A 288,358-nucleotide genomic window follows, 5' to 3' on the forward strand; every position below is an offset into this window, starting at 1 on the left:
CAGTTGGTTCAGATTCAACTTGCAATCCAACTATTATTTCAATATCTTTTTTCAAGTGTACGATTAGCAGTTTTTATTTTACTTTGCCTGTCTTAGATTATGCATTTGTTGTGTGTTGTCCATGGAGGCAATTTAATATGCTTACAGCTACATTTACCAGTTGGAAGTTAGCTTCTGTGACCAAAATCTTATATAAGTAATTCTGGTAATTATCCTCGGTGTTGAAACAAAAGACTATAAATATTTACAACTGAGATTCTGCAGGAGATGTCTGTGTGTGTTTAGATAGGGTTGGTATCTCTAATGCAATAGAGCCATTTTTCTTAAATATTAGAGGGTAGAAGTATAATGGAACTTATCACCCTTCAACCAGCAATGGGACTTTTTTTTAGTAGGGAACTGAGATTACTTTCAGCAACTGTTGAGCCACAGGGCCTACCATCTATGACAGTACAGCCCATCTGGGTTGGGGATGTTGATCTGTGGTGAAGGATCACTGTTTTCAAATTTTGACTTCGGTGGGCTTCCCTGACTTTCTAATCCATGGTAGTTCTACTAGAAGGGCCAGTGGAAGACTCTTAAAGTAGCTGCTTTTATGTGACTTGATGCCAAGTCAAATATACTCCCAGCACCCAAAATGTTGCATTCTGCATTGATCAGACCTTGGTGATTATGAATTCAGCCTGGTTTGTACCCTGCGTTGAATCTAACCAACTGCAGTGTAGCCAGTAAACCCATATTTAAACAAAGGGTGGAAAACGTACAGTTCCAGGTGGCATGTGTTCCTCAAACCACTTTTTTTCTGGAACTGGAGCCTCCTTTGAGCACATGTGTCAAAAAATGATGACATAATGTCCCAACTATTTGAAATTTGAAGTAAAATGGATTTAGCATAGTTTTTAAAAATCCCAAAGAAACAGACTCCAAAATTCCTCTCCAAAGCACCAGGCAAAACAGAACATTCTGGCTTTGCTCATGTGCATAATGTGGGTCCTGCCATTGCACATCTTTACAGTCCTTTCTCCCCCAAATGTCAACTATGCCCCCACCCCCAAAGCTGCCGTAAGGCAGTGTTTTCCAACCTGGGTCATTGCTGAAAATTCCAGGAGTTGAAGTCCACACATCTTAAAGCTGCTGAGGTTGAGAAACACTGCTCTACACAGTACCCAGGCTGTGTATTTTACAATATTGTAAGCCTGCTTTGATTTAATCATTGTTTGTTGAGCTATCTATAATGGGGTGGCCACATATTGCACCAAGACAATAGCAAAGAAATCGTAACAAAGCATAGTAATATGTGTGAATTAGACTATTCTAGAAAAATGAAGTTGCACTGCATCTGGTTCCTTTAAGCTACTTCCCTATATTTTTGACACACAATATTGGCTGAATAACACGAGTGTGATGTGGTCAGAACAAAGAAATCACTATTTTTCACTTAGTCTCTTTATACCAATCTTCTTCTCTTGCTATCTTTCTCGCCTCTCAGCAGTCTGGCCACGATCCAGCAAAGCCATATAATGTTCTATCTTTAAGAGGAAAGGTATCAACTAGTGCTAAATGTTTTGCAGTAGACTTGTCTTTAGAGAGCTGTATCTGCAGGGGACCAAGGGGGAACAGAATGATAAAAGCAGCATAACACTGTTGTGACAAAACCCTCACCCCTTTTGTACATGTAGCACAGCATTGCACACTAATCCAAAAGGAGCAGAGCTTGCAGTGCATAATGCTGCATTTGTCATTTTTAACACAAGCAGCTGCAACCTGTGGAGATCCTTGCCCTTCTAAAAATCAAGATAACCCACAATATTCATTAGGCCTCAATCCAGATGGACCATCCCAATGTGAGGGGGGGGTGAAGAGCATCCCCTGAAGGTGCCTCAAACTCATGAGAGAAGAAAAAGGGAGTTAGCCACAGGTGGGTGACCGGACCCTGAACCCGTGGGGCTGAGGATATGCGTGTTAGATAGAGCCGTTTAGGTTAGGAATTTATAGCTGATTGTGTAGAGTAGCTGGCGTCTACAAAGAGGTGTTTGAGTGGGATTAGCCTTTGAAAGGAGGAAGAGATAAGGATGGCAGAATCATCCCGGACACATAAACACATAAACTTAGTAACTAACTCAAGAATGCTTGGGAAACAGGAAGATTGTGAGCTGAGCCCTCGAAGGAGGGGGAGGATAGTTAGGGTATAAAGGTTTTGAGCTAGCTTTGTTCTTGGTTCTTTCCTGCACCTGCATGGAGGGAACCCGCCTTTGCAAATGCGTTACAAATAAACTCTTTTCTCTGTATCATCGAACCTTGTGGATTGGAATTCTTTTGGGAGGTTTTCCCGCTGACAATTTGGCGAGCCAGCCAGGAGCCTGAGGTTCAGGACCGATCCAGAGGGGTTGCTATGAGAGGGTAAGTGGCCACCGCTTCCCATTGTTGAAGTGTCCCTGTTCGAGACCCCTCGGGACCGCCTGCCCAGGTTCCTATACAGAGCGACGATCCAGAGAAAAGAAGCGAAGCCCAGCTGGCGGAGCAGCGGGTGGAGAAGACCAACCGGTTGGAGGCCAACTGATCGAGGAGGATCAGTTGAGCGTTGTCCAGTCGTAGGCTCTGACGAGAAGCTGGAATAGGTGAGTTGTAAGGCTTGTGGGAGGACGTGACTGACCGAGGGACTCTTTGGTGTGGGTGGTTAAACAGTCGCAGTTCCTGCAGGTAGCCGTGAGAGTCCGGTGCCTCAGGTCGGCTGTAGTGCTCCATCGGGGGTGGGTATTGAAGGAGTCAGACTTTAAAAATAGCCAGCGTCTGCTGGGAGTCTGATAAGATCTTGCCGTGAAAGCGAGGGCTTAAAATTCGCATCCAGCGTGTGCTGGAGTCCTCGGGGCGAGATCAGTGAGAAGAACGGTCAGTCATGGGGAAAGAATAGAGCAAACTGCCTAGGAGACTGGAGGCTGGCAATCGAGTAGGATCCAGCAGAGGGCCAGATCCGGATGTGCCCTTAGGACTGGTTATAAACCAGTGGAGCATGCCATGGCTAAAGAGGTATACAAAAGCCTTAGAGAAGGTGATGATGATTAAGCTGTGCACAAAACAGTGGCCAAAATACCCATTGGTCGATCCCGAACGTCCCTATTTTTGGGATCCCAATGGGATGTCCGATGGGTATTGGATCACTCAATTAAAGAACTATATTGTGGAACATGGTCTCATGGACCAGGTGCCTCATGTAGAAGTCTGGTAACATGTGTCTTGGGAAGGGCCAGACCCGCCCACAGGCATTTTTGTAAGTAAAGAGGACAGCAGTGATGAGGAATGCCTTTTTAAACTCGTCTCGATGCCATAGGTTGAGGTCGGACTTTAAAAACTAGCCAGCGCTTGCTGGGAGGCCGGCCCGGTTTTGCCCCCGACAGTCAGAGGCTTAAAATTGCTGGAAAGCAAATCCAGCGTGGGCTGGAGTACTCTACCTTGGGTGTAAAACAATCAGAGGGTCGAGAGGGGCTAGTGCTGATCAAGGATCAGGGTGAGAGAAGGCAGTAAGCAAGATGGGCTGAGGAGAGTATAGAGGATTTCTTAAAAGAAACAGAGAAAAACGTAAGCAGAAGGGCAGGATCAGGGTAGCAACAATAAGGGAGGTTATGGAACAAAGGGAACACAGCAGGACGCCGCCACTCAGAGATGAGGAAAGTATAGGTGTGGAAATGGTGGGGAAGAAGAGAACCAGTAGAAATCAATCCTGGGAGTCCTTCAGGACTGTCAGAATTTGTATGAGTATGTGAAAATGTTTTCCGTTTGTAGGTAGTTGCCTGTGTATTGGTATGTATATTTGTTGAGGGAAATGGTGCAGAGTGTGTGTGTGCTCATGTGTGTGTGGCATGGGCATCTGTCCTGAGCTGAGGAGAGAAAGTTTGAAGAGGGAAGGAAGGGAGAGAAAAAACTATGTGAGCTTGTCCCTTAAGGAGTTAAACGTGAGCCTGTCCCTTTAGAGGAACTGAACTCCTCCACAGTAAAGGGGGAATGCTTCAGGTTTTTGGAAATCCATAGCCCTGGCCAGGCTGTGTGTCTTCCAAATTTTTGGCTTTGCTGTGAATGGAGGGACATGGGATTTGATTGTGCCCTGTGTTCAGTGCTGTGAGTAGGTGACCAATTTAATTTGTGTGGAAGGGAATTGGGTAAAAGTGAATTAAATAAAGTGAAGGAGAAATAAGAATGAACTTGTGATGTTGAGATGACTTGAGAGAAAGAATGCCTATGGGGTGGTACACAATTTTGGAAAAATATGGTTAGAGAGGGGACTAAAGGGAAAGAAGTTTTTCCCTGTAATAACCCCACAATTAAGCACCGGAGAAAGATGGTTTGTGGATGGGTCAAGCAAAGTAGAAGAGGGAAAGAGGAAGTCGGGTTTTGCGATTGTTGAAGGGAATGGGGAAGTGATAGAGAGGGAGCTTTGCCTCCGAGTCGGTCAGCGCAGCGATATACCAGCTCATCAGAGAGGCCATAGCCCAGAGGTGGTGGGAAATCGGTGGGCATATAAATGGGCGAAGGAGGCCGCTGGCCAATTGGAATTACAAATGGTGGCGGTGCCAATTTTGGACCCTCCAGAGAGCCCGGTCTGGAAACCCACTGAGCAAGAAAGAAAAAGTTAAGAGAGGAGGGTTGCAGAGAAACAGAGAAAGGATGGCAAACGGAAGGAGGGGTAGAAGTAGTATCTCCCGAGGTTATGAGGGGAATTCTGGAAAAAGTGCATGAAGGGCATTGGGGAACCGATGCTTTGGTAGATGCAGTGAAAGGAAAGTTTTGGTGCTTAACTATATGGACCATAGCCCATAGTGTGTGTTGGAAATGCTTAATTTGCTTAAAAGTCAACAAAAAGGCAGCTAGAAAGAAAGAGAGAAGGGGGGGGGGCGACCGTTAGCCTCCTGGCCGTTTCAAAGGGCACAGGTAGACTATACTGAGCTGCCAGAAAAAGGGGGGTGCTGGCGGAGCTCATAAATAAACAGGGTGTTTGCAGGGCAACCCCAGGAGGAGAGGGAGAAATGAGAAAAAGAAAGATAAAGAAAAATGAAATGCCTTGTTTTTAGCTCAAGGTTTGCGGCCCCAAAGAGGGGGAGGCAGGGGGAGTTCTCGGAAGATTGGGTCGAGGAGGTATTCCATGGGATGGAAAGCTCGGGAAACAGACAGGCACAAAAACGACCTGGAGAGACGCAGGCTCTCTGGGGAGGGGAGTTGAGTTAAATCACAATAGGGCAGTTGAGTGTGGATTGTCTCCAATAGGCCTGGGAGCGGCTAGATTCATCTTGATGGGAGCTATCGCCCTTTTAATAAAGCATTCCTTTCTCCCGGCTGAGAGGTAGGGGGAAAGAGCTTCTGTGTTCCTGCAGGGCTGTGATGGATTGCATGTGGCAACAGCCTGTTGAGGCATTGGTGTGCAGTTTTCTTTTTGAGAGCATTTGTTTGTCTGAATGTGCGCGTACATGTAAGGTTGAGAAACTGTTTTGAGTTGTGAAAGGAGAGTTGAGAGATTGTGTGAGTCTATTTTTTAGGTTTTGTGTGTGTGTGTGTTGTGATTTATGTAATTTGAATGCATATGATGGGAAAGTTGAAAGGTTTTTGTCAATCCTTTCCCATTTGTTTTGTTTGTTTTTTTAATTGTTTGAGGAGTATGTGTGTTTTATTATTTGCCCAGTCTCACCCAAACTCCCCCCCTTCAGTCTGCCTCTTGCCTGCTTGTTACAGGCTTGAGGATCCAGATGAGGAGACAGAAGGGTGACAGAGGGGAGGGGCAATGCTTTTACAGAAGATCCTTTACTACCCCATCTTTTTAGGATTCTTCCTTTTATAATACCTTTACACACATCAGGGGAAAGCTTTTAAGTTTCTCTTTCTGCAGCTGCTGCTGTAGGGGGGGGGATGTGGGCAGTTTCAGAGAGGCAATGACTCAGAGAAGGGGGGGCACCCCTTTGCTCTCACAGCTTCACTCTGCTCTGCCCCTGGCATTCCAGTTTTAGAAAAGTGTGTGTGTTTTTTATAAATTTTATATGGCTTAAATTTTAATCACTCCTCAACATAGCACATGATGATAAAAACAGGAGAGAGAGAGAGGGAAAATTTTGGACAATGTATGGTTTTAAGTAGAGCTTCCATGGACTGGTATGATCTATCTGAATTTTTGTTTTTGTTTTTGTTTTGACAATTTTGGTTATGGAAACAGTCCAAACACTAGATGGGCTCTTATGTCAATGCTTTCTTTTTGTGGTGATTGTTTTATAAGTTTTGATTTTAAGGAAGTTATTGAGAAATTAAAAATTGGCAAGTAAAATCCAAAGTAGTGCTTAGATATATCCAAAACTACACCTACCAATCTGGTCACATGGGACAAACGCTTTGGGGGATTGTGTGACTAGAACATGGACACAGGCCTTTGTGGTAACAATACTAAGTCTCTGGATTGCTCCTAAGAAAAGACAAGGAGTCAATCCATTTGAGATGGGTGACTCTATCTTGGAATTCTTAGTGGAGAAGTAGGAGACATGCATGCCATGGGGAGGAAATTTGTCTGCAAGTATTTGAAACAGTTATCTGCGCAAGTCTTGTCCTTGTCTCCCTATCTACAGGAACACAGAGCCCTCCTGTTGGAATAGCAGACGCATCCTTTTAAGTCTGGAAATCGAGTTAAACCAGACGGAGGGGAGTCGGCAACTGAGTTGGGAGAAACCCTAAAGAAGACACTGGTGTTGCCAAATACTGCTGGACACTGGACTGTGCAGAAAAAGAAAAATGCGCCTGAACTTTTGTCTAATACCTTGTAGTTTTGATGACCATACGGGTCCCTGAACCTGGAAAAGAGAGTCACAGGGTTCAAGGGAAGCTTTGAAGACTCAATTTAGCACAATAGGGAATTTCTATTTCCATATGAAAAGGGATTAGGATACAGTTCTGAAATCCAGCCTACCTGTAGTATGGAACTACGGTTAATCCACTGGTATGGATTTGTTAGCCTTATGGGCTGGTGCCTATAACTCACACCATCCAAGAGGTGGAAGCTTCAGTTACACGGCATCATCAACAATGGGGAAATGAAAACCTGGGAGAAGATGATGATTGGAGCTGGCTATGGGACTGGTTACCAGGGTTTGGGTGGATAAAACAGCTTTGCTTTGTGATTATAGCTGTAGTTTGTTTATGCAGATTAATATGCTGTTGTATTCAATGTGCCCCTGCATGTATTCAGATGGGGAAAGGATTGTGTGACAGCTTGGAGGATGGAGCGTTAGATGTTGCTTGAGTTTGAGGCAGTAAGGAAGTAAGAGAAAAAGGGGGGAGTTGTGAGGGGGGGGTGAAGAGCATCCCCTGAAGGTGCCTCAAACTCATGAGAGAAGAAAAAGGGAGTTAGCCACAGGTGGGTGACCGGACCCTGAACCCGTGGGGCTGAGGATATGCGTGTTAGATAGAGCCGTTTAGGTTAGGAATTTATAGCTGATTGTGTAGAGTAGCTGGCGTCTACAAAGAGGTGTTTGAGTGGGATTAGCCTTTGAAAGGAGGAAGAGATAAGGATGGCAGAATCATCCCGGACACATAAACACATAAACTTAGTAACTAACTCAAGAATGCTTGGGAAACAGGAAGATTGTGAGCTGAGCCCTCGAAGGAGGGGGAGGATAGTTAGGGTATAAAGGTTTTGAGCTAGCTTTGTTCTTGGTTCTTTCCTGCACCTGCATGGAGGGAACCCGCCTTTGCAAATGCGTTACAAATAAACTCTTTTCTCTGTATCATCGAACCTTGTGGATTGGAATTCTTTTGGGAGGTTTTCCCGCTGACACCAATGATCTGCTCTGCACTGGCTGGGATTTCCGTTCTGAAAATCAAGACCCTCTCCCACAAAGGCTTGTATTAGCCAGCCAGCTGGATTCAGCCTGGGCTCCAGCTGGAGGCAAAGGAGCCTCCACACCAGTGTTTCTCAACCTTGGCAATTTTATAATGTGTTGGACTTCAACTCCCAGAATTCCCCAACCAGTCTTGCTGTCTGAGGAATTTTGGGAGTTGAAGTCCACACATTGTAAAATTGCTAAGGTTGAAAAACACTGCTCTACACAAAAGCTGCCCTTAGGACCTGGATCAAAGTGGGGGCCCTGCTCCAATCTCCTGAAGCATCCCTTCAGTCCAAAGATTTGCTTTAAAGGGACACTTTGATCAAAGCTTTATTAACCTGAAGACCCCTTTGAAGCTCTGCCCAAGCTTAATACCTCCACACAAACCTAGTTGCTTCGGTGTTTGCCAAAGGCCTTGGCAAGCCATGCCAAAAACAATTCAAGTTGCCCAAAGCTGATAGAAATGCTGGCTGTTGAAACATTACTGTGAGTAATTTCCAGTTTAGTTGGCACCCAGAACATTCCTGGTCAATCGCTATATCCCTACCTGAGCAAGCACGCATGGCCTTCAGTTCAGCTAGCCAGTATTTATTAAACATCAAAAACTGTTAACTGGCAAAACAGGACAAAAAGCAGGGAGAGAGAAACAACAGATAGTAATACAAGGGAAGAAGACTTACTAAGAACAATCTATCTCTGTCACAGAATTTTCCAGAGCCCCTGGGAATAATACTGTCGGTAATCAGCATGGGCTGCCCCAAAGGGAGGGGCCTTTGGTTATTCCAGCTTTAACCCTTTTCTGTACATAACAGCAGTGGAATAGAGATGGAAAGTAGGACACCAGGTGATGTCTCCTCTATTCTATACTATGAAAGAAACAGTTTAGTAGATGGGGATGATGTATCCAACACCAGCTATGAAAAGGAAGCTGCAACAGGACCTTGGCGTTCACAACTCCCACATGGAAATTGTAATGTAGGAAATGTAAGAGGCTATTAAAGGCATAGCATAGTTCACTGACTGAGCCATAGAGGTCTGAATCATCCATAATGCTAATCTATAAAGTCTGGAGTCACTCATTGTGCTACGACAGCATGGGGTTTGTTTGGTTTGGGCTACAGGTTGTGGGTTGGTAATCCCTGTAGTGTACAATCCTTTTGTGACCAAGTGTCAGCCCTGCTCTTTGAGTGACATGTCCTTTGAGAGGCTGTGTCCTCATGGGTAGGTGGGTTCAGTGCAAAAACTGTATGAGTCAATCATGGGGGTGGTTGGCACCGTGATGTGGCCCCGAGGAATTTATATTTATATCCATTTTAAATATTTTCTGTATTTTCTATTTATATTTTTATGATGTACTTGATTTTATGATTTTAACCTCTTGTTATTTTAATTGAATTGTAAACTGCCCAGAGTCACTTGCGAGATGGGCGGTGCAGAAATGTGAGAAATAAATAAATAAATGAGCTTTGGTTGAAATTACACTTAATTCAGTTAATTAAACACAGTCAATATTTAGTAATTTTTGCCTTTTGATTTATTAAACATTACAATTCAGGAGCAACTGTTAGAGGGGCTTTAGAAGCCCCAAGTGAATCATTGCTCTGTTTTAAAAAGCTTCTAATGTGGTTCTGTTTTAGCTTATCATTTATCAGACATATTTAGAGTTTTTGAAGTACACTATCAAACTTGCCTGTGACATATGTCTCCTGGTATCTTAGATGCACAGTATTTATCTTTAAATTATTCTCCAAGGCAAAAAGTGTCTTTCTTGGTTTTTACTAAAATACAAGTCTATTACAAGTTTAAAAACAGGCTAAAGGAGCATTTAAAAAAAATACAAATATAATCTATTTGAGACACCAACAAGAGGGAACAGGTGTTCCTTTTCAGAGAGCTGAATTGGCTTCTGCATCAATTCCATTTTGCACTTTTTCTAGTGGAATTATTTACTCAATAATTAATGATTTGTGTTTGAAAAATCATGGACAGACAACCTGATATTACAATTTCTTCTTTACCAAATGGTAAAATATTCTTGGGTCAAACTTTTTTATAATATGTGCACACATACACATGTATACATATGACAAAGTTTATTACTGTAAGTAAAATAATACTCCATCTTTTGAGAAGCCTGTGAGTTGTTTTCTACCATTCCTCCAGTTTCCTGAGATATATTATTTAAGAAATGTGATGGATTACTAACCCTGACATCCTACTATTTATGGACTTTCCAAACTGGATTGATCGACATGGTATCACCAGATGCCAGGCGAAGGAGAACAGGATGTTTTTCCTCAAGTTCACTGTCATTCTTGTCAGCAACATTTCCTGAACTTCCTTCAGACTATAGAACCAAATTCTTGGAAATTATCCATATTTGACTCACTAATGTGATCTTCCAAATTAGATGGTGTTCCCTCTGTCTCACACAGTTGCTGTATCCTGGTTTATGGTCAGTTGTAGCTTAGTCAGCAACAAGCAATGATTAAATAATGGCTTAAAGCAATATTAACCTGTTTCTTCAGTGAATGAGACAACTGATCAAATCTCACCTTTTCCCCTGCTATTGGGAATCGCTCATTCTTGAGTCAGGTATTTAGATTATTTCCTTTCTTTAATAACTATTTGACTGTCAGCACATTATTTAACCTTATGGCTGAAAAGCTTCATCTGCCCCTGATCCCTAATAAGAAAATATAGATAAATGCAAATACTGTACAAAGATCAGTGATTCTGTTAGTCTCTCTCCTCATGTGGTCATTTTAAAGATACGTTACCTGTTCCAAGAATTTCAGGCCAGTTAAAAGCTGATTTTTTTAAAGGAAAGACAGGATTCACTCACTGGGCTAAGCCAAATTTGCATTTTGGAGGGAGTTTAGGATTGTTCCTGAAGATCTGGTGCATGGTCCAACTGAAGCCTTAGTTCCCGCTTGGAGAGAGAGAGCAGATTGCGCCTCTGTGGCTCCCCACCCCTTGTGGATCCTGGGGCTCCCTTTGTTTACTCAGGAGCTGAGGGAAATGAAGCATAAGGAGAGGGTACCGCTGGAGGACAACAAGGAGGGAACCCGACCAAGCATGAGTGAAAGCTGCTGTTAAGGTTTAGCTCATGGCAGTAAGGTGGGCAAAATGTCAATATTTCTCTGCCCTTATTGCATCCACAGATGGTCACCGGGCAGCCCTGCTTAGAGTGACCTGGCTCATCCAGGGGAGGGTCAAGCCAGAGATTTTTATTCAAGGCCACTGTGAGGAATACGTGAGGCATCTGTCAGGCAAAGTTGCTTGGTTTTGTTCCAAGCTGGACTCCAGAAATAAAATAATACAAGGATAGAAACTTACAGCTTGGTAAAACACTAGGGTTATTGAGCTTCACTGACGCATACACTTCTACAGATACTCCAGAAAAGATGGATAAACTGCTACAGGCCCTGCTGGCAGAGATGCCAGAGACACACAGATATCCTGAGGGAAGCCAAACTGATCTATTAGCATTGCCAATATCCACTAAGAGTTTGTCACCTGGTCAATAGATGCAGTTGTTATACTCTTTACAAATTAGAGTTTGGGACCATTAAAAATCCCGATCCATGAAACACATTTAAAATTGTGATTTCTCCTTTACGCCCCACCACCCCTGGGGTTGCTCATGATCCTGGCCTAGCCTATTATACAAATCCCATCTATGTTATTTTTATTTTGTTATGTCATGCAAACCTGAATAATTGGATTAATTGGGTAAACCACAATGTTATGAAAGTAATGCCAGACATGAAAGACACAGAAAAACATTTATCTTCTTTTTATCTATTTTTAATTTATTTTTTAAAAAACTATTTTAGAAATAGTTTTTGCTCCCACTTTCCCAATGCGGTAGCAACTTTTCTTTTCCAAAGCCACATGTAAATTGGGGAGAGGGAGGGGCAGGCAAGGAAAGTCCTAATAGAAATTAATTGTTGAGAGCAGAATAAAGCAGTAAAAGCTATTTAAAAAAACAGGAAGAGGGAGTTTTAAAAGGAGAAAGCTACTCAGAATAAATCTCCTATCCCCCAAAGTGACCATCAACTGATCAGGAATTTCTAGCTTGTTTTTTTTTCCCCCCTCATCTCTCATCATTATTCCTTTTCATTCCCCATCCCCACCAAAAAATAATTTGCCCCTGAATGTTCAGCTCAGTCATGTTTAAGTTGTACCTCTCATGAAAGTAGTTTATAAGTTAATGCTATGAATTGATTCAAGAGTTTTTAATTGACTTTTGCCTCTTAAGCAACTGATCATGTTTAAATTGATTTTCATGTTTAGTACACCTACCTTTAAATCTTTAATACATCTGTCTTCTTCAGAATCAATCAGTTTACTAATAAAAAGTTAATACTCATTAGGAGGTCATTTTTTAAAAAAAGGCTAATATACCACAGTTTGTAGGTGAAGTCATTCAGAATTTCCACAATTTAAATTTTGCACAAGTAATTATAATTATCTTCTATGTTGAAATTGAAGCCTGGACTCTAATTATATGAACTCTAACTGAATACAAATAAATTGTATGTGGCATAATGTAATCAGCAATGCAGTTATTAAAAAATGAGCTATAAGAAAATTACTGCAGTACTGAGCTGGAACTAGACAATGTTACAGGTAAAAAAAGATCCATTGAAATCCATCATGATTAACAAGTCTTACCAATGTGAGATATATTATATATATATGTATATGCATATGTATATGTATATGTATATACATACACACATACATACACACACACACACATACAGTATATATATGTGTGTGTGTGTGTCTATGTGTGTGTGTATGAGTGTATAAAAAATAAATATCATACAATATGTATAATCAACAAATGCACTGAAACAGCTTTCCCATTATTATGGGGCAAGGAATCCCTGCATTCTATATCCACTTACTTGCAATGTAGCACCATTTGCGAACCTTTCCCAATAGTTATGATTACAGTTGAGGTAAGGGTGGGGTGGGGGTGGGGAGAAAGAATGAAGAAGAGGAGGGGGAGAGGAAGGAAGTTGCATGTATCGTAACTACCTGTTGGTAACATTGCTTGTGGATTGATTCAGATGTGCAGTCATGCCTATATCTAAATTCACCCATTATATTTCCATTAAGCATTTTGCTGGAAAGCAGTCTCAGTGACAGTAATCAGCAAAATCAGATTCAGTTTCTCAACCCTACCTGAATCCAGAGTAGAGACAAGAAAATGTCACTTTACATTGACTTTTCCATGTCCTCTGGTGACTCTCTCTCCCTCTCTCTCTCTCTCTCTCTCTGTATAAAATATGTCTCTGTAGGGCTCTATGTATCTGACCCTGTGGTCAGCAATTTCTATTTTAAAGAGGGAGGGATTTAACTCTCCTTCTTTATGAGGGTAAAGGAGAAAAGAACCCATAATGCAGTGTATAAAGTACTAGGAATGGGACAGGGAGGGAATGCAGGATGTGGAGGCACCCAGTAACGAGCATGGACATACAGGAAGAAATGGGCTAATTATGTGATCCAAGGATTTCAGTGTCTCTATACAAATGCATAGAAAATGGAGCAAAAGAGGAAGGACTAGAAGTCTTCATGTAGGAAGAAGAATATGATTTAGTGGGCATTAGTGAAATTTACTGAAACAAACAGTATGCATGGAATGAAAGGATGGAAGGGTATCAATTATTCAAAAGGAAGAGGCCAGATAAAAGGGGAGGAAAAATATGTGAAATAAGTGCATACATGTACTGAGACCAAGAACCTGAGTGGAGGGGAGATTAATTCTGCCCTCCAAAAGTGGTAGATAGGAAATTTCAGAAGCATGGGCACTATTGCCTCAATTTCACTGAGCTCAGCCACTCCCTGTTTACAAGTCCCCAACACCTGTATAATTTCTTAGTCCTGTTTCACAGGAGGGTTTTCACATTGACACATCTGGATGCTCTCTCCTCAATGGTGGTTGGAAAGATACAATAATATTCCTTACCAAGAATGGTCATGTATTTGCTCAGAAGGCTAAAAGAGAGAGAAGAGGATTGGCTTTCCTAGATCTGAGCCTAACCTGTATGGAAGAGTTGGTTGAAGACATAAAACCAGTGGAAATTTTGGGAACAGCGACCATAACATCTTGGGGTTCAAGATACTGTAGAAAAAGAAATTGGAACATAGTCATACATGCCCACTAAATTTTAGGATAGCAAATTTCAAAAGATTTGGTGATTTACTGGGGAGGATCCCATGGACACGCATCCTCAGATCAAAGGGAAATCAGGAAGAGTTGGAACTTCTCAAAAATAAGACACTGTATTTGAATACCTGCATACAATCCAATGAGAAAAAGTGGTGAAGCTGCTTAGGAAACCATTGTGGATGCATAGGGAACTTTCGACTGAACTAAGTTAAAAAGGATATGTACAGGAAATAGAAGATGTAATCATAAAGGAGCGATACTGGTAAGTAGCTAATACCTGCAGAAAGGAGGGATATAATATCTGCAGAAAGTAAAAAAGGCTAAAGCACAGAAATTGCTTAATCTTACACCGGAAGCTAAAGCAACATGAAGGGCTTTTGGGGCTAGGTCAGTAGTGAAAGGAAGGAAAAAAGTAGGCCTGCAATTATGAGAGGATGGTGAGATAATAGCAGGTCCTGGGGAGACGACAGAGCTCCTCAACTCCTACTTCACTTCACTCTTCTCACCTTTACCTAAGCAAAGCAACTGACACAAGGAAGGAGTGCCAACTCAAAGTCAGTAAAGAAATGGCGTTGACTACTATAAACAAGTTTAAGTCTCCAGAACCAGATCAGTTACATCTACAGTAAAAGCCCTGAAGGGTCCTGTGGATGTCATCTTGGAGCCCCTTTCTGTGATCTTTGAGAAATCATGGAGGATGGGAGTATCACAGAGATTGGAGAAGGACAAATGTTGCTATCTTCAGAAAAGGGAAGAAAGATTTGCCTGACTACAAACTTGTTAGCTTGATATTGAATCCTAGCAAAACTCTGGAAAAGATTATGAAGCAGTCAGTGAGCGTTTTGAAAAGAATGCATAACTTGGCAGGAGCAAGCATGGGTATAAATATGTCAACATAATGTGATATTTTTAAAAAATAGGATGAACAAATCAGTCAATCATGGGGATATGGTGGAAATACTGGACTTCAGCAAAACGTTCAACAAAGTCTCCATGAGACTCTAGTACAGAAGATGATAAAAGTAGACATTTTAGCATACAGTATTTATAAATGACTTGGATGACACGATTATCAAGTTTGCAATCCAACACATAGATGCGAGGGAGGACAAACACTGCAGAAGGCAGTATCAAGATTCAAGAGGATCTTGACAGATTGGAACAGCAGTAGAAAACAAAGTTAATTTCAGTTGGGACTAATGCAAAGTCCTACATTTCAGTAGAAAAAAACCAAAAGCATGAGGATGGGATGGGATGGGGTGGGGAAGATTATGCTGGGCAGAAATACATGCAAAAAATGTTTAGGTATCTTAGTAGATCACAAGCTGAATATGAGTCCTCAGTTTTTTAGCCATCCTGCTCCCCCACCCCCCAAATCAATTCTAGGCTGCATCCACAAAAGTGTAGTATCAAGATATGTCACCATTCCTCTCTATTCTGCACTGGTCAGACAACACCTAGAATTATGACTAGTTCTGGGCACATTTTAGGAAGTACACTGACAAATTAGAGCATGTGGAGTCCTTGGTGCTCTCTGAGCCTTGTTGTTTTCTTGCAGACGTTTCATTGCCAGACTAGTTGCAGTTCGGTGGCAAGGGCATGAAGTGGCAGTCACAGCTGAGTGTCTTGGTTCACAGGCAGCTCTGGAATTCAGAGGGGTAACATTTACAGGTTTACGTTTGTGTGTGCGTGTAGGTTTGTGCAGAAACTCCACTTTGCAAGCTATCACAGCAGCCTCTTTTTTCATAACAGCAGTTTTCTGTAAAATGAGAACTGGCATTGCCATTATGATAAAGTGAATTTCAGAATGAATTCTGTGTGTGATAGACCCTCATGAGTATATCCAAGGAAATCAACAGGTTTTCAAGAGATCTCAAGGAAATGTGTGAAATTTCTTGGAGGACTTACGTATGTTCCTAGACCAACATAGGGATTAACTGAAGCATTCACTCAAAGTTTTTGCTTTGGTTTAGCATATTGTTTGAGTTGATCATTAAGTTTGTAAAACATGGCTTATGGCTTAGCATGTTGAATGAACCCAGCCAATGAAGATTTAGTCAAACTTCATTAAAGTCAAACTTCATTTAATGACTTACTGTGATGTGAAGATTCAGCCCCACACTTGAACACTTCTCACTCTTACCTAATCCATAGTGCAGCCTTTCCAAACTGGGTGTTCTCCACATATATTACTCCTAGAATTCCTAGCCAGAATTCTCAAAATCCTGGTGGATCCAGGGGACACAGTCCATACCCTGCAGATTAGAAAAGATGTTCCCCCCTTCCTAACATGCCTGTTCATTCTACTGCTTTACTATTGTCTGACTTCCACATCTCCTTAGGTGTTATTTTAGCATATCCTGACCTAGCATATCTGCAATTGTATCTGATTCTCACTTTATCCAAAACTTTGCGAGAGAGAGAAATGACAGTCTTTTTTTCTCTCAGCCTGCTATTGAATACTTTCAAGGTCATTACAGGACGAATGATTCTTCCCCAGTCTCTTGGGCTGCAACTTTTTACGCTAACAACTCTGCATAGCACTTGCTTTATTTTAGCATTCATTTTCTTTCAGTCACTCTTCTTCACTGAAATTGATGGGGATTTAGGCAAGTGATCCATGTGTTTCATTTCAGGTATGGACGAGCTGCCTCATTTTTATGTCCTTCAGGGGAGATTTAGAGTACAGCTTAAAGTTTTAGACTATTGTGTAACAGGAAAAAAAATATATATGGAAAAAAACTTTTCTATGAACACTTTGGTCTTGTAATCAGGTGTGCCACCGAGTTCATGTTTGTACAGTCACAGTTCTTGCCTATCATTGTGCTGCAAAACAGAATAATGCTACATACATTATATCTGAGGTGAAGGATGCAGCTCCCCCCCCCCCAATAAAAATGAGGGGCGTATAAACAACCATCATAAATAGCATTGGCAACAAGGATAATTGCTGAAGACACTTACAGTGCTTTATATATTGTGTGTTCAGGGATAAGTGCCTTCAGGTAGAGAAAAAACAGATCTTTAGAAATGTACTTTTTCACAGTTTATCAAAGAATCACACTCCTAAGGCCTAGTAATTATACTTACTAGGCTAGCCTTCTTCAAGCTGGTGCCTTACAGGTTTCCTGGACCAACTCCCATAATCCCTCAGTCAATAAAGTCAGTGGCCACTTTAGCAAAAGAACCTCATATTTGCATAATATGTATCTGCTCTATGTGCTGCTCATGTAAAGAGTCTCTGGTGAATAAGGACACTTCCAGACTATACTATTTCCACACCCCAATCTTGCACAAAGCAATGGGAAGCCAACCTGCGATTGTCTCACTTTGCACCTCAAAGGATGGAGAACTTAGACCAGGGTTTCTCAACTAGGATTCTGAGGGCCCCTAGGGTTCTGCAAGAGGTCACTAGGGATTTCATGGGAGATCATGACTTATTTTAAAAATTATTTCAAATTCAGGCAACTTCACATTAAAGAGGTAAATTTCATTCTTTATTTTGAGTTTAAGAATACTGTTAGTGCATATATACAGGCCTACCCATGAAACCCATGGGGTGTGGTGGCTCAGCGGTTAAGACGCAGGCTTGTTGACCAGAAGGTTGCAAGTTTGGTGGTTAGAGACCTGAGCGCCACGTGACGGAGTGAGCTCCTGCACTCGCCCCAGCTCTTGCCAACCTAGCAGTTCAAAAGCATGCAAATGCGAGTAGATAAGTAGGTACCACTTCAGCAGGAAGGTGACAGCGTTCTGTGACTGTTGTGCTGGCCACATGACCACGGAAGCGTCTTCGAACAGTGCTGGCTCTTTGGCCATGAAATGGAGATGAGCACTGCCTCCTAGTGTCGGAAACGACTAAACGGGAACCTTTACCTTTTCACCCATGAAACAAATAGAATAATTTTGCAACTTCTGGCCTATATTTGAGCCTGAATGTGCAAGGGTTCCCCGAGGCCTGAAAAATATTTCAAGGGACCCTCCAGGATCAAAAGGTTGAGAAAGGCTGATGGAGAGAGATCACTGGGAACCAACCAGTCAGAGAGTGTAAAATGCCTCATGTCATACGTAGCCTGCCCCTGAGCTACAGAGACAGAGCTGCAACTGGGGGGTGGGTGGGCAGGCAAGCATGGCATGTGCCCCAGGCGCCGTGCTGGGGGGACACCAAAGTGAGCACTGGGGAGCACCAAAATGGGCGTGGAATTGCCCTGGGTGACACTAGTTGCAGGCCCATGCAGAGATCCTGGAAAAAACAAAAAAATAAAAATCCCTTATTGCCACAAAAAGAAATTGCATAATGCAAGAAAATAAATACAATAAAACAAACTGTTAGGGCTCCTTTCCACATTTTCATTTTTTGGTCATTTGAAAAAATAAAAATCTGACTGACTGCAATGAAGGGAAGCCAGCTGCAATGACCCCATTTTGTTGTTGCATTTAAAGCCTCTTGAAGATGAGAGAGTGAAGTGATGGTATGTCAGCAATTCTGTAATCAGGTGCTTTCCCCTATAAGTTTAATCCTGGTCTCATATTTCTGCAGTGAATAGAGCAAGGGAAAGGAACTGTATGTTCTAAATAATACCTACAGTTACAGTAAGTACCAGGAACAGGTTTCTGAAGCTCTGGCTTGAAGCTGCTGAGTCCAGCAGCCAGGAGGAAGAATGAGGTCGGAGTCCTTTCACCCAGAAAAATCACTGGTTCACAGGCTTGCAGGCGTGCAGAATAGTAAAGAGAAAACTGCCCCAAGGATGGCACATGTAACACCTTTGCTGCGTTAACTGCATTGGGTACCAATTTGCTTCCTGGTCCAATTCAAGGTGTTGGTAATCACCTTTAAAGCCCTTCATGGCATGGGTCCAGGATACCTGAGGGACTGTCTCATCCCCATTACATTGACCCATCCCACCCAGTCAGGCAGAGAAGGCATGTTACGGACCCCGTTCATGAGAGATTGTCCATTGGTGGGGCCCAGGAAGAGGGCCTTCTCTGCTGTTGCCCCTGTCCTATGGAATACCCTTCCTCCAGGGATGAGGCAGGGCCCCTCTCTCTTGGCCTTCCAAAAAGGGGTAAAGACTTGGCTGTGCCATTTCACTTGGGGTGGGAGGGGGGTAGCCAATCCTGGGGGTGGTTAGCGCCCTAAAGAGGCTCCTATGAATTTATGAACTTACGAATTTAAATTAAGAACTTTTAATATTGGCATCTTGGATTTTATATTTTTATTTTAGAAGTATGGTTTTTTAGTGTATTTTAATCTGTATTTGTTTTTAGCTTTATTGTAAACTGCCCAGAGTCACTTTGTGAGAGATGGGCGGCGACGAAATTTGAAATATAAATAAATAAATAACTTTGAAGAAAGAATGTAAGAACAACTAAGTAAATGTCAACTTGGTCCCAGGAAAGAAGGGATATGAAACAAATTCAAGATAACTCTACCTTGATTCTGTTTGATATAAGAGTGGGCAGAGGGAAATACTGGCAGGTTTTCAAGATTCTGTTATTATGTTGTTGTTTATTCGTTTAGTCGCTTCCGACTCTTCGTGACTTCATGGACCAGCCCACGCCAGAGCTTCCTGTCAGTCGTCAACACCCCCAGCTCCCCCAGGGACGAGTCCGTCACCTCTAGAATATCATCCATCCATCTTGCCCTTAGTCGGCCCCTCTTCCTTTTGCCTTCCACTCTCCCTAGCATCAGCATCTTCTCCAGGGTGTCCTGTCTTCTCATTATGTGGCCAAAGTATTTCAGTTTTGCCTTTAATATCATTCCCTCAAGTGAGCAGTCTGGCTTGATTTCCTGGAGGATGGACTGGTTTGATCTTCTTGCAGTCCAAGGCACTCTCAGAATTTTCCTCCAACACCACAGTTCAAAAGCATCGATCTTCCTTCGCTCAGCCTTCCTTATGGTCCAGCTCTCGCAGCCATATGTTACTACAGGGAACACCATTGCTTTAACTATGCGGACCTTTGTTGTCAGTGTGATGTCTCTGCTCTTAACTATTTTATCGAGATTTGTCATTGCTCTTCTCCCAAGGATTAAGCGTCTTCTGATTTCCTGACTGCAGTCAGCATCTGCAGTAATCTTTGCACCTAGAAATACAAAGTCTTTCACTGCTTCTACATTTTCTCCCTCTATTTGCCAGTTATCAATCAAGCTGGTTGCCATAATCTTGGTTTTTTTGAGGTTTAGCTGCAAACCAGCTTTTGCACTTTCTTCTTTCACCTTCATCATAAGGCTCCTCAGTTCCTCTTCGCTTTCAGCCATCAAAGTGGTATCATCTGCATATCTGAGATTGTTAATGTTTCTTCCAGAGATTTTAACTCCAGCCTTGGATTCCTCAAGGCCAGCTTGTCGCATGATGTGTTCTGCATACAAGTTGAATAGGTAGGGTGAGAGTATACAGCCCTGCCGTACTCCTTTCCCAATTCTAAACCAGTCGGTTGTTCCATGGTCTGTTCTTACTGTTGCTACTTGGTCGTTATACAGATTCTTCAGGAGGCATACAAGATGACTTGGTATCCCCATACCACTAAGAACTTGCCACAATTTGTTATGGTCCACACAGTCGAAGGCTTTAGAATAGTCAATAAAACAGAAATAGATATTTTTCTGAAACTCCCTGGCTTTTTCCATTATCCAGCGGATATTGGCAATTTGGTCTCTAGTTCCTCTGCCTTTTCTAAACCCAGCTTGTACATCTGGCAATTCTCGCTCCATGAACTGCTGAAGTCTACCTTGCAGGATCTTGAGCATTACCTTACTGGCATGTGAAATGAGTGCCACTGTTCGATAGTTTGAACATTCTTTAGTGTTTCCCTTTTTTGGTATGGGGATATAAGTTGATTTTTTCCAATCTGATGGCCATTCTTGTGTTTTCCAAATTTGCTGGCATATAGCATGCATTACCTTGACAGCATCATCTTGCAAGATTTTGAACAGTTCAGCTGGGATGCCGTCGTCTCCTGCTGCCTTGTTATTAGCAATGCTTCTTAAGGCCCACTCAACCTCACTCTTCAGGATGTCTGGCTCTAGCTCACTGACCACACCGTCAAAGCTATCCCCGATATTGTTATCCTTCCTATACAGGTCTTCTGTATATTTTTGCCACCTTTTCTTGATCTCTTCTTCTTCTGTTAGGTCCTTGCCATCTTTGTTTTTGATCATACCCATTTTGGCCTGGAATTTACCTCCAATGTTTCTAATTTTCTGGAAGAGGTCTCTTGTCCTTCCTATTCTATTGTCTTCTTCCACTTCCACACATTGCTTGTTTAAAAATAATTCCTTATCTCTTCTGGCTAACCTCTGGAATTTTGCATTTAATTGGGCATATCTCCCCCTATCAATGTTGCCTTTTGCTTTCCTTCTTTCTTGGGCTACTTCTAGTGTCTCAGCAGACAGCCATTTTGCCTTCTTGGTTTTCTCTTTCTTTGGGATGTATTTTGTTGCCGCCTCCTGAACAATGCTGCCAACTTCTGTCCAGAGTTCTTCCGGGACCCTATCTACTAAGTCCAGTCCCTTAAATGTATTCTTCACCTCCACTGCATATTCCTTAGGAATGTTAGTGAGCTCATATCTAGCTGATCTGTGGGTCTTCCCTACTCTCTTTAGTCTGATCCTAAATTGTGCAAGAAGAAGTTCGTGATCGGAACTACAGTCAGCTCCAGGCCTTGTTTTTACCGACTGTACAGATGTCCACCACCTTTGGCTGCAAAGGATGTAATCAATCTGATTTCGGTGTTGTCCATCTGGTGAAGTCCATGTATAAAGCCGTCTCTTAGGTTGTTGGAAGAGAGTGTTTGTTATGCAGAGTGAATTGTCTTGGCAAAATTCTATCAGCCTATGTCCTGCTTCGTTTTGTTCTCCCAGGCCATACTTACCTGTAATTCGAGGTGTCATTTGACTGCCCACCTTAGCATTCCAGTCTCCTGTGATGAAAATAACATCTCTTTTAGGCGTGTTGTCCAGTAAGTGCTGCAGATCCTCATAGAACTGCTCTACTTCAGCTTCTTCAGCATTTGTGGTTGGGGCGTATATTTGGATCACTGTGATGTTAGATGGCTTGCCCTGAATTCGAATTGAGATCATTCTGTCATTTTTTGGGTTGTATCCAAGCACTGCTTTAGCCACTTGACTATTAATTATGAAGGCTACTCCATTTCTTCTGTGGTCCTCTTGTCCACAGTAGTAGATCTGGTGGTCATTTGATGTGAAGTGGCCCATTCCAGTCCATTTCAGTTCACTGACGCCCAGAATGTCTATCTTTAATCTTGACATCTCACCAATAACCACATCCAATTTGCCCTGGCTCATAGATCTTACATTCCAGGTTCCAATGGTGTGTTGATCCTTAGAACATCGGATTCGCCGTTCACCACCAGCACCGTCGGCCGCTAGCAGTCCTTTCGGCTTTGAGCTAGCTGCGCCATCACGTCTGGGGCTAGTTGAACTCATCCTCTGTTCCTCCCCAGTAGCATTTTGACCATCTTCCGACCTGGGGGTCTCATCTTCCGATGGTATACCGACATATCTCTGGTTGTACTGATCCATTTAGTTTTCACGGCAAGAATACTGGGGTGGGTTGCCATTACCTTCCCCAGGGATCGCATTTAGTCTGACCTCTCTGTCATGACCTTCCCGTCTTGGGTGGCCCTTCACGGTTTAGCTCATGGCATCATTGAGGTGCTCAAGCTCCAGCACCACGACAAGGTAACGATCCTTTGCTGAAGTTATTATACCCTACAATAAAATAGTTACAATAATCTTTGCAGTGTCTGTCTCCTCACCTGACCTTCTTTGAAGGGCTGACTCTCAGGGATAAGACTGTCAAAAATGTTGTGAGATTCTGAGGAAGCTTGTGAGATTTTGGAAACGTAATATTTAGTTTTAACATCTGAAAAACATTTTTAGCACCTGCATCATCTTGTCAAATTGTGTGTTGGTACCTCTGACTGAAAGGGTTTACCTTACTTCACAACTGGTTCCAGCAAGGCCATCACTACCAGAGATAGAGGAAGATCACAACATGATATTTAGAACACAATGATATGATACATAGATACATATATAGATATATCATTCTGACTGAGATACTGCTAGCTAAATGTGAATGAAATACCAACCACTTACTCACTGTTTAAACTTAGGACAGAATGCTGTGTACTTATTTAGAAGGCCCCTTATTAAACACTTCCAAAAAAAGGACAGGTTAATAGAAAAATGCAGTAGAGAGAAAGTCCACCATTCACATAATTTATTCCTTTAAACAGAATGAAAGAGAGAGAGACTTCATGCATATATTTAGAAATAGATTTGATACTTTAAAAGAAATGCAACTTCATATGACCGGTCTCACAAAATATGATCCATCTGCACTTCCCTACAAATAGGCTATATGTGGACAAGTTATTTGAACAATTTTCAAGAGCATCAAAAATGAATTGCTACAAGCCCTGAACAATTCAAAGGCTGTTTCTGAGACATATCACTTTTGCAATATTTTATGGATGATTTATGGGCTCCTCCAGCCCTACCTTTTAAAGAGTCTGCAAAGTTCATTTGCATTGCTATTGTGGAGAACTTTCTTCACCACCATTTTGGCCAATGCTTGTTTACATCTTAACCCAAGAGTGGAGAATATGAGGCTTTTCAGATATACATCTCCCAACAGCCCCAGCCTCATAGGTAATATTTAGGGATGATAGGAGAATCACAGATTTCACATCCATGTGCTATCTAATCACAGGCAATTTGGTCAAATGTATACCACAATATGCTACCTGTCATTTGCAGTCTCTTCCCACTTTGAATTTTGTCTTTGCCTTTGTAATAAGGAAGGACATATGTAAGAGCTTAAGGAATAGATCCTTAAGGTGGTGGCATAGGTAAGGATAGTGCAAAACTATACAGATTATGTCAGAAAACCTAGAGTTCAGAATTAACTGAGGTTGAGAAAGAAAGCTAACAAAAAGAGTTCTTTTTTAGTTCAAAATAAAAACAATAGAATCAGTACATCATCTGATCAGTGAAGACTCAAAATGCTAACCGATAAGAAAGAAAAAGCAGAGCAACTCAATTCCTTGTTTTGGTTCAAACTTATCACATAATGGGTTCCACCAAGAAATTCTCCTAGAACATTGTGAAGAGCAGAATGAAGGGGCAGGAGTCAAGTTAGCCATTGATAGAAACATGGTCAGGGAAGGCCTGTTTACCACAGGAACTCACTGATGGTTGGGTGAATATGTAAGTATTCTAAGAAATCCCAGGGGACTGGTGAAGTGCCAAATGACTGGAGGAGGACAAAAGTTGACTCAATTTTCTAAAAAGAAGGAAAGGAGGACAGAACAGCTAGTATGGGTATCTGAGAAGACTCTAGAGCAGATCATAAAGAGACTGATCTGTAAGCATCCTGAAAACAACGCAGTAATTACAATAAAACATCATGGATTTGTAAAGAACAAGTCTTGACGGATAAACCTTCTGTCTCCCTCTCTCTCTCTCCCCTCTCTGATATTTTAACTTCCTTAGTAGATAATAGGAATGCTGTAGACATAACACTTGCAGCAATTGTTTGTCAAAGTATTCCACAATTTGCAAGCTAGTTAAGCATGGGCTGGATGCCATGATAATTAAGGGGATACCTAGCTGACTTGAAAATCATCTGGAGGGAAGAAGATGGATTGGGATAATACCTAGAATGATCCTGAGTCCTTCACTTTTCAGTATTCAATAGATGAAGAGGTATAAGAATTGTTTATAAAAGTTCAAGATGACACAAAGGTGGGATAGCTAAAACTTTAGAAGATAGAAATAAAATTAAAAACCATCTTACTAGAAAAGTAGGTTGAAACTAACAGACTGAAATGTAACAGCAAATTGCAAAGTACTTTCCTAATAAAAATAAAATGCATGGATGTAGGAAGGGAGACACCTGTCTTGGTAAAGTACATGTGAAAAAATCTCGATACTGTATCTGATCACAGGCTGAATGTGAGTCGGCAGTAATTAATGTGGCTGTAAAAAAAAAAGGCAAATGCATTTTTAGGCTGAATCAACAAATCTACAATGACCATATGATTGGAAATAATAATTCTATTTGATTCTGCATTGGTCAAGCCCCACCTCAAGTGCTATATCAAGGGCACCACATTTTAAGAATGATTCAGAGCAGAACAAGCTTTAAAAAAAAGCAATGAGGGTGTGGATAGAGGTTCGGAAGCTAAATCCTATAAGCTGAGATTTGAGGAGCTGAAACGTTTAGCCTTGAGAATACCAAGAGGGGAAATATGATAGCACTCTTCAAGTGAAGTACGGAATAATTGTTACCTAGAAGAAGGTAAAAAACTGTTCTTCATTGTTCCAAACAGCAGGATACAGAATGATGGATTTGACTTAAAAACATCAGAAGCTGATTAAACACTGGATGTGTTCCAACAGCTAGTCACCTCTTAGGGATGCTTTAATTTGGATGTTCTGAGCAGGCGGTTGAAATGGCTCCTTCCAATTTTATGAATTTGGACACATTATATGAAGAACTAGCTCTCTGACAACAAACAGCAAGGTGGATGGACTCACTTACAGTGGCTATGTGTGCACCATCAGAAGACCTGAAAGACCAGGTTAGGGACAGATTGTCATGGAGAAAGTCTATCTATGTGGTCGCTAACAGTCGATACCGACTTGATAGCACATGATCAATCAATCAATCAATGTTATGAATCTGTTCATTATATTATATAATGAATTATATAAAACTAGACAACCCATGACCCATTGGGTCATCATTTCAGAGATATTTCCTTACCAGATTCCTCAGTGCCTTCACCATTCTAATGTACTACCTTCACTGGAAAAGTTCTTAAAAATTCAGGGAGACATATCTGCCTTGAAAGTAGCCAATGCTGAACTGTATAGCCCAGTCAAACATCAGGAGTTGATCACAGGAAATGGTTTAGGACATTTTGTATTATGTGATAAAATGTTATAAAATTTGCCAAATTTCTATTGCATGGGAGTCATGGGTCCTGGATTTTGGATGCATCCTGAAAGTTAGCCCATTTGAGGTACCTTGGTTCAAAAATTGTTGCCCTGTGACACACCGACACAATTGTTGGTTCAAAAATTGTCGCCCTACAAAAATTGGTGGCTTATCTGATCCCATTTAAACAGAAAGGCCTCTATTTAATTTATGAAGTTTCTGATCATTCAAGCTTCAAATTTGTGTGCAAAAACACAAGTGCTGGTTCATTCTTTTCATATCGTGAGCATACAGCCACAATTAGGTTGCTGCTAACTCTGTAGCTCTTCTGGCTCTCATCTGATGCCTTGTTGCCAAGTCAGAGCAGACCTCTTTCCATTGAATAAATGAATAGGCAAATGTTTATTTTCTAATTTGCATGGAACAAGGAGAATTAGAAGTATAAAAAATTAATAATACTTATGAAATGTATCATGGAATAACAAAGACCCATTAGCAACGGAGCATCAGTGGACTGGATATGGAGTGTAGTATGCAACTTTCTATAGCAGAAAGCGATTGGCATAAGGAACAATCCTTGCAATTCTCTTCAAGGGCATAGCATGAGAAAAATTGAATGTAATAAATCATTCTGATGCAAATGAATAAGGAATTGAGAAAGATGGTGGCATTATCTATGGACAAAAAGTTTGAAACCCTTCTGTGTTCTGATTTTACTTTTCCTCTTGCTCCTTATCTTCTTTCAGGCCTGGATGACGAGAGAAAAAATGGCCATTACATTAATGCAGACTGAGCTAACAACTTGGTTTTGGAGTCTCCCAGTACAACAAATACAGCAAGTGACCTAGTATTCTGCTTCATAAGAATTTCTGTGGTTAATAGAAAGTCATGGCTCAGATATATCCATTCTGCTTACATCCACTCTGCTCCAGACAGGACACAGGTCTATGAGTGACCCTTCTGGGTATTCCCTCTGCTTGCAGCTGAGCTCTATTATACCTGTGGTTCCTGGACTGATCTGGCAAATGTAGCAGCTTAGAGTCTGTGGACTGAAGCAGAGTAAAAGTGCAAACAAACAAACAGCCACATGTATGTTTCAGGTGGAACATGGGTGTTTGGAGAGAGGGGAAGGAGAATAAATCTCTTCATCCTCTCCAACAACTAGTCCTCATGATCTCTGGTTTCCAAAGTTCATAAGTGCAGCCCAATTCTTGTGCATAAATGTAACCAGAGTTCTTACATTTTTATCACGTTGGACATGTTTGTCTCCTCCATATGCAGGGTGTGGAGAGAGATGCTAGAACTTGGAGGTTATCCAGTGAACATGAATGAACAAATAGCAAATAAATAAATGGCTAACCCTGTGATAGAAAAGGTCTGGGAAAAGAAAATGCTGTTTCACATTATGTATGGTTAAGGCATGACATTTAACTCTCACATTGGTGAGGGCTACTGGTTCATGTGGCTTGAAAAGTTAGTGTACTTAAAGATCTTCATGGAAGATGATGATGATCTGTTGGGAACACTTAGGATTATAGCTAACTGGAACCTCTGTGCACCAAGGTAATCTGCCAGTGAATACTAGTTTCAAAAGTGGAGCTTGGAAAGCAATACCAGGGGAAGGAGTTAGTATTGTGGCTGTATCCTGGAGGGAGGTACTGAGCCACTTGTTACACACAAGTGTAACAAGTTAGAGTACTGGAATATCATCCCTCAACATCACATGTCCTTATGTCCTGCCTGTGGCTTCTGGTTGGCAATATTGCAAACAAGATGTTGGACTAGAACAGTTTATATTTTCAACAAGAATAATATAATGATAAGAAAGGGATAATTTTGGAAATCAGGTTCACCACATGGTCAGTATCTGTTTTTGAAATATTTACTGCCAAGTAATTCTTGTATTCTAAAAGGATTCAGATAATTTGCTATACAGTAACCAGTCCTAAAGAGCAATGGATTTAAAAACAAATCAGAAACTGCATTTTGTAAAGTGCTTTTTATTCGGCATTGTCAGCTGCCTAGTGAAGTACTCTCATGCAAGCTCGGCTAACCTAAGAAAACCATTGCTATTCAGTACATAAGGATAGGCATCAACACTGCTAATGTGACTAAGTACACGCAGATTCTAAAACTGAGTAGAGCTTGGTTTGCCTTCCAAACATGTTGGAATAATTCAGTAAATTAACATTAGTTCCTCAGCTCACCATTTTTCTTAATATTTTCCATGATGTTCTCCCTTCTGCCTTTTGCTTTTATTGCTTTACATACTTTGAACAAAGTCCAGTGAAACTTAAGTGAGTTTATTTCCTTTTGGTTTCAGTGGAAGATAATCAGCTTAATTTTCTCTCATTAAAGGAAAATAGAGTTAATATCCTATATTTCTGGGAGCAAGCCCCGTTAAACTTAATGGGACTTATTTCTCAGTAGACATGAAGAGGATTGAACTGTTAATGTGTAATCCCATGCATCCTTTACTCCAACAGTATTAAGCAGTTCATGTTTCGAAGCACAGTGCTTAACTTTGGTTGGATCCTGCTCTTTCTTGTTGCTTTTCAAGGAACAAAATGTACATACTGTGTGGCCTGAAAAATTTCAAGGCAAATGTATTTTAGGAAGACAAAAAATAAAGAGTTTAACTCACAAATGGTGAGGGAACTATAGTGCATTTTGATCATTCAGTTCAATCAAATACTCCTACTTTAATAATTCTTGAAAAAAAAGTGTGTAATGCTTATAACCTAAAAAAACCCTCAGATGTACTTACTATATCATGGAAAAACAGCTTTGTTACAGTAAAACAGTAGGTGAAAAAAATAATTTTAGAAATATTTGTCTTACTCTTAGAGCACACCAGGTGCATAATCTCTAAATTCATTACAATGGATAAAGCAGAATACTGAAACAGTCCAGTAGTAAGATAATCTTATTATAGCCTGTTTTCAAGGAATAGATCACCCAAGAATGTTCATCACTTGGCTGCAGTTCTAAGTGATGACTTCCATATGTCAATGGAAATGTAAGTAATCACAGATTTCATTTACACTAGGTCATCTGAACAGGTTAGTTTTCAGTTCACATCCTCAGCTGTGATTTGCATACATCTATGAAGTAATCCTTAATAAGTATAAAGAAGAATAAAAGTACAGGCATGTAAATTCCAAACATATGAAACAACTCATATGGATTAGATATACATGGATTCTAATGTATCTTAAACAAATTAAATGCAACCATGTTTTCTGGTACAAATGTAGATAATTAGTTCTTACAAAATTCTGGTAGGTAACTAGATTAAAAATATATATTCCACAAATTAGAGATACATAAGATTTTAACCAATTCTTTGAAGAAAATTACAGATTTGCTTTGGTCAGTCCAAGTGTGTATATTAATGATCATCATTCTGACAGCTTTTCCTAATTTGCTAACTTTTAATTGGCTTGTCCACCCTGATTTGTTCTTTTTGAGATGACAGAACTCCATCTTCTGAGTTCAGCAAATCTAAGTTTCTGCTTTTATTTTCCTGCTATGTTTCCTTTACTTCATCCTGACAGATCGTAATATGATAATCCATGCAGTCTTCAGAACGTGGATGGTGGTCATTTTCAGTTGGGGTTATAGAGCCAAATAGGCCAATCCTGCCATTTCCAGGTAAAAAATCTGTTGCCACATGATCAAATGAAATAGCACCTAATGTTTTGATATATTTTATGGATTCCTTACTGCCTGGTGATTTGCTATCAACAGGAAATGCTGCGACATCCACTTCCTTTAAAATGACTATGTTATTAATGCATTGTTTTTGACAATGGACATCTTTATTTTTCTGCTGAATAAGACTCTCTGAGGTAATGAAATCCTCTCCTCTGATGCTTTCTTCAATATCTGGAAGACTGAAAACCTCCGTGGAATAGCCTACTTTAGAGTCAGTTATGCAGAGCTCCTCTGAATTTATATCACAACTTTCTAGCCTTTCAAATGTAGATTCAGAGGCAGGGCCCAGTTCTGTAAATGGACCATGTACATCTTCAAAAGATGTTTCCTGACAACGATGTTTGTGATCTGGAAAAGTAGCTTTAAAGCCATTTTTATCATTGTTGTTGTTGTTATTACTGTTCATAGCACTATTTTTATTACTCCGCCATTCACTGTCATCATCAGTGTTCGTAACTGGTATAACTTCAGCAACATTAGCTTTGTTATTTTTGCCATCTTTCTCCTTTTTAGCACCTTGCATGGCTGCCTGATCATATTCCTCTGCATTCCTTTCACTTGCCTCTTCCTTTTCTGATTCATCAGCCACATCCACTTCCCTTTGCGCAGTTCCATTTCCATCACTGCATGTCTTTGCCGTAATAATATTGGTAGGTTCCTCTTCCTTAGACACAGGAGTAGGAGAGGAGTGGTCGTCTGAATGTAAGTCAATGGTTTCATTTTTCTTTTGACTTTTTGTCTCCCAAAGATGGTGGTCACCATTTGTGAGCTGTTGCTGGCTTGTGTCACCCATGGAAAGATTTGTATGAATTCTGTCAGTCTCATATTCAGAAACTTCAGGCGGCCATTTTGGTTTATTTACTTTAGCCACCTCAACTGAGAATGATTGTTTGGGAGTGTCTGTAGAAGGAGGCCACATAATGTTTAATTTGCCTCTCTCTGTACTCTGCTTTAAACTATCATCCACAGTTCCACAATGCACTTGTGCATTGCCAGGATACAACATATGATCAGTTGTTTTACTCACTTTTGATGTATTTACTTCTTTAGCAGGAACACAACTAATAGGAGCTTTTTGATTTTTGGAAATCCATAATTCTTTATGTTGCTTGTGTCCAAAGCCTTCATCGTAATTTCCTTTGGATGTGAAAAGTTGCTTGAAATGTGGTTTGCAGTATATTTTACCATGGAGAGAAGCGTAACTTCCTAAGCTGCCAAATCAAAGAAAAATGTTTTATAGTATTTTTCAATCATAAATAGTCCAAGAATATTCAGTTTTAGTTGTCATTTTTAGTACCTATAAATAACAATCTATAAATATAATTTTATATTGATATCTATCTGTCTACATATTATAACCATAAATTAAATAATATTTGGTTGGATCAATTCTTAGTCATACATTGGATTTAAGCCATGATGAATGTTTATGGGATTGCTCAGAATATGACTTAGTCTAACTCCAAGTTGTTCACTTTTAAGGTTGGATTTTAAACTCTTAATTTCACTGTTTCTGAAATAAATAGCACAGGAATAGATCAAAGAAGTCTTTTTTAGGGTATTTCAAAGCAAAAGATTTGGGAAGTTAGTTATAAATTTGACAGTGTTTGGGGATCAGTTCTGTGTAGCCCACACATTTCAACAGAATTTGTACAGGCTCAGTGCTTCCCATTCCACATGAAGTGCAGAAAGAGAAGATTGAGCTTTTTGTATTTTCTATGTTAATATTTTTATTTAAATGTCTGAAGTATTATTTATTGAAACACTATTTTTCATTTAAAACAACAGGTGATAAATTGATATTCTGCATCTCTACAAAAATTGCTTTCTCATTTACTATTCTTGCTACTTGTTTCTCTGACAGTTCTACATCCAGGAGAAGTAATCTGATGAGGCATCTGAAATGCACCCATATTTTTATTTTAGAATAGTAATCTCTGAACCTCTCAATTTTTGTGGGGGTAACTATGCCACTTCATTGCTCCTGTGTTTTCCCTTGGGTTTCTTAGGCCTCTTGAAAAAGTACAGAAAATCTCACTTTTTTATAACTTCAGTATCTTCTTTCAAAATTGCATGACTTTGACATTTACAGTGGATTACTGAGTATGGGATCCAGCTGTGATACATCAGTTTCAGTGTACTTTCATTATCGGGGCCATTTTTATATTCCTTTAAATGGATACTTTAATTGGAATTGATCTTATTCTGTGTGTGTGTGTGTGTGTGTACTTTCTGCTTGTGTATAGATGATATGGTATCCCTAGGTAAAAGGAGTGGGGGGGATGGCAAAATGTGCACTGCAGGTTGTTGTGTGGAAAGTAGAAGGCAGGAGTTTTAGGTATGTTCACCACCTTGAGTTATATATAAAAAGGTGGGATGATGATGATGATAATGGAAAGCATGTGACTTACACCTTTGGGTGCAACTTTGCAATGCAAGTACTGGTCAGGGTTTGTGTTGTGATATTTTATCACTTTCATGTCATTGCAGTTTGTACCAAATGTACTATGTGTACTTAGGTAAAACATTTAGTGGAAATTAAATTCTTTAAAAAATGGTTTCCTGGTTTCCTCCATTTTAAGCTAATATTATTTATTCTTTTTTTTAAATTGCCATATTTTCATTGGTGCAAAACACATCTTAGCCATTTTTTAAAAATGTTAATAAGATCATCATGGTGCAATACTGTCTAAATTTTAAAAGTGCTTTAGCACAAAGTAAAGCATACTGTATATTAAAATATTTACCTGGTTCACAAGTAATGCTAAGCCATAATGTGATTTGTTTGTTTTTGTTTACAATGGCTTACTATGAAAAAGAAAGCTATTGTGGGTTTTTTTCCCAACAAACTATGATCTAAAATATCCAGATTTGAAATTACACGTGAGTTCCACGGTTGGCTAAGATCATACATTGTTTCAGCTGCAGCCTGCTAAACAAGCCAGAGTGGCCTCTGTCATGCCTAATGTTCGGCCATAAACCATAGTTTACAAACTACACTGGTTGGATTCACACATCATACCAAGTTAAAATAAACCACATTATAGCTAGCCAGGATATGTAGATCCACTCCCAATGTACTCAGAATTGTCCTTTCCCAAACAGAAACTTGTAATGCCCACTGATGTTATAATAGCACAAAGCCCTTTCAGAAGTTTAGAAAATTTGGGGTATTTGTCATGTAAGCCATAATCCCTTTAAGGCTCCATCAGCACTGTTCAAATATTGTTCTCTTGCAAATGCCCATTTTCATTGTACAGACCTGCAGGGGAAGACATTTACAACTCTATACATGCTGCCTATCACGAATTGTGAAATGAACCAGCATAAACAGCTGTATACTCCCTTGATTGTGAATAGTAATGTTCTCTATATAGCTTACATTGGCAGAGCAGTAACTGAAGGAGGTATCAATCAGAGGACACCACTAAAGATTTTCTACCCCTACTTCCTTCCTCCAACAGATATATTTCTCTCTTTTCTTTTTCTAACCTGCAACCCTTATGTAGAACTTCTTTCACTATTTAACCTCAGAATTTTTTCAGTTCTTAAAAAGCAGGGCATATTTAATGCCTACTTATTCTTATTCTGCAAACAGGGCTAAAGGCAAATAATTTCCAAGGGACAAATCACTTCAATAATTCTTGCCACCTCAGTTCTTGTTGTAAGATTTATATAACAGCTTTCATCTACTCTAAAATATGAAGAACCATTTTCCCCTTTAGATCGAAATGCCCAAACAAAACAGAACTTAAGAGATCCAACAGACAGTCATTATGGTGATAGAGTTCATTGGACCACCAAATATGTTGATTTATATTCAACATCTCAAGTATAAGTCAATGGAAAATCAAAGCAAGCTGTGACAATATATGAATGCTAAAGTTTTAATTGCTCACTTCATCTCACCTTAATTTACTACCACAATGGTGACACCGAAAACATGATTTATGAAAAATCTGCTTGTCGGCAACTAGGCACTCCATTGGATAAACTCTCTTTTGACAAAGTAGGCATGTTTCCTTTCCCTGAAGTTGCAGTTTCTAGAAATAAATGAGACAATGTCAGTGCTATATGTTGTTATTTTTTTTCTTCAGGCTATGCACAAGAAATTGCAATATCATTAGGAAACCTGAGATCCTTCACTCCTAAATAATTAACCCTTGAGTTCCCTGATAGTCACATTACCATGAAATAAATCCTCTGTTTCTAGGAATGCCAGGCTTTTATATTTATTTGAAGACACTTTAATATTTCAATAGGATGAAGATAAAGAGGACACATGAATGACACATGCTTTCTGTCTTTTTTTACATTTCCATTGCAATGAAGGAAAACAGGTGCTTCCACCACTGGCTGCAAAATTCTACATCCAGAGCTTGTAACATTGGAAGCAGACACACTCCATCTGCATATTCACAGTGGAAATACTTAATGCTTCTATTTCATTGCAAGTTTAATTTCGTACAGGAAGAACACAAAGCATTTTTAAAGGATGGAATCAACAGTGTTGAACAATAATACAGATTTTTAAAAAATGCAGTTCACCTTGGGGAAGAAGACCAGTCTTCCATGGACTGTGCTCATGACGACAGCACGGTTGATCTTTTGTGTGGGTAATGTGATTTGTACCCTGTTTATAAATGAATCAGCCCTTCAGGTCTTTATACCTTTAAGGAAGTAGGTTCCTCTTGCACTGACCAAAGCTTTATTCTTCTACCCCCAGTGGCTGAAGCTGCAACCTGGATATGGTGGATTTTGAAGGATACAACAAGGCAATCGGAGAGGTGGCTGCTTGTTTCCACCACTACTATAGCTTTTCAAGATGCTCTCTGCTACCTGTTTGGTGAGCTTCCAAGAAAACCACTGATCCACAACCCCATTTTATTTTTATTTTCGGGGGAATGCCATAAGTGCAAAGATGAGAGACAGAAGTAAAGATTACGCATGAGGCTATCACTTTGCTTTGCAGCATGCTAGCTTCTCATTTAATTATTTTTAAATTAAAGATCTGGGTTTAGAAATTAAATCAGGTGAAGCATGCAGCCTGGAAACATCAGGAAGGTGCTTGCAGGCACATTGGCACCTGCTGGTGCCACGTTGATGACCAAGGGGGAAATGGTTCTTAGCATGCTTTGTTGATGCGTAATCTGTAAATATCATAATTCATACTATTCTTGTATTTTTCATCTGTGCTGGATTTGCTGTTAAGTAGCAAGTTTTTTTTCCTGTGAAAATATTTTTGAATCCCAGTAATTTTCCCATATTCGCTTATCTTTTGTTTTTGTGTTATCTATATCTATATTCTTCGGGGGGTGAGTGTGGATGTGTGTATATGATTCTAATCTACTGAGGGCTGAAGATTTAGTTCTAGCCATTGTTGCTCTTCTTTCCCTAAACATTTCTCCCACTAAAACTTCATAATTTCAAGATTATGAAATTCAGATCTGCTACTTGTCTGTACTGTCTGTAGGTCTAATTCTAGACTCATAGGAGACTTCAACATCTTGCCTTGATGTGGGCCTCATTTATCATGGCATTGGCTTTATCAGGGGTGGCAATAGTTCTATAATGCTGAATGGCCATTATTCTACCTTCCCAGAATGTCTCAGATTAACATTATGCCAGAGGCATTGTGAGACATAAAAACAGCAGCCATCTTTCACTAAGATCTAGAAGAAAATAAAGGAGACCTGGAGGAAATTATTTTGTTCCATTTGCAATTCTTGAGACCCATCTCTTACTTTGTCTACATGTAGTCTTCACTTACTGACTGCCTGGTGTAGCAACTGTTCAAAGTTGCAATGGTGCTAAAAAAATAACTTTGTGACCAATTCTCGCCTTTATGACCATCGTAGTGTCCTGCGGTCACATGATTGCCATTTGTGTGCTTCGCAACTGGCTTGCGACAAGCAGATTTAATACAGAAGACGGAAGTGAAATAGTACGTTGCAGTCATGTGATTTTTTGATTAGCAACTACGTCACTTCGCTTAATGACCATAGGGGAAGTAAGGTCATAAGCCTGTCGCGGTCATGTGATTTTCCACTTAGTGACCGCATCGCTTAGCAACCAAGTTGCCGGTCCCAAATGGGGTCACTAAGCAATGTCGACCTGTACATGATTAGATTTGATCATAGTATTCAGAAATTCAAACATTCCTACAAGTATCTCTTCTGTTACCTCTATAATTTAATTATTTTCTTAATCATTTTCACTGCCCTCGGTGCCCCCAGAACAACTTCAGGCTGTCCTTCGGTCTTTGGCATGTGAGTAAAATATTGTACCCGCCCAATAAATATTATTTATTTCAAATAGTAACTTACACTTTGGATTGCACCCCCCCACCCCATATGTAGAGCCTGGAACAATTGCTTCAGTTGCCACACACACCACACCCCAGTTTAAAAGGCCCTGTTCTACAAGAATTGATCCTCCCCTATGAAATGAATATTATATAGAATGGCACTTTTTAAAAATACGCTGCACTTATATTTGGCTAAGTCTCATGCAATTCTATAACAACAACAACAACAGCAACCAGCAGTATATGTTTTTAACCTGAAGGAAACAACAAAATTGCCATAAAACATATTTTGTGAGATGTTAATTGTTTTAATTAAAATTCAGGAAAATGATTTTATTAGCAGAATTGAAATATAGTTTTTACCTTGGGAGACAAAACCTCAAAACCTCAGTATTGGTTAGCCACATGCTCAGCACATATAATAAGCACATGCTTTTAGAAAGGGAATAATGATTTCTGGGAGAGAGGAAAGAGAGAAGGGGAAGTAAAGAAATGTTAACGGGAGTTACGTTACTTTCTCCTTCCAATTACGTTTTAATTGTAGAACATGTTTTATTGCTGTGGTGCATACACTGAAAGCTTCCTTCACACATTGCATGCGTATTTACCACTGATAAACTCTGCTTCCTCATGGAAACTACTTCTCACTCCTGCTTCAGTAGCTTCTGACATGGTGTAGCCAAGGCTTTTAAACACTCTCTCGCTTCCCTGCCAAGTCTTCTGAAAATTCCTTAAAAGATCTTCTGGTGAATCGGGAGCAGAAATATCTAAGATGTGCCCTGAGATTACATCTTCGTATGTTGGAGGTGCCCGTTTGAAGCCAAATCCTGACTGCATTCCATCTGTGCTCTGTGCTGCGGAGGCCGCAGTTCTAGATTCAATTACCGTGTTCTCAAAAGAACCAAGGCCATATGAGCATTCCATGGGGGATTTTGCATCAAAGCACACCCTGGGTTCGCAGGAATGCTCTTTAATGACACATTGCTTTTGCTTGTTAGATTTAGTTTCCTTTGGTTCTCTCTGATGCTTTCTTGGAGATTTTTGGAAATTATCTTCTTGCTCTTGGGACGTTTGGCTAAGTCTGTCCTTTCTTGACCTACACCTTACTTCCTTTGATTTGTCACTAATTATACCATTTTCAACATACTTCTTGGTTTTCCCCTCCCTTAATGCCTGATCACTGAAAGTTTGTAACATTGTATCTGTTTTATCCCCATGGTCACTGCCCAATGTTTCTGGTATGTCTGGCTCCTTCCTTACGTGAATCACCTGGTCAGATGCTTCATACCTATGCCTAAGCCCTTTAGGACCAGCCTTAGGAACATCAAAGCATTGTGCAATGGAAATAGAGCCTACATTTTGTCCATGGGGCTCTTCTGGAATGTCCCTACCTTTGTGAGAGATGTACATTTGATTCATTTGGGATTCTTCACGAGTTTCTTTGACTTTTGTCACTGCCTCGGCAGTTACATGTGTGTCACTTGCAAATGGTACTTTGCAAATGTCAGGTTGACGTGTTTCAATCTTGATCTGTCGACGGAGGGTTGCAGGAGATTTAACAATCTCTGACCTTTTCTCCACAATAGCAATTGGAGTTATTGATCTATTTGGGGTTGCCCCTTGAGATAGTTTTACTGTAGTGTCTTTAAGTTTTGCAAGTTGCTCAGAACGGGCAGATGACTGTTGTATCTTAGAAGTTGGTGTAGTAGATCTTGGTGGGGGTGATGGTGGAACTGGAGCACTTTCTCTTTGGACTGGAGACAAGCAATCCCCAAGTGGGGATTCAGTACGTCTAGATTCAATCGTAATGTAAGTAGGTGAAGGTGCTCGCATTCTTAGAGATGGCGAGGAAGTTCTGATTTCTGAAAATCTGTGCGCACTGACTTGCTGCTTTATTTCCTGGTGTGCCATGGTGTCTTTGGACATTTCTTTAGTCTTCTGTGAATCTTTTCTGCTGGAGCCAATAGTCACCTTAGCTGTTTTCTGTGGTGATCCTCCAGTGCTACGAACATCTTTTTTACATTTCAGGGGATTCATTGAAATCATGGCTGTTTGGATTGCATCCTCACATGACTGAAGTATTTTGGCAGCTCGATCTTTAATAACCAACAACTCTTCTCTCATCTTTTCAATATTGTCTTCCTGTGCAATGCAACTTAAGCCTTGCTTCTTTTCTTGTTCTATCAGCCATTCTGGAATAACGTTTAAGAACATCTGAAATGTTTTGATTCTGTTTTTACTCGGCTCCATTTCAAATTCTTTCATTCTGGACAACAGCTGTTGTATCTCCTCCCGTTTCCTCAACAGCTCTAATATGTCTACTGAGTTTTTCTCACTTTTCTGCAGCGATCCTCTTGGTGAACTAGATGGTAACATTTTTTTCTGACTAGGCTCTCGTTTTGGCTCTGGTGTCTTAAGAGGGCTTCTTCTCTGTTCTATGGTAATTTCCCAGGCATATTCTCCCTGTGCTTGTAGATTATTCTTTTCCTGAGACAGGTTTTTATTCTGAAGGTTTGTCTCCAAAACAAAAGTTGATTCTGGTTCAGAATGTGAAGTCTGAAATTTGTTATGCATATCAATTATTTTTTGCTTAACCATTTTTCCTGATTTACTGCTAGCCTCTTGTTCTTTTCTTTGAATTATTCCTTTCTCTTTAAGGTGCGCCATTACCTGGCTTTGCTTTCCTTCCATAGCCAAAGCATTTTTTTCTTGTTTCATTTTGTCTTCCTCTGTTTCTTTTCTTTGAACTAATCTCTGTTTCACTTCACTGGATTCTTTGTCCCTTACTTCTTGTCTGCCTTCTGCATACTTAAAATGTGTTTTTTCCATGTGGATTTTCCCATCAACTTTCACATGATTACCTGCATTTTTCTTGCTTACATTTTCTTTCTGTTTTTCTTGAACTTGTTGCTTCAGAACATCATGGATACTTGTTCCTTCTTGCTTTTTGTGAATCATGGAATCCTTGTGGCCTTTATGTAAGGTTTGATCAAAGGTGGGAACCTGGATGGTTCTAACTTTGAAAGAAGGGGATACTGTTTTATTATCTGACACATGCATACGCTCATTTTGGTGCTGCTCTTTGTTGCTCATTGCATGTTCTTTGTGGGTCTGTACTTTTTGAGAAGATACACTATGCTTTGTAAGATGTTGTGATTCGCGGACTGCTTTTTTCCTGATCTGTTCTTCTGCTGAGCGCTTTAAAACATTTTGAGACTGTTGAGCTGTGGATTGTTTTGGCAAGGGCTGTAGGTCATCACCTTCGGAGCTGATGACTTGAGGCTTCCTCTGACATTCAGGCTCAGCAGGTACAGTGGGAGCTGCAGAGAGCAACGGACCTTGCAGAGTGGTTTGACCCTGTTTATATGATTTTGGCACTGGCAGGCCACCCTCTGACTCTGCCTGAGCTAATCTTCCCCAGGTTTCACTGTTCCTTCTCACATGTAGTTGACAAACATCCTTGGCTTGCTTTTGTTCCATCTGTTCCTTTTGCAGTCTGTATTTTTCTTCTGCAATCATTAAAGGAGTTTTAAATTTCTGCACATAAGGTTTAGGTGATGTTTGTGTTGCCTCTGCCGGAAGAGAAGGAGACTTGGCAAGTGAAAATGTCTTATTCATTGGTGATACTTCCAGCTTGATTGCTTCCACAACTGATGAAGGCGTTCTAACGTCTTCAGTTTTTGTGCAGACTTTTTTCTCTTTTCTTTCATGACTGACAATGTTCCTCAGCATTGCACTTTCTGCCCTTTCTTCCACTGTATTTGTGCTATCAATCTCTTTGTGAATAATCCTTGGTTGCATTTTTCTAGATGTTTTGCACTGACTTGCTTCTAATTCTTTTATAAGTTCTGTCTGGAGATGTTTTGTGTTGTATGGGATCCTGCTCTGAGACTGAATTGGCTGTTTCAGTGTTTTATCTAGGCTTTTGAAGAAATGTTCTTTTGGCTGAGGGAGAGGTGGGGGAGGCATATGAGTTGCCAATTCATTTTCATATTTCTCTTCTACAGAGGGTGGTGGAGGAGGAAAATTCTCATACTCTGTTTTAACTTCTTCATTTGGTGGTGGTGGTGGTGGTGAAGGAAATCTCTGTCGGTCACAAGCCATCAGTAAATGAAGGGGTGGTGGTGGCAGAGGAAAGTCAGCTTCAGATGAAGTAAATGAAAGTGGAAGTGGAGGAGGAGGTGGTGGTGGAGGAGGAGGAGAATCAATTTCTGACCTGTCTGAGCCTTTAGGATTCTTGTATGGATTCACAGGATTTTTCACTTGAACCCTGAAGTCTTCATCAGCACCTTCAACTTTAGACTTTCCTGTGAACTTCAACGTGGATTTCTCATTACAATTTTGCTTCCTTTCAGCTTCTTTATATTGCCTGTACATTTCCTGTGTGACTCTGACTTTTTGATTGGTTTTTACATTCTGCTCTGATGCCATGGAAACCTCAGCTTGGCTTGCCATAACATTATTTTTCTTCCCACTGCAAACCTCCTTTGAATGCTGAGATTGTTTTCTATCTTGTTGCACCTCTTTTGTTTCAAAATGACCAGCTGCTTTGGAAATCATGCCAGTTGACCTGTTGATCAGTTGTTCTGTCCCTCTGTAATTGGAGCTACGGTGATCACATGTTGGCTGGACTGATTTTGCTTTCATCTTACCCTGACTACTCATGTCAGAATATTTTTCATCTTTATATTCATGAAAGATGTTTTGTTTCTTTCCTGTCATTTGTTTTGCAGTCTGTATGACATTGGTTGAATGGTCTTTCTTCAATGTTCTGCTTGCCTCTGATTCCTCTGTTCTTTCATTCTTCTCAACGTTATTACAAAAAGCAGATCGATCAATCACATACTGATCAGTATGTCTCTTTGCTGTGACTTTATCCACAGACTTACCTGCGTTTTCAGTGACTTTGTACTGAGACTTGGATAAGGCCTTCATATTTTTCTTACCCATCTCATGACTCTTGGTGTTCCATGTCTGATCCAAATGGATTGCTTTGGCATCTTCTGTGAGAAGACTCTTCTTTTGGGATATGATTTCCTTCTGAGGAAATGTAATATTGTTTTGTAAGTGTTCAGTCGGATTGGCTTTGTTCGGGACTAATTGTTGAGATGGCTTCAGTGGCATTTTGTTACTTTGTTTCACTTCTGCCTCTGTGAATCTTTGGTTTTGAATTGTTTTTGTTTCTGCAGAGGCATCCAGCAAGCTCTCTATAGCAGTTTGAGTATTGCCTTTGACAATTTCTTCTTTGTCTGTTTCCTTGAAAGATTGTTGAACTGCTTTTAAAGGTCTTAGTGTGGATTCAAGGCCATTTTGGACAACCTCTTCTCTTAAGACTTCATTTTTTGTTTGTATTGCTTTTTCCAGAGATTCAATGGCCTGTTTAATATCACCAGGAATGACCTCTGGTTTTTCTGTTTCTCTTGGTTGATAAACTGATTCTTGAAGAGACTTCAAAATTGCATGGATGTCAGCTTTTGTAATTTCTTCCTTCTCTGTAACAGTGGTCTGATTTATAGCCTGACTTAGGGAATTTAAAGTTGTCTTCAAATCACCTTTTATAATTTCTTCTTTGTCTACATGACAAGATGTATTTTGTGGCTCAGTTGTAAAGATTTTAACTGCATTACAGACATCTCCAGGAATTATGTCAACTTCGTTAACTGTCCGCTGTATTTGAGATTTCTTTTTCTTAAGTAATAGTTTGGTACCTTCAACATCTCCACCAATTATTTCCTCTTCCTCATCTTGATTTTTTCTTGCAAGTATTTCATTTGTCTCTGACTGGAGTAATTTCAAATAATCCAAAGCTCCAGCTTCTATGCAAGTTGTAAAAAACTGAACATTGCCTCTTTCTGAATCATCTATTTTAGGTCTTTCTGATATTTTATGATTCATTACAGAAGAGAGAAGACTGTGAATTGTACGCTTCACATCACCACCTATAACTTCATCTTGTTCAACTTTATTGCTTTCTTTTTTGTGGAAAAGAGAATAGATTGTCATATTAATATCGCCCCTTTCACTTTCCTGAATTAAAATCCCATGTTTTACAGAACGATTCTTATTAAACAGGTTTTTAATGGCTTGCTGTATATCACCTCTCACAACCTCTTCTTTTTCAACATGCACAGCTGTTGAACTATCGAGCAGTTGCTTTTTGGCCAAATTTACATTGCCCCTTTCCTCTTCATTTACTTTAGTTTCTCTTTTCAGAGTATTTGGTTTGGACAGCAGGTTTATCATGATGTTGGCTAGATCTCCTTTAATAATCTCTTCTCTTTGTATTTCGGGAGCTTCCTGATTCATCAACTTATATTTTGCCATTCGGACATCTCCGATTTCATCTGCCTCCAAGATAATTCCATGAGATTCTACAACTTTCTGTGAATAAAGTTCCTTTAAAGTTTCTTTCACACTTTTTCCTATAATTTCTTCCTTTTCAATTTTACTTTCATTAAATTCATGGAAAGGTGTTGTTTCAAAAAGCCATGTTGTAGTTTTTACATCAGCCTTTGGAATTTCCTCCTTATCTATTTTTGTATCATTCTGATCATTTTCTTTAATAGAATCTAGAGGCTGGTTTTCAAAGAGCCATACTGCATGCTGAACATCACCCTCTTGCACTTCTTCCCTTGTTACTGTCTGGATATCTTTGTATTCTGAACCTTCCCCTCTAATTTCATCAATAGTGTGTGTTTCAAACAGCCAAGTACATGTTTTAACATCACCTTGTTGTATTTCACTGACATTCACTGTCCTTACATACTTGTCTCCATGGGTTTCTTCAGATTCAAATAATTCCTTGTTGGCTTTCACATGGCCACCCTGGACACTGTCAACTGTGGGAACAATGAACTTCTCCTCATCTGAAATAGTGTCCAGTGATTGTGTTTCAAATCGGTATCTAACCAAGCTAACATTGCCTTTCTGGATATCTTCCTGGGTGACTGATTTTATAACATATACATTATCAGACTTGTTTATTGATCCTAGAGGCTTAGTTTCAAACAGCCACCGGGTCCCACGTACATCTCCATGAATTACTTCTTCCTTCTTAACTGTAGTCACCTCGTGATAATATCCTTCTTTGTCCTGAATTGCATAAAGTGGCTGGGTCTCAAAAAGCATTTTGTAGCTTTTCACATCCCCCTTTATTATATCTTCATTGTTGATGGTTTTCTTGATATTTGAATCCACTGAAGATTCATCTTTAATCTGGTCCAGAGAAAATGTCTCAAAGATAAAACAACCATTTTTCACATGTCCATCTTGTACATCTGTAATAGTTTGGTCAGAGGTCCTTTCTCCCTTGTACTCTGAAATTTCATCTAGGGACCGATTTTCAAAAAGCCAACAGCAATGCAAAACATTTCCTTTTTGTATATCTTCACTTTGTATGGTTTTAATTTTGTTCAGAACTTCTTCTGAGCTGATACTGAGTGAGTCTAATGGTTGGGTCTCAAATTTATATTTCATCGTAGAGACATCTCCAGGCTGGATATCAATTTCCACAATTTGCTTGAGTTCTTTGTCCTCTTCTCCTTGTATGTTTTCTAGCTTTTCAGTCTCAAAAAGGAAACATGCTGTGCGGACATCACTGCCTTGAATATCCACTTGCTCAACTGTGTGTAGCTTAGCTGTTTCTGATTCTACCCCTATTGCATCAAGAGACTGTGTTTCAAATAGCAAGGTACAAGTTTTCACATCTCCTCTCTGTATATCTTCAGTGTTTGTTACTGTTGTCTCTTTCTCATACAGAGATTCCATTGGCTGAGTTTCAAATAACCACTTGCACATTCTTACATCCCCTTTGACCACTTCCATTGCCTCTGTCTGTTGCTTGCTTCCTTCATCTTCCACGTTACTAAAATATTTAATGGAGTCAAGAGGCTGAGTTTCAAACAGCCATTTTGCTGTTTTCACATCACCTGACTGTACTTCTTTGGAAGATATTCCTTTGATAATCTCAATTTTTTCAATACTCTCATCAAATTGGTCAATAGGCCTTGTTTCAAAAAGCCACCTGCAGTTTCTGACATCTCCTTGTATCACCTCTTCTTGACGAATTGTTTTAACTTTATGATAGTTCCCAAGACTATCCTGGATAGCGTATAATGGGGTAGTTTCAAAAATGTCTTTATTCAATTTTACCGCACCTCTTGTTACACCTTCAACTTGGATTTTATTTGCATTATTATGTTTGTTTAACCAGCATGTTTCAAATGCATGCTTACAGCTGCTCACATCTCCCTTGTCAATTTCCTCCAGTTTCACAGTTCTTATGAATTCTTTTCTTTCTTCTCTAATCTGTTCAAGAGGTTTAGTCTCAAAAATCCATTTCTGATGCCTCACATCACCTTTCTCTTCCTCGGCTGCAGCTGTTTTTTGAAGCTTTTCAACATCTGGGCTGTCTTTTAACATATCCATTGGCAATGTTTCAAATAAGTGTTTAGTAGTGTTTACATCCCCTCCGATTATTTCTATAGTAGGCAAAACATTTGTGTCTTCATTTTCTTTTAAGGTATCAAGAGGCTGAGTCTCAAATAGCCAACATTTTCTGCAAACATCAGTGCCCAGAATGATTTCTTTTTCTACAGCAGGTTCCTCAGACTCTTTAATCGTATCTAAAGGCTGGGTTTCAAATAACCATTTTGCTCTGCTCACTTCACCTTTGATGTTTTCCTCCATGGAAATTCCACAGACAACTTTGATTTCCGAGGAATCTTTGTTGATAATATCTAGAGGTTGAGTTTCAAACATCCAACGGACTGTTTTGACATCTCCTTTCTCCAGATCTTCTCTATGGACAGTTTTAATTTCTAACATTTGGCCTAAATTGTTTCTAATAACATACATTGGTAGTGTTTCAAAATGCCTTATCCTTCTCTTTACATCACCTTTAATTTCCTTTAGTTCTGATCTAAGTTGCAATAGCTTTGCTTCATCCACTGAATAAAGCTGCCCAAGACTGTCCAAGTGCTGTGTTTCAAACATATATTTCACTGTTTTGACATCTCCACCAGTGATTTCCTTAAAGGAACCTTCATTTGACTCTTCTTCCTGCTCGTTGTGAATTTTATTCATTGAATCCAACGGCTGAGTTTCAAACATCCACGTGGCTGTGCGGACATCTCCTCGGGCCAGGTCTGGTATTCGGTCTGCAGTTCCTGCGTTGTCTGAAAAAATTGCACTCAGTGCATCTATGGGTTGTGTTTCAAACATCCAGGTAGTATACTTAACATCTCCCCCAGCAATTATTTCTTGACCTGCAATGCTTTTAACATTGTTTTGGTCAGGAGACTCATCTTTTATTGAATCCAGGGGCTGATTTTCAAAGATCCACCTCATAGATTGGACCTCTCCTTTTAGGATTTCATCCCATTCTAAATATTCTCTTTCTGGGCTCATGTTCCTTTGAGGGCTGCTTTCTGTGTTTTCAAAGATATATCTAGCCTGAAGTACATCTCCTACTGCTGAGCTATCCATTTCAGTGTTGCTACTAGAGACTATATCAGAAACATCCTTGAAGTAATCTTTTTCTAAATTCTTTCTCAATTCAGGGTGAATATGTTTGTATAAACGTTTTAATTCGTAAAGATTTCTTTGCCTGGAATATAAATCTTTGAGAAGGGCTTGCTTTGATGGAGACAGAGAGGGTTCAGGGGACTGGGAAATCTCTGTCATTTCAGTGGGAACCTGTAGTAAATCTGGAGACGGTGGAGGAGGAAATTCCTCTGTACTTCCATACTTGTTATAGGCTGGAGTTGAGGCAGCAGATGTGTGTTCTGTTTTCCTTGCCATATATATTCCCTGTTCTCTACTTGTAGTTTCAGCAGAAGAATTAAAATTTGCAGAAGGCCACACCATTTCTTGACACCCATTTTCAATCTTTAGAAAAGAAAATAATATACCTTTAAATTTATTTTCAGGGCAATACTTTCATATTTCTCCCATATAGTTGACCCAATGCTATAAAGAGCTAAGCAACAAGAGTTCAAAGGTAGCTTTTTCAAAATATCCAATAGAATACAACAGGTTGATTTAACATATTCTATGAACTAGACATGGTCTGATTCATCTGAAACTATATCAGTTTGAGAAATCTACACCACACTATGCAGATACCAATTCTTAGATAATACTGTTCTCTCCTTTTATCTCATAGTAAGAAATGTAGCAGTCATAGGCTTACACTTCTTTATAAGAACTGGAAGGTAACAGAACACAAAGTAAACTAGCGGGGAAAAGATTTTAGCAAAAGAGAAAAATACTTTAAAGAGCAACAGTCTACTTATGGATGGTAATTTATCAAAGTCTATGCTTAAGACTATGAGAGAGTGTACTAGCACACTGGATCCAAAGATCATGCTCAAAGACCCCAGTATAGGCATAATGACATAACATAAGAGTGGACAGGAGGTACAGAGGATGTCAGGGAACAGTCCAAACCCTGCCATGGTTGATCTAACCTCCCAGCATTCTTGGAACCTCCGAAACCAAAAGGAAGCTTGTCTAAAGTCTCACTACTATGTTGCACTGAGATAAGAACAGTCAACATGTAATATTTCAGGTATTGCCAAGCTTCAGCTTCCCACATCCCCAAGGAAGATAGCTACTGGTGAGGGATGCTGAGAATTCAGGCAACATTCTAGAAGGCCACAGGTTGCCCACTTCTGTAGTAAAGTCTTGGCAGGAAGAACTGCTGCCAGGCTCTGTCTGGCATGCAAGAAATTAAATAGCAACCTTACTTGACTCCAGGTGCTGTTTGTTAGATACATTCCTTGTTTACAAAAAACTGCATTCTAACTATTATGTAATTATATTTATCAAAAATGTTTATCCTAACTTTACTGCTATTGCTACTCAAAAACAAAGTTTTGCTTTATGATTGGAGTGGTAACAATTCAGTATTTCTTAAATTCATTCTGCCCCATCTCTGACCTTGATCTGCTTTGCAGATGCTCCATTCTCTCGGCCAGAATGAAATGTCTTTCCATGGGTTGTTTTCTCAAAGTGCTGTTTCAAAGATTGTGTAGAAATCTTTGGAATCTCCTCATTCACAGATGCATTGACTCCTATGACATGAAAAGAAAACTGAGAGGGTTATAAAATAGTTAAATGAATTAGGTTTAGTCACCTTGGAGATGCCTTGTGTTCTTCTGAAGTTAGGCTTCCCTTCCTATCCCCATGTGATCTCAGGCCTCTATTTGTGCTCCACAATAGATGCTGGTCAAGATGCTGCTCTTTGAAAAATAATTTATCATGCAGTATGAAAAAGATGCTGGTCAAAAACCACAGCTCAAAAGTCTCTACCTGTCCTTGCCTCAGGAGAGAGAGAGAGAAGTGCTGCTTTAAAGACTGTGTAGAACTCTGCAACATCTTTGATTGAAATATATTTGTTCAATCCACTGTCATACCAAAACATATTTAAAGGTCTTATTCTGATACTAAACTTCCTGCAGAGGAAGTTTAACTCCTGGCTATAATAATTGTGCACATTAATCTATAACAGCATCAGTTGAATGAATTGGGTTCCTATAAGGATGTGGGCTAAGTTTGATGGACCTTTAGGCTAAGTCTAGCCTTGTCACTCTTAAGATTTGTATGTAACTAGACAACCCATGACCTGTTGGGTCACCGTTTCAGAGATATTTACTTACCCAAACAGATCAACAGAATGACCACGGGCAGGCAAAAGAGCAGAGGGAGTGGGAACAATTTCTGACTTCCTGCTGGCTTCCCTATTGACTGTTATTTTATTTTATTTTATTTGTCAAATTAGTCACCGCCCATCTCCTCCCATCAGAGGGACTCTGGGCAGTTTGCTTGAGGGAAGCTGGCAGGGAGAGTTGGAAATTATGATCTCATGACTGCGGTGGTGCAGCAGCACATAGTGGCCACAACTTTGCCAATACAACTGGTGTGAAGATCCTTGAAATTTCAATTACACAGGAGTAATGGGTCCTGAATTTTGTACATATTCTTTAAGTTAGCCGATCTGAGGTACCTTTATTCAAAAATTATTGCACTATGATGCACTGTTTCAGCTAATTGAAGGTTACAAACAAACAAACAAACAGGAGAGTTTTAGTAGTATATAGATAACTATAATAGCACAGGAGATTCTTCCTCAAGTACCCTTCAGGTGTTCTGGACTAGGTTCCAGCATTCTCTGCTGTTGTAACATTTATCCACGTGTGAGGGGAATTTGGGATTTCTGAGTGACACAATGGCACCTGCATATTATAGAACTTCTGTTTAACATTGCAATAACAGTATCTGTTATCATTAAATGCTGCTCAGTTGTTCAGTACACATATCTGCTTCAAAAATGGTTCCAGTAAAAGGGGAAAAAAAGGATTTGCTTAAACTTATGAGAGTTATTATGTTTCCTTTGAAGATTGTCTAGCAAACAATATCTTTAAAACTGGTTCTCACAGGATGCTAAGCCATGTCTTTGTTTGTTTTTGGGCTTAGCAATGAAGTGTGAACTGACCCATTATGGCTTAGCATTCTGCGCAAATCGGTTCACAGTGCTTGTCTAACCAACAATGAAATGATTTTAAAATCCTGGCTTAGAGTTGTGTGTTCAGAGCCAAGGTGGTGAATTATATTGATGTCTTTATTCATCTAACAGTTATCTTAATCTCAAGCTCTGTCTTAACTCCCTGTTTAGCATTTTACTTCTACTTCCATTTTATTTCCTGTTTCCTTATGGAGATTGCTGAAAACTATAGAATTGCAACTAAGAACAGCAGTTATGCATAGCACACTTAACTTATAATTAGTAACTTTACACACATTGCTCTTCACATCAGTAAAATACAGTGTATGCATACTGTATGTCCAATAGAACAAGGCTTACAGATGGGCAGAAGTAAATATAAATGTCATTTATTCAGTCTTCATGCATGATCCATCCTGACTTCAGAAGATGTGATTTAATGAAATTTCCAGTGTTTAACTTTGGGTCTATTTTGCCTTGCAACCAGCATAGACGAATAGAATGTCTGCTGTGTGAACTACTTGCGGCTTCTTGTAGTCCTCAGCTATATTCTGATCTATTATTTTATCTTACCTGTTCTATCAATACTCTGAGTGACGGTAGAAGCTTTCTTGGCCTCCATGGAAGCTTGCTTCTGATGAGAAACCTGTGCCAAAAAAATGTCAGCGTCAAGAAGAATGAACACCTTATTTTCTATGTTTTGTGTGACTCAGGGGGCACCTCATGCTTTATGATGTGAATAATAAGATTCATATCCCATCAAGAGCTTTCTACAGTCAGACATCAGTAGATCAAATGTCGCTTCTGCCAGAAATTCACCAACCCCTAGTTCTCTCAATTAAAATGCATATACCTATTTTGAAAATTACATTCCATGATTTTTTTTAATTGCCCCCCAAGCCTCCTTAATACTGATGTACTCAGTAATGCTCAAGGGATTGGCCCTGGGTACCATTTCTTCTCCTGCCTCCTGGAGCTGGGAGGCTACATGGCACACGACTCCAGTGAAACAGGCAAAAACTAGAGCTGGGGTCTGTGGAGGCATTAAGCAACCCCCCTTTCTCCATACTTTGAGCATGGCTACTGGCTGCCTTTGTGATCCATTTATACCAGATCATTTCATAGCCACACTGAGAGAATTAACATTCATATTAATCTGACTGACATTCCGGTAACAGAGATCCCCAGCATTTTCAATCAGGTGGCCTCACCTGGTATGCTAAGGACCTTGTTCTAAAAGGCTGGTGAATGCAGGGCAAAGAAATATAAAAAGCCAGGATAAAGACTCCATTGGCTTCGTTTTCATTGAAATTTAAATATATGCAAGTTTTGTATTAACTGTACTACATTGTAACTGAAGGATATGAAAACTATGAAGGGAAGGGAAGGGAAGCTTTACAGATGGAAAGAGAACCATGCTTCACCCAGCCTGGGCAGAAACCGAAAGAGTGCCCCCCGGGAGAATGAAGCATGAGCATGTCGGGGTGAGGATGCTTCATTGTTGGGTCAATTGCAAGATTATCAATCAAATATGGAGAACATAACAATAGTCTGGCAGCCCAAGATGAAATGGCTACAGAGGCCATGACTAGCTGTGGAGAAGTGGAAGTGAGCCAGGTACAGTGGCTGATCGGAGCTGGGGCTGCAACTAGAATGGCGCCAAGTGCCAAGACTGTCTGCTCTGCAGGGCTTAAAAGAGGTCTGGTTGGAAAATGGTGCTTTTGAATTGAAACTGGAAAACATGGGTGGGAATTTGAGATGGATGAGGTGTGAGAAGAAGGCAGAGTTATCCATTCTTGTCCTCAAGAGGTGTTTGGTGGCTGGTGCCTGTGATGGACCAAGCATAAAGTCTAGATCTGCCCTATATTAGCCTGGCTGGAATTGCTGAGAAACTGCTAACTCGCTTCCTCTGAGCAATGTTGAAAAAATGTTGCCTGGTGATATGATATTCCTGCTGCTGTTTGTGAACTGCGCTGAGAGACTATAGCAGCCCAGACGTGTAGCCCAGTGCTAATGTTGCAGATCAGAATTGGGACTCAATTTCCACAAACAAAAGCAAGCAAACAAAAAAAGCAAAAAAAGGAATATTATTTATGTATTAAATTTATATGGCCACCCATTTCAATTACATGATTCTGGGGGGCTAACAATACTTAAAAACAGAATTAAAACAATATAACAAAATTATACCTACAAAATATCTATCTAAAATGCTTCTCAGGTATCCTGGAAGCCAGGGTCCTTAGTTTTCCACTCCTGCCCCTAAGGCTAGCCATCCTATCTCATATATGTTCCCATGATCTGCATTAAGACAATTTGCACTTTTAATTGCTCTCCCCCTGCCCCAAATGTAATTATGTACATTTGAATTAGGAAGAGCAATCTACTGTCTTTCTAGCAATCTACTGCTTTTTAAGTGGACATCTAGGGCCAGTCAGATGCAATAAAACCTTGAATTCCACCTTGATTTCAATAGGCAGCACTCACTATCCTCTAGGGAAGAAAAAGAAAGAAGATCTGTTAAAACCTGAAATTCAAAATGTGTTTGTGTCTTTGATCATTTTGTGTCTCCATGGAAAACAAGGGAATGATCAGAAGGAGGGCCTGAGTATGTGGAAATGAGAAAGAAAGAAAAAGCCTGCAAAATGGGGGGAGAGAAATACATCTAGTTATATAGTACGGTATAACAAAAATAGGCTTAGAGCTTTCTGTTGTGAATAGAACCAAGCTTTCAAATAATTGTTTATGAAAGCATATAGAAGCCATGCAGGAAATTGCACAAATCAGTCCATGGAAAACTAAAAAAAAAAATGCTTGGAGAAGAAGGGTCATATGGGATCGTTAATAGGTTCTGTACAGCGACTGTTTCTGCAGAGCAAGTCTCAGTGTGCTCCACATGGAATTGTGACTCCTTAACTAGTGTGGCTGTGATTGCAGGATCAGTGACTGAGCTGTCTTGGATTGCTTGTGAGAGCACAGCCCCACAAATGCAGTGCTGCAAAGATGCTGCTGCTGCTGCTGCTGCTGCTGCAGTTTATTGTATATGGCAACCTTCTAGTCAGAGCATACTTTCATTTACACCCGGGTCCAGAATCTGGACCAGTGATTCTTTTATTCAGTGCTATTGTAGTAAGCGGACTGTCACTACGATTGCCATTTTATATTTAAAAGTTTGGCTTCAATTTATACGGGTGAGGGCCAAAAGGTATGGGCCAAAGCAAAAAGACATACAGGTAGATGAAGAAAAACAAGTGTTGTTAGAAAAGGGAGGGGAAAAAAGAAGAGTTTCATTGAATATTATTCTGTAATCTGTCCTGCATTTTTGAAAAGTGCTCTTTTCCCGCAAAAAAGGGTCTATGTTTTTCTACAATATTGTCATGGCATATTAAAAAAAAATTAAGGGTGTTTTTGAACCTACTTCGTCATTGTGCAGTGGCAGAGGATGATTTCCTTCCTTCCTCTCCTCTCCTCTCCTCTCCTCTCCTTTCTGCAACATGTTCCTCTGCGAACTCCCTGCCTACCCACTCTGCCTGGACTGAAAAGTCCTTATGGGAAGAGTTTTCTCCTCATGACTTCCTTAAGTTTTATTGGAACTGTGAGACAGTTTCTTTAAACTCCTTGAGAGATGATTGTAGAGTGAACTGCAGGACATTCACGTCTACTCCTCCTGAAAGGAACTGGAAAGCCCTTCCCCTCTTCATGCATTTTTACCCAAATGTTTTCTTTTGGTGAAAAAAATGGAACACAAATTATTTTCCATCACACAGAAAAAGAATGGTAAAAAAAATGCAGAAAGGGGTTTGGGTGCAACACTCAATTGTTAACAGGAGGAAGAGACAGTATCCAAGGAAGTTCAGGTTTCAAGGTCAACCCAGATCCAGAGCCCCCTCAAGTGATGACTGTTTCATGTAATACCTCAATTACTTCAGCAGCATTATCATGGTTTGTTATCAAAACAGAAGGGCTGCCCTAAGTACAAGCAAGAAGATCATGGCAAAAATGGACTCTACATTGTGCTTTTGCCAGGTGATATAACATTTATTAAATGCTACAGTTACCTTTTCTGACTGAAATGCTTCCTGCTGCATTCCTTTTGAGGTCACTTCATTTAGTCTGGTTTCTGTACTACTGCTTGACATCGTGGCTTGACTCTGACTTGTCACCTTCTGCAGACAAATAAAAATAATTTCACATTTGCAACTTGATTGTAAGCTTTAAAAAAGGCCTAAATCGTCTTATTTTGTTTTTCTTGAAAATGATTCTTCAGGGGTGTACACATATATACACACAAATAGATAATAATTAACAATATAATTGAAAGGGTAAAATTTTATTTATTTATTTATTTATCAAATTTGTCACTGCCCATCTCCTCGGAATGGAGGGACTCTGGGCAGTTTACAGCATAAAACAGTAACTATACAATAAAATTCCAATATAAAATATAAACTTAAAACAATTTAAAATAAGGCATGCATAGGGGAAGAGGGCTGGGAGGGGTGATTTAGATTGTGGTTTCATTATTGCAGAGCACCTGAAATTTTTCTTTTACTATTAGTGTAGTATATGATACAGTATATACCAAAGGACATTGCACCCAGTGACCTGGGTGTTAATGCAAGCTTTATTGATTTAATTGCCAGACTCCTACCTCCTGGCCAGGATGTGAACAGAATACATAGGAAAATGTAAACTTTCCAAAGTTGAGGATGAGTTGAAAGTCCTGTACATGTCTGCAGTGGCTGGGTTCACACATTTGCTGTAGGTCATTTTGTGGTTCGTAAACTGTTGCTTATGGAGTGGTGAAATCACTAGGTTTGCATAACATACTAGGATAAAGCGGCAATTTGTGCCTGACTGAGTTAGTTTGTGATTCAGTATACCATCCAAAATGAGACAACCAGCACACAATGGTTAAGCTAATTATGAGCTTGTGTATCCAGAAAACACAGCCAGTGTGTGAACAAAGTGTGTGGATCATCTGCACAGTTTTAGTCTGGAAGTTCTTTGAGTTGTGTTGCCAGAAGAGGTGCTGCCAGGCCCATTTCCAGTGATGCAACACAAGTTTGTAGCTGCTTGATTCATAACATGAATGACAGCAGTATGTAAAGCTTTGCCATCAATACAAATCGAGCATTATGGCTCCCTGAATTCTTCAGGGTTTTTAATTCATTACCAACTAAAACAAAAATTCCTTTCACTCCTGGCTCCAGATACTCCCTGAATCCACTTATCTGCTCCTTTGAAAAGAGTTCAATCCTATCTTGAACAGTCTGTATCGCAGGTGGCATCATTAGTTTGGTTGAAAGCAAGATCTGGGGAATGTACAGTATGTGCAAGGAGGAAGAGGAGACAGCGGAGCGACTGTCTGACTGCCAAGAAGGAAGGAAAAATTGTAGGCCCTCCATGTTCAGAATTTAGCCTAGTCCTGCTGAGCAAGTAGCGTTGCTCTCTTCTCCCTCATCAAAAGCAGGGCACCTTGCCTTGTGTAACTGCCAATTCAGTGGCCCTGCCCAGCTGCCTGTCACTTGGTTTCACCTGCCCTTTCGTTGCCTTTGCAGTTGCACTGTAGTGATTGCAGCTTCTCTCCAGCAAATATTCCAAGAGTAGGCTGGGAAAAATTGCATATTAGCCTATTCTTAGGTTCAGATGGGCATTAGGCAACTAGCTGTTGCTTCTCCTTTTTTGTCTTCATCCCACCAGTAGTTCTGTAGAGTGCTGGGCCAGGAAAGAATGATCCCTGGAACCCTCCAATATAAAATGTAAGAAAATCCTTCTAGACCAACGTGTTCTAAAACTGGAGCAAGAGTTTTCATTGATTTTTAGATCAGAACCTTTCTTGGCCCTATTTAAAGAAAAGAAGAAAATGTGGGTTCCACCACTGCACAAAGGCTATTTTATTTCCCCAAAATTGCAAACAGCTGTCGCTAGAACTCCACAAATGTTTCTGACACATATCTTCAGTGTCTCACCTTGTTTGCCCTCTGACAGTCAAAATAAACTTGCCTGCCCAATTCATGGCTTAGATATATGGAGTGACAGAATGCATGCAGAAAAGTGGCACTTAACTGGCACAAATTTAGTGGCAGCTGGATGGCTATCTCTTGTCAGTAAAACTGGGTGGCATTCTTGCCTTTCTGCATCCAGCAAAATGTTGGATTTGATAATCTCCTTGTCCTTTCCAGCTCTATGATTCTTGGATGATGAAGTTAGCCTCTCTCCCACTCAAGCGCTGGTGGGATTCATGTGTATCTAGGTAGGCCTCCCTTGCTGTGCACAAGAGAAGGATTCTGCAATGCTATAAAGCAGCTTGGCACAACAAAACACATTTACATAGAACTATGCATGTGAAAACATTCAGGCTAAAAACATTCAGGCTAAAAACAACTTGTCAAAATGGTGGGAGAGGGTTAACTTTTTAGCCATTCCTCCTCTTCACAGCAGACCCAGTGAAGTCCTCCAAACCTCCTCTAGAAACCTGGCACACTCTTTGGAACAGATTTTGAGAAGGGGATGTTATGATGGAAAGAGAAACCACCAAATACTATTTTCCTCCCCACTTCACAGATGGATGATTTTTTATTGGCAGAGGGACACTTGCTGGTCACGATCCAATATTATAACAACATTCAACAACCAAGAAGTCAATTCATTTGCAATTTTCTTCTTAAAACTATCTACTGCATTAGGATTAGGCTGAAGAAGATGCGTAGGTCTATTAAAAAATAGTCTGAATTCCAGATAATATGTGTATGCTTAGCTCTCATGTATTATTTGAACATATGTTTTGAGTCTGGCTTAGGGAAAGACAGCTCCTACAGTGGCAAATGCTGCTTCAGCCTAGTTGCTAGTATCTCGGTCAACTGGATGTTTTCCTTTAACATTTAAAAGACAGGATGTGTAGTGGAAGGGAAGAGAAGCTTAAATATTTGTTTTACAATGTTTTGTATACTGCCCTAATCGTAAGACAGCATAAAACAGTAACTATCCAGCAAAATATAAAAACCAAAGAAAAATATAATATCCATTACTAAACATAAAAAGTGCCCACAACCTTATGGGCCAATCTTGTTCGAATAAAGCAGTTTTCTGGGTCTCCCTAACCAAGAGGAGAGTTAGGATCAACCATACTTCTGGGTTACTCAGATAGCTCTGAAATTGCAAAAGGAAATGCAAAGGATCTGCAAGCTCTAGTAATAAAAGTCAAGGAACACAGTGGAAAAACAGAACTAAAATTAAATATAAAGAAGACCAAACTAATGACAACAGGTACAACAACCGGCCTTAAGATTAACAATGAAGATATTGAAGTGGTGGGTAATGTCTGCCTTTTAGGATCAACCATTAACAGTAAAGGAACAAGCAGTCAGGCAATACACAGCAGACTAGCATTTGGCAGAGCAGCCAGGAAGGCCTTGGAAAAGATCTTCAAATGCTGTGTCTATACTTACAAAGACCAGAATAGTGCAGGCAGTGGTATTCTCTGTGAAACTCAATGGAAGCGAAAGTTGGACCAGGCTCAAGCTACCATACTTCAGACATATTATGCAAAGATTTTGCTCTCTGCAAAAAGCTCTAATGCCGGGAAAGATGGAAGGAAAGATAAGAAGAGGACAACCAGCAGCAAGGTGGTCTCAGTTACAGTGGTGATGGGCCAGGTTAGGGACAGATAGGAGAAAGTCTATCTATGTTATCGCTAACACTCCACACCGACTTAATGACACATAACCAATCAGTCAGTCAATACTTCTGGGGTGGGGCAAGAATGTAGGCTACTATGAAGAAGGCCTGAGGCTGTGTCTAAATGTCTTGCACCTTCTGAATCCTCCACAGACCTTCTCTTGATGTCTGGACTGGACAGGCAGAATCATAGTGGCAAGGCAGAGGCTGTGTGTTTAGACATTGACACAGACACAGACACAGACACATACATAGACATGCACACACATATGCACTGGATATAATAATTCCTTCCAGAGTGTCTACTTTTTAAAAAACTTTACATATGATAATCCTAGCGTTATGGCAATAATGTACATTGAGAAAGCAGTCAGGCTGGCTACAAACAGAATACATCAAAGTCAAACAAAATGGGTAGCAGCAGGAGGAAGAGTGAGTGAAATTATTTAGACAGCCCTTTTTCGTAAATGTAATTGTGAAACTGCTATTGTAAAGGGATTTTCACACAAAAGCAGCACACAGTAGAAAGCGAATACAGAAAATCAAAGCATGTCCCACAGGTAAGAATAGATATTAAGAACTGTTCAAGACTGATGCTTTATATTTAGAATTCACTGATGCAGATCATAGTTGAAAAGGAGTAGAAATTAGGAAATCAGAAATAGTGTCATGAATTGCTGTTTCTCATTTGCTATGAGATAATTATAAACTGTATCCAATTAAGTCTTTTCTTAATTATAGTTTCAGTATGTATACAGTTTGCTATAGAATGGCAGCTAACAATGATTTCTATGCTTTGAATGGTTAGATGCATTTGGTTCACAATTTTCTTTGCACAGGGTGCAAGCCAAAACAAACAAACCACATTGTAGCTTACTACAACATGTGAACTAGAACAAAAATGATGGCACAGCATATAAACTGTGTGAGCGACAGCTGCTTCTACTTCTGTGTGCTTTATCTGTGGCTACTGTCATAGGCTATATGTTTTGCAGAACTGCCATAATTTTATGCATAATTTTATTTTAATGCAGGCAAAATGGTCTCCATTGTTACACTATAACTGCAAATAACATCATGAGGTAAAGCAGATAATACATTGATAGCAAACAATATTATAGATATAAAGGTGCATATTAATAACCTGGGAGAAAAACACCACTGGACACATTCATTTGATGTGTTCTTAGCTAATCCATCAATTTTTATGTCTTTGGCCAGCATTTAAATGTAACCTACTATATTGAATTGAGTACTGTGAATCTATGGTGAATTTGTGCTATCTTCCTTATAACTAATGAGGAAAAAGAGTTTTGAAAATGCGTAAGTGTGAGGATCTTGATTTTAAGATCTAAAACCAGAAACTCACGGCACAAGCCACGATGGATATGCAAAGTTCTTTATTAGATCTGTATCTCACTCCCTCAAAGCTGTGACTGGGTTCTACTTCCTCCCGCCTCCCTCTTTAAGCATCCTGCCTTTCCTTTGTCCCACCCCTACCTCTCAGTGCTCTTGATGACCTTCTTCTGTGTTGACAGTTTGTTTCTCCATCCTTACAATAAGCCAGCGCTATGCATGTTTACTCAGAAATTCATCTCATAAGGCTCACTCCCAAGTAAGCATGCATTGGAGTCATAGTCCTAATTGCATCAGTGAGTAAACAGCATGAGACTCTCAGATTTCAGATTTAATCTGACCATTTCTTTTCACTGTACAGTATATTGGATAACTTTCCCAATCCTGTTGCCTTCCTGGGATGTTTGACTTTAGCTCCTAATAATCCAGTCATTGGCCACCAAGGATGATAAGAACTGTAGTCCAACATACCCAATGGCAAAAAGATGATAAAAAAGGGCTGTCTTCTGTAAATGATAAAGCAGCAGATACACAGGTCTTACTTCAATCCTATGACTTCCTATATAGGTCTATGATTGCCATAAATAGAAATTACTATATAGTGCAGGACTCAGATACAGTTTAACCCAATAGGGCTTATTTTTTTAAATAAAGCTTGCATGTACGTTTGTATGTAGAGACTTGTACTACAAAGATGCTAATTTTGTGTGAACAAACTGAACCACCATAAAATATTGGACTAAAAATAGCTTTCTCTAGCCCCTCATTTATGAAACATATTAGTAACAAGATTGCTTAATCTGCAGGCTGTATCTATGATTCAGTCTCAGTGTCCATCTATCCACCTGTCCATCTTAGTTTGTCATTATATGGTACTGCAAACAAGCTGACAACCCCTTCCAGCAAACCACTAAATATAATGGATGAGCACTACATGCTGGTGGGCCAATATTTGTAATCACATCTTTCAGAAAGATATGCAGCCAGAAGTCTCTGAAAAGAATGTTGATCATGTTCTTCAGTGGTGACCCAGGTGCATTTCCCTGGTTTTACTAGCAGTAATCCATTTTCCTGGGCTCTCTTGTGCTTTTTATGATGAGGCAAACTTCATATCAGTTGATGTTGTTTTCTAATCTATAAGAATTCTGCTTTGTCTCTCCCTGTGAAGAAAACTGGATACTCTTGTCCAAAATAGTTCGTATCTGTCAATTAGGTTTATGTAGTTGGCCTTCTCGCTCTTCAAAATTAATTTTGCACTTCTCTCATAAATATTTTTTTTCCTTCTCTCTCAAGAGCATCTTTCCAGATTCAAGCAATGCAATAGGAAAGCCCTGCATGCTTAGAAATAATGCTGGTCTCAGTTTCAAAGAACAGCACATTTTGTCATAGCTGTATAAAAGTATTGACAGATAAGGATTGGAGTTGATGTCTTAGATTTGGTCCCCGACCTTCTTCCAAGAGATGAACACTGTTGCCAAACCTAACAGGCACAAATCTGTATTTTGTATTGTAAGCATAATTTTAGTCCAATAATAGGAATTCTGCATCAACTCTCAGCACTGCATGTAAGATTCAGCATCTGGACCTGCACATGCAGCATTCATACATGCATGGGACCACCATCCATTAGGATTTCAATGCCATTCCACTGTTTTAAAGAGTATGTCCTCCTCAGTTTTATTCCGCAATGCACTCTGCACGGGGCTGCCATTGAAGACCATCTGGAAGCTGCAGCTGATCCAGAATACAGAGGTGCAGGCAATTATGGGCACACCTCAGTATGCCCGTGTTTTACCTCTGCTCTGTGAACTGCAGCTGGCTCTCACCCAGTGTGCTTCTGAGTGGAATTCCAGGTGCTGGCTGTCAGCTATACAGTAAAGCTCTCGATGGCATGGGGCTGGGTTATTTGTGGGAGTGCATCTCCCTGGCTGCTTCTACCTGCCCTACTAGGTCTGACAGGAGGGCCATACTCCAGGTCCCTTCAGGTAGAGAAATGTACCTCTTCTGTTGTAGCAACTGCCCTCTGGAACACCAACCCCCCCAATATCAGTTTGGCTCTGACTCTACTGGCCTTTCACAAAAGCACTGAAGATCTGGATGTGCTCCAGAGCTTGGGGGCCAGGAGGTTAGATGGTGCATTGAGAGGTTTCTGTTTTGGGGTTCATTCTCAGTGACCATTGTTGGTTTTTTATTCTTTGCTAGTATTATTTTTTGTTCTTTTAATGTGTTGACAGCTGCCCAGAGTTGTATTTGCAAGATGGGTGGCCATTATAAATAGATTTAAACAAACAAACAAGTATAACATTATATGAATATGAATCAGGACACACAGGTTCTGAATGTCATTGATTGGATAGTGGCCTTTTGTGGGAAATGCTTTGATGCTTTGTTTTTCATTTATTAGATTTCTATTTATCTTTCGATATAAGTTGCACATATATTGGAATGATTAATTATATTTGCTTCCATGGAGCAAGGAGATGGACTTAACAGATCCTGAAAACTGGTTTGCTTTCACAATGCTGGCTGCTCATACTAATATTTATTCATCATTCAAAAGCATTCTACTGTGTTCAGGAACATTGCACAAGTGTAGAGAGGATTGATTTGAGTAAAATATTTCGAATCAGAGCTCGAAGGTGTCCACTTTTCTACTGTTATCTAGGTCTTAACATTAGCCTAAATATCCGTCAAAGAATTCCATCTGTTTGGTTTCTGACCACTTTATTATGCATGGCATTCAGTAATTGAGCCTGGCAGGTTTCTGATTCCTTCTTGCTTGCTTGTTATTTTTCTTGGTTCTTATTTCAGAGCTGCTTAGTTATCTTTCCGAGAAAGCAGGTCATCATATCCTCCACTGCAATATTCAGATAATTCCCAAGTGAGGATCTTCATTTTCTCCTATTTTTGTTTCACTGTTTTCCATGGTGCTAGTTGCATTCTCTAATGCGGCACTTCTACGACAGTTCTGCCATTTATTGTCATCATCATCCTGACTGACTGTTCCGTCCTGTACTTCTGGCCAGATACTTGGGCCACATTTTAACTTATGGGGCAAGTCTTGAGTGCGTATTCAGTTTTCAAGAGTCACCATCATTTTCTTCTAGTCCCTCTTTTGCCAAACCTCCTCATTTTTCCAAGCGCTATTCATTTTTCAAAAGTCATTTCTTCCTGGTGACACTTTTCAGTTACTAACTGTGAGTTCTTTCCTGCTAAAATGTTTGTTCTCTTCCTGCTGTATCAACAACTGTTCATACTGCTCCAGGTCCTATTTCAGGTACTCCATTTTTTTTCCAAATCTTATCTTTGCATGTTCTTGGCCTTGAGAAGGGTGTTATTCAATAAAAAGCATCTGTTTGCATGTAGTTAATCCTTGACATCTCTGCAAAAAATTCTGGCCTTAAACACTTTTTGTTTTGATTTGTTTTACAAATTGATATGCCACCATTCCCAACTGCCTTCCTTCTTTTTAGTCAGTGTAGACGAGTGTATCTTAAACCTTTTGGGACCATGGAGCATCAACTGATGTATGTTGGGTGTATATGTATACCTACATGTGTATGCATAAGTATAAATGACTGCTTTTTTTTAAAAGGGAGTAAATAAAATAAATATGAAATGAGACATGCACTAATCATCCTTTAAAAAAAAATCCCTTACATTTAGTATATCAGATATGTATCTTAACGGGAACAATTGGCTTGCATATGAGAGTATATTTCATAGATATCTGTAGTGAGATTTGTTAAGGAAAGAACCGGTATTACATTCACCCTATTTTGATATGCGTTCTTGGTCACAGTGGGTATGGACAATCTACCTTCCCAAAGATGGTTTGAAGGGAAATGTAGTAAGACTTGTTGGAGATGGCATCATCTCTTAGCATTAATAAGACATTGTGACACCCAGGGCAAATGGCAAGAAATAGACCAGAGAAAGTGTTTTCACACACTTCCCTGTGTCTGTTTCTCACCTGGCCTATTGTTCATTAAATGAGTCTCTGTGTTTGACAGACAAAGGTGAAATTCCTCTATCTTTCTCTCATTCTCTCTGTCTAATATCTCCCTCTCTTTAAGATATACTGTAGCTTAGGTAAAAATTAGGCTTTTCTGTCCTCACATATTTCTTAATAAATCCATCTTTTACTTCAAATACAACAAATGTCTGTTAATGTTCATTGAGAGCTAAGTCCATACTCTGCATCCAAGGGAACTATATTACCAGCATTTTATTCTTTTTAATGGGAAGGTCTGCTGTTTAATTACTCAGCATTCTCTCAGCATCCTGCTTCAGGAGCATATCCTCTAACAAGGGATCCTGCTGAACTCAAACCTCCAACAGCTTCAATGCCTCCTCAGCTGAAAGCTCATATTCTTTACAAACTTCCATTCAAACTTCTTGGACTGAGAAGTCTTTCCCCTGTTGTTTCAATGGAACATCCGTAGAGAGCTCTGCCACACCTTCTCTTCTTTCATTGGTGGAGGTCTTATTTAGCTGATCAGATTAAGTGAGCCCAAAACTCATAAGAAACCTTATCTTAGTTCTTGGGAATAGCTCACAGAAATTATGTGAGCTTATGGGGCAGTTAAAAAATACTAATGTAGGTAATACGAAGTAAGATGGAGCAATGCTTATCCACAGAAAAAGGAGGAGGAGGAACAAGCTTGTACTAAAGCAGCACGTGTGTTTTTTCCTACCTGTTTTTCATATTCCCATACTTTTATTTGAGGTGGATTTTAGCCACAATACATTAACTATTATATCTATTTATTCATTTTTGGTCCTGCCCCCCATATCTTTCCTGAAGAGATTATTTTAATACGCTTATTTTTGCTTCTTTATGTTTTTAATTTCTTGTTTGCTTTTGATTAGTTTTCATAGGACTATACCTTTTATTTGATACCATATTTTAAAAACAAAACAGTCCAATGACACTTAATTTCTTTTTGTTAGTGTCAGCCAGTGTATTGATTTGCTCCTCTAATTTGTTAGTTCCTAGAATAATTCGTTTTTGTGCAACATTTAGATTTTCCTTGATCTAATACTCATTTTGACCCTTAGCAATCTGGTTTCCATGCTTACTACTGAAGACAAATTATTTTCTTTACGGTATATAATTCATTTGAGCACTAGAACTCTGTTAATCTCTTCTTGACTTAATCCACTCCTTTCAATATGGTTAGCATTCTGCTCCTCCTTCTTCGAATGATTCCAGTTTTTGAGCTTCTGCTTCATTTTTATTTTCTTCATAGTTTCTGTAATTATTATGTTCCTACAAATTCCAATTTAGATCTTTTGTTTATTATTTTTATGTCAGTACTTGGGGTGTCTCATTACTAATGATATTTAATTATTATTTTCTTTTTCCAATATATGCTTTTTTTCTTTTGTTGAACTTTCCTCTTGCCTTGTTTCTAATTTCTCATGACACGTCTTCAGATAAAGGTAAAGATAAAAACCAGCATATTTTTTCCACAGACTCTCCCTCCTTTCCTTTCCTTTCCTTTCCTTTCCTTTCCTTTCCTTTCCTTTCCTTTCTCTTTATGATTGAAGTTTTGTGTTATTTATGTTTCTTCACATATTTTATTATCACTTAAACTCTATTTTCAGTTTTCAAAGATTGCTAAAATTTATTCTTTTTTTTTTAAAGACAGTCTATTTTTCAAATTCATTTGCTCCTTTTTATCATAGTTGGAATATGGCGATGCTCTTTCCCATTCCTGCACAAACCCTTTCATTTCTGTTTTACGTCTGCCACTTGCCTTATAGCTTTTCACTGGGTATGATCCTGCATCTCTGTCTTTTATTTCCCTTCGCTGCTTACAGTTTTCACATTCATTTCATTTACTGCTGTGCTTCTGACCTTCACTTTCCAGTCCTTGCTTGTCTGTCATTTCTGATTTTTTCATATTCTCTTCCAATGTCTTTGCATTTTTCTAGTTCTTTGGTTATATGTTAACTATCTGCCTGCCTGCTTTCCTCCCCTTTACCTATGGAACTCTTTGCCCAACAAAATATGTTTGATTACTTAGCAGGGCATAAGCCCTATTGAATTTACTAGGAATAAATCTGCATAGGACTGCACTATAAATCTTGTTTGTTCAAAAATGTTTGTTCCACATAGCTTACCCTTTTAGGCCCTCCCCTGCACTTGCCTATTTTCTTTTTAGTAATGCTATATATTTGCCATGTATGATATATAGCAAAACCAATCTTTTTTATTTGTTTTACATCCTACCATCTTCTTTTAATCAGTTCACAATATTGAACAAAACATAAGATTTAAAGGTATTGTATATTTTCATTTGCCTAGTTAAATCCAGAATGCATGGAAAGATATGTGTCGAACTGTCTGATTTTTATGCTTACACAAACCCTGTCAAATTGATTAGGCTAAAGAAACGGGTAGCGACTCATTTGCTCAGCTGCTGAGATTTCTCATGCACTACAGTAGCACTACAGAACACTGACTCTGTAGTATAGACCACCTCATGCAAAAGATTAAGGACCTGTCACACTTGGATATTTATAGTATTCTTACTATGAAATCCATCTTGGGGAAAATAGATATATTTGAAGATAATCAGTTCCAAAAAAGTGGTAGGCACTGTTTCTTCCCATGACCCCTTCCCCACCCAAGAATGCAAAGATACTCACTATGTATGCTCAATTGGAATAGCAAAAATAAACAACTAATATAATGAAATAAAATGTCTATCATTGTTACATAGCACATCTGTACACACATGGACACACAGAAATACATGGTTCACACAGCAGTCCTAGTATATATGTGTAAGTACAAGTGGAGCTAACAGTCTTTACACAACACATTTTATTTCAAAGATAAGAACTCCTGGAGAGGAAACTCTAGTTTAATTTCCATTTCCAACAGTCTCCAAGTTCCCTCACCTGAATATTATAGGTTATCGACAGACCTTTTCAAAGTCTTGAGGCATTGCCTGATAATTTAAAGTTTCTATGGCTAGAGTTAAGAATCACAATGTTTAGGACTACCAGAACTGGTCTGCAAATATCTAAATGACCACTAGATGGCAACAAAGAGATACATATGACTCCAACTTGTTTCTATTGCCCTAACAGAGTTAGCAGACTTCCAAAAGAGTATCCAGACCACCAAATCCTCAAGCTTACAATAAAATGGTTTCAGTGCTGTTCTTCTTAATAGTAATGGAAGACACTGTTCACACGGTATATAATTGTAGATGTGAGTTTCATCTTTGTGTAATATATCATATCTCTGGTGGTAAGAAAAGAGCAAACGTTTCTATATTGGCGTCTAAGCTAATATTCTTTCCTGTCTCATTTCTACTCTGAACAGTAACTTCCTTTCCATGGTATATAGCTGTATCTTCTTTCTGAATGTTTCACATCCAGGATTGAAAAAGTGCACATGCTCAGAGAATAGTAGTAAAAAGAAAATGGTGTTAGGTAAGGAGAGTAAATTACCTCCTCCCCAAATTTGTTTTCCAAAGGGAAAATAAAATGTCAGCTCAGCTATAAACATGTAGACATCAAGAAGGTTGATTAGAGCACTAGGAGACAGGAACAGCACTGGGAAGCAAGGACACAGGGAGATAACACCTAGAAAAGTAGTAACTCTTTGCAATATCAACAGCAACTCTTATTCAAAGAACACAGCCTTTCTAACTCAACAAGCTGTTCTCCTTGTAGCTCCACCTTCATTACTTCACTATGCTTACCGTGTCAACATGCATACCCAATCGAAAAATGTTGCTATATCTAATCAATTATTCTGCTGCACTGACGTGTGTGTGTGTGTGTGTGTATGTGTGTATCTATATCTATATCTCTGTTCAATCATGTCTGATTCTCAGAGACTGCCTGGACAAGTCCCTGCAGTTTCCTTGGCAAAGTTTTTCAGAAGTGGTTTGCCATTGCCTCCTTCCTAGGGCTGAGAGGGAGGGACTGGTCCAAGGTCACCCAGCTGGCTTTGTGACTAAGGTGGTACTAGAACTCCCGGTCTCCTGGTTTCTAGCCTGATGCCTTGACCACTGCACCAAACTGACTCTCATATTTTAATTAGCACATGGCTATAAAAGAGCTAGTTTAGTATAGTAGTTATAAGAGCAGGGCTAGAAACCAGAAGGCCATGAGTTCTGGTTCTGCCTTAGGCACAAAGCCAGCTGGATGACTTTGGGCCAGTCCCTCTCTCTCAGCCTTAGGAAGAAGAAGGCAGTGGCAAACTATTTCTGAAAATGCTGCCAAGAAAATTAAATGGACTTGTCCATGTAGTCACCAAGAGTCAAGACTGACTTAAAAGCCAAAGTAGATTTTTAAAAAAAACCCTCACAAGTCTATATAATGGGATTGCATCCCTACCCTCTCTTTAGGTTAGTCTTTCCTCTCTCCAGTACCATATGTAATAATTCTCCTTCAGCAGAACAGTCTGATCCCCATTACTAAAGAATTCTCAGGAGAAATTTCTCCTACAGGTTCTTTTTTTTAAAAATTAGGGTTTAGAATACAGCTTTTGGGGGTCTGTAGGGCAAGGCTTGCTCTAATCAGTCAGGGATGCTGATAATAAAATAGCAATGGAGGACAGCACAAAAATGTTACCATCTTCCTTACTGATGTAAGTCAGATGGGCCATCTGATCCTCCCTTTCACCTCTCTTGGAAAGTGCAAAGACAACTGAGTCTAGAGTCAAAAATTAGCTAGCTGTCTCTACAGCTGAATCAAAGACCTTTTCAACCCCACTACTGTAGTACACAGAATATCATATCAGTAATTTAATAGAAAGGGGCAAAACAACTATTGCTCTGAAAGTTGCTGTATGAAAGTAAATCCAGGGTCAAACATGAAACCTGCATGCCAAGCATCACTGAGCAAGAGATTATCAATTATGACAGCAATTTATCACATTTTTTCCCTAAAATTATATTGTACATAGCCATCTGTATTGTACCTGGTATCGGTGAGCACATATTTTAAATCTAGCATATAATTTTCTCAAGCTTCTGTTGTATGTTGAATATTACAGGAAATACTGCACTGAATATGGGCTCCAGATTCCAAAGTCAAGTAAGCTTTCAAAAATAGAGAAGTATTACATCGATTAAAAGAAATAGAATAATTTCTTCTGACAGCACAGCAGATTATGGATTGCCTGAGAGCTGTCCGATAGCTTTAGTTCATGCAGTTTTAGAAGTGTGGGTGTGTGATGAGGGTAATGCGTAACTCAGTTAGTTGAGAATTTTGCCAGAAGCTACTTTCCGTGTTTGTGTCACATCTATGCCAAGAAATAGCAGCTACCACATGTATTTCAATGCACACTTATTTTTAGCCTCAGGTCTACACTCAGTGAATCAAATGCACAAGGGATATGAACCCATTGAGATTCTAGCAAGGAAGAGTACCGTACCTTACTTCCAACTCATGTTAAATAAGACAGTGAACACCTATTTTTTGTCATCCATGTGTATTATTTATGATTCTACATTTAACAGAACAGAAGTATCAGCAGATGAAAATACCACAAAGTCAAGGAAAAGGGAAGTAGTACAGTTGATCTCCATACGAATTACCAGCCCTCTACTCTAGGTTTATTTGTTCATGTGTTTGTGTGTGTGTGTCTACCTTGCTTTTTTTTTTTAATTGAAGGTGCATGTGCAGGAGATAGTGTTTATACCATGACTGTCTGAGGCTCTGCAAAGGCAGGAAGTCCATTGAATCTCTCATTTTCAAGTTTCTCCAAAGCAATTTGAGAACATCTGATTCAAGTCTGAAGATCTGTTTCTCTAATGGGTAGCTCCAGCAATGCAAATGCTGTAGACTCTTGGTGGATTAGCAGCAGCCCCACAGTTGTACCAGTCCCCTCTTTCTCTAGTACGGTGAGTATCTTCTCTTGCAGTGAAATTGCAAGGGAAGAGTTTCCTGGAGGTTTCCATTTTTTGACTGTTCATAGAATCAAAGTTGGCTGTGAACAAAAGAATGTAGGCCCACTCTAGGTTGTGGACTGAAGTCTTCCAGGATCCAGGGAAGAATCCAACAGACCTAGATTCAGTTGTAATGGTTAATCAGACTAAGTGCATTAGAGTTTTGATTTAATTCAGGATATGCTCAAAGACTTGCTTTATTCCTTGCAAAGCTATTTTTTCTCTTAGGCTCAGTCTCCGTGTTGGATGGCCTATCCACTGTATCTTTGTTTATTCTTCCTCTCTGAATCCTTATCCTTTTCCTTTTTAAGCCTAACACCCACTGTGCTTTATGTCCTATTATGTGCTCCTTGTAAACTAAATATGGTTTTAAATTGGGCTACTGTATTTGGGTTGCAGAAATCCAAATGGCCATTATATGGCATTTGGGCTTCTGGATTTTAACTAAACAGTCATTGGTGCTTGTTAGTATCTTGGGGGTTGTAATCTGGTAACACGCTTCAGAAGGTCTGTGGCTTTCCAAATTGATTATCAGATACTGGCTTAAGGTACCTGTGTATATCTCAAGTAATAGAAAGAAGAAGACATTTTCTTCTTTTGGCCTTGTTCTATAAACCTAGTTAAGGGGAGGAAATAAAGGTGGTATCAGCAAACACCGGTTGAAAAAAATAATTTCTGCATTATCCGGGCCTGGTCTGGTTGGTTGAGGTAGGGCTGATAGTAATAAAAACTACAGACTCTAAAGAGTGATTCTATTTAATTTCAAATTCATGCAACTTTGAAGCACAGTGCTACTGCCAATCCTAATTCAAGTTATTGTGAACTTCCATGGGTACAAGTTACATACATGTTGGTAATGCAAAACCTGTGTTTATTTTTTATGAAAAAACATATAAACAGCTGCATAAATGGCATATGTGGGGAAAAATAATTTCACTAAATATAGTGTCTTAATTTTGTAATTTTCAGATATTTTACTTTGGCTCCTTACCATCACAAGTAAATATTATTTCGATTATTTTAGATTTTTTATCTTCCTACATTTAGATACTTTTTCTACCTAAATTTGCCCTGAGTTGTTAAGAAGCTCAATTATCCCAATGACATTCTGCAATATAAAAAAGTATTTTGGATATTATTAATTTATCTACAAATTGCTACAGTAAGCATGCATGATTATTCTCTATCCATTTTATATTTACAACGGACCTGAGATAAGTCAGGTACAGACGGGAATGGATAGTCCACCCACTTCATGCTAACCATTTATGCCTGAGCAGGGATTTGAACCTCTCCTCAGTCTCGGTTTATCCGTTACTTGCTAAACTATTTCAGGTATACTGCAAATAATGTTTTGAATGTTTATTTGGAAAACCATCTGGAGTAACTACATGTACGTCATCCGTTTTAATCTTGCTGGATATGAAGTTCTTTCTTTCTGCCTTACTTGAAATGAAGAAATTAGATGGTGGTGGTTTTCCTAAGCTTGGTGTCAGCATGAAACTTATTAAGAGTTAGGCCAGAGTCCATCCACTCAGCATCCACTGTTTCAATTCGCCAGAGTAGTTTCTGGTCCTCTAATAATAAGGCAGACTAGAGCTAAGCAGTCCAATAATTTGCCTGAAATAGACTGCCACTTTCCCATTAGAACAAACCACTCTTGCCAGCACTAAAAGTAAAGCCAGTGAACAAAATAATGTTCATATACTTTCAACTAAATACACACAAACATGTAGACTGAAACTTGATTCTCAAGGTACATTCTTTTGAGTGGCTGGGTGTGTGTGTCTGTGTGTGTGTATTTAAATGTAGATAGATAGATAGATAGATAGATAGATAGATAGATAGATAGATAGATAGATAGATAGTAATTTTATTAAAGATTATAATTTACAACAATAAAAACTAATACAAACTAAAAAAATTAAAAAGAAAAAATAGAAGGTGCAGAAAATAAAAAAGAGAAAAAAGAAAAAAATAGAAAAGAAAAATAATATAATAAAGAAAAAAAGAAGTATATAAAGAAATGACTTCCCCCTTCACAAGTATAAACAATTTTAGTAACTTATCGCCTTCTCTTAAAGTACAACAGATGATCTCTTCTTCCCATATCCCATCTTTTGTCTATAAACAAATCCTTAAAGCCTCATCATTTCAGTCCTGATATCAGCAAAAGTCCGTTAAGGGTTACCGAGATAACAACATATCATGCCAACCTCGATCAAATAAACCAACTATATATTCCTTCTAACAATCTTGAACTTTAGTCTCTTCAAATAATGTCCTAGAACTTGATTTTTTTTCATTTTTTCTTTGTCTCATCTCACAAAATTCTTCAAAGCTTTAACAAGCCTCTTTTGTAAATCCAATATAGGAAAACTATCCAGGTCACTCTCTTGGTTAATTATTTGTAATCCCTTTTAATTATTATGATATCAGCTGACTTCTTTTGTATGTTCAGTGCAACATTTTTTCCATGTCTTTCTTGTACCCTGTCATTTTAAAATCCACTTTCAAATCAATCTCAATCATATCAGGTAAAACTTGTTCCTCTTCCATAATATCTTTTAAACACAGTCTATCTTTAGAGGCAGAAACTCTAAAAATTAACTTCTGGGTCCATTATTCAAAATATTCTTCAATATGTCCAATGTTAAAATATTTTGCTTCATTCTGTATTTGTAAGTCAAGTTTGAGCGTTCTTCTCCTTTAATGTAATCTTTAGTTCCTTACTGTCCAATTTTTAAAGTCTTATTTTTTTTAAAGAATTCAAAACAAAAGCATTTTCCCAATGGAAGGATTCTCTATAATTAATTCCAAATTCTTATTTCAAATTTATCCGGACCCTTAGTCTGTTTGTAACTTTCTAAAATCAAAGTTTTAATCACCCTTTTGCTGTTTATTCCAGAAAAAAAAATTAAGTCCTTAAACTTGTAGTTAAAACTTCTTTTGCTAAGGATTGAAGGAAACTCAGCCAGTGCTGTAAAACTTATCAATCCAAGGGTTCCTAATAGCTGAAAATCTGCTAATAAGCAATTTCCAAAAGCGATTAGAAAAGGAAGCATGTGAACCCAGTTTCCTTTCAAAGGCACCAACCGCAGTTTGAGCAAGATGGCTATTCCCTCCCAGAGCTCTAAACCCACCAGAGACTGCTGTCTGGGGGTCTCCTTGCAAGGAGCAGCTGTCTGGAGCACTTGTGGGTGATCTCAAGTCCTCTCCTTGTCCGGAGAAGAATCCCAAAGAGCTGGTCCACTCGCTGGCTCTTCATTCTGCCACGGTCTTTGGCTCTGCTTTTCACAGAGCTGTCTTCAGTTCACCATTTCTTCCCCGGAAGTCCCAGTGGCTGGGTGTGTTTTGAAAAGGAAATGAGATGTGATTTTGTCAGGATTTGAAACTATGAACACTGGTTTGAGGAGGGGGAGTAGGATCTGGCAAGTGCTTTATGGGAAGTTGAAACAGCCACATGATCTGTGCAGGACAGTATTTGCTGTATGATAGGTGGTTGTCACCCATTAAAAGGTCAGTATACAACTAATTTCTTATTTTAGTTTTATTGTAAACCGCCCAGAGTCGCTCTTTGAGTGAGATGGGCAGTGACGAAATTTGAAATATAAAAACAAACAAACAAACAAATAAAATCTTTTAACTAAAGAGCCCTTTATCCATTGGATAAAGGGCTGTTCCCATGAATTATGCCATTTAATTGGATTTTCAAATACATAATGAAGTAGAAATCAGCTTGCCTACAACAGGTTGCCAAAAAGCCAAAACAAACAAAGTTTTAGAAATCTTTTCTATCATCTCTGTGCTGGTTTTACACAAATGAATAAATAAAGTTCAAATTCTATTGGCTAAAAGCCACAGCTGTATCTTAGTCATTTGGGCTGAAACGAAACTCTGGACACAAAAGGAAGCATTCATATAGAAAACAAGACTTATCTTTGCAGCCTTAAGAGAACAAAAAAAGTAGAAGAACCTGTAAGTAAAACATGCAGCGTGAAACTATATGTGCGTATGTATGTAGGTATGTATTTTATATCTTAGACTTACAACTCACCTTTCTAGTTCAAGCTAGCATAGATAGCACTCTCACTTCCCATTTTTCTTTTCCACAACAATCCTCTGAGGTAGGCTGGGCTGAGAGAAGCTGGCCCAATAATGCAGTGAGTTTCCATGGCTGGGGGTGAATTTGAATCTGGGTCCTTCAGTCCTAGTCCTTAATTAACTCTCTGTAGTTGTCCCGTACTTGTTTACTGGGGAGTTGATTCAGTAAGACTTACTTCCAGTAAGTACACCAGATTTCATATTCAGCCTTGCTTAGATTTAGAATTATTCCCATCTGCTGTCTTTGTCCACGTAGGAGATCTATGTATCCTTTCATTGATCTTAACCCTGCAACAACTGCTTCAGATGTTTTATTGCCACCAATTAGGTGTAATTTTACACCCATTTATTTGGGAATAATCCTCAGTGAACTCAGTAGGACTTACTTCTGTATAAACATTCATAAACTGTCTTATTCTTTACATTTTCTAATAAGTCATTTGTTAAATGGTATGGCAACTCATTTTTTGGCAAGTGAAAAATTATTAAAATACTCAGTACAAGTTTTGATAGCATGCAACACCTCCCCCACAGAAACATCATCGCAGCACACACAGTTTGCCTTCAAATGCTGTGTACCTTTCTTGAGAACAGGCTTTCTTTCCCCCCCTAAGAAGAAAGTGCATCTTATCTAACTTTCCACACAGGGCTGGAAAATTATGTGCTGCAAACTGGTTCAAACTAGTGGTGCATGAACAAACCCTATTTCAGTCTGAACATGGGGGAACTCATTCACAAACCCTTATTAAAGCTGGAAGAAAACTGTATTCTGATGATTAAAATACGACCAATGGTTAGCAACAAATATTTTATCAAAGCATATTTAGGGAAAATGGCAGATATAACATGTCATTCTTTCTATGCCCCTGTGCAACACCAAGTCATGAGCTGACATGCCTTTTTCTCTGACAGGCTGCTATTAGGTGTGCTTTGTTTACAAACTAACTGGAGTGACATGGAGCCGCGAGATGACATGGCAGCTGAAAAACAGAAGTAGCAATAATGCCTTTTCATCAGTGGACTCCTTGAGTTTGATCCTATCTGTTATAATCACAATTCCATCAGGGCCAGGAGATTAGGTTTCATAATCATGACAACCATACGGACTCTTGAGGAATGGGAAATGAAACCCAACACATAATAGATTTGAAGTTACATTTATGAAGTAGCGGTGTAAACATTTATGAACATGTTTTAACTCTGGTAGATCAAAATCAAGAATTATGGATGGTTAACTGATAATAGTTAGTACTTAGATGGGAGATCATCAGAGTTGCAGACTAGTCTGGAATGAACAGAAGAACTGATAGCAGATAAAAGAGGAAATAAATGCCATCTCAGCTCTGGGAAAGATGGAAACTTGAGAAAGGGACTCAAAATAACCCCACCTTAATTCTATATGATATACGAAGAGGCAGAGGGAAACTCTGGAAAGCTTTCAGCTTCTGTTAGTATACCCTGCAACAATAAAGTACACATTCAGTGGTTCTTGTGGTGTCTGTTTCCTGACCTGGCTTACCTCAAAGGCTGACAGCCAGGTGTGGATAACGTCTTGGTGAAGGTTAAGGTATTACAGCAAATTTCCCTCTGCAAAGGTCAGGACCAGATTAGTTTGATCCACTACCCCCCAAAAGTAACAGAGCTGACTGGATTGGATTCCAGTTGCTTTGGGAGATGTTTGTTGAACCTGGCCCACCAATGACCTGGTTAAGATGTGGAATAATTGTCTGGGTCCAAAAAGCTCTGCCTCCTTCAGAAAAGTGAAGCACTTGATAGGATAGTTCCTAGGTGTCCCCTGCCTTGTGTCAAGCCTGTAGCACACCATAGAATATGGAGCAATTGCAGAAAACAAGGTATGAGAACAGATGGTTTAAGTTACTGTGGTATAAGACTAAAGATGAATCAGCTTATACAGAGTGTAGGTGCCATCATAAAGTTTCTAATATTGCAATCAGAAAAGAAAATAATCCACAAGTCTTCTACCTGCATCAGTGGATAATTGGCCAGTGCACTATTGGAGAGATGACCTGGCACTGGGAGACCTTGAGTGTGAGGTTTCGGCCAACCTCTGACTCAGAAAGTGAAACTCTTTCTGAGTCAGAAGGGGAAACAGAAACTTACCAGGCAGACACCAGGAAAGCAAAACCCAGAAATGACTCAGCAGTGCAGGAAAAGTCACAGATGCTGATTGGTCAGTCTTTGGAGGAGGATTTGAATCCTCCAATCAGCGCATGCCAACAACTGGCAGAAAAGCGCACGAAGGAGAAGGCAGCCCGATTGGCTGCAGAAGGGAATAGGCGCACAAAAGATCAGTATAAAAGGCAGATGCATGAAGAGCAAGCTGCTGGAGACAACTGATCCTTCAAGCTCACAGTTCCAGCAGAAGAGTCCTTATCCGCATTGGAAACCTCGTCTGTAGCCGGAGGGGAAATCAGCGCCAGTGTTTCCTATTGGAGAGGACTTGGATCCTGCAACCGCTGCCACAGAGGATCTTCTCCCTGCTGAACCCAGCAACCTTAGCCTTGCGTCCAGCTTTGGATCTCTTCGTCATCATTGTGCGCATTCCAGATGCACTTCCAGCCATGTCCAGAGTCTCTAGTCCAGCTTCGTAGTGCTTCAAGTCCTCAGCCTTGCCCAGGATCTCCAGTTCAGCCTTACTGCGCTTCCAGCTCCCAGCCTTGTCCAGAGTCTCCAGTACAGCTTCGTCATGCTTTTGACCTCCAGCCTTGCCTTAGATCTCCAGTCCAGCCTAGCCATGTTCCGATTGCCTCATGTCATTCAGGAACTTCAGATCTATCTTGTTGCTAATCGGGTTTTCAATCTAGTCTAGAACCTGTGGTCCAGTCCAGCCGTTTCAAGCTCTTTGCCTAGTCCAGAACCTCCAGTCCAGCCTAGTTGTGTGCCAAGTTTCCAACCCAGCCTGGAATCTCCAACGAAGTCCAGCCTTGCTTCAAGTTATCGGCCCTGTTCCAAGTCTCCAGCCCAGTGTACTCAGTCCAGCCTGAGTTGCCTAGTTTGGTCCAGTCCTGCCTCTAGAGCCAAGCCTTGCCCATTGATTCCAGTTTGGTCTCCCCCAGTTTCCCGGTGCCAGCCTAGTTTGAGTGGTGTTTCAGATCGCAGATGATCATCTCCAGTTCCAGTGGTGCCATGTGCCCTAGCTTCTTCCAGTTTTCCAGCTCCCGTCAGTGAACCCTGCTCTGCTGGTTTACCACAGTCTCCTCCTGCAACCTTGCTGGTTTTCATATTGTTACCCAGTTGGTCTTGATCAGAACCAGCCTGACTCTTGACCATAAGGACTTATTTATTGTAAACAGTTATTTAATAAAGAGTGGTATTGATAATAAACCTGCCTAGGCGCCTCATAGTCTGAACGGGACATTGACCAGTGCTCTAGTCCCACCTGAGCTCCGCTATAAGCAATTTGTATGGTTCTTTGCAAATAAAATGGAGTGGATTTGCAGTGAATTTGATGCCATTTTGGATAGTATCATGGTGTTCAATGCACTACCTAATAATGTTTGAGGCAGTTTGTTTATTTATTTAATGCATTTATACGTCCACCTGTCAACCAAAGAATTGCAATCCCTAACATTAAAAACGGCATAAAAAAGAAATAGCAATAGCAGTGGAGGCCCCTAAAAAATTCTTGCAACAATCACAACAGATTGCTTGTCTCTCAAGAAAGTGGATAGGGTCCTTGGATTGCTTCATGCCACTCTTTGCTTGTTAGACTATCCCATGGCTTGACTTACAAGGACCTCTAAAGACTGTTTAGCTAATTAACACTTTGCTGGAGCAGGCAGAGTTTCTTTGGAACCAGCCAACTGGAACAACTTTAGGCCAGTATCCAATATTTCACATTTAGCCAAGCTGCTGGTGAAGACAGTGGGGCTGCAGCTCCAAGAAGTCTTAGAGTTAGTTGACTATCTAGATGTTTTTCAGTTTGAAGTCATACCTTCATTTGGCACAGACACTACCTTGGATCACACTAATGGATGATCTATACCAGAAGAAAGACCGGGGGAATGTTCATAATACTGGATTTATCAGTGACTTTTGATGTTGTTGACCACAGTATCCCTTTGAGCTGGGAAAGTGGTGCTTTGTAGTAGTTTCATTCTTATCTGTTTAGGTATGATCAGAATGTGATAATGGAAGACATTTGCTCAGCTCCTTAGGAGTTGTCTTGCCCCCAAGTTCTTTAAGGTCTACAGTATATCAAGCCTCTGAGAAGGATCATCCATATGTTTTGAGCTAGTTGGCATCGGTAGAGCTGATGATACTCCTCTGTACTTCTCATTTGCTGTGAATTCCGGGTTGGATGATATGAGTTTCTCCACATGTGGATGAGGAGAATAAGTTAAAGGTCTATATGGACAAGGCAGAGTTGTTGCTGATTTCAGAATATGGATTCCAGGATTCACTTGATATGCTTGTTTTGGATGGGGATGCGCTGGACAACCATACTGTACAGTATAACAACAGTGGGTTAACATCAGAGCCTCAGCTGATTAATTAGCTGCACCTTTTTGTGATACATGTGCTCATAACCTTGAGCATGCAGAGCAAGCCAACTGCAGTGGGTTTTAATCAGGTGGCCACTGAAAATGGTTCAGAAATTGCAGTTACTCATGGCCCTCTAGGAAGTGCCGTATCATCCCCATGAAAAACCAGTTCTTTCTGAGCCCCATTCTGAAAGTGCTCACTTTGTGTGAAAAACCTTGCATGGCTCAGACACCAATTATACAAACCTATGCTTGTACAACCCACCTCACAATCGTACGTTCTCAGTGGGGAACCTTCTGTTGTCCCATCATGAATAACAGCAGCAGCACATTTGACTTTTTCATGTCAGGAATTAATTGCTATTGGAGTAGAGGTAGACCCTTTTCTTATTATAGTGTGGGTTAAAATATGTTCTTTTACCCAAGCCTCTTAGAGTTTTAATGTGGTTGAGCTTTAAAGCTTTTAGTGTTTAATTTTATAATTTTATATATGTACTTTTGTAAGCTGCCTTGAGCCATTGGGGCTGGTAATAGGTACGTTTATAAATAAACAAATAATGCAAACCAGTTCTGTATAAAGTGCTAAAAACTATATGAATTTGTCCATATATGTTACTGGAAGAGGAGCTTGTCTCATTGGCAATTAGACTCAAAGCACAAATTGATGAATTACAAAATTTTGTCAGCATTGCTAGTACAACAAATTGTTGTCTGCAGTTGTTGGTGCTGTGATTCTGAATATGGGAGAACTACATTTAAAAAGTGGGGGAGAGGGAATATTTGACTACCCCATAGCAGCACGGTCAGCTAGCCTATGTTAGACTACCAATGAAAAATATCACTTTTAATATATGCATTAAGGAGAAGCAAATAAGGGAGAGTCACACAATGTCTTCAAACCATCCTCTAATGCTGTTATTAAAATCCTTATTAGCTCTGAGCCTATGTTTAAGGGCACATTACTTTTTAAAATGTCAACAAGATTAATTTTCTGGTCAGCAAAAAAAGGGAGAGAAAGAGAGAACGTCTGCAGTTTAAGAATGTTCTGTTCCATTGTTTGAATCACCGTCCCAAAGTATGATTGAAAAAAATTCCTTTTCCGGAAACAGGGCTATCCAGAAGGAGGGTGGGCACTAAATTAATTTATCCCCCATCGCAGCACATCACACTCTGGTGGTGCTATAGTCCTGCTACACTGCTCACCTGCACAAGAGCTGGTCTTGACAGTGAATGGCAGGAGGGACCCCACCCTGGCACCAATACTTCCCCAGGCTGCATCAATCCTCTGGCTGCTCAGTCAAAAAGTCACCTGAGAAATACTTTTCAACAATATTGAAAGTTGCAGCTGATTCTGATAAGTTTGGAGATCAGGAAATTGCTAACAGAGCACAAAGTACTTGAAGCCCAGTATCAATAAAATATATATTTAACAGACCCTAAAAGGCTAGTATAAAATTTTTATTGACACTTATTTGGGATGACCTCTATAACTCAGTCCTGGTTTCTCTGATGAGCACGTTCAATTCTCACCAGTGACACTGTGCATCAAATCTTCAGGGCTACCAAAATGCTTCACTGAGTTATTACAGCTGACAAGGGTTCATGTCTGTAAATATGAAAGAAGTGGTCGAAGGCAAAGACAGCTACAACAAAACCAGAGGGTTTCTATGCACCATACCCATAATTTGGAAGCATTCTGGCATGAAACATCACATTTCTCCACTTGGATTTCACCTGAATTTGCTTTTTAGCACAGAGTCTACTTCTGCCTTTGTAGTATGTAGCTGCCTATTTCTGTCATGTGTTTCACTTTGAAAATATCATTTCCACCTCTGCCATAATCCATCCATAATGCCTGCCAGGAGGATGTGACGGGTGGCCATCTAGAGGAGGGCCTTTCCATTGCTAGGGTCTCAGTTTAGCAAGACTCACTCAGCATGTATGCTGTGAATTCTTCAGCCAAGATGAGGGCTCCTTATTCACTCAGAATAAAGTAAGTACTTTTTAAATATTATTCTTGAACTACTGTTGCCCTATTTCGGTTATTTTGCTTTGGTTTACTCTGTGACTACTTTAAATTCCATGTTAAATTGTTTAGCTACATTTTTAGATTTCAAGGTTTGGATCCAGTCTTCATATTCCACCAATGGGAACGTTACTGAGGAGACTTCCACTCAGAATGTTCATATTTAGTAGACCCATGGAGATAAAATGTTTTACCTGTTACCCTTCTTTTGACAGCCTACAATGCTACTTCCATGCCTATTCAAAAATCCCTGGCTGACTTTGCTGTATGCTAGACTGGAAAGTTGAAAAACATCCTGGAAGAAAGCAGTGGCAAACCACTTCCATATTGTTAACCAAAAACAAAGAAACAAACAAACCCTCTATGGGCATCTCTATGAAGACACCAGGAGCTCATGAAAGCTTGTACCTTTTAATAAAATTTATTAATGGGAAAAGATGCTACCAGCCTCTTCCTTTTTTGGCTGTCATAGACTAACACAGCTCTCCTTTCACAATCTCATTTTTATGCCTTGCACAGCCATACTATTTAATAGTGTTTGCCCCCTGAGCGATGCTACAGAAAACTCACTTTCTAGCTCTGCAGTGGAGGCCATGCGTCCATCCCAAGACGCTAGATATAGTAATCCACCCTGGAAAAGTTTTACATTTATTGGTCTCTGTTTCTTTGGGGTTTGCAGCATCTCCTATTATTTCCAACAGTATTCCCACTGACAAGGCCATTCTGTTAGAAGTTCTCTCCTTTAAAGCACCGGATTACATTTTCAGTATCATCCATCACTGTAGTCTGCATGTTCTCAATTGTATACTCTCTGTCACAGACTGCTGCCAACAGAAAAAATCACATTATTTTACCTGTAGCAGAACAGAGGGGAAAACTTGACTTGGTGATGAAATTTTCAGTGGGGCCCCTGTGGTGGCATGCATACTATTTAGTCCCATACTGGGCATAAGGAGATCATTTAAAAAGCAAAGCAGAATATTCAAAATGGTTCATTTCAAAATGCACATAGTGAAAGAATAAAGAGCACTAATTAATGAATGAAATTTAATAAGAAAAAAGGTAGATAAGCTACCTATCTGTGAAACTAAAAGAAAGGGGCAAGATATAATAGATCCGAACGAAGGTGATCTTATCTTGTGGAATGGAGTGATGAAACCATGCAGGCAAGTGAAAGGGTAGGCTTAATGATAAAGAAAAGATTAAAATGTATGTCTAAAAGAATGAATCAATGTCATCAAGTTAGTTATGAATTCACAGGCATGAAAGTTGTGTGTCATACATACAATGAATGGTGTATGTTATGCACCAGTGAATGGTGATAAGGGAAGAACCAGAGATGATCTGGGGAATATTCTGAATGGATGTGATCCAAGGAAAAAATAATTTTGTTAGATGACATGAATGGATGTGTGGGAACAAGATGAGAGAGTACGAAAAAAGTAATTGGGCCATTCAGAGACCCAAGAATGAATACAAGTAGTGACTGTCTGGTGACCATTTCCTCAGAAAAAAGGTCAGTTGGTTTCGAATATATGATTTCGGGTTTCATATGTGCACATGAAAACAACTGAATATAATCTGGAACAGTTCCTCAGAGGACATAAGAGACTGCAGAAGGGAAGGAAGGATGTGTTGACCCCATGTGTGAAGTTTTGCTCATGGTTTCTACCAGCTTTAAAAGTAAAGCTTTTTTACAGTATTTACAGTATTTATTCTCTGGTAGAACACAGGTTACAGCTCTGCTCCGCGAGCTGCATTGGTTACTAGTCTGTTTCCAGGTCCAGTTCAAGGTGCTGGTGTAGACCTTTAAAGCCCTTCATGGCATGGGACTGGTTATTTGAGGGACCGTCTCTCCCCGATTTCATCTGCACGTCCCACTAGATCAAACAGGGTGGGCATGTTACGGGTTCCGTTGTCTAGGGAGCTACACTTGGCGGGCCCTAGACGGCAGGTCTTTTCTGCTGTGGTGCCCGCATTGTGGAATCTCCCCACCCCCCGCCCCCAGAATTGAGGTTGGCCTCATCTTTCCTGAGCTTCCAGAGATACCTCAAGACCTGGTTATGCCAGCAGGCCAGGGGACAGGTGAACTAGTGAGGTATCTCCGTTATTATTCACATCCCTTTGTCCATTATTTTCTTTTCTCTGTTTTAGTTCTGCCTTTATAGTTTTTAATGCTTTTTAATAATTATTATATAATGGTTTTAGGAATGCTTGTTTTATATAACTACTATTTTATTGGACTGTTGCACACCTCCCAGAGTCACTTTTCATGAGATGGACAGCCATATAAATTAGATTAATAAATAAATAAAATACATACATACACTCACACATTTACAGTACATTATAATATATTCAGACCTACTCTTATAATCCAAGGATCACTCCATGGTCCGTGGATTCAGATCTACTCTTATAAAATCTGAGGTATTTCATGGTGTTTGGGGCATTTTAAGAAGCTGGTCTTGAATCTATCCAAGACTTCAGCCTTGCCTTCCACCCTGCCTCCTTTTATCTGCAGCCTCCTCCACCTGTCCTCCTGGAATGTGATATGGCATTTCTGAAGTATTGCCATAGCAGATTGTGTGAAATTTAATCCCATTTCTCAGTATAAAAATCCATTATTTCATTGGCACATATCTCCAGCCTTACACTTAAAGTGCTCACTGGTATTGTTTTTAATAATTTATCTATTCTGTACCACTGGAGGTGGAGAGGGGCTGCCTTTGGATACATAGTTCTCTTTCTATGTAAATAAAACCTGCTCACGTCGACACCCAAAGGCAGTGAACCGTCAAGCTGTGGACTTTAATAGCTGAATGGCATAACTGGAAGTGACTTTGTATATGGCGACCTTGAGAGCCCAGAGGTTGCTTTACTGGTCCTGCACTTTCAGACTAAAATAGTTAGGTGAGCAAAGTAGGGTTTTTGATTATACCATGATTTCCATCTTTTTCTTCATTTTTCCACTATCCAATAATTAAATAATAAAGTACCTAAACTGTTTTTCTAAATCAACCTTTGCCAGCTATCTATATGTAGCATTTGCATTCTTCTCCTTCAATCTACAGCTTTGTTGATCTCAAAGAAAAAAGCAAACAGAAAGACTTTGCCCAGCTTCGAGAGAAATATATGCAAACCACAGAAAGTTTATAATGAATTATAACCCCAAAATTGTGGCTTAGATTTTCATATTTGGGGGATGTAAATCAATTATATATCCTGATCGTTGTTCTACAATGAGACTTTTGACAGGTGTTTGGGTGGTGATTATTTATTTAAGCCTGTAATTACCTTGCAACAGGCATAATTTAATATTCACACATATGTAAGAAAATTGCTTAACAGAGAAGCATTTCAGATGTATTTATGACACTTGCAAAATCACTATAATTAACACTATTGATAAATTATGCCTGATAAATTATATCCCAAAGATGGGATGCACCTTTTCATATATTTTGCACTATATATCAGATCTGTGTTTGCCTCGTTGTTACATGGTGGGAGTTTTGGCTGGTATTTCAGCAGTTGTTGTACCTTAGGGTACCATAGCCTTTCAAAACAGAACATTTCCAATATTTGTGCACATTTCGGGAAATGGCTTACCAGAGAAAAATCTCATATTTTCTCATAGCCAAGTGGCTGCTTTACAATCACGCCTTTGCAATCTTTGTAAAAATTCATGTGGGCATCCTAGTTCTCACATTATGTATGTGTCTGATGATAAAAGAAAAGTATATTCCTAAAAAGTGAAATAATCATCACTTCTAAGTGAAAATGCCACACATTCATAGCAAGAGCCTTGCATTATAAGATGTCTTCCAGAAGATCAGGACTGTGATGGCCCCATTGCAACAACTATTATGATTCCTTCACTTTACCTGCACAGATTTTTGCTGATATTGGTACTGAGCTTCTCCTTTTTCAAATTGGTTCCTCACACTTGCCAAACCTCCAGGTATTCTGCATGCCTCAGATTCCCCCAGAGCCTGGTGGGGAAAAAACAAAGTAAAGCTGTTTATTTACTATCAAAAACAAGCCCTTAAAAAACAACAACAGGCTACTTTAGGTGGTTTTTTTGTTTGTTTGTTTTGTGCTTTTGAGTCAGTGTTGATGGCTGGTGGCTGTCTGAGCAAGTCTCTGCAGTTTTCTTAGCAGGATTTTGGAAGTGGTTTGCCATTGCCTGCTTCCTAGGGCTGAGAGAGAGTGACTGGCCCAAGGTTACCCAGCTGACTTTGCTCCTAAGGTAGGACTGGAACTCACAGTCTCCCAGTTTCTAGCCTGGTGCCTTAACTACTACACCAAACTGGCTCTCACTTAGGTGTTAAGGAGCCTTAATACTCCATAGCAATTCTGAGTTCAACTGGCTTTACTCCCAGGAAAAGTGGGTACAGGTGGTCCTCGTTTAAAGACCACTCATTCAGTGACCATTCAGACTATGATGAGTGGTAGTTATGACTGGTCCTCAAAGTTATGTCTGGCACAGCACCCCCATGGTCACATGATTGTGATCTGGGCGCATGGCAACTGGACCGGATTTCTGACCATCACAGTGTCCCACAATCATATGATTGCGATTTGCAACCTTCCCTGCCAACTTCCCACAAGCAAAGTCAATGGGGAAGCTGGCAGAAAGTCAGAAGTTGCCATCACATGAGGTCTTTGCTTAATGACCCATGTGGTCCTCACTTAATGATGGTAACCAGGGACAGCCGGAATTGCTGTTGCTAAGCAGCGCAGTCACATTATGTTGTGCTTTATGACCATATTGCTTAGCGAAGGAAATTCTGGTCCTAGTTAGTGTTGTTAACCGAGGACTACCTGTACATGATTCCCATTACTGAATTATAAATTTCATTTCTGCCTATTCTTACAAATTATGCTGCTTTGTTTTAAGGTTTTGTGTTTTTTTAAAAATATATTTTCTGTTCCAAGAAACTACAGAAACATTAAATATTGAAAGTATCTGAAAGGGAAAATGCAAAATATCCAGTGTGTGGTGCTCTGAATTGTTTTTAACTTGTCTTGCTTTACAAACAAAGTATATTTTGGTATTGGTTCATTCCATTCCTATAGTAATCTAGCCATGTACGGGCCTTAATAAGTCATGTCAACATTCTAAAGCAAACTCATGAAAAGAATGTCAGCAAAATACTTAAAATATGAATGCCTTATACATTATCCAGATTTAAGCAGAAGTGTACAGTGGTATTATTATTACTGCATCGATATAAAAGATTAAAGAAGTACTAAAAATCAGTAGCCTTCAGTATCTTCTAATCCAGCCTTTCTTCAAGACCATTAACTGCTTTATACCATCAGGTGCTCAGAGACCAGGAAAAGATTCTACAACTGTGAATTAATCTCTTTTCAAAACCAACACAGACAGTCTCAGAGGCCTCTTCTATAATGCTGAGGATTAGTATAACAATGTGGACTGCACTTTTGTGTTTTGGGGGAAAAAAAAGTCATATGCTGACACTGTGAACCACACATGATTCAAAAGCCTAGGTTTGGTGACAAATTAGAGACTAGGAATCAGGCGAGAACATTAAAAGCCTCCCTCTGGATTTTCTCTACCTGGTCTACAATGCTACTTGCTTCTGACAACCGCAGTGGTGACTAATCATAATCTTTTAGACTTTTCCCATTGCCTATTCATCTTACTTTGCTTCCTTCAACTTGAATGGAATGCTATTATTTTAAATACTTTTAAGAGGAGGGGGTAAAAGAGTGAGCCATCATTTTATTCTATATTCTATGTTCTATGTTCTATATTCTATATTCTATATTTTATTTTTTTGTGCCTTAAGTTAGTTTTTGACTCCTGGCAACTGCCTGGGCTAGTCCCTGCAGTATTTTTGATAGAGTTTTCAGAGGTAGTTTGCCACTGCCTCCTTCCTAGGGCTGAGAGGGAGTGACTGGCCCAAGGTCACCCAGCTGGCTTCGTGCCCAAGGTGGGACCAGAACTCACGGTCTCCTGGTTTCTAGCCTGATGTCCTAACCCAGACTGGCTCTCAGGTATCTCCACAGTAATAATTAGCCACAAGTACTATGTTTTCCTCTAGCTGTGCTTTGCCTGTATGTAGTCATGTCGAAGTAAAATCTCAAAGCCCTTTTTCCTGTTATCGCTGTTGGACTGCAAAAGGGGGGGCTGTCCTCAAGGGCACAGCAGGGTTGGGCAAGGGGCAGCCCACAGGTCAAAGGCAGCCCCTCAGTTTTGCTTTTGTGGCCCCAGAGCACCTCTGCCGGGAGTGAGGTCAAACTCTTCAAGACATTTATTTGGATTATTTGGAGAGTTATTTGGATGGGTTGGAGGGACAAAATGGATCCCTGGAACCTTGCAAGGGATTAAGCTTTTTAACCTTGGAAAGGCATTTGAACAATTGCAGTTCTTAAAAACTCCAGCCACTTCCAAATAATCTTTGGTTGTTTGGGCTTTGACTTAATTTAATTTAGAATTTAATGCCACCGGTTTAATTAATATAATTATTTATGTATTTATTTTTCTCCTTCTGAAGATTAAACATTTGACAGCAACTTTTGGAGGAGTCCTGAGTTCAGTCTCAAAGCTTTATGCTGCAGGTTCTGTACACCTGAAGTTGAACTTAATCTCTGGCAGATAAAAAGCACGACCGACCATTTGCTCCCATTGCAGCCCTGTTGCTTTGTGCACCCACACCAAGCTTCTTGATATTTAACTCCTACCAGTCTAGAAATGGATTTGGGACTCCTTCTGACTATAGTTTGCTCAGTGGCATCAGAGCTGCTGCTGCATTTGTCCTTTCCAAGCTACTCAGGTTACCAGGGGTACATCCCCCAACGCCGTTGCATATCAGTAGCTAAAGGCTCTTTGGTATAGAAAGGGAATGCGTGATACGGATCTGGTATATTTGGAGACCCAGTACTGTAAAGGATAAGAAGTATGTGTATACATATTCACGCAAGCACACACACACACAGAGTCAAAAGAGGCTTTAATATGGATAGGTGAGGAAGGAAAATTATTAAGTCATGATAATATTTTATACGCTCTGGCATGTCAGTGCCAAGTGATGAGACCATACAGTTCCAGTGATAGAAAACCAACAGCTGCTCCAGAATGCAGTGGCTTGAGTAGGTATGGGCACACCTCACTCACTACACCGATGTAACTTCTCTACTTCAAGCGCTGCACTGGTTACCAATTAGCTACCTTCCAGTTGCAATTCAAAGTCCTGGTTGTCAGGGCCTAGATAGCTCCAGAGCCACCTTCTCTCAGTTGTATCGTGTCTGTTCAGTAAGATTAAACAGGGTGCATTTGCTCCAAGGACCTTCTGTCAAGGACCACAAAAATCTGTTTTTTCAGTTGCAGCACCCCTTTCTCTGGAACAGCTTGCTCCAGACATTAAAATGGCCCCTTCCCTCCTGACTTTTAGAAAGCCCATTAAAACATGCCTGTTTCATCAGCCCCAGCTACTGGAATTTTATGTGGGTGAGGAATGATGTTTTGATTTTGGACTAGATTGTGTTATTCCCTCTTTTTTTCTTTCCTATGGATGTGCTGGATTGTTAGTGTTTATATTGTTAGCTGAGAGCCAGTTTGGTGTAATGGCTAAGGAATTAGGCTAGAAACTGGGAGAGCCTGAGTTCTAGTTCGTTGGAAGTTTTGGCAAATCCAGCATGCCTCATTAACATGTAAATTAAGTTGCCCAAAATGCAACTCTGAGCAAGCTGTTTGTTGCCACTCCCACTTCCTCTCCCCCCCGCCCCCCCGTTCTCGACCCAGGGAGAGGCAGCATAGATGCTGCTCTCTTCATCAGGGCCATGTGCTTGGGCCTTGATGAGGGATTCTGCCCCTTTCTTTCACACACCTCTTGGCAGCTGTAGGTCTGAGAGTTTAGGACAAACTATGTATTTAGAAAGGAAAGAAGAACAAAGGAACTTCATCTTTTCCACCAAGATGGATGTTACAGAACAACAAAGAATGAAGTCAGTAAGCTTCTTTTTACTTCTTAACCTAATGTGTCTAAGCATGTGATTCTTTATGCTTGGGAGGGCTGAATGTGTAAGAGCAATAACTTGTGTTTCTCTGGCATGCTCCTTGAAGCTATCTAAGATAATTTTCTTTATCTGTGCCAGTGTCCTGACTCCCAGGAAACACTCTGAGACGGGGAACTGTTCTCTAATGTTTATTTGCTAATACATAACAGTAATCCTAACAAACTGAACAAGCGTGGGAAAAACCCAGCCATATAAACCCCGCAGGTTAAGGCGGCCCCAATCTGTGCCTCTTGGAATGGCTCACCAATTCCTCAGTGCTACGCATGCGCTTAACAGTCTGGAAGGGAGCCCCCTGCTCGCCATCCTTACTCATGACAGCCAGCTCCTCAGATGTGTTATAAGCTCTGCTCCATTTCAGTGGTTCTAGCAGGCCACTGAATTGGCTTCATAGTCCCACCTGAGGCACGAAGCCAGCTGGGTGACCTTGGGCCAGTCCCTCTCTCTCAGCCCTAGGAAACAGGCAATGGCAGACCACTTCTGAAATCTTGCCAAGAAAACTGCAGGGATTTGTCCAGGCAGTCACCAGGAGTCAACCCTGACTTGAAGGCACACACACAGAAAATTGTTAATTGATTGTTTTAATCTGAACTATGAAGAATGAGAATTATATGCCATTTTGAGCTGGCTTCATTTGGAATGGCTCATAAGTCTTGTAAAATAACATAATTACAATAGAAACAGAAGCTTTTTGCTGTACCTATGCTAGTTAAAAATGTCACACAGAGCAGCTGTAATTGCAAGAGGAACCATTCTTCAGCAACCTAAAGTGGTCATGCTGTAAATATAGTAGCTGCTTAGGGCAGGAAGATGGAATTGTTCTTTGACATTTTTAGGAAAAAAAAGCATGCACCCTCTTTAAAGAGAGTCCCTCTACTGAGTAACTATCTGTTTTTACTCTAAGCTGGAATGTTCTGGTTATGACAAAGGGTTATCTGGTTATGACAAAGGGATGGTCACCTATGACTACCTTTATCATCAAAGGGAATCATCCAGGTCAAGGCAGAAAAAGGTACAAGGATGCCAAGAGATCAAAATGATCTGATTGCTCAGATAGAAAATATATATATGAAATTACTAAGATGCAGAATTCATAGAGTCATATTTTTGACCTCATTTAACTATGTTTGCCATTTCATGATTGACTTGTGTTCAGTTATACTGAATTCAACATTTAGTCTGGCATTGTGTTATTGGGCATGCATGCTCAGCTTGGGACACACTACACACAAAGAAGTGCTATTTCTGAAGAAAAGCAGGTGATGAGAAAATGCTTTCCTGCTGAGCAATTTTCTTCTCCAAACATTAATATAACAGTTGAAATTGGGAGAACTGGAATAAAAAAGTAACCCCCACCATTTGCTTTTACAACCAAAATAGCTCCTCCTAAGCTGCATTGCATGTAAAATAGAGTTTGCATGTAAATATATAGATTCCTTTTGTTTCTTATACACTATTGTTCAAGCGTGGTGGGTGAATGTGTATTTCACTCTTCCAGTGCCAGTGTGAAAGATCTGCAGATTTGCGGCTAGCATTCTCGTATCTTAAAGCTGTGAAAAACAAACACACACATCGCAAATCTTCCACTGGGCTTATTAGCTTCTGGAAGAACAAGAGAATATATCTGCAGAATAAATTGAGGGATTCTGTGGAACCTGTTTTGGGTAGGTATGAATTCACACAGCGACTTTGGAGCTCTGAATTTGGGAAACTATCTCAGGAAGTAGCCTCAAAAACACATTGGGTAAACAGGTTCTAGAAAACAAAGTGGAAATGTGCTTTCCTACAATCCTTTCCCTCAGAAACCCTGTGGCTGGACTGAGGGTGAGGAAACAGATCTGACGTGCAGCACTGAGATCCAAGTAGGTGAACTGACTGATGTTGTTTTGCCTCATCTCTGTCCACCCAATTTTCCAGTGCAGCGTTCACAAAAATGACTTCATTCAACAGAAAAACTCTTTGAACTGGTACCGGCTATAGTTCTGCCACTGGGTTAACAGGACCCTCTAGGGAGACTTTGGACATACCATCCAGCCTGCTGCCTAATAGCCTGACCAAGGTACTCTCAGATGTGTTGTTGGAGAACTCGGAATTAATGCTGAGGCTCTCCTGGTGGAGACAGTCTGCAATTTTATGGTTTTCTAACAGACCTCCCTGTATATATATGAACCTATGCATAGGTATGCCCTTCATTTAGTTTTTACTTTGGCATACAGAGTAGTGGTAGCCCAGGTATTAGAGTTGCTTTGCTGTCACCATTATCAGACCACCATCTGATGAAGTTTGGTCCCACAGCTTTATTTCCTCTCCTTCAAGTAGACCAAGTAGGATGGTCTACCCTCAGATTCTCACAGACTCTGAAGGAATTTATAGAAGCCAGAACTGGTGATTCTGTCGAGGTCTTGTTAACCTACTAAATGAGGAAAGAGAATGAGCCATTTACACAATAACCCTTTGTGACCTCCACTGCATCTCTAAATAACCATCCAGTTACTCTTATGTCATTCTGGGACAAATGATAGTTCCAGAAATTCAATGTCGGAGTCCTTAAAGACCTCCTGTGACAGGTTTTTGGAGGTACTTTGAGGAACTCACCTTCATATCACTCTTGAATGTTGCTTTTGATACTGAACAGTGAACTACCTCATCTAAAGATAAGGCATCCTTTTCATCTTTTGAGACCATGTACAAGACCCTTATACTGTAATTGCGCAGCTTACCTCATGCTCTCTTAACTTCTGCACAATGTGGCTTATTCAAATTAGCCACAATGGGTTGATTAGATGGATCCAAGGAGTTATGAAAGGCACACTTAGATAATGGAAGCTGCTGGCTTTAAAGAAAGCATTGATTCACCTACCCCTCATGAGGCTCTCTAGAGCAACACACTAATAATGCCCAGCAATGAATATCCCTCCTTAGCAAGCGCTTGAGATGATGTCTGCAACTGCAGACATTAATGGAGAACAATGATTATCTCAACCCTGAGTCTGGGTCTGGGTTTAGGTTTAGGTTGAAACAAATTGACCTGTGTCATCCTGACAATTGTCTTGCACAGTAGAGACAGTGGGGATATGACTATTGATCCTGACTGATTTCTTAGTGGCTATAGCAACTTGATCCTGTGGGCATTGTGTTATGGTAGCTCTATTCTGAATTTCAGGAATGGTTTTATAGAATAGTGTTAGGTAACGATTTCCGCACAAGGTACAGTTTTGTCCTCAGTGCTATTTAACATATTTATAAAGTCACTGGAGATTATTCTACTTCTTCATAACATCTGAACCAGGAGAGAGAATGCATGTTCTAAATTAGTGCTCAGACTCAGAAATGTAGTGGATGAGGGCCAGTAAATAGAATTTGAATGTTGATAGGACAGGGATCATGTGAATAGGTGGTTCCCATATATGGGCACTGGAGAATTTGACTGTTCTAAATAGAGTTGCACTCTAAAAGGATGCATAAGTAGTTTCGGGGTAATCCTAGAATCATTGTCATGATGCCTATGTGTCTTCTGTGTTCAGGAATGTCAGTTGCCCTTTTCAGTTGCTGTAATAACTATGTCCTTTTCTGGACAGGAACCGGCTAGTTACAGCAGCCCATAAGTTGGTAATCTCACCTTTATACTATTATAATGTATTCTATCTTATCTTACAACTTGGAAACAGAATACTTGATAGACTTGGTGGATTGTTAAAATCCTCATATTACATACTAAATTCATGCTGCTTATACCATGACTGAATGACAGAATGTCATATTTAAGACATTTGCAGGCTGGTTTCTCTACGCATTCTGAAATTCTCATACCACTGAAATTCACATGGTACTTTCAGTCCGTTTTAGGTGCCCACTGAAGATCACTCACTTCTTCCATACAATAATAAGAAGCTATGCATGAATTGTTTGGTTCTTTTCCTCCTTCTGCCCCATCCCCATTCTTTTAATGAATATGCTTTTTTGCATTGTCTTAATCTATTAAGTTTTATTATTCAATTTTTATTTTTAAAACCTTCAAGATGAGACTATAAGGGAAGCAGTATAGAGATATACTACTTAAATAACTAAATAAATTAAATAAACTGCCTTTCTTTAAAGAATATAAGGATATCTTACATTAAAAAGTCCTAAGCAAGCATGTATATAATTTTAACATTAAAAACAAGGCAAGCAAGCAAGGGGGAATTTCCATAGTAAGTGATGGGAGCTGTTATTTCTGTTCAGAGTTTATACATTTATCTGGAGAGTTACAGTGATATTCTGATCTCCCTCCCTCCCTCCCTCCCTCCCTCCCTCCCTCCCTCCCTCCCTCCCTCCCTCCCTCCCTCCCTTCCTTCCTTCCTTCCTTCCTTCCTTCCTTCCTTCCTTCCTTCCTTCCTTAGTATTAAACAGCCATTACCATTAGGAGCTGATATATTTCTAAAAAAGACTACAGAAACGAGCAGGGAATGACATTTTCTTGAAACATCCAAGTCATTTTGAGAATCCAGTGCATATATCTGAGGAGCAACAAGGCATAGCCTAGCAAAACAGCCTTGCTTTCTGAAGGAACCAAAGACATGAAAGCTATGCCTGAAGATCTATGTTTTGGCACAGCAAGTGTGAACAGCCAGTTATATTATCAAGCAAGCATTTCATGCATGCCTACCACAAGCCAGTGCAATCGCAGTGATTTGTAGTGGGCCATTTTAATCTGACAGTCTTTAAACTCTTCGTTGGATGTTACTTATATAAAGGGCTCCTAGCAAATATTCACTGTCTTTTCTGAGATCCCGTTCAAGCAAAAGTAGCATTAATGTCAGTGTGAGATCTGGTTAAGGCTTGATGGCTTAAATGGCACAAATAAAGGCTTTTATTAGAGGAGACAATGAAAGCAATTGCCCTGATCCCACGCATGGAAGGGGTCCAGCCAAAATATGGGTTAATGTTTGCAATGAACAGCAAGACAGATACTTTTCATTCAAGGCAGCAGAACTAATAATTAAAATATAATCTCAAAAATTATTTCAACCTTTTGAGTTTCTCCACATTCTCATTTACTTGGTCACTGACTTTAGTGCACACAAAACAATACAGAAAAAGTGAGAAGCCATAAGAAGGAAATGTCAGGAGAGGGCTCAAATAAGCATTTGGCTCCTGAACTTCTTAAAAAGTTCTTGAGCAGGAAGCATTTAATATGCAATTAATTTATAATTAACTAATTCTAACTGACTAGACTTCTTAGTATGATTCTTATATATGAAAGAGATTACAGGTCTCTCCATTTGAATTAGAGAACAGCATTCTCAAACTAACACTGAAACAAGCAAGTATTCTCTCCCATCAGAGAATATAACACACAATTAGAAACATTATTCAGAAGGAATGACCAATGTGAAATGCCAATCACTACTAATGCAACAGCCATTATATGATAGGCACTAATAATATGTGATAGACAGACCATTCTTTGCCTGATCGTTGATAATGGAATGATCTATTCATGTATTCAAGAATAACTGAATACAAGAACAAATTAAAAACAGAAGCCTCTTGAGAACATGGCAATGTGTGAAGCCATCCAGAGAAACAAAAATAGTAATGTATTTGGTCTTCACATCTTTACAAATCTTGTCCTTCAGGACAAACAGTGGCACCTAGTAAAGGTGTACAAATATGGGTTGATATTTCTCCAGAAGCTTGTGCTCACACCCCCACTCTCAAGCTGCTAGAACTCCTACTTCCCACTCCAACTGATGTTGCTTAGAAGCAGCACCATGCAACTGGTAAATGCCAGTAATATTTAGTACCAAGTAAGCTTTCCTTTAGTGCCTTTCTTTTGCTCTTTCCCACTCCTCAGGTCAGTATTTGGAATCTCTTTTATTGCACATTAAACTAATTCAGACGACTCCAGTATGACATCTTAAGAACACGTTGGAGTGATACCTTCTAAAACTTGCAAGCATTGCAATTGGACACATCGGGATAGCACTTGGCAGGGAAGTCTACCTTCTAGTGCATCACTACAGAGTTTGGGACCAAGTAATCATCCCACTAACTGAATGATATTAGGAAGATCATCCAACATTTAAAAAAAATATCCACATTCTTTCAAAATGCCGAATGCAAAGCTATTAAATGTAAGCAGTGATAAGTTGCATTCTGGCACCGTTAAATAGGACCATCAAACAAAACTGAAAAGCACTTCCACAGACTGAATTCACATCACTAATGATCAGCTCTGTGCCCTGTGATCTCATCCTGTCATCTCTGTTGAGCCAATTTGTTTCTGTGGAGTCCTTGGTGCTCTCTGAGCCTTATTGTTTGCTTGCAGACGTTTCATTGCCAGACTAGGCAACATCTTCAGTGCGAACAATTTGTTTCTATCTCAGCTGCAGTTCAGTAGCTTTACAGATGAAACACTTGGGGACGGCTTGGTTTCCCACTGGTGGAAATATCACTCTTCTCCTTCCAGGAAGAAACTGTGCCTTTGTGACCCAAGCTAGTATTTCACCCCAGGTTTTAATTGACTGGGGGAAGATCACTTTGGCAGCATTTACTAAAAGGGTACTGAAGGTTTTTTTCTTTTAAAAGCACCTTACATGGTTGTACATGTAAGGTGTACATCCATGTAAGGTGTACATAGATGGTAGGGTGGCCTGTGTTGATACCTTTTTTCCCTTTACCCTCCCATCTTTCTCAGTCACATTGGCTCATGCAGGATTCTCAGCACTTTAAGGCTGGCAGCAGTGAGAACATTCATAGATCACTTTGGGGGTTTCTAACATGGTTGCTATGGAAGTGCATGTAGTTTTCAAGCCTTTGATTTGTAAACAGCTAACTGATTTTGTTGTTAACATATTGTGAAAATTGGAATGTGGGTGATTGTCAGAGATTTTAACAAACACAAGTTATAAGTTATCACTTGTCTGTGTAGGTGGCAGCAACAGGCCAATTTGCCTGAGCCTGGAAGCTTAACAGCATCAGGCTGATTAGTATGTGAATGGCATTCTATGCTGGGGAATTTGAGGGGTCCAGGCAAGACTGGAAAGTTAAAAAATTCTAAAAGAAAACATCGGAAAATCATCTCCATAGGGATATGCCCATGCAGTTACCTGGAACTGAGTTCAGCATGAAAGAGACTGTACCTTTAAATTATCACTTATTTAATATTTTCAATATTCTCTGTTTTACAGTTATATTCAAATGTTCACTGATCCACAAGAAATTGAAGATAAAAAACACAGTAAGAGCAAAACTATCCCATGATAGAAGGTACACAAAAGAAAAAAAAGAAGTATAATTTAGTATATATAAATATACTAAATACATTTAGTATACATGTATACTAAATATAAATACATTTGGAATCTTAATGGGAAATACAAAATTTTAAAAATCCATGCTCAGTAAAGCTATCCAAAAAGACTGAGGTATAGACAGAGAAAATTAGGAATTATGTTGTTGCTGTAACTAAAAATGGAGACCAAAGGTGAATAAAACAGTCTTTAGCTAAAGAAGTCTTCAGGAGTCTTTACTGCAGTGTTCATTTTTTAGCCAATTCCATTTCCCACACCACTGATCCAAAGAAAGATATACTTTAGTTTTCCTGTGTTTTTCTGCAATAAATCTGGCTCTTACCAATAGTAATTGAATTAATTTCTTATGCCCTGCTAATTCTTGTATCACGCCATTTTAAATGTCCTGGAAAATCTGAACAATAAACCTACACTCACACTTATAATTAAAGATTGTGTAATCTTTCCAATTTCTTCAAAAACTTTCAACCAATATGAGTAACTAAACGGCCATTGCCACCAGAGATAGTTAATGTATTCCAATTGGATTACAACCCATCCAACACCATCTAGAAAGACTTTGAGTAATACAATGTGGTTTTAAGGGCCATAGCATCGTTTATGAATTCTTGGTGAGTTGCCAAAACAATTTTAGGAGAAATATTATATAATAAAGTTTTCTAAGTTGACTTGTCAAGTTCAGATCCCAAGTCCTTTCCCTATTTCTTTAAAAACTCCAAAGAGGGCCAATTGTATTTGTTGTAAAGCACTGTATATAACATGAAGAGATTACTTTAACTGATATGGGCAGACACATTTTTCAAATTGTTAACATTTGATTAACAGGATCTCATGAGCTTAAGAAGAAATTACTGCATTTGCTTCTCCTCAAATCAAGTTAGAAACTTGTAATCAGTTTTGTTTTTATTTATTTTACTGTTCTCCATCGAGTCTTTGAACAGGAATAAAATTTTAGTAAGAATAATTTTATTTGTGGATTTTCTGATAAGCAATGATTAAGATAGTTACCCTTTTAAGTTTTACTTTGGTCTTTTGCAAAATAATCATATTTCTTTAATTGTAATTTTTAATAATTATATTTGAGGTAATTTTCCTAAATATTTAAATCTACTTAGGCTAATATAAAATCTAATAGATACTGGAAGCCATTTTTCTGACCATTTGTTTCTTAAAAAGTTGTATCCGCCCTATACAATAGGTTTCCCCAGTGTAGTTTAAAAACAGATTAAAATCAGACAAAATTGTAAAAAACAAAATATACAATGATCCCCAATAATTAAAAAAGTAACATTGAAATTACAGATCTATAACCAAATTGCCCCAATATGTTTCTGAATAGCAACATGTAAAAATAGTTACAATGGCAGGGACAAAAAAAAAAAGAATTGTTGCAGAGACCCCCAAAGGTTAGGAACTGGCTATTGGACAGTCTCACCAAGGGAAGGTACCCAGTGCAGGACCTCTGAAGATGCCCTCAGAGTAAGAGTAGGAACAAATCAGGAAAAACGTTTGTTCAAGAACTGTGGCCCCAGGCCCTGAAGAGATTCTTGGGTTATGACCAGCACCTTGAAATGGGGTGGAAACAAAATGGGATCCAGCAAAGAGCATACAAGACTGCTGTAGTATGTTCACACACCCCAGTTCCAGCCAATAGTCTTGGTGAACTAATTTGCCCTGAAGGAAGCTTCTGAGCTATCTTCAAGGACTTCCCACATACAGTGCAGTTCTCGGCAAGAGAAGTTAGTGGGGATTGGATTCCCATGGCAAGGCTACCTCAGTCCAAGGAGGGCTATAACTGGCACACCAGACTGGTTGACAAAAGGGCTTGCAACACAATGCAGTTTGTGCAAGAGAAGTTAGTGGGGATTGGATTCCCATGGCAAGGCTACCTCAGTCCAAGGAGGGCTATAACTGGCACACCAGACTGGTTGACAAAAGGGCTTGCAACACAATGCAGTTTGTGCCTCTAATGACAAAGAGGAATCTGAAAGCATTCCCAAGCTACCAACTTGATCCTTTGATGGAATATAACTCTCTGCAGAACAGCTTGATAAATATAGCATATAATTGATTAAAACTGACTTTAAATCCTTCAACAGGGTGAAATTTATTCAGTTCAAATGGGAATTGAGTTAGCTCTGTTGGGATTTTGAGGGAAAAAAAATAAGAATCTCATCCCTAGATTATATGATGTTGTTTATATATTAACTTCTTATTTCTCCTAATATTTTGTGTTAATACTTTTGTACAGGACCCCTGTATCTGCTCCATTTATGCTAATTATTATTTGACCTAAAGAATGTAACTGATTATAGTCATAAAACTGTATCCAAATTCTGCTTCCAATAAGTTTAAAGACATTTGCATGCATAGATAGCAAACTTAGAAGTATGTGAATATTTATTTCTTTTAGAGAAATATCCTGTATTTCTACTATGTTGTATTCTGTTCCTTATCCAGAAGCACTTTAGAACCAGACCCCAAACAACATCAAAAATAACTTTGTTACCTTAACTTATAATTAACTGCCTAATTAATATTTGCCCCATCTACTAATAAAATAAATCTGTTGAATCAACAGAACACAATTGCTACAATATTATTCTTAAATAAGGACAAAAATTGTATTTGGGGAATCCACAAACTATTTTTTAGCCCTCTTTTCATACCCAGAAACAGAGGCAAAAGAAATATGTACCCTTCACGGCCTCCTTCCTTTGTTGTCAGTCGTATAGTTCACCAATTTTTAACAGTGCTGGGCGAGTTCAAATAAGCTAACCTTTCTCATACTGATGTAAGTGAAAGACTGAGATGTGTGTCATTTATTTTTCAAATGTGATATAGAAAGTGCTTTTTATGAAATCTGTTTGGCAGAAGTATATAATGTTGCTAACTGTAGCCTTTCTTCTAGAAAGAATTCCAGTATTCTAAAATCTGAGTTAAACTATTTATCTGTAGATCTATACCAAACACAACAACTCAGGAGGAGGGAGATACTGAGATAAAAAAAGACTTACGGGGAGATCATTTGAGTATACCATCGCTTTGTATTCTCCTGTACTCAGTCCTTGCACATCAGTTTTTATCCAGTAATAATACTCGATTGCCCCTATGCACAAGGTCAGGCTGCTTATATCAAACTGAAATGAATTTGGGGTAGGTTTTTTTTTCTTTGTAAATAAAACTGCTGCTGGGTGCTGGAATCACAAGAAGGCTGGGAGAAGACAAAATGCTTAAATCTTTAAAATCTTTTCCCACCACTCACTAGTTATTTATTAATCAAACTGATATTCCACTGTAACAATAAATGGATTCTCAGTGGCTCACAAAAAAAAAGACAATACAAGCATGACAAATAAAAATATGGTGCCTGTAGAGCTCAAAACAACAGCTATGTTCAGCTATTTCTGGAAGGCAGGTAACATCGGAGCCGATCAACCCTCCTATGAGAGGCCACTCCAGAGCCATAATGGCTAGCCCCATTATGGAAAAACAGTGCCTCCAAGCTTCAGCCCACTCTGTCTTGCTGGAAGACAGCTGCTGCTCCCAGCAAGGTCAACGTGGATGCGCCAACTCAAGAGGAGCAACGTGGCCCTGCAGGTAACCCAATGCCAAGCCATAAAGGGCTTTATAGCTTCAAACCAGCATTTTAAATTGCACTTGGAACCTCTTTCCACTATGAACATTTTTTCTCTCGCCTTGTTTTTCTTTGTGTAATGACAAAAATAAAAGAGCCTGAAGCTTTTTGCCCAGAGAGAGAGAAGGAATGGGATTTTTTAAAATATTTTTTTATCCCGCCTTTATTATTTTTATAAATAAATCAAGGTGGCAACCATACTTAATCCTCCTTCCTCCTCCTATTTTCCCCATAAAGCAACCCTGTGAGGTGAGCTGGGCTGAGAGAGAGGGACTGGCCTGAGGTCACCCAGCCGGCTTTCATGCCTAAGGCGGGACTAGAACTCACAGACTCCTGATTTGGGTTGGATGGAGGAAGAATCAAATAATCCCCTTGCCATCCCTTTACAAATAATTGTGATTTTATGAAATAGAAATAAAAAACTACAACCTAAATCAGATGTAGCTTATCCTAAACTGTATGCAGAGTTGCCTCTTCTGAGTAATCATAGGTCTTCAGAGGCTCATCAGCTGAGGTGGCTATGTAATGTGGACTGCAGGGATTAAAAAATGGCCACCACAAATCCTGGTGTAATATATGTAGATGATGCTATAACTGGATCTCTGTGGGCCTGCCTGTCTGTGTAAATAGATACCACAGGATGCATTAAGGAATTTGCTTCTTCCATATTTCCCTGAACTGGGCCATCTCTGTCGCCACACCTGCCCTGTGGATCCAGAAGTCCATATGTCTAAAACATTGTTGCCTTTTAGAAAAGCACATAAGCACTGGCTTTTCCCACGGGCTCTGGGCCTGCAATATACTAGCTATGTATGGTTGGTAGAATTGGAACTGCTGAATTTCATATTTACTCTTGTTTTCTTCCTTACTTCCTCATATCTATTTTACTGCTGATCTCTTTTTGTCATTCATTCATTCATTTATTTTTCAAATTTTGTCACTGCCCATCTCACTCAAAAGAGGGACTCTGGGCGGTTTACAATAAAACTAAAACTAAAACTAAATACAGATTAAAATACAATAAAAACAGTACCTCTTCAATATAAATATAAATATGAAATCCAGGATGGTGATATTAAAAGTTATTAATTTAAATTCATGAATACACGGGGGCCTCTTTAGGCTGCTAACCACCCCCTGGGTTGATTACCCCCACCCCAAGCAAGATGGCAGAGCCATGTCTTTACATCTTTCCAGAAGGCCAGGAAAGGGGGGGCCTTCATGTAATCCTCTATAAGCTACCCAGAGTCACAGATGAATGAACAGTGTTAGAAAATGAATGAATGAATGAATGAATATCTTTATTATAACAATATCACTGATGAAGTAGGAAGCAAGGTGGAAGGTGCTGAAAACCTGATTATTTTCCCAAGCCTTGGGATAGAAAGATGGTAAGCCTCTGTAAGATTTGGTTTTGTTTTGTATGGTTTTTCTTTTTCTGAATACATATCTCTTTGTTCATTCATTTCATTGTTCTGCTTTCTTAAGGTACAAAGTGTCCAGTGTCACTGGAAATCAGGCATTTTTAAATCTACGTAAATAAATAAATGGCCAATTATTCCAGTGATCATAGTAAAATTTATGTTGTTTTTCTTTTAGAAAAGACAGTTGTAGCTGTCATTTCAAATTTCTTAAACATGTTCCATAAAAAACAATTTTATCATCACTATCATTAATAATATGATTACTAATTATTTAAAATCTGTCTCAAACAGCAACATCATAAACAGTTCTGATTTCTCTGTTGACTAAGCTACTTCTAAAAGATTTTGTGCCTATAGCATCAGGAAGAAAAGTAATTGGATACACTGAATTAAAATAATCCCAAAGGCCAGGAGTGTGATTTATGATATATCTTATTATCAGTCATATCCTGTAATTTATAAGATAGCTATGGAATTTGTAAGATGATAATGGAAGCAGATATTATTTGGTAGCAGTAATATTCTGTTAAAATTGTTAGATATTAGCATCAGTTAGATTATGCTTTCATAGTTTATGTTCTTATAGTAGTTGTATTTATAGGTTGTGTGTGTTTGTGTGTGTGTGTAAATACTGAGGATTTTTTGAAAATCCCCAATTTCTCTGCAAAAGTTGCTCTTCAAGTGAGATGGGCGGTGATGAAATTTGAAATATAAATAAAATTATTACTTTGACTGTAAAACATCATCCAACCTGGTTTTCATGTTAGAATTAGTGAAATAATGCTTGTGTCTGTATGGACAGTACACCTGCAGATTGAAAGATAGCCCAGGTAGAGATGTATGGATTTCCATGTTCCCATTGGACCAGTACTTGGAGCTGATCCATGTAATATTAGGCCTGATGGATACATTTGTATCTTAATAAAGAGTTAACTAATGCATTGTGTGGGTTTATTTCTATCCTTAACTTGACTTACTGAGAGTCTTTCTGAGTTATGAAATGAATTGCTTAAACATTTGCCTGACTTTTTGATGTCATGAAGTTTGCATGACCTTTGTTTTCTTTGGCTTTCCCAAAAATGTTTCAGAGTAAAATGATTCCAAATTTTATTTTATGTGTCTTAGACATGAATGCTCATGTGCAGCTAAATAAAGTTTAATTTTAGAGAAGTTCTCTCTGACAGAGTGGAAGTCAGCATTTCTGAGCAGAAAATAGGCACCCAAGTGGGTGCACAGCAGTGATCCCTCTGACCCACATTATCATCTTTGCAGAGAGCAATTTATTTTCCTGAACTCTCCTGGAATTAGTTACACCTTCAGAGCAAGACCCAAGAGTCTATCTCCTAATCAGGTTTGTTATCCCTTAGCAGCAAACAGAATGAGTCTTTCTTAATAATTCTTATCAATTCTAGGTACACAATCAATCCGTAAGTGTAAAATTTCCTTTGATTCAAGTTTGATTCATGGTGACTTTATGCATACGTTCATACAATTTTCTTGTCAACAGTAAATAATTGAATTATCTGACCCTCCTTGGCTTTTTGAGATCAGCCATGGTCAGCTAGGCACTGCCACTTAGCTGGCAATCAATTCTTACTCCTTCAAATAGCTCCACCGTGCCCACTTATTCCTAAGAATTTGCATTTCATTCTGTGTATGCTATTTAGGAAGCTTTGCTTTGGGGAAGGGAAAATGTCAAAACAGAATTCTGAATTTAGGTAATGGCCATCTTGGAAGTTTCTCTACTGTTATGATTCTAAAATTGTCCTTTTTTCAAAGATACCAGGACAGGTGAGAAAACAAAAATACAATTTTTGTGAGTAACAGAAGTGGGCTATGACAGATGATAGATCATGATATTATGGTACTCTTCTTTTAACTGTTTATATCAGCATTTCTCAACTTTGGCAACTTTAAGATGTGTGGACTTCAACTCCCAGACTTCTGGGAGTTGAAGTCCCCACAACTTAAAGTTGCCAGGGTTGAGGAACACTGGTTTACATTAATATATATTCAAACCCACAGATTATGGATAAACAGGTTTTGCTTTAACACTGCACAGAGGAGTGGGCAATCTTCTTTGTCCTCACCAAATTTGGTCCAAATTGCTCATCCAACATAGAGCTAGTTTTATTTAGGTGCTATTTGTTTAAGAGTTTGCCAGAAAGTGGTGAAGGGTCATTAAGTTTGTTTCTACTTGTTGTGATGAAGATCAGAAGTCACTTCTTTAAATATTTTTCTTTTTTCTTACTTTTCTCTTTTTTCTTTTCCTTTCCTTGCACCTTTTATTCTTTCTTTCCATCTCTTTTTTTCTCTCTGAGTTTAGTCTGTATTTGCTTTTACTACTGTAATCAAAATTTTCAATAAAAATTATTTTTAAAAAAGAGTTTGCCAGAAAGAATTTGCACATCGGTACATTTGTTTATGGTAAAAAGAGCTCAGTAATTGAACATTAGTGCAAACCAAAACTGAGAAAGCCACCTCTCTTGACACAGGACTCAGACATGAAAGCCAAGTTGAAATATAATTCATCTTTTTGTGTAAAAGCTTTCTGAATGGATGATGGGAATCTGCAGGCAAAAAAGCATATTTCTTACATTAGCAGAAGAGTTGCTGATCTCTACTTTAGATGCAGCAGCCTGGTACAAAGCCATCCTTTCTTTCAAGGAGATGACCTCCTGGGACTCCAGGGGCACTTGGTCGCTTTCCTTAGTCCCTCTTGAAAGTCCACCAGCAGATTTTTTATCACCCGTATAACCTAGAAACAATGATAGAACGTAGACAAAATCTCAAAGGATGAATATGCATGGTAATTGTTTATAGTACGACCACGTATCAGATATTTTCTATTTTTTTCCTAGGGATCATTTGAGCAACATTGCATAAATGCAGTATGATTGCTGTTAAATGCATATACAAGTACTTTGAGTGGAAAATTTAAAAAGAAACACAAAAGTAGCATAGTGAACAATCACAAGTGACTGATAATATTTTTATATGTGCACACATGCACACAAAATTGACACCTAGAACCGAGTGTTACAATGCCGAGTCCATCAATATCCAAGCCAGCCAACCAGCTAGCCAGCTGTCAGGTCTTGTTTCTCTTTTTCAGCAGCTTTTTGTAGTTATTGGGCATTATCAAGCTTTATTTGTATATAATTTAAAATGTTTCCCATACTTCTTAAAATGTTTTGTCTCACATCTTCTTCCATAACCTCTGTGCTCAGTTTTCTGTTCCCTTTTCACCATTTTTCTTGTTGGAGAGAGGAGCTATCACATAGCTCAATTTTTTTCCAGCATGCAAAATAAGATGATGTCCCCCAAAAGCTGATACTTTCTTCTTCTTCTTCCTACTTAACACCACTTTAGCACCACAGTCAGAACCCCCAAAAGCTAGCAACAGGATTTTCTACGTTCAAAGAAGTAACGTCATGCTACATGGCATAGTTAAATTTGTTGTATCACTGCCCAGAGTCCCCCGTTGGGGGGAGATGGGGGGTGATATACATGTAAATAATAAATAAATAAATAAATACATAAATTTCTACTACTCAACAAAAGGATAGATTCAGAGTCATCTCAAACTGGTACTGTATAGTAAATACATATTAAGAAACAGTGGAAATGTTGCTGCACACATATCTCCCTCCCATTCAGCCGTATCAAACTGTTTTGGAGTACATAATATGCTGGCAACTATTCATATTTCATATGATTACCACAAACTTTTGTCTTTGCCCCACTGTAATGAGAGCTTCACAATAATTAGTTACTTTGACCTCACTTGAAAAATTGAAAGATGAAGTCATTCTGCAAGAGCCGAATACTCCAGAGGCCACAGCTTGTTATTTTAATACAGTAAAAAAAATGGTTTGTAAAAATATAAAATGTACATTATTTTCTCTATTAACTTTACAACCAGGTCAGCCATTTTCTTTGCCCTAGCAATTAATAAAACCATTCCTCTCATTTTCCTGTCATAATATATTTTTTATTGTCAGTTTAATGAACTTCTTAAATGTTTTATTAAGTTCTCAGCTGGGCTACATCATCACCTTTTCAGCAAAAGAGATCAGAAAAATCAACATTTGTACGTTAGACAAAACTCCATTTTTATATAACTGATTAATTTTCTTTGTTCACTAATGTGGTCCTTTTCTTCACATTAAAATATATATGAGAGTCACAAAGTGGAAAAAGAGCACAGAATCAGGCTTAGTTTAGAACTATGAACATTGAATACGCTACAAAGAATACATCCTCTTTTCAGGCAGTTCCCATTCATTTCTGTAAGGCCTGCCAGTTCGGAAGGTCATCATGATTTGTACCCAACACTAATTTGCCCTAAGTTCTTTTGTCTTGACTGTTACTTCTTCCATCCTCAAACTGCTTTTACCACAGCTGGGAATGGGCTGCTTAGAAATTGTTGTTAGCCCTCCATGGCTTATAACATTCATGAGATTAGTAGAAGCCTGAGTAATTTTCAAGTTCACTTAACTCTGACTTTCAGGAGTTATGAACGAAAACCTTCCCTTCATAAAACACAAACTGATTACCCTTGCAATAGCTAGAGAAATCTTCCAGTTCAAGATATCAAAAATACCCACCATTTTAAGAACCAAATGCTGAGGGTACTGCTTTCAGTAGGCTTCTCAGACCTGGCACCCACCAGACGTGTTCTGAACCCAGCACCCAGAATTCTGTGGCAGAAGGGGGCACTCTGAAAATGTCTGGAGGATGTCTTTGCACCTGTCAGTTTGGCATACCAAACATGGGATTTTATAGTGTATTATGATTGAAACTATGACTGAAAGGCCTGATTTGGTTCACATTAAAAATGGATTTAAAAGCTGGAAAATCCTGAGAGCCACACAGAGACTGGTATATACAGCCTATGTTGTTCTTCATTCTCTGCATGACTTTGGCTTCCCTCACAGCTTGTTGGATTATCATCAGGTAGAGTTGACCCTACTAGACCAAGGAAGCTGCCTCAGATGGAAAATGATTTGGGGCAGGAATGGCAGGAAAGCTCTGCCCTATGGGTTATGTCATCTGCCCCTGAATCCTCTAAGCCAGGGTTTCTTAAATGTTTTGCTCTCAGGACCCCTTCCCACTTTTAAAAATTATGGAGGACCCCAAAAGAGCTTTTGTTTCTTTAGGTTATAGTTATCGATATTTACCATATTAAAAATTAAAATCAGTGCATTCATTGAATATTTATTGAATCATGTAAAATTAACAATATTAAACCCATTTGATAGGAACATAAATAACTTTCATGACAAAACCCTATATTTTTAACAAATAAATAAATAATGAGAAGAGTGTCATTGTTTTAAAGTTTTGCAAATATCTTCAATATCTGGCCAATAATTTTGATTTCGAGGACTCCTGAGAGGATCCTGGGGGACTCCTGGGGTCCTAGGGCCACCCTTGAAGAAACACTGCTCTAAGCCATCCATTCCATGGACCGTACTCAAGTACAATTCAGCTACTGCTTCGGTTGCCATTATCTACAGTATGTAATCCGCCCTTGCTAGAAGTACTGCATATCCAGTAATAAACCTGCTCCTGGTTTAACATCACTACTACCGACTACCCACTATGGAAATTTAGTATAAATGTATCAAATGTTACTCTGGTTTTTTTCCCCCCATTTCATGCTATTTCATATCTTGGCTGGATTCTTTTTTTTTTTTTCCCCTAGTCTTCTTTTTGCATAAATCACCATCAAGATAGAGTATACCCACTGCAGAATCAAAGGTTGGCTTGTTATAAACTGTTTCCATAAGGAATTGGGATGTGAGCAGTTTTTTAAGCATATAACTGAGTGAGGTGTTTTTGTTAAGGCTGTGAGCTTAATTTGACTAGTGGCTGAAGTGTATTTTCTGACAAGTGGGCGTGATATATACATGGTCGTATAAGGTAAAATAAGAGAGGAAGTGTTAAGTTTAAGGACAGGTCTCAGAGATTTCTCAGGAAACAAAAAGTAAAGGGCTAATTTTACCTGGGAAAGCAGTCAAATGCAATGTAAGCTCCATCTTCCTCATTTCAACAGAGAACACGTGAAATGTCAGATCCACAAGACAGAAGGTTATCTATCTCATACACAGGAAGAGAACTTGATTTTCAAATGTGGCGTGCTGGATGTCTTTTTTTTTTTGATCAGTACATTCTTTCTCTTACAGATAGAGGATGTATGGATTCCGCCCTTGTGGTTCATCAACCACAGCTAATATAGATTTTGTACAGTAAATCTAGAAACAGTTCAATAAGTGTAACAGAACAATTTGTGTAAGCTGTCTCTTGGGGTCATTTTATGTGAACGGAGCATAAACACAACACACACACACACAGTATAATTCCTTAAACATTCTTTGATGTGTCCATGTGTGGGAAACTGAACTCTAGATTTGTCCCACCATGTCTCTATATATGAAATATGTAGCAACTCTAGATTACACTGATGAATCAAAAATATTCTGAAGAATAAATATATGGAAATGGTTCTGACTCCAGCTACACATACACACACTTCCAAATCTGAACGGTCACTTTATAGTACCTGCTATAATGAGATTTGTTACAGAGTTCTTTTTATATAATGAAGTACAGCTCCTTGGCATCTTCCAAACTACTGTGGGTCTGGTTGAACATTAGGAAAAACTTCCTAATGATAACAGCACTTTGACAGTGGAACCAATTGCCAAAGGAGAGGGTCTCCCTTTGCTGTTGGAAATGCATGGAGGTTAGACTTGATGGAATGGTCTCTGTCAATTCTTTGGTTCAACAATTTTGGGTGCACATGTTTTAAACTTCTGAAAAATTCCTTGTGCAGAACAACAGCTTGCAAAGGGTATAGATACTATACAGCAGTCAGAAGCTCAAGAATTAACTGGGAATGTCATATCAAAGTTCTGATTTAGTCTCATGACCATACCTATTGCTTCGGGACCATCACCATCTTAAGATTCCTATGGTTACTTATTAGAAGGGGCAAGGGTTGTGGGTCATGTCTTTAGATCCACCCCAACATCACACAGTTCCTCTAACTTCTGCTATTAATGTTAGAAAGGAGGTCTTGGCTTCTCCAAATCCTGGAACCCTAACTATGTACAGTTCTATGTACAGTTAAGTACATAGAAACCTCCACTCAAAATTTTATTCATTAAAGCTTCGATGCCCTAATTGTCCTTGGTGCAAAGGGAGAGGTATGAGTATCATATGTAGGGAGTTTCATGTTGCAGTGATAGTAGAAGTCACAACTGATAGAATTCCATGTTAGAGATTCAGTTAGAACACGGATAGGTCATATGATGTCCAAGAGCATTTTCTGTATAGACACTTTCTTTGGTGCCTGTCTGGCTCTTTTTGAAAAAATCCAAATGTGTCCAATGGTCCCAAAAGATTGCTTACCTGTGCTACAGAAACAGTATTAGTTTCCTTCCATGCATGCCCATTTTTCAGAGCATAGGCCCACACTTGTTTACCAGTTTTATCCCATCCTATATTATCCTATTCTATATTATCAGTTACAGTGTCTATGAGTGCACTATTGGAAGTGCTAAAGGACCAGGTTAGAGACAGATCATCACAGAGGAAATCTATCTATCTGGTTACTAAGAATCAACAATGACTTGATGGCGTGTAATCAATCAATATTATCCTTAGCTTTTCAAGTTCATGTCTTTAACATATCCCTGCTTTTCAGGACAATGTCTACTTTATCTCAGTTCAGTCAAATAGCCTTTTATTATTTTTAAAGCACAGGATCTCCATATGCTTTAAAAACAGGAACTGGAAGTGGAGGGAACTGGAAGCAGAGTGCTAGTAACTCTTTCCATTGCACCCCAACATGGAAAGAGCATCCGTCAGTAGCAGAGACCTTTCTCTGACTGTGAAGATTCCCCATGAGCTAGAGGACTCTATAATTTAGGGTCTCAGTTCATGCAGCAACCCTTCCTAGATAGAGGAACTTTCTGTTGCTGACAGATGCCCTCTAAATATTGGAAGGTGACATGAATAGAGCTACTATTCCCACTTCCATTTATACTCCTCGTATATAGTGCTTGCATGTTTTTAAGAGTGACTGAAGAGGGCTCTATTTCATTTTCTTATTTCCAACATCAGTTCTCATTCGTTAGTTATCCCATCTGGATTTTAATCCCCTGAAAATTGATAACTCCCTCCTCACAGAAGTTTCTGCAACATGCTTCTCTGAAAAACTGAATAACTATTATAACCAGTCCATTTCTGAGATTCCACCACCACCACCACCAATGTAATACAGCATAGATGCTGCCTTAATACCAGTTTCATTGTATTTGCCATTCTGCTCTGATAAAACATGAAAGAAAACTAAACAAGAATTTCGTTTGTTTCAGATTTCTATCTATTCATTCTTTCGCTCTGCATTTGAAACTCCTTAATTCTTCTCTTCCAGTACAACTTGATCTATGATAGGAGAAAGAGTTTTATCAGGTCCTTTTGAAAGAGCACGGAGTGTAGTATTTGCTATTGGTAGCTCAGAAGACCCATGGATAAGCAAAGACCTGGAGTGCTGCGTCATATCAGATCGCATTTTTCTAAAAGAGCAGTGGAAGTCTGAAATACACCAGCAGGTGGAGTCTCTCTAATAGCTAGCTGGAAAATATGCTGTTCTAATAGCCCATAACATAATGCACATACAGCAATTTCCATTTGGCAAAGTTATAATTATTGTAAGAATGAGTGATCTGTCTTCGTACTTTTTATCATTTCTTCCACATTACATCTAAAGAGAATAATAATAATAATAATAATAATAAATACTTCAAAAGATGTTTCCAACCAAACAGAACTTCCATGGTACTAAATGTAGCCTTAACAGTGTGCAAATTACGATAGGCCAAAGGGGCCCTGTCCTCTTTATCTTTTGTGACATTCTTCTCAAACACTGTATTTACGAAACCATGGGGAAAAGGCAAGATTTGGTCAAAACTGAGGAAAACTAGTGGGTAGAATTTATGCATTTTGATAAGGTCTCACTTTGTCATCGTTCACATATTCCTCCTCAGCGTTTCTATAAAAATACATATTCAGATAGCTGTTGGATATTGGCTGTGCCTCTCAGGCAGATATGTGGAACAAATAAAGTAGAACTCTGCCCACACTTTATCCTTTGACTTATATGTATATACGTACATACATTCATTCATTCATGCCAGTCACACTATTTCTTTTCAACATTATGCAGAGCAAGAAAAGGAATAAGAAACAAAAAGCAGAAGGATTTTAATACATGAGAGAGGAAAAAGAGAAGAAAATTTAGCTACAGCTTGTTTACCCCAAACCATTCACAATACTTCTCCATAGCCTTATATCTTTGCATAGCATCCTTGCTTCTACACTCAGATGTGGGTTCATACTTTGCCATTTCTTCTTTAAACTTCTTACTTCTTTCTTTTTGAGGATCTCATCAACTTCTTCCAACCTTTCTGGTTTTCCCCTTCCTTTTGACTCAGTCTTACTTCCACATTAGTTTTGAAATTCAATGTTCATTTATTCTTCCTGTATGACTAAACTAACTCAATGTACTTCTTTTGTGATGGTCATTTGTGTCTATATTCAATCCAGTTTCATGAAGCCCCCATTCATCATGACCCTAAATCTTCTTGTTACGCTACACTCAGTTTAAGTACTTTATGTACTCCATTCCCACTGTATTCAACTTACTTTTATGTAGTATTTCTATTGACACAGCCAACTCTCACTTAATAAACTAGCTTTTACATTCACTTTTTCTTCTTTTCCTTTTATTCTCCTATACGTCTCTAAAACACTGCTTCCAGTATTCCCTCACTTCAATTTCATCCCAATTCCTTAATCACTTTTAATTTTATTTCCATTCACTCTTCTAAAGACTTGTTTACTGCCATTTACCCACTTCCAAAACAATTTTTATTTCCTTCAAATTGCTGTGAGAATTAGTTCAGTAAGAAACATGTAAGCAAATCTGACAGTTGCAAAAACAAAGGACAGATGGAAACAGGCCAGCCTACTCAAAAGTGGGGCCCAAGTATCTTCACTATTATTTATTGGAATTCTTGGATTTTTTGTGAGCTTGAGAAAGTGGTGCAGTCTTGTCTGTGGGATGAAGTTTGATAAGTGCTCTGCATTTTACCTTCCTCTTTTAATTTTACCTGGTCTCTGTTTTCTTTGACTATATTCTTTGCAAACTATCTTTTTCTCTTTAGACATATTATACAATATCATTCTCTCATCCTCAGTTTTGCAGCAATTATTCTCATAAACATATACCGTCTGATTCAAAGCCACTTTTACTTGATCATTCTATCAAACATCCTTTTTCATACAAGCTACTAGCATAATTCACTTCTGGAACAGAATTTTCTATATCCCCTTTTCTTATGTCATTCAGTTGGGAGATTAATCTATAATACTTCATGCAGGATAGACTTGTATTTTCTCTTCCTGCAGTTGTCTATTTTCACTTCTGTTTCTTTTACTTCTTTGTGCTCTTTCAGGTCCTTTTTTCCCAGGATCCACTCTTGACACTACCAAAATTAACTATCCAACATATACCAATATCACCCTTGTATCTTTCACTAATTCTCTTACTCTTTCATAAACAATGAGATCATTCATGCTTCTTTATACATTCCTCTCCCATGAGAACTTATGAATAGATTATGCTTAAAGCATTCATCTGAAGCAGACCTTTTTCTAATCATTTGCCATCAACAGTCACTGTTCTCATTCATTCTTGGGTCTCTGAATGGTCCAATGACCTTTTCAGTACTGTCTCATCCCATTCCTACCCATTCTTTCCTGTCACCTAATTTTCATCAAATGAAAAAAAAAATCAGAATTTTAGACAGTTTTCCCAAAAGACACATCAGTTCTTCTATTATTTATTTATTTTCTATCCCGCCTTTATTATTTTCATAAATAACTCAAGGTGGCAAACATACCTCATACTCCTTCGTCCTCTTATTTTCCCCACAACAACAACCCTGTGAGGTGGGTTGGGCTGAGAGAGATTATCACCATGCCCTGGAGCTATTGCTATCACTAAGTATATAGTAACTATCACTAAGCTATGGCTTCCCTTCTTTCATATGCATCCACAACAACCAATACAACTTTTCTATTTTCCTCTCTTTTATTTTATTTATTAATTCATGCTCTTTACCATTTATTTCTCTTACTTCCATCTTGCAATCTTTTATGTCATGGTTCTCAGCAAATGGCCCAAAAGATACTGTCTTTCACCACCCATCCTGGCATAGGCAATTGAGGCTTTCACACCAGTTTTTTTCTAATACAGAAAAGGTATTAGAAAGTAGGAAACCTTATGAAAAGGTTACAAACCTTAGTCATACCTGTGCCCTATGCTTGTATACCACAAGTGCAAGCAAACCCTAGTTTTACCACAAACCTGCTCACACTATTCTATGCTAGCTGTGATCTCTAATCTAGAAACTATGAACATATAAACAGAGAGCAAGGCCCACTCCCTTTTCACACTGAAGATGTTGCCTAGTCTGGGATTGAAATGTCTGCAAGAAAACAACAAGGCTCAGAGAGCACCAAGGACTCCACTATGATCTCTAATCTAGAGACTATTTTGCAAGCTAACAAACTGTTTCCTGCATCTGACCAAATGGGTGGTACATGCAATGTACTGACTCACACTCAGGACACTTAGACATACTCTCTGCAGATAATGTTCTTTGAGTTAGATGTACAGAGAATATGCACAAAATCTCTCAATGTACCTCTAGCATCTTAGACTTAGAAGTATTCACATACAAGCACTGAGCAGTCTTTTCTTGGCACTTCCTCCATCCCCCTGGTATGCCCAAAGAAACATATTTAATTAGTAAGACACCTTAAAAGTGTTATCATGAATATCTGGAGTCTTGGTTTTGATGCAGATGAGGAAAATAAATTGTGAATACCCCTTTGTTTGTTTATAATCTCTCTGTGGATAATCAACCACCTACCATCCAAGTTCACTATCATGAAAATTGTACCAATCGTGTCTCGGAAAACACAAATAAAAGTTTTAACAGTACATGGAAACTTTTATTCAGTTAATATTCAGTTCCTGTGAAAAGAATGTTTCCTCCAGAAGTGGGAAATGTTCAGCCTGCAATTCTGTATTTACTGGAGTATCCCATATGCGTCAGCAGAACTTTGCTATTTCCCCCTAGGGATACAGCAAAGTGATATCTGTATATCCTTCTGGGAACAAAAGCAACTTAAAATTTTCCAACTGAACACACTGTTCAAGGAATACAGATGTTTGGTACAATCTTATATATCTCAACTGGTTATATCCAGCAGAGTCTCTCTACTGACAGAAGGCTGCTTTATCCAGTGGAGAATTTCAGTGATAGAAAGGGGAGGCAGCTATGCTGAAAATAAACAATAAAAACAGGTCTATTGTGATTCCTTTTGCCTACTCTCACTCCTGTTTGATGTCTGTCAGTTACTGGTATGAGAAATATCTATTATAAGCTGCCAGCACTGAGAAATTGTATATATGATTATATGTATTCCTGAAGCCAATACTTGAGATTTTCTGTTTACTGTGTTATTGTACAAAAACTATTCAATTCACTCAGAAAATTCGCAGTTTAAAGCTTCAGAATCTATCTTCTCACTATATTTTGAAAGGAGCAAGTAAAAAGGAATTAAAACTTTACACAAAAAGAGGGATGAGAAAGAGGGGGTAGCCATATAAAATCACTTTCCTTTTCTTCTAATGTTAAAAAAATACAAATTCTGGGAGATGAGTCTGGACTATGGCATTTGCTTGGAGGCAGATCCAAATACTTTCTGATTTATATAATTCCAAAGCAAAACTAACCTAATGTTTCTGTGTCATCTAGCACAATTAAACTACTTAAATCTATGTCATACTTCCAGGAATTCATCTTCACTAGCATCGGATTTCTTATTTCCTCTATCTTTATCACCCCATTTGTTTTTATTATGCTTCAAGACTAAACAAAGATTCTGGGAAACTTGATTCATTATACTTTGTAATAAAAATATTACCCTTCTATTGTTTTTCCCCTTCATATAACATCACAACAATCTACATTTTAAAAATTAACTGTGATTGCAAAGAATATAACTACATATGATAATAATGCAATCATTAATCTCAGCATTTTAAAACATTAATGCAGATGGCACCTGCAATATCTCCTGGTGGTGCCTGCAGAATGCCATAATCAAGAAACTATTAATTTCAAAAATTAAACACCAAATCTTGTAAGCTTTAGGTTAGAACCCTGAGATTGCATAAGATTTTGAATGAGGATGTTGATATCTTCTTTGATCTTGGAAAGGAGAATGACAAAATTATGTTAGATTTGGCACCCAGAAGATTACTATATGTTTTATATTTTTATTATTTGGCATCTTTCATCAGAAAAGTCCCTGCATTAATATCAGGAAGAAGAGAAGAGTCAGTGGCATAATAATATGTAGGGAAAAGTGGTTTTGGTTTAAACCTTTGTTTCTCAGCCACAATCTCAGTAAAAAATAGTGTCACAAGCACAATGAGGGGGGTTGGGGTGGAGAGTATGTTTTTATGTAGAAGTATATGCTTTATTTACAGAGATCATTGCTAGGTGGAGAAATCTTTCATATCTCCTTCCCACATTCAGATATGCAGCAGTAATGGTAACTATTCTCCCTCTTTGCATCTTGTTTCCATTTAAATGAAATAGATTTCTAATCACATCTTTTACATTGCATGTGTTAGGCCTCAAAACTTAAAATTTTCTTGCAACTTTCTGGGAGTGAAACATGAAATGATACTTGGATATGAATAATTTCCTCTAACTGGCATTTTTTGTTGTTGTTTGTTTGTTTCATCACTTGAGCCCAGGCCCTGTCTTGATTTTTTTTTTTTTTTGTCTAAACAAATTGATCTTTTGCTCCCTTCACAGGACTTGCACAGTCAACATTCGGTGGCTGATCAAACCAGAGGGTTCTTAAGGAGGCAGAGGAACCTTCCCAAATGGCCTGAAACTACAGCCCCAAATTTTGGGTATTTTGCCTCTAAATTTCAGAGATGCAGTCTCACAACAAGGGACCACAAATGGGGTGCGGGGCGGGGGTCAGTGTTGCATGTGTGTTGCTCACCACAACTAAATATGCTTAGTGGTCCCTTAGTGGGGAGCTGAGCAGGCAAGGCTGAGGTGCACAGTTATGGTAGGCAGGGAGATCCTGCTTCTATACCTCCACACATTCAGGCTGAACACCTGATAAATATATCAATATGAAAAAGCAAAAAAATGGTATTATCAAACAGAGAGCACAAGCTTTATAAAAGTTATAAAAATAGATTCTGATTTTTTAAAATTAGCTTGACAGCTGAGAATTACAGAGGGAGAGAATTTCATTTTGCCTACCTTTTTATTAATACTTCCCAAATTATTATGCTGTTCTCAAGAAAACAAAATGTATACAAAAATATATGTACTATGAAAACATTCATACAAAATGCATATTTTAAGAAAACTGCCCTACCAGAACATGTGAAATGATAAAAGTAGAGTTAAAAAATTATAGAGGAATTGAAAAGGTGATGATTTATGCTTAGCCAAATGAGGATCCCACTTTCCGTCCCGAACGCCCCTCCAATCTGTTCTTGAGGATCCCCAAACCTATACAGCAGATTGGAGGGGCACCCAGGTTTTGCACATTGAACTGGAATATAATCCACTATCTCTGTCCAACCTGCATTTCCATTCTGTAATCATTTCAGTGTATTATATGGAGGGATGTCATTGGAGAAGGAGGAAATCCAGGATGAGCCTCAGCCGAATCTCTAGTCTTTCTGAGACACCGAAGCTGGGAGCTTAAATACTAGAGATCAATCATTTCCCTGTGAAATGGAGGGTCCAGACAGCTGAATTCCAAATGAAGATCTCCACTAATTTGGATTTACAATCTCAGACATATTTAAGAAACAATATTCCTCATGAATAATTGCTAACTTCTGGACTTGACCACAGACAGTTGTGACCACAGGCCACAGGCAGTTGTGGTAAAGTCCCAGTGGCTATTTCAGTTCCAAACCTTATACTATGCTGGAAGCAACATCTCTTACCTGTTTTTATATTACCATACAGTCCGTATCTCTGCACCTGAATCTCCCACTCTGATAATTGAACTGCCTTTGGACTCTGCTCTTGGGATTTCATTCAGTCTTATTTTGGGAGTGTACCTGAACTCTTGGCATAATCTTAGATTCTCTTCCTGAAAACTATCGGGACTCACTTGGCTTTTGGACCATCTGTGCTTGTATTTAGTAGTATGTAACAACCCAGCTGTGAATCTGAATCCTCTCCAGCTGACCCGCCATGCTCTGGAAAGGATATTATGCTTCATTCAATGGGCTGCTGAATTTGAAAACTATTTGGATGTACATGTTACATATGACTTACATATTTACCTGGATATATAGCACATTCTAAATAATTGCATAGAAATATGTGTGTGTGTGTGTGCTGCTATAGGTAGCACACTGAACTGAAGCAGTGGAATAATCTTGGGAAAATACATAAGTAAGTAAAAACCCACAATATCCTACTAATAAATGTGCAATGATTCATCTTTAATATGTAAATTGTGATGTTTTTCAAGCATTTGATTTCTATGCCTCATAAGAACAAGTACTGTCCTCAATTTAATGAGGGGTGTTTGTTATTATAAATGCAACCACTAAAAACTGGGTATGATAGATACAAACCCAAAATATGAAATAATTCTGTTTTCTTCCCCCACAGTAAACCCATTCAGTCTCTCAGCCCTATACTAACAATATCTGAATTACTCAGCTGTAAATTCCAAAAAGAGATGATGTCATCAACAATGTAGCCCAGCCCATAACAAGGGTTTTACCAAGGCAATAGAGGTGCTCTCCTGCCTTAATAGTTTTCTGTTTTAAGCACCGAAATCATATTACTACTTTTTTTCTCTCTTCTTCATAATTTAAACCTGGAGAAGTAACAGAATCTGACAAAAGAACTACTAGGAAAAGGCTAAAAGAGCTGGTTGTACTCAAACTGCACATTCAGAAATATTCAGTCTCACGGATGATTCATCCTATAACGTATGTGCACCTCAAAATATAGTTTAATGCAAATGGAAGAAGGGAGGGTGAAAGAAATCAGAGACCATGTGCATTTTTCTTGTTGCTGAAATGTCACTTTCTTTTAAGCTTCCCTCCAGTTTTCAAATCCTGTCTGGCTCACTTTGAAACTAGGTCCTGTGTCACAACATTTTCTTAATATTGAAGCCACTTTTAAGTTAATCGGTGCAAAGGTGTCAAGCTATTCAAAGGCAAGGGGCAGATTAAGAATACTGACCAAGCTGTCATGTTCATCAGCTGAGACTAAACCAGTTGAAGGAGAAGGGCACATTGTGAGAACATTGTTCATGATTGAACAGTGCTGATTATTAAAATTTCCAAGAATCAATTGTTTCATTTAGAGCCCCAAGAAAGAGAGAAAAGCAAATGTATACTTAGTCCTATCACAAATTGTATGGATGAGAAATACTCCACCTGCTGACTCTTTTCAGAGCATTTGATCTAAAGCAGCAGGAGATGACGGTATCCCAGTGGAACTGTTCAAAATCTTGCAAGATGACGCTGTCAAGGTAATGCATGCTATATGCCAGCAAATTTGGAAAACACAAGAATGGCCATCAGATTGGAAAAAATCAACTTATATCCCCATACCAAAAAAGGGAAACACGAAAGAATGTTCAAACTATCTAACAGTGGCACTCATTTCACATGCCAGTAAGGTAATGCTCAAGACCCTGCAAGGAAGACTTCAGCAATTCATGGAGCGAGAATTGCCAGATGTACAAGCTGGGTTTAGAAAAGGCAGAGGAACTAGGGACCAAATTGCCAATATCCACTGGATAATGGAAAAAGCCAGGGAGTTTCAGAAAAACATCTATTTCTGTTTTATTGACTATTCTAAAGCCTTTGACTGTGTGGACCACAACAAATTGTGGCAAGTTCTTAGTGGTATGGGGATACCAAGTCATCTTGTATGCCTGCTGAAGAATCTATATAACGACCAAGTAGCAACAGTAAGAACAGACCACGGAACAACGGACTGGTTTAAGATTGGGAAAGGAGTACGGCAGGGCTGTATACTCTCACCCTACCTATTCAACTTGTACGCAGAACACATCATGCGACATGCTGGGCTTGAGGAATCCAAGGCTGGAATTAAAATCGCTGGAAGAAACATTAACAATCTCAGATATGCAGATGATACCACTTTGATGGCTGAAAGCGAAGAGGAACTGAGGAGCCTTATGATGAAGGTGAAAGAAGAAAGTACAAAAGCTGGCTTGCAGCTAAACCTCAAAAAAACCAAGATTATGGCAACCAGCTTGATTGATAACTGGCAAATAGAGGGAGAAAACGTAGAGGCAGTGAAAGACTTTGTAGTTCTAGGTGCGAAGATTACTGCAGACGCTGACTGCAGCCAGGAAATCAGAAGATGTTTAATTCTTGGGAGGAGAGCAATGATAAAACTTGATAAAATAGTTAAGAGCAGAGACATTACACTGACAACAAAGGTCTGCATAGTTAAAGCAATGGTGTTCCCCGTAGTAACATATGGCTGCAAGAGCTGGACCATAAGGAAGGCTGAGAGAAGGAAGATAGATGCTTTGGAACTGTGGTGTTGGAGGAAAATTCTGAGAGTGCCTTGGACTGCAAGAAGATCAAACCAGTCCATCCTCCAGGAAATAAAGCCAGACTGCTCACTTGAGGGAATGATATTAAAGCAAAAATGAAGTACTTTGGCCACATAATGAGAAGACAGGACACCCTGGAGAAGATGCTGATACTAGGGAAGGTGGAAGGCAAAAGGAAGAGGGGCCGACCAAGGGCAAGGTGGATGGATGATATTCTAGAGGTGACGGACTCGTCCCTGGGGGAGCTGGGGGTGTTGATGACCGACAGGAAGCTCTGGCGTGGGCTGGTCCATGAAGTCACAAAGAGTAGGAAGCGACTGAATGAATAAACAACAAATATGATCTCTAGGCCACAGTTCACATGCACCCTTACTACAGCCTGCTACAGGTACCCAAGCTTCTAACTCACCTGTGCAATTCTACCACTTGGTTGTTCAGCTGGCTAGAGGAGAACAATGATGTGGAGGAGTTGCATGAGAATTTCCCTTCCCAGTACAGAATACACATTATTCATAGCCTGCCAAAAAGCATTGGTATGGTATATTGGCAGGCTGTGGGTTCGGGGCTCTTTGGTTTCCAGAGAATTACCATCTTTGGTCTTGGATAGGGTTGCACTGCCCCAGACAGACCCGGTGCATAACCTGGGGGTTCTCCTGGACTCATGACTCCTGCTCGAAGAGTAGGTGGCAGTCATGGCCAGGGAAGCCTTTGTACAACTGCGTGTTGTGTGCCAGCTTCGCCCCTTCCTGGACCAACAGGCCCTTCTCACAGTCACCCACACCCTAGTCACCTCCTGTTTGGACTATTGTAATGCGCCCTACATGGGGCTGCCCTTGAAAAGTATCTGGAAGCTTCAGTTGGTTCAAAATGCAGTGGCCCACATAGTTTTGCGCAAGCCTAGATTTGCACATGTGTCACCTCCTTTGCGGGAGCTGCACTGGTTGCCAATTTGCTTCCGGGTCCAATTCAAAGTGCTGGTTATCACCTTTAAAGCCCTACGTGGCTTGGGGCCAGGTTATTTGCAGGACCACCTTTCCCCAGTTACATCCACCCAGCCCACCAGAGCAGGGAGGCAGGGTCTCTTGTGGGTCCCTTCAGTTAGGGAGGTACATCTAGTGGGACCAAGGACAAGGGCCTTCTCCGTAGTGGCTCCCTCTCTTTGGATCATCATCCCCCCAGATATAAGATTGGCCCCCTCCTTGCTCCTGTTCCGGAAGGCCCTGAAGACGTGGTTCTGTCAACGGGCCTGGGGACACCAAGCTGCTTCAGAGCCAATCAAGTGGCTGGTATGAATGTGTTTGCTGCCGTGGGGTGTGTGTGTGTTTATTGTGTTTTTATGGTTTTTAATTCTGTAAGCCACCCAGAGTCACCGTGTGTGAGTTGGGCGGCCTTATAAACCTGTTTAATAAATAAATAAATAATCTTGCTGTTAGACACAAAGCCAGCTGGGTGATCTTGGGCCAGTCCCTCTCTCTCAGCCCTAAGAAGAAGGCAATGATAAACCACCTCTGCAATCTTGCCAAGAAAACTGCAGTCAAACCTGTCCAGTCAATGCTGACTTGAAGGCACCAAAAAAAAAAAAAAAAATCTTGGTGTGTTTTCCTTCCCAGCTAAATCAGTTTTCAACATGCATAGTTATTTTGCATACTGGCCAGGTGAGACTGGAATGGAGATGAAGACACATGGAGAAAGTCACCACTTCGTCCACAGCAAAATTGTGCTAGTTGGCATTTGTGGCTAGAGACTACAATTTAAATAGGGAGGAGAACACAGGGAAAATCATTATACCCACTCTTGTCACCCATCTCCTCCTATCTCACTTAGGTGGATAAAATGCCACTGAGGAAGAAAAAAAAATCTAGTAGATATTAAATCTTCTCTCTGCACAATGGGATAGATATCCATATGTCAGTGTGTCTATAAAGAGAGAAGGGGGAGCATCTTTGAGAAAGTGATGGGAAGGGGGATTCAAATCTACTAATCGCTTTAAGTACCTCATTAAAGCGCCTTACCCTATAAGCAACTATAGCTGCTTGTGGAGCCAAAAAGTCCAGTAACCAGGACGAAAATCCATGGATATGTCATTAAACTTTAATTTATATTTCATCTCAAGGGGAAAAAGCCCTTGTATTTGTCACAAGTTTCCACCAGTCTCTATCTGTTGATGCATATAAAATTGATAAACACTGATATTTCCATGGAAATGTAATTTGGATATATAGTGATGGAAACGTTTTTAGGCTGTTTTAGGATCTCATATCACATGACTATGAGCTGTGGTTGAGCTAAATTATTGAAAATAACCACACGTTTGTAAGTTTTGACAGCAGTTTGCAACATATGTGTTGCACATTCTGCTTTTCCTCTCCAAGCAAGGTGAAAAAACATCCTTCAAGGACATCTGAAGTAATTGTCATTGTACCAGTCATAAGGAGTAAAGAATGGGAATATAACTCCCAGGGTAGATTAAAATTAGAAAGCAACTTTGATCCTGTGAAGCTCCATAATGCAGTCAAGCTCATTGCCAGAATTCTTCAAAAAGTGCCACAAAAGAACATGAAAATTAAAGTACAAAATAATGTGTGTGGAAAGTAAAATAAACACAGTTTGGGCTTTTGTCCAGTTCTGCTCTCTGCCAGAAATTGAATGTTTCCATTAATGCAGTTCAGAGAAAAACAGTATGTGTTTTCAAAAACTTTTCTTTTCCTGCATCAACAAAGATCCCCCCGCCCCCCGGTAAATGTCCAAATCAACAGAGGCCACATAAGGTTTCCTTATGTGGCTCTGAGATTAGACAACTCACCCTTGGATATGTCTGGCATAGTGATTCATGCACTGAACTAGAAGCTGGGAGACTATGAGTTCTAGTTCACTTTCAACTATGGAAGCCCATTTGGGCCACTCTCTCTAAGCCCAACCCACCTCATAGGTGGGTGCTGTTGTGGGACAATAGGAGGAAAGAGCATTATTTACACCACCCTGAACTGCACAACATAAATCTAGTAAAGATAAATAAATGAATACCCAGCCACGGCCCATCATTTGCCCTCAGAATTATATACAGTCTTAGAAATAAGATTGAGTGATTGCAAATACTTCGCTGCCAAATAAACACATTATCTTCTTCCCTTTAATTCAGTTACACTGTTGTATGTAGTAAAAGTCTTTAATTCCTACATAGATATAAACTACGGCACAAATAGAAGAAAACTGCCTCTAGGGCAAGAATGGAGAACTTTTGTTGACAAAGGGCTGCATTTAACATTTGGTGTGTTAACCAAATGTTAACATTTCAGAGACTGCACTAGGCAGAATTATTTAAAAAGTGGGCAGAGCCATATCACACAGATTGGGTGAACCAGGATTTTCTAGATTTTTCCTTCTCAATTGCTTTGGGAAGGCGAGTGTAAAGCTATCATCATCATCATCATCATCATCATCAAAAACTAGGTTAAGCCTGTCTTTTGGGCTTACACTATAATCTTCATATGTTTCTACTTTCTGATGAAGGGAAAGCAAATGTTTCCAAACAGAATAGTTGGTGGATGCTCCAGGGAGCCCCCAATAGAACTCTGGGGACCACAGAAGACCTCAGGGACTTGCATGCAAATCTACATTTTCACTTGTGGGAGAGAGGGGAACAAAACACAAAAGTGCAACATTCAAGCCCTTTTCACAAACTAGTGGCACCAGGTTGGAAGGAGAAATATAGACTACATAGATTTCCATTGTTTGAGCATGAGGCTTTGTGGGCTCAGATGCCCATGCTTCATGTGCAGACCCTAGGAATGGGAGATGCCCTTTCAACAAATATGTGATGAACACATATTAGGGGGGAAAGAATTAGAAAAACAGTGTTTACGTTGTCCCTATCAAGGCTATGGGGATCCTGGACAAGATGATCTCTGAAGGTCTCCTCTCCACAAGCTTCTCTGAGCCCTGCTCTTTCTTACCCAGCCCTCAGGTTTTCACATCCTTCATCTACCTGCCCCTTATTCTTTTCGATCCTGAGATAAATTAGTGGATGGGTTGACAACTAAGCTCTTTTTAATGATAACTAGAAATCTCATTCTCTAGTTTTTTCTTCAGAAGTTAAGTATGAGAAAGTCTAGCCCCAACTTTATAACAGGGGAATAGCACCCATTTGAGACTAGGTCTTAATCTTGTAAGAAATAACTATATAGGCTTAGAGGCCATCTAGGATCAGGCATTAATGTCATACTCTTCTTTCTACAGAAATGAACACAATTAGATCTCTCTGTATTGATAAAGAAAATTATTTGACATCTGAGTCTTTTACAATTTTCTCATTTAAGGCTAAGATAGCAATGGTGTTTCACATATTTAATATATTCTCAATCCTTTTAGAGAACAATCCACAGAGGGAAGAATCTAACAGGATGGTGCCATATATGATTATCATAATAATTTCTCAAAATAAACTATTTTAGGATCCATTTGACTATAATTAGATTATCAGCTCAAGCCAAATGTTTGCTTTTAGGTAAACTGACACATCTGACTTTTGGGAAGACAATACAGTCACAACATTTCTTGCACAAATCCAGTAACTGGAATATTCCTCCAAGATAACATATTCAAGAGATCATTTGTGGCAAATGATGTGTATTCAGTGAAAAGATTTTGTGAGGGATGAGCTTATACAACAAATATACAGTAATATAAAAATTGAGAGCCAGTTTGGTGTGGTCGTTAAAGCACCAAGCTAGAAATCAGGAGATTGTGAATTCTAATCCTTCCTTGGGCACAAAGTCAGCTGGGCAACCTTGGGCCAGCCCCGCTCTCTCAACCCTAGGAAGGAGGCAAGGGCAAACCACTTCTGAAAAATCTTGCCAAGAAAGCTGCAGGGACTAGTCCAGGCAGCCAGCACTGACTTGAAGGCACAAAGAAAGGGGAAAAAATACTCATACCCAGAAGCAAAAACATAATCGGTTCTGTTATATTCAGATTTCCTTATTGATAAGATCAGATTTATTTTTGCCTGTAACATATAATTTTTAAATGGTTGGAAACAAAACCTAAAGCACTGTTTCATCATCAGATTCAACTCTGAGAAAATGCTATCTTTTTTTTCTCAAACAGATTCTCATGACTCAGACTCAGCTTTCCCTAACCTGGTTGTTATGTACTAGACTGTAATTCCCATAACCCACAGGAAGGCTATGAAAGGATGCCCTAACTGATCCACCTTGATTCAATTGCCGTACCATCCACTGCTGTAACTCTCAGGACAGAGATAAACTGGCCAATTTTAATTATGCTCAGATAAGCTTTTAGGACTGGACTAGCAGTTGCAAACCATCTTTCAGCAACTGGAAAAAGAGGTTTCAGACTTCAAAACTGAAGGGCAATTTCAAAATTTTCAAAGGGTTTTAAGGGGCAGGTGCGTACTGTTGCTGCAGCAGCTCTGAATTCTGTGGTTTTGAAATGGCAGCATCTACACTAGCAACACCATTAAAAATACTCCCTTAACTCTCCAGATTGAAGAAATTCCCTTTATTTACTAACTCTGAATTATATAACAGCATTTTGTTTTTACCTAAAGTAGTGTCTCCATGTCACATGTTAGGCTCTGAAGATTCTTTTGGCTGTTCAACCAATCCCAAAATATCTACACCAGCTTTCCCAATCTGACACCTTCAGAAATGTTGGACTACACTTTCCATTATTCCAAATGGGGACAGGCAATGCTGGCTGAAGGTAGTGGAAGTTATACTCTAACACAGTGTTTCTCAACCTTGGCAACTTGAAGAGGGGTGGACTTCAACTCCCAGAATTCCCCAGCCAGCATGTCTGGCTGGGGAATTCTGGGGGTTGAAGCCCACCTCTCTTCAAGTTGCCAAGGTTGAGAAACACTGCTCTAACATATCTGGAGAAGGTCAGGTTGGAGATGGCTGGTTGAAACTATTGATTTGGACAAGCCACATCTGGCCAGTTGCAAAACCACCATGCTGTCTCCCAGTTTATTCAAGCACAGTTCAAAACATTGCTCTTAAGCTAATTACTCTGAGAATCTAAAGTAGTGCTTTCTCTTGGATGAATCTGACTGATTATTGAGATCAACTGTTATGACCCTTCTCTAGGTTTCTCCAATATTTGAAGTTAAGTGAATGGCAGCTGAGAAAAGAACATTTTGGGTTGTTTCGCCTTTTCTTTGAAATATTTGTCTCTGCAAATGGCTGGAGCTGATCCATATAAATGCATAATATCAGGAAAAGACTTTTAGATGTACCTGCCAAAGCCTTTAAGGCTTGGTTGTATTGCTGTCCTGCCAATGGAATGTTTTACATTGCTTGGATATTTTGTTGTTTAGTGCTGCTTTTCAGTTTTATTACCATTGTAGTTTTACAATTTCTAACTGCAGTTGCTTTTCCTTTCGTAGACTGCTTAAATTCTGTTTTATTGTAATCAGCTTTGAACTGAAAAGTAGTTTATTACATTTTCCAAAACAAAACATTACCAGACTTAATGCTCCTGAAGGCAGTGGTCACTATGCCAGATGAAAATTCCTAAGTGTATCGGCAATCTACACTTAATGCAGAAATCCTGATACATGTATGGATTTTCCCAGATGAAATGGATTTCTCATTCATTTTACTGGAAATAGTCAGCTTACAGATAGATTTCCCTGCAGCTGTGAATTAGTTTCATCTCCTTAATTACAATGACATGGACATTAACAGCAGATTCATATGCACATTTAAAGGTACAAAGATCTCCTGAAGTATAATTATCACATATATATAATTTTTGAGAATTAAACTGTCATGCATTTTCTTACTCACTGTGGGTAAGCAATCTCAGCATCAACCCTTTTTTCTTTAAGTACTAGGTAGCACATGGATGGGGAGGTACTGTCTCCAACTCAAGACTGAGTGGTTGTGGGTGTTTGGGCCACTCACATCTGGGGATATTCCGTCTCTGACTTCAGTCAGGTTGCACTTCACCATTCAAGAGTGGTGTGCAGTCTTCCTCAAAGAGAAGGTGGTAGCTGTGGCCAGGAAAGCCTTTGCACAGCTTCATTTGATGTATCAGCTGTGCTGTTTCCTAGATGGGGAGGCCCGTCAGGCAGTCATTCATGCCTTGGTCACTACATGGCTTGACTCCTGCAACACCCTATACATAAGGCTGCCCTTGAAGACCACCCAGATGCTTCAACTGGGCCAGAATACAGCAGCACAGGCAGTAATGGGCATGCCTTGATTGCCCATGTAACACCTCTGCTTCACAAGCTACACTGGTTGCCAGTTTGCTTCTGGGTGCAATTCAAGGTGCTGGTTGTTACCTATAAAGACCTGCATGGCATAGGGCCTGGCTATATGAGGGACCACCTGTCTCCCATAGTATCTGCCCAGCCAATTCAATCTAGCCAGCTGTTTTCTGGGTCCCTTTGATTAAATAATACCATGTATCAGGACTCTGGAAGCACGCCTTCTCTGCAGCAGTCCCTGCCCTCTGGAACAAGATGCCTTCCAAGATCTGGATGGCCCACGTCCTGCTGGTATTTTGAAGGGCCTTGAAGGCCTTTGATGAGGGTGAGTGAAGCCCCCTTTGGATTGTGTGCGTTTGCTTCTCCTTTGTTCCTGTTCAGTGTTTGTCATTTTTGCAATCTTTTATTTTTGTATATTTTTTTCTTATTTTTAATATTTTTATTTGTGAACTGCCCAGAGTCATTGGGAGTTGGGCAGCATACAAATTTTGATAATAAACAAGTTTGTTTCAGCAAACAAGCTGTGCAGAGTTAGGAACATTTAGTACTCAACTAAGAGTCTACCAAGAAACCCCAGAGCTACAGTTTAGACTAGGAAGTCAAAAAAATCTTCCAGAAGAAAACAGGGGCAACCGATTTCCATACTGTTGCCATGAAAACTGCATGGTTGTGTTCATCTGGAGTCATACTTAGGTTGGGAGCATTTTTGCCTTACTGCTGTTCAACTTGTACTTGTGTGGGTGGGGGAATAGATTTTTTCAGGAACCATTTATGTAATTTTATCATCCTCAAAAATATATACATAAACACACAGATACACACACACCATTGATCCTTGGCTAATCTGACATTAAGGGGTTAAGCAGTCCTTGAAAAAGATGGAGAAAGAACAGCCTAACATGATTCCTTTGAATGTCAGATGTTGAACGATGACAAGTATTTCATGATTAGAATGAAAGCTGCAGATAGACTGTTCACCCAAAATAATCTGCTTCATGAAGGACTTAAACTTTTATCTCACTGCTGTTCTAAGCAGAGCTCTGGAACTAGTTATGGGGACTTTGGGACTTAGAATAACAAATAAAAACAAAGCTTTGAAACATAATAAGGCTGATTAATATGCTTAGACTGAGATAATGGTGAACAGACAAAGGCCAACTAGATGATATAAAAAATATAGGAAATGTCTGTAAAGAAGAGAAAACTAAGCAAAAAGTATGGAAGAAAACTTCTGGAAAGATGCAAAGAAGTACCAACTCTACTATAAATGAGGAGACACTACTCTTTAATTCTTATTTCTAACATTTTAGTTTGAAAAGTTCTTAGTGCAGAAAATCAGTACAAAATATCATAATGTATAGTGGCTGTTAAAATAATATTTTGAAATATTCTTGTGAGGGGAAGAAATTCTGCTGAATGCTGGGTTCAGTAAGGGACAACCTGGGTTTTAATTACCTGCTAAAGTTTAAACACAAAGCTCTTGCAGGGGAAAAGTTTTAAAAATTAAGAGAAAGCAATTTGGTGTCTGTTATCATTACAAGCTTTTCACTCATAGTATCTAGATCTTCCTTTATGCAGTGCTAATTGTAAGGCAGTAAGCTATTGGGTTATATTTGTCATAGCTGGACATACCTTTTTATTTTCAGCATGTCTATTTTTATTAGGATTGCAATTTGCTAATGGTCTTTAAATACATACTTGCAGGAAAGAGATAGGGGGATACATACTGATTTTGATTATCTTCCAACCATATTAGCCAAGGTGACAAAACAGGGGCAATGATCTCACTGAAGGAACAAGTAATAGATAACGTAGCATCGTATTAGATTAACAGTGAAATACGTAACTAGTGGCCAAATAACACCCACCTAACCCCAAAAATCCTGGTTATCACTATCCTGTATTGTTTAAGATAGATTGCAAAGAAAATATCATACAAATCTGCCAGCTATCATGGTGAATATCTGATCATATTTAAGCAAAAAACACAATGTACTATAAGAAAACTTAAAGAACTCAGTTCTCAAATAAAAACCACCTATATAAAATGTCTGCTAATTTTCAGTCATGTGTTCTAAAGTTTACTCAACACCAGCTAGTCTTCATAAATATTGTGATCCTGAACTGTACAAAAAGAAACTATTAGCAAAAATAAACGTTGTGAACTAAACACCACAGTTATTATTTACAGACAGGATTTGTTAAGAGGCACAATAATGAAGGCTGCCCCTCAGACTGACGTTTCTTCCAACAAAATAGGATCTGGCCTCAGGAGAAGTTTAGTTCTGCTTCCTATGGAAATTGGGGCAAAATGGCTCTTTTTTGTCCTCAGCCCCAGCTGCTCCAAAATCAGTAAGTGTGGCTGAGTGCTGAACATCGATTCAGACTTCAGCTTCCAGAGTTACCCCACCTGCAACCTGCTCTATTCCCAGCAGCAGACCTAGAAAATCAGCTCAGGCCAATAAAGCCAAACAAAGCCGGTCGCAGAAGTAGTTCTGTGAAAAGATCCTTGATCCAAGTAGGACATGGATTCCAAGCATTAAGAGTGACTCCCCCCACCACTCAATTCTAATTCAAAAGCCACTTGCCTCGGATTTCTTCTTCTTCAACAGCTGCTACTACTCTGGACAACAGGATTCTATTTAAAATACCCATACTGTACAAAATTCATGCCCTGAGAGAAACACCTGATTTTTTTTCACTGCTGGCCCAAATACCCAGATTTGTTACAAAGCCACTTACCTTTTCTCCTGTTCACAACTAACCAGTAAGAGGCAGAGAGTCTTGATAGTCCTCTCTTAAAAGTCCTCTCTCACTTTCCTTTGTGAGACAAAGTTCCCAGTCCCCTGAATGTATAGTCTAGTGGAGACCAGCTCCACTGAAACCCACCCCTCTCCTTCTCTCAAGCAAGTCACTAGAGACAGCTGGTTTTATTTTAGCCCTGCATGCGCACCATGGCGCTCGGCACCTATTTTTAGGGGCTGAGGAGTGCAGGGCCGGTGCTTGATCCAGCTACTTGTTCTAGAAATCTGCTTGTAAAGGCCATCTTATAGCGCCTTTTGTCATCTCTCTCTGCTTGGCATGACAGCACTTGTGCAGTCAATCAAGCGTTCACTGACCCAGCCTTCTCCTCGTGAGATGGTTGTTTTTAGAAAAAAAGAAACCCAGGCTATCCTAGTCATCACACCCCCAGATACCCCCCCTCAACTAACACTCCCTCCCCTGGCTCTTCGCTGTGCTCATTCCATTAATTCACAAGGCAAATATGAGAAGTCTGTTTCAAGGAAATGGAACACTGTGATAAACCCAGAAAAGCTGAAGGCGTTTAGCCGAATCTTTCAGTGCCTTTCAAAAGTGGAAAAGCAAGGTTTTAAAAAACAGTTGACAATTAAAGAAAGCTTCCCTGTAGAAGTTGGGAGGAGAAGTGAGCTGAACTTCAGGCTGAGAAGTAGGTTTTAGCATCAGATTCGTTGTTGGTATAGTATGTTCAGTCATACTAGCAGGATACTCTTCACAGTCTCTTGGTTCTGTCAGGCAATCTGGAAAGGCTGATGACCCCAACCAAAGCAGCAACATAGGCCCCTATTCCTTTGTCTGGACCAACGAACTCTCCTAAGTGGGAGGGGGGAAGGGGTAGCTCAGTTTTAGTTTTGATAGGAGTAATGAAGTTTTTCATAGGAATTCTCCAGGCTGTCACCTGAGTTTTAGGCTATCATTAGGTTTCACCTGAAGCCAAGTTCATCAGAACTATCTGATGATGTGAAACATCAGAAAAAATGTTGAGGGAAGACCTACAACATTTTATCTCCCAATAGGAAAGCAAAGATGCTTTTCCCCAAATAAGTACCAGTGAAAGAGGGTGAGGGTGGGGAACTTACAGTATTTTATATTTGCTGGAAAGAAAAAGTGTGTTCAAAACAACCAAATGGGAGGTGCAAATGACTGCAGGCTGCTGGGCCTTTTTATCTTTTTGTAACACCTCAATCTCTGTCTTTTCTTAATTCCTTTCCTGTTCAGTTACTGCTGCCCCTCCCTTCATCTTTGTTCCCCCTCTTCTCTTCCTTTCCCAGTGCAGTTCCCTTTCTTTCCACATTCCTCTTATTTTTCCTCCTTTTTCTGTGATGTTTCTGCTAGAAGGAAGCTTGTGTGTGTGAACTGGCAAGTTTCTGTGTAGGAGAATGGTTCATATGGATGAGAGAGAATGGTAGGTATATTTTATATAGAAGATTAATTGGCTTTATAAATGGAATAACTTACGTTTAGGCAATTCATTATAGTCAGTAGTTATTCATGTAATTAACCATAATTTTTGTCCTAGATCTTAAATTTCCTGAAGTAAGCTGCTAGCTGATTAGAAGCTATACTATACACACACACACACACACACACACACACACGCTTGTCCATATTCAGGCATAGGGAAATTGAGGATGGCATCAGTTGGTGTTAGCCACCCAAGGTTGACAAAGTAGACTATTTCACAGGAATTTTGTCTGGGTACATAGCTTCTTTTTCTGTCTATCCTTTTTTTTTTTTAGTGGGAAGGGCTCATTTTTAATTCACAATTGTCTTGCTTTTTGATGAATATATTAGGGAAATATGTACTATTATGCTAGAAGTAGGCATTCCTCATTTCCAATGTGAAGCTGATTTTATACACCAATCTGCATGAATACCGAGTGTGCTATAAAAAGAAGAACATTGATTCCAGGGCAGTTTTGAAAATTCAGTTTGTTTAATTTTAGAACCACTTCATTCATAACATTTGTTTTTATACAGGTTTAAAAAAATACTAGGACATACTACAATAGATGTAGATCACACAAACATGGAAGCTGTTGCTTCTAAACACAAGTGTATATTACAAAAGAAATGCTGCTACACGTTCACACGTAACAGTGGCAGGGTGTGTCACCTGAAGTTTATGCTCCTCACTTATCAGTGTTTAGCTCAAAACAGGGCCTGGCTGTTCTTCAGTTAGGAGAAAATGAGGCAACTGCCTTGGTAGCAAACCTGGTGTGTCATGAAAAGGCCAGAAATATATAGATGTGTTTATTAACTTTGTTTTTTCATTGCCAAGGGGGAATGTGCTGCAGAACTTTTTCTGACTCAAGTGCAAAAATAACTTTATCAGACTAGAACACTATGCACCTTGTGGGGTGGGGGTGGGGGCAGAGGGGAAGATGCCATTTGCTGTTTTTACCTCAGCAAAGTATCATAGGATGGGTACTACTAAATTAAATGGCTTGTTTCTTTGTCACATTCTATAAACAGAATCCAGGCAGCAAGTCAGGACTACAGAAATATAGGCCAGTAGCTTTCAAAACTTAAATGATTGGACAGAGGGGAGAAGAAGCAGGAGAGGATTTCTAGATTGAATCCAGAATCCCCAACTCCCTGCTTTTTCTAATCAGGCCCTTAGAACAGTAACTAAGAATAGCAATGCAAAAAGTAAGATTCCCCTCTACCCTTCTGACTAAGCAAACTCAGGCAGAGTCAACTTTCAAGCTTCCTAGAAAAGTCTGTGTGATAAAATGAATAAAGTGTCATCAGCAATATTATTGAAAGGATATCAAAACTCTGCATTTCCAAAATAAAATAAAATAAATCAAATCAAATTCTAGTGTCACCAGGTTGCAGGGTTGATTATATTCCATTAACCCAAAGGTATCCTGAGATTTCTGAGTGAGAATATTGCCCTGAAAACTGCAAAGGGCTCAGAATCTAATTGGTAATGTATCTCCTCCACTGATTAAAGAGAGTTATGTGTTTCCTCAATTGATTAAGGGAATTATTTCCAGGGAATTGCCATTATGTGGGAATGCTTGCTGACTGCCAATTTATAACCCAGACAGCTACCTCATGAAGTACCTGTAAATTGGCTGTATCAGAGCTGAAGCAGGATACATGGTAGCTTTCTTACTTCCAAACTGAAATTCTACTTGAGCACCACCCATGAGATCTTTGGAGTAGCATATCAGTGCTTATTTGTCCCCTGCAGGATGGCTTTTATATGATTCAATCAACCAAATAAACAGAATCTTCCTGAGGAATTTTCATTCCACAGGATGTACACTATTTATCCCTTCGTCACTGTAGATTAGGAAATTGATTGGAAGACATTGTCTTGTGAAAATCAGCTAGTGAGCATGTATGTATCATTTACGATCAAATATTCATCTAAAAGCCAACCTAAATCCTATCATTGGGAGGAAGAAGCAGCTGATTCCGGGGTGATCAAAAAAACCATTTATATTCCCAGTAAAAAGAATGCATGGGGTCATCACAAAATCTGCATGGATGATCGTGTCTCGTAAATAGTGCGTGTAAGCAAGAAGCATGGAGACATGTACATTTTATACAATTAACCTATAAAATCCTACTTCAATGAACACGGGACTTATCTAAGGGTTCCATAGCAGATGTGCTTCACTTGGGAGTACACCCTATTGCAAAGTAATATTGGGGCCTCCCTTGCAGAAAGATGGATAAGATAACAACCAATAAAACTACTACTTTCCCTCTCATTTAAGAGTGACTACAATCTTGGAATCTCTTGAACTAGAGGGGATCTCCTTGTGCAGCACAAAGCAGTTTAATCTCTTCTTGCTCTAAGCATGCAGCAGAGATCAAAGAGCCATTCAGGGCCCTTTTTATGCAATTAGCACCTTTTGCCCATTGAATGCTATGCAGTCCAGGTTTCCTTTTCCTGGCATAATACTGTCCTGTTCCCTCCTGAGTACAGCCTCAAAGCCATGGTCATTTGAACTCTTTGACTCTCACAACTATCTTTGAATTCTGCTACCTGCATAACCCCTATTTACCTGTGCATAGCACTTTTTGTGGGCTTTAGTTCATCTCTAAGACTGACCTGGATTTAACTTTCCTCAAGAGATCAAGGAATCTTATCTAATATATTTTCCTAAAATTACTATTCTGGTTCCTAGAGCAGAGTATCCATTTTTCCTTGCTTTTTTTTTTTTTTTGCCTTATTTGCCCAGAGAGATTCATTTGCCCAATACACCCAAACAGAAGACTCTCTCCATAGTCAATCCCTTGTTAAGTCCAAAGTCTGATTCCATATGTAGCATTGCATGATCTGTAAAGTTGTAAGGCCTTGCAGAGGACTAGTTCCTATGTGAATTGATATTTTTGAATTGAATTATGATTGGTTAGACAGGTAATCTAGAGCACTGGGAAGCTCAGTAGAACCATTTTGTTGCCTTCTAAATCTATTTTTGTACAAAATTATTGTGGTTCCAGGATTCCTAATAACCATTACGTTCTGAATTTATTTTGCCAGAACCACAGTTAGATATATCATCCAGAGACTGGATTTCTGTGTAAGGGTGTTCAGAAGGGTGTAGAATTAGCTTGAAGGTTGATTTTTGTTTGGTTGGTTTTTGTTTTGCTCTTTGTGAATTCATAATCTAACCATGAATATAAACAATATGACCTTTAGCAATGGATGTATGTACCTGACCCAGCCAGTATCGAAGATGTGTTATGTACCCTTACATCTCTCACCTTTGCTTGAGGCAATTAAAGCCTGAAATGAATAAGGCAATGATCTACATTATTTAATCATATGACAGTTTCTTCACATATTTAAGAAGAACTACAATACTATGAATAACATAGATCTGTCCTCTGAATGTGTTAAGCATGAACTAGTCTCATTCTACTTTGCTTATGCTCAAAGATTTGTACTTTGATCATTGTACAATGAGTGAACAAAACTGGCCAAACTGTAAATGATAATAAATCTCTCAGTGGCAAAACTGTGAAATAATCTGGAATGTATATTTCAATATCCTGTGTGCATTATATTTCAAGCAGGAGGATTTTAAACATTCTAATCTTATTTACAAATGTCTCAAGGAGAAAACACTGCACACTGTTATCAGTTCTTCAAATGCTTGTCAGATAAAAGAAATACACCAAGTTAAATGTTACTGAAATACATTCCCTTCAATAGGTATAAGAATCCAAGTCCTCTGGTACACATAAAGTGCTATAAATGAGCAATAACTCTGGGGTGACATTGTTATAAAGCAATATAAGTACAAGGTGAACTCATCTGCATGCAATTATTCACATTGTTTAAATTATGCTGATCTACCAGAAGCTACTTATACTCACTGCTACTGTTTTATTTTTAATACTTCAGATAAGTTCAAGGTTGCTGGAAGCCATGCTCCTATATAGCTTAGGGAGGGTTTTTTCCTCCTATATCCTAGCCTTTGCTTCCTTTGTAAGAGCACAGCTACTATAACAACATCCCCCTCTTGCTTTTACTAGGTGAGAGTGTGCCATTCCTATTTTAGTTTCATTTCCTGTACTGAAATACATTATCATCCCCAACCATAATTCCGGTTAACAGGGAACAAGATTAGACAGGGGTAATGACTAATTAACAGTTACTGACGGCATTTAAATTGTCTAAATTACAGGTCAATCCTACAGTCTTGATATGCCAGGCAGTCACTATCCCATTGCTAGCCCTAGCATAATATCACTGAACCAGTAGCAGGGCCAACAGCAGAAGAGCTGCAGAAACAAAATTTAATGTATCAACACAATCACTCCCACATTCCTTGCTGCTACCCATCAATTACACAAGTACTGCCTCTGTCTTATTTGTATATTAGAAGCAATGAGTATCTGATGAAAGCTGGAAATTCAAAAAGCTACATGAAAATTCACCAGCAGTTGCACGTGCTTTCTCAAAATTCATGTTTGTGTGCTCTTTTAATTTACATATTTTTCCAGGCCATTTTCTAAAAAAAAAAAAGCATGGTTTTGTGTACATTCTCCTTCTGTATTTGCATTTTGTGTGTACTTACCCTGAATATCTGAGGATTTGAAGTCAGTCAATGCTGTAGCTATAGCCTCAGAAGCACAGACTCTGCACTTTTCATCCTGTTGACCAAAAAGGGATTCCCTCTTTGTTCCTTTCTTCTCTTTCTGCTCTGCTTTCGCCTAGTTGGAAGATTCTTGAACTGGATGGTTCCAGTTAGAGTTATCTCAAGATTTCGCCAGAGCAGTTCTCCCCAAAGTTTAAGTGTGCATATGGCAAATGTATATAAAATATTGGGGTTTTTTTCACTCCTTGTTAAAGGATGGAATTGTTATTGCTTTTATTGTCTGACAGTAGCATCAGCTTTTGGAATAAACGTGTTGCATCAGAGGAATAAGAATGACAGTTTATGTATACTTATTGAGCCTTTGAAAGCTGCCTGGGAAATGAAGGAGCAATGAGGACCTCATTGATGGATTTCGATGCTGGGTAGAATTATACCCATTTCATAACTCTCTGCCATGAACTCTGGAAGATGCACAGGGGCAGTCTCGCAGGAAAACAGCGGGGTTCCTGACTGTTATAGCTGCTGTGGACTTTTCATATGATGTGCATGACATTCAGGGAGAAGAACAACCTTGCTTCTATGTACCTTGCCTGTAGGAGTATTAAAAAATATGGAGAAGGTGATATGTAATGGGTTCTGGAATGATCCGGTGAGGAAATGTCAGTTAGGACTTTTTGCCTCATGCACTTTCTACACTTGGAAATTCTCAGAAAGAAGACAATATAGTCCTTGAAACAATATTCTATTTCGAGAAAGTTATACTGGGCACTTTCTGATCTACTCTTTGGCTTATCTTGCAAACCAAAACAGGTTGGAAATGAATGGTCAATCATGGCAATAGGAAAATAGTATGTCTGATAGTCAAAGAGCCTACAATCTCAATTTATTCACTGATGCACATGAGGAGATGTTGTGACCTCTAGAGCCCTCTTTCTGCACACATCATGTTGAAAACTATTACCGCTCATGAGTGCAGGACCTCTGTGTCCATCATCTGAAAATTCTGGCCACTCATCTTTTTTCCCATGGGTCTTAGGATATGCTTTGAGGATCTTTTCTAAAGAATCCTGAGGTGGGAATTCTGTAAAGGTTCTGAGAAAAAGAAGGACATTTGTCTGCCTTTATTTTTGTTCTCATTGATTGTTTTGTCTGTAATAGTTTCTGCCCCATCTCTGAGGTTAACTTAACATAATCTGGCCACTGGTTTCCTCCTCTTCTGCCATCACACTGATACAAAGACATTGCCATATCAATATAACATTTCCCTACCAGTGTAGTGATGCAAGAGGATTTAGGAGCCATCTGGTCTACTCACCTAGCCAATATAATTCCAGGAGAGGATCAGGCTGTTAACAACTTGCAAAATTAATGAGAAGCCAATCAAATTCAGTTTTGCCCAGTTTCTTATTTTCCGATGTTAAGTCCCTTCCATGCATCTATCAGCAATTTACTTTAAAACTGCATGAAAGAATTCTAGTCATGAAAAATCATAACTGCACTGCTTAAGTCCATGTTTAGAAGACTAGTAAGGCCAAATCCTTCAGCAAAAGATCGTTACCCTGTCATGGTGCTGGAGCTTGAGCACCTCAGTGATGCCATGAGCTAAACTGTGAAGGGCCACCCAAGATGGGAAGGTCATGACAGAGAGGTCAGACTAAATGCGATCCCTGGGGAAGGTAATGGCAACCCACCCCAGTATTCTTGCCGTGAAAACTAAATGGATCAGTACAACCAGAGATATGTCGGTATACCATCGGAAGATGAGACCCCCAGGTCAGAAGATGGTCAAAATGCTACTGGGGAGGAACAGAGGATGAGTTCAACTAGCCCCAGACGTGATGACGCAGCTAGCTCAAAGCCGAAAGGATGGCTAGCAGCCAACGGTGCTGGTGGTGAATGATGAATCCGATGTTCTAAGGATCAACGCACCATTGGAACCTGGAATGTAAGATCTATGAGTCAGGGCAAATTGGATGTGGTTACTGATGAGATGTCAAGATTAAAGATAGACATTTTGGGCATCAGTGAACTGAAATGGACTGGAATGGGCCACTTCACATCAAATGACCACCAGATCTACTACTGTGGACAAGAGGACCACAGAAGAGATGGAGTAGCCTTCATAATTAATAGTAAAGTGGCTAAAGCAGTGCTTGGATACAATCCAAAAAACGATAGAATGATCTCAATTCAAATTCAGGGCAAGCCATCTAACATCACAGTGATCCAAATATACGCCCCAACCACAGATGCTGAAGAAGCTAAAGCAGAGCAGTTCTATGAGGATCTGCAGCACCTACTGGACAACAAGCCTAAAAGAGATGTTATTTTCATCACAGGAGACTGGAATGCTAAGGTGGGCAGTCAAATGACACCTGGAATTACAGGTAAGCATGGCCTGGGAGAACAAAACGAAGCAGGACATAGGCTGATAGAATTTTGCCAAGACAACTCACTCTGCATAACAAACACTCTCTTCCAACAACCTAAGAGACGGCTTTATACATGGACTTCCCCAGATGGACAACACCGAAATCAGATTGACTACATCCTTTGCAGCCAAAGGTGGCGGACATCTATACGGTCAGTAAAAACAAGACCTGGAGCTGACTCTAGTTCAGATCATGAACTTTTTCTTGCACAATTTAGGATCAGACTCAAGAGATTAGGGAAGAACCACAGATCAGCTAGATAGGAGCTCACTAATATTCCTAAGGAATATGCAGTGGAGGTGAAGAATCGATTTAAGGGACTGGACTTAGTAGATAGGGTCCTGGAAGAACTATGGACAGAAGTCCGCAACATTGTTCAAGAGGTGGCAACAAAATACATCCCAAAGAAAGAGAATACCAAGAAGGCAAAATGGCTGTCTGCTGAGACACTAGAAGTAGCCCAAGAAAGAAGGAAAGCAAAAGGCAACAGTGACAGGGCGAGATATGCCCAATTAAATGCAAAATTCCAGAGGTTAGCCAGAAGAGATAAGGAATTATTTTTAAACAAGCAATGTGTGGAAGTGGAAGAAGACAATAGAATAGGAAGGACAAGAGACCTCTTCCAGAAAATTAGAAACATCGGAGGTAAATTCCAGGCCAAAATGGGTATGATAAAACAACAATGGTGGCAAGGACCTAACAGAAGAAGAAGAGATCAAGAAAAGGTGGCAAGAATGTATAGAAGACCTGTATAGGAAGGATAACATTATCGGGGACAGCTTTGACGGTGTGGTCAGTGAGCTAGAGCCAGACATCCTGAAGAGTGAGGTTGAATGGGCCTTAAGAAGCATTGCTAATAACAAGGCAGTAGGAGATGACGGCATCCCAGCTGAACTGTTCAAAATCTTGCAAGATGATGCTGTCAAGGTAATGCATGCTATATGCCAACAAATTTGGAAAACAGAAGAATGGCCATCAGATTGGAAAAAATCAACTTATATCCCCATACCAGAAAAGGGAAACACTAAAGAATGTTCAAACTATTGAACAGTGGCACTCATTTCACATGCCAGTAAGGTAATGCTCAAGATCCTGCAAGGTAGACTTCAGCAATTCATGGAGCGAGAATTGCCAGATGTACAAGCTGGGTTTAGAAAAGGCATAAGAGCTAGGGACCAAATTGCCAATATCCGCTGGATAATGGAAAAAGCCAGGGAATTTCAGAAAAACATCTATTTCTGTTTTATTGACTATTCTAAAGCCTTTGACTGTGTGGACCATAACAAATTGTGACAAGTTCTTAGTGGTATGGGGATACCAAGTCATCTTGTATGCCTGCTGAAGAATCTATATAACGACCAAGTAGCAACAGTAAGAACAGACCATGGAAAAACGGACTGGTTTAAGATTGGGAAAGGAGTACGGCAGGGCTGTATACTCTCACCCTATGTCATGAGTACTTATGGCGAGCAGGAGGGGGCCTCTATCCAGGGGGGAAAATGCATGCATAGTACTGAGGAATTAAGCAGCCATTCAAAGAGACACAGATCAGACCCACCTTAACTTTCGGGGTTTATCTGTCTGGGTTTTTCTCACGCTTCTTCAGTTTGTTAGGATTTTCTGTCTTATGTAGCAGTAATAAACACTAGAGACCTACTCCTCATCTCAGCGTGATTTCTGACTGTTAGGACATCAATCCTAACAAACTCCTACTCCCATTGAAAGAGGGAAGAACAAAGAAAAATAAAGGAGAGACATTTGGAAAATGTCTTCGGAAAACCAGGAAATTTGGCAAGGCATCCAACAACTGGCAGCAGCCCTGTAACAACAACACCAACAAGTAGATCTCCAGATCAACACATTACAAGCTGCCATGCTACAGCAGTTACAACAACCAGCTCTGATTAACCCACAACTGGTGCCAGCCGCAGCAGCAGCTCCACCAATAGTCTTGAGATCCCAGGGCAGTCTACCAGAGAAGTTTGGAGGAGAAGCAGGACAGTTGAGAACCTTTTTCACACAGCGCACAATGTTTTTCGACAGCAGACCATCAGAGTTTCCCACAGACAGAACCAGAGTCACCTTCATTCTAAGGCTGCTAAAGGGACCAGCAGCCACATGGGCTATTCCCATGGTGGAGAACAATGACCCAATTCTCAACGGCTACCAGAATTTTCTGGCAGGGTTCCGAGCACACTTTGACGACCCGATCAGAGACCTCACTGCCAGCCGGGAAATTTGGAAGCTCAAGCAAGGCAACAAGAGAGTGGGAATCTACATTGCTGATTTCAAGCTGTTAGCAGGAGATCTGGACTGGAATGAGAGTGCCTTGAAAGACCAATTCAAACAGGGGCTGGATGAAGAAATTAAGAATGAATTAGTGCACCAGGGAACACCAGCTACCCTAGAAGCCTTATATCAGTTGTCTGTGGTCATAGATGCCAGGCTAGAAGAGCTCAGACAGATGCAGCCGGGGAGAGGCAGGGGCCTCAGGATGCTTCCAGGATTTCCAGCTCTCTCCACAGCACTTCCTTACTCAGGACCAGAGGAGCCAATGCAGATTGGGGCGAGCTTACTTCCGAGGCTGAGAGACAGAGAAGGAGAAAGAGAGCCCTTTGTTTCTACTGTGGAGTCCAGGGTCACATGGTGAGAGCTTGCCCAGCGAGAAGCCAAGCAAATTCCGTAAGAGCCGCAGGGCAAGCAGCTGAAACAAGAGCCACCTCCGCCTCTACTTCCAACCAGGGAAACTCCGTCGGTCTCCCTCCACAGAGCTCAGCAGGGAGACCATCAATCAATTAAGAAGGGCTCATTCCGAGGATTCCAGGCAATCCTTTTACTACTTACCAGTAAGAATGCACGTAAACCCAGAGCACCAGGTCAAGCTAGAGGCCCTCATGGATTCTGGAGCTTCAACCAATTTTATTGATGTACAGACTGTACAAGACTTCAACATCCCGACCATAGAATTGCCATGTCCCATAGAAGTGGAGACCATTGACGGCCAGACCCTCAAGGCAGGGCCGATTAGAAGGTTCACAGAACCTGTGCAACTAACAACGGGAGACCACACTGAGTGGATCCAACTTTATGTTACGGCATCACTTAATGTGCCTATAGTCCTGGGCACACCTTGGCTGAAGATCCACAACCCATTGTTGAACTCAACTACGGGAGCAATCTCCTTCCCGGCTAAGGAATGCCAGCACCACAAGATTCAAGCCGCTCTCCTCTCTCCAGCAACCAACACAGTCACGGAAGCAGGGGGGGTCCAGTCGCCAGCCAAGTATGCAGATTTCGCAGACGTTTTCAGCTAACAAGAGGCTACAGCACTACCCCCCCATAGGGACTGTGATTGCACCATTGAGTTGATACCAGGAGCCAAGATTCCAGCAAGGAAACAATATCCCATGTCCCCCAAAGAACTAGCCACCTTAAAGGATTACTTGCATTCTAATCTCCAAAAGGGGTTCATCCGACCATCTACTTCCCCAGCGTCTTCTCCTACCTTCTTCGTACCAAAGAAGCCTGACCCGTTGGCACCGGCAACCCAGGAGGAACCCATGAGAGTGGTCATGATTTCAGTTCCCTCAATAAAGTCACGGTCAAGGAAAATTACCCACTCCCCCTAATATCTGATCTGGATCGCTTACAGAAAGCATGCATTTTTACTAGGTTGGACCTCAGGAATGCGTACAATCTGATCCGGATGAAAGAGGGGCATGAATATCTGACTGCCTTCGACACCAGGTTTGGTAAATTTGAGTACTTTGTTTTGCCCTTTGGCTTGTCTAATGCAGGAGCCATATTTTCCAGATTTATGAATCAAGTTTTCTCTGATTTACTAGATAAGTATCTGGTCATTTATCTAGATGACATATTAATTTTCTCTGAGGATGCTACAACTCATGTAACCCATGTACGTAATGTCTTACAAAGACTGAGAGAGAACAAGCTGTTCGCCAAGCTAGAGAAGTGTGCCTTCGATTTAACTGAATTACATTTCCTGGGCTATAAGGTATCAACAGAAGGCATATCCATGGATCCTTCTAAGGTCCAGGCAATTCTCTCTTGGCAACCCCCCCGAAATGTGAAAGATGTACAAAGATTTCTAGGGTTCTGCAATTTTTACAGGCGGTTCATAAAAAACTTTAGTGACAGTGCTAGAACCATCACACAGCTTTTGAAGAAAGGATCAACATTCATTTGGGGGGAGAGAGAGCAAGCAGCCTTCCAAGAATTCAACCAACTCTTTGCATCCCAGCTGCTGTTAAAACACCCTGATCCCATGAAGCAATTCATAATGCATTCAGATGCTTCCGATATTGCCATTGGGGCGGTGTTATTGCAATATACAAACAAAACCGAGAATACATTACTTCCTTGTGCCTTTTTTTCATGCATGCTCTCACCAGCAGAGAGAAATTATGATGTTTTTAACAAGGAGTTGCTAGCAATTAAAGCAGCCTTCCAAGAGTGAAGGCACTGGCTAGAAGGTGCAGCCTTTCCTGTGAAAGTTTGTACCGATCACAAGAATTTACAGCTTCTACAAAACACCAGATCCCTCACCCCATGCCAAATCAGATGGAGCCAGTTTTTCTCCCGTTTCAATTTTGTTATTTCTTATGTTCCTGGGGCACAGAACTGTTTGGTAGATGCTCTGTCTCGATCCATTCAGGCAACCCCCACCACTCACCAGGAGGTAGAGGCTACTATATTACAACCTCACAACTTTGATCAGTCTAGGAGGGGGAACCAAACAGAGATTTTAGCAGCAGGCACACAAGCAGAGGACCTATTTACAAGAGTCAGAGCTCAGCAGCAACAAGACCCGTATGCCAGGGCCAGGATGGATGACCTCCAGAGGGGCCCACAAGACACTGCCTCACCATTCAATGTGGAGGCAGGAATCTTCTGGCATAGTGGGCGATTATACATTCCCCCCTCATCGAGGGAAGAAGTACTGAGACTTTGCCATGACCATCAAACGGCAGGCCACAAAGGTGTTTTCAAAACTCTCCATAGAGCTCTGAGAGACTACTGGTGGCCTAAGATGACTGCAAACATAAAGGGCTATGTGGCTTCTTGTCATACCTGTAGACGAGCCAAGCCTCTCCCAGGGAAGCCCACAGGACTCTTGCAACCCCTACCCACCCCCAGTGTCATGAGTAATGATGGCGAGCAGGAAGGGGCTCCCATCCAGGGTGGAAAACGCATGCGTAGTACTGAGGAATTAAGCAGCCATTCAAAGAGACACAGATCAGGCCCGCCTTAGCTTTTGGGGTTTATATGTCTGGGTTTTTCCCACGCTTATTCAGTTTGTTAGGATTCTGTTTATGTAGCAGTAATAAACACTAGAGAACTACTCCTCGTCTCAGTGTGATTCTCATTGTTAGGACATCAAGTCAGCCTTGGGATACAATCTCCATGGATTTCATCACTGATTTACCCCCGGTCCAGGGGCTGACTTCCATACTAGTGGTGGTGGGCCTTTTCACAAAAATGGCGCATTTTATTCTGTGCAAGGGCCTCCCATCTGCACAAGCCACAGCGCAGTTGTTCATGGACCATGTTTTTAGGTATAGAGGCATGGTAAATCACTTGGTGGGTGACAGAGGCCCTCAGTTCACTTCCAGGTTCTGGAGGGCGCTTTTCCAGTCATTAGGGGTCCAGATCCACCTATCATCATCGCATCATCTGGCTAGCAACGGGCAAGCTGAGAAAATTAACCAATGGTTACAGCAGTATCTCAGGTGTTACACCACTTATCAGCAAGACAATTTGCCAGCCCTACTCCCCATGGCAGAATTTACATATAATAATTCTGTACAGTCCTCTACCAAGATGTCTCCTTTCCAAGCACTCTATGGGGTTAACCCTCGGGTGTTGCCCACCTCTTCCCAGCAGGGAGCTGTTCCAGCCACAGCTGATTTTCTTAAAGAGCAACAAGCCGCACAGGAGTTGTTAAAGGAGCAGCTGAACAGGGCAAAGAGTGCTTACAAGAGAGCTGCAGATGCTCACAGACAAGAGAGGCCAACAATTGCGGTAGGAGACAAAGTGTGGCTCTCTACCAAGTTTTTGACCTCTACCAGACCCTCCAAGAAGTTGGACTCTAAGTTTGTGGGCCCTTTCACTGTGGTACAGCAGATAAATCCAGTGGCTTATCGCTTAAAGCTGCCAGCATCCATGAAAATTCATCCAGTCTTTCACAGAGCCTTGCTAGCCAAAGACCCTCCCCCAAGTGCCTTACGATCGCAACTGCCCCCCCACCCCCAGTAATTGTGGAGGGGGAGGAGGAATACGAAGTCAAGGAAATTCTGGACTCTAGGAGGAGGGGAAGGGGCATCCAATATTTAATACACTGGAAAGGGTACCCTGAGGAAGAGTGCATGTGGGAGAATGCCAGAGATGTGCATGCACCAACGCTGGTTCATCAATTCCATCAGCTTTTCCCTCACAAACCCAAGCCTCGCACTCTACCAGAGATTCCTCACTTGGCTGAGCAAGCAGAGGAATCCCAAGCAGAGGAGTTCGTAAGTTTGTAGTTTCCATCTCCCGCCTTGACACCAGTAACAGAGGAGTGGGGGGAACCACAGCCCTCCACCTCGGGCTTGCATTTCCCAGGGGGGAGGGGGGACGACTCTTCTAATTATCTAGCTATTTTCCAGCAGCAGCCACCTGGGCCAGAAGAGTTATCAGACCTGGAGAGCAACACTGATTCGTCCTTGGAGGAGTTTTCCTTTGGAGACTTTCCATTGTTGCCCAATTCCCATGGGAGCTTAGAAGGAGACATAGACTCTTATCAAGCCTCTGGAAGGGAGGGGGCTGAAATGGAATGTGAATCTGGAGGGGAGGGTGATGTCATGAGTACTGATGGCGAGCAGGAGGGGGCCTCTATCCAGGGGGGAAAACGCATGCGTAGCACTGAGGAATTAAGCAGCCATTCAAAGAGACACAGATCAGACCTGCCTTAACTTTCGGGGTTTATCTGTCTGGGTTTTTCCCACGCTTCTTCAGTTTGTTAGGATTCTGTTTTATGTAGCAGTAATAAACACTAGAGACCTACTCCTCGTCGCAGCATGATTTCTGACTGTTAGGACACCCTACCTATTCAACTTGTACGCAGAACACATCATGCGACAAGCTGGGCTTGAGGAATCCAAGGCTGGAGTTAAAATCGCTGAAAGAAACATTAACAATCTCAGATATGCAGATGATACCACTTCGATGGCTGAAAGCGAAGAGGAACTGAGGAGCCTTATGATGAAGGTGAAAGAAGAAAGTGCAAAAGCTGGCTTGCAGCTAAACCTCAAAAAAGCCCCCAAGATTATGGCAACCAGCTTGATTGATAACTGGCAAATAGAGGGAGAAAATGTAGAAGCAGTGACTTTGTAGTTCTAGGTGTGAAGATTATTGCAGATGCTGACTGCAGTCAGGAAATCAGAAGAAGCTTAATCCTTGGGAGAAGAGCAATGACCAATCTCGATAAAATAGTTAAGAGCAGAGACATCACACTGACAACAAAGGTCTGCATAGTTAAAGCAATGGTGTTCCCTGTAGTAACATATGGCTGCGAGAGCTGGACCATAAGGAAGGCTGAGAGAAGGAAGATCAATGCTTTTGAACTATGGTGTTGGAGGAAAATTCTGAGAGTGCCTTGGACTGCCAGAAGATCAAACCAGTCCATCCTCCAGGAAATAAAGCCAGACTGCTCACTTGAGGGAATGATATTAAAGGCAAAACTGAAATACTTTGGCCACATAATGAGAAGACAGGACACCCTGGAGAAGATGCTGATGCTAGGGAGAGTGGAGGGCAAAAGGAAGAGGGGCTGACCAAGGGCAAGGTGGATGGATGATATTCTAGAGGTGACGGACTCGTCCCTGGGGGAGCTGGGGGTGTTGACGACCGACAGGAAGCTCTGGCATGGGTTGGTCCATGAAGTCACAAAGAGTCGGAAGCGACTAACGAATAAACAACAAGGCCAAATCAGTCCCACTGCAACATGTAGTTCTCTCATGTTCCAGGGAAGAAAATGATTCTCTATGATGAATCTTCATTTACATCTGTAGTACAATCACAAGTTGGATTTTATTACTTTGATGTGCATCGTTAACTGTATTAATACCAGAACATGAATCAATCTCTGTCTCTCTCTCTCTCGCATACAAACTTCTGAAATTAATGAGCATTGATGACTTTTTAATATTGTCAAATAATTCTAAAGTATTTCATTTCCACAAAAAGCAGAGTAGTTGTAATGGGAAGCTTAAACTGAAATGTAAGCTGATTTTCCCAGGAAGCATTTAAACAAAAAGGAGCATCCAAGCAATCTGGATTCACAGGGCATTGGGAAGATAATAAAAATGAATGTTTGAGTTTATTAAGCAGTATATCAGAGATAGAAAACATTTGTATATACTGCTTTTAACCTCCAACATCCTTAATGGCTTTCTGTTTGGCAGTTCGACAGCTTACTCTCAGCAACAGATAATGAAAGACTACATTTTGAGTCAGCAATGAGATCAGAAGGCTCTCTGGATTAAACAGGAAGCAGTGTACAGAAAGTTTCTAATGAAAATAGGATGAGATTAGGAAAACACATTTCATCCTATGGCCTAAGGCTTGTCTCCACTTGCACTTTACCACTCAGAAACATGTTGTGATAGCACAGTCTTCCCTTCTTAATCCCACAATGTTGTCCTTAACTTGCCTCCAACCCATGAGCAAGACAGCCTTAAGATGTCCTTAGCTATACCAGTGTAACAGTAATATTATTCCAGCACCATCCAACAACAGCTCTAAGGTATGCAAAATCTATTATGCATCATCACCCACTATCTACAGGGTAGAATCAGAGATATTTGTGGAAGTGTTGAGAGGTGGTCATATTCTTTTTTCACTAGCCAGCTTCTATCACAGCCACTTTTCTCCAGCACTGATTCTCTCCATTAACACTTTGTTTCTTGAGTTCCTTTCATGCTGGGTAACTTCCCCATTTTTATGTTAGATACCAACTTCTCCCCAGGTTTCTAAAAGGTAGAGCTCCTCTATCTCATGATTGAGGTTGGGAGGTTTTTTCACTTTCACTATTCCACTTTCATAGTTCATTTAGTTGTTTGTTTGTTTGCTTTGACTTCGTTGCCATCTAACTCCAGGCATCTCACAATATAAAAACAACACATATATAACAAAATAAATAGCAGTGCAGTAAAGGAAAGAAATGAAATGACAATTACAACTACATCAGAACATATGTGACACATGGCAAACTTATCTAACAAGGGCTGGAGAACAGCCAAGTCTTTAAAGCCTTCTGGAATGCCAACAGGGTGGGAGACATCCAGATCTCAGGGGGAACATCATTCCAGAGGGCAGGTGCTGCAACAGAGAAGTGATGCTTCCTGGGTCCAAAAGATGGCACTGTTTGATCAAGGAGACCCAGAGTTGGCTCTTACCAGCTAGGCAGAAACCATGGGAACCAGGCCCTGTGCAATGTAGGACTTTAGAGGTGATAACCAGCCCCTTGAATCACACTGAAAACCACACTGGCCACCTGTGCAGCTCATGAAGCTGGGATGCCATGTGGGCATGCTGAGACAGGCCGACCATTGCTCATGCCACTCTATTCTGAAGCTTTGGAGTGGTTTCCAAGAGCAGCCCCATGTAGAGTGCATTGCAGTGGTAGAGCCATGAGGTGGCCAAGGCCTTGAGTGACTGTCTGGAGGCAATCTGGAGAGAGGTGCAACTGGTGCACCGGATGGAGCTGTGCAAAGGCCGCCTTGGCCACAACTTCCACCTGCCCTTGTTGCAGGAGCTGTGAGTCCAGGAGCCCCCCCCCCCACATTCCATATTCTGTATTCTTAAATGTATCTTTATCTTAACATCCCCCAGCTCAGCTTTTCCTCATTGCATTAGCCAAAGAATATTGAGGATATTGAGGTTAAGCTTTGTCTGCTTATTTGCCATTTTCCCATATTCTCTGGTTTTAGTCACTCTCCCAACCCACTCCAACCCACAGGAAGTAAGAGTCCTATAACCTCAACAGTCCTATAACCTATAACCTTAATACTTTTACTTCTCCTGCTCTATAGGACCTAGCTAGTTGCACAATCAGGGCAGGGTCTGCCTTGCTCCTCTCTGGAGCTATTTCTGCCCAGATGTCTTTGTTTCACGTTATAATCACTTGGGAGATGCCCAGGTAGGGTAATGGTGGGGAGTGAGACAGACAGCATAGTGTGAAGCTTCCCATTCTTGCTGCAGAGCCTGCCTGATGGATGCTTTCCCTGATGCTGTCAGTGTGCTGAAAGGGCCAAGAGAAGCAGAATAGGGACTGGCAGCAGGGACAGCAAATTATGTGCCCACATTGTTTTGTGTTGACTGATAGGTTCAAAGCAATTTAACTCAGTAATGGGGAAAGGCCTAATGTGTATTTTAGGGCAGAACACTAAACGACATTTCACAAGTTGTTATAGGCACATTAATCTGTATTGGCTAGATTATTTAAATGGCTGGAATATGAATCTCCAGCTTTATCTATCAATAAAACAGGACAGGTGTATCCATGCATCCATTCTGTTTCCAGAGGTCAGTTAAATTGTTACAAAGCTCCCAATTAATTTAGAAAGGCAGTAGCCTGGTGTTTGCATCCAGCAGTTAGTTCTCTGGCGGTATACTGCTCTTGCATGTGGGGAGTTCATTTAGAGAGATTGGGTTGAGTTTTAGCCATGAAGAAACTCTTCTTGGTACATTTCTCCAATTTCTTTCTTTCAGTGAGTAATCACATCTCATTCAGTTAATTCCATAACTGAAGGCTGTCTGTCTCAAATCTACGTATAATCAATTTCATTGGTTGACCTCAAGTTTTGGAATTAAAGGAGAGAAAGAAGAATGTATCCAGTTTTTCCACAGCACGGATAATTTATTACCACAATTCATCCCTTCCCTTAATCAGTTCAGCTGCTCTCTGCATACCCATTTGGCCGGGAATGATGTATCATCTCATCCAACGCATCTGAGGGACACCAGAATAAGGCAAACTGCTTTAGTCTCTCCTTTTACAGATTGGGCTCCAGCAATCAATATTCTTTTTTCATCTTCCCTAGATCTAATGCCCAGTTTCAATATCATTGGCTCAATGACACATTTAATATTGTATAAAAAAAAGTAAATGTCCTCTCTCTTAACCTAGCTTTTCTTCTATTAGAGATGAGCTCTGACACCTTAAGTAGGTAAAGAAATAAACAAGAAACTGAAATCCAGAAAAAAGAGAAAATGCTAAAGGCCTCAAGAGTGTTTCCTCCATTGTGACTAAGAATGTATGCTATGAACCAGGTTTCTCTTTCCATACACATTTCAGGACAGCTGTGTAATCACTGAGTGCATTTGAAAGGCAGAAGAAGCCACCTCTTTGCTTCAGCCTTTCAACCCCTGCTGATAAAGCTAATGATACTAACCCGCTTCACAAATGTTCTATCCACCTTGCCAATAACATGCAGGAATGTTTGAGATGTTTGATATTTTCCAATCCATATGCAATTCCCAGAATTTACCTAGTTACCAGATTTGGCATTTCTGTTAAATGTTCAGACTGTCCTACTTTGTTTTAGTTAGGGCCATGAGATCCACCAACTAGAACCCTGTGCAAAAAGACCTTCATTTAGAAGTACAGGTATATGTTTTCAGTCTCAAGATGAATGGTGATCACAGATTTTTGACACACACCAATCATTCCTGATTATCTCTAACTTTCTTCATTCCAGCAGATGTTTAGGGTAGGGGGTAGACCTTTTGTGGCTACTGCCACTACTGCTGAAAAAATTGGAGTCAGATATCACTATTAATTTACTGCAAACCTTACTCCAGAGTCATCAACCAGTAGATTCACATGTAATTTTTGCCTACTTAGGGGCACATTAGCCTACTAATATGATTGTGGAAAGAAAAAGAGAAAAACCTGAAGCAATAAATATTCCAAGAAATATCACTTATGAACAAATATAATCAATCACTCTTTTTTAGCTATGAACAGACTAATGTATCCATGAAACCAAATAAACAGATATTTTGATTCATTACAGCTAAAGGGCAATTTTGAAGAAAAATTCAGCCCTATGACAATAGACACATAGTAACTCTTTCAGAAATGGGTATGAGTAATACACATGTCAGAATATTCTCAACAACATGATTTAACTGTCCAGTTTGGTATATCATGGAAAGAAAAATGAACTGTTATCAAATTGCGTTTCAACCCTTATGCTATATCATCTGAAATCATTTGGCTAAAATGTTTTGATTGTTCCTGAGCCAGTGACACAACTTAATCACTATGAATATGGGAGAATCTGCTAAACCTGTTCAAGATCCTGATTTATGAATCTTAATTGTGGAAAACAAGACAATGCTCTCTTCAAGAGCATATGTCTGAGGAAAGTCAATTTTCCCTGACTGAAATCTTGAGAAATCTGTTCATGCAACTGGACAGCATACTATTTTGGTTAATGCACAAAAGGTAAGATTTCAGCTATATGACAGCAATCTGTTTATTCTCTCCTCCTATCACCTCGCTTCCTAAGGATTTATTTAGCAAAAGAACCATAAAAGACAGCTCTTCTCTTGAGGATGACAGAATAAGGTTGCACTGGAGATCCCATCTGCGTGCATAAACAGAGCAAATCAAAAGGTTTGTTAAATCTCATTTTGCTGTTATCTTGAACCTTTCAAATATGATGCAGCAAAGTTCACACATGCTGAAAAGACCCACTTCACCTAATCTGAGGCAAGCATGAATGGATGTTGTCCTCAACCACTCCATGCTTTCACTCTCTAGTTGTAGGTTAAGATGCACAGAATAATCTAAATCCAGTCTGTGTCAATGTCATAGGATTTTACATATTTACATATTCCCTCTCCTTTAAAAAAAAATGCTGGAAAATTTGTGTTTAGTCTTGCTTATATTTTTTTCCTAATATGGAGACTTTTATATGCAACTTTCGCATATAAATACATCCTCTAAAAACTTGTAACTATTCTAAAAACCACATTTCATACACAGCCTTTTCAATATTGATTTTTTTTTCAAAATAACTTTCCCAAAATTGTGTGTGGTTTTTGAGCACTGAGGAATAAGAATACTCTGCTTATTGCTGCCAATCAATGCCTGCATCCATTTTAATGTATTGCATCCATTAACTCAGACTGAAATCTGTAGCAGATTTCATTTTCTTCCCTACTATAGTGCAGATTAAATTGCCTTTTTCTCATAATCATACCTTCCAGTTACATGGGGAATTTCTTTTTACTTTTCATGTAGACTTAACATACAAGAGCTATGTCTTGATGCTGAAAGTAGGACTAAGCCCTGGGAGTATCTCCTCCTCTTTTTCATTGATAATCACCTAATTTACTCTCAGCAAATGGTAGCACCTGGCCAACCTTTCTGAGCTAGAAAGCTAAGCAAGCCAATCCTGGCTAGTATTTACAAGGAAGATTTCCAGGGAATCCCACAGTGTAGATTGGACTAGGAAGTAACAAAAACTAGAAGGCACCAGTGGCAAACCATTTTAATATTGTTTGCTCCAGAAATCTATCAGGATGTGTCCACTCAGTCATTTAACAGTGCTCAGACTTTGCAAATATTTTATTATGGTTCTACTGTTGCTTACAAACTTGGTTTAGTTTTTCTCACAAAAGCCTGAAACTACAACGACTTGTCCCCTACTTGGCTGTTAGTGATTAATAAACTAAACTCTTCACCAAACTAGTTGAGGATAAAATCAAATTAATCAAAATGATATCTTAGAAGTTGATGGAAGCCATGTTGGTACAATCCATGCCAAATGTTTTTCTCTTTCCTTAGAAGTTAAGATGGCATGCTACACAAGTGTCACAATTTGAGCAGGTCTTAGATTGGCTCCTACCCTTCTGGCCTTTAGGAAGGGCCTGAAGACATGGCTGTGCCACTACGCTTGGGGGTCTGGTGGTAATTCTGAGCCTTTTCAATGGTTATAGTGAAAAGGATATATTGCTTGTACAGTATTCACCTGCTGACTGTGATTATGTTTTGTGTTTAATTGAGTTTTTACACTGGTTTTAGTACAGTTGTATGTTTGCTGTTTCTATTTCTATTTTTTATTGTTCTTGTTGTTTTGAATTGTAGTGAGCTGCCCAGGGTCACATATGTGAGATGGGTGGCTATACAAAATGAATGAATGAATGAATGAATGAATGAATGAATGAATGAATAAATCCATCCACCACCAAGGAAGTAATACAGGCAACTAGAGATGGGGGGGGGGAATCATAAGTGTGAGAAATCAAGTATCCCCCTCTCTCCTGCTGCTTATCTACTGAAAACCATCTCTTCTTGAAGTTGCTTCTCAGCATGATAATAGAACCTGCCTGCTTGCAAATACACATATGTATGCAATTTCTGGTTAAAGTACTAAGTTGCTCATAGATGGCTTCTCTCAACTTAACAGCCGACTGAGTCATCTTCTTGTCTCCAGGCCATCAACCTTGACCAGCTGTCTGGCAAAAAAGCATGAAGCAAACTGGGCTGCTTAATAAGGAACTGCTGTGCCTGTTCCAGGCTCCACTGTAAAGTGTCACAATGAATGAGGAATAGAAGCTGCTTAAGGTCAAGATGCCTGACAGCTTCAGAAGATCCTTTGTTTTTCCTACGGTGGCCTATTTAGCATGCAGCAGTCATTTTACCTGACTGGTTCACCATGACCTGGGAGCTGCCATACCATTTAATTTAGAGGAACTGCCATATACCATGCGGTATTCTTTCAGTTCAAAACTCATGCTTAAAAGCCGCAGCATGGTACCTTCCTGTGGTTATGCAAGATAATCAGGCCCCAAATGATTACATTTTCTCATGAACTCTGTGCAGTCTGGATGACAGAAGAAAAAAAAATCATCTTTAATTTCAGTTTGATCTCTCAGAAAATGAAACCTGTCAAACAGCTCATCATATCCATAAACTGTAATATTAATCTCAGTGCAGTATATACAGATATATACTCATCACATTATCCCTGTTTGGGGCAGGTAACTTTATAAAAAGCATAGAAAAGGAAGAAGAAACAGTAATCCAGGTAAATTAAAAGTATAACAAGAGGAAAAGGAATCATTGCAGAAATTAGTTTACACCAGCACCATTCAGAACACGTCTCTATTCATTTTTATCTTTGCAAATCATCCTTATTTCTAGCATGTCTTACAAAGTTCTTAAATTTCTCACCTCTCTTTTTTTGAAGATCACATCAGTTCCATCCCACAACTTTCTTGGTCTTCATCTCTCTTTTGAGCCTTTCCCTTTAACTTCATATATTTATGTAGTGATTTGATCCTCATTCGTTCTCTCTACATGAACAAACCACCTCAATATTTTGTATTCAATGCACATTCCTAGAGTACCCATTCCTTCTGGACCCTGTCGCTATCTTTTAACCTTACTGTTTCTTATTTTACCACACTAATTTCTTTAGTATCCCACTCTCACGTCATTCAATTTGTTTCTGTGTTTCTCATGACATAAACAACTCTCATTTCCATGTTACAAAGGAGCAGAAGCACACTTGTACATGCAGCTACTTTTGATTCTTTAAACATTTGTTCCTCCCAACGCACCACCTCATACCCACTGCCTTTCTGTCAGCATGTGCACAGCTTAAACTTTCTCCATCCATTTCCCCATCTGTCATAAACATTCTGTCAAGGTTTATAAATTCATCTATTTGCTCTAGGGTTTTGTAAATTAAGTATAATCTGCAGCCATTGTCCCTGTCAAACACAACTGCCTTAGTATGTGATACATTCGTGTTCAGAACTATATTCTTTATTACATCATACAATCTATCTGCTACAAATCATTCAGCTTCCCAGTTGCCAACACAGCATCATTTATGTACATGCACCTCTCCAACCAACACAACTCTAAGATCATCACAAGCATTCTTTATACATTTATACAACAAACATCCCAGGCATTTCACATCCTTGTTTTATACTTGGCTCAATGCTCAACTATTTGCTGAGCATTCCATTTATTCTTGTGCATGCTTTATTTCCATCGTATACCACTCTTACCATATTCAGCACCAACCTTCAGTTCCATATTCACACAAAACATTCCATAATTCAAGCCTATTCATGGTAATATGTGTATGTTTTCACATATGTACAGTATAAATCAACACATGTACAATAATTTTTCACACATTCCCAATGACATGATGAAAAGCAAAAATCTGATTTGCACGTCCCTTGCCCACCATAAAGCCACACTTCCAAATTTTGCTCATTGTCATCTCGCATACACTTTTGATCAGTAGTCTACAAACACCTTCACATAACAAATTAATCCCACTGTAGGTTTTGAATTCACTCTTCCTACTTTTATATTTATATAGAAGAACAATAACAGTATTCCTGCAATCATGAAGCACAGATGCATTCTTCATACATACAATAGCTATTCCATAAGCAAACCACATCCATATTTTAGCATGTCTCCAGTTATATATCTACACTGGCAGTCTTACAGTCTCAACATTCTCACTGCATTTATGATTTACTCTTCATTTTTCTTGGGTACTAATATTTATATTATTTGTTTCAATTCTTCATTCTTCAAACATGTCATTCCCATACAAATTTCTGAAATACCCTTTCTAGCATTCCCTCACTTCAGTTCTGTCCCAAATCATTTTATCACTTTGATTTTTAATTCCATTCACTCTGCTGAAGGCTCCTTGTTTAGCCTTCTTCATTTACTTACAAAATAGTTTTCTATTTCTAGCATAATTGCTCTACATTTTCTCTGGGTCTTTTAAACTTAATCATTCCTTGTTCTCCTTATTTTGGTGTAATGAGCTTGTGGTGATGAGCACCAGCTAATACACAGGCCATTGCATTTTACACCAACTTCAGCTCCTCAGTGGTCTTCAATGGCAGGCCTAAGAAGTGGGGGAAGACCATGGATAATCACTGCCAAATTTCCCCCTCCAGTGATGACAACATCAGGTGTACCAGCCAGAGCTAAGCGAAGGCCCCACTGCTACCACTTTGGTCTGCCAATCCAGTAGTAACTGTGAGACCAGGAGGAGCTGCAGGTCACATAATGCTCCTTCAGAGTGCTTTTCCATTGAGAGACAACACTGGAAGCAATAGAATACCCTTGATGCATGAACAACTCTGTCGCATTTAGGTTCAGTCTTACCCTTTTTTATCACATCCAGACTCCTACAGCATCTCCAGTCCAGCCCAGGGTGGTGATGTAAAGCTGTGAATCATCACCATATGGATGGTACCACACCCTGAACCAATGGATGACCTCCCCCAGCAGCTTCACATAAATGTTAAAAAATAGGAGTAAGAGGACTGAATCCTATGGCATCCTGCATGGGAATGACCACTGGGCTAAACACTCCTTCATTACAATCAGTGTCTAAAATTGTTCATGAAGGAAGGAGCAGAACAGCAGTGACTTAAATCCACAGGCCTTACAGGCAATGCAGTAGGATACCACGATCAGTGATATCGAGGGCTACAGGAGGGGTGCAGTCCCCACATCCAAATCCTGATAAATTAGAGAAGCCAATGCCATCTCTATTCCAGGCCCAGGCCTGAACCCTGAGTGAAAGTAGTCTACAACATTTACTACTTCTAGGGTACTCGATAGTGGACCCCATCACTTCCGTCTGAACAATTTTATCCTAAAAAGGAAGGTTAGGAACTGAGAGTAGTTGCTTAGACCCAGAGATGGTGTCTTAAGGAGGGGGCACATCACAACCTTTCCAAGGCTGCTATCATCACACTACTGAAGTGGGGCATTGACAGCCTTCTGAATCGAGTTCACCATTCCTCCACTCCTTCCAGCCCTACCAAGGAGTCAGGAGTGCATGGCTCCAGCCCACCAGTGGCAGAAACCATCCTATTCACTTCATCAGAGAACTCATGGGCCTAAAGAAGTCCCAGATAATATGGCCAGACCTTATTGCAGTCATCATTTGAAACTTCACCAATACAAAGTCAAGGCTTTAGTAAATCTCAGGGACCTTATCAGTAAAGTCCTGTGCAAACTAGTCACAGCAGCCAGGTGGGAGATGTACCTGTTAGTCCCTTCCCAAATAGAACTGGTAATTCTAAACAAGCCACTGGATGTCTGCTTATCAGTGCATCAAGGGAGAAGAGCAGCAGGTGCTAAAGATGCCTTGCCTCCCTTATTGACACAGTGGAGACCCAAATGTGAGCTCAGTCAGGTTCACCTTTCATCTTTTTCTCCCTGATGTTCTAGGGATTGTTTCTGCTGCTTGTTCTTCCAGAGCTCTTTGGCAAACCAAGGACCCCTCCACAGCTGGCTGACACTGAGAGGCTGCTCAGAATCAGTCACAGCAAGAGACCGGGCTGCCCCCTTTCGCCAGTTGAAACCAAGCACTCAACTGCCTGCCAGATCATTCAGAAACTCCCCAAGTGCCCACTGGAATCAATCTAGATCCATAGGACCCCTGAAAAGAACAAGTAAATGGGTCCATGCACACTATGGAGATCTTTATGCATTGTAAGTCACAATCTTCCAGATGTCATGATCATGGCCCCAGAGATACCGACTTCCACCACCCATCAGAGCTTTGGATAATCAAGGCTTTCTCATAAGGAAGCAATGGTGTAGGCCAGGTTACCAACCATATTCATATCCACAGAAAGCATTCCTTGCTAATGGTAAGAACAGGACCTGTCCATTTTGGCAATTTTTGTCCAATAAGCCACAACTGCAACCAAAGCCCAAAATGTTATGCAAAACGTGCTCATGCTATTCTATATCAGTCAGGAAGTCTCATCTAGAATCTTCTTTGCAAGCCAATGTAATATGGCGTCCTTCCCACCAGCTTAGGGTATATGCAGTGTTCTGCTATACACTCAGCATGCATCAGTCCAGTAGAGGGATTGAAACAAATGTATAACCTCCAGTGACTTGAGTCTAGTGCTGTGTACTTTTTCCTGAAATGCATGTTCTACCCTATTACATATTGCATAACTCCAGTGATATTAACAAGTGATGTTAATGAGATTTAAGCAGCATCCAGTTATGTTAATGAATTTAAGCAGCATAAGTTCATACAGACACTTTATAATGCATCTGTGTATTTAACTCATGAAGAAGCTTAATAATTGATTTATATATTTAGTAATTAAAATTGTTCAAGGCAGTTTACAGAGTTTTTTCACCTCCCCCCTTATCCTTATAGCAACCCTGCATTGTGGGTGAGATTTGATCATCTGTCAATAAGACTGGCTATGTGCAGAAGGGATTCTGACCTGTTCTACCACACCGACTCTCTTAAAATTAATTCAGTCTAATAATAAATTAATGAGGCACTTAAACTTTCTGATTTTTATATCTGATTTCAAAACTACATTTCGTTTGCTTAGAAGGATTAATTATGTAATTATGTATGCAATATTTATAGTTGGAGAGAATGGGAATGTTCTGCGTAATGGTAGCTTTTGACAAACAGAAAGCTGATTTTAAGTTAAACTGCCTTAAAACCCTGCCTTACAACTTCCAAAGTGCTAGATATTATCTGTACTTTCATCAAATATTTTGTTTTTTTATGAATCGGGAATTCATTGAAAACTCTGCCATCTGAAGCTTACAAGGTATTAACATTTAAACAGCATATTCCTAAGGTTAATACATAAAAGTCTTCCCTGAGTAATAGTTTTCCTGAAATATGACACCATTCTGTCTTACTCAATTTTAAGATTACTAAATATGCTTTAAAGTAATCATCTGAAAAAGAAAAGATATATCCCCTCCCCTTTTCCAAACTGGAAACCTCAATTCATTATTTTACTGAATATAGTTTTCATTACACAGCAGTGGTTTTCTTGAAGTAGTTAGATGATTATTAATGCTTTAAAAAAAACTGCAAGATTTTTGGCTGAGAAATTAACATATTATATGTAAAGCAAGGAAAGCAGTCTTAAAGAGAACAGTATCAATTTGTGTTTTTGCTCATGCTTTATTGCAAAAAACCCAGCCCAAACATTATACTGTGTAACCTATCTTTCAGAATTACCAGAATGTCAAATAAATTCTTGCTTTATAGCATCTGTTTTTACAGAAACCCCTTGCACATATTATCAACATCACTATTTTGCTTTGAATCTCTACTGGTGAAGAAAAAATTCCCTCCCATAATGTTTTGCTGTCTTCCTTGTTCTACATATGGTAGGAAAGCAAGAAATCAGATCAAAAAGTATGATGCTAACCTTCGGCTTTGTTGTTCTGAGCATTTTCTGATGACATCTTGTCAAAAAATGTTTTGCCACCTTTTGCTTCTGAGTTTTTCACGGGAATGATGGAATGGCTCCCAGGCTGATTTTTAAATGCGAGTGATGGCAAACTTCTTTCAATGTCTACTTCCTGTTGGAAGACATTAAGGGGATGTGTATTAAAAGCTATCAGTAGGAAACAGATGTGGGGAGGAGGATATGAAAAGGTGAGGGAAGGAACAGTAGGTTTCCATTACAAGGCTGATGTTCTTTTACTATGCTTCAGGAGAAATCTCTGTGTTACTACAGAGAGTGACAAATGTACTTTTGAAGTCAACTTATATTTCAACATCTAGAGAAGAGAGTGCATTTTCATACTGCATTCTTCTATGTAGTTTTTGCCATCGCTGCCTTTCCTACAGTAAAATAGCCACAGTGACTCAAAAGGACTCATGGTACATTTTCTGCAAAGCTGTTGCCACACTGGAACTTCTTTGAAAGTTGGGTGCACGGATACTAACTCTTGATCTTCCAAACACATTTTACTAATAATCACAGTCAAACCAAGCCCCTCTATCCATTTCATTTGGCAATCATCAGAAGCAGAACAATAATCAGAAGCAACCCACTAAATAAGCACAATAGCACTAAATTGGGTGATTTAAAGCCCAGATTGTTCTCCATTTGACACATTAGTTAAAATGAAACAGGGAAACATACTGGAATCTTTGGAAAGAGACAGATCTTTAACATTAAACAAGCAGAGATTACTGCAGTTTCAAAAACTATTTGATGTTACAAAGCAGCTCAGTTAATAATTCTAGACTAAAAATGTTTACTCATCCATTGTATAAAGAAAAGTCACTATGCGAAGTCACTATGGATACCCTCAGCTGTTTTACATGCTAAAATTAAAGTAATAGGAGCAGAAAGCTTAACAGGGCATCACTTTAAAAACACATTTACTGCAGTGATTTTTTATTAGTTCAGAAGGCATCAAAATGTACTTATTTTCTCTATGCTGAGTACACATGAGTAATCATAATAACTAAATAATAGTAATTATATTTACACTGTCTTCTTCTCATACTGGTTATAATATCCAGTAAGCACCATCATAATAAATAGCAAAATACAATAGGAGGCATCTTTCTGTAAAGCAGCACCTAACAGTTAAAATACTGTGAAAAGCTAAAGTTGTACCTGCAACAAAAAAGATATGAATATAGAGGTGTATAGCAGTTAAAGAAAGGAGCCAGTATGGTGCAGTGGTTCAGGCATCAGGCTAGAAACCGGGAGACTGTGAGTTCTAGTTCTGCCTTAGGCACAAAGCCAGCTGGGTGACCTTGGGCCAGTCACTCTCTCTCAGTCCTAGGAAGCAGGCAATGGCAGATCAATTCTGAAAAATCTTGCTAAGCAAACTGCAGGAACTAGTCCAGGCAGTTGCTGACTTGAAAGCGCGCACACATACATGCACACATGCACACACACAGTTAAAGAAAAAAAGGAAAGTTTAGAGTAAGAAATTACTCATAATCTTCATGAACGTACTATAGATTCATACATAGTTGCTTATGACCCAGAAGGTAATAAGATAATCATTCTGAATTGGACAGAAAAGCCACTTCAGATTTTCCCATATCCAAGGTAAGAATAAAACGGGACTGCATGGTTTGAAGGAAAAGAAATAAAAGCATTTATTTCAAGACTACCTATTCTTATCTATGTGAGAGGAATCACATACCTTTTCCTAAATTTGGGGGTTTTATGGAGTTGAGGACTGTGTGTGTTCCAGAGGCTCCAGTCCAAACTGCAGGAATGGCAGACTTGACTTTTTACAGTTGACAAGCCAACACCCAGTCTGAACGCACCCCTACATTTTTTTTGTTTTGTAAGGTCTGGACACTTTGAATATGTGTATGATTGTGTTTTATTATATGATTACATTGCTTGTTGTTTTCTCTAATTTTGTATGCCACTCAGAGTGGGTTTGATGGAAGCAGCATAGAAGTTAAGTACATAAACAATCTCCAACACAGCAAGATTAGCAAAGTTAATACAGCTTTGTCTCTCACTCCTCTTCATGTGCTGGCAAGAGAAAAAAATAAATATTTACTTGGGTTTTTTGTTTGTTTATAGGAGCTTATATGCTGCTCCAGTCCAGCAGAATTTTGAGTGGCTTCCATTCCTTTCTTACAGTTCAGGTTTAATAAAATAACAAAAACTGCAGTGAGAAATAAGGCCATTGGGAACAAAACCATCTAAACACAACCCAGGATGAATGAAATACATATGGATGCTCCTTTCCAGTAATGCCTCCCAGGGCTATAATGTACATGGTCCTATGTGCACAGATGAAGGGCAGCGTGAACAAGCCAATAAGCCTTGTGGGGAAAAAGATTACAAGAAAGCAACTGATAATTGTAATTTATACAAACATCAGAGTAGTTTCTAAAAGATAGGCAAAGTAACTGTAATCACATTAGTCACTTGTTTCTTATTGTGCCACCCAATGCTCAAATGGGTTCATGGGTTCACAAAGAGAAAATTCACATCCCTCCAGAATACTCCACTGATTGCTGTCGACCTATGCAGAATAACAAGAAAGCATGGCCAGCAGTGACATATGTTGGAAGCTGAAGTTCAGCTGAATCGGTAGTGCCACAGGTGGCCAGGGTGCTAATCTTTCCAAACACTCACTGCTGTGCCTGATTATTATTAGATTTACAGTATATCCTGCCTTTATCCCGTACAACTCAAGGCAGTGTACATAATGCTCCTGCCTCTTATGTTCTCCACAACAACAGCCCTGTAAGGTGGATTGGGCTGGTGGAGAGTGACCAGACCAAAATCACCCAGCTGGCTTTCCTGCCGAAGGGAGGCCTAGGACTCCCAGTCTCCTAGTTTCCAGCCCAACACTTTCACCATAATTGTACGCCAAACTGACTCTGTAGTATTGGTGAAAAAGAACAATTAGGGTGAATGTCATTGGCACACCAGTAGTCACATCTTGATGTCTTAACATAGTCACAAACATACCTTAAGAGACAAGATTTTTTTTAAAAAAAGTGACATCAGAAGTCAAACCATATTTGTTTGTTTAATTCATTTGAACATTTAAATCGAATGGCAATAAATCACATAGTGGAAAAAGTCTTTAAATGGCACATCAGGAGGGTAAGGACAACAGAGAGACCTACGCTATTCATTTCATGCCCCTTTAAACTTGGTAGGTATTGTATGAAACCTGACTTGGGAAAAGACTTCTATATGAATAGGAAGAGTTACGGGTGAAAAGTTGCTTGAAATATTCATCTGTTTTTTTTTAAAGGTACTATTTTGAAAAACTCATGGATTGTATAGGTGCTGTGGCTCCCCACCTCTTCGGAAGCATCTCTATTTTTTCAAAAGCTCTGTTTATCTGTGTACAATTTTTAACTCCCTCATGAAATCAAGTGAAAAATTGGCTGTATTAAACCATTTTTCAAAGGAAGGAACTTTTTAAATAGTTACTGGATTCTGTGAAGGCTTTATTGATTTATGTTTGAGTGGAGAAAAAATGGCTTTTCTAGAAAACTTTACCAAAGGATTCATGATCCTAAATTTAATAGAGATGCAACCAGTCTCTGCCCTTAGGAGAGCTGCTGGCATCCCTGGGCGGGGGGGGAGCAAAAATAGTTCTAAGAAAATTATTTCATGCCATTTCAAGGGCCTGAGTTACTTTGAGATTTACATGCCATACTTTGCCCAAATGTTTAGCTGAGATTATTTTAGCTTGAAAAAACATAAACACGAGAATAATTAGGTTTTTGTAAATTTTATTGTTTTCTCTTTTATCTGTAAGTTGTCCAGAGTCATTGAGGAGTAGAGTGGCCTCAAAATTTAAATAAATAAAGACTTGGTCCTCCCCTTCCCAGATTAAACTCAAAATACTTTTAAACAAGTATTTGGAATGTTAGGTAATTTAAGTAAATATATATGCTCCTTCTAAATGCTTTCTTTTGAGTGGGGAAAGTTGATGCATAAAAAAGAAAGAACATAAAAATGTCACTTAATGTCAGCTTGCTTTTAAGGGGGCTGTTTGTGGGGCAAGTGAGCAATATTCTGATGAAATATGAAGTTGGGTTTCACCCTCTGTGTGAATGATATGACCACCATTGTCATAAAAAATAAAACAACAGACTTCCTATTATCCAAACTTAATGCACTGGAATCATAAGGTTCCAGAAACAGATTCATGTCACTGATATACAAATTAACTAAAATCAGTGCCAGCAAATAATTTTGTTTTACCCTTAACTTGATTGGGCATTATCTGGTAAGGCATCAATAGCACCACCTGTGACTTGAAAAAGCTATTACTTCGAGGGTTATTTTAAAAGTTAAGTCAGACACTATTATCAAGTTATATCCATCACTGATCATGAGTAATTGAATCAGATTTATAGATGAGCAAATGAAATGCCCAGTAGGTCAGTTTCGTTCCATCGTTCCTGGAACGGTTCCTCTACTACATACTCTGTCACTTTTCCTGAACCAACATGCCTGATAGTACATGTAACTTGATCCATACATAGGCAAGGAGACAGGCTACACTTTAAAAAATGCAGTATTAAGCAAAACAATATAAAAGTCTGCCTGTCCATTCTTGGGAGAAGCAGCTGAGTTATGAAATGTAAAACACCTAGCAAATATATTTTTCATTCTGATTTATCCATTAACCATCCTAGAGTAATTTCTGAGGGCTTCCAGACTGACTCTTGGAGATTAATGCTACTCATATGCTTTATATATTACCACACAGTCACTGGCTACCTTGTTTTTGAAGTCTCCTTGTTTGCTCAAAAGAGATAAGCTCTCAGAATATGGAATAAATAGACCTATCAGCATTTCCAGAGAATCCAGAACATTTCAGTATTCTCAAGTTCACTCTTTAGGACATGAAAGAAAAAAATACAGCCTGGATAATGAGCCATGAAATTAGGAACAGTAATCAGGAAAAGGGAAAAGCAATATGTTTTATACTCCTATTTACAGTATATTCTTTCTTCTGCTTTCAAGCCCTTATTTTCTTTGGTCTGAGTATATATGTGTTATAGAATTGTACAATAAAAGCATGATCCACATATAGATTCCTAGGGTAATGTGGATGACTTCATATAGGAACTAGAAAAAATGATTATGTTCCTTTTGTAATTAAAAAAATTGCACCGTTAACTCTGAAATGTCCTGAGGACACGACCAGATCTAGCTTTGCTTCCATGAGGGTAAAAAAGGGGACTCCTGCTGATTGAGGTCTTGGCCTCCCTTTTACTGCCAAATGAGGGCTGGTTGTGGAAACAGAAGTGAACAAAATCTTGCCATGGCAACAGAGGAAATTGGGACCTGCCATGACAGAAGTTGACAGATTAGCTTGGTGCTCTGCTTGCTTCTCCAGTGGATTTGAAAATAGGCCTGGTAATTCCCCCCAAAATAGGCAACTTTAAATTGAAACTTAGATCATGAAAAATACTTCAGGTTGATTGATTAAACCAATTGATTATATTCATCTTCAAAACTGTACTGCTATTAAAATGTTAAACATTCATTCTTGGCACTGAATTTTCTTGCCTGTTGCCTTAACAGACTGAACACACAACATCAAAGCCATGACACTTGATTGCAGTTTAATTAATATTAAAGAGTTTCTGAAAAATGTTATTATTTGAAATAAAGCATTTTAATTTACAAATTAAAATAAAGAAAATCTGGAGTGCAGAATCAGTGAAAATTAAATCCAACGGGTACTTCAAACAACAATTCCCAGCTGTGATTGGGAACGATGCCACAGAATTCTCAAATTAACCATCACTGCATATTAAAACTACAAATATATATATTTACCCAGGAGCAAATTTCAATGCGCTCCGTATCTAGGATTAAACTGTAAGATTTTATTAAGTTATATTTGGTCTAATGTCAAGTTCCAGCATACATTTATTTCGAAGTAAATTTCACTGAGCACACTAGCGGATGCTTCCAATTTAAAATTACTCTTAGAATTTTATGCACATTTTCCAGTGAATGTAATAGGAATTATTTCCCAGAAAATTTGCATTAGGTAAAAGTGTGCAGAAGAAACGTCTCTCAGTATCTTGGACAGCATATGTGAACAAGAGGCATATTATCCCCACCTCTGTTTGACTAACAGAGATATCTACATGGGGTGTCAAAAAAGTCAAAAGGAGAGCCAATTTGGTGTAGGTGCTAGACTGGAAATCAGGTCATGAGTTCTAGTTCTAAGCCTCCATTAGCCTTGAAAGCCGGCTGGGTGATTTTAAGCCAGTCCCTCTCTCTCAGCCCAACCTACCTCGTGGGGTTGTGGTTATAAACAAAATAGAAGCCAGGAGAATTGTGTGTCTCTCCTTGGGTTATACAAAATAAAAGCAGGATATAAATCTAATAATATTTTTAAAAGACAGGCACGATTGAAGGCCCACCTCCTTTTTCACATTCTTTTTCTAAAAAAAGAAACCCACAACACTCCTTTTATTTCCACCATCAAGAGAGCTAAGCCAGTTCCTGCTTTTGAAATTTCTAAGCGTAAATTAAATTTAAAAGCACCAAAAAGAGAGAGGCACCATTTGAATATTTTAAAAATCAAAATCCAAGTCTTTAAATGTGAGCCCCTTTCGAGGTTAAAGCTCAGGTCAAATGGTCCTTTCCCCCTTCCTACTCCTTAGTCAGAAAGAAATCCCCAGCAAAGTACAAGGACTTCAGCAAGATGGGAGAGAGCACGAAATTTAAGAAAAAGATCCTCCTGAACTTTCCAGACTTTGGTTCAGTTGTACCGTATTCCCAGAAGGAAACCCACTGAACTATAGTGAGACCTTAGCCTGGGTGTCCAGGTCCAGGCCTGAGTTTACTGTGATGACTGCATATGACAATGATATTAACATATGTATTTTTCCTCAAACTGTTTTTCTTGCCCTTCTCCTTCCCAAAAGGAAACATTCATTCTCCACCCATTAGCTGTTGCATGTAATGGTTTTTTTCTGCTCCCTCCCCTGCTAGGCTTCCTCTACAGGTCCATTTTCCCCTCTATTCTGTCTTCTACCACATCTTGCCCTTGAGGTCTTCCCTTTTCCCATTCCCCATCATACCACAACCTACCATGCTTTACTCCATTGGCTCTCTTTTCACCCTTTCCCCCTCTTTGCTGCTTATCTGCTCCCCTTACTATCCTTTAATCTGCTTTGTTGGTTAGTTTGTTAAATTCATATCCAGCTGTTCCTTCAAAGGTTCAAAGCAACATTCATAATGCTCCCTCCAACTATTTTTCCTGCTACAACAACCCTGTGAGGTAAGGTGAAATAAGAAAGAGAGAGTGATATAAATTCTACAAGATTCTGTTACTCCAATACTACAAAACTACTGGTAAAAGTAGTTTTAGCATTTGTGACTTTGAGGTTCAAATCTGGTCTACCTCGAAGGGCTGGCATCAATGTTGCAACTTTGAATGTGCCTCCCCCCCCCCCCCGCCGCCTTTATCCTGAAGAGAACCAGGGAGGGTCCAGTCTGAGACGCTTTCTCAAATTCCCTTCCTGCGTTGGACTCGGATTTCTCTTATCTGACCATTGCCCTTGGCTGTGGCTCTTCCTCGTGTTCCTCAAGGTTATTCTCACATCCCATTATAGCAGCATATAAACAGCATATGGGGGACACTGAATTGGGGACACTGAGTTTCCAATCAAGCTGGTTCCCAGTCTTGCACCACATAGAGGTTTTTCCAGCCTCCTACCTTTCATTTATCATAGTCCTAAAATTTTGCTGGGCCTTCACTTTGACAGGCTGGATGTGATGCCCTCTGCTGTCTTGTTGGGGTGCTACAATGTATATGTTTTTGCTGTGATGGCTCAGTGGAGTACTTGGGCCACATATTTATTTATTTATGTTTTGAATTTTGTCACTGCCCATCTCACTCAAAGAGCAACTCTGGGCGGTTTACAATAAAACTAAAATACATACAGGTTAAAATACAATAAAAGCAGTATTCTTAAATATCCCTCCATTCCTTTCTCTGCAGGGAATCCCAGAGAACATTTTTTATCATACCCTAAGGACATTTCTGGCAGAGAACATGATTTCTATTTGTTCTTTTTCCTATTTGACCATTGTTTGGATATATCCTTCCATGATGTCCAGTTCTACACTCCCATATATACAATCCATGTTTCCTTGGTTCTGGAAAATTTGTTTTGACTTTCTTTCTTTTTAGTTTTATACATCTTCGTTTTTACTGTTTTATTTTTTTCTGTCAGCTGGCCTTATGGCCATAATATTTTATTTGATACTGTCACCACTTAACCTTCTAATCTGGCATCCAAGCCATAACGGTAGTGTGCAAGAGAGAGCTCTGTTATACTCAGAGCTTCTTTTCTGACAATTAAAAGACCAAAATACAAAAATTGACATATTTTCAGAAGCATCACCTCCTGGCTATGTAGCATACAAAGTAGTGATAGAGGATTCAGTATGTCCTCCCACTGATCCTTCGTAGTTAAATCAATCTCACAAGAGATAAGCAAAATAAAAATGCTGTATGTTCAATAAAAATATGGAATATCCCCCCTTCTTTTGGCAAGAAGTATTAAAATGAAAACATTAATTGTGAAATGAGGTAATTACAGAGTTGCCTAGATCACAGTAATACAGCAGCTCAGAAATTAGTTAAAAAAGAAAAAATCCAAAAGTAAATGCATTATTTTGGACATGCCACAGGTGGCATTGGTCTGCTAGAAATCAATAAACTTATTCCCAAAATCTATTAAAAGATTGGAAAGAGCTGTTCAGATCACAAAGGCTGAAATTATGTACCCAGTTCCAAAAGTTGTACAGAGAGATAAAGAAAACAAAACCTAGCACTATATAGCAAACAGAAATAATTTAAAAAACCCTAAAACCCTTATACTTGTTTATCCATTCCTACAAAACTAGAAGGCTTCTTGAAGCCTGGCATTCCAGGCAGGGGTAAAGACCTGGCTCTGCCATCTCGCTTGGGGCGGGAGGGGGGTAATCGACCCTGGCGGTGGTTAGTGCCCTAAAGAGGCCCCCGTGAATTCATGAATTTAAATTAAGAACTTTTAATATCCCCATCTTGGATTTTATATTTTACATTTCCATTTAAGGAGTACTGTTTTTATTGTATTTTAATCTGTATTTATTTTTAGTTTTATTGTAAACCACCCAGAGTTGCTCTTTCAGTGAGATGGACAGTGACGAAATTTGAAATATAAATAAATACATTTTATTTTATTTTATTTATATTTCAAATTTCTATCACTGCCCATCTCTCCCGAAAAGCGGACTCTGGGCGGTTATAAATGAATGAATGAATGAATGAATGAATGAATGAATGAATGTCTTTCTTTTACTGTACCTTCTTGGACTCCACTTTCTTGGAGATTCTCAACAGTCAGCAGAGGCTGTTAGGGATAGTGGAAGCCCCATTTTTTTCTAGCCTCTCTCCACAAATTGATTGATTGATTGACTGATTGATTGATTGACTGACTGACTGACTGACTGATTGATTGACTGATTTATTTTTCCCACTAGACTATTATACTGCTCCAATCATGACTAACTCTGAGCAGCTTATGTCCTCTGTTCTGTAAAACAAGCTTTATTAAAAAGTCTATACCAAGGACAATAAACAACTTCAATTCAAACAGAACACCACATTCCAAAAGGTGAATACATCTATCCCCAAGGTCTGCTGGAAAAGATAGGGTTTGATTCCTTCTCTCCCTGTCCTCCTATCCCTCTTTTTTTGAAAGACAAAATCATTTTCTATGCAGTTAGTCCTTGCTTATCAACTGCCTCATTCAATGACTGTTCAAAGTTATGACAGTGCTGAAAAAAATAACTTTATGACCAATGCCTGTATTTATGACCTTCACAATATCCCTCAGTCATGTGATCGCCATTATGCAATGCCCTGTGCCTGACTGTTGTTTTTCTTCCCTTCCCCCTCTCATACAGCAGATTAGAGAGGAAGGGAAGAGAGTAAGCAGGCACACAATGGGGAATACACCAGGCTGTTTGCATAGCATGCTCATGGCTGCTGGTGACGGTGCATTGCTTTCAATTTGTATTCCCCATTGTGTGCCTGCTTACTCTCTTATAATCCCTTCCTCTCCAATGAATGTGCTGTAAATACAGACATTAATTCCCTTCTTGCTAATTATCCCAGCGCTAGGGTGAGCCTTCCAAAGGGAGGGGCAGTAGGAAAAAGGAAAGCACAGTCATGGTCACAGGATTTCCCAGTTAGTCATTGCTTTGCTTAATGTCAGAGCTGCAGGTCCCAATTGTGGTTGCTAAATGAGGGGCTGTGGTTTTCTGACTCTGGGTCTATATATAAGATACTGTAGAGTCATCTCTCATTTCTGGGGATTATGAATCTGAATCTTCAATCTGGAAGATTACATTAATAATAGATATATTTTTGGAGTGCCTAAAAAGTGATGTGACATAAGTATTTCACTCAAAGTATTCTAGGAAGGCCAGATGGAGAACATAGAAAAAGACCCTCATGAAGTTACAAATCTTATGGGTTCTATAAAAAAAAACCCACTAAGAAATAAATCCTTAGTCACCTCAGGAAGTTAAACGGTCATCCCTGCTCCCCAATAAGAAGTAGAATATCATACTCTTTTTTCATAGGTATATATTAACATTTTCAGGAAACTTGGGAGATGTAACAGGGAAGGGAAGGGAAAGGAAGGGGTTTCATTCCTGTTTTCTGTTACTGAAGAGACAAATATAGTTCCTCTGCCCTTCCCTACAAGTCATTCTGAAGACCAAATATACAAGTACAATCGTAGTATTAGGCCAGATCAGTAGTCTTGATTGACTAGCCATCCAGTCTCTGAAAGTGGCACACATGGAGTATCTTACAGCAAGTGTTTAACAGCATAGGAAACCAACAGCACACATTCACACTCTACTCTTATCAGTGGCTCCCAGCTTCCTTCTGATGTGTGGTAACACGTCAAGGAAGTAAACTTAAGCATTCTCATCATACGTGCATATATTTTGTCCTGTTCTGAACCCAGTAACTTTCTGTGAAGGTTAGCAGGGTTGAAAACCTCTCCATAGATGGAAGTAATAAGCAAAGCTTTTTGAACACTATATTCCAAGTTACTCTAACATTTATTTACTCCTTTTAAATTTTGAATGAGAGCTCTTGTGTTGAAGAAAGTTTATTTTTGACTGTAATGTTTGCCTAACCCAAACACTCAGACTCACAAGAGGTTACTTAAATGAAATCTGATTTATTAGGGAAATTATGGCAGATACAGAGAAAGCTGAGAACGACTAAAAGCGCGCCAAATACAAACTAAAAACCCTCGGCTCCAAACGTAATCCCTCCCCTCTACCGGCCATAGCAACCACCCCCATCCCAGGTGCTGGTAACCATTTTCCACACATCCTGGGAAAGCAACCTTGAACACATGAAATAACCCAAACACATTCCAACCCAGCAGCCAACAGATAACAACTCCCCGAAGAGGAATCTTCCTCCCTCCCGAGATCAAACACGTATCAGGCAAATGACATGCGAAACGTTACGATGTACCAAGCACATTGAAATGGTGAACATGACATTGACCTTTGCAGTTTCTACACTAAATAAGGTCTAGGGATATTTGGGGGATACTTCAGCAAAGGATCGTTACCTTGTCGTGGTGCTGGAGCTTGAGCACCTCAATGATGCCATGAGCTAAACCGTGAAGGGCCACCCATGACGGGAAGGTCATGACAGAGAGGTCAGACTAAATGTGATCCCTGGGGAAGGTAATGGCAACCCACCCCAGTATTCTTGCCATGAAAACTCAATGGATCAGTACAACCAGAGATATGTCGGTATACCATCGGAAGATGAGACCCCCAGGTCGGAAGATGGTCAAAATGCTACTGGGGAGGAACAGAGGATGCATTCAACTAGCCCCAGACGTGATGACGCAGCTAGCTCAAAGCCGAAAGGATGGCTAGCGGCCGACGGTGCTGGTGGTGAACGGCGAATCCGATGTTCTAAGGATCAACACACCATTGGGACCTGGAATGTAAGATCTATGAGCCAGGGCAAATTGGATGTGGTTATTAGTGAGATATCAAGATTAAAGATAGACATTTTGGGCGTCAGTGAACTGAAATGGACTGGAATGGGCCGCTTCACATCAAATGACCACCAGATCTATTACTGTGGACAAGAGGACCACAGAAGAAATGGAGTAGCCTTCCTAATTAATAGTAAAGTGGCTAAAGCAGTGCTTGGATACAATCCAAAAAAGGATAGAATGATCTCAATTCGAATTCAGGGCAAGCCATCTAACATCACAGTGATCCAAATATATGCCCCAACCACAGATGCTGAAGAAGCTGAAGTAGAGCAGTTCTATGAGGATCTGCAGCACCTACTGGACAACACGCCTAAAAGAGATGTTATTTTCATCACGGGAGACAGGAATGCTAAGGTGGGCAGTCAAATGACACCTGGAATTACAGGTAAGCATGGCCTGGGAATTACAGTAAGAACAGACCATGGAACAACGGACTGGTTTAAGATTGGGAAAGGAGTACGGCAGGGTTGTATACTCTCACCCTACCTATTCAACTTGTATGCAGAACACATCATGCAACGTGCTGGGCTTGAGGAATCCAAGGCTGGAGTTAAAATCGCTGGAAGAAACATTAACAATCTCAGATATGCAGATGATACCACTTTGATGGCTGAAAGCGAAGAGGAACTGAGGAGCCTTATGATGAAGGTGAAAGAAGAAAGTACAAAAGCTGGCTTGCAGCTAAACCTCAAAAAAGCCCCCAAGATTATGGCAACCAGCTTGATTGATAACTGGCAAATAGAGGGAGAAAATGTAGAAGCAGTGAAAGACTTTGTATTTCTAGGTGCGAAGATTACTGCAGATGCTGACTGCAGTCAGGAAATCAGAAGACGCTTAATCCTTGGGAGAAGAGCAATGACAAATCTCGATAAAACAGTTAAGAGCAGAGACATCACACTGACAACAAAGGTCTGCATAGTTAAAGCAATGGTGTTCCCCATAGTAACATATGGCTGCGAGAGCTGGACCATAAGGAAGGCTGAGAGAAGGAAGATCGATGCTTTTGAACTATGGTGTTGGAGGAAAATTCTGAGAGTGCCTTGGACTGCCAGAAGATCAAACCAGTCCATCCTCCAGGAAATAAAGCCAGACTGCTCACTTGAGGGAATGATATTAAAGGCAAAACTGAAATACTTTGGCCACATAATGAGAAGACAGGACACCCTGGAGAAGATGCTGATGCTAGGGAGAGTGGAGGGCAAAAGGAAGAGGGGCTGACCAAGGGCAAGGTGGATGGATGATATTCTAGAGGTGATGGACTCGTCCCTGGGGGAGCTGGGGGTGTTGACGACCGACAGGAAGCTCTGGTGTGGGCTGGTCCATGAAGTCACGAAGAGTCGGAAGCAACTAAACAAATAAACAACAACAATATTTGGGGGGGGAGTCGGAATCAGTGAAGTCTGAAGTTTAACAGGAGTTCTACCTAATTTTTTCTTTCAAAACTAGTGTGTAAACCAAACGGCAAATCAATCTGTTGTATGTGAACTTTCCTCAATTCTACAATGCAATTTTTCTACAAGGAGGAAAAAGAACACATGAAAATATCATTGAAGAATGTATTGCATTAGGAGAAAGTTTCTGCAAAAGTGTGTACAAAAATGTATACGGGAAAAATACATAGTAAATGCTTAAGACTTTCATATATCCTTTAATCCTTGCTTCTTGAAAATGAGAATTAGTAACCAAAATCTAAGTGGCAGTATTTGTTCATCCGTAATAAAGCCATCAGAGAATGTAGGGGAGTTTTCTCATCAGGCAGCCATGAGTCAGGGAGATCAGAGTCTACATCCTCACCCTCATCCTCATATTTGTATCCCACCTTTTGGGGGGAGTTACTAGAAAAATTTACTTGAGAAACATTTTGTTTCTAGAAAAGAATTTTCAGAATCTCTATATTCAATAAAACTTTTAACAGTTATAATAATTTTATGTATAAAGTTCTGAACTTGTTGATTATATTTCTATATTGCATACTATTAGTGTATCCTTGCAGTGAGAGGAAAGGAGCATAGGGGGATGCAATCAAGCGTGTAGGCTTATAGTAGAGGATAAAAGGAAATTTTGGGGTTGGATCCTGCAACAGACACAATTTGGTGGAGGGCACAATCTCCTGAGGAGAGCGGAAGAAAGGCAGTGCCCCCTCTCAAGATACGTAAGGAATGGGTCTGAAATGGAGCACTAGATACCTGTATTAAAAAGGGACAGATGCTTGGAAAGGGGGAGCTTTACAATCATTTAACAAAGCTTAGATTCTTAATTTGTCATCTCTCATTTAGCCGAGCTTTTTAAAAAATGAAAAAAGCTAAACTTGGTCTTACCCTTTAACACTGTACTTAGAGTTTACCAAATGAACCTTAAAGTGGTGTGTTTTGCCTCTTTGTTGTATGGCTATGCTGGAGAGAAGAAAATGACTGAAGATGTGCAATGAAGACCAAATACATGTAGGATATCTGAGAGGAGATCTTCCTGGAGTTGAGGACTACTGAATGTAAGTAGCCCAAAGGGGCAATCTCATAGTGTGGTCAACCGATGGACATCAGTGATCAATGTAAAAAGCCTAAAGAGGTAATCTCAGAGTGTAATCTACTGACAGATTAAAGTAGTTAACTCTGGAAAGACATTCCAAGAGCATAGGATTGGTGGACAAATCCACAATAAATATAGAATAATATTAAATAGAATATAGTATAGAATAATAGACAGGGTAAGTCATCCCACCCAATTTCTCTCCTAGTATCAAAATCCTAACATCAGAGAGAGCAAAGGGGTGATGGTTCAGGGGCTGAAAGGAGGACTACAGAGAAAGACTGGAGCTGTGCAGCTCTATGTGACATAATTATATACTGTCAGTCTGCAGAATAGCAATTTCTATGCATGCTTGAGGGGGTTTGTATTTGTTTGGTTTGGTTGGTTTTGGTTTTTTTTTTTTTGCCTTTGCATGTGTCTTGAGTCTATCTTACAGCTAAATTATCCTTTTTGTATTTTGAATACTATTAAAATCAGCGAGAAACTGCATCTTCATTTATCATCCATTTGTAATCAGATTGCAGTGGCCTGATTTCAGGGTATTTTGGAGCTTTGTATGGGGTTCAGAGGACACATGAATTAGTGGACAGTGGGTTGTCATCCCTGCTATCCTCTGTTTCCCTGAAATAACTTTGGAAAGTGGCTCACTTAAATTTGTTTCTGGCGATATTCTACCCTCTATTATTTGGACAGAATATTCTTATGTAGAATGGGTCTTAGTCCAAAATAGGACTAATCATAAGACTATAGCTGGAGTCATGGCATTGTACCATAAAGGAGGAACCATAGGTCTGTGGTGGAGTGCATGTTTCATATGCAAAAAGTCTCAGTTCAATGGATAGTAGGAGATGGAGAAGACTTCATCCCGAGCCCTTCAAGAACTGCCACCAAGCAGAAGAAAAACTGTACTCTAGTATAATGTAGATTTATAATATTTAATGTCCTTAAAGAGCAACAACAACACCCCTTGTTTCTCAACAAGCCTTTAAGTAAACATTTCCCCTCTTCTGTCAGTAACAGTCATGCAGATGATGGAGTAGAGTTAGCCATCTGGCAGGATTAGGGCCAAACAGATGGAAATTGAAAAAAAAAATGAGTTTCAGCTAAATTTTTAGAAGAAAGTTCCTATAGTAAAATTTGTTTTATAATATAATAGACCCCTCTAGGACCTCAAAGATGTTCCTTCAGTGGAGGCACTGAAGCAATGGATGAATATTCAACTGTCATGGATACTGCAGTTGCATCCTGCATAGACAGTTGGGCTAGATGATCTTGCAGGGTATCTTCCAACTATAATTCACCAGACCTCTAAGAATTTCTTTTAGTCAATTTTCACGAGGCAAAATGTTACTAGAAAAAAAAATCTATGAAACACACAATCCATCTTTTAAATGGCACATCTTTAATCTGCTTTATTGAGTAGATTTCCCCCAGAGATTTCATTTATTCACATTACTGCCTCTAAGGATACGTACTACGCTGGAACAAAATTGTGGTATTGTTCCTTCCAAGTTAATGAGTTAAGGCAGCAAACTGGGTAGTTGGTTCTCGTTGCTTGTTTTTTGGGAAAGTTGTGAAGTCAGTATTTGACAGTGAGGATTATTTTTATTCTTTCTGAAGAGATTTCATGTAAAACTCTATGTAGTTCTGTGCCACTGAAACTGTTTCTTCTTTAAATACAGGCAGTCACTGAATTTAGGCAAGATTCATTAAAAAGTCCCTGTTAAGCAGGAGCTCTGAGCATTTTACTAGGAACATATTGCACTATTGCAAATTATAAAAGGTGGTGGTCTTTTCTTTAACTGAAGATATCCTTTCTCCCCTCAAATCATTGAAAGGATGAGACCTTCTAGCAGAGACCAAGGGCTGGACCTCTCACCCCCTATGAACACTGACTGGAAACAGCCCTGGAGGAAGGAAGTGAACCAGGACAGTGCAGTGCCCCCCATTCCCAGCACCCGGAGCCAGTCCAGAAGGATCCCATGGTTGATGGTATCCAAAGCCACCAAGAGATCATAAAAAAGTTACAATATACAGATGGGCCAATGGGAAAATATGTGGCTAAAAGCATTGAAATTTACATTGTGTTATGATTTCAAAGAGAATTTTTATATAAAATGATGTATTGTTGGTGTATGATGCCAGAGAAATTATCTGGAATGTATAAAGACACTTCAATGTATGTTGGAAATGTGAACAACATGAAGGAACGTTCTATCATGCTTGGTGGACATGTAAAAAAGCTAAAAAATTTGAATTCAAATACATACTTTGATACAGAAGATTTTAAAGATTCATATTCAGCTGAAGCCAGAACTTTTCCTTTTAGGACTGATGGATAAACAGTTAGAAAAAAGCCATGGAAGATTATTTCAGTATAACTGCAGCCAGATTATTGTATGCACAGAGATGGAAAGATTCGGCACTACCCTCTATGGAGGAATGGCTGGTGAAACTGACAGATCTTGCCGAGATGGAAGAACTGACTTCTTTGATTCCAGAAAAGACACTACTTACATTTATTGGTGACTAGAAACCTCTTATGCACTTTTTGCGTAAAAATGAAAAAAAAAGAACTTATGATTTATGGCTTTGATGATTAGACGGGACAGATTATAGAAAGAAGAGTATTATGATATAACTTTAGAGAGAGAGGTCAAAATATAACTGTACTTATAACTGCTGTAAAGAATATTGGAAGCCACTTCTTTGTATTTTTTTTCTTTCTCTTCTATTTTTCTTCAACTTTTTTTTCTTTTCTTTTCTTGCACTTTTTGCTTTTTCTTTGATTTCTTTCTTTTTCTTTTTTATTCCTTCCTTTATATTAGTTTGTATTAGGTTTTATCTTCTTTATTAAAAGTTTCAATAAAAACCATACCTATATCTATAAAAAAGATGGGTCCTTTTAAAAAGCTATTTTTTTTAATCTTTTAATGTGAGTTGGCTATTCAGTATCTTATGGGCCATTCTGAAACCAAAGTACTCAAAAGCCATATGTCAAGAAATGCATAGTCATTATATTCAGAATATGCCAGAGATAAAGCCTCCCCATTTCACTGGCTTCCCTAATAGCCACATTTCATTTAGATAGTGGGCTTTTTGCTTGTTATCTAACCCTGTGCTGATCTAAAGGTCAGTAAGTTAGAATATGTAAGGCTTAAACTAGAGAGATTTTAAAAAAAACAAATTACTGTTATCTTTTTCCAATGGACTGCCGGGAAGCAAAGCACTCTTGACAGAATACTGACATGAGCTGCAGGGTTCCAGTGGTATAACAAGTAAGTTTAATTTAACTGTTTCTGAGAATATACAGGAAACACGAAGTGTTCCCTTTCATTTCAGTGGGGACATGACAAGCTTTTGCATGCAAAACCATGGAAGGTTGAACCCAGTGTTTGGAGTTAAATCATCTAATGGCATGGCAGGGTTCTTTGTGGTCACAATGCAGGAAACCAGTTGATTATCTCTGTTTTGCAATGGTAGCTTTCTTTTCTCTCCATCCATCTCTCTCCTGTTTTTGGAAATTAAACAAGGTAGATAAAGCCTGCAGAGCATAGCTTCTGGGCTTCTCTTTAACCCTTTTATCAGCAGTGGTCATAGCAGTCATGTGGATTTTCTTCGGTGTAATGAAGTAACATGTTATTGCACATTGGGAATGAATAGGGCAGCCTGCATAAACTGCTCTAGATCACATGATCAGGAAGAAGGAGGGACAGGGCTTAGAAGGGAGCAATTGCCAATATTCTGAGTTTTGGCCAACTGCATTGGTAGATTTTTTTCTGGAATATTTTTCTCCACAGACCTTCACCCATTTTCAAACTCAATATTTCTTTTACCTGCTTCTCATCTCCAAAAACACCAAATTTAGCCCCATTCTGTCAGATTTGGGATAGTTACCATGCTGATAGACAGACAGATGGACTCCCTATATCTAAGTCTTTCCAAAATTCTATTGGGTTGTAAAGAATAAAAGACTAAAACAATACATTTTAAACTATAATAAGTGGATTTGCTGTGACTGAATGTAGTCCCATTCTTGGTTGTTTTTTTTCGGGGGATGGGGGAAGTAATATCTGGAAGATGCCAAGATTATTCCACAAAATAGGAGAGGCACAGTCTCCCACCAGCATTCTACCAAAAAAATAAAACTAAATAAGTATCTTGATTCTCTAAGAAGTATTAAATAAAATATAAAATACACCTTTTTCCCAATAAACAAAACAAAACTGGGATGGGCCTCTCTCTCTGTATAGGATTTCAACTTTAAGTAGCAAATAAATTAAAAGGGAGAACCTGAATCTTTTCCAGGCATGGGGATAAGTAATAAAGAAAATATCATGTAATAAGTGTGTGTAAGCGCTATCGTAAAGGCACACAAGCAATGTTAATACAAAAGTTCCCAATTCTGGTAGCTAACAGGAAACATGGATCTTGCCTTCCTCTGGATTTTCAGAAGCCCTTGGAGATGCTAAAAAACAAAAACAAAAACCTTTGGGGGTCATGGCCATAACAAGGAAATAGAATCCACTGGCTGTAGCTAACCATTTGAAAATATTGCTGTGGGCCCTTTTTTGAATGGCCTACAATTCTTACTGAATGAAAAAGAAATATAGACCAAGACAGGAAATATGCTTCCCTCTCTCCCAAATCTCTCTCTCTCTCTCTCTCTCTGTCTCTAATAATCTATCTATTCAATTTAATACTACTGTGTCAAGACTGATTTATTTATTGCACATTATTTGACTTTCAGGAGATATAGTCAACTGATAGGCTTGATGAAATAGGTAGAATTAAGTAGTCCTTCTAGCCAGGTGCCAAAAGACAGACAGACAGACAGACAGACAGACAGATATGGATGGATGGATATAGAAAGAATTCCAAGAAATTCAGGGCAGTCTACTTTTGATCAAGCAGGCTTTTGGTTGCACTTTTAGCATGATAAGTTTTCTTCCCCCTTCCCCTCCCCAACAAATCTTTCTAGGATAAAGATATTCCGTGGTTGTTTTAGAGAAATTGAGAATTTTGCTTCTGACCATTAGTCAAACTGATGTTGGCACCTCACGTGCTAATTCAGAGAAGCAAAGTGCTGAGTCAGAAAATAGGTTAAGAAGGAAATGAGGTTCATGTGATTGCTAGACAATCTCCCCTTCCAAATATGCAGTAATGTGCCAAAACAAGAAGTGAATGTAAATCAGCATTACTGTTGCCTTGTAATAGTAATAATGAGAGAAGGAAAAAGGACCAAAATCCTTTATTTGCCGAAAATGGCATGATAAAAATCTGCTCCCAATGCGATTTACATTTGTTAATTAAAATATGATGAAAATTTATCTAACTGCAATTTAGCTCACACTGAGCTCAGAATCCTGTTCAGCATCTGCTGGAATACTAAAGGCATTATTAAGATTTTCTGTAACACTACAAATTGTCTACTACAGGTGAGTCCTACCTGCTGCATAAAAGTGAACAGAAGAAGTCACAATGCTGTGGGCGAAACATCCGTAGTCATTGCCTCTCTGCAATGCACCATTTCCGTATGCTTCAGTTTCTCAGCAAGGGGGAAAAACACCTGACAGAACTAGAACTTATATGCCATCTTTGCGGTTTCTGGCTCCTGGACATACCTGCCCTTTCAGTCAAATAAATCAATATGATAATTTAAGGACACTGCCCAGCTGAGAAAGCCTGAAGACAGTGGTCTGAAAAACCCTGAAAATTACCTGTTGAATTAGCCTGCAGTCACAGTAAGCAAAATGAATTATAATAGGATGAGTTTGCAGGGGAAAACTGCTCACGCTCTTCCAAATTCTGTTTTCAGCAGGGGATTAATTCGTAATGGAAATGCCACCTTCTCTGCTTAAGATTAAATTTTGGAGAACTTTACCATATTCTTGGCAGTGGAGTCTGCCCCAGATTTGGGCTCATTACTTGCAACAAATGGATTTACTTAGACCAGGCCTGGGAAGACACCACATTCAAGCCCAATGTCAGTCATTGAAACTTCCTGGGTAATTTGGGGTGGGTTACTATGTCTTAGCCAACTTACTCACAGATTGTTGTTCTGGTAAAAAAATGGTTTTTCAGACCACTGTCTTCAGGCTTTCTCAACTGAGCAGTGTCCTTAAATTAACACATTGATTCATTTGACTGAAAGGGCAGGTATCTCTGGGAGGAGAAAATGCTATGTGTAAGCTCCTGCAGGAAAGATGGGCTATACATCTAAATTATAATTACAGTATGTAAACAGAGTTTCATAAGAGCACTGAAAGGTATACAGGAATATCTTTGTCTTTGATGTTTGTCTAAAAGTTAACAGGGATGGAGGCAGGTAAACATCCTTTGGAAGGCTGTTCCACATTTTGAGAGCCAAAGGTAAAAAGGCACATCTCAGTTAACTATCCACTGTATATATCAGGTATCCCCAAACTCTTCAGCTCATCAGCCCTTTCATGAAATTTCACATTGTTCATTGACCCCCAAACATTTATTATACTGTATGAAAATAATTTAATAACTACTTTAACTACTAGTACTATGACTAATAACAACAACAACCCCTTGGATAGTCCCATCAACCCCTGGGCGCTGATATTGACCACTTTGGAGAACCCTGCTATACATGATAGGAGTGTGATTGAAGCATGACCTCCAAGCCGAACAGAATTATTGGACGGATTCATATGCAGGAAGGAGCCAGTTTATTTGTTTATTTTATTTATCAAATTTGTCACCACCCATCTCCTCCCACCAGAGGGACTCTGGGCAGTTAGTTTGATCTAGTGGTTAAGGTGCTGGGCTAGAAACTGGGAGACGGTGAGTTCTAGTCCTGCCTTAGCCACAAAACCAGCTGGGTGACCTTGGACCAGTCACTCTTTCTCAGCCCTAGGAAGAAGGCAGCAATGGCAAATCACTTCCAAAATCCTGCCAAGAAAACTGCAGAGACTAGTCCAGGAAGTTGCCAGGAGTCAACACTGACTTGAAGGCACCAAATATATGTGTGGTTATTATTCCTAATAATGTAATTCCTATTATTCCTAATAGACACAGTGGCCTTAGTTTAGCAAACTATGCCTTCATTTTTTGATGGAGACTTTTTTATTGGCTTCTAACTGTTTTGCTTCCTCTCTCCCTGATTCACACAGGTATTCTATATCACAATGCTGATATGCTCACTCAGGTAGCTTCTGTACTTTCACTTCTTAGGCTTGCTTTTAGCTTGATATAAGAACAGGGACAGGGGATAAAGTAACTCTTTCCTGACCTTCTTGGCATTCCAGGGAATTTGCCAAGCTTTCCTTGCTGACTTCTGCTCTGTTCTTTCCAAGAGCTGAAGTCTTTTTCCACCAGGCAGTCTGCTCCGCAGAGCAGTCTTTCTGATCCTGCTTGCTCCTGCTGGTCCTCCACTGCAGATTCCTCTTTCCTCCAAAGTTCTCTCCAACTGTTCCTTGATATCCACAGTATCTCCTGTCCACACTGGACACATACAACACCAGCAGTGTCCAACCGTCTCCTCTAGCCCTGTTTCTGTATTTTTGCTAAAAGGCAGATAGGCCTGTGCTGAGGTGTCTTAGTTAGGCAGGAAACTTCTCAATGTCTCTGTGGCACTTCACATAGTTTAGACAAGTAGGAAAAAAAAAAACAGGAACAAAGCATTTGACCTTGAGACCCATTTACCACTCTGCCCAAACCTGGTTGTCACTGGTTACATCCAAGCCCTATAATGCAGATAGCGTGCAGTGTTATTTTCACAAGGCCAGCTCCAAGGCTACTATAGCTGGGCTTGTTGGGAGAACAAAGGGGCCTGATTTCCCTTGATTTGTCTCTGGCCTGTCCCCTTTCCCTCTGGCAGAAAGGTGATCTAGTGAAGATCTGTGGAACTACCTCTCCACCCACTGTATGAAATGATACAATAGAAGGCAAATTAGTGCATTGTGGACACTGGTATTTACAGTAATCCCCATCAGCTCAAATGAAGCATCTTCATTCAGTTTCACCATCAGGCTCAGCATTTATAAACTATTTTTAGATAAGGAAAACGCTCACTTGTTTTCTAAAAAGTCTTTACTGGATCATAATATTATCATAAGCCTATCAATAGTATTATGTCTGTGGATATTATTATCCAGTTGTCCCTTGTCTGTTATACAGTAGTTGATTTTGTAGTCATGGACAATGATGAAAATCATGAAGAACCCTCTTCCTTTCTAACAAGTATCTCCAGAAGCATCTAGATGAAGAATTACTACTGAACAATACTGTATATTTCTGAGCTGGGAAATATTATTTTTCTGATACAAAGAATGCTTGGTCAGGTCAGATATTTCACAGCAATTAATAAGAATTTGAGATTAAATTGGGACAAAGAATAACTGTAAATACACCTTCCAAACGGGTTGCTCTGCAGTGCTTCTAGTTTTATACCACCCAGTGAGAATTGCACTAACATAAAGGATTAACATTAAAAATCTTAGCTATATCTTGGGTGCATATTCAAAGATGAAGAAAAAGTATGGACAATATATGAGTTTGGCAAAAGTGCATAACGAATCTTTTTAGTGCTAAAAGGGACACATGAGTGTCATACATGCCTTATGCAGGCCCGCAACTAGGGTCTGTGTCACCCAGAGCAAACATGGATTCCATGCCCATTTTGGCACCCTCCCAGCACTCATTTTGGTGTCCCCCCAGCACGGTGCCCAGGGCACATGCCCCACTTGGCCCCCCAAGTTGCAGCCCTGGCCTTACATCTTAAATGCAGCCTTATTATTAAATTAGAATACTTATGCAACAACAGTACAACCTATTGCCACATAGTGACCAATTGCTCGTGATCTCTATATGATTTTACCTTTATTGTTTTACTAGACAATCCGTGATCCATTTGGTCATCATTTCAGAGATATTTCCTTACCTAAACAGAGAAACAGAATGACCACAGTAGGGCAAAAAGCAGTGGGAGCAGGAGCAACTTCCGACATCCTGTCAGCTTCCCCATTGAGTTTCCTTGTGGGACCACATAGATTTTCTCCATGACATTCTGTCCATAACCTGGTCCTCACTATAACTGAGTCCATCCACCTGACTGCTGGGCATCTTCTTCTTCACTTTCCTTCTACTGTTCCCAGCATTAGAGCTTTCTCCATGACAGCTAGATCATAATTTACATAATGCAGTGCTTCCCCAACTTTTTCCTTCATTACCCAAAACCACTTATCAGAAATCTTTTTTACCCAGTGTAGGTAAAACAAGTCAACTGAATGTCCCTGTTGTGATTGGGTAATGGGTTCATGTGTCATTATCCAAAGAAAAGCCACTTTTACCCAATTTTGGGTAATTTACCCAGGTTTGGGAAGCACTGGCATACTGTGTCCAAAGCAGGATAATTTCAGCCTGGTCATTTGTGGCTCAAGTGAGAATTCTGGGTTGATTTGTTCAATGATCCATTTGTTTTCTTGGCTGACTATGGTATTCTCAGGAGTCTTCTCCAATACCAAAGTTCAAAAGTGTCAATAGTCTTTCTATCCTGCTTCTTCAAAGACCAACTTCCGCTTCCATAGAGTGTTACATACAGTATGCTTGCACTATTCTGATCTTTGTAGTGCAGACACATCATGGCATCTGAATATCTTTTCCAAGGCCTTCATGGCTGCTCTACCAACTGCTTTTGTTGTTTATTCGTTTAGTCGCTTCCGACTCTTCGTGACTTCATGGACCAGCCCACGCCAGAGTTTCCTGTCGGTCGTCAACACTCTCAGCTCCCCCAGGGACGAGTCCGTCACCTCTAGAATATTACCAACTGCTAGTCTGCAGCATATTTCTTGACTTCTTGTTCCCTTAGTGCTGATGGCTGATGGTGAAAGGCAGAAGCTATCTACTACTTTGATAACATCATTGTCAATTCTAAGGCTGGTTGTTCTACCTGTTGTCATTAGTTTGGTCTTCTTTATATTTAATTTTATTCCCATTGTTTCACTGGGCTCCTTGACTTTTATTACTAGAGGTTGCATTACTAGAACTTGCATTACTGGAACTTGTATTACTAGAGCTTGCAAATCCTTTGCAGATCAGAGAGTGTCATCAGCGTAACACAGGCTTATATTTCTTCATCCGATTTTAAAACCACACTCATCTTCTTCCATGCTAGGCTTATATGCAACTCCAGTTGTTACCCAACTCTGAAAGGCTTACCATCCAGCCATGTGCAAACAAGATTAAAACATTAAAAAAAAAAAACCAGACACCCTCCCTCCCCGACATTACAGAATAAACTATTCTTGGGCCAAGAAATCATAAAAACCTATATGATGCCATTCCAGAGAAGGGAGAGGAAGCAATCAAGAGCCCTGTAGGTATATTCTTTAAAGGAGGGGAAATTTTACTCCCCTGGAAGTACAGATTTTAGATGTTACGCCTGCCACCCACGCTTTGTGGGCCACTCTTTACCTTAGTAGGTGACTAGTTGTAAAGAGCACCTAAAACGATTATCTTCCTTAATGAAATCCACCAAGCAGTCTTTGGAACTTCCATAGTTTGCAAGTCGATCTACTGCAAGGTCGAGCTGGTATAAATTATCATTAATATATAATTTCCTTATCCTTTAATTGATATGGTTAGCAACTGCTGAAAGATTGTTATAGCTGGCAAAGGTAGTAAACTATCCAATATGCAGTCATCATGATATGAAGACATAATTGTTTAAATGTGTGTTTAGAAATATATTTTAGAGAACAATGTATTGATGTAGTTCACTCTAATGCACAAATGGAGTTGATTAAATAGTCTCATTACCACCATCTCAAGATTACAACCAAAATCTCAAAAAAATGGGTCTATCAGGACAAAAGTGATGTTCTTTTTATTACAGGATTCATTATCAACTTGATCTATTGTTCCTGTTTGGCACTTCCATATTGATACTCACTCCTAAGTGAGTACTTTAATCTTTTTTTCACTAATGTTGAGAGTCACTAGGACAAAATAATAAAACACCTGCTCTCAATGAAAATCAATTAAAACTTTCTGTAACTGATGTCAATAGAAAACATTGCCATTGATTTCACTAAGATCAGCATTTTAGCCAATGACAGGATGAAAATGAATGCCTTGTATTGAATAATTCTGTTTCAGCACTGCCAATACCATCATGCTTCCATCAGCGGGCAAAATCTTTGTGTGTATAATTAACTGATGTGATTATGAAGTCATAGTCAATGTGGTACCAATGAAAAAGTTTAATTTCATTTCACCATTTATATGTAACCTACTTTCCTTTCCAAAAAGGAATACAACACATCTAAGGACACCCACGACACCTACATACAGTATGCATTAACATACTGTATAAAGGACAAGTCAGGAGCACCAAGTAGTTCCCTAGAGAGAAAAGTTTTAGTGTTATATGACCTGTTCTTCTTCTTTCTCATTGCATGCTGCAATAAAAATAATTCCTTGTAAGCATGGTGTTAGCATGGTGTTATGGCCCTGCTGGATTAGGGGGAGGAGGAGGAGGAGGGGGAGTGTCATGTTCACTGTTTCAATGTGCATTGTACATCGTAACGTTTCACATGCCATGGTGCTGACGTGCGTTTCTGTTTGGGAGGGAGCTGCTGTGAAACCTTGTACCAAGCTCTGTATCTGAATTCATTACAATGGAATGAGTTTGGGTTATGTGCTCTGTTCAAGGCCTTTTCCCGCAGACCATCAGAAACCATTAGGAGCACCTGGGATTGTGAACTTGGGAAGATTCTACGGGGGGAGGGATTTCATTTGCACCGAGGGTTTTTAGTTTGAATTTGGCACACTTTCATCATTCTCAGCTTTCTTTGTGATCCTGCTTACTGTTTTTTAATAAATCAGATATCCTTGAATCTTGCCTGTGAGTCTGATACTGTTTTAGAATAGGCAATCATTACAGGGAGGAGGAAAAGCCAGGGGCTTCTAGGGATGATAGACCTGGAGGGGGTGATTCCAGCAGTGTGGAAGCCATTCCCTCGACTCCGGCTGAGGCAGATCCAGCAAGCTCCCTGGACCCACTGATGGCCGCTCAGACGTTCACCCACCCAGCCCCAGCAGAGGCAGGCTTTGGAGGATCCGCAGCAGAGGGCCAAGCTCCACAGGTCAGAGAGACTGGTCAAGAAGCGGCCGGCAGGAGACCGGACCCCAGTGAGCACTGTCCCACTGCTTCTGGGCGGGGCTCAGCGGGGCTTCTTTATTGGCCTCCCTCCTTCCCTCCCTCCCTGAGAGAAAACGCTGCCGAGAGCAACTCTTCAAGCCTCAGCTCTGTCGTCTATACCTTGCCGGGCCGTGCTTTGAACTCCAGATTCCACCTCAGCATGTCTCCGGTCTTCTCCTTTGGATTTGTCCTTTGCTTACTGGATTCCTGGTCTCAACCCGTGCCCAGCCTTGACTAAGTTACAGTTGCCATTTTTAGCTAGAGGTAAAAAGGACCCTTTGCTTCTAAAAGTTGTGCCTGAGCAAGTCTGGTATAGTGGTTAAGGCATCAGGCTAGAAACTGGGAGACTGTGAGTTCTAGTCCTGCCTTAGGGCCAAAGCCAGCTGGGTGACCTGGGTCCAGTTCCTCTCTCTCAGCCCTAGGATGGAAGCAAGGGCAAACCACTTCTGAAAAACCTTGCCAAGAAAACTGCAGGGACTTGTCCAGGCAGTCTCCCGACACGACTGAACGGATTAAAAAAAAAAAGGACCCTTTGCTTCTAAAAGTTGTGCCTGATTTTGTCTGTCTCTGGACTGTTGCAGGCATCCAGCTTGCTGGCACAGAATAGAAGGGGAATTGAGCCACTGTAGGAAAGAACTAGTCCCATCCATTCAACCCACAGGAATGATGCTGGCCACAGACAGAATGCTGGGAATGTGGGCAGAAAGTCTGGTTCTACCTTTAAAACAATATTATTCAATAATATTCAGGATATTTCTGCTGACTGAGAATCAGGCCTTTTTAAAAAAAACTTTATACATTTTCATTAGCCTGAATTGATAAGCATCTGTACTGCAAAGGTTAAAGCATCACTATACTGAATATATAGCCCTGCCTGACTACACTGAAGTTTGAAAAAACCTGTGGTAAATTCCTATTGCCTAACTTCCTCCCTATTTATATAGACAGAAATTCATAATTCCCATTATTTTTACCTCTCAGAGGAAAGTATAAAGGCAGCTCATTCACCGTCTGTGGAATCTGCAAATAACAGCTGATGTTAATTTGCACATTTCCCTTCACAGCACTATAAATTAACAGGATCACGGACTCGGCCAAAAGGCCATGGAGTTTAGCTCCTACATAAAGAAGCAAAGCCTCTCTTTACCCTGAGGGGCAAAGAACAACATTCTCAGGAAATCCACAATACGTCCATAAGTTTAGGGCAGGTGCTCTGTGGCATATGCTTGCCAGTCCTCACTCTTATACCAAATGCTTAGCATACCTCAAGATTTTCCAGAAAAAGCAAGGATCCTTACATATCACAGTAGTATGACTTGAGGGAAAGTTCAGATGAACCTATGAAATAGCTTCTCCAAGGTTCAGAGGTAGGGGTCTTTCTGAACCCTACCTGGAATTGCCTGGACATTATCTATTGTGTTTATTGTTCACCTTTTCCCTGATGGCATACATCAGAACTCCTCCCATTTTTACCTTCACAAGAACAACTTTGTGCTAGTTTGGGCTGAGAGAGAATAACTACTCCACCCAATCAGCTCCATGGGTGAGCAATGATTTGAAACTGAGACCCCCAGTCCTTTTCCAGCTCCTGTTCCATTACCCAGGCCCTCAGCCCTGGAGCATATTATCTGTATGAATGCATCCCATTGCAGAGCCCACTCCCCCTCAAAATAAAACACGGTTAAGTTGGTTACTTCAGGAAGCAGAGAGATCTGGGGCATAGTAAAGTTAGTCAAGAATGATGTACACTTTCAATCCATTTGGCCACAGTCCTCCTGGGAGGTCTCCAGGGTTAGCCCAATGAAAAGCATTGGGAAAAGCAAGGTTTTTCCCATTCACTTTAGTGAGGCTGTTCAGGAGATCTCTCAGCAGACTGTGTTCCATTCTAACCAGAGGGAAATGATGCCACTTGGATTTTACTAGAAATGAAATTGAAACTCTCCATATTATGGAATATTCTTGGTTAGGACAATTCCTGATATCGATTACCACTGAAGATTTCAAAGCACAGCAAAGAACCACCATAATTTAATTTAATTTGTCCCGGGGTTAAGAGTCCTTTGGGGAAATGGTACAGACCACAGAGAAGGAATGAAATGTTGTCTACTTATCCTGCAGGGGAACATTTAAGATACAACGATTGCTGCTTTTCAAACAAAATGAAGGATGCATCTGTCAGCCTCACCAGATAGACCAGACTAGGACTCAACCCCAAAGGAAAACTAAGTCTACCTTAATGGAGATTGGCTATACTAATAGAATCTTGCAAGCCTGATGGTGCTCTACCTCCTCTCTTTCTTGTAACCATGTCAGTTAGGGAGGTGTCTGCCTGAGCCACTTCTGCATACTTGCTGCTTCTTTTGGACTTGAGATATGTTGTCCCCTCATTGCTTTGGTCTAGTTGTTAAGGCACCAGGCTAGAAACCAGGCGACTGAGAGTTCTAGTCCCGCCTTGGGCATGAAAGCCGGCTGGGTGACCTTGGGCCCGTCACTCTCTCTCAGCCCAACTCACCTCACAGGGCTGCTGTTGTGGGGAAAGGAGGAGGAGGGAGGAGTATTAGGGATGTTGGCCACCTTGAGTTATTTATAAAAATAATAAAATAAATAGAATAGATAGAAAATAAATAAATAAATAAATATGTCCATCAAGGTCCTCTTCCTTACTCTCTACAGCATCACTTATTTACTAAATGTTCTCTCTATGACCACATATTTCTAAATCTAAATCTCTCTATATAAATACATATTTCTAAGTCTCATTTACTCTGTTTCTGATTCTATCAGTATTCTTGCAGATTTCTACAGTTTTATTCTACCTGTATTGGTATTTATAGGTTTCTGTAGATTTACCTGGCCTGCATTATTTGTTTCTATATACTTCTTTTCCTCTTTCCCCCATTTTTATTCTGCAGGCAGGTTTTAATGGCCCACACTGGTGTTTATTCTCAGAGCTTACCAAGCCCAACCTTCGCTACTTTCCAAGCTATGGAAGGTTCTCCTCTCTTCAGCCTGACTCTCCAGCCCTTCAGCCCCCCACCCCCATCCCACCATTCTTTGTGGCTGCTGGTAGGCATTTTCTAGGCTTTTCAGCCAGGTGTTTGTTGCCTGTTGCGTAGACTGCTGCTAAGACCAACTGTTCATGAGGAGGAGACAAAAACTGCCAGATGGGGGCATGGCTTCACGATGGAAGCCCTGCCCCTTTTAGACACACATACGAAACGGCCAGGGCTTCAGTCATGACACTGTGCCTACCGTCTTGCAGATTTTGACACTCCCACACTTCCGGCTTCTAACCAGGAAAGGAAAAGTTTGCTGCCAGTACTGGCCGGGTGTTGGTGCTACTGTGGAAGCTGGGTTGGCGCTGGGCTCTGCCTCTCTGCTTACAGTTTGTGTCTGTTCATGCTTCTGAACCAGCTCCTGCCTCCAGTCATCCCCTGCAAGCTGGCTTCAATCCCAGGCACTTGCCAAGCTGGTGTGTCTTTTGCTCTGCTCATCTCTTGCCTGCGCCATTCTCTTTTCTTCTCACCAACACATCATCTCCCCCCAACCTGTGAGGGGGAGATGGGCGGTTAATACATTTATAACTAACTAACTAACTAACTAAAAATGCACCCAGAAGGCTTCTCCTTTTCTAAGTGGAATGCAGGCATGGTCCAGCTCATTCAGCTGAGACTCGGAAAGGAAAGGAAAAGAGAGGAAAAAGGAGAGGAAAAAGGAAAGGGGAGGGTTGGAGAGGGGAGACTGGCCCAAATTGCTTTGTGGCTCCCCTTCCACAACAGTGAAGTTCCTCCTTAGTTATTTCAAAGGAACTGCTTTGGAATTGCAGATTACTAAAATCAAATTATTCTTCTGATTTGTGACAACTCATTATTACTGTATAATTTCTAGGGGTTTCATCCTGTCCTTACCCTCTTCTGTCTTTTTCTCTTCACCTCAACTCTGCCTCCTAGTCTCACCCATATTCATGTATAAATACTTCCATCCCACTGCCCTGCTTCAGCCAGCTGACCACAAACTTTTATTGGTGGCGACCAACCCCTTTGTTGGAGATCCTGGCAAATCCAGCATGCCTCATTAGCATATGGATGGTTGCTCTAGGATGCAACTCGTGTGCTTCTGAGGAAGCTGTTTATTGCCACTCCCACTTCCTCTCTCTCTCTTCCTACCTTCTTCACCGGGAGTGAAGCACACAGCTGTGTGCTGCTCTCCTCCATCTCTGGGCGCCATGCAGTAGGCCTGGAATTCCCCTTTCTACAAGTAGTTCTTAACAGCTGTAGGGCTAAGAGATCACCAAGTATAGGTAAAGAACAGAAGAAACAAGGAACTTCATTTTCCACCAAAGATGAATGTAACTGGACCAAAGAATAAAGTCAGTAAGACTTTTTTTTCCTTTACTTTGGACCTACAGTGTCTAAGCATGTAATTCTTTATGCTTGGGAAGGCTAAGTGTATAAGATCAATAACCTGTATTTCTCTGACATGCTCACTGAAGCTATTTAAGATAATATTCTTTTTCTGTGTGCAGCTTCTCAGCTGTGTTAACCTCTGCTCCATTCTGTGGTTCTAGCAGGCCACTAAATGGCTTCACCCTTAAAGTTGTATTATACTCTGGGCATGATATTATTTATACTTTTCATACTGAAAAGTATGCATTGAGTGTCTATGTATCTGATAACGTGAGCTTCAGCTCATGAAGGTGCATGCCTTTTAAATAAAATTAATTGGAAAGGGTACTACCAGGCTCCTTCTGATTTTTAGATATTCTAGACAAGTGTTTCTCAACCTCAGCCACTTTAAGATGCATGGACTTCAACTCCCAGAATTCCACAGCCAGCCATGACTCCCTTACAATGACTTAAGGCCAATGAGGTTGCTAGAAGTGAGGAAACTAGGGACAAATTGTCCCCTTGGGACTCCCCAGATTTCTGGGTAGTTATGCTAATTCATGTTGCACAGATGGCACTTTGCCATGCAAAGAAAAGGAACAAAGAAGGTACAGAAGGCAAAATCTCTAAAGCAAGTAAACCTCTCAATCTTCACAGTAATAAGCAAAGCCAATAATTTTCTGAGAAATCTTCTTAGCCCATTGTTTTTAATCCTGAAAATTCTTAAACATTGTATTAGTAAGGATGAAAAGCATCACAGCTGAACTTTTGCCTGCTTTATTTCAGGATTTACTTTAATATATATTGAAAGAAATAAGCATTTTCAAAAGCTGGTCATGAAGATTTAGATGCCTGGCTTAGAAACCAATACAGTGTTGACAAAACTGATCCATTGCAAAGTAGATGTCCTCAGAAATGCAGGTAAAAAGTCATTTTCTATTCCATTTCTAAGTTATGGAGTAAGAACTTCAATGTATGGGTGTAGAAGAGGAAATGGGGTTGATTCTACTTTATAAAAATGTTTATCCTGCCTGTCTTCCAGTCCTTCATCATATACTCTGGCTGAAACCAAACAAGAGTTGTTAGACTAAATGTAGACTAGATGGCCATGCATAGCATTCAGAGAACCGTGGTAGAATTATTTATAGTTTCTTTGTTGCAGAACCATGAAATGGGATAATTGTCTTCAATCAAATAGTTGCCTGTACATGGTTCTCTACTTGCATGTCACTTGCAAATTCTTCCATCAGAAATGACCATACTGTGGCCATTTAGCTACTTCCAACCCCAGGGCATGGGACATATCACCTAGATCAGAGTTGTCTCAAGTCGCTGTTTGAGTGAGATGGGCGGTGGCTAAATTTGAAATATAACCAAACAAACAAACAAACAAATTTATGAAATCCTTCAGCAAGGCAAATCTCATCAGTTGCAGTGAGACTTCAGAGCTAGGCTGCAGTGAGGCCTATATAAAGTCTTGCCCTACGCCCCAGGCAACTTGTCTGTACAACCTGTCCAGATGGAGTTTTAGGGTGATCTTAACCATTAATTGGTCATCAAAGGAAGGGTTTTTTTCTATCCTTCCCTCAGCAATCAAATTAGGTACAGAAGCATACATTAATGTAGCACATAACCATATTGAATATGGGGCATACATTACTAGAGTTTTTGAGTATATGTACAGCTTAAAATCTTGCTGACCTCCTCTTCCTTCAGTAATGTTAAATTTATGAGTTCTTATGCTGCTGCTGCTATCTCCAGTATTATAAGGATATTTTTTATGGCTAGGCAGAGGTTTATAATAGCCTGCCTCTCATTTATGCAGAGAACCAGTCATTTATAAACAATTAAAGCTCATTAAACACTAATATTATATGAACAGATAAAATGGATATAAGTTGTATCTGTTTAAAGATACAGAACACAAGGCTAATTTACAGAATGAGAGTTTACTTTTTCACAAGGACCACCACTCTCTCTCTCTCTCTTCTCTATGGACTGATCATCTCCTTTTCTTTTCTTTCCCTCTTGTCACTCTGTCAACTGATTCCCTCTTCATACCTCTCTTGCCCTAATTTTCTCAGCTTTTGGCCCCATCTTCCTTATAGGAAAGTATCCAATTAACCGCTTAATTTAGAATGCAAGTATAACCTACCTTTTCATCAGAACATTGTTTATGTACATGTATGATGCTTTCATGTGGAGTAGTGGGGAAAGTAATGAACTACATCTCTGGATATCCAGTTTCAAGTCTACCATGGAAGTTCACTGGGTGACCTGGGGACACTTACCCTTTCTCAGTCCAACATACTCCACAGCACTGATGTTGGAAAAATTAGAGGCAAGAATAATGTGTATTCTGCCTTAAGGTCCTGGAAGTAAGGCAGGGAAGGAAGGAAGGAAGGAAGGAAGGAAGGAAGGAAGGAAGGAAGGAAGGAAGGAAGGAAGGAAGGAAGGAAGGAAGGAAGGAAGGAAGGAAGGAAGGAAGGAAGGAAGGAAGGAAGGAAGGAAGGAAGGAAGGAAGGAAGGAAGGAAGGAAGGAAGGAAGGAAGGAAGGAAGGAAGGAAGGAAGGAAGGAAGGAAGGAAGGAAGGAAGGAAGGAAGGGGACAGCCAAGGAATTCTTCAGGTAAATAAGTGGAATCATGTGTGTTGCAACCTCTTCCCCTCCCCTACATACTTATTTGGTGATTAAATAATGCATGTAAGTACATAAAACTATCTTCTAGCTTTACCAGTTATGTACCTTCCTCCCCTGCCCCCCTAAAATTAGCACACATTGTGTAATCTGGGCATTTTAAAATTGGCACGTATATGATGTATGAGTGATCTTTCCTCCTAATTTAAAGATATGTGGAAGAGATGATAGAAACCAAGTCCCAAACTACATGTGGTGTTACCAGTTCACACAATGTGGCATAGGTGAGCACTGATACTTCATTCTATTCATCACAAGTGAAGTCGTGATCCTTGCCAAGATGAGCTGGATAGGTCCTGGTGTATTGGGGATTTGTAAATTTGCTCCTTTTTTATCCGCCTCTTTACGTGCCTTCTCAGTTTTGTGCATCCATATTAAGAATGCAATACAAAGAACTAGGAGAAAAGGCTATTCGTATGTGAGCTAGCTTGTCATCACACGTCTCCAGACTTCAATGTAAGGGGAAGCTTTCACTTTGTGGTTGCCTTATTCTGCTTTCTGAATGAATAAATGGTTTATTTGGAGTGGAGGCCAGACGGTTAACATCTAGCTGGGTAGGCTCCCAACAGTGCACTGTAGCAAGTCTGGGACTTTGTTTAATCTTGAAATACTAATGCTTTATGAAACTGTGATACAAGTATTTGCATCAGCCCGGGAAATGTGAGTTACATTCAGATAACTAATCCATGGTCTCTCCAACTCAAACTACTAAAGAATGTTATTTCTTTTATCTCACATGCACATGAGCATAGCAGAACTGAAGTAAAATGACAATACTGCAAGATAAAAATAATCTTTGTTCAAAAGAAGGTAAAAAGATCCCTGTTTCTTACCAGAGTCAAGAAGCAGGACACAAGGACAAGGGTGTTCTTGCTTTTGCTCCAACATTTGGAACTGAAATTCCGATTGCAAACCTAGAAGGCACATAACCATTGATACACTTGTCCTTTGCGAATTTGTTTAAAGCACCTTGGATGCCATCTTAGCCAGTGGCCACAGCTGTGCTTTGCATTGTGTAAGCAAGGAGTTCCTTTACCTGTCATTGTGTGTGCGGCCCATATGCCTGAGTAAAGGGAAGTTCTAGAGATGCAGGGACCTCCGGTGGGGACGTGGTGGACTGAACAGCTGTGTCTGTGAGCTCAGTGGGCAGAACCGACAACGCAGCAATTTTGGGGGGCTCAGGCAGGCTTTTTCTGAAGCCCAGGAGTGTTTTTCCTGAGGAAGGAAAATACTCAGAATCACCCCATCTGCCCTCTGGATGGCTGCTTGTAGCCAGAAGATCGCAAACAGTGTTTTGTGTTTGACTGGTAAGAACTTAGCTGGGAGGCAGGGACATCGCCATTTCCAAGCCACACTGTAGCCTTAAAGGGACACCAAGATTGGCCACTCCATTTCTAAAGCACCCAATTTATTTTTCTTTTAAGTATTTGTACCCTAAGAGAGGCTTTCTACAACAGGGAGAAATGGTCTCTCTTGGTGCTTATTATTATTTTTTCTGTAAATATTTTTTAAGTTCTGGATTTTGCTTTCCATCCAAATACTAAGGAGGGTTGAGAGTATATTATTGTCTCCCTGTTACTAATTTTGTACTAGTTTTGAAGATTTTAGCATTTTCCTACACATTGAATCTGCTGTTCAGAGCTTTTACTTTCCTGCTGCTACTTTCCCTGGGGGACTGTCTGTTATCTGGCTCTCAATTATGTAAACTCAGTTCAGAAGCTTTCTATTATTTTATTTTATTTTATTTTATTTTATTTTATTTTATTTTATTTTATTTTATTTTATTTTATTTTATTTTATTTTATTTTATTTTATTTTATTTTATTTTATTTTATTTTATTTTATTTTATTTATCCATCCATCCATCCATCCATCCATCCATCCATTTATAAATTTATTCACCGCCCATCTCCCCCTCATGGGGGGACTCTGGGCAGCTTACAAGGAAATGAGGTTAAAATTTAAAACCATTCCAAATACAACAATACAATAAAATAAGAATATAGTAAAATCTAAGTGGCAAAAGATTTTAATCAGTCTGTGAGTGTAATAGGCCCCTCAAAATCACTTAAGGTGCTAGCCATCTCCAGGTATAACTATTCCCCCTCCCATTCCAAGTCTGCTGACAAAACCAGGTCTTTAGTCTTTTTTGGAAGTTCAGGAATGAGGGGGCCTGCCTCACCTCTGGGGGGAGGATGTTCCAAAGGGCAGGAGCTACAGCAGAGAAGGCATGCTTCTGAGACCCTGCTAGATGAAATTCTTTTACAGATGGGGTCCGTAGCATCCCCTCCCTGCATGACCAGGTGGGGCGGGTCAATGTAATAGGGATGAGACGGTCCCTCAGATATTCTGGTCCCATGCCATGTAGGGCTTTAAAGATAATGACCAACTCCTTGAATTGGACCTGGAAGCAAACTGGAACCCAGTGCAGCTCATGCAACAATGGTGTTACATGTGCAAATCTTGGAACACCAAGATTGTCCACATGGCTGCATTCTGGACCAGCTGAAGCTTCTGGATATTCTTCAAGGGTAGCCCCATGTAGAGCACATTACAGTAGTCTATATGGGAGCATTATCATCTTCCAATTTCGCTGGTTAAGGACCTAGGGGGCGCTATAAGCTACTGCATGAGACATGGAGGATTTCAATCAGGCTTTCTCTAACTTTCATCGAGAATTAAGCGGATTTTTTCTGATTCCTGCCAATTTCTTATGCAAGACATCCAGAGCATTGTGGAAAATATGACTTCTAAAATGTGTCAGCTGGTTGGGGATGTTGTGGATGAAATTGAAGAGTTTAACAGTGACAGAAATGTTTCTTCTAAGAGTGAGATCAGGATGTCTATTGAAATGCTGGATGAAGATGGGAATGTTGAGCTGAAGAAATTTAACAGAGAGATTGAGTTGTAAGACATGAGTGAAACTGATCTTCTGATGGAATGTTATGGAAAAGAAGGGGTTATTATGTATGGGAGGTTTTTTGAAGAGAAGTCAGTGCTTTTGAAGGGAGCAGTTGGGCTGTTTGATTTCTTTAAGAAAAACGCTCTGTGTTTATTATGGGGTTATGTAAATGCTCTGGTCTATTTTGAAGTGGGATAAGGAGCTAAAAATATTTATTTGGATGGTCTTTAGGCTTTGGATGATTTCATTTATCTTTATCTTTAATGATTGGGATTAAGATTATTACAGTATAAAAATGATTATAATTCATGTTTGGTTTTGGGTTTAGTATGATTAAGATTATTATAACTGTTGTATTTTAAACTATAATATCATTATATATATATATATATATATATATATATATATTATTGTAGTCAGGAATGTATAGAATAGTAGTAGAAAGGAAATAATTAAGTAACTGTTATTCTTGGGGGGGGAGTTGATTAGGAGGTTTATATTTTTTCTTTTCTTTTAGTATAAGGGGAGGGAGCAATTGTATTTAGTGATTTCCAAAATGTGCTAATGGGATGATTTATAGAAATAATGTTTTTGGTTTAACATAGAGTAAGGGATTGAATATGGAAAATTGTTGTATATCCTTGATCTTTAAAGTCGGAAGTCACTTCTTTTTGTAATCTCTAAAAAAATTTTTTTCCTCTTGTGTTTTCACACTTCTTTCGCTCTTTTTTTCTCTGAAGTTTTTTGTTTTTCTGTAGTTTTTATCTTTTCTTGAAACTTAATAAAATTCTTTTTTTAAAAAAGGAAATTCTAGAGATGCAGTGTTGGACACAGAGAAACTTGGCCACAGTATTTCATTTTCCTTACATACTGATAGGCAAGGTACAGCTTTACCACAGATGAAAGGACTGTAACACCAAGATTCCATGCAGAAGATCTTCAGTCTCTGACATTTTCTGGTAGAAGGTGGAAAAATTATTGCCTGACAGCTTCCTATGTTCCTTTTTGTCTTAGCAAACTTTGTCCCACACACCCTGCTCAGAGCTAAATTCTCCACTACCTTCTCTGAGTTTATGCTCTTGAGGACCTTCTTTATGCTTTTCTTCTTTTGCACATAAACCTAAAAACAAGGATGAATCATCTCCTCTAGTTCTTCCTAGCCTCCCTTGCCATTTACTTTTAATTCCCCTCTCAAAAGTGGTGCCAGACAGTTGGACTGGTTGATCATTAAAAAACTTTTATGTAGGTCTTGTGTCCCTATTAATCCTTTCCTGACCAAACTTCTAGCCATCTCATAACAATAAACTATTCTGAGAAGTCCCTTGCCTAGCAAGAAATGCTCACAGAATTTCTCTGATCTGCAGCCTATTGATCAGCAATCCTTAGACAATCCATGCTTTGCAGAAAACACATTATTTCAGAATGCAGAGAGATAGCCATTATGCCTAAGCAAACCCTCCAAGAAGAGTTTCAGTTCTATCAAGACTTTGACAACCCCCCCCCCCCCTTCTGATTCCACTGTGCAAATCAGCGTCCCATATCCACCCGGAGATTGATTCAGAATCTGCCCGATGTCATGAGCACTGATGGTGAGCAGGAGGGGGCCCCTATCCAGGGGGGGAAAACGCATGCGCAGTAGCGAGGAATTGAGCAGCCATTCCAAGAGACACAGAACAGACCCGCCTTGACTTTTGGGGTTTGTCTGTATGGGTTTTTCCCACGCTTTTTCAGTTTGGTAGGATTGATGTCCTAACAGGCAGGAACCACGCCGAGACGAGGAATAAGTCTCTAGTGTTTTATTACTGCTACATTAGACAGAAAATCCGAACAAACTGAAGAAGCATGGGAAAAACCCAGACAGACAAACCCCAAAAGTTAAGGTGGGTCTGTTCTGTGTCTCTTGGAATGGCTGCTCAATTCCTCGCTACTGCGCATGCGTTTTCCCCCCTGGATAGGGGCCCCCTCCTGCTCACCATCAGTGCTCATGACACCCAGTTTGCTTCTCTCAGAAGGAACATAGAAGTAAGTTGAATGCACCTGGAATGGGTTATTTAAGAAGTGTGAGTGGTAAAAAAAAAAAAAAGGAGGCAGTCAAGAATGAACTGGTGAATGAATGTGGATTGAATACAAAAGTGAGTGACTAGTATAGAAGTTCACTGAGGTGGTTTGATTATAAAGAGAATGAGGGTCGAATCACAAAAGAAAAAAAAATATGGAGGGGGACTGAATTGGTAGATAGGAAGAAGACCAAGAAAGTAATGTTGGATGAAGCTGATGAGACCGTCGAAAAAGTTCAAGGAACAAAAGATAACCTATGAAATGATGTATGGACAGACTGGAAGCAAGGATGGTTTGCAAGGGTAGAAACGGTATGGAGAGATTTAGAGAATGGTACGGTATGAACTAGTTTAGCTACATCTCCTTTTCTTTCTCATGGTGCAAGAATTTCAGGCAAGAATTTTTCCAGCTTGTCCTGGTGGCCCACTATTTCCTGCTCCTTTCCTGTGCTCTGCATAACATTGCTGAGCCCAAAAGGGTATATCATCATAGGGATGTATGTTTATCAATCTATCTTGCTAAACACATTCAAAAATATGAACACTAATCACATTTTGTGAAAGACTATTTCAAGAACCACTCATACTTTGATATCACAATAAATACTTTATGTTCACTTGGTATATGCTCTGTAAGCTACTTCACTCTCATATCCATGTCCCTGTTATTGAATGGAGAGTCAGTACAAAAGAAATTCATCAGAAACCGTGCTTCTCAGGGGTAGGCAGGTGCATTTGGGGCTTCTGGAGACCAGAATTTGGAAAACGATGAAAGAGAGCTTTCAAAACTGCATCCAGCGTAAGAAGATAGCACTGAATTAATAGATCAAGCTAGTACATATAAACTACCAGCAACCTTCACTCCTACCCCCCGTGAACCGATGGTGTAACCTAACTGGGTAACAAAAGTTCTGTAGGAAAACAACCAAGCTCAGAGAATACCCTGAGTTCAGCCTTGAGCTGAGTATATTCTCTACTACAGTATTGAAATGGAGCAATCCATTGACAGTGTAAAGAAGGTTCCCTCCATCAGTGGTGAAGGGGAAGGGTTAATTTTGTGTTTTCCCTTTAGAGTTTTTTTTTGCTTGCATTTCTTCCCATTTTTTAAAAAAGTCCAGAAATAATGGCTTCCTTCTTTTTACTCATGAAAAAAGTAGAATAATAGATGATACGTTTGAATGCTTCTGATAGAATCAATTCAATACAAACATGTAACATGACTAACTATTGGTATCAAATTACAATATTTTGCAGAATAGCAGAATCACTGTGGAAATATAAATAAAATTACTTCGATGGATTTTAAATGAGTTTGATTACATACAGTATGCCTGGATTGTCAACATTCTAAAATAATGGCTAACTTACTTTTGAAACAGGTTTCATTATTCTACATTTGAAGGATCTTCATGGTATCACACACACATTGCTTCTGATGCAAGACCTAATTTTTCTTCATATTATGATATGTAATTTTCCCATTAATATACTTAATTTTACAGAGCATTAGCAAGGAGTAATCAATACTATTTTATAGAATGTAATTATGAATACTGATTGTTCAAACTTAAAAATATTGATGGCAAACATGTTGGAAGTTTGATAGGAAACCAATGCTATACAGATAGTCCTTGACTTACAACCATTCATTTAGCAACCATTCGAAGTTATGACAGCACTGAAAGAAGTGACTTATGACCAGTGCTAGCATTTACAACCATCACAGTGTCCTTGTGGTCACATGATCAAAATTCAGGTGCTTGGCAACTGGCATGTATTTACAATGGTTGCAGCATCCTAGGGTCATGTGATTGCCATTTGTGACCTTCCCAGCCAGCTTCTGACAAGCAAAATCAATGAGGGAAGTCAGATTCACTTAATGATGATATGATTTGCTTAACGAACATAGCAAAAAACATTGTAAAATTGGGCATGGTCACGTGATGCCTCACTTAATGACCACATCACTTAGCAATCAAAGTTCCAGTTCCAATTGTGTTCATAAGTCGAGAACCACCTGTATAAGTTTTAATTAGTGGGAACATAATTACAAAAATTGTTTCATCATAGAGGTGACAATATTGAAAAAAGTTTTTTGTTTTAAATTCAACTAGGTAGAAAAAATGGTTACCTAACTACAAATATCTGTCAGTGCATGATTAACATTTTTTAAAATACAAATTCTCAAAGGCATTTTTGTATTTTTCTGAGGAAAATACAATACCATTTTTTCTTCTTTTATGTTCCTTTTTAAACATCCTTTTATAACATCTGATTCAGAGTGACAAGGATCATAATTTGGCAAATTCCAATGAAGTGCAATTCTGTTAAGGATTTCTTCAGTGATCAGAGAAGTGAAGTTATTAGAAGCAAGAAACAGAAAGAATACATCAATGGTGTCAGATGAGACTTAATGCAGTATTCTATATAAGAGGAAGAAAATGAGAGGAAGAAAAATCCTCTGACTATACTTTCTGGAAAAAGACATTCCAAAGACCTGAAAGGTAGCACAAGCTTAGAAGCAAATCGCAGCACGAAAAAACCCTGAACTCCAGGCATACTGACACTGATCTCCATCAAAGACATCTGCAGGGGGACTAGAAATGATGGCAGCAGAATCGCAACACAAGTTCAGCCCCTTTTGTGTGCATGTCCTGACATCACATACTGTCTATGTGTAAAAAGGGTGGAGCTTACATCACAAACATGACACTGTTTTTGTCATTTTAATGAAAGCACTGGATCCTGCAGATGCCTCTGCTTTCCGTATCACTCTTCTCTGCACCTTAGATTAAAACTTGGACAGTTCTTCCAGTCCCCAACTGGTCAATGATAACCTAAACATGGGCATCTGCAGGAGTCCAAAGAGTCAAGATGGTGGCCATAATGGCACAATCAAAGCTCCAACCTTTTTTAGTGGTGTCATGTATGTATGTAAAAAGAGCCTTGTGTGGCACAGAGTGGTAGGCGGCAGCATTGCAAGCAAAAACTCTCCTTGCTACCCAAGTTCGATCCCAGCGGAAGCTGGATTCTCTCTTGGGGAGCCGGCTCAGGTCGACTCATCCTTCCATCCTTCCGAGGTCGGTAAAATGAGTACCCAGCTTGCTGGGGAAGGTGACGACTGGGGAAGGTAATGGCAAACCACCCCGCTCTATAGTCTGCCAAGAAAACATCACGAAAGCGGTGTCCCCCCAAAGGGTCAGACATGACTCGGTGCTTGCACAGGGGACCTTTCACTTTTCACATGTATGTAACATGCATGTTTAAAAAGGGACCAATCACAGGATCAATTGTGAGAAACAGGGAACGAGGGGATTATGATAACAACAACAGAAATTATGTTGAACATTTCAAATACTAGGCAAAGGTTTACATACTTCTTCCTTCCATCAAATTTGTCATTTTTTTTTACTAACTGGAAAATTCATGGTCTTCCATACTTTTCCCTCATATAAGTAGCTTTTGACATAGTTTTCACTGGTGAACAGAGTGTTGTTGTATGGCGCATGCTGTTAATATATCTATTCTTAATATCAATTTTATTACCTTCTATAGGAGTGCATAGTTTCATTGTCTCAAGGGTCTTACCAGGTTTCATGGTAAGATCCCATTATGGAAGAAGGTTCAGGAGCTTTCAGGGGGAAAATGAGTTTTTTAAACATTTTGGTTAAAGCACAACTTTCACTCCTGGAAACTCTCTTATTTTCTTAAAAGAAAATAAAGGTCCAAATTTTGACCCTACATATTCTGAAGAATGTTACAGTGGGCTGTCTATGGCCCACAGGCCATACACTCGCATTCTTGCCCTGATATATGCTTTTGAAATGCATTTTCTACCCATGGAAAGTAAATTTTCAGACCAAACATATGTTAGGGGAAAATATTTTGAGTAGAGAATGATGGATAGAATGGACTCCATTAATCCCTGCCATTTGTTGTAAAATTTGCTTTCATTAAACTCCATGGCAGTTTTCCTTGCCATTGCCAGATTGAGAGAGAGGCATAAAAAACAATAAGAGGTAAAAAAATACACAGGGCAGACCAGCTATCATAGCGATAACTTGTGCATTTCAATTGAGTCTTCATGTGGACTTTGTGGTGGACCGAATGAATTAATCTCTGCTGATGTTGCAGAATATGAGGTTATTTTGAAGTGACCAATAAAAAAAGTTAAGTATCAATTAAAAAACAGTAAAAAGCTTAGAGAATTTGAGTATGATTACCAGATATCAGCAATACATAGAAGGAAACAGGTATCTTCCTGATTTGCTTTGTATCTGAATTTCCAAGCTTATCTCAGTTGGATAAAGTGGACTAGATTTTATCAGTCTGATGCAACATACACCCACAAAAAAAAAAAGAACCAAACTAAACATTAAAATATCCAATGGACTATAAAACCACAGTATTTCCCCAGTTATATAAAATATTGATTATTTGAACTGGTATCAGTGTTATATTTTAAAACAGAGCAGCCATTTTATGTCACTCTTTCATAGAATACATTAAAGCACCCCAACTGAAAAAAAGGAATTCTTTAATACCTTCTCTTTAAAGAAGTAATTCAAAGAGCTAATTAAAACCTATCATTTAAATAATCCCTCTACATGTCCATTAGGCAGGGCTCTCCGTCTGCAGAAAACTGAACCACTGCCAGGGAAAGAACAGATGCTTATGCTTTCATTATAATAGTTTAAATGACCTAAAACATTTATCCTCTAAAGTTTGTGAGATGCATTTATTCTGTTAAGTTTTAATAAATCATTATCATTACCACAGCGTTTAATAATTCTATGGCTGAAAAAAAGACCTTCTGGATCATCTAGTCCAGCGAGACTCAGATTTGGTTCTCCTTAGGAATGTTTTTCCATGTATGTTGAAGAAACTCTATATAGTGGGGTTACCTAGTTGAGTAATGAAACGTCTGAAAGCAAACAACCAAGCTCAGAGAGCACCAAGAACTCCACAAACTCTATACATGATGACATCTTAAATTTTGCAGAGGATTCTTAGGTATATAATCGAGGACGGATTTTGGCGTGGATCCTGTTTTCCGTTTGGCTGTTAGGGAAGTTTAGTTCTCATCTGGAAGTTGTCTTTTAGAGACACTTGTGTATTTATTTCTGACCTGATACAGGGAGTTATAGAGGGTGGTCTTGATGGAAAGAGAAAAGATCTGTCACCAAAGCAACAAGCAGATAAATGTGGCTCAAGCCCATATGCCAGGCACCCCCACTAATTCACATGAAGATAAAAGAGGGAGGAGGGGAAGCACCTTCAGATTTTATTAAAGTAGTTTTAGGCCTGCGCAGCATCTGTGTCTTGATCTGTCCTACCTTGTAGGGCTGACACCTTGCAACTGATTAATCCCTGAGAAATGTCCATGTTGTCTCAGGTCTAGGGAGACATGCAGATAACTCAGCCCTATTCCTTGGTCAGATATCCATAAGGTTTTCTGTTTATTTTTTTTCCTAGCAAACTTCTCCAAAAGGAGGTCATTCAGTCTTCTTAAACATCCTGCTGTGTTGCTGAATTGAGCAATAGTATCAGAAAGTCTTCTTCCTGGAACTCAAACATAAGCATAACATATATAAGCCTATCTTCTATAGCCACTGCCAATAGGAAAAATATTTGCCAGAGAGAAAGCATTGAAGGGAGTCAAGCCAATAGTTCTTCAAGACCAGACCTGGGTAATTTGTGACCTACCAAGCTGAACGTGATAGCCTGACCAGGGCCTGCTCATTGCCTCATTTCTGCAATATTGAGCAAAAGTGAGAGAACTACTTAACCTCAAATGGATTTCCATATACAGCTAGTAGGCTACATCCAGCTTTGTGGAGGCTTAGAAAGATTACTGATGTAATCTAGCCTAATATGGAATCCTGCATGGTAATGGAGCCAGCTCCAGAGTCTCAGTCTGAAGTCAGCTGCCAACTCAGATGCAATTAACCAGAAAGAATTGGAGAAGGGGAAGTCGGAAAGAGTTAAAGAATATCATACAGGTGTGCCTGCATCTAAGCAAATACACTTCTAGGGAAATCTGTATGCCTACAACCATGCAAATATATTGTGATTCTTCATTCCACATGGCACACCTTACCTTATGGACTTAGCATGTAAGGTACAGTCTTCACGATGCTATTTTAACACATGCAAAATATTTTCAGTATTGGGCTATAGTTTAAAGCAGTGTTTCTCAACCTCTACAACTTTAAGTTGTGTGGATTCAACTCCCAGAATTGCCCACCATGGCTGGGGAATTCTGGGGAATTCTGGGAGTTGAAGTCCACACAGCTTAAAGTTGCTGAGGTTGAGAAACAGTGCTTTAAAGAAAACCCATGTCTGCAGTATCTAAGGAACAGACAGTCCCTTGAGAAGCAATTGGATTCATTATACAGCTGGCAATTGTTGTTTCCAAACAGGTTTTCTCCATTCACATGTCAACATTTCAGCAAAATCATCTCAGCTTTCAAAGAATCCTTAGTTTCCCGTTATTTACTGTAGCTGTTTCCCCATATCTGAGTGATGCAATTTATTACGCTCTCATTCACTCCTACAAATCTATTCTTGCCCACATCAAAACATACCTCTTGATTCCAAAATGCATTGTTTGCCATCTGAACCTCTTCCAGACATCTGAACCTCTGTATGGCAGAGAAAACTAGAGGGCTGCATCCCATACAATCAAATGAAAGGGACATGCAGTTTGAAGTGCTCCCTTACGATTCAACTGTAACGTGTTTTCTCAAGGTGCCGCTCTTTTAACACGGAGATTGCTGTGTCTAAGGCCAATTTTTAAACTGGAAACAATGCAAGGATTCTTTAAGAATAGTCACTGTAAGAGTTGTGCATCAAAGATTCATTTGATCTCAGAAAAGGCAGGTGGGGGATCATGCAGCTGATGGAGAGGATTCTGGCCTAGAAAAACTTAATATATAAATACAGATAGCTATAACAACTATCTCTTTGAAACTATTCTACTTTTATCAACCACAGCTGTACAAGAATTCTGATTATTTACAAATGGTACCTTTCAAGTTCTGTGGTCAACTTTGATCAAGCTCCTACTCAGAAACTTGGGTAATATGACTCGGAACCTTGAAAAGTAATTTTTCTTCTCTTGCACCAAGATAGACAAATCAGTTTTTATTTTCTCAGTTTCCTATTCACCCTATCATTCTATTCCACTTCTGTATTGCTTTGCCGTAGGAAAAATACTTCTACACAAGATTTTCTATTTATTTTTCATATGCTTTTCTCCTTATATACATATCTGGACACACGTTTCCCTAACCTCCACAACATTTTGTGTTTGTTCTTCCTAATATACATGTTTGCAAGCAAAATGTAATTTGTTTTGTATGTGTGTCGACGTGTGCAACAGATTTCCTCGTTTTACAATTTGTTATGAGTTTTTTGAGCTGTGATCTGCATCACATCAGTTTTTGCCAGATGTGCACTGCATTTGGAAAAGACAAATTGTGTGATAGATTATTTATTCTTTTTAAAAATAATTTTATTAAGGATTTTAACAATAATAAAAGATAAAAGAATAGAAAAAAAGGAAGTAAAAAGTGCAAAGAAAAACAGAAAAGAAAAGAAACAAAAGGGAAAAGAGAAAAAGCAATATTTAAAGAAATGACTTGGGATCTTCATCCCAAGTACAAATTTAATATTTCTCCGCCCCCTGAAAGGTTACATATATGGATCACTTCTTCCCATAACCCATCCCTTATCCATTTGCAAATCCATAAATCATTAACATTTCTATCCAGATGTCAGCGAGTGATAGATTATTTACTCTGACTAAAAATCACCAGTGGGAGGCAGGGAGGTATGGAGGATGTTAACACCAATGACATTTCATGCCTATAAAACATAGAAACACAAAAATATACAAAATACCAACCATATATGCAAACAGCTCTTTTCAGTGTGAAAGTCCCTCATCTGTTACTGAAGCTGTGCTCCCAACTTTAGCTGAAGAATATGAATTCAGCAGGCAGTCCATTCCTGCTGCAATCTGCACCCATTTCTGAGCAGGCTGGCAGGCTGCCTATCAAATGGATGGTGGGAAAAGGGTTGCCTTTGAGCAACAGCAAACTCTGAAAGATGATGGATCTACCATGAGCGAGCTACCATGCATTTGTCCTCGGATAAGGATGGGGCTGAGAGAGCACAGCCAGCACAGAATGAAGAACAGTGAAGGCTGCTGGGAACTGCAGTGCACCAATCACTGGAGGGTCAAAGATTCCTCAACCTTCTTTTTGGAAGGCATGGCAGGCAGGCTGCCTGCCTATAGACACACAGTTCTGCTATGGAATCATATGCCCACACTGATTTTTCAAAGACCATATGTGACCCTGGCAACCGTCCTTTCCTCTGGCACCTTTATGTTTCTCCTCCAAAACCCCCCAATCAGTTGCTACCCAAGCTGTTTAAAAGCACCCACCTCTTGCCTAGATTAAAGGTGGGATATGCAGGTGAAGAAAAGCAGAAAGCTGAGAGACTGTAGTTCTTGCTTGCCATTCCGTCAGAGGGGTGCAGCTTCCTAAATTTGGAGGGCTTTGTACAGTATGCTGAGGCCATACAGCACTCCAACAGTAGGAGGGTAAAAACTCATTTGGAGAGAGACATTAAACCCTCCCCCATACTCCCCAAAAAATGAAAAACAGAACCATACAAGCATGATTATGATAACCTTGCACTTCCGAATTAAGAAGCAAGGAAATCTAGAGGAAATAGGATGCTCACTTCCCTAACCTAAAGTACTTTTCAGAATAAAGTCATATTCTGAAAATAACATTTACTGAACTTTCAAAAGGAACAGGAACCAAAAGAATATTAAAATAACACTAGAAGAATATTACAGTTATGCCAATAACCAAGTTGTGTGCCTTTAAATCCTCAGAGTGCTCATAACATTCTTGCAGAATCGTCCTTACCTGTAAGAATTCTTTTTTTTTATACTGATCATTGTAATTGTCTTTGCATAATTTATAAAGATTGTATGCTAATCTCTGATCCTGTCTGGGGCAGGGTTTGTTAACTTCTCAGGGCAGCATTTTCCATTGGCCATCTGGTCACATTAAACTGTGGGTAAAAAGTGATTTACAGTAGGAAATCATGCCAACATTGGTTGAATGGACAAAATTAAAAAGAGCTAAATACACCATTTAAAAAGGGATGGGGAATTTTAAAATGCTCTGTGTTTGCTGTATTGTGTCAAAGAAGGATAGCATTTAATAAGCAATCATGATGGCATTAGAGAATTGTGGTAATTGTTCTTTTCCATACTCCATAAATGAGCAGCGTATTATTCTGCTTTGCAAAGGCTCTCTGGATGCTGCTGAAGTTGTTCCCAAAATCGCAGCCAGAAGGACCAACGGTGAGTGATACCAAGAGCTGCAGTTCAGCAGCAACAGCTGCAGATACAAGTCCTTCGGTCCTGTTTTAGGCTTTGCATCACAATGGCAATTGAAATTAGGACAATGCATTGACAATTTTTTTTTTTTTGGCCAGCAGGGACACTCTTTCTTGATGTGCTGCACTGGGGGATCTACCAAATAAGGTCAGCAGTCATTTAAAAAAATGGACAGGGCCAACTAAATCATGGGTAGCGGCACATAACCTGTCCTAACAGTCAGAAATCACGCTGAGACAAGGAGTAGGTCTCTAGTGTTTATTACTGCTACATAAAACAGAATCCTAACAAACTGAAGAAGCGTGGGAAAAACCCAGACATATAAACCCCAAAAGCTAAGGCGGGCCTGATCTGTGTCTCTTTGAATGGCTGCTTAATTCCTCAGTACTACACATGCGTTTTCCCCCCTGGATAGAGGCCCCTTCCAGCTCGCCATCAGTGCTCATGACATAACCTCCTATCGCTGTAAATTTAATCGTTGCATGGAGTTAAATATATGAAAGGGGGTAGCATTGAAAACAAAATATTCAAATATTGAAAAATGATGTGGTTGAAATTTAGCAGTGAATCCCATCATTGGTTTTCACCAGCAACTGGGAAGGGGGTCTCTACAGGCTGCAAAATAGGGGATAATGGAGGGCTACCTATTCCTGGATCAACTGTTTTCCTTCAATATTCCTTTACAGCCCACCCATTTTCCTAACCCTATTCTAGATGATGATGATGATGATGATGTGTTCCTTCCCACATTGGACTAAACTAAACAAACTACAAATGATTGAGGTCACACTTTGCCCTAAGCTATAACACATATCTTAAAAACCAAGAAGCAAAATCACTGGATTTATACCATGTGCTAAGTCAAGTCTTGGTCTCAGAGTCATACATGAAGACAGCCTTTGTCAGTACAGGTTTCTCAAATCCTACCCTACACTATATTTGTTGTCTAGTTTTCCCATGTCCTATTTGGATTATCAGATACATGCTTATCCCCATTTTCTCATAGAGTTGATTATAGGCAACTATAGCAAGCCACAATGATGTTAAAATGATGGCACATGTGTTATGACATCATCATGCAACAATTGGGTAATGACATCATGACATCTGATGTATTCCTGTAAGTTACTTCAATTGAGTCATGATGTGAGTATCATTAGGAGCAAATAAAAACATGAATAATGTACTGTACATCACTCACGTCATGATGCAACTGACATAATTACAGAACTTGCATCATTTGTGCAATGACATCATGGCATGTGATGTCATTGTGGCTTTTACTAGATACCTATCTATTCTTTGATTTAAGCATTCATGGTTTCCTTCCACCTAAGAATTAGCCAAAGGAAATGATATTTTCCACTTTCTCACTGTAAGAGGTTTGGTTGATTCCAGCCACTGGCAGAAATAACTACAGATTCTCTGGGCTTTAGTTTTATAATCCTTACAGAATACTCAACAACATCACAGGGATCATGGCCCTCTGCATACTATAATTAGAAACCCCAGATGTACCAATTGGACTATTTTAAGTTTCAGAATGATTAATCATCATTGATTAATTTAGGAATCCTTCAATTATATCCTTATACAACTCAGTCTGTTTTTACCTTGCCATGTTGAATTATATAGAATGTAAGGTCCTTTTGTTGCGACCAGTCCTTTGTACCATGTCTGAAAGATACTGATGGCACAATAATAACAACAATTATGGAGGCAGTTTCCAGAGTGGTAGCCGTTTTAATTTTCTATGGAAGGTTCTTGTGATTCATTAGAGTAGAGGCACATCATTTGCGGTTTGGGGTCTTCATGAGCCCTCCAAAACTTTCTATGCCCCCTAGTCCCTGCCACTGAATTCCTAGGATGCTCAAATGCACACTAGGGTTGAGTAGTGAATAATCACTGTCACTATCTCTAATCCTTAAATGCAGTGGTTACATTGTGATTAAAACCTTGGATTTGGAAGATCTAGGGAAGTCCCTTCTCAACCCTAGAGTGCACTGGATGACTTTAGACCAAGCCCTCTCTCTCTCTGCCTATTATTATAGGGACATAATTAGGGGTGGCCTTCTCAAGTAAAATCAGTACCTAGAGCAGGGTTTCTCAACCTGGGCCACTTTAAGAGGTGTGGAATTCTAAGAGTTGCAGTCCACACATCTTAAAGCGGCCCAGGTTGAGAAACTCTGACCTAGAGAAAAGGAAAATAAATATAGCAAGTCTTCCTATTCTCTGATCACTGCTTTATATCCTGCTGACATGATCCAAGAGTCAAGGAATGAGGAGTTATCATTTTAAATGTATTACTTCTGGTAGACAGACATAGGTGCATGCACAGACATATACACACACACACCCCTCGGTCTAGTGGTGAAGGTGCTGGGCTAGAAACCAGGAGAGCGTGAGTTCTAGTCCTGCCTTAGGCATGAAAGCAGCTGGGTGACCTTGGGCCAGTCCCTCTCTCTCAGCCCAACTCACCTCACAAGGTGGTTGTTGTGGGGAAAATAGGAGGAGGAAGGAATATTAGGTATGCTCCCCGCCTTGAGTTATGTATAAAAATAATAAAGGCGGGATATAAATAAATAAATAAATAAATTTTAATTACATTATTTTTGCTCCTGCCCACTGTTTATCACTGTTGGATTCAGGTGCCAATACACTAGTCCATTGCTCCATATCCTTTTGACCTGAACAAAATTGCTTAATCGTGCCTTAAAGATTAAGGCACTTATTAGTTTTATTTTGAAGCAAACTTATTTTTAGAATGTTCTTACAGTAAAATTCAGCAGCAGCAAATTTCAGTAAGAGTTTATATGTATCTCTCCATCTATCTGTGCTTAATATTTCATTTAAGGTGTGCAGTTTGATCTATAATGTACTCATATTTTTCTCCCCAACTGAAAAAGAACTTGCACAGGACAGAGATGATAATGCTTTAGTATCCTAGCATTTATTTATTTTTTCTACTGTTGATTGCTGCTCAGTCCAACAAGACTCAAAACAGCTTACCCCCTCCCAAATGAAATATTAAAATAAAAACCCTAATAAACAATAGTAAAACAAGAGACAGTGCCCCAAAGAACAGCCCCAACATCCCAACCAATGGCAGCAGCACTTCTGAAATTCAGCAGTTGTACAAATGGAAAGACAAAAATCCCAGCTAGAGTAATTTGCTAGGAGGTAATTGAAGATGCTGAGCTTCATTAAGCTCCCTCTGTAATATAATCCTCACCAGTTCTGATAATTGGAAAAATTGAGAAGCAGTATATGAAAAGTCAAAATCATACATTCAAAAGTGTTAAAATTGTGTCCTTGTGGGATCCACCATATTGGCTGTGAGCGTGAGTGCTTATGTAATATCCATAAGCAAGAAACAGCCAACCAATTTTCATGCTACGTTCTAACTGATGAAAAATGTTAATGGGCCTTTTTAAAAATTGCTTATGGTCCTGGAATGCTAACCAAAGCTCAGGCCCTTGAATCAAAGTTGGAGGTTGCTGACAAATCTGATTTCGACAGACATTAAAATGCTTTACAGTGAATGACTTAATTTGCTAGGACTAGGGAGCTCAATTAATGGCAATTGTGCATGTTTCCTTTTCTTTTTCTTTTTACTGTGCTTGCTTGTCAAAGTCTCCATACTCAATGCAGAAGATAAAAGGCTTGCAAGGTGATTTTGAAAAGAAGCCCTTTGTTCCAACAATATTCAGATGGAATAATGTTAACACAAAGATCTTACAAAGAAACAGTTTTTGTCATAAAATCAGGCAATATTTTAATGCCAATTCCTACTGGGTATTTTAATAATATATAGAATCATGGAATCATAGAATATAAGGGTTAGAACGGACTTTGAAGATTGTCAAGCCCAGCCTTTCTCAACTTTCTGACCCTGGAGAAACCCTTGAAATATTTTTCAGGCCTCGGGGAACCCCTGCACATTCAGGCTCAAATATAGGCCACAAGTTACAAAATTATTATATTCGTTTCATGGGAGGCCTGTATATATGCATTAATAGTATTCTCAAACTAAAAATAAAGAATGAAACTTACCTCTTTAATGTGAAGTTGCCCAAATTTGAAATATTTTTTTAAATAAATTGTGATCTCCCAGGGAATCCCTAGTAACCCCTTGCAGAACCCTAGGGGTCTATGGAACTCTGGTTGAGAAACCCTGCTCCAACCCAACCCTGCGCCCTGTGTAGGAATCCACCACTACTACATCAACGAGCATCTGTTTAAACACCTTCCACAAGGAGAGTCCACTATCACCCCAGGTAACCTGCTTATTGCTGAAAAGCTCTTACCATTAGGATTTTTTTTCCTGAGTCCAACTGAAACCTACTTCCTTGTAATTTTACCCAATTGTTTCATGTCTGTGTTATAGAACAATGCTGAGTAAGGCTACTCCATCTTCTACATGACAGCCCTTCACTGAAGACCACGATTATGTCTCTCCACAGTCTTCTCTTCTCCAGGCTAAACATATGCAATGCCTCCAACTGTTTCTTATGTATTTTTCCTACCAGCCCCTTCATTATCCTAGTAGTTTTCCTCTGGACATGGTTCAGTTTGGCCATGTCCTTCCAAAAGAGGGTGCTCAGAACTGGATACAACACTGTAGGTGCAGTCTGACCAATGATGGATAGGAAGGAACATTTATTTATTGCATTTTATAATCATAATGTGTTTGATTTTTATGAGATTTTAATGTTTATGGTCGCAGTTTGATTTTATTGTAAACCGCCCAGAGTCCCTCTTCTGGGGGAGATGGGTGGTAATTAAATTTGAATAATAGATAGATAGATAGATAGATAGATAGATAGATAGATAGATAGATAGATAGATAGATAGATTAAAAAAAGACAATGTTTGATCTTGATCCTGTACTTCTGTTGATGGAGTCTACAATTGCATTTGCCTTTTTTATAACTACATTGCACTGGTGGCTCGTGTTCAGCTTGGGCAGCCATCAAGACACCAAGTACACCCATGCACTTTGTGGTACATGTGTACCATGAAGACACCCAAAGCACAACACCTGAGTAATTCCAGTCCACGTGTAGTTATTGGCTCTTCTCTCAGAAAACTAGTCCAGCCACAGATGAGGGGATGGAAAGAGAGAAACTAAGCAGCATGGCAGGCTTCAGGCTGTTAGTATTCAGACACCATGCTTTCTGCATTTTGCTCTATTAAGCAACAGCATCACAACTGCCAAACAGGCACCCTGGGGCTGCAGCACAACTCCTTTCCACAAGGGCCATCTTCCTTGCAAGTGGCTGTTTGGAAGGCATCTCAAATGGAGCTCTCATCACAGAAGCTTTAGCGGTATGCTCAACAATATGTGCTAGTCTAGGTTTGGAAAACCAAGCTGACGGGAGGCCCAATGGGCACACTTTCCACTATATATACACGGCGCTCTAAAACTCTGGTCTTTTTAATGTTTTGAAATGGGGAAAAGTTGGTGTGCTTTCAGCCTTCTTTCTCTCACCCCCCGGCCACTTTGCCTCTGGCCAAATAAATTTGGAGGACTGCTTATTACTGCAAGTGGAAAACATATTGGGGGCATATGGAAGAGCTTCCTGCACTTACTCCAAAGAAAGGTAACCCTGATCTTAGGACAGCCTCACTTTTACAAGGGAGAAGTGATTGGAAAAGAATTATAAATCCAGACAACTAAAACCAATCCTGGAGTGTTTTCTTTCAATTTATGTATCTTTTTGTGCAGATGCATCTGCCTCTGTACATATGCACATACACTGTGTCTACCTATCTGCCAGAAGTTGTTTAAAGCAAAGGGAAAGGACGAGACAAAAAAAGCAACTGAGAATTAATAATTACTGATTAAAATTAACTGATTGTAAAACAAGGGACTCCACTGTGAAAACTGATCCCCATCTGAATATACCAGCCATACCTTGCTACCCACCTACCAACCACACAGATATACTAAAACGTAGAAGTAAACTTACATGCATAATTTCTCCTTCCTCCTTCCAGAAGAAACAGAAAAAATAAATAAATTTTATGTGGATGGATAGATGGATCATCTGTACCCCAAAGAAAAGTAAGCATATGATGTTTATTTAAAATGAAAATATGGCATGCTAGAACGGTAAATATTGTTGTGCTTACTTTTTGAGTGTTCAACCAATGCTACACTCCAGAGTAGGTTTTTCTGCTTCCCTTATTGAAACTTTTAGTACTTCACAACTCATAACTTCCAGTGAGTCTGCCAGAATAACAACATAAATTGAATAGGCAGCCCAAAGTAATCAAACAACCATGCAATATCACAGGCATGCCTAATCAACCAATTCCTCAATGCACTGCAACTATTAATCTCTTTTCCATATATATCCTGATTCCTAAATTAATTGTTTCCTGAAATACTTTGCCTTTAGGATCTGCCTGACATGGAAATAGGTACACTGTTGTTATACCTTATACTACCAATACACTTCGGTTTAATTCTGGTATTTTATTATCTTGATTTAAGATAGGTAGTTTTATGGTGAATTTTATTTGTTTTCCTTGAAGGTCTTTTTATTGTTCTCTTTATTCACCATGCTGGAATCCTTCAGGAGAAGAGCACTATAAAAATAAGATAATGAAATAATAATCATGCTTCCTGAATTTCATGCAAAGCATTGAATTATTAAGAGACACAAGGTGGTGGGGGTGGGGGGAAGAGAGATAGCCACCGCATGTTTTTCAAATCATTGGAACATGCCAGTGCAAGAATCGCCCTGTACCATTTTAATGTGCTCTTAAGAGTGTTGAAAATTCATCAAGTTATAAACCTCTTTTTATTGGCACAGGTTACTTAGAGCAATAAGCATTTAATGCCACTGAAAGAAAGTCAATTGCAGGAGTTGGTGTGTGTGTGTTTCTGTTCACATAAAGAAAATGCAGTAGAAGCATTTTTTTCCCCTCATGGTGAATCACTAATGCATGAATTATTATAATGGGCCTTACTGTTGCAGCCTGCTTTCCATGCTGGCAGAGTAACTTTGAAAGGCCGCCCCATATCAGAACTATCCATTCCTTGTCTTCCCTTTCCTTGATCAAGCTAAGTGGTTCTTTCTGCTAATGGGAGACTGTGGAGCAGAAACGGCCCAATTCACCTCTTACTCAGGGAGTCGGATTTTTGCTGGGAAAGCCCATTGCTTGCTTCCTTCATAGGATGTCAGTCACAAGAAGCTCTTACCATCTGCAGGGGCATAGTAAAAGGCTGCTGGTGCACATCACCCCACACATGATGGCGTGAGCTTGTCGAAGCATGGCGGCTGATAGGCTCTCTACCTTCTGTCAGAAATAGTTTGAAGGGTTGAGGTGCGATTGTAATAAAAGAAAGGGAGTGAAAACATATTAAAGGGAAGCAGCTGGAATGTCACTAAAGAGGGACAAATGCCAGAAACGGGTATCCACCCAAAAGTAAAAGAACCAAAGTTTGTGTTCTTTCCATTTGCAGTCTAAACCTATATTTACTGGAACGTAGAAATCTCAGCGACTCAAAGGGAACTTATTTCCAAGAAAGTATGTATTGGTAGCATCTGTCATGCATACATGAGCTCCCTGCAGTGGAGGCCTATTAATAATGGTAGCTGCAGGAGGCTGAATGTCTTTGGTGAAAGGCTCCCTGATCTGGGCTACAAAAATCCAAATGACCATTCAGAGACAGCAAATAGTTAGAATTTATAGTATATCTTTGTGCCATCTAGGGATATCTGGATTTTTGCAACCCAGGTCTAGTCCTACTTGGGTGACTAGGCAGCATGAGGCTAGTAAAGGATTTCTAAGTACTAAGCATGTAAGAAAACAAGGTGTGGGGCTAACATGGTCTACCCAGAGCCTTCTTAAATAGAAGTTTTTTCCTGCTGTTGTTCCTGTGACAATCAGGAAGTGGAAACATTGTGCAATGCTGACACTTCAGCCTTCACCTGAAGTCATCAGGATAGGAGAAAACAGATGGGTTACCCTTCCTTATTTCTATGCCTTTTCGGAAAGGTGTTCTGCTGGTGCAGACTTCATCTGCAGGGTGAAGATGGAAAGGATATGCAAAGAATATATGCAGAGGAAAGCATTTCTGTTATAGCAGCCATCATTCCCAAGCAGAATGACCTTGACTGAACATTCTTAAGTGTTCCAATCTCAATTTTTCCAGGGTGCTGGACTGTCTTAGAGATATATATGCTCCTTAGCCCTTTACACTCTTTACTCTTGCAGTAAGCCAGCTTTCCAGAACTGGAGAAAACTCTAAGTCCCTACACTTTAGAAAAAGGCATATTGCTGTCACTTCATTAAGGTACATACCCAAATGCCAATGTGTACAGTATATTGCAATTACTGCCTTCTTCTGAAAAGGTCATCTTCCCAAGTGGGCTATTTTGCAAATCACTGCAAATCAGTTCAGGCCAGAAGTGCCAATCAATAAAAAAGCATTTGCTTAAGGTTTCCACGCCATGCACCTCCAATTCTAGCCTCACACAGGAATGGAGACGCAAGTATCTATGTTGGTATTATGTCTATTTATCGGTTCAAAACATGATGGTATTTGGCATTTCCTTAATGCTGTCACCAGGCGTCTCTTGTCACAGTGATCTATTCGCAAATCTAGTTTGTGAGCTAGTTTTTACCTCTCTGATGCCTATTGAGAGGGCACTGTTACTTTTGGATAATACATCAACCCAAGATCTCTAACATTTAGTGCTAAAAGTCAGTTGCCTATATCTGGGAAAGGTAACCAGTCATCCCATGTGGTGGTTTGCACCTTTCTGGGAAAGCTTGACTCAACAGTGCAACTATTAAATGCATGAAATATGGCAAGGCCTCTTTTTCTTTTCTCCAGATTTTCTGGTAACTTCCCAACCATGAATGTAACTTTTTTCTTTTTTGCAGAAAGGAAAAAAAAACACAGGCTACGACACAGGGGTATCCAACAGGGGATGTAAAACGTCAAGATGGCAGCTATGACTGCATATTCAAAGCCTTCCCTTTTTATATGCAACACATGTAAAAAAAGAAAAAAAGAGATAGGCCTTTGGTCCCGTGGTCCCAACCACAGGACCTTGACACCCACCACCACCACCATGTATGCCCCTGCTCCAACAACAAAAACAACAGCCATCCTCTGAACTGTTAGCCTGAGCAGCATTTTGTGCTTGGAACGTTATCAATAGACTGGCTTCTTTGCAAATGCAGAGAGCCATCTTGCACGTGTCAGAACTGACCTCCTCTTTTAACCAAAATCTCAGCTGAAGGAGAACATGTATTATAAATCTTCTTTGTGGACTCTTGCACAAATTGTTGCGGAAGATTTCTTATTGCAGTGCTGGTAAAATGTTTTAAGAGTTACAGTTGTAATTGAAATTATTCAACTCCCATTGCAAATCAGGTTGATTGTCAAAATGTACAGACTTTCAGCTCTTTGCAATGAACAAATCAAACAAAAGCAATTGAAATAGCTCAACACAACGAATGCTTCAAGTGATGTCCCTAAAGTCAACTCAAAATGCAACTTATCATGACTTCTCCAGTCTCAAAATTATTCAACCCCTTCATGGCAAGCATCTTCAGTACTTAGTAGAGCACCCTTTTGCTGTTGTGACCTGCTGCAAAGGAGATGCATAGCCAGACACCAGCTTCTGGCAGCGTTCCTGAAGAATCACAGCCCATTCCTCATGAGCAATGGCCTCCAGTTCAGTAATATCCTTGGGCTTGCGTGCTGCAGCCACCTTCTTCAAATCCCACCAGAGATTTTCTATGGGGTTCAAGTCAGGTGACTGTGATGGCCACTGTAACATCTTCCAGGACTATTTCTGCATCTAAGCCTTAGTGGAATTTGAGGTATGCTTGGGATCATAGTCCTGTTGGAAGGTCCAATGACGCCCAAGCTTCAGCTTCCTTACAGACGGCTTGACATTGTCTCCTAGGATTTCCTGATATTTCAATGAATCCATCTTGCTGTCCACACGCTGCAGGTTTCCAGTGCCAGAGGATGCAAAGCAGCCCCAGAGCATCACCGAGCCACCACCATGCTTAACTGGAGGCAGAGTGTTCTTTTCAGCTTATGCCTCATTCTTCTTCCTCCAGACATACCGCTGATCCATCAGGCTGAAAAGTTCCAGTTTTGTTTCATTGCTCCACAGAACAGAATCCCAAAACTTCTGTGGCTTATTTATATGATTTTGAGCATATTGGAGCCAACTTTTCTTGTGCTTTTGGGTCAGCAGTGGTGTACGTCTTGGAGTTCTGGCATGGAAACCTTCCGTGTTTAGTACGCGCCTTACTGTGCTCACTGAAACCTCAGTGCCTGTTGCCACCAAGTCTTGCTGCAGGTCTTTTGCAGTCACTCGAGGGTTTCTCTCCACCTGCCTTCTCAGAAATCTGGTTGCAGCCACTGACAGCTTCCTTTTTTGCCCCGTCCAGGTAGTGTAACCACTGTTCCTTCAACTTTGAACTTGCGAAGTATGCTTCCAATGGTGTTTCTAGGAACATTCAGTGCCTTCGCTATCTTTTTGTATCCTGTTCCTTGTTTGTGAAGGGCGATTATCTCTTCTCTTACCTTTTTGGACCATTCTTTTGACTTAGCCATACTGTATCTCTAACATGCCGTCAAATGACACTCAACAGACCCCTAGCCACTTCAGGTATGTCATGTGTTCCAGCTCAAGCACACCTGGTACAACAATGAAGCCCTTGATTAGTTGCATCAGGTGTGCTTGAGACAACACCTGTTTTGCATACTGTATGTGTGCTGTTGTGACGGATTCTATTCAGGGGGTTGAATAATTTTGAGACTGGAGAAGTCATGGTAAGTTGCATCTTCAGTTGAATTTGGGGACACCACTTGAAACATTCGTTGTGTTGAGCTATTTCAATTGCTTTTGTTTGATTTGTTCATTGCAAAGAGCTGAAAGTCTGTACATTTTGACAATCAACCTGATTTGCAATGGGAGTTGAATAATTTTGATTACAACTGTAGGTTATAGCATGCTAAAATAGCATACTGGCATGCACTTACATTATAAATATAGAGGATGTATATATATACAAAACATACCTACCAAATTATATAAAAATTAGTTGACAAACAAGATGAAAGTCAGAATAGTCTATATGGGAAATTCTTTAATTTCCAAGGCACTGTTATATGAGACTAATAGCTGAAAAAGCAAATGATCTGCAAGCTCTAGTAATGAAAGTCAAGTAGCACAGCAAAAAAAAAAAGCGGGGGGGGACTAAGATTAATTATAAAGAAGGCTAAACTAATGACAATGGGTATGGCAACCAGCCTTAGAACTGACTATGAAGATATTGAAGTGATGGATAGGTTGTCTTTTAGGATCAATGATTAACAGGGAACCAGCAGTCAAGAAATATGCCACAGACTAACCCTTGGTAGAATAACAATGAAGGCCTTGGAGAAGATATTCAGATGCCAGGATATGTCTATACCTACAAAGATTTTAAGGCATTGTGCAGACAATAGTATTCTCTGTGATACTTTATGGAAGCAAAAAGTTGGACTTTGAAGCAGCAGGATAGAAAGAATATTAATGCTTTTGAAGTTTGAGTCCCAAGAATACATGGACAGCCAAGAAAATAAACAAATGGATCATTGAACAAATCACCCAGAGTTCTCACTGGAGGCACAAATGACCAGGCTCAAATTATCCTACTTTGGACACATTATGTGAAGACCCAGCTCCCTTGAGAAGTTCATAATGCTGTTAAAGGTGGAAGGAAAGAGAAGGAGAGGATGACCAGCAGCAAGGTGGTTGGACTCCATTATAGCAGTCCTGAAAGACCAGATTGGAGACAGATCATCATGGAGAAAATTTGTCTATGCGGCTGCTAGGACTTGACGACACATAATTAATCAATCAATTGATTGTACAGGATTCTTTTTTGTAACATGCTACATTGGGTTCACAGCTTAATGCAGCAGTTGGCAACCTGAAACTCTTGGTCGCATGCAGTTGTTGCAAAGCTTAACACCTCCAATATCAGTGCATACTGTCATTGTCAAAGGACTGGGAAAACTTTGAAAAATTCCATATAGTCATTTATTGTTGTATTATTTAATCATTTATGGTTATGAAAGGGCTGTGCGTCACAGATATAGTGATATCCTAACAGGAGAAACTGTTCCATTTTGGGTTTGTTTGTTTTTTAAGTCAGTGCATTAAGGTTGTACAACAGCACAGATTTTAAAACACAGAAGTTCTGTTGCTATTCACAGCTTCATTAACTGCATTTGCAGCATTAAAAGGAGATAATGGCTGACCAACCCACCCTTGTAATAAAGGAGAGGAATGTAGGACAGCCAAAAATCCCCATTTCTGCAAATGTTTTTATCCTGTCACAGGTCACATTTGAAGACAGAGAGAAAAGATTCCCAAATGATTTCTACATTTTGAAATCGCTCCCACTGGTGAGTTAAAATTGGAGCACATGTAGTCCATTAGTGCACGGAAATTGTAAGTACAAAAGAGAAGGCAGATATCTGAAAAACAGACTGGTGAGGGAGAAAATACAGAGGAATGTTTCGTATGATAGGCAAATGATTCAGACATTATAGTACTGAAAAGAAAATTAGTCCTGCAACACAAGCCAGTTTTAGGCATCCTAGCATGTTTGTATCCTCCGGCACTAAATGTTTTAAGTGCCAGGGAAAAAAACCCTTGAGGAAGCATGCACAGGCTGCAGAATATAATGCACTCAAACAGCCCAGCCAGACCTACCAGCTCTCAATTCATTTCAGGCAGCTGCAAATCTCTATGCTGCAATACAGATTTGCCAGGAAAACCTCATCAGTATCTATTTCACATTAATAAAGTTCTTCAAATAGACCAAATAAACCAAAGAGAAAATGGAAAATCCGGTGGTCTTCATATTTCTTCACTGAGAATTAGAACTATAACAAAAGACAGCAAGGCCTTGCCATTTCTACCATTCTTGCAGCTTGACTGTCGGCATGACTACTCAAATGGAAAGCTATGGGACTTATTCCCAGGTGGTTATGGATGGGACTCGCAGCTCACAATTAATTAGTTGTATGCAGTGTGACACAAAATCCAAATTAATCCTGTTATGATGGAATGCCATAAATTTAATTCTTCCACTCAAGCAGATGTAGCTGCCTCTGGAAAATGTCAGAAAGCATTCTGCCTAACAGGAACTCTCCACAGGCATTTGTTTCAATGTTGCCTCATTCTTGATTAGTAAAACGAACTTGCTAGGCATTACATTTGCCTATTAAGTCAATACTTCTTCAATAAACATTCGTTAAAAAGATGATACAGAAACCAAACTCAGTAATCGCTCACTCTAGAAAATAAAGATTAAGAACGAATAAACATCTTCAGAAAAGCATACTTTTTTGGAAAAGCATACTTAGGAGTCAAGAATGTATAAAGAACAGTGATAAATTGCTCCCATTATGTTCTATCAGCAAAACCGCATCTGAAAATCTCTTTTCTGAAGCGTAGCTAACAAGGTAATGAATACTCCTTGGGGGTATCTTTTGTTATACATCTTTTGCATTGACCCACTGAGGGGCATCCCCTATTCACAATGAATCTAGGATAAACAGCTGCAGTGCTTGGTAGATTGTATCCTCTGTCAATGAAAAAGACTTCAGGGACAGCATGAATTCATTGTCCTACTGCCTTTTAAGCCCTATTTTCCAATTACTGCAAATATTCAGGAAAAATATTAACAGCATTAATACAGGGACCATTTCTCCAACTTGACTATGGCTGATCTGAATCTCCCATGCCATGCCATGCCAGGTTTTTGGAGAGGGTTTTGTTTTTAATGTCAAAAATTACTAACTATGAAAATAGATGTTCTTCATTCTGGGGGATGGGAGCGTTAGGGAACACGTTTTCAGTGCCAGTATTTGTTTTTGCTTTTTGGCTCACAGTGAAATTTGCAAAAAAGCCACTTATGGGTGAGAATGATGCTTCCAGGAGCAATCAACTGAGTGATCTTAACCAGAATTCAAATGGAGAAAGGGAGGACATCACAATCCTACATAGCCAGTCAGTGTCATGAGTGCCGTTGAGCTAAAGTCATCAGCGCAATGGCACACATGACAATGACAAGGAAATAGGTGAAGGGGTACAAGATAAGTAGCCATCAACCCACAACGACTAACGGCCAACAAACAATAGCTAAACGGATCACGGAGCCACCCAAGCCATCAGCGGCAATACAACGGGGATCGCCCAGCTGAAAGCAATCAGCAGAAGAATGAAAACCTGAGGATGGGCGATCCTGGAAACCCTCAACCAACGGCAGGGCAACGCATGGGACAAAGGGGGGTGACGTGACCGTGAGCGAGGGGGCGCTGACCGGCGCGGGGTATTTAAACCCCGCACCGGCGCGCTCCTGTCACTCTCAGCTTTTTTCTACCAACGCTGTACCTGCCCTGCAAATAAACCAGAGCCTGATCCGCGAACCAGTGTCTGAGTGTTATTCAGAGGTAGGCAGCGCATGACAGTCAGTTTGGAACAAAGGTAATCTTTTCCAAATAGATGAACATATTTGAAGAGAAGCTTCTTTTCTTTATTTATTTAAAATCATTTAGAGAATAAAATTGATAACTATGTAAAAGAAAAAAGAAGAAGGCAAGAAAGGACATAGTGGATGGAAAACAAAATATCAGTGAATAGAATTTACAGTTGTCATCAGATTTAATGTTCATTATTTCATTGGTTAAATAATTAATAGAATATGTAAAACTAAACTCATATCATCTTGAGAAATAATTGTAAATCCCAGCAAAATTCAAAACATTTATTACAAAATCTAATTTTGATACTGCTGAAACTATTTGTGACAACCAGTGAGTAATTTTGGCTTAGGTTTATTCACAGTACAGTAGCAGACAATTAATAAAAAAACGGAAGGCAAAATAACAGGACAAACCCCACACCCCACCCCCACCCCCAATTAACTATTGATTCCATTTAGGACTGAGAAAAGGCATGTTTTTTAAAAAAAAGAAATTAAAGGAAATTCTGAGTATACAGTATGACAAACCAAAGAATTAACAAATTTCACATGTTCAGATCTGCCTAGTTACCAAGGAGCCTTCTGTATATTACATTCCGCAGAGTGACTTTCTTTGAACGGCCTGATAAATAATTGAAAATGAGATGTATTGCCATGCTTTTCAACCATTTTTCTAATGGCATATGCTAAATGACTTATATTTGCTAAAACTGGCTGTCACATTGTTAGCTATAACACTGCATCATGTATCTGGTATGTTTTATGGAAGATAAAAGCTGGTGGAGATTTAATGTGTTCCAAACATTCAACTCCCTTGAAACAAAAACAGAAATTAGCATCAGAGCAGGGTTATATAAACGGTGATGTCTGTCAGTAGCCCAAGTTAGTAACATACATTCTGATTCTCTCTTTTTAAAGGGATTGGCTGTAATCCAGCCCAGAGACACCGCACAGGCCTAAGCAATTAAATGCCTGCGAGTGCGCACTGTACAGGGACTCATAATGTTGACTGGAACTGGCATTCACCTAAGCATGTGAAGAATTAGAATCTCTAAAATAATTTCACTTGTCGCACAGGTTGATGGGCAGCCAGAAAGGAAAAACAGAGGAATGAGCAACTAGTCCACATCCCAAAAGGATAGATTGGTCTGCCCCTGGTGACTGATGGACCCGGCTGGGTTTCAGAGGGAGCTGGGGGTTATACCCAAGTCTCTCCTGCATGGTCCAGCGGAGGCCCTGGCTGCTGCCTGGAATAGGGAGGCGGCCAGAGCCTTGGACAGGATCACGCCTGGGCGGCCTCTCTTGCCCACCCAAACCTGGCACTCCCCATAGTTTACGGAGGAGCTGAGGGTTTTGAAGAGGGTTAAGAGACGTCTAGAGCGCCGCTGGAGGAAGACAAAAGCTGAACCCAACCGAACACAAGCTAGAGCCGCGATTAAGGCCTACCTTGTGGGGGTAAGAGCGGCGAAGCGCCAGTACTTCTCCGCTCTTATTGCATCCGCAGAATGCCACCCAGCGGCCTTGTTTAAGATTACCCGATCCCTTTTAGGGAAAGGAGAGTCAGACTTCCATCTACAGGGCCATGCGGAGGAATTTTCGGGGCACCTGCAGGATAAAATTGCTCAGATCCAGACCGAGTTGGACTCCAAGCATGAGACAGAGTTGGAGGAGATACCCAGGGAACGTACTTACCAGGTTATCTGGGACCAGTTCGATCCTGTTGAATCCGAGGAAGTGGACAGGATCCTTCGGACTATAAATGCTACCACGTGCCAATTAGACCCATCCCCTCCTGGCTGGTGAAAGCAGCGCAGGAGGTGACATGTGGCTGGGTCCAGGCAATGGTAAACACATCCTTGAGAGAGGGGGTGTTCCCAGCAGCCTTTAAGGAAGCGCTGGTGTGCCCCCTCCTCAAGAAACCATCGCTGGACCCTACTGTACTGGACAATTTTTGCCCAGTCTCCCACCTCACCTTTTTGGTTGAGAAAGTGGTGGCTTTGCAGCTCCAGAGGATTCTGGATGAAATGGATTATCTAGACACTTTCAATCAGGTTTCAGGCCCGGTTATGGGACGGAAACGGCATTGGTCACACTTATGGATGACCTCTGGCGGGAGTTAGATGGAGGCAGTGCATCCATCCTTGCTCTTCTTGACCTCTCAGCAGCTTTCGATACCATCGATCATGGTATCCTTCTGGACCGACTTAGGGAGTTGGGGGTGGGCGGCGTGGTTCTGTGCTGGTTCACCTCCTTCCTCCAGGGTCGGTCCCAGTTGGTGTTGATAGGGAGCGAGAGATCCAGCCCGCGGCCCCTCCTTTGTGGGGTGCCACAGGGTTCGGCACTCTCTCCGCTCCTTTTTAACATCTACATGAAACCACTGGGTGAGATCATCCGTCACTACGGGGTGAGGTATCATCAATATGCAGATGATACCCAATTATACATCTCCATCCCAGGTGAAGTAAGTGATGCTGTGGCCACCCTTTCCAAGTGCCTGGGGGCTGTGAGGGCCTGGATGGGGGACAACAGGTTGCAGCTGGACCCAGGGAAGACGGAGTGGCTGTGGATTAATGGCTCCTCAATTTCTGGGAAATTGTCATCTTTAGTTCTGGATGGGGTTGCACTGCCCCAGACAGACCCGGTGCATAACTTGGGAGTCCTCCTGGACTCATGGCTCCTGCTTGAAGAGCAGGTGGCAGCCGTGGCTAGGAGGGCCTTTGTGCAACTTCATGTTGTGCGCCAGTTACGCCCCTTCCTGGAGCGAGAGGCCCTTCGAACGGTCACTCATGCCCTAGTTATCTCCCATATAGACTACTGCAATGCACTCTACATGGGGCTACCCTTGAAGAGTATCCGGAAGCTACAGCTGGTGCAAAATGCAGCTGCGCGGGCGATCTTGGGTTTCCCAAGATCAGCACACGTCACTCCTTTGCTCCGCGAGCTGCATTGGTTGCCAGTATGCTTCCGGGTCCAATTCAAGGTGTTGGTTATCACCTTTAAAGCCCTACATGGCACGGGTCCAGGTTACCTAAGGGACCGTCTCCTCCCCATCACATCAGACCGTCCCACCCAGTTGTGCAGAGAGGGCATGCTACAGACTGTTAATATGTTTTCTACTACAGATTAAGGTTACTATGGTAACTAATCATTTTGGCCAGGTGAAGAGGTTGAATTTAATTCTCCCCTTTTCATGTGTTAATGGTTGCATTGCCTAAGGGAGGAACTTGCCTGAACTTGTTTTAGTTTCAGTTTCCCTTCTGTGTAGGCTTGCAGAGAATATGCAGCTGAGAGAAATCTCTCCTCTCAGCAAACAGCCTTTAAATATGTTTGCTTTCTGTAAATAAAATTATTTTTATAGAAATGCCTGGTGTGTGACTTTTCTGATCTCTCCTGGGCCAAAGGCTTTCTAGCACTCTGCCAACAGGTTATGGGCCCAGTAAGCAGCCCAGTAAAACCCAGAGAGAATAGAGAGATCAGCTCCACACCTCATGCACAATTTAAAGGCAAGTAGCAAAGACCTGTGAAGATTTTCTTTGGAGCCACCTGGAGATTTTCCAGCAACTGCTGGTCTACAGGACAAAGAAGCCAGCTGAGGTGACTTGCAAAAGAAGGAAGAAGCCATGGCTACCTCCCAGCCCTCAGCGATGCCTCTGGAGCGCCTATCAGAGACCAACTATTTGAATTGGGCCCTGAAGATGGAGATGTATCTTCGCAGAGAGAATCTTTGGCTGCCAATTGGTGAGCAAACCCCACAAAATCCCAGTGCTGAATGGCTTAGACAGGATGAGCAGGCTAGAGCCACCATTATCCTGGGAGTTGAGGACAATCAGCTAGTCCACATGCGAGGTATGCAGTCTGCAAAGCAACTTTGGGACACTTTGAGAGACTTATATGTAAAGGCAACAGCAGGGAGTAAAGTTACCCTGACAAAAAAGCTGTACAAAGCCTACCTTGCAGAAGGAGATAGCCTTCCTGAGCACCTGCATTATATTCAGCAGCTGTTTGTTGAGTTGCAGGAGAGAGGAATGGAATTTACACCTCTCACAAAATCCTATATCTTCCTGTCCTCACTGAATGAAACGTGGGACATGCTGATTTGTACCCTGGAGGCTATGCCTGAAGCAGACCTCACCCCATCGTATGTTACACAGTGCTTACTTGTTGAATGGGAGAAGAGAGAGGAAAGATCCCTTCCCCCATCTCTTCTGGAAAGCTGCAGTACCAGAAAACAAGGGAAAAGAAGGGAAAGGAAGCTGAGGCCACAGCACTAGCCAGCCAGTGATGCTTCACCTGTGGTTCAGCTGGACATTTGCAGAAAGACTGTGCCTTGAGACCCAAGAGTAGAAAGACAGAGAATAAGAACACAAGGGCAACACAGAAGAAGGCTCTTCAGACAACCCAAATTGCACAGGTTGCTGAGAAGGGTAATTCTGATGTATGGGTGTTAGATTCTGGGGCCAATTGTCATTTATGTAATTGTAAAAGCTCTTTTGTGTCACTGTCTAAAACTGAAAGACAAAGTGTATCTTTGGCTGATGGGTCTGTGACCAAAATTATGGGACAAGGTGACTTATATTTATCCTGCTTGGGAGAAACTGTAAAAGGTGTGTTGTATGTGCCAAATTTACAATCAAACCTTTTATTTGTGGCACAATTGGCTGCAACAGGGTATGTCATAACATTTAAGAAAAATGGTTGTGAGATACGTAAAAATGGAAAATTGTGTGCTACTGGTATATTAAAAGACTCCTTGTACATTGTGCAAAATGCAAGGAAGCCAAGCTGCAAGGCTGCAGTTGGCAACACTCCATATCATGACCAATGTGTACACCTGATGCACAGGAGATTTGGTCATGCTAATTTCAAGTATATAGCACAAATGCCACAGCTGTGTGCTGACCTAAAGATAAAACCCTGTGATAAATACTTAGATCGTGTAGTTTGCAAAGAATGCAAAAGACTAAAAGCTCCTGTGAGTAAGCACAGTGACAGAGTTACAACTAGACCTTTGGAAATTGTACACTCTGACATTATTGGTCCTTTTGCTCCAAGTCTTGGACAAGCAAGGTATGCAATGACCATCACTGATGATTTCTCAAGATACACATTTATCTACATCTTAAAACATAAAGATGAGGCATCTGAGAAATTTAAAAGTTTTGTGACATAGGCAAATAGAAAATTCCCTAGGCCTGTATCTGCACTCCAATGTGACAGAGGAGGAGAGTACCTTTCTCACAAATTCAAAAGGTTCCTAGTGGAAAAGGGGATAGAGCAAATTCTTTCTAACCCTTACACCCCTCAGCAAAATGGTGTTGCTGAAAGAAAGGGCAGAACCTTGCAAAATGCGATGGAATGCATGCTTAAAGATTCACATTTATCTTTTAAGTATTGGGGAGAGGCAATATCTACTGCCTGTTATGTACAAAACAGATTGTATAACTCTGTGATTCAGGACACTCCATTCCATTTGTTTTATGGTGTGAAACCAAAGGTAAACCATCTTAGAGTGTTTGGTAGCACTGCATGGGTTCATATACCAAAACAACAGAGAAGGAAAAGAGGCCCCACAACAAAGAAAGCCATCTTTGTTGGCTATGAACAAAGCCAAAGGAGCTACAGGTTCATAATGGGAGAGAAATTAATAATTAGCAAAAGCGCTTCTTTTGCTGAACAAAACTGGAGGAGATTAAATTCTAGTTCTCCAGTTGATCTGACCACCACAAGAAAACAGCAAGGACTTGCTGATGGTGATCTTTTGCCTGATGAGGACATTAAACCAGAAAAGCAAACTGAAGATCTGTCTGATGAGATAGATGCTTCTCAGGAAAGTGATAGGAGTCAAAATTTAAGCCCTGTATTACCTTGCAGATCTCAGAGGAGTAATAAAGGCGTTCCTCCATCACGTTTTCAGGCTGAAACAGTAAAGGATTTTTACATATTCACAGAACCTGAGTCTTTAGAACAAGTGAATGCTTTACCACCTGAGATTGCACAAAATTGGCATTCTGCCATGCAGCAGGAGTTAGCATCCTTGAAAGAAAATAAAACATGGAAACTGGTAAATCTACCTCCCAATGAACACTGTCTACGTTGCAGGTGGGTTTTCAAACTGAAAAGAGATGCTGATGGCAAAATCCAAAAATATAAAGCAAGGTTAGTTGCAAAAGGGTTCACTCAGAGGAAAGATTTAGACTTTGACAAGACTTTTGCATCAGTTGTTAAAGGTGAATCAATTAGATTACTGTTAAAAATTGCTGCACTCAAAGGAATGTCAGTTCATCACTATGACATTCAAACTGCATTTCTCTATGGTGATTTAGACCACAAATTATACATGCAGCAACCCCCTGGCTATGAAAAAGGGGAGAATCTAGTCTGTGAACTGCAGAAGTCAATCTATGGGTTAAAACAAGCTGCTAGAACTTGAAACCAAAAATTAGATGAAAAACTGCAGAATTTTGGTTTTGAAAAAGGAAAAGCAGATCCATGTGTATATATGAAGAAAGACAAACAAGGCTGTATGTATCTGTGCATTTATGTTGATGATTTGCTGCTGTTCACATCAACAGAAAAACAAAGGCTTGATTTTGAAGCCTGCATGAAAAGCCATTTCACATGAAAAAGCCTTGGAACTATAACAAATTACCTAGGTTTGGAAATACACAGGAAGAAGGATGGTAGCTTTCTGTTAAACCAAAGGGAAGATAATGTTAAAATAATGTGAATGGAAAGACAGAGTTGTCAAAGCAAATTGGTTTGCATCTTATTCTGTAGTATAAAAAGGGGAGTGTTAATGTTTTCTACTACAGATTAAGGTTACTATGGTAACTAATCATTTTGGCCAGGTGAAGAGGTTGAATTTAATTGTCCTCTTTTCACGTGTTAATGGTTGCATTGCCTAAGGGGAAGAACTTGCCTGGACTTGTTTTAGTTTCAGTTTTCCCTTCTGTGTAGGCATGTAGAGAGTTAAGCAGCTCTCACTGAGAGCCTGTAAATATGTTTGCTTTCTGTAAATAAAATTATTTTTATAGAAATGCCTGGTGTGTGACTTTTCTGATCTCTCCTGGGCCAAATGCTTTCTAGCACTCTGCCAACACCTAGTACTCCTTCCTCCTCCTCTTTTCCCCACAACAACAACCCTGCAAGGTGGGTTGGGCTGAGAGAGAGGGACTGGCCCAAGGTCACCCAGCCGGCTTTCATGCCTAAGGCAGGACTAGAACTCCCAGTCTCCTGGTTTCTAGCCCGTTGCCCTAACCACTAGACCAGACTGGCTTTCTTTATGCCAGTAAATTGATCTCAGATTTCCCAAATATATAGGACCACCACAAACATATGCCAAAATTCAGAATTTTGCAAATGGTTCACAATTAAAATAGGCTGAAAACAACTTCAACAGCACCATTGAGCAAGAGTTTGCTGACCTCATATACATCAAAAGATTTCAGGCTATCTCTGAAGGTCTCTACAAGCACGATGAGTTCACACATTACAGTTATTGATAAGGCACTCGTAATCTGTTTCACATGTAACCTACATCTGCATAACCACCTTATCTTCCTTCCCCCCATTTCACCCGCCCAGTGTAAATCCTACATCCATTTAGCCACTTTATGTGTCTGACCAAGTGAGCTGCAGTTCACAAAACCTCATGCTTTTTAATAAAATGTGTTAATTGGGAAATGTCCTACTCCTGCTTTTTTCTTGTAAACGTAAGGATTTATGAGTACTGTATGGCATTTGTGATGTGTCTCTCATTGCCATACGGGTTGCTCTTCTGCTACGTTAAGTTTCTTCTCCTTTTAAATGCTTATTTCTCGATGCAAATGCAGAAAGTGAAAGGAAAGGGAGAGAGAGAGAGAATGCATGTTGTCAACAGAAGTTTGAGTTGCCCATCACCAGCCTCGTTATATCGCTGAAAGCCAATGCCCAAAGTGACAGCCACTTTCTCAACTGAAAGCAAGTCAATACGGCCTTACACCTTTGTCTGGTAGCTGACATTACATTCCAGATTATTGCATATCAGTGTGACATGCCCAAATGAGATCGTAGTTGTTTCCAACGGTTATAAAAGCCATGCAGATATTTCCAGCTAAGAACTTTGCCATCAATTTATGATGTAAGCAAGTGCCTATGCTGGATTTTCCTTTAAAGCTAAAATATAGGGGATTTTTACAGACCAGATTTTATACTGTTGACTTGAGAGCAGTAGGGTAGACGGGTGTCAGCATAATGAACAGTGATAATAAAAGGTATGCTACTATTTTATATATGCCACATGGATCTTCCTCTCTCTTCTTGTCTTTGCATTCTGGGAAGCAGAGAAGATGGCCGATCAAACACAGACCATCTGGAGATGATGAACTTTCCTCCTCCAATTCCTTAGGTTCAGCAATGCCTTCTCCACATTAAGGAATTACCATTTGCACTGAAGGAGAGATTCCCCAATTTAAATGGCTGGGAAGAGGTTTTAAGAACTGAAATGATCCAGTACAGTTCCTAGATTTCAAAACAATAACATAAACAAATCCAAAGTATATTTAGACATTTAAGCTGGGGTGGAAAACCCTTGGCCTTCAAGCTGTTGTTGAAATACAACTCCCAACATCCATCATCTTTGGTCTGTTAACTGGAGTTGCTAGGAATCATGGTTTACCTGTCTGGAAGACAATGCTTTCCTTAAGCTATCGCAAAGCATACAGTATGTTTCCAATCCAAAAACATCAGCCATCAGCCATCAAAAATATTGGCCAAAAGTTTCATATTCATGTCTGCATTCTACTTTTTTTTTTCCGGTTAGGATTTTCTATCTCCTTTCCCAAGTACAGAAGATTTCCTTCCTCCTGTTCTTTTCTCATTTAATTTTGTTAAACTAAGGGGGGAGGGGGAAGCTGTCAGAGATTACTAAATACCTGTAATACTGAACACCAGTTATTATTCAGATACTTTTTTTCTTACAAGGCAATCCCTTTAACCATTTCTTTTCCATTACCATAATACAGTTTTTCTACCAATTAAGGAATTTTCTTTTTATTGTAAAGGGAATGCTTTGTTGGTATGCATTTGTTATGGAAACAGAGAACCTCAATGCAAAAACCAGCTTTTTCCAGACTTAGGTTTAAATGAGCATTTGGCACGATATAGTAAAAATCTCCATTGATCTGGATAGTGCAGGATAGAATGTGATCTATCTGGCAGGAAACCTGAAGGAGCATGGAGCTTACCATAAAGGACTCATCTTTCACCTGAACATTTCTCTCTCACAGACACACACACACACAGACACACAAGTCTGTCCAGGTGGAAATTGACAGAACATATGGAGCACCCAAGAAAATTAGAAATGCACTTCCTTCTTTCAATAAAACAGACTAAAAAAAAAAACCTTAAACAGCACATGAACCACTATGGAATTCTTGCAACTGATTGCATCGGAGCTTATTGCAAAGTGCAATGAGACACTGTGATTAGCAAATTCTGTTCTGGTCAATAAATAAAACTGCCATGTTAACGATGGGACTTGCTATATAGTTTTCTGTAAAAGTTCCTCCGCCAATACTATTGGGGATTTATATTATTATTATTATTACAAACTATTGTCATATAACAATGTACAACATGCACGGTAATTTGTCTTTTTTGTATAATTCATTTCATTCATTGAGTGGGAGAGATTGAACAAATGGTTCAGAACAGTGAGGCTTTAGATTCAGAATAAAATAACTTGGGGGCGGGTGCCTTTGAGTCAGTTTTGACTCCTGGCAACTGCCTGGACAAGTCCCTGCAGTTTTCTTGGCAAGATTTCAGAAGTGGTCTGCCATTGCCTCCTTCCTAGGCCTGAGAGAAAAGAGGGATTGGTCCAAGGTCGCCCAGCTGATTTTGTGCCTAACGCAGGATTAGAATTCACCATCTCTCAGGTTCTAGCCTGGTACCTGCACCATGACACCAATATGGCTCTTGTAGAATAATTAGACTGTAGTAATTGGTAGCAGATTAGGACTATAGGTAGTCCTCAATTTACGACCACAATTGGGACCAGAACTTCCATCACTAAGCAAGGTGGTCATTAAGTGAGTCACTCCTGATTTTACAACCTGTTTTGCCATGGCCATTAAGTGAATCACCATGGTCATTAAGTGAATCATGTCGTTAAGCGAATCCGGCTCCCCCCATTGACTTTGCTTGTCAGAAGCTGGCTGGGAAGTTTGCAAATGGTCATCTCTCCCTCATCCCAATGTGTTTAATAGGATTGTTGCTGTTGAGAAAAATCAGAAGAGGGAGTGGTGTACATGCTGCTTTTTGCTCCTGGAGGAAAGGTGAAATATAAACTCAACAAATGAATAAATGTAAACATGTCTGGTAGACTCATCAGCAAAAATATTTGAGCAGCTAGAAAGCTACCAAATAGCTTTCATCAGAAGTGTCATGTTAATCGGATGTATGCAAATATATGTACGAACAGCCTGTCATCTGAATTTAGAAAACTGCTTCTAGAGGAGAAAAAGCATGAAAAAAGAAATGCTACTGGTTCTTCAAGGCAGAAGAAATTCAATGCAGCTGTTTTCCTTGTGGAAATAAATCTATGGGTAGGAGCCATTTCTGATTTAATTAGCCTATGCTGGGTTCTCCTTACCTGCCTGCTTCCACCTGCAGGTGATTCAAATCGGTTTTTCAGATCTTCCAAGGGAATATTGAAGCGCTCTATCCTGCGCCAGACACCTGGAGGTTCTTCCCTGTACATTTCAGTGGAAGAGTTCTTTTGATAACGGTTATCCATGGTGGTCACTGACTCTAGTGCATTATTTGGTCTGAACCTACTAATGCAGGGATTTTACTCCACTCTGCTGTGTGAAGCTGCCAGGCACCTGCAGCTGTTCCTTAGCTGGGGAGTCAGCACTGGATTCTCCCCAACTGAATTTTGCCAGCATTGTTCACTGCCATGTAGATTTACAACTTTGGATGTCAGTTTTCAGGGCAACTCCAGTTTTCTATTCCTGTTTGATGATTTCTTGAAGGTTCTTCAGTTGGATAGTTGGCCAACACCAGGCTGAACTGAAAAATCAATGGAAAGATGTTGTTGTAACACAGAGAAGAAAGAAACAACACACTCAAACAATGGGCTGTGCAGAAATCCTGTGATTGCTTTAATCAGCTTCAAAGGTTTTTTTGAAATCCTTAAAGAAAACATTAAATTATAGATTTGGATCTTTTATTTAATAAGAAATGACATCATAAGGCTAGGATTTCTTCCGGAGTTAGTATGTCAGTATCAGGACAAGTTCTTATGGGGAGGAGGGGAAGAACCTTAATTTAGGGGAGTCTCATGCAATAAAAGTGATTTTATTTATTTATTAATCACATTTATAGGCCACCCAATTAATAAACAACTCTGTGTGGCCTACAAGTTTAAAAGAACATCAAATACAATTTAAAGAGAGAAGATGATAACTCAGGGACCAAATTGCCCAACAACACATTTTCCTTTTCATTAAAGCATATTGGAATATAGAGAGGAGAAGAGATGCCTGCTCTGAAAAAGGTGTTGGCAGGAAATAAATATATCCAGCACTGGCTTCCCCATTACAATGAAACCATTATGTAAGTGTGATGAATCTCATGCAAGTTTATTGGGAGCAGCACTGTTAAAATCCTGAAAGGAAGTAATTACCTTTTTTTAAGAAAGAAAGAAAGAAAGAAAGAAAGAAAGAAAGAAAGAAAGAAAGAAAAAAAGACAAATATACAAATACCCAGATAGGCTATTTTTCAATACTTTTTGCTTTGAAAAACTCTCTAGCGGCAGCTACTGAAAATAATGATCAGATAAAAAGGCCGATAGTGATAGAAGAACAGTAGGAAAGAGTTGGCTTGTTAGAGGGAATGCAGCAGCGTGGTGCTCAATCACCCTACTTGCCTCTGTTCTTTGGGATCGTTTTATTAGAACCAAAGAAAAAGTCACCAAGAAGTTAGCAACTTTTTCATTTCCTGCACTACTCCCAGACATAGTTGAGAAAGGTAAACTATTATTTTAGAATTGTTACTCGTAAATAAGTATATGTCGGTATCCCCTGTCCTTTGGGACATAGTATCTTCGTAATCTTGAAGAAACAGAGCTTATTAGCCTTGGTGCAATATTTCCAGGATCTTGACATCTTTCTTTGTTCAGTGGGAAACTCTGATTAACAGGTAGTTTCCAGAACTGCAGCTGCGAATACCCAAGTTTTATTCAAGAATGTCAAGTTGTACCCATCATTCAGAATATCTCTTGCAATCCACAGATAGAGAAGGGAGGTGTTTTCCTATGATCTCATTAGTTAGTAGTCAGTCAGCCATCAATTCCAAACATCCTCTGCGCCTGCGATTCTCCTGTGCCTTCAGTGAGCAGGACCCCTCTGGAATGTGACACATGGCACTTGGTTTGAGTTGGAAAAGTAGGTATTTTTTTCCTTGCCAGGAAAAAGCTTAGCTGCTCAAAGTCACTGGTTTAATGGGTAGCTATATAAATTGAAAGGAAGGAAGGAAGGAAGGAAGGAAGGAAGGAAACTGGGGCTAGATTACATTCACAGGGAATTATAGCTTGCTAAGTCAGCGGTTGCCCTCCTGAAGAGCTGATTGAAGCTTGTGCTTGCAGGAACCCATTGTGGTTTGAGTTGGCCTGGAGAATGTGTGCCAAGGCTGCTCGTTTTTATCATTAGCATTTCCTAACTAGCAACTTCCTATACATCCCTGTACCTCTAATAAGACAAGAGGGATCCCCTCCAGCTAGTAAGAGGAGTGCTTGGATTCAGGACTTCAAACAGCCTGAAGCCCAGGAGCCGGGCCATTCTGTTCAGTGATGGGAAGACCCAGGAGCAAGTTTTTGCTCTCCCATCTCTGCCTTCCTGTGCTCTGCTATTTCCTGTTAGAGACGTCAGATGGAGGGCTGCCACCAGCAACTTGGAGAGAGAAGGCAACAGGTTCGTGTGAATGGGAACTTAACTCCTCCCTGTTGGAAAATTTCTGTGGAGAATTTCAGTTTGGTTGTAGAATTTTTCAAATTCCTGGTTGTAATTATCCAATTATCAAACATTAATCTCTTTATTTTTCTGTCAAGCTTGTTTTCTACCTAAGCTCGGTGTAGTCTGAATTTCTCAGACACTTCTCTCTTGCAGTTTAAGGGACAGGTGCAAGGATATTTTGGGTATGAACATTACGAAGTAGTTTTTCCTGCCCTTCATTTTGGACCACAAGGTCTGAAAAAATGAGTTCCAGTGGCTGACTGGCTTGTTTGAATTCAAGCCCTGGAACACCTTTTTCCCCCTTTTGGTTCTAAACCTCAATATAGTTTGATTCCCTTTGTTTCTTGCAGGGACAAACAGTCAGTCTGACTGCTTAGATCTCATCCATTTTTTTAAAAAACCAACTCATCTCTGTAACCAAATCTTTTATGCCATTTTCATGATGATGATGATGATGAAGAAGAAGAAGGAGAATGCATACATGCATGCATCTTGCCATTCTGTTTGCTTTAGGCTGCATCAGTTTCAGCAAATTTGCTTGATGGTGCTTTCCTTTTAATATTCCTTCATGGTTCTTTGTAACAGTGCCAAGTCCATTTTTAAGTACATTTCCACAGCCATGTTGTGTAAGATAACATAGACTTATGTAAGTTGCATTCGATTCAGCTACATAATATGCTTCTTGAAATACTATATTCCAATTTTCATTTCATTATAATTTAGCATCTGTTTTAGTTTAATACTGCCTTTTCAATATGCATCCATCAACATTCTATTTCCTGAATTAACTTTTCTTTCATCAAGTTCTATCAACACATCTTTGTTGCAGATTTATTGACTTTTTTGTATAAGAATTTTATTAGATTTAAAGCAAAGATGAAAGCTACAAAAAAGCAAAAAAAAAAAAACTACAAAAAGAAAAAAAACTAAAAAGGTGTGAAAACACAAGAAAAAAAGTATTTTAAAGATTACATAAAGAGGTGACTTCCAACTTTTAACAACAAGAATATACAGCAATTTCCATAATCAATTCCTTACTCTATATCAGACCAAAATCACATTATTTCTATAAATCATTCCATTAGCACATTATAAAAATCACTAAATACAATTGCTCCTTCCTCTTATATTAGAAGAATATATGTATATATAAACCTCCTAATCAATTCTCCCCCAAAAAACAGCATTTAATTATTTCCTTCCTACCTCTATTCTATATATTTCTGTCCACTATAATAAAGATCAAACTAAAAAACATATAAATTGTCTGCTCTTATAATGAATAATACTGCAATTATAACAATCTTAATTCTATTAAATCTAAAACTAGCATTTATTGTTTATACCTTATTAGTCTTAATCCAAATCATTAAAAAAAAGTATGAAGACAAACAGGCCTTAAAAGCAATCCAGATAAACATTCTCAAATCCTTACCCCACTTCAAAATAGACCAAAGCATTCACAAATCTCCATAATAAACACATGGCATTTTTCACAGAGAGATCAAAGAGCCCAACTGCCCCCCCTAAAAACTCCAACTTCTCAGCAAAAAACCTCCTATAGAAATAAAACTCTTCTTTCCCATAACTTTCCATCAAAGAAAAAATTCCATTTATAATTTGCAATTTGATCTGTCCATTTGATTCCTTCAGTTCCACAGTCTGGTCATCGTCAGCAAAAGCCTCGATCTTGCTATCAGTAGAAACATTTCTATTGTTGTTGAGTTCCTCAACTTCTTCCATGACATTTCCAGCCAGATGACACATTTTAGAGCTGCTATTTTCTACAATGTCCCATATATCTTGCAAAATAGCTTGACAGGAATTGGAAAAGTTTAAAAGACTGCTTAAGCTCACAATGGAACTCTGAGAAAGTCTGCTTGAAATCCTCCATGTTTCAGGCAGTAGATTATGGCACCTCCTAGATACTTGACTAGCAAAAGTAGGAGTTAATGAATTAATGAAAAATTTCTGAAAGATGTTGACACAAGAGAAAGTATGCTAACAGGCAGCTCCTAGGGAAAGTGGCAACAGAAACCTGAAGATTCAAAACAGCAGATTCAATGTGTAGGAAAATATTAAATTCTTCAAATTCAATACAAAAATAATAGCAGGGAGGCAATTATTTATTCTCAATCCTCCTTAGTATTTGATTGGGAAACAAGCCAAAACTTTAAAAGATTTTTTAAAAATTAATTCCAAAAATAATGATAAGCACCAAGAGAGATCACTTCTCTTTGTCGTAAACAGCCTCTCTTAGGGTACATAATCTTAAATATATATATAAATTGGGTGGTTTAGAAATGGGGTGGCTTGACTTAGTGTCTCTTTAAGGCTACAGCATGGCTTGGAAATGGTGATGTCCCAGCCTCCTGGCAGCTGTTACCAGATTGGCTTGAACACTGTTTGCGATTCTCTGGCTGCAAGTCGCTGTTCTGGAGGATAGATGGGATGATTCTGAGCATTTTCTTTATTCATGAAGACACTTCTGGGCTTCAGGAAAAAGCCTTCCTGAGCCCAAAAAACTGCTGCATTGTCAGTTCTGTCCGTGGAACCCACGGCTACAGCTGTTTAGTCAGCCATGTCCCCACCAGAAGTCCAGATTTATTGACTTGATGCACCACTATCTAACCAAAATCTGTTTTTCCTTTCAAAATATGTCCAATTTCAAGTAAGCATTTACTGGCTAACATAAATACTATTTCTTTGCCTGTACTTTGTTGTCTTTGGAATTTCTATGCAGGCTTGATTTTGCTTTTAGGACACTGGATCTCATCATCTCTATTGTATGGGCTTTTGCTTTGTAAAGTCTGCATTTCCTTTTAATATGTCTTTTATGTTGCAGTAATGACGGATTACATTTCTCCCTTTGTTTAGAGAATTCTTTTTAGATGTACTGTTCAAATTATGCTGATACGCCTTCAGTCTGGCAATCATATTCTCAAGGGAAATTTCATCATGAAGTTTGATTAACTCTTCTGTATATTTATAGTTTTCTGGTAATGACAGTTCCTTGATTAAATCATCAGAAAGGTTCACACAGTATTGTTTCAGTGTCTTCTGAATAGAGAGATGTCCTGACATATGTTCCATTAAACTTCAATTTCATAATAGTTTCAGATTTACTAGCTCTCTGAACATTACTGTATTATTGCTCATTCCTGAGTGCGTATATGTCAGTCTTAACTTGTCCCAGATCTCTTTTCCTGAAGCACAACTTTGAATCAACTTAGAGTTGGTTGACTTCAACCTCAGAATTATATCAGACTTAAAGAATACATCCTTTTCATCCCAGCTATCCTGGCTTGGTCTTCCTTTGGACATGACATCTCCAAAACATCTGAGAGGTCCAGCTTTTCAAATAGTTCCATCATCTTCATGCTCTATGTGCTGTCTTCTTTCCCATCTTCAAGCAAGAGACTTTCCAGTCCGATGTCACTGCCATTTTCAAAACTTTATGCTAGTTCAGAATGCCAAAACAAAAGCTCCTGATTTAGGTTCTTTGCTAAGTCCTAATGAGTAATCACAGTGTGTTGGTTCTTAGTGCTGGTTCAGCTGAATGCTTGACCAAACTCCAACTGGGGTGCTCAGAATTTAGTGCTGGCCCATACCTTAGGAGTAAGAGAAGCATTCCTTCAGATACTGTTGTCTCTACCCATGAAAAGCTTAGGAGGTTATTACCAGCATTGGAAACTGGCTGTGTCTATATCTATCAGGATCAAAAAATGTATCAAACATTATATATGTTTTAATTTATTTTTATTTTCTATCCTGCCTTTATTATTTTTTTTACAAATAACTCAAGGCAGGGAACATACCTAATACTCCTTCCTCCTCCGATTTTCCCCACAACACCAACCCTGTGAGGAGAATTGGGTTGAGAGAGAGTGACTGGCCCAAGGTCACCCAGAGGCTTTCATGCCTCAGGCAGGACTAGAACTCACGGTCTCCTGGTTTCTAGCCCAATGCCTTAACCATTAGACCAAACTGGCTCTATTATATAATATATGTATATGTATATGTATATGTATATGTATATGTATATGTGTATATATATTATATTATGTTCCCCATGGACTCCTTAGTGCTCTCCGAGCTTGGTTATTTGCTAGCAGATGTTTCATTACCCGACCAGGTAACATCATCAGTGCTAGTGAGTGTGGGGTTTGCTCCCTGTTTATATACAGTAGCTTGCCCTGCCAGTGTTGGTGGGGGGCGTGGTTTTCTCCTTGGCAATTCCTGATTGGAGTACTGTTTTCTGATTGATTGGTTGTCTTCTTGATTGGTTGTCTCCTTGGCAGTTCCTTGATTAGGGTATTGTTTTCTGCTGCTAATATTCCCTTTCAAGTGGATGGGCGTACAATGCCTCTTCAGAGGTCCTCACTGAATACAGGAAGGTTGGAATAGAGGAGGCAGTCCTACTTCGGTCACAGCCATTACATATTCAACAGTTGATGTGAAATGGATTCTACCCTGCTCTCAGCATGAAGAAAACACTATATTTATTCTACAGAGTGAGGCCTCCTTTCACTTCCAAACAAATAAGTGAATAACTGAACTTTGTCACTGGAGAGGATGAAATTAAGTAAATCTCTGTGCTCTGCACTAAATCCCTAAGCCACTGAAGGGTGAGGAGCACTCTTAGCTGCCAAACCTGATGCATTTATATAAATAGATATTGGGGGAGGGGTGATTTTGAGGCAGGCAGGACCAATTTGTTTAAATACACAAAGCATAAATGCACTTCTCAGTTAGCCATGTGTAAATATGGTTCATTGCACTAATCAAGGGAATAGGCAGAGCAAACTAAATTGAGCAAACATGGACCAGTTTTGTTTTGATAACAGCTTTGCACATTTCTTACTCTCCAGGGTGCTGATTTTGTCTGGTGCATATGACAGTTGAATTTAGCACATCTGGCACAAAGTTAGGGGCATTGAGGTAGAACTCCTACAGATATCTCAATAATGCACACCACATTCCTCCTCCGAGGAAGAGAGACAGACAGACAGATGTCACTGGAAAAGTTTGGTTCTTTTTAATGGCTTATAAAAGGGCTTATAAAAGGAAAGCAAGAGATTATGCCTTGATTTCTTTTGCTGTCAACCTTGCTGAATGGGACTCCTACTGTCTCTATAACCAGATTATCAGGCCAATGGAGCTAGACATACCTAGAGATGGTGAAAAGAAACATGCCATGAAGTTAGTATGCTTGCTCTCCTCTGTAATGTACACCTCTGAGTCCTGAAAGCAGAGCTCTCATTTACCAAACTGATCCATTCATTGATAAAAATGGGAAGATTTAGGACTTCTGGTGGGGACATGGCGGACTGAACAGCTGTGCCTACAGGCTCAGTGGGCAGAACTGACAATGTAGCAGTTTTTTTGGGCTTAGGCAGGTTTTTCCTGAAGCCCAGGAGTATTTTTCCAGAAAAAGGAAAACACCTGGAATCACCCCATCTGTCCTCCGGACAGCTGCTTACAGCCAGAAGATCACAAACAGCATTCGTGCTCGACTGGTAAGAGCAGCCGGGAGGCTGGGATGTCACCATTTTCCAAGCTGCGCTGTAGCCTTAAGGGGACACTAAGACTGGCCACCCCATTTCTAAATCACCCAATTTATATATTTTTTTAAAGTTTGCATACCTTTAGAGAGGCTTTCTACAGCAGGGAGAAGCAGGTTCTCTTGGTGCTTATCATTACTTTTGGGATTAATTTTTTAAAATTTCTTTTAAAAGTTTTGGTTTGTTTTCCATCCAAATATTAAGGAGGATTGAGAGTAAATAATTGTCTCCCTGTTAGTATTTTTGTACTAAATTTGAAGATATTAGCATTTTGCGACATGTTGAATCAGCTGCTTTGAACTTTTAGTTTTCTGCTTCTACTTTCCCTGGGGAATTGTCTGCATATCTCACTTTCACTTGTGTAAACACATTCCAGAATTCCTTCATATCTTTGACTTTCGCTGGTTAAGCTCCTAGGGGGTGCCATAATCTACTGCCTGAGATATGGATGATTTTAAACAGACTTTCTCTGACTTCCACCAAGATTTTAAACAGATTCTTTCTGATTCCTGCCAAGTTTTTATGCAAGACATTCAGGACATTGTGGAAAATATGAACTCTAAAATGTGTCATCTGGTTGGGGATGTCATGGATAAAACTGAGGAATTTAACAGCAACACAAATGTCTCTTCGACTTCTATTGAAATGTTGGATGAAGGTCAGATAGTCGAGTTGAAGAAATTTAACGGAGAGATTGAGTTGCAAGTCATAAGTGAAATTGTCCTTCTGATGGAATGCCATGGAAAAGAAGGGGTTATTATGTATGGGAGGTCTCCTGAAGAGAAGTCAGAGTTTTTGAGGGGGGCAGTTGGGCTGTTAGATTTTTTTTTTAAGAAAAAGGCTCTGTGCGCATTGTGGGGATATGTAAATGCTCTGGGTTTGGCTTAGGGTTTGGCTGATTTCATTTATCTTTAACAATTTGGATTAAGATTATTAAGATATAATACAGCAACTGTATTTAGTGATCTTTATAATGTGCCAATGGAATGACTTATAGAAATAATGTGATTTTGGTTTAATATAGAGTAAGGGATTGATTATGGAAAATTGTTGTATATCCTTGCTGTTAAAAGTTGGAAGTCACCTCTTTTTGTAATTTTTAAAAAAAATTCTCTTCTGTTTCTACACTTCTTTAGTTTTTTCTTTTTTTTTCTTTGTAGTTTTTTGTTTTTCTATAGCTTTTATCTTTGCTTGAAACTTAATAAAATTCTTATTTAAAAAAGATAAAAATGGGAAGATTTAGTGAAGAGCCAGTTTGGTCTAGTGGTTAAAGCAATGGGCTAGAAACCAGGAGGCTGTGAGTTCTAGTCCTGCTTTAGGCATGAAAGCCAGCTGAGGGACTTTGGGCCAGTCACTCTCTCTCAGCCCAGCCCACGTTACAGGGTTGTTGTTGTGGGGAAAATAGGTGGCAGGAATATTAAGCATGTTTGCCACCTTGAGTTATATATAAAAAGGTGGGATAAAAATCTAATAATAATCATTTTTTTAAAAAAAAAAACCAAAGGCCACAAAAGAATACTACAGATCCTCCCCACCCCCCAGCCACCAAAGCCACAAATACTACAGCCTTGAATACACCTTCCTCTGCCCCCTTGAGGGGTGAACTTTTCTGCTGTTATATTCCCTTTCAAGTGGATGGGTGCACAAGCCTCTTCAGAGTTCCTCACTGAATACAGGAAGGTCAAAGTAGGGGAGAGCTTTTAAACCAGGCCTATTATATTATAATTAGTGCAGAGGCCCTAAGTCAGAAATCACCCCAGGGAGAAATGTACCGGCACTGTAGAAATTAGCTGATTGAGTTCTAAGTACAGCATGTTGTGGTATGGCTACTTCCTATTTCTGAAGCTGCAGGCAGCCATACTCCTATCTGTTGGAATGAAGCAGGATCCATTTCATAATTATGGAAAATTCACTCCGGATGGAGGTTTTAATTCATGAAGGTGGATAATCAATACATTCTGAACTTGAACACTGCTATGACAAGTAGATGTGGTGCTCTCTAAATTTCTCCCAGCAGGAAAGAGGAGAAATAGAGGCACTGCATTTTGATGTTCAGCTGAAGTGAAGAAGGGATAAAAGCATTATTCTCCTTTCTACTTCTATATCCAACTTTTATTAGCAGCCATTTTTCAGGATACTTTGTTCAAGGAAGTATTCAGTTATCAATGAGTGATGCAGTCCTATGGACTCTCCTCATTGCGTGCTGTGCCATTCCATAATTTTGTGCAGTTTCTTTGCCTTGACAAATAGCATCCATCTTTAGTGAAGTGCTCGCTTACCCAATTATCCTGTGACAATTGCAACTCTTCTATTAAAAAGCAATTAGGAGCTACTTCAAGCACAGCCCCTGGCTGATTTGGGGGGATATCAATTTCCTGTGGACTTCAGAACCCAGGTATTGTTTGGCTCCAAAGGCAGAGCCAAGCAGATGGTCCCCCACCTCTACACACTGCACATACACCTTGTCTATCCCTAAGCTGTCACCAGGCCTCAGGATCAGGAGGTGTGGCTGAGCCTGTACATTGCTTATGCTGCCTTGTTACTGATGAGTTTGTTTTTAACCCAGCTGCAATTTATACATGTATCATAACATCTTACATCTCATCCATGCCTATTTCTGTTGATGCATATCTGCATCACAAACCAAGGAGAACTTATTCCTTTTGGGCAGGGTTACAGCAATGAGGGGAGAAATTCATCTCCCAACCTTATACATTTCTTCTGCAGATTACAGATTTTCCACAGCAGCAGGGCACTAAGTGATCTTGAGCAGGAACACTGAGTCAGAAGCCTCCTACACGGCCTCTCCCTTCGAGCAGCCCCACTCTAGATCACTGGTTCTCCTGCAGCAAACTCAAGAAGATACCAATAATCTTGAAGAGAGTTACTAGGAGGAGAGCTAAAAATTCATTGCTTCTCTCACCAGACCTCCTAGCAATCCTACTCCAGATCGCTGGTTCACTGATACCATTATATGTAGAGATTTGTTTGTTTATTTATTTGTTTATTTATTAAATTTATATCACTGCCCATCTCCCCCAATGGGGGACTCTGGGCGGTTTACAATAAAATAACACTAAAAACATAACCACCTAAAATTACCATTAAAATATACATAAAAACAAATGTAAAATCCAAGTGGAGATGGAACACAATCACTAAGAGGTGCTATGGCGCCAGCCTTCCCCAGGTGGAACTATCACTCTCCCCCTCCCAAGCAAGGTGGCAGAACCAGGTCTTCAGTTTCTTCCAGAAGTCTGAGAGCGAGGAAACCCGTCTCAACTCCGGGGGCAAGATGTTCCAAAGGGAAGGCACCACTGCAGAGAAGGCTCGCCTCCTGGACCCTGCTAGATGAAATTCCTTTACTGATGGGGTCCGCTGCATGCCCTCCTGCCTGACCGGGTAGGACGGGTCAATGTTATGGGGACGAGACGGTCCCTCAGGTACCCTGATCCCATGCCATGTAGGGCTTTAAAGGTGATAACCAATACCTTGAATTGGACCCAGAAGCAAACTGGTACCCAATGCAGCTCATGTAACAGTGGTGTCACATTGTCATGACCCCGTTGCAAGGCACAAAGAGCCTCACAACGTGGATCATGATCATTAAGAAAGAGAGGAAGCAGATAATCAAATCAACGCTTAAACCAAGCACCCAAAGCACCCACACCCATGGACTCATATGCAGATGAATAGAAGGACTTCAGATAAGCAGCGATAACCCGCACCTGGTGCCCTGGAGGACACACCTGAACCAAGAGGACAAGGACAGCAACCAGGAAAATACCCACACAGCTATCAAGAAACCCATCAAGGGGAATGGGGACAATGGAGGGTGGAGAAGCACGGGACCCCGCAAGAGGGGTATAAACAGGACAGCTCACCACCGCACCCCCATTCCCATTTTTCTCTCTGTCAGTACCGTTTCAATAAACCGGAAATCCTTAATCCCTATTAAGTGAGTCCGTGTCTTATTCAGAACGAGGCTGGCCCTGACACACATGGGCTGATTTTACAGCCCCAATAACTGTCCGCACAGCCTCATTCTGGACCAGCTAAAGCTTCCGAATGCTTTTCAAGGGTAGCCCTATGTAGAGCGCATTGCAGTAGTCTATATCGGAGATGACAAGGACATGAGTGACTGTCCAGAGGGCATCTCGGTCCGGGAATGGGCGTAGCTGGCGCAGCACCTGGAGATGTGCAAAGACCCTCCTGGCTGCGACTGCCACCTGCTCTTTGAGCAGGAGTCGCGAGTCCAGGAGGACCCCTAGGTTCCGCATTGGCTCCGAATGGGGAAATGCCACCCAATCCAGAACCAAAGAAGACAACTTCCTGGAACCTGAGGGGCCATCAATCCACAGCCACTCTGTCTTACCAGGGTTCAGTTGAAGCCTGTTGTTCCCCATCCAGACCCCCACAGCCCCCAGGCACCTGGAAAGGGTGGAGACCGCATCAATTACTTCACCCGGGATGGAGATATATAACTGGGTATCATCGGCATATTGATGATACCTCATCCCATGGTGATGGATGATCTCACCCAGCGGTTTCATGTAGATGTTAAACAGGAGAGGAGAGAGTACCGAACCCTGCGGCACCCCACAATGGAGGGGTCGAGGGCCAGATCTCTCCTCTCCTATCACCACTGATTGGGAATGGCCCTGGAGGAAGGAGGTAAACCAGCGCAAAACTACACCGCCCACTCCCAACCCCCTGAGCTGCCCCAGAAGGATACCATAGTTGATGGTACTGAAAGCCGCTGAGAGGTCCAAGAGAGCCAGGATGGATGCACTCCCTCCATCCTGCTCCCGCCAGAGATCATCCATAAGTGCGACCAATGAGGTCTCCATCCCATATCCTGGCCTGAAACCTGACTGAAAGGGGTCCAGATAATCTGTTTCCTCCAGAATTCTCTGGAGCTGCAACACAACCACTTTCTCAACCACCTTTCCCAAGAAGGAAAGGTGGGAGACAGGGCAAAAATTGCCCAGTATAGTAGGGTCCAAGGCTGGCTTCTTGAGGATGGGGTATACCAGCGCCTCCTTAAAGGCAGCCAGAAATACCCCCTCCCTCAAGGATGCATTAACCATCTCCTGGACCCAACCACAAATCACTTCCCAGGCTGATTTTATTAGCTAGGGAGGGCATGGGTTAAGCTGACATGTGGTTGCATTCACTGTCTGGAGAATCCTGTCCAATTCCTCAGGCCCAACAGGATCAAACCATTCCCAGATAACAGGGTAAGTACATTCCCCTGGTATCTCCCCAGACTCTGCTTCATGCTTAGAGTCCAACTTAGAATGGATCTGAGTGATTTTATCCTGTGGATGCTGTGAAAACTCTTCCGAATGGCCCTGTAGGTGGGTCCCTGAATCTACCTGACCCAGAAGAGATCGAGCAATCTTGAACAGGGCCATCGGACGGCATTTTGCGGATGCAGTACAAGCGGAGAAATACTCACGTTTCGCCACTCTTACTGCCACAAGGTAGGCCTTAATAGCGGCTCTAGCTTGTGTTTGGTCAGATTCAGTCTTCGTCTTCCTCCAGCGATGCTCCAGATGTCTCTTAACCCTCTTCAAAACCCTCAACTCCTCCGTAAACCACAGGGAGTGATGGGTCAAATGAGGCAAGAGAGGTTGCACAGGTGTGATCCTGTCCAAGGCCCTGGCCACGGCCCTATTCCAGGCCGTGGCTAGGACCTCCGCTGGACCGTGCAGCAGGCCCTCAGGAATAACCCCCAGCTCCCTCTGAAACCCTACTGGGTCCATCAGTCGCTGGAGGTGGACCAATCGAATGGGTCCAGCCTCCCTGCAGAGCGGGGTGGCACAATAGAATCTCAGGGTCACCAGGACGTGGTCTGACCATGACAATGGGGACAGATCTAACTCTCCCTCAGATCACGTTGCCGCTGCTCCGACAAGAAAACCAAGTCCGGGGTGTGACCACTGTCTCGAGTCGGGTCCCGAATAATCTGGGACAGGCCCATAGCTGCCATGGTAGCCATGAACTCCTGGGCCGTCTCCGAGGCATGTCCCAGGGACAGCAGATTGAAGTCCCCCAGAACCATAAGCCTCAGGAACTCCACTGCCAACCCTGAGACGGCCTCCAGCAGCTTGAGCAGGAAGGTTGCTATGCAGCAGGGAGGCTGGTACAGCAGCAACACCCAACTGTTCTTGGGATCCCAGCTTGAAAAACAGGGTCTCACAACCAGCCACTTGCGGAGCAGGGCCCCTGAAGGCCACTAAAGACTCTCTGATGACAACTGCCACCCCTCCTCCCCTGTCCTGGTGTCTCAGTTGGTGCCACACTTGAAACCCAGCTGGTCACATCTCGGAGAGGGCTACTCCCCCTTCCGAGCCCAGCCAGGTCTCAGTGATACACGCCAGGTCTGCCCCCTCCTCTGTGATTAAATCACATATGAGGGGGGCCTTGTTGTTCACTGACCTGGCGTTAAGGACCAGCAGTCAAAGACCAGGGCTTGCAAGGATCTGCCGTCCAGGGCCTGGGTATGACCACAGAGGGCCGGAACACGCCACCGGTAATAAACACCGGGGGTGTCTTCCCCAAAGATGGCCTGCCCTCCGGGTCCCGTCATAACATCCCCGGCCCATCACCACCTCAATGGAATAGCCCGCCTCACAGCCCCCAGAGTTTCCTAGTCCTGTAACCTCCATTCCCAGACCTCCGGAACTCCTGGGCTTAACCAGGGATCCCTTTTTCCACACATCCATCTTCTCCCACACCATCCACCTTAGGCAGTGGCAATCCCCCCCAGTGCACCAGCTTCTGCTCTCGGCGCTGTTGGGTCACCACTGCCATCCACACCCTTACAGTGCCCCACCTCAACCTCTCTCACTAGTAGAGGTGGGACACACCAGCCACTCCTAACCACCCCTGACACTCACAGCCGGGTAGACTTCCACACCAGAGCCAATCCTAACCCCCTCCGAGTCTCTCACCCACGGGAGGAGTGGCACACTCACACTCACACCAAAGGACCCCAGCCCTCTGCCACCTAATATAATGGGAATGACCAATCTCCCCATATACAATATATTAGGGAACAGCCATTTCCTCCCTACCACCTGTATGAGCAGATCAGCCAGGATAGAGGGGAACAGCACTCTGTTGCAAGAAATGGAAGCAAAGGGCAAGTTATATATGTATATTTTAAGTAAAGATCAAGACTCACCTGAGTCACATTTTATTTTAATGATTACATGCACACGAATGTGTAGGGTTTTTCAGTAATAAAACTTAAATGTTTTACCGCTGCTTTCTTCTGGAATATTTTTTTTTAACTTCCCAGATGGAAGATGTTTCCCATCCCCATTCCCATAGGGATGGAAAGTGTGGGATCTCCCATTCAAGTTCTAACCACATCTTACTTTGGTTAGCTTTTTTTACATCAGCCAAGGTCACTGGGTGCTGCCACTTGCATGTTGAAATTATGGGGAGAATATCTGCCCTGCCTCTATCACAAGTCACTTTTATAGTGAGATGGGCAGTATATAAATTTAATACATAAATAAATAAATAGTAAAGTGGGAGCTTTCATTCTCTCCAGGAATTTTTTACACTTTGAATAAACTCTTCCTGACTTTTATTTTTAAATGAATAGGAATAGTGAAATAATTTCAGAGCTAATCCAAAAAGTATTAAGGTAACCACCCCCGCATGCAATAGTTCAGCTTTGTGGAATTATCTTGACTAGAGCTATCAGATTTGGGCTACAAAAATCTCTACCACCACTAGATGGAAGCACTCTTTGCTGCTATCTTGTGGTCTTGAATATTTCTGCAGCAAGATCTGATCACTGTAACTCTGATCTCCACAGAGCTGTATCTCTTCCTTCAACATGTTCAGCCCATGTGTAAAGGGACTCCACGTGTTCTAAGGTATGCCCTGCCCTAACATACTGGATGGTTGCCTGAACACCCTTCCATGGTAAATTATTACATTATTTATTCATAAACCTCTGAGGCATAATGCTAATGATTCCCAGATAGGGAACAGGGCAGAGTGCCTTCAGAAAATCATCTCATCTTCTTGAATGTAGATATGAATTCTAATGACCATCATCTATAATTTTAAACAGGATTATTATTCAACCACTAATTGTTGCTCCTGTGTGATATAGAGTGTAACCACCATACACTGACCAATGCTGACTGACAATTATGTTAATAAATAACCATTAGTACCTTTCTCCTGGCCGTGACCTTGCATTTCAGCTCTGTCTCCTTAATTCCTGACCTTGCTGCACTGAGCTACATTGAATTAAATAATACCAGCTTCTGGCTACTCCACATGCTAAGGCTGGGGACGAAGTGGGTCAGGCAGGTTCACACATGACTATTGATGCATGGTGCCTGCCTATGTAGCCTCACTCCCCTTCCTCATATTTCTACCTCCCATTTGGGCCTATCTGTGAAGCTATCCAAAAATAAATTACATATAACATTCCAAAACTTGGAATGCCTTGGAAGAGTGCAATTATAAATGGTAAAACAGTAGGAGGAAAGAGGCTGTTTAATTTTTTCTTTAACTTTTTTTAAACTCATCCCAGCTTTTCTGGTACTTTCTCCCTGCTGGAACAAGTCATATCTGCATCATATGAGATTTAAAAAATAGTTTTAACAACAACAACAACAAAAGATCTCCCTCCCTCCTTCCTTCCTTCCTTCCTTCCTTCCTTCCTTCCTTCCTTCCTTCCTTCCTTCCTTCCTTCCTTCCTTCCTACCTTCTTCAAAATTTCCATTTAAAAATGTTTTACTTCTTTTTTAAAACGCCAAACAGGATTTTGTTACATCTAGCCATGCATCATTTAATCCAACCGATGAACTGCAAATAGTGTGCAAACCTTCTCAGCTCATTGACTATTATGGTCCTTTGGGGTTCATTAACTGTAGCTAAAATGAATGGAGGAGATTCTCTATGTTTTCCATGTTCCTGAATTTTATAAAGGAGGAATTCTACCCTACTGGATATTTGTGTGATATGTGTTTGTGGGTACGTGCACACTCTTGGTGATGGGGAGAGAGGAATAATGTGGTTTATTGCTGTCCCACTTTCTAAGGAGGAGGATATGGAGTGCCTGATAACTTGGTTCTGAATAGTTTATGTGGCAAAAGCCTAAACCCCAAGAGATGTCACCTCTGAAACTTATTATATTATTGTTACTGTTCTTTGAGACAAATGTGACTCCTGATGACTACACAGACAGGTCCATGCAGTTTTCTTGGCAACATTTTGGCTTGCCAGCACCTTTTTTCACGGGACTGAGAGAGAGCAACTGGCCCGAAGTCACCCAGCTGACTTTATGCCTAAGGGAGGACTGGAAACCAGGTTTCACTGCTCCTCGTCCAATGCCTTTAACCACTACACCAAACTGCTCTCTCCCACTGGAAAAGGAAGGACTTAAGGGTAGGTCTCCAGGAGGAAATCTCTTCATGGCATGGGATATGCTCCTGCTCAGCCCATGAGCTGCACACAGATGAAGAACTGCAGCCATTTATCTCCATTCAGACAGACAAGCTTTCCACCATTTTACAACAGCTCATTAGTAGAAAGGTGATAAATGTATGCAGAAGCAGAGATGATATAGATAAAGATTAGCTATAGGTATAGATGATATGATATAGGTGTCTATCTATAGCCATCTGTCTCTATATCCCCAGGTCCATATCTTTGTCTCTCTCTTCCTACTGTGAATATTGCCTGTTCTGCAAGGGGAGAAGTTCTGTCCATTTTTCTGTAGATCAATCAGATGCAATCATTCCTTTGCTATTGCTTTCAGACCCAGCTATAACCAGGTTGCCAGGGTCCAATTTTAGCTAAGGAATCTTTATAAAGGTTGAGTAAACAGAGGGATATGCATTTGGGGGATGATGTATATCACTAGTTATCAAAGTAGTTTCCTCTTCTGTGTGTGCCCCACAAATGTATAGAGAACCAGTTTTCCTTCATTTCCCTATTGTTGCAGCAGAATGATATATCACTTCTTCATTACTGTAAAGCGGATCTTAGTTAATTTTGCCCAGCAAAACCACTGATAAATGAGGACTTCCTTGGCATTCATCAAATCCAGGTATGAGCCAAATAGGACCTGCTTGCTTTGTGTCTATGACCTGCCTCCTAGAGATTCTGAATTAATGAATCTGTTCAAGATGCAGGTATTTTCATCAGAGCTGAGTCTGTGGGGCAAAAGTGTTAGACTATCAGAAGTCTGATTTAAACTGGATTTTATACAAATACTGGATAAATACATCGTATCTGAATGAAATATTGGAAAGCTGAATTTTTCCCAGGGCTGGGATTGAAAGGTGCCTATGACCAAGAGGGAGAAACGTAGAGACATCAAAGAAAACTGTAGAGGGAAGTGGAATGATCCACCCAAACAGAAACCATCACAGCATCAATAGGCATTTGATGGAAGAGAAGGCAGGATAGGAATCCATACAGACTTCTGAGCCTTCTTCCCATCCACCTCATTCTGTCTAACCACCCATATATCTCTCTCTTTCTTTGTTCCAAGCCTAAATGTATAGAAACTGGAAAGAAGAGGAAACAAATTGTGTGCCCCATTCTTTCCCCATGAGCTCTCCACACATTGGTGTAAACAGCTAAAGCTCTGCTGCTGTAAACCAGGGTATCACAGTATCACCTGGAGGCCCACTTCATCCCACTAGTGGTATACATATTACTGCCTGAGAACCACTGTTCTAGAGGATCTGAGAAGGATCATCAGAAGAGTTGTGCTACTGACCACCCAAAAATCTCATAATCTTTGGGCCTTTTGCAAGAGTCAAATTCTGCAGGTCAGCTTGTTTTGGAATTAAAAAGTCTAGTTCATCAGTGGGCTGGGTTTCCTGCCTTTCTGTGGCTACTGAGTACTGAACCACCAAAATTATTCACCAAAAACTTCAAGACCTGCAATGTCCAGATGTTTGTGTTCCTACCCTTGAAACTCATCCCACTACCCATTTCCATTCAAACAAGCAACCCTCACAGCATGTAATCACCTGCAAATGGAGATATCGTGTCAGGTTTTTTTTAGTGACAGCATCTTTCCAGTCTGTAAAATTACCTCAGAGAAAGAAAGGCCAGTAATGGGAATTATAGCACCGGCTGTAGTGATGATCTGGGGCTGGCGAGGGAAGCTGGGTCCACTAAGCAAAATTTCTCCAATTCATGCCTGAACTAATGACGGGATATTGGCAGGGCAGATGCAGAGTTAATACTAAACAGTCTTTTGCAATGGTTTTCCTTCTAACCACCAGTATATGATATTTATACACAAATTATGTATGGTTCAGTGGTTTAATTATAAAGCAATCATAAATCTGACATTCAGCCATGATTATCCATCAGGAGGACAAATTCACTATGACTCTAAGCCCTTACATGAGCAATAAATTTGACTATAGCACTTGACCTGATTTCAAAACAGTCTCTAAGATATGTATTGCATATGAAGTTGTTCCAGAAAAATTCTCAATCCATTTTTTGAACAACATATGTAAATAAACTTGAATCTATTTTTTTAATAAAGGCTCACCAAAATCCTAACATTGATTGTGTCTACAGTCCTGTAATTCTCATGATCTGTTCCTAGTTGTTTAAACTATTATACAATAATAGGGATTTATTCTCAATTATATGATAAAGATGTGATATTTGGGCATGACATTTATTTTAATTCATTCTCAAATTTCATGCAGGCTTCACATCTGGAAGGGAAAATACATTAAATGAGCATTGATGACTAGGCCCAAGTATAAACCAAAATTTTAGACTCTCTTAGCAACAATTATAATCTAGTATTAAATCCTGTTACATTAAAAAAAATCTTATTACTTTCTGTTCTTTCTAACTTTTAGTAAGAATTGCTCTAGTCTTTATTTGCATGTTAATATGTACAAATAAAGTATATGCCTTTTGTTTAAAGAATAGGCAGTTTATCTTAACTGTTTTGGGGACAGTTCCCATTTGCTCTATTTATTGGCTGCAATCTTATGCACACTTTCTTTGCAATAAACCTTTCTGAACATAGGGTGACTTTCTTGCACAGTTCACGTACACAGTAATCAAGTTTTTCCACAATTTTCTGGGGACAAATTAATTTGCATTTTAACCCTCTCATATTAATCAAAATAAGTAGGTAAATGGAGCTTCACTTGTCAAATCTATCTAAATTGTTCCCACAGCTGTTAGATTAATGATAGAAATAAGAGAAACCGAAAAAAGGAGGGAGATTCCTTTTCATTTCAGGGCCTCAAGGACAGTATTTCTCACCTGTCTGGTTTTTTTGCACGATAGCCACAGCTTTTCAAAATGAATAAATGCTTGCTGCTACCCTTTCTCCTTCTGGCTACCTCTAATCTCTAGAGATGACATGAACATTTTATATTACGTTCCGGGATTCTTTTATTAGAGACCTAATAAAGGTCTTCAAGGGTTGCATTCTTGGGCCCTCACCAAAGCCTATGCTCAGCAGTTTGTAGACCCCTCTGCCCTTGGTTCTGCTTTCTCAGTTGTTGACGCTTTTTCACTTGCCTGTCTGAATGAGGGGGAAGGAAGAGAAGGGAGACACATTAGATTTTGCATGCCTTGCTTAATCCCTGGCTGAGAATCAGCATTGACTGGGCTGAAAGGAAAAGGCAGTTGGGCCAACTTATAGGCAGTTGCTTGCCTGAAGCTCTTTTCCTAAGGACCCACCTTGGAACTGGTGCTGGTTTTCAAGATGCTGCGAAGTATTGGTTGTGCTTTCAGGAGTTGTGTTTTCAGTAGCAACAGTTAGCAGCTGTGGTGTTTCCCAACAGAACAAAGAGCTCCTGTATGCATAGGCCCTCCCTCATTGTAAGACTAAAGAATCATCAGGAAGATGCTATTTATTACCGAAACCTTTCAGAAGTTCTCAAAAGTTTCAGTTCTGTGAAACATTTCATTGCCCTCAGTCTGATTCTATGTCAGACTGAGTTTTGATATTTTCTCTTGATACCTTGTCCTGCTATGGTGTCTAAGCCGAATTTCAGCCAAGTTCAAAATCTAGGCTGCATCTCATCCTAACTCTGAAATGTCTTTCTGTTTCACTTTTCAAAAATGTCTATGCTTTCTAAAATTGGACCTGTAATGCAAGGCCTTCTCTGACTCATTCTATGGGATAGGACTGCATTTTTCCAGCAGCTCAGCCCTATCCTATTTTATACATCCAATTTTCTTGCAACTAAATGTTGATTTTGTTGTTGTTGTTGTTCACCTTACACAGATCATATTATTTCAGTATCTTATGTATGGAAATATACATTGCAGTTTCAAATTAGTTCTAATACATTACTTTCATGGTATTTCTTTTCATATTTTTCCAGGTAACCTTTCTCTCCAGTATGGGCTTCCAAAAAGGAAGCTGGTGGTAACTGATCTCCATTTATCCATATCCATATCTCTGAAAAGAGGAATGAATGGTTTCCTATTAGTGTAGGCCTTTTTTTCCTTGGGACCTCACCATAAAAGAAAGTTTCCTATTTCTATCTCTAGTGCCAAGCTATGCCAGCTATTTATTCCACAAATTTATCTGGATCTATCTATAGTCCTTCAATGATTAATTAGAGCTTCTAATAGTAATTGAAACGTCTTTCTGAAATTTCACATCTTTTCAATAAATCATATCAAACAAGATTAGGACATACCAGAATGAAGAAGCATAAAAAATGAATAAGGGATATAAGAAAGGATTAGATTATTTAAATCCTAATTTTAAAAGCAGATTCAATTAGATTTACATCCATACATATCAGCCTAATGTAAGTGGCAGAAGAATTACATATTTCTCTTACAAAAAGATTAAAAATGTGGAAAATGAGTGGCACTTATTAACTCTCACCATACTAAACAGGTGCTCTAATTCTGAGGTATGTGTTATACACCAAGGCATTCATTCCCAATTAGCATTCGGCACACCTGGTATGCAAAGTTGACACATTGCTTTGCTTAACAGGAGAGGACGGAATTCATGCATTATTCATACTCAAGAAGAGTAAACTAGAGCCTGTGCCCTTGTTTATTTTACTTTCTTTTATCTTCTCATTTTCATTTATTAGGACAACTGTGTCAGGCGGTGCGCTACATAACATATTTCCAGAAATCCATTAAGCAGAACATTTATAATAGGCTTATCTTACCACTCTCCATTTCTTTTCGCCAATGTCCTCTCTTGTGCCTCTGCTGTGGTACTGTGGTGCCTACTGCAAGAAAACTGGAAATGTAAAGACCTGCGTCTCACCGATTCATTTACCTAGGCAAGGGCCAGCAGGAGAGTCATACGCTGAAGAGCAGCTAAAAGACACCAAATCTCCTGCTGCTTCAACTTGCAAATCTATTATTTAAGAAGGCCAGGAGCAAAGACGCATACTGGTTGCCATACCTCTGCACTGATGTGCTCACCTTACACTTAACAGTGGTAAAAACTGGAGGCAACAGCTTTTGTTTTGTTCCTTCAGGGGAAGGAACAAAGCACACATTTTAATAGAGGCTGAGGTTTGCAACACATATCGATGCATATATTTCACATACCAGGATGCAAGACGGACTGTGCTTTGGGATTCCTCTTCTCTTCCTATGCCCCAAGCAGAGTACGAGATAATTAAGAATTTCAAATGCTGTCTAAATCAGGGTGTGGATGCTATTTTCCCTATCAGATACATTGTTTGAAGTGCCCACTCGTATACAGGGACCTGCCAGTAAATGCCTACTATTGAGGGGAGGCTGGTTAAGCACCACATGGTGTAGCATAGTGACACCCCTAGTCATCGGGCTCTACAATTACAGTATGCCTGCAGAGAATTTCGTTGCAAGTGAAGTTAAATTAAAATGTGTAGAATAAATAAATAAAGGGTATTACTGCACACCCAGGCTTTATAATGTATTTTAAAACTAGGAGTGGTTTTGTTTTATGGGCATATATCTACCATTTATTTCATTGTTAAATAATGTTGTATTATACCTTTTTAATTATCTCTCAGGGAGGTTTAATGGTAATGATGTTCTGTCTCAGTGCCTGGATTTTGGGGTGGGGGGGGTGGATGGGGAAGAAAAGTCTTCAACAAAACCCTAGCAAGATATAGTAGTTTTAGGGCTCCCTGGATCCAATGTTTTTCCATCTTTAGTTCTGGATGGGCTTGCACTACTCCAGACAAAACTGGTGCGCAATTCGGGGATTCTCTTGGGCTCTCAGCTCCTGTTTGAATAGCAGGTGGGTTGCTGTGGCTGGCAGGAGGCTGTGCATAGCTTTGTGCTGTACACCAGTTGTGCTCTTAGGAGGCACTGTTTGTGGTCACTCACGGTTTGGTCACCTCCCAAGTGGATTACTGCATTGCACTCTACATGGGGCTGCCCTTACAGACCATCCAGAAGCTTCACTTGTCCAAAATGTGACAGTGTGGACAATTATGGGTACATCTCATTATGCCCATGTTGCACCTCTGCTCTGTAAGCTGTACTGCTCCCAGTTTGCTTCTGGGTTCAATTCAAGGTGCTGGTTCTCTATGGCATGGGGCCAGGATATTTGAGGGCTGTCTTACTCTGGGCACTGAAGATGTTGCCTAGTCTGGCAATGAAATGTCTGCAAGAAAACAACAAGGCTCAGAGAGCACCAAGGACTCCACAGTTCAACCCTGAGCTACAAATATTCGCTTTGATTGGTGTCTTATTCTTGTTGTCCCTACTCATCCCATTAGGTCAAGCAGGAAGGCCATGCTCCAGGGTGTGCTCCAGATCCCATTGATCAGGGACTGTCATCTAGCAGGACACAGGAAGCACATTTTTTCCATAGCTGCACTTGCTGTCTGAGATACCCAGTCACCTAAGATTAGGTTGGCCCCAACCTCCTCACCTTTTGGAAACCTGGAATGCCTGGCTATTTTCCCAGGTATTGGGGACAGCAGAGTAACTGAGCCCACATTGTTCGCATATGATTTTGGGGGGAGCCCCTTTGCATTTTTAATATCATTATATGCATTTGTATATTGTATTTTAAAACTTGTGTTAACCTCCCAGAGTTGCATTACTGATATGGGTGGCCATATAAATCAATATAAGTAAACAAATAAATAAATGTGATAAGTGCATTTGTCCTACAAGCCATCATGGAGATAAATAGTTATTTGGCCAGCACCCCTTTGAACTGTTTTGCTGCTAATAATTATGGAATTGTAAAATCCATTCATTTAAAGCATTTATTGATACATAAGCACTGTATCAAAAAAAACTGAAACAGGCAGTTACAAGCTATGACCTTTTTTCCAGTGCTATGCTGGTGCTCCCCACCCATCTTTGAATCAGCAGAAAAGTATTCTAGCACGAACTTTGCTGTCACTGTTGCCTATCCCTGCCTTGCTTCTACCAAGGGGTTTTATGTCACCTGACAGCTCCTCAAATTTTATACACCTTGAGGCTGCTTTCAGATAGTATCTGAGATGGGGGCAGGTATAATGGAAATTTGTGGATAAAGCTTTCCAAGGTTACAGCCATTTTTTGGGGGGGGGGAAGTATTACCTCTGCAGATATACAAAAGATATATTGAAAACTGAATTAAAGAGGAAATTATAGATACTCAAGCTGAATTCCAACTGGGTAAACAAAATCACCACATTAGTGGGAAGTGTTTGTATCAGAATCCTGTTGAGAACAAGTGTTTTAGGGAATGCTATTCCCCAAAACAATAAGTCTTTTCAGACAGCAAAGTATATGATAAACAACCTTTAAGATGCTTGGAACAACATTAGCAACTTGAACACACTCCATAAAAAAAGATGAGGATGCTTGGAAGCAAGTAACTACATCCAGGGAGAATTTAAAATAGGGCGTAGGGTCTAAAGGGAAATACTGTATCTTCATTCAAATGCTAGATTTGTAGGGTATCTGCCAAACTGTCACTCTGTTTTTCATCTTTCCAGCACAATTCAGTGTTACTAGACCTGGAACCTCAGAGGACAAGCAGGGAGAGCATGCCATCCCAGGTTCCGACACTCCCAGATACAAGGCCAGGATGCAAGACCCACCTTAGCAAAGATCTTCCAACCACTTGTTTGGATTCCTTATTTATTTATTTATTTATTTATTTATTTATTTATTAGATTTATATCCTGCCTTTTGTATGGGTGCTCAAATGATATACATGATGCCCCCTCTTCCTATTTCTCACCACCACCACCACCACCACCACGATCCTGTCCGTCATACCCCTCACCATGCTGCATTTCCCAAGGTCTTTCCTAGCATCCACCAGCCTCTTCATGATGCCTCCATACTCCTTTCCCTGCCTAATCCTTCTCCTGCACCACTGTGCTGACCACTCATTTTCTACTACCTTCTTTCCTCCACATCATACCACCCAATCCTCCATGCTGTGCTGTTCATCTTCTCTCTCTCTCTCTCTCTCATTTTTTTAACTTTTTCCTGCTGTGCTGAAGAAGAACCTGTTTATCAGCATTCCCTTTGTCAAACACGCTAATCAAAAGGTTTTGGAGTAGCCACTTGAAGAGCGTTTGACCTCCATGACCTATTTTTTGCCACTCAAATGAGTCTCTGAGTGCCATTGTGTTAATGACGTATCATTCCATATAATGCTGCTTTGTTGCCTGTGACAAATGAATACACTGTCATTCACTGTTCCTGTCTTAAAATGTTAAATGCAATTTATGAAGCACAAAAGGTGAGGTGCTGTGAACAGAAGCACTTAAAATGCTTGAAGGGACCAGTCAATCTTCTTACAAGCATGTGATTTCCATAAATTTAGTCCTTCCTTGCAAAAGTGTGGGCAATTACTGACAATCTGAGAAACAGGCAGTGGTTTCCTTTCCCTGTGTTGGGTATGTTTGGATGAATGAACAGTAGACTGGAAATTTTAAATGGAACTGTAAATATGTGATGGGAAATACTTTTTATATGTTCACCTCACAGGCACAAAATCCCTCATTTTAAAATTCTATTTGCATTATTAATGCTAGTGAGTTCCTCTTGGTTTGGTTAGAAGTTATCTTGATATTTATGAAGGTTTGTATTTCTGTTCAGAAAATTCTCTTTGAACTCATAATTGATAATGTGCTTGTGATCCTATGTGATCCCTGGGAATGATCATTATATATCCTAAACCCACTCCACAGCCACCACCATAGTGAAGAGCTGTTCATAAATTCAATAGACTATAAATACAAATATGTAGGCATGAAAAAGAATTTGTTTATTATATTTTTAATTTTGCACTTTCCCAGATTCTCAATTCTTTTCACCAAATTATATCGTATAGCCATCTCGATCAAGGGTGATCAAGGGACAAGAGGTTTTCTGTCAAGATAATTTGTCAAGAACATTTTCTTCTGATCATTTATCCATCCATGCATTCATTTACTACATTTATATCTTACATTTCCTCAAACCAATGCAGCTAAGCTTCCCCTCAGCATCCTTGTCAAAAGCTGTATTCTGTCGAGGGTATTCTCATAATTATTGATTTAATAACTACATATATACATTGCTAGTCACTAAGGAATTCAAGGAGAAATACATGGGGTTACTCCTCAGTTCTTTTCCAAACAACTCTATGAGGAAGATTCTTCCAAGAGAGAAAATGATGGTCCCAAAGTGCAATGATCAAGCAGAGACTTGAATCTGGATTTCCCTGATTCCATCAAAACTCTGAACAATACAGCATACCCTCTCTCAAATACTGCATGCTGGAATTGGGTAAACTGAAGAGCTCAGAATTACTCCTTTCTTTCTCTTTTTGTTACATCTTTCTGTCTCTCACACCCTTTCTAAATCCAAAGTCATCTACGACATACAGTGCAAGGACTGTAAGAGCCACCATGTAGGACAGACAGGCGGAAGACTAGCAGAGCGCATCCACGAACCCCAACTAGCAGTCAGAAGACACGATGAGAACTCCTTCATCTCACAACACAGGGACAGACTCAACCATACTTTCAACTGGGAAACTGTGAGTGCCCTAGACCAAGCTACATCCAAAAACGCCAGAGAATTCCTGGAAGCTTGGCACTCAGACGAAGCAGCCATCAATAGAGATAAGCCACATTTACACACTATTCAAAAGAGACAATAAAAAGCTAAGAAGGAAACAAAAAGACCAGAACACTTCCTCCCCAGCAGCCAACGCCCAGATAAGCAGGGATTAACACCAGACAAACCATCAAGCAGACAAACAATGCCCTAATCAAGGAACTACCAAGGAGAAAACCACACCCCCACCAACACTGGCAGGGCAAGCTGCTGTATATAAACAGGGAGCCAACCCCACATTCACCAGCACTGATGATGTTACCTGGTCGGGAAATGAAACGTCTGCAAGCAAACCACCAAGCTCAGAGACCACCAAGGACTCTACAATGTAACCTTACAATACAGTAAAATTAGTTCATCTGGGCATGCTTTCTGTCTGGACTACCTTGCAAGGCTGACAATATCTGGATGGAGTTTAGAAGAAATAAATCAAATCAAATTAACTAAATAAAGAATAAAAAGTTGTTTGGTCCAATTGTCAGACACAAGAGAGTCTCATAAAAACCTTGATATGTTAAACCAAATTCTATCTAATTTAGCATCAGTTCCCATAGCAGCCAGCCAGAAACCTTGAGGAGACAAGAGCAAGAACACCCTTTGGGCCCTTCAAAAAGAAACTGCTTCTAATACTGAATACAGAATTCTGGTACAGAAGGAAATGTTCTGATAAATTGTTGTGAACCACTCTAATACATTAATGATCCCTAAGGATCAAACCACATGTTACGTTAATTACATAATGTACCTCTATCTTTTCATGTTTTAGCAGTGCTCAAAAATATGTCACACTCAATTCAATGTGACTTACTACCAGATAAGTGATTATAAAATTAATCTGGAAAATATAGTTAAGATGCTTGAGAAAGTCCATTTACACAGAGTAAAATTTACTTTTATATAAGCCTGTAGATCAGCTTTCACCATCCAAATGCCCTCCAGATAACTTGAACCACCATCTCTCGTGGTGGCTGGGAATGATGGAAACTGAGGTCCAGTAGAACTGGAAGACACTGGGTTGGAGAAAGTTATTAAAGGGAATTGTTATAGATTGTTTTAATCTTCACGTTATAAAATGAAGACCCTTTCTTTAACAGGTTGTAGGTGTTAAGACTGAAAATACTGAAGCCTGGCAGAATAAAAATGTAGCCACCTATCTGAACATACTTAGTGAGAGGGCGGTCAAAGGGAGGGAACATTACAGTCAAAGTCTGGAACCAAAAAGATAATGACCCATGTCTCAAGTGAACGTATCTTTTTTCATCTTCTAATTCAGAATAAGGTTATGAAAATGAATGCAGTTAGTGAACTGGTTCATGTGGGTAGAATTAGCTCTTTAATTATAAAGTAAATAGTTAAAAAGTTATGGAGTGTAGGGTGATGAGAAACAATATTTACTTCTAAACTTAATCTAGTGAGACAATTAAGAACTATTGCCAAATGAATGCAATATGAAATAAATTTCATAATGTTTATGAAAGAACTTGTATAACCCCAAAAGTTGCACGTTCTTTCCCCTGGAATTTCAATAAACATGAAATTCAGTATAAAAATCTCAACAAATCACCAGTTCTGCCATAATAAATCTCAGTCTTCACATAAAAGGCAAGGTAACAAAATGCTGAGGTGATGAAATGGACTGTATCACTTCAGTCCAAAGCTGGAATGGTTCATATTGTTGAATACTCCAGCTATTTTATTACACAAGCAGAAATATTCCTTGATAGTTAGTGGGCTGAGCTAGAAAGTCTCTCTCTGGAATGCTATTTCTACTTTCAAAATTCTATTGTATCTGCCATTTAAACATGGATGCAATAATCTCATATCTGCATCTTCAAAGTGGTTACATCCAGTCTATCACCTCTACTTTTGTACTGCTTCTTTCTGTTGTGTTTGTAGCCCGTGGTTTGGTCTTTTGGCTGCTATGGCTTGCTGCACCCTTGTAACATGAAAAGAGTATAAAACTGAACAGAATACCTCTAAGTATAATGTTTATAGGTTAATCAACCCTTAATTTTGATGTTTTGTCTTTGTGGGGCATTACAAATGCTCTCTACTGAGCCTTTAATTTTGCTATTTTTATTGCTGACGAAACTGTGAAACAATTAGAAAGCATGAAAAACTACCAAGGCTTGAGGAATGAACAACTTAGGGGTTGAAAATAAAAATAGTTAAATGAGTGTGGGGGGAAAAACAGTACATTTTTTAAAATAAATACATCATAAGTATGTATATACTATTGATTTATTGACTGATTATGTGCCATCAAGTTGGTCTCTTAGTGACCACAAAGATAGATTTTCTTCAGATGTTCTGTCCTCAGCCTGATCCTTCAGGTCTTCCAACAGTGCACCCAACTGAGTCCATGCACCTTGCTGCTGGTCATCCTTTTCTTCTCTTTTCTTCCTCTTTTCCCAGCATTACAGGCTTCTCCAGAAACTCAGGTCTTCGCATAATGTGTCCAAAGTAGAATAATTCAAGCCTGGTCATTTGTGCCTCCAGTGAGATCTCTGGGTTGATTTGTTTATTTTCCTAGCTATCCATAGTATTCTTAGGAGCCTTCTCCAACACCAAAGTTTAAAAGCATCAATACTCTTCTTAATCTGCTTCTTCAAAGTCTGACTTTTGCTTCCATAGAGTGTCACAGAAAAGGCCATTGCCTGCACAGTTCTGACCTTTATAGGTATAAACACTTCTGGGCAACTGAATATCTTTTCCAAGGCCTTTATTTTCCAAGGCTACTCTACTAAGTGCTAGTCTGCAGCTTATTTCTTGACTGTTGGTTCCTTTACTGTTGATAGTCAGTCCTAAAAGGCAAAAGCTATCTACCGATTCAATATCTTCACTGTCAAGAGAAGGATGAAAATTGTCACAGGTAAGGATAAAAATCAACCAAGTGTAACCAGTGAAGGAAGTATTTCCTGATAATTTTTACAAATAATTTACTGAACCTGTTAATAGAAATAACTACAAAGTAGAAGAGATGCATTAACAAATATGAATTATTTCAAAGTAGTTATAAAGAATTATGCTGTCTTTACTAAAACTGAGAGTTACATAATGAAACTGATTTGCAGATGATCCCAGGAACACAGGAAAAATGACAAATTGGAGCAAATAGTGGTGTTGTGATAAAAACCTAACTCTCAGTGATTAATAAACATCAGCGATCACCATATTCATAAAGAAGGCAGAAAGTACTATTTTTCTGAGAGAGAGAGAAAAGCAACATATATCTGTAAGCCTCTCTAGTAAAATATTGAAACCCTGGCACTGCAGCACTGAATTTTTGAAAAAAGTTCTAGGAGGACTCCGTGAAGTTTTGCTAGCTTAATTCTATTATGCATACATTGATGGAAAACATTGTTAAATTATTAATCATAAAGGAGAAGTCTTGCTGAAGAAGGATCAATGTGTAGCTTCTACATGTCTTACTAGCAAATCTCATTTCATAACTTCTAAAAATTCTTTTAGTGTTGCCTGATGATACTCCTTAGACTCTGAATAGAAAAAAGAATTGTCAAGGGATCCAAAGGGAATTCTACAAAATCAGTGAAGGGCTAGTAAAATGGCAAATGCCAAAATAAGTAGAAAGGCAAGCAAATTGGAATTTCAAAACAAAAACTAACTAAACCAATTTTACATATATATTGATGGAGCCTAAGATGGCAAAGGTTAGCATGAAGCTGAACTGATATATTGACCCCACATGCCTTTACATGATACACGTCCCAGCTTCTGGTGTAGGGCTACCACAACCTATGTGCCTCACTGAGAAGTGAAAGAAAAAGGAAATGATTAAAAGGGAAGAAACTACAGTGCCCCCTGCTGGTCTGAGTGCTGAAGAACGTGACTAGGGAAATCAGCCCTTCTGCTACTTCCTTCTTTCTGGGGAGAATCAGCAATCTCACAAGAGACAAATAGAATGAAATTTTATTAAAAAGGAAAAAAGATACTAAACGTTTCTGTGTAGTTTTAAGCACTGTAGTCACACATAAAATATTTAGTGGCAAAGAAGATAAAAAGATGTAGGTGTTTGAAACACAGACTGCATCTGAAAAGAAACAGAAAAATACACAGGATAATATAAGACTCTGAGCAAATCACAAAACAATACATCCACTACTAATATAGAAGCAATTCTGAAGTAAAGAGGTACTAATTTGCATAAAACATGTGACTAAACCTTTTTGAAGGCAATAATCATCCAAGACAATACATTAGATTTAAACAAATACAGTGAGCTTTAAAGTATGCACTATTTCTAGCTGAATCTGTTTTTACATATCCTTTCAAAGATAGCCTTTTTCCTGAAATAAAGTTCCTTCTGTCTCAGCGATTCCTCAATTCCCCTCCAGGTTCCTGAGGATTCCAGGCAGTTAATTCTGAGATGCCTGGAGAGATTGATTGATTAAACAAACTTATATAGTCTCCCATCTACCAGAAAGAACTCTGGGCGGCAAACAGAAGAAAAACATGGTACATAAAGACAATTTAAAACATTGAGGCCCCAATAAAACTCGTATCCATCCACCAACTACCTCATGCCAGCTCCATCAACATTCTGCCCCATTCTGCCTGGGGGAAAAGCCAGGTCTTCACCATTTTCCTAAAGGCCAACAAGGTCTGGGGGTTTGCTGTTTCATAAGGCACAACTGGTGCAGGAGATTAAGTTCTCTCCTTGGCCTCAGTTCCCAACTTTTCCCTTTCTTTTAAAGTGATAAGAGTTGTTCTCTCTAGCAGAAAGAAGAGGGTTTCAGGGTAATCTTCCTGTGCAGGTGATCCCCAACCATGCCTCAGTCAGGAAGGTCTTGGTTGAGACCGAGGAGCGTGTGCTGAATCTCTGACATTGCTGGCTGTTAATGAATATGAGGTAGGGTTTCTCTGCCCATTCAAGACAGTCCTCACTATGGAATTCCAGAATATTAAAGCCAGAGCGTTCTTCTGGTTAATGAGTTCAACTGGTGTTTTTCAACATAGTATGCTGGCTGGGGAATTCTGGGAGTTGAAGTCCACACATCTTTAAGTTGCCAAGTTTGAAAAACACTGAGTTACTCTAAGACTGGGGAGAACCAGGGTCAAATGGATTGCTGTAGGAAATATATTTATGTCTTTTTGTTTATTATTTTATTTACAATATTTTCTTATTCTTTTACATCCCATCATAGACATGATCTGAAATTGCACAGAATACAGAATATTATTAACCTCACCAGAACAGAACCTTCACATATATCAGCAGAGTTGCACAATTTCCTCTTAATCTTCAAATGTAGTACTTGCCTTTCCATAATTTATTAAACATTCTTACTCTTTTTTTTTACATGCATACAGATGGTTGCTCACCTGTGAGACATAAGTCTTTGAAGGAATACTTAATATAGCTCTGTTATTTCTTTCATTGCCAATTTACTTAAATATGTTAGTGTTTTATTTTGGAAGAACATAAGGCTTTAGAGCAATTAAGAATCAAAACACTGATATTCTTTCTTAAACTTTTATTTTCAAAGTGAAAATAAAATAAACATGGAAAAAAAATCTAAAACTCTTCAAAAAGGAATATGTGACTGTAGCACAGTGTTTCTCAACCTTGGCAACTTTAAGCTGTGTGGACTTCAGCATGCTGGCTGAGGAATTCTGGGAGCTGACGTCCATACAGCTTAAAGTTGCTAAGGTTGAGAAACATTGCTGTAGCTTATTGATCTAGGGCATACATATTCCTTGTTTGAACTGAAGGAATGTAAAACATAATGAAAGAATCAAATCCAAGTGGACCCAGGAAACAAACTTATTGGATGGGGAACATCAGCTTCATAACTGAGGGAGAGGGCTACCTTTTAATCTTTTCTGGATATATTTGTATACATCTTTGATATCAGGACCTACCGATATCAACATGCCTATGCCTTAAATGTTTTAGTATCCTGCATTTACATACAATCATATTTATTTATTTATTTATTTATTCACATTTTTATCACCGCCCATCACCCCCACAAGGAGGGACTCTGGGAGCTTTTTATCATATTAGATGATAAATCTGTAACTCGAAAAATCTGTAACAAAAATTATGCCAAATTGAAATGCTCAGGATGAATCCATTGTTTTTTAACAAGGTTCCAAAACCATTGTTGAGTAGGCTATAGATGGCCCTACTCTTTAAAAGACAGCACTGTTTAACTGTCGCAGAATGCTTGTAGGAATTCCAATGTCTTGAATATTACACCCCTGATAAAAGTCATGGGAAGGCAAGTCACTTCAAATACATGGGCACTAAGCCATTTAAGACTTTAAGGGTAAGTATCAGCACACTGAAATGGGTCTGGAAGTGAACAAGCAGCTGGCAGAATTTTCAGTGGCAACTCTAGGCAAAATGCAGTCCCATAGTGGCTGGGACCATTACCAGAGTAAGGGTCATAATCGTAAAACCTGTTTGCATAGGTTACAGCTAGGAAACAAGTTAAAAGTTATGAAAGCACTCCATGAGGTCACAGGTCCATCCTTGTTCTTGATTCCCTTCTTCCTTTTCAAGTTATTAAGGCTGAACTGTCAAGGAAATCAAAGGAAAGGATTCCTTTTGGCAAAGCTCCTCCATTTCTTGACCCTTCTGGTAAGGCTTCTTTCTTTTCCCATGTGCCACAGGCTGCTAGTGTCATCAGAGATTCGTGCTGTAATAATTGGTATCCAAAGAAGAACTTTCTATGGAGGGAGGGATCTTTTTAAACAGGATATATTGTTTGCTCTAACCTCTCTGGGTATGGTGCTCTACCAACCCTTCCAAGATCATTAAGCTACCAAACACCTAAGCACTTGAATGAGTCTTTGGAACTGGATCATAGAATCATAAAATCATAGGGTTGGAATGGACCTTGGAGTTCTTCTAGTCCAAGCCCCTGGCCAGCGCAGGAATCCTCATACTATTCTGGACAAATCTTTTTGTCCAGTCTTTTCTTGAAAGCCTCCAGTGATGGAGCACCCACAAATTCAGGAGGCCCACCTGTTCCATTGCTTAATAGCTCTTGCAGTCAGAAAATTCCACCGTAGTTCAAGTTTGGATCTCTCATAGTGAAGCTTCCACCCATTGGTTCTTGTCTTACCCTCAGGTGCTAAGGAGAATAATTCTACTCCCTCTTCTTCATGAACAGGAAGACTACTATCATGTTTCCCTTTAGCCTTCTCTTCTTTCAGTTCAACATACCAGGTTCCTTTGACCGCTTTTCATAGGATATAGCCTCCAAGCCCCTTACCATCTTGGCTGCTCTTCTGTGTACTCTTTCCAGTTCCTCAGCATCCTGGCTAATTCATATAAATCCAGAACATATGAATGTAGGGCATTTTCATTAGTAAAGCCCCAGCAGCAAAGGAAATATTAAATGAAACAGGTGATTTTGAAAAAGAACAAAACATAAACATTATTTGTAATGGCTCACACTGATGTTCTTATTCTCCACTCTTATTTGGAGTTCTAAAACAATCACCTACATCCTCATCTGCACCAAGAATAATGGATTTGCCTGAAGGAAACAGCTGAAAACTAGGGATGGAATTTCATCTAATTAATGTTATTATAACCATTTACTAGCATCTGACAATTTCTTCATCTGTTTGGGGGGAAATGAGGTAAAAAAATCAAGTATGAAAAATAAAACGTATGGATTCATTCATCTAGGTGGTGAGATTTTGGGACATAGAGTCTAAAAATCTAGGCTTTAAACTCTTTATATTCAGTCATTATTTAGGATAGATCATGGCTGCCACTTCTTTTTTCCTTACAAACCCCTCAAATTTAAGAACAATACAACAGCTGCTCCAACATGATCCTATTTGTGCTAGAAAGAGTTGTACAATTCAGTACAGGCTGTGTGTGAATTTGGGGGATTTTGTGAAAATGTTACCAGATTTTAGGGATGAAGACATTTCATAAATATGTACAGATTATTAAGCAATATCTTAGCAGAGCCTTATACCAGATAATGGTTACTAATGGTATTTGTTGATGAGTATTTATGCCACCTTCATAAAAACATGATAATTTTCTTGGTTATATCAACGTTAGAAGTCAGAGAACATTCAGACACTGCTTTTTTAGAGACAGGATACAACAGTGGATGGGATGTTCTGGTACTGAAAAAGCCAGTTCATTGACCAAAGTTGTTAATGAAACAAATTTGATGACTTCTTTATAATTTAATATCCCTCTGTATCCCAGGTTAGTAGTGTTTCTAGGACATCCATCCTAGTTGTGTGTGTGTGTGCCTTCAAGTCAGTGTTGACTTCTGATGACTGCCTGGACAAGTTCCTACAGTTTTCTTGGCAAGATTTCAGAAGTGGTTTATCCTTGCCTTCTTCCTAGGGCTGAGAGAGAGAGGGACTGGCCCAAGATCACCCAGCTGGCCTAAGGAGGGATTAGAACTCAGTCTCCCAGTTTCTAGCCTGATGCCTTGACCACTACACCAATCTGGCTCTCCATCCTAGATAGGCCCTTTAAAATATGGGTGCACAACTCAGGATTATGTTTGGCTTGCCAGAGCTTTGATTTCATTCACACAGTCTATCAAAATTGCTACCAAATTTTAATTTATAATGTGTCAGAAGTAATTAAATACATGAGCAGTAATCTTATTAATAATGCTTCCTTAATTTAATATTCATTCCATACACATGTAAATTCCATATAGATGTAAATATTTTTTAAAATTTTTATCTAGCCAATTCTCTAGCCTATCCTGCTTCCTTCCTTTAGTGTAGCCCTTGAAATACCACTTAAAAGCCAAGGGCAGCATTTCCACCCCAAGTTGTGCACCTCTGCTCTAAGATAAAGCAGTAAACCCTCAATTTATCAGACTTCAAGTAAAGTGGGTAACAACTGTTCGTCATGTTATGCTTTGATAAAATCCCACTCACCATTTAATGGACATTTCAGTGTACGGTAACAAATAAGCCTTCCCCCTCCCCCCCAATTAGTCCACTAAATCAAAGTTGAGTGTAATGCATTAGAAATATTACAATCTGATGTCTAATGTATTATTTGTTGTTTGTTCATTTATTTTCTATCCCGCCTTTATTATTTTTACAAATAACTCAAGGCGGCGAACATACCTAATACTCCTTCCTCCTTCTATTTTCCCCACAACAACCACCCTGTGAGGTGAGCTGGGCTGAGAGAGAGCGACTGGCCCAAGGTCACCCAGCCAGCTTTCTTGCCTAAGGCAGGACTAGAACTCTCATACCATCCCTGATTGGCTCTTGGGCTGAGAGAGAGCGACTGGCCCAAGGTCACCCAGCCGGCTTTCATGCCTAAGGCGGGACTAGAACTCTCATACCATCCCTGATTGGCTCTTGGGCTGAGAGAGAGGGACGGGCCCAAGGTCACCCAGCCGGCTTTCATGCCTAAGGCGGGACTAGAACTCCCAGTCTCCTGGTTTCTAGCCCGTTGCCTTAACCACTAATCAAGCTTTTTTTGGTCTGATCTTCTCTTTGAATGTTACATCTTATAAAGCCTTACTAAATAGGGAAAAAAAAATGAAAATGAAAAAGTGAAGATAATAGCTTTTACTTAATATGCTAAAAATGGCCTGTGGATTGGACAAAATCATACAATTTTTCATATTTGCAGTATTGAGTGATGGGTTTTAGAACTCTCTGCATTCCTATGGCAGACAGTGAAAGAATGATGTCAGCATACAAGAGCACTGGGGCGTACCTGTTAGCCAGTTTAGGTGGATGAAAGTTACTTGGTTAAGGCATTGTGTAACTATATTTATATACATGCAAATTGAAAGCGGTGGAGAAAGGACACATCCTTGCTGTACTACCTGTGCTGTACTGATCAAATCTATGAGTTGCTCTTGGGAACTACATCTTATCCTCAAATCGGTTTTGTTATAAAGTGTATACAGTATATCAGTAATAGTAATCTTTTATCAATATTGGTAACCAGCAGTTTATTCCATAATGTCTGTAACTACAGAGTCAAAGGCAAGCTTAAAATATACAAAAGCTGTGTAAGGTGGGCTTTTAGATCCATAAACATACTTTTCTACTAAGTGTTGTAATATTATCACCTGCTCTGTAGTGTCTAAATCTTGCTTGTCCTTCTGATAGGACATTATTGTCTTCTATCCAATCATAACATTTCTTGAATAGATGCTTAGCATAAATTTCTAATTCTTATATAGATTATTCTGTGTTGCTTTTTGGATCCTCCTTTACTGTTATATCTATGAACTATGAGGGATCTTTTATGGATATGCTTGTCTGAGACTGTAATAAAGTTGCTTTGCTTGCTTGCTAATTATAGAATCTAAATTAATAATTATTTTTCATTTCAAAGGAGCAGAGAGAACCATTAAGAGAAAGAAAATATAATTGTTTGACCAGGATGATAATTTGTAGCTGACAAGTCCCTTAAGTGAGTAATTTACAGAACAAAAAATATTTGGTTAATTAGTTTGGAAAATATATGGTTTGAAAGCAATCCAGTGGGTATATGATTCTTTCAGCTTACATTAAGGACACTATTATGCTTTCATGATAAAAAAAAATCAAGAAGAACTTTTCAATCCCAGCAATACAAACCCAAATCTATCACACTCAGCACCACTACTAGTCTTGTGTAAATCGTGAGTTAGCCTTCATCCTCTCTTTCTAGCCACCTTGCCATCTCTGAAGGTTTCTGAGGAATCATGGCCCTGGTTTATCGAGTCACACAGAGGTGATGAACAGTGCACATTCAGCTACATATTGGGATTCTGTAAATTTGGGCTAGCTGGGTCTTCTCATAGGAAGCCACCGAACCAGCAGAATGTCCATCAATGTAGTTCTACAGTCCAACTTCTGTAATGAGAGGAGAGGATTATATGAGGAAGTGAAATCTCCTTTCTCCAGCCCTAAGCAAGACCACCTATTCTTACCCAACATAATCAAGTCCAGGATAGGCTCCAAATTATCTTGCTTCAGATTGTTGACCCAGGTGGTTGCTTTGGGGTAGGGCTATCTTTGTTTTTCATTTATGAGGGGGCAATGATACAAAATATGAACTGATTGTATTTATTAAGATCAGCTTGGAATCAGCTCTGACCTGGAACAAAAAGAAACTTAATACATTACAAAGGAAGATACCATCACTTCCCACAACATGGGTAGGTTCACCTTTCGGGAAATACCTTGAATAGTGTCCATGGGATCTTGCTGCTTTTGTCAGAAAGATGAAAGCAGTGTCACGATATCACATAGCAAGCTCCACCCCTTTTGGGGTATGCATGCAACGTATCTAGAAAAGAGGCAGAGCTTATGGCAGAACCTGCTTATGTCAGTCTGACCCACCTTTCCTTCCCCCTCACAGACACCAATGAATACTAACTTCCTCACACCACCCAGCATGCTCAGTTGTGTGGCTCACATGCTCAAATGAAAGACAAAAGCCAGGGAGCTCATATATTGATGAGCCCAAGCTTTCAAGAACTCACTGCATTTTCCTCCACTAATAACCTAAACTATAAATCCTAAACTAAGAGGTTTGCTTTGTATATAATACATAAAAGTGTATAAAATGCACAGCTGGGGGTTCGTACCCATCATGTATATCAATTATACGTTTATTAGGGCTACATTTTCCACAGTAGCTCCTTATATTAACAGTGCCATTATTTGATCTGAATACCTGAATCCTCGTTTAGACACTCTGAAGGCACTCAACAGAAACATTCCTGGTATTGGATCAGACAGCATGCAATAGGAAAAGCACTCTGATTGCCTTATCTTTCTAGGAAGGGAGTTACAGTTAATCCAGGGTTACCAGATTGGGAAGACTTGCAGTCCAGTACTGTATATGGCGACTACATATATTAAAGTTCGCAAATTGCTTTCAGTTGGGTTTACTTCTCACTAATTAATGCTCAAATGACAGAGAGGATAGTGGCAAAGAGGCATATTTTGCAATCTGAATTGACATTTTTGATCCCAATATTTTTGCAATTCATGGGGATGAAAATAAAATAATCTCAAAGGGGCTGAGAAGTAGTTTTGACTTAACTGAGTTATATAAGGTAGCCAGGGAACTGTCATTCCCCGAAGACCCTTTTAAAAAATGGCTGCTTTTTCTGAGTTCCTGGAGGTTTGGTTGGGGTTACCATGGCAACCATCCCTTGCAACATCCTGTTGTGCGATTTCCATGGTAATTTTGACCCCCAACCCCCATCCCACCCCCAGGAAATACAACAGAGAGTTATAAAGGCTTGAGGCAGTTAGGCAGCTGCTGCAAGTTTTGTGGAAGTTAATGAAAAAGGATTTTTCAAAAATATCCTGTGGCCACCTTGCATAATAAGGCAAGCTAAATTCATCTACACTATTCCATTAATTCCAGAATTTAAAAGAAAAATAAATTGGGAACATAAACCAAAGGGAATGGAAAAAAAGAGTAGAAACATGGGAGCTGAGGATGCAGTCAAACAGTAAATAATTCAGCAATCAAAAAAAGACCATTCATAAAGATTTATTATCATTTAGTTCTGAAAGGAGATTATGACTGAAGGTCACATATGTTATAACATGGAAGTACAGAAGAATCACAATGATGTTGTCTCACTTTCCGTGGGCACATTTAGCAGAACGAAGCCAATGACCTGGGATGAGAATATTGGGTGTTGATGCTGAACAAGATCTCCCACCAAGATGGTGGTTTCCCCATAGCTAAGAGCTGGCACAATAAGCAACATTCATTTGGGGGAAGCGGATGATCATTGTGTGTAAGTACCTAACCTTACCTGACATCACATATGACCCAGAGGACCCACAGGATTAACAAGACCCCAAAAGTTGCCTAGCCATACAACTGAGGAAGAGAAGGAGGAACTATGAAGAAAGCAAAGCAGACCAACTGGTAGATAGCCACCTTATTTGTTAGTATAACATAAGCAAAGGGGCTTACACAGTTATTAAATCTAAAGCTTTTTAAAAACTCCCTTCCCACATAAAAACTATGCCAAAATATAATTAGCCCCTTGGAATCGTCCACTTTATGTAAGGAGAACCATTTCACCACCCTTCCCAAATAAGGGGAGAAATTCTCCAACCATTTCTCTCTGGAGGGTTGGCTCCCATGCCATGCCATTTTTGTGAGAGGCAGTGAGAAAAATAAGTGAGGAAATTCTGAAAATTATGTGGTGAGCAGCTGCAAAGAAGAAACAACTCAGAATTCTTTTGTAAAAAAAATGTCTTTAGAGAGATTTCAACTCAGGTCTAATGTGTGTCACCCGTATTACTGTTGTCAGGGTATGCTCATTAACTGTTATATAGGGTTGGATTTGCAGTCCTTAATTATGTGGCCTACATCCTCATTAGAGTCAGGCACAATTTTGTTTTATTAATATGGCTATACTTACTGTTTTGCTGGGTGCGATAATAGGTCTGAGCCTCTTCATTTGAAGTCAGTTGAGGATTGCAAATAAATTTCTGAGAAGTTCTTATGAAGAAATGATCTGGATCAGATTGCTGTTCTTTTTCAGAAAGAAATAGCCACTTTGGGCTATGATATCCTTTGAACCTCTCTCAAAGCATCCTGCTTCAATACAAGATTTTTAATAAAAGTGGGACCAAGCAGTTTTCTAGGAATGCAGGAAATATTCCTGCGTGCCAGCCAAACTGACTCTCTGGATCAAATTTGGAGGTTTGTGGAAAAATCCAGCGTCCACATAGTATTCATTAAGCCCATCTGGGATTATAAAATTAAAATTTGAGTCCCATTTTACTTCTCACAGCTGGGAAAACAAGGCTGAAGGCTAGAAAAAAGCACTTGATTTGAAAGTGATAAGGATATTAGGAGATAAATGGAAATTAACCTATCAATCAAAAAGCTAAAAGTAGTCTTTTTTAATTACATAATAATAAGCTACCTGTGAGAAATCCTGTTGATAATAGAGCTTTAATTCTGTTCAGCCCGAAATGACATTGTCCATCAGGAAAGCAGTGGAATTTCACAATGTACAGCAAATCCAGCAATCTGACATGAGTCTAAACATAGATTAAGACCATGAGTAGAAAGAAAGGTCCAAGTGATTGAACAAACATTTGTTGTACTTCAGGAATCATTTTGGTCCAGAGAATATTCATTCAAAAGCACTCCACCATTCATAATCATGAACAAGAATAGTCACAAGTGTGAGAATTCACTTAATGAAAAGATAATCTCTTATGATTTCTACAATGAACAATGTAAATTTTTAAATCATAACATGTTTCAAAGTATCGACCAAGTATTTCCAGGCTGGATTCAAATTTTATTACTGTTTTAATTTATGAGTGATTGTTCCCTGCGTGCTATTCATACGTGAGCAAGAGGTTTAGGAGGAAAAAAAGAACTCCTAAAATAATATTCATAGCTTCTCCTGAATGTGTCCATTTAAATCAGCCAAAGCAAAGAGCCAGAACACAGGGATTGTGATACAATACAGGCAAGCCAAAGCAGCCATTCACATAGCTCTACATGCCTACTGTTGGAAAGCCAATTGCTGACTAGAATAAACTTGTAAACATTACTTTACATGGGAGTAAGTAACCAAAATTAGGAATTTTAGTAGTTTTTCAGGGGCTACCTACTTGGAGAATGCAGGAAGGACTTCTGGAGTTGGGTGCCATGAAACTGTTTCTGTGCAGTAGAGCAGCTTTTCTCCATGATTCACAGCAGTGAGTCAACCCTTGACAGCAATGGCGATGGGGAAGTTTGCAAACAATGGAAATGTAAAATAAAGTTTCATTGCTCATAAATCCTGCTTTTATGAGTCAGGTACTCTTGTCTTGACCTCTTACTGTACTCTACTGATAATTAATAACAGAATGAGCTTCAAGTTCATGTCCCCTTCTGTGTTTGCAGAGTCAGCAGTCAGCATAATGGGCCACCAACCATACCCATGCTCAGAATAATGATGAAATGGATTGGGTCTTGAAGAGGAACTAATTTTCCTTGAAAGCTGCAGTTTTACTAGGCCCAATGGTGTCCAATGCCAGTCTTAAAATCACAAACTAACGTACCGTCTTCTTTCCTGATTCTATCCTATATCCATATTGTCAGGTATCGAGCTGCTCTTCCACATAAGACAGGTGGTCTAAAAGAGAGGCAAGAAGGTCACTGCCTGCTATCTTGAAACTGGTATCTGCTTGCAGAACTGCTGACTTTTCCTCTTTCACCTCCTAGCAGCCAATTGTGGACAGGTTGTTGGGATTCATATATGCAGCGAAGAGAAGACTTACACTGATATTAGGTAACATACAGAATTTCCTGCCCCAAATCCATTCACTGAAACATTGTGAACTAATTTTGAGAGTTTAGCTGTACAATATATGTACACTAATAACTCCTCTAAATAAAAACTCAGTGCTAAATAAACATGGCTAAATATTCTTAGAATCAGAAGTACAGGGGAGACCTAGTGAATGATCTCAATGTGAAGAGAAATTAATTCCACAGAGTTCCACAGCTGAAATTAAGTGATTTGCTTCACTGAAAGAGCCCACAGCTCTCAACGGATGGATTTAAATCCTTGTACAAAAAGAAAACAGTGTTTCCAATTCATTTATATGCTTTAGTTGCCAAATTAGCAGAAGGTCTACTGAGGCAATGTGCAATGATTTACTATTATTATTATTATTATTATTATTATTATTATTATTATTATTATTTTGGCTGGATGGTAGGAAGGTGCCATTTGTGACAATCAGCAGATAGCCCCAGATTCCCTTCAAAGTGCTAATCGTATTTCAACATGATTGTGCTCTGGATTAACCTGCCAACAGATGTCAACCTCAGCAGGTTGCATTGGTCAAATTATGGCCACGAAATTAGAGAATGTTAGAAAGGGAATAGGGTTCTGGGCTTCCACTAGTTCAACTACCTACTCTTGGTCCTCGCCTTTTAAGTATGATTTGCTTTGGGTTGCTTTTGATCTGATCATCTAATGCAGTGTTTCTCAACCTTGGCAAGTTTAAGATGTGTGGACTTCAACTCCCAGAATTCCTCAGCCAGCGAGACTGGCTGCAGAATTCTGGGAGTTGAAGTCCACACACCCTAAAGTCGCCAAGGTTGAGAAACACTGGTCTAATGGATTGCCTTAGAATTTTTGCATCTGTTGACCCCTGAAATGGAGTGAGGATCCTCTCTTGGAGGTGCTATATTTGCTGTCACATGTATGGCCTAAGAGAAACATTCAGGATACAAGCATCATGAATATGGAACTGCCTTCCAATCCAAAATAGTAGGCACCTCATCTTGTATATATGGATTTGATCTTTTTAATGTATTTTGCGATGTTACATTTTTAAATTTTATATAGCTTTCTTACTTTGTTTTATTATACTTCCCTTGGAATTAATTGCAATGAACAGCAGGCACAGAATTATTGTAAATAAATAAATTCCTAAGTGACAGCTTCTTAATTGTTTCTCTGCTTTTTGGATTTTTGCTGAACAATTTTCGTTCTATAAGGACTGTTAAGGTCAAATCCACAGAGATTAAAGTGGAACTATTTTCCTGTTCAGTTAAGGGCAAAACTACAAATTGGAAATGTTATAAGTACAGTTGAGAAGCACAATTTAGGACATGAAAGATGCAACTTTAAAAGGTTAAAGATGTAGATTATTTTAACGAAGGCTAGAACTATAACTAAGGGCCTGGGGCCCAAAGGACAGCAAAGGAAACCTAAACTTAAATGATTGGTGGGAGACCAAATCCCCATTTGCCAGACTTCTCTAGGGGTTGGACAATGCTGGAGAATGAGAAGACTGGACATTCCTAAAGGGTGAGGATGGACAAAGGATGGACAGAGTTAAGACAACCAAATCAGACAGCTGATACTGGGAAACTGTTCCCCGCTTGCATCTAATCATGGTACTAATGTGCCTTGGCCACAACCTTTTTCTTCCATATCCTCATACCAATCAACCCAGCCCATCACTGAGCCAGACATATGTACTGGTGTTAAAGTAATATTTTCTTCCTTCTACTGACACCATCCTAGGCAGCCTCAAGCGGTGTCAGATCTCTTGGGCTTTATCACCTATTACCTTGGAAAGAAGCCAGGGGGCTGCAGGGGCTTGAAACAGTGGCCACAAAAATAGGCTAGGGATCAGCAGTGGGGATGGCAAATCTCATGGCCGGCCAGTTTGCTGCCTCTCCAAATATGGGTGGAGAGCTGAGCAGCAGGGAAAGAAAAAAAAGATGGGGGAGGAGTGATGGAGCAGAACATCCTTTAAAAGAAAGCTGTAGAGTCAATAGCAGAAAGAAGCTGGCTGCTCTAAACATTACAGATGCGGCCAGAAGATCCATTTCAACCTATTACAAACTGTACTGCCTTTCTTGTTGCTCATTTACCATAATGCTTTTAATCTAAAAGCTATCCAGTATAATAGAGCTGTTAATGTTTGAATTTAAACAAATATTTCCAATTAAAAAAAAATCAAATCTGGAATTATGGCTAAAGATGGAGAATTCAGTGATCCACACTAGATGTAAAAGCTAACTATACCACCAAGGCAAACAAAAGGGGCCTGGAGGTTTAAAGTACTATTGGAAGAAGGTTTAAAGCTAGCTATGAATTACAAGTGTTCAGAGTTCATCATACCATACGCATATTAATTGGATCAGTAGACCGTATTATTGGAAATGTGTGAATAGTAGGTGATCATCAATATCATACCATAAATGCTTGGAAGACACTTTCAAAATTAGGACATGATTCAAGTTGATAGAAATCCTCTCTTCCAGTATCCAATTATTTTGCAAATGAACAATGACAACTATGTGCAGTAGGACAGCTTATTGTAAGAATGTGTTACAACTAGGCTAATCATACTTTTATGATTGTAACACTTCAGAGTCACTTAAAATAACACAAATTTTGATTTCACACAGCAGATTTGACTTCATGGGACAGTGCTTGTCCATTAACGTAAAGCTGATGACAGCAGCCACTTCAAGTCCACAGTGCAAACATAATGGCATTTAATCAAGCACAATCTGTCATGAGACAAACATTACAATAGTCTGCTCATCCTTATCCAAATAGTCTCCAAAATGATACATACATACACAGAGAGATATAGGCATGCGTATTCACACATGCACATGCACGTCTGCACTCTTTTTTCCTAAAATCACAATGACTGCAGTCAAGCCTGGAAAGCTCACAATATCTGGCGGAGTGCAGGCTGAATAACGTAGCTTAGCTACTCAGAGACATCTTAGAGAGCTTCCAGATACATGGATGTGTGCACTTCCTGGTGTCCATTACATTAAGCACACACTCACCAGGCCCTGTGTGTGTTCGCCTTGATTTTATGCAAACTGGAGTTTGTACTTTGAGATTTGAAAGCAAAGCAACTGAATCTGCTTTGAAAAGTGATTTGAAATAGTTTTTTTCCATAGGCTTTACAAAGGGGAGGCATCAACATGCTGGCAACTGCATGATGATGATGGTGTTGATGGCAACAATGGTTGGCAGAATATGACAAAAATAACAGAAAATAGATTTTTTAAAGGATGTTAAACCCACAAATGTCAGCCAAATATCTTCAAGAGATTTTCAAAGGGAATTTGAAAAATTCCCTTGCACCCCTTTTAAGGTAGAGATGGAATGAACAAAGAAAGGAAATCACAGAACAAAATATCTGGTATGCAGAGCACAAATACTTGCCCAAGAGAGATCTTTAGCGCATGCATCAGTTATCCTGAGTGGACATGCAATTGCATTTGCAAGCGTATTGGTTGCTCTTACCACTTTTCACACCTCTTGTGCCTTAGAACCGTATTTCCCAACAAACAGATGGTATACTTGGAGCTGGTGGGTGCCAGGTATGTGGCAGTAGGTAAAAGAAGGAGCCAGCCAGGGACCAGGTCATATGCTTCCCTTTTCTCTATTTCCATTGACTGGTCATGGGGTGGCTTTGTTATGGGAGGCAGAAGCTTGACGTCTAGGCTTATGGCCTTCTATGTTCCCCATTTAAAAATGTTGCTGTTATCAGGTTTCTGGAAAGATAGCTTTCGTCTTTAAAAGCCCACAAGTGCATCTCCTAGGAATGAGTCTAGAAGTCACAAATCTTTTTTCTGACTGCTTTGCTTTTTCTCCCTGAGCATCTAGTCAACGTGTAAAGTTGCTGCATTTCTGAGCTATGCGACTGTTGAGCCGGAGTTGCTGGGGAATTCTTCTCATTCCGTGCTTTTCCATTATACCTTCTGAGCTCTGTGACATGAATGTAACATACCTGCTGTTACAGTATACTGAGTGTTCCTTCTGTGCACAGTTAATATGTGGTGTCATCAGTGATTGACATGATTGGCAGATCTCGGCAGAGTTTCTTAGGACAGCATAGACCATGTTTTCTTCTTTCAATTCCACTGAACTTACGATGATTTAAGTATTTCTGTTAGGGGAGAAAGGATCACAGATGATTAATTTTGTGTATGGTCTAAAATTGCAGTGAGAGCTGGTTTGGTGTACATGTTAAGGCAACAAGCTAGAAACCAGGAGACTGTGAGTTCTAGTCCTGCCTTAGGCACAAAGCCAACTGGGTGACCTTGGGACAGTCATTCACTCTCAGTCCTAGGAAGAAGGCAAGGGCAAACCACTTCTGAAATCTTGCCAAGAAAACTGCAGGGATTTGTGGAGGAGATCACCAGGAGTCAACACTAACTCAAAGGTGCATGCACGCGCACACACACGCACACGCACACACTAAGATTGCAGTGGCCTTCTTAGCAAAGTCATTGGATTGCTCTGTTCCTTTTACTTTGCTTGATGCTTTCTCAGCTGCATTAACTTTTTTTGCATATATGTGAACATGTTTTCAGATTCTGCTCTGCAGGTACATTACATTTACAGAAGGATGTCCATTAAATCATTATTAGTTTTATTCTTGTTAATTTTTTGCAGCTTTCAGTGATTACCATGTTCCGTTAGCTATCAAGATACAGACAGCCTACTCAGAAAATGTATTAGTAATAAGGATTCCTCCAGATTCTGCAGAACTTTTCTCCAAGGAGTTTAACATATATTGTATTCTCTTTTTTCATTATAATATAATGCAGTGCATCTGCCCCCTCTATAGAAAATAATTTATTGTACAAGTTTGCATTCTCTCAAGTAGTAATTCTTCAGGGTCCTTTGATTGATTGATTACTATGTGCCATTAAGTCGATATCGACTCTTAGTGACCACATAAATATACTTTTCAAGATCCTTCTCCATCTAAAATAATGCTAAACTCATTTTGCCTGCACTTTTGCATATTACTATTATTAGATTTCTTTAGGAAACTTGATGTAGGATATATAGTACCCTCATCCATTTTTTTCTCTGCAACAACACTGTGAGGAGTGTTGGCTGAGAGAGAGTCACTGGCATAATGTCATCCAATAAGCTTCCATGGCTATGGATGGTCCTGAACCTGAGTCTCCCTGGTCCTAGTCCAATATCTCAATCCTTAGACTCTACTGGAAGCTATACAGAACTTATGTCCTGGGGAAACATGGAATGTCAGACCAGGAGTAGGTCACAATTATAGCAAACCAACAAAGCAAGTGGAAACAGTCTACTAATGTTTAAAATGTACTCACAAAAGGCCCAGAACAAGATCTGTACCAATGCCCACCCCATGAAAACATAGGCATAGAAAGCCATTCTCAAGGTGCATCTTTCTAAAGGAGTGTATCCACTTCAAAAGCCAATATGAGCTGGAAAAGAGGGAAGCAATGACCTACAGCTAGTTCTCACTTAGCGACCACAATTGGGACCAGCAACTCTGTCATTAAGCACCACGGTCGCTAAGCAGAAAATCACATGACTTAAGTGACCTCACTTCCTCCGTGGTCGTTAAGCAAATCACTGGGGTTGTTAAGTGAGACATCATGTGACTGCAACTTGTGATTTTACTTCCACATTCTCCATTAACTCTCCTTGTTGCAACCCAGTTGGGAAGCACGCAAATGGCAATCACATGACCGCAGGACACTGCAATGGTTCTAAACGCAAAGACTGGTCACAAAGCTGTTTTTTTCCACCATTGTAACTTTGAACAGTCATTAAACAAGGCAGCTGGTAAGTGAGGACTACCTGTATGGTACTCAGAGTGCATTGCCCCCAACTGAAGCTACAAACAAATCTTTGGTAGGCAAGTTGAGTCTGAAACTACAGGCTCAAGAAAGAAGGAAGTGGAATACTTCATCCCCAGCACAGCCTGGCCCCTGCTAATACAGAACCCACAGAAACAATGGGCTGGATACTTACTGCAGGGGTGGGTGGGGGGGTGAGGAAGGCAGCAAAGCCCAAGTTTCTCTCATTTCTCTCCAGACTGAGATAGGTGGTCCCTTGCACCCCGCCAGTACCCCCACCTCTCTGTACACATTAAGGGGCCCTTTGTGAAATGGGCTATCTACCGCTACCTCACTTCTAGATTCCACACTGAAGAAATTAAGGAAGCATTTCCGTTTGAAGGATTGCAGATAGAATAAAGTGAGCACAGGTCTCCTTGCTCTGTTGACATAAAGGTCTCAAGCTTTGTATGGACTTAAAAGAAACCCTATCAAAATCCGCATAATTTTGCAACAGATGGAGGGGATTTTGTATATCTCTGGAACAAACTCCTATCAGCAACATTTGTTCTTTGCTTAACTGCACATACAGTTTTCCCTACATCTCATCAAAATGGTGTAACAGGAAACAGCTTTTCTTGTTTACATGCTTGAAATAAATAGTGTATTAAAACTGTGGGGGGTGGGGAACCATTTGTTTTCTCCAAGTAACTTTTTAAAAGACTGACTGACAATATATGAGCTGTAGAAACAGATTTCTGGAGCTGCTGGCAAAGTGAGGGAGTGGGGAATCAGAACTGTTTTGCTAGTGTGAAGACTGATTTTCATCCAAAACCAACCTACCATTTTCAAGCATAACTCAGGGAAATCAATAGCATGAAAGGCTGCCTATTGGATTATTGGTTATGAGATTTATATATTATTCATTAAAGATCATGAAGACTGGGAAATTACAGGTGACAAAATACAGATCTTTTTTCTCTGCTAATTTCATTGAAAACAGAATTCAATGTTAAGTGTTTCTTTGTCTTATGGAAAACTTTTGAAAAGAGAAGAATATAGCAGGAAAAAATAAGAGCCAGAAAAATCAATTTTCATATTCTTCCCTGATCTCCAACACTCCTTAACATGCAAAAGAAATTTGGAGAGGCATTGTTATACTGAATAAGAAATTGCAGGGAAATCCTGGGGGGAAAATATATTCTCCTGCTTCCAAGCTAGACATTTCTTTTAATGCTTTAGGATTGTGGTGACACAATGACCATCTGAAGACAATAAAGGACAGAGACACCAAGGAAGAGTACAGACAGGAAGTATAGAACTGTAGAGCTGGCTTCAAGAAAGTAAAAGCTTGGAATGAGCAAAGGATACATTTAGGTCTTCAACATCAACTTCTGCTCTGTATGTGAATCTAAATTAAACCATCCCAGACAATGGCTGTCTTGCCTCTAATTGAACAATCCCATGAAAGGAAGCGAGCCCACCAACCTCTCTAGATAATTGATGCCACTGTCAAACTGCTCTTTTTTCCCCCTAACGTTCAGCCAACATTTGCTTTTCTGTAATTTAAATACATTATTCAGAATCCTACATTCTGGAACAAGAGAGAACAGGTTCAGAATTTCTTCTATCTGACGTCCTTTCAGGTACTTGAAAAGTATTATCACTCTTTCCATCCCTCAAATTAAGTTCCCCAAAATGGCTGCAGAACAAAGATTTTCACTCCAGAGAGAGGATTGCGACAATATATTCAGAAGAGGTAGTTTGGTCTGAGAGCTTTACAGCAATATCCTACATATATTTACTCAGAAATAATCCCCACTGTGTTCAGTTGGATTTACTATGAGAATATGTGTTTTGCAGCCTAAAAGCAACATTATTTACAAGATAAAGCTATAGAGAAAATAGCCATTAATGACCAAAAATGTGTGGCTATAAAAATACCCAGCATGTTTTGTATTGTTGTGTACTTAGCCAGTCCATTTTTCCACTGCCTCCTATGGTAATAAACAGCAACTAGAGCAGTGTTGCTCAGCCTTGGCTACTTTAAGATGTCTGGACTTCAACTCCCAGAATGCTGGGTGGGGAATTCTGGGAGTTGAAGTCCAGACATCTTAAAGTTGCCAAGATTGAGAAACACTGAGCTAGAGAACTGTTCCTCTCCAACCACTGACTGCTACTGCTTTCCATCCTCCCCCTTTCACAAAGGAAACCAGGCAGGAAGGAGTACTCACCAACCACATGCCATTCCTCGAGGACATCAATCTTACATTTTTCACATAACTGTACAAATTAGACCCATTTCATTTAAACTTCCAGCACATTGCCTCCCTTCTGATGTGTAGACATGCATCACCCAGAGAAAGCCCCAAGTGGTACAAGATACCTAATTTATAGCCAACAAAGTTGGAATGTAAAGCCATTCTTTTTCTTTCTCACTCTCTGAAACCACCTTCAGTATTACCATTTCTGGTCCATTTCTGGCAAAAAAAAAAACCCTATCATTTCTGCTGCACTCAAAAATTCATTTCAAGAGTGTACAGTTCGGAAAAATAAGAAACCTCCCTGCAGGGAAACATCTTGTAAAGCAGATTTCCCACAGAGCAGCTCACTTTTTGCAATGGCAGCAGAACTCTAAGTTGTAGATAAGGTGCGGGGCTGTGTGTGTGTGCAAGGGGTCTTTGAATGTCAGCTTCTCTGGAGACGTGAAAGGCACCAAACTGGTATGACCTCATTGAAAGCCTTGTTTCAATCTGCTGGGCTCTACAGGAGCTGCAATCCTGAAGCAACCCCACCGCCCTTTTTCATTGGGCACATCTGGGCCAAGAAAGACCTCCTTGTACAATTGGAGCAGCTGTCAGATGGCCAAAAGTTTCACGCTGGAGGACATTCGCATTTCAATTTGATTAAAATGTCTTAGAATACTTAATTGTGGGAAGAGGTCCCCACCCCAAAACTGCTGGGTGTTTTCACAAGGATGAAATATCCTGAAGCATGGATTTAAATCATTATTTGGCTGTCACAGTAAGGAGAACCACCTGGAGACCTTTTCTCCCTGGGCTGCATGACCACCTTTATGTCCATCTGTGTTTTAATTCTACGAGAACATAAATACTGGGCCTTCTTATGTTGCCTCCAACTGGAACCTACTGTATGCACCTGGTGAGCAGAACAGCACTGCTTTGTGGAACTGGATTCATACACACAGGGGCTTCAGAGGAGAAACAATCTGAACTCAACCCCACCTCCAGGATGTTGTTGTTGTTTATTCGTTTAGTCGCTTCCGACTCTTCGTGACTTCATGGGCCAGCCCACGCCAGAGCTTCCTGTCGGTCGTCAACACCCCCAGCTCCCCCAGGGACGAGTCTGTCACCTCTAGAATATCATCCATCCACCTTGCCCTTGGTCGGCCCCTCTTCCATTTGCCCTCCACTCTCCCTAGCATCAGCATCTTCTCCAGGGTGTCCTGTCTCCTCATTATGTGGCCAAGTATTTCAGTTTTGCCTTTAATATCACTCCCTCAAGTGAGCAGTCTGGCTTTATTTCCTGGAGGATGGACTGGTTTGATCTTCTTGCAGTCCAAGGCACTCTCAGAATTTTCCTCCAACACCACAGGGCCAAAGCATCGATCTTCCTTCGCTCAGCCTTCCTTATGGTCCAGCTCTCGCAGGACCTCCAGGATATTACCATTATTTCCTTACCAGCCATTTGAAGAAGTATTTAAGTAGTAGAAAAACACAATACAAAAAGGTAGATTAAAGTACACAATACATATAGAAATGTAATATGAAAACGCTTCATAGTATGGGCATTAGGAATTTAAAGCCAGCTTGTCTTCTGGGGAAGAAATGGTGGACTGAAGACAGCTCCGAAAAGTGGCACCGATGACTGCAGAGCTCGCCTAACCATCCAGCTCAGATGCCTTGGAGTGACATTTATTCCTTCTTCCTTTAATCTCTCCACTGATACCATCCCAGAAAGAACTAGTGTTGTTGTTTTTTTAGAAAGAACAGTAAAAATTCTTCTTCAGATGTTAGTGCACACGAAAGGCCTTGTGTCTTGGGGTGCACACAAAAGACCTTGGGTGGAAATGGGGTGTGCTTCTCACCAGGCAAGCAATAAGGAAATCTCTCTGAAACCTTCCCCAAAATTGGTGATGAAAAAGAGTGATGAAAAATTAAAGTAGAAGCGCAGAGAGATGTAGCAGATTCATCCATGTTTAGGAGACTGTAGATGCCTAACTTCCTTAAGCTCATATATCCAGTCCAAAAGGATGCTTAGTTTACTACATTTAAACACGGTGCCTCTGAATGTGAGCATGTGTCAAGACATGTGTCAATTAAAGAAAGGATCCCTAACTAGCTTAGGTATGGATTTCATAACAAGAGTGTGTGGCTAACCTAGGGTAGGGTTAGGGGTTTTTTTATTATGTTACCTTTAATGTGTTTAATAGCATACTGTGATACTCTTCATTTTCTGCATTTTTGACTTACTAGAGACTTTTGTATAAATGTAAGAAAGGTTCTCAGCACTGTGGCCTTCAGGCTAATGGACTAGTTCTTATGTGGTTCTTGTGTCAATTAGAATTTGAGACCCCTGATCCATTTAGTTGTCAATGTGTTTGACCAAAACTGCAGCATCAAAGAGTATGCAGAACCATAGAAACTATGAAATTGGTGACAGATGCCAGCTTTTCAAATCTGATTTATCTGGAAATTTATCTCACTGTGGAGTACATGTAACTATAGTAGCACTGGAGTCAAAAGTATCCATGTTCTAGAGACAATAATATATTTTATCCAAAGAGGAGCCAGAAAGAATAATATAATGCAGAAAACCAATTTTAAGGAGATATGAGTTTATTATTGATGTAGCTGGTAAGCTCATATAATGAACTGGAACTAACACTTATATAGCTTAGTTTCCCAGTCCTTTAGGACATCCCTCCCATTTATTTTCATTACCGGCATGGTAGAGATATTGTGAGCTCTAGGTTCCACTTCATGTTCTGTAACAACAGAAAGTTTTCCAAGGATTGCCACTCAGTTAAACCAGCACATATTTCTCCCAGAATCTTAGCAGGTGGCCAACACCTGCTGTCTGGACTCAAAAGCTAAGCAGAATACTTGAATAGGAGTGCCCCAGAGAATATCAGAGCTTATCAAAAAGACAATGACAATGACAAATGACTTCCATACTGTTGCTAAAATAATTACATGGATACAAACATGAAGTCATCAGGAGCCAAGCTTGACTTGAGGGAGACTGTACTGTACTTCTTACGTTTTCTCCCAAGTGTAGGCAAATGTAGAGCAGCAGATGCAAGACAGATAAGAGAGACCAGTATTTTTTCAAGGATATATTTTTTTAAAAAATTTCTTGAAATTTACAGCTTGTGATGTTTGTGGAAAAAGCACACATATTTTTGAACTCTGTGCAATGTTACTCTTTGTGTAAATTTTCCTTAATTTACATGAAATCATTAGTCTGGGAAATGTAGAATTCTCGGTGAATATAAACTTTTATGAAGATCATCAGAGAAAAGTACTGAATGGAGGTGTTTAATAGAGAGAAACCAAGATAGCTCAATGGCTTCATGATGAATGTAGGAGGTTAATAAGAAATATGTAATAGAGCCGGATATGTCTGTGAAAGTTCACCCATCTTTGCTGAAGATAATACTGCAGGATTCAGGGACACTAGAGGAGAAGTTCAGGGCCTGGTAGTAAAAATGTGATAAGAATACACTTGTTTCTTGAAGTAAAGAAAAGTTGTAAGATATGCACAAGTCAGATTTTTAATGGACACAAAAATCTGAATTTTTGAAATCATGATTTTCATATTAAATTCTTCTTTTTTACGTTAATTTTAGGCTGAGTTCTATGTGAACTTGAGACATTAAATGGGTGGAAGTGGAGCATCATCTATAATCTGATCCCATTCCCCAGAAACAAGGGGATATCCAGGGCCACTTAGAGACTAGCACAGCAATAATACTCTCATCCTAATAGTAAAAATAACAGTAGTTGCTTGTTATTGGACCAGAAGGAATCCCACTATAATTAGGATAATCATATAATTCTGTACTGCAGGGAGTCATGTAGCCCATCATTAATCTGTCCACTTGCTGGTAGGAAACCTACGGTTGAAGAAATTAAATAGTGCTGTGTCTCTGCAAGAGAACACTAATCAAATGCATTTTTAATAAAGCTATAAACTAATAATAATCACCCTTTGGTTGTCCTTTCTAAGCCACTGGAAAGCATTTTTCTATGCTAGATTTTGTCTAGAGGTGCTTTGAGCAGAAGCACTCACAAGATGTGTTTTGTACAAAACAAAAAAAACCAGAAACCTTCAAGTGAATGGTGATCAACTCTTAGATTTTTTTCCCCCTTCCACAGGAGATTGCGGCCCAGTCTTAGTGGGCTTCCATTTTCCTCAGAAATGAAATAAAACAGCCACCTTGAGCAAGCTGAGAAGTAACTATAGAAGTACAGATCTTTTTAGTGAGTCAATTTTATTTCACCACTAAGTAGCCCTTGAAAACAAAAGTCATGTGCACGCCTATAATCATATGAATAATTGTGCCCAAAGGCTGTTTTTTCCTTCCATCTTCAACTCAAAATGTCCCAGTCTAATCAAAAGTTAAAGGTGATTGAAACAGAACAGAGGAACTAGAAGTCAGAAGCTGCCCTTTGAAAAGGTTTGAGCCCATGAAAAAGGATCATGGGTCTGACTTTGTCAAGAAACATTCATAGGTGATCTCTTGTCTTTTTGTTTACCATATTGGGTGCATCTCCTCTTTATCATTCTGGTGAATAAAATTAGGAGCAGATTGAACTTTCAGTCATTTAAAAGTTCAGCCACAAATTGAGGAATAGGAGAAATCCACAACATGAAGTGTGCTTGGAAGCCTTTCTCTTCTGCATTTTCAGGGAGGTCGCCACCACTGTAAGCCTCAATCAACTGGAGTCATAATTTCTCCCCAATGCAAAAGAGATTTTACAAACAGTAAGCCCTATTTTTCTGGCACATATTAACTTGAGGACATTGGCCTGATCCCCTTTTAGTACAGTCAAATAACCTTACATTTAAGCATTTCTGTCACTTTGTCTCAAAGCTGTAACAACAAACAGTTATGTATCTCCTTGATTTCTGTATTATGCCAATACAACTGATAGCCAACTCCATGTTAAGCAGTCCCCATCATCTGCATGGGAGAGTGTCAGAAAAGGCAAGAGGGTGATTGTCACAGCACAATTAAAGATTTGCTTCTTTACATGTGTGTTGATGTTGTGACACACAGTACACAATACAGAAAGGGCAGAGCTTCTATCACACTGCTGCAACCACCATCTTGGCTTTTGATACTCCTCACCTCCATAATCTCTCCCAATATTACACTTTCAGGATTCCTTAAGCAAAGGAGGAGCTTTGTCTTCTTTGCTGGTTAAATAGTCTTGAAAGAACACAGGAAACAAAAAATGTATTAATATGGAATCTTTGCAAGATTACAATTCTGGAATAAATTCACTTGGCTTTCCATCTTGGACTTCTTTTCAGTGAAATGGTGCAATTTGCCAAAATGAAATCCAGCACATCACAAATGGGCATGTAAATTAGCCAGTCTTCATCTCTAAATATTTCTTATCTCAAAACTTGTATATACAAAAAGTGTACATTTAAGAAGGCAGGTGCTACAGAATACAGGTGAGTTGGCAGGTGCCACAGCTGGGCGAAAAAGCATCAGGAGCAGGAGCAACTTGCAACCTCCTGCTGGCTCTCCCACTGACTTTGCTTGTGGGAAGCCAGCAGGGAATGTCAGAAATTGTGATTATGTGACTGCGGCTCACTGTGACGGCATAATCACAAGCTGGGCACTGAATGCCCAAATCACGATCACTTTACCATGGGGATGCTGTGATGGCCAGAACTCTGGGGACAAGTCATAAGTCCCCCTAGTTCAGCACCGTCATAACTTTGAACAGTCACTGAACAAGTGGTCGTAACCCCAGGACTACTTATACACTGAATGTACGAGTTCAATGGGATGTGGAAAACAGTATGTTGGGTTGCAAGGTACTCTCTAGATTAAAGATTCTAGCTTGAATTGAATATTAAGAACATAATTTGGGTAAAACTAGATTCTGGTTGCACTTATGGCATGCTGGACAAAATGTGCCAAAACTAATTGGTATGATACCTATCTATTAGCAGTGAATGCTACATGTGCCCAGGTATGGCTAAGGCGGGTAACCCGGCCTCTACCTTTTCTAAGCCTCGCTTGAAAGCTATGATGCATGGAGAAGTTCAATATGTATTCGTTGATCAAGGGCAGCCCCATGTAAAGTGCTTTACAGTAATCCATTTGGGGGGTGACCAAGGCATGAGTGACTGAGAATAGGCATCCTGATCCAGGATTATGTGAATACGTGATCCAGAATTACGTGATTATGTGATGCAACAAGGAGTATGGATCTGCCAGTTAGTATATACAAAGAGCAAGTATTTTGCCATAGTAAAGTGTGGACAGTAGGTTTGTGGATTTGAAGACAACGAAGACACCAATGGATTAAAAATTGAAATGGCTTATTGAACAAAGCAAACCATAAGAATAACAACAGACGGGGAATATTAAGGTGAGACAGCAAAACAAGAAATGATAACATTCAGTGGAGGAATGTAAATACATAACTGAATCTCAAGATCCCTCAGAGAAGACAGTATATATTCCCCAGATATACCAGCTGGTGTGCATCACCTTTCCCAGGAAACAAATCTACATTGAAGCTCATTCTCAGGAAGATTTTCCAAGCATGTATAATATATTATTGTAATTATTCATACTTCTAATTAAGCACATTGATTGTTTATACTTTTTGCATATCAACTATGAAAAGTTTATGTTAGACAGTATGAATCCATCAAACTCTTCCTGTTACAGGTGGCTGATATTGAAAGAAATAATACTTTTGAGTTAGGTTGCATCAAAAGATGAGAAAACAGCTAAGCAGGAGAAACAACTAATGGGGGGAAGAAGCGCAGAGGCTTGTTTTTAAAATCTAAGGCCTTACTAAGCCATACTATGTACAAGAATATAAAATCACGCATTATACAGGAAAGCAGAAAGAAAATTGGTGCATACCAATGAAGTTCTTCGCCGGAACAAATATCTTCCAGAATAGCACTACACTGTGGCAAGTGTGGAGGCCTTTAGGGAGCATGCACAGCCCACCAGAAAATCACGTTCTAGGCTTGATCTTAAATGGACGGTTTCCTTCAGAGGAGGAGGAGGAAGAGGAGAGTATATACAGCCAGTTGCTTTCATACCATATGAAAATATTATCTTTGATAAATAAAATAAAGGAAAAGCCAACATTTCATACAGTAATATATACAGTGACTCTTCAGGGAAGGCCCTCCAGCTTTCCTGGTCTTTTTTCTCCCTTAACATGTCAAGAAAATTGACCTGACTGCAAGGAAGAAGGAAGAACAAAGGGTTGTTCTTCCAAATCAGATTTTCCCCTTCTCTCTAACTCTGGGTGCAGAATTCCAAAATATTCTAGATCTCGGGAACCAGAGGATTGCAGCCTTAGTTCTTTATCTTTCTTTACCTCCTTTGTCAGTTTATTCCTTATTATGATCTGTTTTAACCTAATCTGCTTTGTCACTTAACTTTTTTCTCCCAGTTACTACCAAGTATCCACCACACAAGCTTCAGTTATACATCATATCCAGCTTCCAGCATAATCCCACCATTCAAAGTTGGAAGATGAAGTAGCTAACATGATATTCATATAGTGACAGAGAAGTCCCAGCACAAGTATTTCCTAGGTTTTGTTACTGCTGAGCATGGTCTGAAATTAATGACAAAAGGTAATTACATCTCACTTCCTTTTTCAAGCACATGTTCTATGATAACAGTAATTGTATGAACTAGCTCAGCTAGAGAGGCATGCTTTATTAACCTCAATACTAAATAAGTAGCTTTGCAAATCTAATGATTTCAAGTTATAATTTCAGGCCATGAAGTAATGTGCCATAAAGTAATGTTCCATGACCCCCTCCCCAGAAAAATAGCTAAAGACATGGACTATAAACGATCCATAGGCATTAATGGTGAAAAAAAAATTCTCCCATAATGATGAAACAAAACTTAAGAATAAGAAAAGATATAGTCCAAGAAGAAAAGCTCAAAGATTCAAACTTAGGGGAAAGGCAGGATACTAATGGCTACTTTAGATGCATTCTTTTGGTGAATATTCCATTGTGATAAAATTATTCATGTGCAATTGCCAGTCTTACACCAAAATGAACAATTGACATGATAAAACAAACCTACTAAAATACACATTCCTGGTGATATACGAAACATTTGGGCTCATCCCATGACACACTTGACCCTATACAGGAATTCCCCATATTTCCTGGAAAGCCAAGTATGTTTGATAAAGTGAGGTTTACACTAGTAGTGAAGGCATCTGTCTTTCTCACTTCATTTTTCCTGTCTTGTTTCCAGAATAAATTTACTTAAAAAAAAAAAAAGTCTGAAGGAACATTTGTATGCATTTTCCACAATGTTTTTGCAATAACTGTACATTACACAATTCTGCCTAGTACATGCATCTCTTACAAGTATTTATCCTAACTATCTTGGAATATTTTCTTTAATTACAGATTTTTGGGACTTTAGGTGTTGCTGTTCTTAAAACCATTACAAAATTCTGAGAAATGCAAACACAAAAATAATAGCAATTGCATATAGTTATGAATATTAATTTAGTAAGTTTGTATCTGAACTGAACAATATTACCCCCCATCACTATTTTCATTGGCACCATATCTCTCAGAGCAAGAAGTAGGCCTTCCTAAGTAACCACACAGGGACTTTGTTCATGGAAGTCTCCTTGGTTCACTCAGTTTAGTAACTGATGCATGTCATGTCTGCCTTCATTTTTAATATAAGGAAGGGGAAAAAAAGGCAAGTCCTGTTGAATCAAGGCAAACACCTTAGTCTAACCTCCTCAGGCACCCAGTACTTGACCCAAATGTATCCTTGAAGCTCACAAGCAGTATGTGAGGAAGGTAGGAGTTAAGAAATGCTGCTTTTCTTTCTAGAAATCATTTATAGCCACGTGCGCCAGACTAGGTTGAAACTGACAATTGTGGCCATAACTTAAAAATGAACCAAGCACATACACAGAGTCCAGGCTAAAGCCAGGAATCTTGTCAAAAAGATCCCTTCGAAAATAAACAAGAAGGAACCACACCATTAAGAGTCAAAGAATAAAAGAAATGTCATCAGAAAACAGAGAAAAGAGGCTGGATGTGGAGTGCGAGGAATCCCTAATTCATCAACAGCTACCAGATTTGCAGATTATTAAGGTAAAGACTTTGGGGGATAAAAAGGGGTCTTGGAGCCCACCCACTCTTTGAGTTGTTCTGGGTCTGGACTTGGTGGCTCCTGTTTCTCTGGCTAGTGCCTGTCCAGCCTAGTTGAGCAGGATTGGGCAAACGGTTATGTCCGTATGAGAGAGCAAGCAAGTGCTCCTGAGATCATGAGCGCGCCTTCATACTTTAATCAGTAAAGCTTTGCTGTGGCTTTAAATTTGGAAGGTCTCCATGTATTCATTTAGAACCTTTGAGAGGCTTAGTATTCCACTGAAGGTGATTTGCAAGTGTTCCTAATTATTTCCCGGCTG

General features: G+C 39.8%; 1 protein-coding gene across 2 annotated transcripts; it reads right to left on the minus strand.

Annotated features, from left to right (window-relative positions):
* Nucleotides 1-30,817: 30,817 nt before the first annotated feature.
* On the minus strand, nucleotides 30,818-155,210 carry XIRP2 (xin actin binding repeat containing 2). 2 transcript variants are annotated; one of them, XM_063318231.1, is made up of 9 exons: nucleotides 155,096-155,210; nucleotides 101,126-101,286; nucleotides 82,011-82,118; nucleotides 52,591-52,698; nucleotides 49,106-49,178; nucleotides 46,969-47,102; nucleotides 36,636-45,915; nucleotides 33,630-33,763; nucleotides 30,818-30,931 (listed from the first exon to the last, which is right to left on the minus strand). In XM_063318231.1, exons 1-8 carry the CDS (start codon nucleotides 155,130-155,132, stop codon nucleotides 33,669-33,671), a joined length of 9,996 nt encoding a protein of 3,331 aa, XP_063174301.1. In that variant the 5' UTR covers nucleotides 155,133-155,210; the 3' UTR covers nucleotides 30,818-30,931; nucleotides 33,630-33,668. The 2 variants fall into 2 exon arrangements, with proteins under 2 accessions (XP_063174301.1, XP_063174302.1); XM_063318232.1 differs by lacking the exon at nucleotides 155,096-155,210 and adding an exon at nucleotides 126,256-126,397.
* Between the last annotated feature and the right edge of the window lie 133,148 nt (nucleotides 155,211-288,358).

This window comes from Candoia aspera, chromosome 1 (genome assembly GCF_035149785.1).
Source record: "Candoia aspera isolate rCanAsp1 chromosome 1, rCanAsp1.hap2, whole genome shotgun sequence".
In the NCBI taxonomy this organism is placed as follows: Eukaryota; Metazoa; Chordata; class Lepidosauria; order Squamata; family Boidae; genus Candoia; species Candoia aspera.

Coding starts and splice junctions, on each gene's coding strand:
- XIRP2 (XM_063318231.1), bottom strand. CDS start 155,132: ATGTCATCAGAAAATGCTCAGAACAACAAAGCCGAAG. Junction 52,699..82,010: donor ATCAGCAAAAATCTGTGCAG/GTAAAGTGAAGG, acceptor ATTTGTCTGCAG/AAGGTGACAAGTCAGAGTCA. Junction 47,103..49,105: donor TCAGAGTATTGATAGAACAG/GTAAGATAAAAT, acceptor TTCATGTCATAG/GAGTCAATGCATCTGTGAAT.